Source organism: Oncorhynchus mykiss, chromosome 11, assembly GCF_013265735.2.
Source record: "Oncorhynchus mykiss isolate Arlee chromosome 11, USDA_OmykA_1.1, whole genome shotgun sequence".
Lineage (NCBI taxonomy): Eukaryota > Metazoa > Chordata > Actinopteri > Salmoniformes > Salmonidae > Oncorhynchus > Oncorhynchus mykiss.
The window spans coordinates 47,531,289-47,819,646 of record NC_048575.1 but is presented as its reverse complement, the minus strand read 5'-3'; the positions used below and the strand labels follow the sequence as shown (position 1 = coordinate 47,819,646).

The window sequence follows — 288,358 nt, the reverse complement described above, 5'->3', positions numbered from 1 at the left end:
GTTCGTATGATGGAGGACGTATGATGGAGGACGTTCCTCCATCGATGGAAGGGGGTAGCCGCTGCTCCTGCTGACTCCATTCTTGGAGCGGGCTTCTGTAACGCACTTTAGGCGTAGTGGGTGCGGAGTCAGGCACAGGAAGCAGAAGGTACAGAACAATGTTTTATTCCGGCACAGAGAAAAATGGTCACGCCAATACCGGGCGCACATACAAGACCGGCCCAAAACCAGGACCCAACCAGTCCGGAGGAAAAACAATGGGAAACGCACTACCACAAACATACACAGAGGAAAGATTATTAGCCCGCACAAAGAGCAGGCGGGCCTTACCGACTTAAATAGCCCAACTAAAAACCTAAACAAGAAACAGGTGTAACCAATAAGACAAAACCAACAGAAAAGGGAAAAGGGATCGGTGGCAGTTAGTAGACCGGTGACGATGACCGCGAGCGCTGCCGAACAGGAAGAGGAGCCACCTTCGGTGGGAGTCGTGACAGCATCCCAATCATTTGATGTCAATCAGTTTCAGGGGACTATGCATTTAGATCTTCTTGAATGACTGTTTCGTGAGCAGATTATGTAGATGGTGTTAATAAACTATACACAGGGCCTTCAGAAAGTATTTACACCCTTTGACTTTTTCCGCATTTTGTTGTTACAGCCTGAATTTACAATTTATTAAATTTACAATGCTTGTCACTGGCCTACACACAGAAAAATAGAAATGTGTAATCATTTTACAAAACCCTTAGAGACTTACCCAGAAAGACTCACAGCTGATTACAGTGATTGCAGCTGAAGCTGAAGGTGATTCTAACATGTGGACTAAACTAACTCAGGTAACTCAGGTACTAACTCAGGTGGACTAAATACTTCTCTAATCAAGATATATTATATTTTTCATACTGTTTTTGCAAATGTTAGAATTTTTCTTACACTTTTACATTACAGAGTAATTTGTGTAGATCGTTGACCAAAAATGACAGTTAAATCCATTTTAATCCAACTGTAACACAACAAAACATGGGAAAGGTCAAGCGGTGGGAATACTTTTTGAAGGCACTGAAGGCCTTACTGTATATTCTGTTTCACTCAAAGCACATTCTGCCTAGTGGTGCTGTAGAGTTTTGGTCGAATTAGCATTTTCTTTCACTATTCAGCTAACCTTCCAAAAATCTCAAAAGTGAAAGGTGGTGTTTTTGGTGTAACAGTAATGTTATACTATACTATTATATTTGGTTATGTTATGTAGAATACTAATGAATCATTTGGTGATCTTCCAAGACATTGATTGATTCAGCGTTGATGTAACTTTACTAAATGAACACCATTGTGAGAAGCTCCGGCAGCACTACACCCCTGTGGTCCGTTGCACTGAACGAGCAATTGGAAATATTTGGCCAAGGAAACATTTCTGGTTGCTCTCAGAGAATGTAAAATAGTTAGGAAGAAAGGGGTTTTAAACAGGATTGAGTAGCAGAAAATACTGTATGTTGAATGAGAAACTAATGACCATGGAGAGCCTCACAAGTTTGATGAAATTCATTGGACTTGATTTGGAAAGGCACACACCTGTATATTTAAGGTCCCACATTTGACAATGAATGTCAATGCAAAAATCAAGCCATGAGGTCGAAAGATTTATCCCCAGAGCGCCGAGACAGGATTGCACAGATCTGGGGAAGGGGACCAAAACATTTCTGCAGCATTGAAGGTCCCCAGGAACACAGTAGCCTCCATCATTCTTAAATTGAAGAAGTTTGGAACCACCAAGACTCTTCCTAAAGCTAGCCACCCGGCCAAACTGAGCAATGAGGGCTTTGGGAGGTGACCATGTACCCAATGGTCACTTTTATAGAGCTCCAGGGTTCCTCTGTGGAGAACCTTCCAGAAGGACAACCAACTCTGCAGTACTCCACCAATCAGGCCTTTATGGTAGAGTGGCCAGGTGAAAGCCACTCCTCAGTAAAAGGAACATGACAGCCCACTTGGACTTTGCCAAAAGGCACCTAAAGACTCTCAGACCATGAAAAACAAGATTCTCTGGTCTGATGAAACCAAGATTGAACTCTTTGGCCTGAATGCCAAGAGTCAAATCTGAAGGAAACCTGACACCATCCCTACGGTGAAGCATGGTGGTGGCAGCATCATGTTGTGTAGTGGCGGTCTATGTATATTTGTAAACAACAGCTGGTGCACAAATCCAAGGAAGTCTTGAGGTTTTGCTTGCCTGAGGTAGAGTAGCTCATGATAAACTGTAGACCACACTATTTACAAACATAGTTTTCTTCTGTATTTTTCGTAGCTGTCTACATACCTTCACAAACCGATGCTGGCAATAAGACCGCACTCAATGAGCTTTATAGGGCCATAAGCAAACAGGAAAACGTTCATCCAGAGGCGGCGCGCCTAGTGGCCGGGGACTTTAATACAGGGAAGCTCAAATCCGTTTTACCTAATATCTACCAGCATGTTAAATGTGCAACCAGAGGGAAAGAAACTCTAGACCACCTTGATTCCACACACAGAGATGCATACAAAGCTCTCCCTCGCACTCCATTTGGCAAATCTGTCCATAATTCTATCCTCCTGATCCCTGCTTACAAACAATAACTAAAGCAGGAAGCACCAGTGACTCGGTCAATAAGAAAGTAGTCAGATGAAGCAGATGCTAAGCTTTGCTAGCACAGACTGAAGAAGCCATGGATTACAGGCAACATCCACACTGAGCAAAAGGGTAAAGCTGCTGCTTTCAAGGAGCGGGACTCTAACCCGGAAGCTTATAAGAAATCTCGCTATGCCCTCCGACAAACCATCAAACAGGCAAAGTGTCAATAAAGGACTAAGATTTGAATCATACTACACCGTCTCCAACGCTCGTCGGATGTGGCAGGGATTGCAAACTATTACAGACTACAAAGGGAAGCACAGCCGCGGGCTGCCCAGTGACACGAGCCTACCAGACAAGCTAAATTACTTATATGCTCACTTTGAGGCAAGTAACACTGAAGCAAGTAATGCATGAGAGCATCATTTGTTCTGGACGACTGTGTGATCACGCTCTCCGTAGCCGATGTGAGTAAGACCTTTAGACAGGTCAACATTCACAAGGCCGCAGGGCCAGATGGATTACCAGGACGTGTGCTCCGAGCATGCATTGACCAACTGGCAAGTATATTAACTGACATTTTCAACCTGTTCCTGACTGAGTCAGGTGGGAAGAGTAGGTAACAGCACATCCGCCACACTGATCCTCAACACGGGGGCCCCTCAGGGGTGCGTGCTCAGTCCTCTCCTGTACTCCCTGTTCACTCATGACTGTATGGCCAGGTACGACTCCAACACCATCATTAAGTTTGCCGATGACACAACAGTGGTAGGCCTGATCATCAACAACGATGAGACGACCTATAGGGAGGAGGTCAGAGACCTGGTTGTGTGGTATCAGGACAACAACCTCTCCCTCAACGTGATCAAAACAAAGGAGATGATTGTGGACTACAGGAAAAGGAGGACCGAGCACATCCCCATTCTCATCGACGGTGCTGTTTTGGAGTAGGTTGAGAGCTTCAAGCTCCTTGGTGTCCCCATCACTAACAAACTATCATGGTCCAAACACACCATGACAGTTGTGAAGAAGGCACTACAAAGCCTATTCCCCCTCAGGAGACTGAAAAGATTTGGCATGAGTCCTCAGATCCTCCAAAGGTTCTACAGCTACACCACCGAGAGCATCCTGACTGGTTGCATCACTGCCTGGTATGGCAAATGCTCGGCCTCCGACCGCAAGACACCACAGAGGGTAGGGCGTACGGCCCAGTACATCACTGGGGCCAAGCTTCCCGCCATCCAGGACCTCTATACCAGGCGGTATCAGAGGAAGGCCCTAAAATACCTCAGCCACCCTAGTCATAGACTATTCACTCTGCTATGGCACGGCAAGCGGTACCGGAGCACCAAGTCTAGGTCCAAGAGGTTTCTTAAAAGCTTCTACCCCCAAGCCATAATACTCCTGAACAGCTAATCAAAGGGCTACCCAGACCCCTCCTTTACGCTGCTGCAAGTCCAGGTAGGTCCTGGTCTTGTCCAGGCTGGTCAAGTGGTGGTGGGCAGACAGCTGGTGAGGGGGGATGTCCTCCGGGAAGACCAGGATGAGGTTGTCCCTGTGCTCCACCAGCAGATTGAAGGTGGACAGTCGCAGCACCAGAGAGCACCAGTTACTGTGGAAGGTAGTGACGACTCACCACACACAGGGTGTGGCGGCTGCCATAGAGGCTGTGATATTGTCCACAATGTCCCTTTCCATCTGGAAGCCCCTGCTATGCAGACAGAGATGCAGGAAGGGAGGCCCCCTCAGCTCCAGGCCCGGCTGCAGCTGCTCCACCAGCCAGCGCTCATCTCTACCACTGTATGACACAAAGGCATCATAGTGGTGGTGCCCTCTGGGGTTGGGCTTCTGCACCGTCTCCCCCAGCCAACCATGGACGCTATGGCAGCATGCCGGCAAGTAGTCCCCAGCCAGCTGATGGAACAGGCCCAGGGAGGTGAAGATGAACAGGACAAAGCCCACATCCAGGGAACTGTGGGCTCATAATTGCAGGTGAGATCAACCTTATTGGGGTGCCAGATGATGTGTCTTCCAGGTGTCTTCACATCTGCAGTGCAGACGAGGTCTTTAAAATCAACAGGCAAATCAGGCTGGTCAGGGGCTCTGGGAAGTCCTCCAACACACTGAACTCCTCTTCGACTTTGATAAACAGCTGCCTGAGGGAGTGCAGGTCTCTGCCTAGTTCCTCCTCTAGAGTGAGGATCTGACAGGATATGAGGTTCAGGCTCTCCAGCCCGGTCAGGTTGCGGAACATGATAGCTAGCCTTAGATGCAGGATGAGGTCCACCCATTTCAGCTTAAGATACCTCAGCTGCACAACTGTATTCAGGTTAGTCTGCCAGAGCATAGACTGTAAGTCAAAACACTCCAGGGAGGGGAACTACTGTGCACCGAAGTGAGATCCACACAGGAGGTGCTCCGCTATGGTTGTGAGGCTGACGACGGACTTGAAGAATGGCCTCCAGCAGTACTGGAATGACACATATTGGGCACGGAGCTGAAGGCCAAGCCTGGTTCTGGGGTACTGTTCCTGCTGATGATGATGTTGAGACAATCAAAAAAGGAGGTAATGTTCTTGTGCATCAATCCCAAAGGGAAGACACCAAATATGAGCATCAGATTTAAAGTCATACACCTCCCACTGGCTGGCTGGATGGTGAATGTCCCTTAAATCTATGTTCTTCAGTGAAGTGAGCTGAATAAGCGCAGAAGCTTCGATGTGTAGGAGTGAGTTTAGTTCCCGTGATAAGATCTCTATGTCGTGCAGGCCAAAGAAAGTGTTCTTTGTAAACTGAGAGATCTTGTAACAACTTAAATCTAGGAACCTCAATTTACCAAGTCCCTTAAATATAAAGTCAGAAATATTAGTAATGTCATTGGATCCTAGACCCAGATGTTCCAGATTTTCAAGCAACAGAACTGCTCTGAGGAGATATTTGTCATGTGAAATCTACTCAAGGAAAGTCTCTTTAGCCATATGATTGGACCCTTATGAGTGTCACAAAGCTCACTGAGCTCAGAGATAACTTCTGTACAATGTGACTGACAAATGGGTGAGATTCTTAAAGAAATGGATCATGCTCAAATTGTCTATAACTTTATCACTATTACAGATGCTGAGGCTGAGCACCTCACTCCCCTGACAATTTCTCATAGCAGACTGAGTAGTTCCCAGTTTTATGGCTACTTATATCAACTTGTATGATTGATAGTTTGAAGTCTCGCAAACATATTAAAAATCAATATTTTTGAACACAAAATTACGCAGTCTGCTGATACCAGACTGCAGAAGTTGTGTCTGTAGCTCATCATTGTCAGGCAAAGAAAGAGATGTGTTTTCAAAGAATTTCAATGCTCCTTTTTCTAAACAGTGTACTTTATGGAAGTAAAGAAATCTTGAAGATGATAGAAATAAGGAAGCTCAAGAACAGCTCTGTTTGTGTCAGAACAGTTTTGTTGTCTCAAAATGACTGTCCAATCTGAATTAAAGTCCAGGATCGTCAATGACTATGCTACATAACAAATCAGAGCACGCCTGTGTACAGGTGTTGTCTGTGAGTTGCTTCAGAAGAGGGATCCCTCCCAATGCATTCAGTGGGGTCACAGAAAGCCTGCAGTTCTCAATGGACAATTCCTCAAGATGAATCAGGTCACCGAATGTGGTAGATAGACGTGGGGAATTGTAACACTGTGACACACAGAAAAGATAGTCTCTTTACATGGGACAGCCCTTTGAAGATTCCAGGCAGAATCGTGGGCAGACAGCCTCATATGCGAAAGGTCTCCGGGGTGGAAAATCAAGAGAGCGCTCCAGACTGCATCACAGATCCATTCCTGATCTCGAGACGGAGAGCCTGGTAGTTTGATGAAACAATGGCAAGTCTGAGTTTGAGATCGTGTACATCCCAGCAAACGGCAGTTATTTTGCTGTGAGGGCAGGAACTGCTGTGAATGGACAACCGTTAGTGGATTGTCTTGTCATAGAGTACGCATGTATTACTAAAACCAACTGGAGGAGCCGATGATCCGTAGTCCAATAGTCCAAATTGAACAGAGACCAGCCTCTTTTTTCTTGTGAAGTAGACACAGGTCTGCTAGAATGACGTGTTGGTCGTTATGTAGTCTGTTAATATCTCATCCAGTGTAGGTGATCAACAAATTGATGATTGATAATCAGAATGCTCCTCTATCCAATTGGATGAGGCCTGGGAAGGATTGTATGTCCAATGGAATGAAGACCATGGAGTACTTCCACTGCTCTGTCTGCTAACTGAGTTGTAGATATGTTCATCTCCTCTTGATATTTTTACTATATATGGCTTTTGCGTCTCTGCAATCTCTTCTTGGTCTATTTTTTTTAATTAACTCTTAGATACTTTGAGAAAAGCTGTAGGTTAAAGATGAGATTATTCTTAACATATCTTTCTCACTTTCTCGTAGCTTCTACATAATAGGTAGTGGTTTTCAACCCCATTTTCATTATCTCCAGCACAATACCGGTGTCTACATATGTGAAAACGGTGCATTTCTACTTTTTGTAGAAAATAATATTTTGTTAAAAAGTTCAACACGACTAAGATTTTTTTTAAACAGCATAGACCAGCATAGGCAGGTGACTATCCTTCGTTGTGTTTTAGCTGGTGAACAGCCTCCATTGTGACCAGCCTCCATTGGATTAGTTTAGAAAAATGTATGCCACAGTTGGAAGTTTACATACATTTAGGTTTTTCAACTACTCCACACATTTCTTGTTAACAAACTATAGTTTTGGCAAGTTGGTTAGGACTACATTGTGCATGACACAAGTGATTTTTCCAAAAATAGTTTAGAGACATTATTTCAATTATAATTCACTGTATCACAATTCCAGTGGGTCAGAAGTTAACATACACTAAGTTGACTGTGCCTTTAAACAGCTTAGAAAATTAAAAGAATTATGTCATGGCTTTAGAAGCTTCTGATAGGCTACTTGACAGCATTCGAGTCAATTGGAGGTGTACCTGTGGATGTATTTCAAGGCCTACCTTCAAACTCAGTGCCTCTTTGCTTGACATCATGGGAAATTCAATAAATCATTCCAGACCTCAGAAAAAAAATTGTAGACCTCCACAAGTCTGGTTCATCCTTGGGAGCCATTTCCAAACGCCTGGAGGTACCATGTTCGTCTCTACAAACAATAGTACTCAAGTATAAACACCATGGGACCACGCAGCCGTCATACCGCTCAGGGAGGAGACGGGTTCTGTCTCCTAGAGATGAACGTACTTTGGTGCGAAAAGTGCAAATCAATCCCAGAACAACAGCAAAGGACCTCGTGAAGATGCTGGAGGAAACAGGTACAAAAGTATCTATATCCACAGTAAAACGAGTCCTATATCGACATAACCTGAAAGGCCGCTCAGCAAGGAAGAAGCCATTGCTCCGCATCTGCCATAAAAAAAGCCAGGCTACGGTTTGCAGCTACCACATGGGGACAAAGATCGTACTTTTTGGAGAAATGTCCTCTGGTCTGATGAAACAAAAATAGAACTGTGTGGCCATAATGATCATCATTATGTTTGGAGGAAAAAGGGGGAGGTAAGCCGAAGAACACCATCCCAACCGAGAAGCACGAGGTTGGCAGCATCATGTTGTGGGCGTGCTTTGCTGCAGGAGAGAGTGGTGCACTTCACAAAATAGATGGCATCATGAGGCAGGAAAATTATGTGGATATATTGAAGCAACATCTCAAGACATCAGTCTTGTTAGAGCTTGGTCGCAAATGGATCTTCCAGATGGACAATGACCCCAAGCATACTTCCAAAGTTGTGGAAAAATGACTTAAGGACAACAAAGTCAAGGTATTGGAGTGGATATCACAAAGCCCTGACCTCAATCCTATAGAACATTTGTGGGCAGAACTCTGTCAGGAGGAATGGGCCAAAATTCACCCAACGTATTGTGGGAAGCTTGTTGAAGGCTACCCAAAATGTTTGACCCAAGTTAAACAATTTAAAGGCAATGCTACTGAATACTAGTTGAGTGTATGTAAACTTTTGACCCACTGGGAATGTGATGAAAAAAATGAATAATGTTCAATAATTAGTGCACTTTGAAATGTAGGTGGGGTCAACGTACCGGTGGGACTCGTAAGCACATTTGGGGGCATGATACAATATATGTGCCTCAACCTCTTGGTTGGCAGCAAGCTGACCTTCCTGCCACACAATCAAGTTAGTGAGCCACAGTAAGTTCCTATGAATTCTACGATAACTATTTGCAGCAAGCTTACATTGTTGCTGAAAATTAAACATGAACTTCCCAGTGACCAACTGCCATTAAGTTACTTTAAAATGCAGTCACCAGTGCAGCTCTTGATTGGCACAAGCTCTTACAAAGATTGTAGAACAGGGAGTTTGACAAATTAGGTACTCAATGATAAAAACACTTTAACTGGTACAACACTACCACTAACGGTTAGCACAAATACAACATATTTTAGACCATGCCCCCAAATATGCTAATTATCCCCCCCCCCCCCCCCCCCCAGCACATTGCCCCCATCTACTTTTTAAAGTGCAGTGAAAGTAAGGTAAACAACAACAAGTCATTTTTCAACATTAAGACCTTAATTCAACTGCAAAAATACTGTATTTTTTCTGCAACTCAGTAGCTGGTAACTTACTTACCAAATTACAATTACAAGCAATATTAACAAAATAAGCATATCTGAAGTATCCTGTATAACTCTAAAACCTGTCATTGGTTCTACCTGGAACCAGAGGGTTCTTCATGAGACGGTTCTAAATGGAACAAAATAATGTTCCATTACAGGGACTAATTAAAGGGTTCTACGTGTCACCCAAAAGGGTTCCCCCATAGGGACAAATGACAGGGCGCACAATTGGCCCAGCATCATCTGAGTTAGGGGAGGGTGTGGCCGGCTAGGATGTCCTTGTCGCATTGCACTCTAGTGACTTCTTGTGGCAGCTGGGCGTATGCAAGATGACTTCAGGTCGTCAGCTGTATGGTGCTTCCTTCAACACATTGGTGCGGCTGGCTTCTGTGTTAAGCGAGCAGTGCGGCTCGACGTGTTGTTTTTCAGAGGATACATGCCTCTCCCGAGTCCGTACAGGAGTTGCAGCAGTGGGACAAGACTGTAACTACCAACTGGGGGGTAAGGGGTAAAACTTGGGGGGGGGGGGTGGAAAGGCTGGTCACCAGTGAAGGCTGGTCACCAGCAAAAACACATTGAAGGCGAAAACCCTTCTAAAGCTGGTCAGTCAGCAGAACCAGTTAGACCATGCTGATCAGACCAGCTTGACCAGCATCCAACCACACTGACCAGCATGGACCAGCTTGAAATGTATGCTGGTCTATGCTGTTTTTTCCAGAAGGCTATGACATCATCAATTCTTGGTGACCCTCCCTCTGGCTAAAAACATGCTGTAGGTGTTTACTTTGAATTCTACCCTATGATGTTGCAGAGAATAATTAATTCCGATTTTTTTAACCACAGATCAATAAAACACGCTCTTTTCACATATGAAGACACTGGTATGATGCTGGAGATAATATGAGGCCGAAAAGTGGCGGAACTGCCCTGTAACATGCCTCCGTGTCATTTATTTGATCAAATCAACAACTGGTGCAACATAAACATAACATAAAATCCCTGTGATGTGTATAAATAGAGAAAATATTACTCTGTTCCCTCCATGAGAGTGATGTCTGCTTAGACTCTCTAGCCCCTATGAGCCTGAGGTATCTGTAGAATCCTGGCGATGCCCCCAGTGCCCTGTGGTTGGTTCTTCCCTGTATCCTGTGACCTTCAATCCCCCAGTGGTCCTTGGGATGACCTCACCTTGGCCGGGGTGTTGCCCTGTCTGCCACTGTGTCAGATATGTTCCTCTGGCCCGTCCCTGTGGCTTACTGTCAGAGCACCTTCTACTCTACTCTCTGGTTGGATGAGGAAATATGTGCATGTGACAGGTTTGTGTGTGTGTGTGTGTGTGTGTGTGTGTGTGTGTGTGTGTGTGTGTGTGTGTGTTTGGGTGAGTGCGTACAGTGTGTTTGAGAGTGTGTGTGTGTGTGTAGCATGTTTGGGTTTGTGTGTGTGTGTGTTTGGGTGTGTGTGTACAGTGTGTGTGTACAGTGTGTGCGTACAGTGTGTGTGTTTGGGTGTGTGTGTACAGTGTGTGTGTGTGTACAGTGTGTGTGTTTGTGTTTGGGTGTGTGTGTACAGTGTGTGTGTGTTTGGGTCTGTGTACAGTGTTTTTGGGTGTGTGTGTGTGTACAGTGTGTGTGTTTGGGGGTGTGTGTACAGTGAGTGTGTGTTTGGGTGTGTGTGTACCTTGTGTGTTTGGGTGTGTGTCTGCTTGGTCCTGTGTGTTTGGGTGTGTGTGTACAGTGTGTGTGTGTACAGTGTGTGTTTGGGTGTGTGTGTGTGTGTACAGTGTGTGTGTGTGTGTACAGTGTATTTGGGTGGGTGTGTACAGTGTGTGTGTACAGTGTGTGTGTACAGTGTGTTTGGCTGTGTACAGTGTGTACAGTGTGTGTGTTTGGGTGTGTGTGTACAGTGAGTGTGTGTTTGGGTGTGTGTGTACAGTGAGTGTGTGTTTGGGTGTGTGTGTGTGTACAGTGAGTGTGTTTGGGTATGTATGTACAGTGTGTGTGTTTGTGTGTTTGGATGTGTGTGTACAGTGTGTGTGTTTGGGTGTGTGTGTACAGTGAGTGTGTGTTTGGGTGTGTGTGTACAGTGAGTGTGTGTTTGGGTGTGTGTGTACAGTGAGTGTGTGTTTGGGTGTGTGTGTACAGTGTGTGTGTTTGGGTGTGTGTGTACAGTGAGTGTGTGTTTGGGTGTGTGTGTACTTGGGTATGTGTGTGTGTGTTTGGGTGTGTGTGTGTACAGTGTGTGTGTTTGGGTGTGGGTGTACAGTGTGTGGGTTTGGGTGTGTGTGTACAGTGTGTGTGTTTGGGTGTGTGTGTACAGTGAGTGTGTGTGTTTGGGTGTGTGTGTGTACAGTGAGTGTGTGTTTGGGTGTGTGTGTACAGTGTGTGTGTTTGGGTGTGTGTGTGTACAGTGTGTGAGTGCGCATCCACACACTGATGAAGCAGCACAGCTCACCCCTCCTGGCTCTTTTCTTAGACTCCGCCCTCTCCGTGGCCGCCCCGGGCGCTGCTGTCACTTTCCATCATGCCGTGCTCCAATAGTGGGAGCGCTGCGTTGCTGAGGAAGCCATCTCTGTTTGTACGCTTCAGCCTTTACGCTTCTCTTTTCTCTATCCCTATTGTAAATGTTTGTCTTTGCTATTTTCTACAGAGGAAAACAGGCATACAGTTTTGACAAAAACAAACATTTTCTAAAAAGTGGATGTAACTGCACCATCAGGAGCATAGTTCAGAAAATTCATTACATGGGTGATTGTTAGATGATTGCTAATGAACTTGGCAACTTGAAAACATTTTCATGCCCAGATATGTAATGCTGTCTCTATCTCTTTCCCCCATTCATCTTTCTGCACTGAGGGCTAGTTTGTGTGAAAAAAACAATGTGCTGCCATTTACATGTTAACCCTCGTGTGGTAAATATGATAAGAGCAAAGCAAAAAAGCTAATTGATACATTTAATTCTCACTCCCATGGGAAAACCCCAGCTGTTTCCAATCAATTATGGTAAATTTGCTATCCATCTATCCATGCAGCCATGCATCCGTCTGTCTTCCATTCATCCCTTTATCCATACTTCCATCCATCCATTCAACCATATACACTATGTGATCCTGTGTGTGGCTGGGAACCCGTCCTCCTGTGCTCTCTCCTGTCTCCTGTCTCCTTGCCCTGGCAGTCAGAGTAGTGTAGACCATCTATATTTTATACAGCATTTTGCAAACAACAGATGAATAAAATATGCTGTAAAAATGGGCATAACCCCTGCATCAGAATATCACCATGGCCTATTTTCTATTTTTTTGAATGGTGAGGTTAATGTGTGTGTGTGTGTGTGAGAAAGAGAGAGAGAGAGAGAGAGAGAGAGAAAGAGAGAGAGAGAGAGTATGTGTGTTTTCGGTGTCACTGGGCTGGTGTTGTGCCTCTGTTTGTGTGTGTATGTGTTTTTGTGTGGTTGTGTATGTGCGTGAGAGAGAGACAGACACTGATATGCTCCACTGCCAGCTCTCTCTGCTGTCCTACACCATTATTATTTCCATAAAGAGGTAGTTATATAATTTGTCCATCCATTAAGGGAAAATAATATGCCACCATAACAAAAGAGAGACATGTAATTACCAGCATGAATAGCACTTCCTATTTTCCTACTGAGAGAGAGGGAAGGAAAGAATGGGAAAGACAGAAAGAGAGAGGCTGAATGAGAAAGAGCATGTGGGAGAGAGATAGAGAGATGGATGAGGGAGAGGATAAGTAAAAATGAGGAAGAGAAGAGCAAGGGAAAAAGGAGTAAGAGATGGTGTGTAGAGCGAGAACCCCTCTCTACCTTTGTGTGAACCTTTGTGTGTGTGTGTACATTTTCGTCACTGCATTTCCAGTCAGGTCACCCGAGATACAAGTCAGGATTCGACGTCCATCCATGCCTGAGGAAGTCGGGAGATGACGGGGAAATTGGCCACTAGGGGTAACAGGGAGCGCTATACCTTCAAGTAGGTTTTGGTTTTGACAGGGCGTGGTGGATGGCTGTGAGCATTTGTCTCTGGTGTCAAAGGTTGCATGTTCGAATCCAGCGATAGAAAGTTGTTTTTGATACTTTTTCTTTTAAGTCAATCCCAAACCTTAAACCTTACCTTAACCATTCGGAGTAAATGCCTAACCTTAAAAAAATGAGTCAATGCCTAAACTTAACCTTAAACGCTTCTAAAAAAATAATGATAATTTGACATTCGAAAAACATGGATGAACATTAATTCTGACGTGAGACTGTGAGAGCTAGTTGTAAATATGTGTGTGCATGCGTGTGTTTGCGTGTGTGTGTGTGTGTGTGTGTGTGTGTGTGTGTGTGTGTGTGTGTGTGCACCACCTTCAGGTTTATTTCTGTATGTTTTTCATGTTGGTGTATGACCATGGTATAGGAAGCATGGCTGCCCATCATTGTCAGAGGGAGATAAGAGAGAACGTCAGAAAAAGAAATGTAAGGCCATGTTCATTAGGACACACCGTAGCAAAACAGTGTTCAATGGAAAATCAAAATGAATGTTTCTTATTGGACATGTTCAGATCGTACTACTTTGGATCGCTTCCTTCCATTTCCTGCCTAGTGGACAAAGCTTGTGTGGGGGAGAGAAAGAAACATTAAGCATCACTTTTCAATGATTTGGCATATGTTAAATATCTTGTTGAAAGCGTACATTTGGTTTGTTTTGTATACATATCATCCGCGGGCACACGCCTCGAGGGGAATTCTAGGATAGTGAGGTAGTGCAGTGTTGGCTCTATGCTATTATGTATCTGTGTGTGTGTCTGTGTGTGTGTGTTTGTGTTCACAACTTTTATAGGTTTATTCCACTATGCAGTACAGTATATGGGTTCCACCAAAGGTGTTGTTTATGAGCACATGCATGGAAGGGAACATGGCACATATGTGTCAAATAGGTAAGGTAAGGTAAGCAGGGATGGGTGTGCTTGTAAGGAGATATAGGTGAGGAAAATGGCAAAAAAGTGATAACAGTTCTCCCACCTACCTGTACTTGCATACTGACGAACTCTAAGTACACAGAAAATCGAAACAAAGTATTATCTTAACTTTGTATCTCAATTCAAGCACCTTGGTGGTAGAGCGAGATGGCAGCCGTGTTCCCTTCTCAAAGAGTTTTCCGAAGATACAATTGCGATATGGATCCGTTCTCATTTACACGTGACCTTTTCCTCCCTCTATTTGATGGTTAGCGGGATAGTGTGGTTGTGTGCTGGGTGTTAGAGTGGCTTGTTAGCACTGTAATAAAACCGCTGGCTTATTATCTCTAACTAACATGGGGAAAAACGTGTATTAGCTTTAGCTCGAGCAGACTAACGGCGCCTTGCAAATGTGGAGTCACAGATTTGATGTAAACAATAAGCCTATGTGGAGTCTCAGTGAGGAAGCAGGAGGAGAGAGCTGGTGCCTTTTCACTCGAAAAAAAAAACAGATCATGATTATCATGTTGGCAGGATCCGAAAGATTAGACGCATCAATAGTTGATGACTCGCTACAGAGTTGCACTCAATTCCCACGTCCATAAATTACTAAATAAGGACATTTACATCACAGTGCCACAGCAAACTTTTCTCTCGTCTCCCTCTTTTTCTCTCTGGCCGGTTATGTGGGAAAAAGATCATGTCCATCTGACCCTGATGAGGTAACACAACGTATGGAGAGAAAAAAAGAAACAGAGAAAGAAAGAGGTAGAAAGGAATAGAAAGAAGAGGTTCCATCCCCCCTTTCTGTTGCTTTGAGTCAGGGAGCAAGAGCGAGAAAGACATGCTGAAGACGTGAGCACCTATGAAGAAAGGCATCATTAATAGATGCGGCCCGCCGACACACATGAATAATGCAACTTTTAGATTCAAGAAAATTACAAATACAACCCATTGGGAGAGAAAGGAGGGAATCATTACCCACAAACTAGAACCTTTGTAAAAATGCAGCAAACTTTTAATAATTAATCCGCATAAACAAATAACACATGAATAAAGAACACTTATAAAGCCACCCAAAGCCACAGGAGTTACGCAAACTTCCCGCAAAACTTTTAGCATCTGGAGAGAGAGGGTTAAAGGGCTGTATTCAAATTAACACAGTTTGCTAAGTGTTCTCATTATTTTTCCACTTAAACAGTTTGCTGCTTATCAGTTTCCAAACTATTACATTTTACTCAGCCTTTCTCTCGGCCTTTGTCCTTTGCTTTTAGAGGCAAGGTTTTCTGTGAAAAGGTTTGCTTGTCGCAATATCGGCCTCAAAAGCTTCTAACACGGAGATTTCATTGCAAATTGTGAGTACATCAAAATCCATTGCAAATCCATGAACCTTGAACCAGAAGTGAAAATGTGTGATTTGGTTTGATTCTGCATGGAAATGTGTGATATATAATCCAGTACTGGACAGCTGACAATTCGCCTTTTAAAGGCAATTTCCTAGACGTTCGCGTAGATCGCATTCACGGAAAATTCTGTGTGTGTCGGCTAAAGCCAAAAATACCATTTACAGTCAAATGCAACGTGCTTCTCTATAATGTGCCTTGGATTGAATCCCTGCCTAATATTTCTCCAGCCCCATCCCCCAGCGTCTAACCAAACAGAGTGATGCACCTGCCCATCAGGGGCTGAAACACAAATTCAGGATTGTGACTTTCAACCTGCCAAGTGACAGAAGAAGGACCCAGAATATTTGTAAAATGTGGAGTAGAGAGTATAATGTCTTAGTGTGCATGTGTGAACACCACCTTGTCACAGTGACACACTGGAAATCAAGGTCATTCATCCACTGCAGTTAACACAGACACATTCACACGCATTTGCACAATGTTAAGATTTGGGTTGTGCGCACACACACACACACAAGCACAAACATATGCTCATGCACACACACACACACACACACACACACACACACACACACACACACACACACACACACACACACACACACACACACACACAAAATGAGAAATTGAGATTATGTGTGCTACTGATTGAACTCAGACAAAACTAAAACGTTCTTGTGTATGTGCAGCATGCATAGGGCTGCTAATCGTAGCGTGTGAGGCGAGGCTACATGTAGTCTCTGGGATACAGAGGGTTTTCTGTGCCACGATGCCACTGAAAGTCTTTCTAATTTTCTGAAGAATGCTACGATTTGACAACCGTGAGTTAAGACCTGCAAGACGTGAGAGAAACTGGCGGCCATTAGAGAGGTCTGGGAGAAGTGGGTGGAGATTCTGCCATACCTCCACAACCCTGGGCCTGAAGTAACAGTGGATGAGCAACTGGTTCCATTCAGAGGTGCATTTTTTTTCCGTACGTGTAATGTAAGTGATTTTCACTTAATTTGATTATGTATCACTGTAATATCATTGATTTATGTGATTGTTTTTTGTGACACTGATACTAATTGCTGATAGTAATCTCTTTTGTCAAAAGGTCGCTGTCCTTTTCGGCAGTATATGCCCAGCAAGCCAGCAAAATATGGCATCAAGATATGGGTAGCCTGTGACGCACAATCCAGCTACGCTTGGAAGATGCAAGTCTACACAGGGAAGCCGACCAGTGGAAGCCCGGAGAAGAATCAGTGGATGTGGGTTGTGCTTGATGTGACAGATGGACTGAGGGGGCACAGTTTCACGTGACAATATCTTCTCATCAAAGTTTTCCTTCATCCCCACCACCACTCTAGTTCCTTACCTCCCAAAGAGGAACAAGAATGTGGTCCTCCTGAGCACACTGCACAAACAGCTGAGATCAGTGATTGTGAGGACAGTAAGCCAGCCATCATCCTGGACTACAAACACAACAAAGGAGGCATGGACAACCTGGACAAGGTGATTGAAACTTACAGCTGCAGGAGGATGACTGCCCGCAGGCCCCTGGTCATCTTCCTTAACATCATTGATGTGTCCTCATACAATGCCTTCGTGATATGGAACAAGATCAACCCTACCTGGATGCCTGATAAGCGGAACAATAGGAGGGTGTTCCTGGAGCAGCTGGGAAAGGCACTTGTAACCCCACACATTCAAAGAAGGGAGCGCTTCCCCTGCACAGCAGCCTCTGCAGCGCTTGTGAAAGCTGTTCAGGGGGCTGAATATTGTCCTGATCCACCTGAGGCTGCAGCAGGGGCAGGCAAGAGGAGGAGATTCCAATTCTGCCCCCCAAAGAGGGACTGTAAAACAAATAATATGTGCTGCACATGTGAGAAATACATCTGCAAAGGCCACGTACACACTCTTGTATACTGTCCTACATGTGCTAATTAGAGTTGATTGATTCATGTTCTTCACATTTTTGTTTTGTATCTATTATCTTATTTTATTCTTATTTATTGGTGGGTGGGGGCAATGGTTCAAAAAACTGGGAGAAGACTATTATTTTGTAGTTTCTCATTGTACAGTATATAATAATATATCACTGTTGCCAAAAAAGTTCAAGACTGTTATTGTTTCCCTTCAATAAAATGCATTCCAAACTACTTTCTGCACATGTCTGCTACTTTCTTATGCTATACAAGTGCTATCTCTTGCTAAAAAAATATATATTTACACCTATACAGTACCTTTAAACAATAATAATAATAATAATAAACCTCTACTTTAGTAATGAAAACAATTATGACAGGTGTGTTGTAATAAAAATTAGTGGTGTACACTGATTAAATGCAGTCTTTCTGCATTGTTAAGAGGTAAAACCCAGGTATTCACAAAGTTTGTGATGAATGACAGGTTGTTTCTTCATTCAAAATAGATTTGGGGTTTAGTGAAGGCGGGTCGTTTTTGACCCTTAGGACAAGGGGAGTATACAGAATGTTAAGACTACACAAGAGTTAAGAACACACACACTGACGTACACATAGAGGCAGTGCTGGGGATATGTCGGAATAGGTTAGTGTGGAGGGGGGAGAGTAAAGAGAGAACAGGACACTATCGTTCCCACATAGCACTGCCTTAGGGCTGCTCTGACTGGAAATGAGCAAGAGCAGCCACAGACAGGCAGACAGACAGACAGGCAGACAGACAGGCAGGCAGACAGGCAGGCAGTCAGGCAGGCAGACAGACAGACAGACAGACAGACAGACAGACAGACAGACAGACAGACAGACAGACAGACAGACAGACAGGCAGGCAGATAGGCAGGCAGACAGACAGACAGTACCTGTGTATGTATGTTTACTCCATGAAGCCCTTCCCATCCCTCCCTAAAAAATCTCCCTCGCCATGGAAATTGGTTGTTATCTTCTCATTATTAACAATGGCACTAGAAACAGTGGGAATTGGCCATCATACTGTATTATCCACACAGATGCATAATAGAATAGAGCCAACACTGCACTACCTCACTATCCTAGAATTCTCCTCGAGGCGTGTGCCCTCGGATGATTTGTAAACAAAACAAATCAAATTTCAACAAGATATTTAACATATGCCACTCAGAATGAATAATTGAAGAGTGATGCTAAATGTTTAATGGTTTGTGATTCCCTCTATGATAGTTGAAAGAGTCGGAGGAAGACAATAGGCCCAGAGAGAGTGAACGCAACATTAACAAAACTTAATGGTAACATTAACTAAACGTAGTGGTAGTGGAACACAGTGCACACAGGATATGCAGGATGTGTCTGTCTCTTTCTCTCTCCTAGTTGGGCTGTGTCCACTGGGCAGAAAACAGAAGAAAGCAATCCGAAGCAGTATGATCTGAACTTGTCCAATAAGAAACATTCACTTTGATTTTCAATTGAACATTGTAGCTGCCTCAGTCAATGTCATGCCATGATTTACGACATGGTCTACAACTATTGCTCGGATTTCATTGGACACTCTTTGCTATTGCTGCCGCTGTCTTGGTCCATGGCCTTGTCCTCTACCACGCCCCCCCCCCCCCCCCCCCCCCACGACCACCTCGTTCAATGAACAAATGATCTTACCTTTATGTGTATTGTATCCAAGCAATTGGAAAAATTGTTAAGAGTTTTGAAAAATGTGCATTTTGATCATCGGTTGTGAGTTTTGTGTCGAGAGTTTTGAAAAATGACATCGGGGTTCTGAAATTTGTGCCAAAGTGATTGTAAAAAAAAACTGTAACTGTCTTTATTTGAACACCTCTATCTACTGTACTGTACAGAGGTACTGGTTCACTTGAGGCAATAAAGCAGTGTTCATAGTGAAAAGGCTCAAACCAGTCAAAACATTGGGCACTGGGCACTTTCGTCCAGTAAACTGTACATTTGTGTTTTTATTCATCCTGCAACAATTGTGCACTGATCACCTTGCGCTTAAGAGAGTTAACAACACAATGACACATGCATACCACAGACAGTAGTTTAATGAGGGCTATAATGGGACTCTTCTAACTCACAGCTGGAGGCTATTCTATTAAAATGAAACGATTCATGCTTATCTACGTCTATACTGGGTCCCATTGCTCTTCCCCTCTCTTTCGTTGTTATAACTCTCTCTCCCTCAATCTTTATCTCACTTTGTTTCTCTTTGACTCTAAAGTCGACTCCGGTCGCTGTTTCTTTCACTCGCATGCTGACACTGTTTTCTCTCTCTCTCTCTCTCTCTCTCTCTCTCTCTCTCTCTCTCTCTCTCTCTCTCTCTCTCTCTCTCTCTCTCTCTCTCTCTCTCTCTCTCTCTCTCTTCCTCTCTCTCTATCTCTAGGTCTGATTAGAATGGCTGGTAATTCTTTCATTATGGTAACATTTACCAATTACCCATAATTACCTGATACACACTGTATGCTCCCTGACTGGGAAAAACCATTAACCTCTGCCAGAACTCCGGCAGCCTCTCTCTCCGCTTTCCATACTCTGAATATCGGGATGTTCACCCTGTCTGGGAGCGAGCCGGCACTCTGATAGCATGGCAGAACACGAGCGGGAGTCTCCGGTGGGATTTCTATGGAGATCCGGGGTCGTTGGGCTCCTAATTGCTGTGTGCCACAGAGGCCTCGGGAGCCAATCACATGGGCAATCTCCAAAGACGCCGGCCCGGTAATATGTTAACAATACTCCCACCTCTCTCTCCCTCACTTCAACTCTCTTGCTCTCTCTTTGTCTTTCTCTCTCTCTTTATGTCTCTCTCTTCTTCTCTCTCTCTTTCTCTTGACCTCTCTCACTTTATCTTCACCTCTGTCTCTCTCTCTCTTGCCCTCTGTCTCTCTCTCCCTTCAGCTCTCCCTCTCTCTCTCTCTCTCTATCTCTCTGTCTCTATTTCTCTCTCTCTTCTTATATCCCTCTCTTTGTCTCTCTCTCTCCTCTCTTTCTCTGTATCTCTCCTAGTGTTCTCTTGCTGTCCCAGCAGTGTGTAATGACCTTGCTTGGGGTAGAGGTGCTGATGAGAGAGAGAGAGAGAGAGAGAGAGAGAGAGAGAGAGAGAGACAGAGGCACTGACAGGACAAGACCACTCCTCAGTAGAACAGGGGATATTTGTGTTAGTTGTTGTGTGTATCTATTTGTCCATCTATTTGTCCAACTTCTAACCCTGTACTTATCTGTTGCTGGGTGCTTAAGTGTGTGTGTGTGTGTGTGTGTGTGTGTGTATGTGTGTGTGTGTGTGTGTGTGTGTGTGTGTGTGTGTGTGTGTGTGTGTGTGTGTGTGTGTGTGTGTGTGTGTGTGTGTATTAGAGACACACCTCAGAGAGCGTGAGAGCGGAGCAGTTGTGGTCAGATAGTGAACACACACGTTAGCTTTGGGTTTCATCCTTGGCTTGTTTGGAGGGAATTTGGCAGCTTGTTCTGTGTGTGTGTGTCTGTGTCTGTGTGTGTGTTTGTGTGGGAGTGTGTGTGTGGTTGTGTTGTATCATACCTCATATCCTTCTCAGGATCTCCAGCTTCAAAAGACTACTTTAAAAGTGTCTCTTTCACATACTCCACAAAGGCATCTCTCTGTGTGAAAACACACACCTCTTTGTGAAGTGATACCGTGCCTTCAGAAAGTATTCTTACCTCTTGACTTATTCCACATTTGAATTCAAAATTGATTAAATAGATGTAATTTTCTCACCCCTCTACACACAATACTCTATGATGACAAAGTGAAAACATGTTTTTTGAAATATGGTGTCAACCTGTGGCTAATGCAATTGTTTGGACATGATTTAGATAGAAATACACATGTCTATACAAGCTCCCACAGTTGACAGTACATGTCAGAGCAGAAACCAAGGAACTGTCTGTAGATCTCCGAGATAGAATTGTGATGAGAGATAAATCTGGTGAAAGGTAAAAAATAGTTTTAGAGTGTTGAAAGTTTCAAAGAGCACAGTGGTCTTCATTATTGGGAAATGGAAAAAATATGGAACTACCCAGACTACCTAGAGCTGGCTGTCCGACCTTACTGAGCAACCGGGCAAGAAGGACCTTGGTCAGGGAGGTGGCCAAGAACCCAATGATCCCTCTGACAGAACTACAGAGTTCCTTGGCTGAGATGGGAGAACCTGCCAGAAGCACAACAGTCTCTACAGCACTTCATCAATCTGGGCTTTAAGGGAGAGTGGCCAGGCGGTGGCTATTGCTGAGAAAAAGGCACATGACAGCACGCCTGGAGTTTGCAAAAAGGCAAAAATTGATGAGACAGAAATTGAACTCAGCTCATCACCCGTCTAACACCATCCCTACCATGAAGCATGGTGGTGGCAGCATCATGCTATTGGGATGTTTTTCAGAGGCAGGGACTGGGAGATTGGTAAGGATAGAGGGAACAATGAAGGAAGCCAAATACAGGCAAATCCTTGATGAGAACTTACTTCAGAGTTCAAATGACCTTTCTGTTCCAACAACACAATGAACTCACGCAAACAGTCAAAGCAACACTGGAATAGCTTCAGAACAATCATATGAAAGTCTTTGAGTTGCCCAGCCAAAGCCCAGAATTGAATCCTTTTTGAAAATCTGTGGACTTGGAGATTGCTGTTCACCACCGCTCCCCATCTAACTTTTTTTTTAAAAGATTGGGAAAATATGCAAGGAAAGAACGGGAGAAAATCCCCAAATCCAGATGGGCAACACTGATACAGATACCCGAGACGGCTCAAAGCCGTAATCGCTGCCGAAGGTGCGTCCTCAAAGTATTGACTCAAAGTAGCGAATGCTTATGTAAATTAGATATCTCTGTATTTCATTTGCAATACATTTGCAAACATTTATAGAAACATGTTGCCACTTGGCCATGATGGAGCATTGTGTGCAGATGGGTGAGATTTGTTATTTATTTGATTCATTCGGGATTTAACGCAACAAAAAGTCAAGCGGTATGAATACTTTCTGAAGGCACTGTATGTCAGTGTGTACGTCTGGCGCAGCAGTAATGGACTCCCTGGGAGAGAAGAGAAAACGAAGAAGACTTGATTTCTTTCAATTCCAGTTCATCTGCTGATGTTGTACCTCAAGCAATAGTTTTGAAGCACACACCCCCACACAGACATCGTGAGACAAACACGCAGGCACAGGCATGCACACACGCACGCACCCACCCACACACAGACACGCACACACACAGACACATGCACACAGACACACACACACACTGATCTCTTTGTCCTCTTATACTGTATGTACAAGACAAGTATACCTAATGTCAGTGACGCTAATGTTAGTTGGAAGCAAGTTACACACGGTCCGTCACTTGCCGCGGGCAGCACTGTGGACATGCCCTGAGCTCTCCTAAAGCAAACACTCAAACACGCTACAAACTCATCTCCACCTTCCTCCATTTTGAGCTAAGTTAACATTTCACACAAGTGAAACTAGGAATCTAAGTAAATACATTTCTTGTCTAATGTTATTCACGTACTTCTTCTTACACTGATCTCTCTGTCCTTTGATGTGTGCAAGACGGTATCACTGATGTCAATGACCCTAATGTTCGTGGAAGCTAGTTACACACGGTCCTATAGTACAGCTGTCAAGCAACTGCTTCAATTGATCCTTCACAAGGTCAAAGCCCCAAACAGATACAGATGATCTAATTCATGATATCTATTTTGATTATAGCGCCATGTTGATAGCTACTGAAATTACGACTTTAAATCAGTTGTCACCTTGGGAGAAAATAATGTTGCATTCAATCATAGTCTAATTGGATCTCAGAAAAAAAATAATTATATATTCATTTTATGATGTGACAATGGTGGCTGAATACAGTAAAACACACACACACACACGCAACCCCCCACACAACCCCATATACACGCTCCAACGCACATTCACGCACACACACACACACACACACACACACACATACACACACACACACACACACACACACACATGCATGGCAATGTATCTTGTTGGCAAAATGTCATAGACTTATCATGCTGACCAAATGAAGTCAGAGACTTATCATGTTGACCAAATGAAGCCAGAGACTTATCATGCTGACCAAATGAATTCAGAGACTTATCATGCTGACCAAATGAAGTCATAGACTTATCATGCTGACCAAATGAAGTCAGAGACTTATCATGCTGACCAAATGAATTCAGAGACTTATCATGCTGACCAAATGAAGTCAGAGACTTATCATGCTGACCAAATGAAGTCAGAGACTTATCATGCTGACCAAATGAATTCAGAGACTTATCATGCTGACCAAATGAAGTCAGAGACTTATCATGCTGACCAAATGAAGTCAGAGACTTATCATGTTGACCAAATGAAGCCAGAGACTTATCATGCTGACCAAATGAATTCAGAGACTTATCATGCTGACCAAATGAAGTCAGAGACTTATCATGCTGACCAAATTAATTCAGAGACTTATCATGCTGACCAAATGAAGTCATAGACTTATCATGCTGACCAAATGAAGTCAGAGACTTATCATGCTGACCAAATTAAGTCAGAGACTTATCATGCTGACCAAATGAAGTCAGAGACTTATCATGCTGACCAAATTAATTCAGAGACTTATCATGCTGACCAAATGAAGCCAGAGACTTATCATGCCAACAAAATGAAGTCAGAGACTTATCATGCTGACCAAATGAAGTCAGAGACTTATCATGCTGACCAAATGAAGTCAGAGACTTATCATGCTGACCAAATGAATTCAGAGACTTATCATGCTGACCAAATGAAGTCAGAGACTTATCATGCCAACAAAAATGAAGTCAGAGACTCGTCATCCATTATCTTTAATTACTTTACCATGTAGGTCTGAAACAAGGCTCCCCACAGGTGATTCTAAACAGTTATAGAAAGCTACAGAATATAGCTACAAAACATTTAAATGGGGCTAAACCATATGCTTTCAGGATATTATATATCGATCTTGATAACATAACATAGAATGTGGTCTTGTATTCCTCAGATCAAACAGTCACGATGTCACCATGTCACTATGGACATGCCCTGAGCTCTCCCTTTTGACCTCGGAGGCAGAACATGTCAGCATGCATTGTTAGAACCCAGGCATGGGCTAGAGGTCATCCCACAGGTCCTCAGGGTCAAGGCATCCTAAGTCTCCTGCTGTGTCTATCCTAAAGGAGGATTTCAACATATTGTTGTGGATGGGCCTCTGGACATCATCGAAAAGACATGAAAATGAATGTGTTTTCTTGACAAGAGAAACCTTTTCTATTACAGCTAAATGAATGAAGAATAGTTGTGTATTACCGAATATACTACTGAATACTTTATGAGTATAAAGCTTTGGCCTTTTCCCTTGTGTGCTCCTGCAGAATGACCATGTAAATCCGATTCATCCTGACATGTGAACTTCAGCGGGTAATAAAAAATGCCTCTTTATCTTCTAAGCAAACATTAGAGCAGGGGAAAATGAATAACTACTAAAACATTACCATAAGAATGGCTCAACTGAGTGCGCCTGTAATGCTAAACTAACATTACAGCATGGTCGGGCAGAGCGGGCAGAGCGGGCAGAGCGGGCAGGGCGGGCAGAGCGGGCAGAGCGGGCAGGGCGGCAGAGTGGGCAGGGCGGGCAGGGCGGGCAGAGTGGGCAGGGCGGGCAGGGCGGGCAGAGCGGGCAGGGCGGGCAGAGCGGGCAGAGCGGGAAGAGTGGGCAGAGCGGGCAGGGCGGGCCGAGTGGGCAGGGCGGGCAAGGCTGGCAGCAACAGCAACAACACACACTAATGAATGGTTTCACTGCTTAAGAATGTTGTTCCCGTTAGTGTTGAAGACCACGACCGCTTCGCCGTGACGACGAGCGGGAGGAATGCCCCGAGAAGCAGACGATATTGTTCGGCAGCATCCACCCGAGTGCCCACCCCCTGTTTCTTGCCCCTTTACCCCCCCGACCCCCCTTCCCACCAGGCAAAGCCCATGCAGGCATCCTCTCTCTCTCTCCCAGACCCCCTGGAACCCCCCAGAGCCCCACGGAAGCCCCCAGACACCCAGTCTCAGGCACAGGCCCCGGCTGACCAGGAGGAGCAGGCCGTTGGTTCCCAGGCCCGGCATGCACTTGTCATGTAAATGAAGAAGTCGCAACCAATTAGAGTAATTGCAGCGCATCGCCTTGTCTTCACTACAGTCGTGAGTCGAGGAAAGAGAGTGAGGTGGAAGGGAAAGAGGGAGGAAGGGAGGGAGAGCGGGAGAGAGGGAAGGGGAGGGAGGAAGAAAGGAAGGGGGAGGTTGAGTTGAGAAGGGGTGTTGAGGTTCCCAGTCTCACATTTCTTGTTCCTTCTTGCAGAGCAGCATCCTTGTGTATGTGTCAATTTTACATTATGTGTTTGTGTGTGTGTGTGTACACTTGGGGGAGAGGCATCCCAGCAGGTGGTGGTGCTAATGGAATCCCCCCCTGGCCTGGGGGGGGGGGGTTGGGGTGATAGGGGTGGGGTGATAGGGCGCTGTGATGTATCTTTACTGACAGAGCTGTTGTAGTCTACAAGAACCTCCACACACACAGAGGGAAAGAGAGAGAGCGATAGAGGCATGTACAGTAGACAAATGTAAGCCTATACTGACAGATGGGAGAGGAAAAAAGAGAGATAGAGACAGAGAAGGAGGCAAAAAGAGGAGGTAGGAGAGGTAGACGACAGACAAAATGAGAGAGAGAGAGAGAGAGAGAGTGCAAGAGAGAGAATGAAAGAGAAAGGGAGAGGAGGAAAGGGCCTGGGGGTCAATCTGTAACACACCGTGGTCAGTCAGCATGGACTACAATGCTTCTCATACATCCATTTACTGGCTCTATCCAACTGAGCACTGTGTCTGTATATTACTGCACAGGGCCTGGGGGTGGCTATATACAACTTACAAAAACATAGCATGGGTATTAGGGGTGGGGGGAGGGGGGGTTAGTGAATAAAAGCCACTTTTCATGTTTGCCGGTTTCCCAAGAGGTTTCCCAGCTCCTAGACAGAATATCCCTCACCTACAGTACAGCACAAACACATTTAGACACAAACATACAGTACACACACAAAGTCATAGCACATTGGAGCATCTAGAAAAAAAACAAGACAAGAAAAATAAGAAAGGAGCACAAGAGCACACACACACACACACACACACACACAGACACACACACACACTTCGGGTTTCATGTCCACCCACACATCGTTGTTCAAAATCATCTTTATCAGACATTGATGTAACGTTACGGTAGTAATACTCAACGTCAACCTGACATATCCCGCACATGCACGCACGCACGCATGCGCACACACGCACACGCGCACACGCACACACGCACACACGCACACACACACACACACACACACACACACATACACACACACACACACACACACACACACATTGCATTTAAATCCATTACTCTTTAATACACTGTGAACATTCCCATACAGTGTTTTCCTTTAGCGTTGGTGGGGGGTAGAGGGAGGGAGGAAACAGGGGATCGAGCCTGTCTGCCTCCATTTAGCCCCTGAAACATTCATGTGGAGAGGGACTCTCAGAAAGTCAGAGAGCAGCACCAACACACTCTGCCCTCTCTAAAAGCAGCTCTGCTCAGGATTCCCTCCCATCTGCCTCATAAATATGGTACGATGGTGTCTGTTAATTGATAAAACTTCATTACAGATATTGAAAAGGTTCAGTGATTCAGTTTTAATGGCTGTCACACAAGCATTAAAAAACCAAGCTCTCCTAGCCTCCAGCTTTCACAGTGTGTTATCCAACCTGGTCCAAGCTTTACACTGCAGGAGGATCTTATCAGGAATTTCTCCAAGCTATACGTCGTAGCAGTCATGGCAGTTTGTAAGCAAGTGACCTCATAATAATCTGTAAGCTTGATTTAATGTGCAATGATTAAGCGTGATTTAATGTGCAATATATTCAACTATTTATGTTGAGCAAACTCTAGTTAAGTGATGCCCGAGAAGCTTGGAGGATATATTGGCACGGGTGTTGTTAGCACGGGTGTTTTTAGCACGGGTGCCGGCAAACCATGCCAATATATCCTCCAAACAACGGCTACTCGGGCCGCATCACTTTTATACAACGGGTTACCAACATATTCAAATAATGATTGACATATTTTCATTAAAAACTTTATTTTGATGACTACATTCATACTATTTCATCCTTCCACAACATACAGTCCAGAAACAAATCTAGGGTTGCTGCCCAAGCCGGCTGGTCGTTCGTTCTATTGGTTCGGTTGCCAGAGATGCGACCCAGACGCTCAGGCTCTTTGTTCTGTATCTATGGACGCGGCCCAGTCGTTTGTTCTAAATGTTCCGTTGCCATGCTGGCTGGCAACGTTCTTATCCCTTGGTTGCTAGCTAGCCAACTACGGCTAACTTACAGTCACGTCAGTGCAGACAGAATGACAACAATAGCTGCATTTGATGAAGCTGTTTTCTAGTGACATTTATTTGGATACATCCGTAACAATGAGCTAATGAAGCACAATTTCTTCTGGCATAGAAAATGTGCTCTCTCGTCAGGACACTGTTGTTCAGAGGAGCTAGCTAGCAACACAGCTAACACAATCACTTCAAACTGAAGCTGGAAAGACTGCAAACACGCTGCACTTCATTTCATTTCACCTTTTTTCAATTCACATTTCTTTGTATATATCCATAAAAATGATGCCAACTGATGAATAATTTAGACTGGCTGAGAAACGCTGCCTGCCTCTCTCTCGTGTCCCAACTCCTGACCCCTACACGTTCATTACTATGGGACAGTTGGTGATCGAATTTGAATATTGAAACAATGTTGCAAATGTCAGACAGACAGTAAGGTTTATACAAATCTCCACTGTTGAAAACTAAATGTTGGCCTAAAAGAAATGTGAGATAATGTCTAGATGCTTTCTATAGTGGAGATCAAGTTTTTAACATCCTTGCATGGGCTGATGAGACAGTGGATTGCACAGTTAGATGGAACAGAGTAAATAGGCATTTTAACGTCATAGATTTAGCTGGTGGTAACTTGTGGACTAGACACCGGCTGGAATGCGCTTTTAACCAATCGGCATTCAGGATTAGACCCACCCATTGTATGATTAAATAATAACTTCCTTATAACGCACATTGTTCAATTACATCACACTGTGAGATTGAGGTTTACATAGGTTTAGATGCACGGTCAAAAAGGTCGCTCTGAATGTCATAATTGTGATGAAAGCATTAGCCTGCAGCATGGTCTCATATTTAAACTTTGCAATTTGACGTTTACGACAGTTGGACAAACATCTAGGATCAAACTGACATCAAAGATCAACGTGAGTTTATCCAGAAATAATGTGATGGGTCTGGGTCGGATCTGATCTGATTGTCGCGGGTCTCTGGTATGTGTAATTTTAACCGACTGGTCCGAAAGGGTCCGTACTGATCCGAACACGACTTATGCTGCTGCTCTTGCTTTTCACGAGGGTGGAGCGTGGCGTGCGTATCATGTTGTTCGTCAATAATAAGCAATCAAAGCAGCAATCGGCTACAGTCATAGAGCCCATGGCAGCTATTAGTCTATTATAGTGTGAGTCGACTTGGTTGGTTGGTTGAGGTCTATCATCTCTCCCTCCCGCCTCCTTGCTCACCTTCCCACTCACTCACAATATGGCCCCTCCCCTGCCTGCTGGAGCGGCACCGCTCTCCCTCCTCTCGCGCTTCATCAGCTCTGGAAAATAAAGTATCTTCAAAAATGACTTTTCTGCTGCTTCCTTCACTCGGATCGGACCGGGTCTGGATCCAACCAGGTCGGGTCTCTATATTTAAAAAATGTATTTATGCAGATCGGGTCCAGGTTGGAAAGCCCCAGGTCCATTTCGGAGCAGGTCCAACTTTTTGGACCCTTGAAGACCTCTAATAGGAAGGTTCCACTAAATAAATGGTGCCCCCTGTGAGGCGTATCCTGCTGTACAACCAGTGACCAAGACCTCCAAAGTAGTCAGCTATAATAGCTCTCCATTTATGCTTTCGGGGTATCCATGGTGTGGAGGGTTGCGCAGAGGGAATGACGTAATCACAGTGAAAATCATGGCAGTGAATTCAATTGGTACACACGATGCCATCCACTTTTCACATTTTTAAACAACACGGAAGCCTGCACAGGGCTCTATGTTCAATACATAGACGATGATTGGATGATTGGTTAATAACACAACAACAAGCTTCTCCCTCTTGAATGTACCAGGGAGGTAGATAAACTAATTTGTTTGAATTATACTTTTCTATGTCAATGGGCCATTTGTTCTTTCATCTTGAAATAGGAACGTCTACGATGTCATGGATGTTGACATGACTTGTTTTCATGAAGCAAATAATGCAGTATGCTCAAATGGACGGAAGAGAAAATAAATGAGTGAATAAGGGATAGAACTTCAGAGAGGAAAGCAAAACAAAAACAGAGGTCATGAATATGGAACGGCGATTTCAGTGTGATTTAAATATTCATGACAGGACGATTACTATGTCATAATGCTATTATCGGATTCAACACAGAAAATGTAAAAACTCTGGCTTGATTGATCTCATCAGGACATCATCAATAATGGATGCCTCCAATCATAGTGCTGGGGACACACACACAGCCACACAGATGCACACACACAGACAGACACATACATACTCACACACAGTCACATAAACGCAAGCATGCATGCACGCACACAAATGCACATGTACACACACGGCAGCATGGTCCTGTGCACCCATGAACGCACACACACACACACACACCACTTCCTGACAGCATCAAGTATTAAACAAACAACACTTAGTACACAAAGTATAGATAGAAAATTAATGTTTTTTTGCAGATAAGAGTTTATGCTACAAATTACAACATTCCATCAAAGCCTCTGTGCTTTTTAAAGTTAATGGCTCTATTCAATTAGATCCACTTTAGCCATTGGCATGTCAGAGGTGGAACTGCGACAGAGCTGTCAAATCCACAAGCGGCTCCTGGCGTTACACCTAAAGCGACATTGCCATTGGCTGCATGGAGTTGCATTAATAAAAATCCCATGCAGCCTTGTCTACAAGGTTGAACACTGGAATGTGAGATGTAACCAACACCTCAATTAGGCTGATAGAAATCCTCATTATGTTGTCTAATGATTTTCAATTTGAGTGTTCATTATTTCTATATAGCCTGCACTTTCTCCTTCTGAACTTCTGAACGCGAGTGGGACGGGTGTGGCTTCCTGACAATGATCAAGAGCGGCTGCTCACCGGAGGTAGAACTGTTCCAACGCAGGCCCCGACATCGTCAAAACATCAGCTTCGCGACGTGCTGGCTATTGCCGGGTTAACGTTTGATCTGATTGAATCTAGGCCTTAGCAACATCAAATTGTAAACGGAAAATATAAACCAATCATAATACAGTGACACACAGTGTCATTTGCTCTTTGACCCCCATTGAGTAGGCTCGGCACCCCAACCTCACTGAACAAGTATCACTACACTACCGTGGAAGAAATTAGGCTAAAGAGCTAACATCACAAATTAGCCCTTTGAAGGACACTAAGTCTAATGCTAGCATACTGTACATTCAGTGCTAGATAGGGAATATTTGTTGTAGTAGATTAATGGCAAACAACTGCTTCTTGTTTTGTAAAACGTTGTTGGGTACAGTATTAGTGAGGACATGTCGTATACAAGGTCGGTTATTCTCCTCTTCCTCCCATCCCCCATCGCCTGCGGAGTGAATCTAACAGACATATCATGTGGAAGCCTTGAGCTGTATGTGTGTGTGTGTGTGTGTATGTGTGTGTGTGTGTGTGTGTGTGTGTGTGTGTGTGTGTGTGTGTGTGTGTGTGTGTGTGTGTGTGTGTGTGTGTGTGTGTGTGTGTGTGTGTGTGTGTGTGTGTGTGTGTGTGTGTGTGTGCGTGTGCCTGTGTGTGCGTGTGCACGTCTGTATTCTGAGAGGGTGAGCAGATAAGGCAGGATAGTGCTTCTGGATGGGTCTTCTACTCATAAAGTGTTCCATTCGTGCAGAACGGTGCCCCGAGTGTCTAGACATGCCTACATGTAAAAGCTCATTCTGATGCTCTTAAAAACCTTTCTCTTCCTTCTCTCAGTCTGTCTCACTTGCTCAGTCCATCTCTCCTCCACAGTCTCTCACTGTCAACCTCCCTAAAGAGGCCTTATAAAAACGACTATTCAAGTAAAATTCACAAAAGTCATATTGACATTTTACTATGACTGTTTGATGAAATAATATTAACAGTAATGTAAATGCCTGGTAATAATGTGCACTTAAATGGTAATGAGGTCATGATGAGAGATGCTGAAAGGCATTAAAAGCATAGACATTAGAATAAGGTGCTCTAGATACACTACTTGACCAAAAGTATGTGGACACCTGCTTGTCGAACATCTCATTCCAAAATCACAGGCATTAATGTGGATTTGGTCCCCCCTTTGCTGCTATAACAGCCTCCACTCCTCTGGGAAGGCTTTCCACTAGATGTTGGAACATTTCTGCGGGGACTTGCTTCCAATCAGCCACAAACACATTAGTGAGGTTGGGAACTGATGTTGGGCGATTAGGCCTGGCTCGCAGTCAGCGTTCCAATTTATCCCAAAGGTGTCCGATGGGGTTGATGTCAGGGCTCTGTGCAGGTCAGTCAAGTTCTTCCACGCCGATCTCGACAAAACTTTTCTGTTTGGACCTTGCTTTCTGCACGGGAGCATTGTCATGCTTGAACAAGAAAGGGCCTTCCCCAAACTGTTGCCACAAAGTTGGAAGCACAGAATTGTCTAGAAAGTCATTGTATGCTGTAGCGTTAAGATTTCCCTTCCCTGGAACTAAGGGGCCTAGCCCAAACCATGAAAAAACAGCCCCAGACCATTATTCCTCCTCCACCAAACTTTACAGTTGACACTATGACTTGGGGCAGGTAGCGTTCTCCTGGCATCCGCCGAACCCAGATTCATCCATCGGACTGTCAGATGGTGAAGTGTGATTCATCACTCCAGAGAACGCGTTTCCCTGCTCCGTAGTCCAATAGTGGCGAGCTTCACACCACTCCAGACTGCTCTTGGCATTGCCCATGGTAATTTTAGGGTTGTGTGCGGCTGCTCGGCCATGGAAACCCATTTCATGAAGCTCCCAACGAACAGTTCTTGTGCTGACGTTGCTTCCAGGTGCAGTTTGGAACTCGGTAGTGAGTGTTGCAACCGAGGACAGGAGATTTTTAAGAGCTACGCGCATCACCACTCTGTGGCCCCGTTCTGTGAGCTTTTGTGGCCTACCACTTAGCAGCTGAGTCATTGTCGCTCCTAGACGTTTCCACTTCACAATAACAACACTTACAGTTGACCGGGGCAGCTCTAGCAGGGCAGAAATTTGACGAGCTGATTTGTTGGAAAGGTGGCATCCTATATATAGTGTAGGATAAGCCATACCGGTATTAATTAGGGGGGAAAGCTACAAAAATACATGGTTCATTAAAAAATATTAGTGATCAGGATCAACGATAGTGACAAACAACACCAGAAAAGTTCTCCATCCCAAAAATAATTTCCAGTTGTCCTTTCTATCTGTATGTAGCTGTTACCCCAACCAGGATGGCACTATTTCTCCCTCCCTCCCCCTCTCTCTCTCTCTCTCTCTCTCTCTCTCTCAATTCAAAAGCTTTATTGGCATGGGAAACATGCTGTATGTTTACATTGCTAAAGCAAGTGAAATAGATGATAAACCAAAGTGAAATATACAATAAAAAATGTACAGTTAACATTACACACACCAATGTTCCAAAGGAATAGAGACACTTCAAATGTCATATTATGGCTATATACAGTGTTGTAACGATGTACAAATAGTTAAAAGGAATCCTGACTAGAACCAAAACATTTGATCATATTACTCCAGTGCTAGCCTCCCTACACTGGCTTCCTGTTAAGGCAAGGGCTGATTTCAAGGTTTTACTGCTAACCTACAAAGCATTACATGGGCTTGCTCCTACCTATCTTTACGATTTGGTCCTGCCGTACATACCTACACGTACGCTATGGTCACAAGACGCAGGCCTCCTAATTGTCCCTAGAATTTCTAAGCAAACAGCTGGAGTCAGGGCTTTCCCCTATAGAGCTCCATTTTTATGGAATGGTCTGCCTACCCATGTGAGAGACGCAAACTCGGTCTCAACCTTTAAGTCTTTATTGAAGACTCATCTCTTCAGTAGGTCCTATGATTGAGTGTAGTCTGGCCCAGGAGTGTGAAGGTGAATGGAAAGGCACTGGAGCAACGAACAGCCCTTGCTGTCTCTGCCTGGCCGGTTCCCCTCTCTCCACTGGGATTATCTGCCTCTAACCCTATTACTGGGGCTGAGTCACTGGCCTACTGGTGCTCTTCCATGCCGTCCCCAGGGGGGGTGCATCATTTGAGTGGGCTGAGTCACTGATGTGGTCTTCCTGTCTGGGTTGGCGCCCCCCCTTGGGTTGTGCCGTGGCGGAGATCTTTGTGGGCTATACTCGGTCTCAGGATGGTAAGTTGGTGGTTGGAGATATCCCTCTAGTGGTGTGGGGGCTGTGCTTTGGCAAAGTGGGTGGGTTATATCCTGTCTGTTTGGCCCTGTCCGGGGGTATCATCGGATGGGGCCACAGTGTCTCCTGACCCCTCCTGTCCCAGCCTCCAGTATTTATGCTGAAGTAGTTTATGTGTTGGGGGGCTAGGGTTAGTATGTAATATCTGGAGTCTTATCCGGTGTCCTGTTTGAATTTAAGTATGCTCCATCTAATTCTTTCTTTCTCTCTCTCGGAGCACCTGAGCCCTAGGACCATGCCTCAGGACTACCTGGCATGATGACACCTTGCTGTCCCCAGTCCACCTGGCCGTGCTGCTGCTCCAGTTTCAACTGTTCTGCCTGCGGCTATGGAACCCTGACCTGTTCACCGGACGTGCTACCTGTCACAGACCTGCTTTTTTCAACTCTTTAGAGACAGCAGGAGCGGTAGAGATACTCTCAATGATCGGCTATGAAAAGCCAACTGACATTTCCTCCTGAGGTGCTGACCTGTTGCACCCTCGACAACTACTGTGATTATTATTATTTGACCATGCTGGTCATTTATGAACATTTGAACATCTTGGCCATGTTCTGTTATAATCTCCACCCGGCACAGCCAGAAGAGGACTGGCCACCCCTTATAGCCTGGTTCCTCTCTAGGTTTCTTCCTAGGTTTTGGCCTTTCTAGGGAGTTTTTCCTAGCCACCGTGCTTCTACACCTGCATAGCTTGCTGTTTGGGGTTTTAGGCTGGGTTTCTGTGCAGCACTTTGAGATATCAGCTGATGTACGAAGGGCTATGTAAATCAATATGATTTGATCAAAATTGGACTTGTTTTCAAATTCTTTGTGGGTATGTCTAATCTGAGGGAAATATGTGTCTCTAATATGGTCATACATTTGGCAGGAGGTTAGGAAGTACAGCTCAGTTTCCCCACCTCATTTTGTGGGCAGTGGGAACATAGCCTGTCTTCTATTGAGAGCCAAGTCTGCCTACGGCGGCCTTTCTCAATAGCAAGGGTATGCTCATTGAGTCTACATAGTCAAGCGTTCCTTAATTTTGGGTCATTCACAGTGGTCAGGTATTCTGCCACCGTGAACTCTATGTTTAGGGCCAAATAACATTCTAGTTTGCTCAATTTTTTGTTAATTCTTTCCAATGTGTCAAGTAATTATCTTTCTGTTTTCTCATGATTTGCTTGGGTCTAATTGTGTTGCTGTCCTGGGGCTCTGTGGGGTCTGTTTGTGTTTGTTACCAGAGCCCCAGGACCAGCTTGCTTAGGGGACTCTTAACCAGGTTTATCTTTCTGTAGGTGATGGCTTTGATATTTGTGAATCACATCGTTTTAGGTGGTTGTAGATTTTAATAATTTGGATTTTGATAATTAGTGGGTATCAGCCTAATTCTGCTCTGCATGCATTATTTGGTGTTTCAAGTTGTACAGAGAGGATATTTTTGCATAATTCTGTATGCAGTCTCAATTTGGTGTTTGTCCTATTTTGTGAATTCTTGGTTGGTGAGCGGACCCCAGACCTCACAACCATAAAGGCCAATGACTGATTTAAGTATTTTTAGTCATATCCTAATTGGTAAGTCCAATTTGATGTTCCTTTTGATGGCGTAGAAGGTCCTTCATGACTCTCAGATCGTTCACAGCATTGTGGAAGTTACCTATAGCACTGATGTTTAGGCCGAGGTAAAGTACCAGTCAAAGGATTGGACAAACCTACTCATTCAAAGGTCTTTCTTTATTTGTACTATTTTCTACATTGTAGAATAATAGTGAAGACATCAGAACAATGAAATAACACATATGGAATCATGTAGTAACCAAAACAGTGTTTAAAAAAATGTAATTATATTTTAGATTCTTCAAAGTAGCTACCTTTTCCTTGACGACAGCTTTGCACACTTTTGGCCTTCTCTCAACAGTCTTGAAGGAGTTCGCACATATGCTGAGCACTTGTTGGCTGCTTTTCCATCACTCTATGGTCCAACTCATCCCAAACCATCTCAATTGGGTTGAGGTCGGGTGATTGTGGAGGCCAGGTCATCTGATGCAGCACTCCTTCACTCTCCTTCTTGGTCAAATAGCCCTTACACAGCCTGGAGATGTGTGGAGTCATGGTCCTGTTGATAAACAAATGATAGTCCGAGCACAAACCAGATGGGATGGCTTATCGCTGCAGAATGATGTGGTAGCCATGCTGGTTAAGTGTGCCTTGAATTCTAAATAAATCACAGACAGTGTCGCCAGCAAAACATCCCTACACCATCACACCTCCTTCTCCATACTTCACAGTGGGAAACACACATGCAGAGATCATCCGTTCACTTACTCTGCGTCTCACAAAGACACGGCGGTCGGAACCCAAAATCTCAAATTTGGACTCATCGGATCAAAGGACAGATTTCCACCAGTCTAATGTCCCTTGCTCGTGTTTCTTGGCCCATGTAAGTCTCTTCTTCTTATTGGTGTCCTTTAATTGTGGTTTCTTTGTAGAAATTTGACCATGAAGGCCTGATTCACTCAGTCTCCTCTGAAAAGTTGATGTTGAGATGTGTCTGTTACTTGAACTCTGTGAAGCATTTATTTGGGCAGCAATCCGATGTGCAGTTAACTATAATGAACACATCCTCTGCGGCAGAGGTAACTCTGGGTCTTCATTTCCTGTGGCGGTTGTCATGGATCCCTTCAGGAACTTTCATAACACACACCTGACCCCTATTCCCACTGATTAGTACGTATAAGTGTGCCCTTTGGTTTCCATTGGGCTGTCCATTATTGTTACAATGTCCGTTGGTGCTTGTGAGTACCTGTGCTGTGTGTTTTGGGCTTTCATGCCCTTGTGGATTGAGTAGAAGATTACTGGTCTCGTCCCGTGTGTTAATCATTGTGCGTGTGTTATTTATTCGAGGTACTCCTCACTCTTTTGTTTTGGGTTTCTACCCTGTGTTTTGTTCAGTGTTACACGGCACGCCGTAATTTGGGTACAATACAATTTTAAAAAATGAAGCATTCCTGCGTCTGTCTCCCGATCCATCGTACCAACTTGACAGAATAATGGACCAGGAACCCTTTCACACGTACCATCACACGGGTGTGATCGTTCTACAGTGGTCCATGAAGCATACGATGACACCCATGTGATTAGAACGCTTATTTAGAATGCTTGTTTAGAATGCTTATTTAGAATGCTTATTTAGAACGGACAGTTTCGAATGACGTAACAATCAGCATTTGAGCTGGCCACACTTTTTTCAGAAACCATTTACACAAACACAGTCCTTACAAAGTTGGATGCAATGTTCAGATATTCACAGAAGTATTATTCACATCACGGGTGAGCTCACCATTGATAGAAATAATTGAGTTAAGCACTTTCTAGAACCGACGATGATTTGTTTCTCGGTGCGCCGCCAGGCTGTTTTTCCTGCATGATTTATCACCGGTACTTGACAAACGTGAATAAAACAGTAAATATATCAATAATAATTACCAATAATTACCACACAAAACATTTTCTGATTGTCACGTTCTGACCTTAGTTCCTTTGTTTTGTCTTTGTTTTAGTATGGTCAGGGCGTGAGTTGGTTTGGGCAGTCTATGTTTGTTTTTCTATGTTGGTTTTTGTGTTTTGCCTAGTATGGTTCTCAATCAGAGGCAGGTGTCGTTAGTTGTCTCTGATTGAGAATCATACTTAGGTAACCTTTTTCCACCTGGGTTTCGTGAGTGTTTATTTTCTGTTTAGTGTTGTGTTGCACCTTACAGGACTGTTCGTTGGTTGCTTATTGTTTTGTTTTCAGTGTTCATTAAAATATTTAAATTATGAACACTTACCACGCTGCACCTTGGTCCTCCTTTCCTTCCCCAGACGACAAGCGTTAAAGAAACACCCACCAACCAAGGACCAAGCAGCGTGGTAAAGGGCAGCAGCGGCTAAAATCACAGGACTCCTGGACATGGGAGGAGATAGTTGACGGCAAGGGACCCTGGGCACAGTCGTCCTGCCTCCAGCTCTGCCTTAAAGCGGTGGCGATATAAGGAGACAGCACGGCAGCGCGACAGGCACGAGAGGCAGCCCCAAAAAACATTTGGGGGGGGGCACACGGGGAGTGGGGCAGAGTCAGGTTGGAGACCTGAGCCCACTCCTCGTGCTTATCGGAAGAAGTACAGTACTGGTCATGCACCGTATTATGCGGTCAAACGCACGGTGTCGCAGGTATGCGCTCATAGCCTGGTGGGCTATAGGCCAGCCCCCTGCAAGTGCCATGCGAGAGTAGGCATCTAGCCAGGGCGTGTTGTGCCAGCCCAGCGTGTTTGGTCTCCAGTACGCCGTTTCGGTCCTGCGCCGGCGCTGTGTGCTGTGTCTCCAGGGCACTGGGAGGATTTAATGCGTTCTATGCCTGCGCTCCGCCCGTGCCGGGCGAATGTGGGTATTGAGCCGAAGGGAGAGGTGCAAGTGGTATGCACCAGAGCTCCAGTGCTTACCCACAGCCCGGTTCAACCTGTTCCTGCACTCGGGAGGGTCCGGCCCAAAGTGGGCATCCAGCCTGGAGGAGTGGTGCCAAGGCTGCGCACCAGAGCTCCAGTGCTCCCCCACAGCCCGGTCCATCCGGTGCCTCCTCCGTGCACCAGGCCTCCTGTAGGTCTCCCCAGCCTGGTGGGCCCTGTGGCAGCCCCACGCACCAGCTGTCTCTCTGTCTCCTCACTACAGATGCTCCCGCCTGTCCAGCGCTGCCGGAGTCTCCCCGGCGCTGCCGGAATCTCCCGTCCATTCGGGACCCGTGGCGAGGCTCCCCAGTCTGAGGACGGCGTCGAGGGTTGCTGCTCATAAGAGGCCACGGGGGCGGTTGAGGAAGTGGACAAAAACTATGGTGAAGTGGGGTCCACATAGGCAGGTGTCGTTAGTTGTCTCTGATTGAGAATCATACTTAGGTAGCCTTTTTCCACCTGAGTGTTTATTTTCTGTTTAGTGTTGTGTTGCACCTTACAGGACTGTTCGTTGGTTGTTTATTGTTTTGTTTTCAGTGTTCATTAAAATATTTAAAATATGAACACTTTCCACGCTGCACCTTGTTCCTCCTTTCCTTCCCCAGACGACAAGCGTTACACTGATAGTGATTTATTGATACAAGTGGCGCGTGCCGGCAGTCAATCACGTAACCTCTCACTTCCACTCTGAGCCATTCAGTGTTGTTGTTTATGTATGTAGCTAGTGAGCTAAGCTGTAGCATTAGCAATGTCTTTCAAAAGGAGACAACTCACAAATGCGGAAATTGTGGAGATTTTTTAAAATTCTGACAATGAGTCTGAAAGTCAGGAATCAGATTCGGACAGTGATGGTGAGACACCAGTGAGAACCCTGAATCTGAGGACCCCTTGTCCACTGACAAAGTCCCAGGTCCCTTGGAAGATGCTGGTGGTGATGGAGGCAGACCGACAGTGGATGAAGTACAGGAGTGCTTGACTATAACCTCAAAATGGGGGCAGTGGATAAGGCGGACTTGATAAACAGCTTTGTGGAATGCACTAAGAAAACGACCAAGTGGTAGAAGATCTTTTTCAATTTTCCAGGGTAGCTTCAAAATACAACAATCCAATACTTCTCTGATGCATTTAGCATTGCTTTACAGAGCTAATAGAATAATGTAACTAGCTACATAAGCATGATTGAATATAACACCATAAAGGTTATGAAATGAGTAACATTTACAACCGCGTGTCCCGTCATTATTGAAAAACAACTGTGACTGCGATGCAGGCAACAGACGGAAAATGTGAACACGGGTCTGCAGGATGGGAGATGAGCGAATGTCTGCAGACTTGAACTGCACAAACAATTGGGAAGTGTTTGGGGAATTTTGACCGGGTCAGAAATGTATAAAAAATTAATTGGTCTGCAAAAGTTAAAATTACTACTATTACGGTGGGGCAAAAAAAGTATTTAGTCAGCCACCAATTGTGCAAGTTCTCCCACTTAAAAAGATGAGAGAGGCCTGTAATTTTCATCATAGGTACACTTCAACTATGACAGACAAAATGAGAAAAAAAATCCAGAAAATCACATTGTAGGATATTTTATGAATTTATTTGCAAATTATGGTGGAAAATAAGTATTTGGTCAATAACAAAAGTTTCTCAATACTTTGTTATATACCCTTTGTTGGAAATGACAGAGGTCAAACATTTTCTGTAAGTCTTCACAAGGTTTTCACACACTGTTGCTGGTATTTTGGCCCATTGCTCCATGCAGATCTCCTCTAGAGCAGTGATGTTTTGGGGCTGTTGCTGGGCAACACGGACTTTCAACTCCATCCAAAGATTTTCTATGGGGTTGAGATCTGGAGACTGGCTAGGCCACTCCAGGACCTTGAAATGCTTCTTACAAAGCCACTCCTTCATTGCCCAGGCAGTGTGTTTGGGATCATTGTCATGCTGAAAGACCCAGCCACACTTCATCTTCAATGCCCTTGCTGATGGAAGGAGGTTTTCACTCAAAATCTCACGATACATGGCCCCATTCATTCTTTCCTTTACACGGATCAGTCGTCCTGGTCCCTTTGCAGAAAAATACCCCCAAAGCATGATGTTTCCACCCCCATGCTTCACAGTAGGTATGGTGTTCTTTGGATGCAACTCAGCATTCTTTGTCCTCCAAACACGACGAGTTGAGTTTTTACCAAAAAGTTCTATTTTGGTTTCATCTGACCATATGACATTCTCCCAATCTTCTTCTGGATCATCCAAATGCTCTCTAGCAAACTTCAGAAGGGCCTGGACATGTACTGGCTTAAGCAGGGGGACACGTCTGGCACTGCAGGATTTGAGTCCCTGGCGGCATAGTGTGTTACTGATGGTAGGCTTTGTTACTTTGGTCCCAGCTCTCTGCAGGTCATTCACTAGGTCCCCCCGTGTGGTTCTGGGATTTTTGCTCACCGTTCTTGTGATCATTTTGACCCCACGAGGTGAGATCTTGTGTGGAGCCCCAGACCGAGGCAGATTATCAGTGGTCTTGTATGTCTTCCATTTCCTAATAATTGCTCCCAGTTGATTTCTTCAAACCAAGCTGCTTACCTATTACAGATTCAGTCTTCCCAGCCTGGTGCAGGTCTACAATTTTGTTTCTGGTGTCCTTTGACAGCTCTTTGGTCTTGGCCATAGTGGAGTTTGGAGTGTGACTGTTTGAGGTTGTGGACAGGTGTCTTTTAAACTGATAACAAGTTCAAACAGGTTCCTTTAAAATAGGTAACGAGTGGAGGACAGAGGAGTCTCTTAAAGAAGAAGTTACAGGTCTGTGAGAGCCAGAAATCTTGCTTGTTTGTAGGTGACCAAATACTTATTTTCCTCCATAATTTGCAAATAAATTCATTAAAAATCCTACAATGTGATTTTCTGGATTTTTTTTTTGTCGTTCATAGTTGAAGTGTACCTATGATGCAAATTACAGGCCTCTCTCATCTTTTTAAGTGGGAGAACTTGCACAATAGGTGGCTGACTAAATACTTTTTTGCCCCACTGTATGTGAATGAATGAAGCGGAACACACCTCAATTCAAATTGTTCTTAGAAAATAAAAAACTTGTTAGAAAATAATTTGAAATTGACAATAAATAAATAAATAAAAACAGACTGCGTGCCTTGGTTTGAGGGCAGCGGGGATTAAATGTACTGTTGCGTAACCATCACATTCTGGAATGGAGAGAACTTTGACGTCGCCACAACGTGTCCGTCTGACGATGAAACTTCAGCCACTACAACTGGCCCGTCCGAAACCGCCACTACCGTTCCGTCCGACGCCACAGCTACTGGTCCGTCCGACGCCACTGCTACTGGTCCGTCCGACGCCGCAGCAACTTTAGCAGCGGCAACTGGCCCGTCCGAAACCGCCACTACCGTTCCGCCAGACGCCGCCGCAACTGGCCCGTCCGACGCCGGCAGCTGCATCGGGTCCTGATCGACCCGCACTGAGTTCCTGTGATCCCTCCCGAACTTTCATCACGCACACCTGTCCCCTATTCCCATTGATTGTATTTATGTTCCCTTTGGTTTCCATTGGGCTGTCCAGTATTGTTACAATGTCCATTGTTGCATGTGAGTAACTGTGCTGTGTGTTTTGGGCTTTCGTGCCCTTGTGGATTGCGCAGATGATTACGGGTCTCGTCCCGTGTAATAATCATTGTACGCGTGTGTATTTATTCGAGGTACTCCTCACTCTTTTGTTTGTGTTTCAAACCTGTGTTTTGTGTAAGTGTTTGTTTGGTCTTCATCCCCGTGCTAACACGGCATGCAGTAATTTGGGCTAAATAAAATTAAAAAATTACACATTCCTGCGTCTGTCTCTCGAGCCATTAAACCAGCGTGATAGCGATTATGATTATTACACGGGACGAGACCCATAATCAACTGCACTTGAAGAAACTTTCAAAGTTCTTGAAAATGTCCAAATTGACTGACCTTCATGTCTTAAAGTAATGCTGGACTGTCATTTCTCTTTGGCTGTTTGAGCTGTTCTTGCCATAACTTGGTATTTTACCAAATAGGGCCCCTACAACACAACTGACTGGCTCAAAAGCACTAAGAAGAAAGTAAATTCCACAAATTAACTTTTAACAAGGCACACCTGTGACTACCGGTGACTACCTCATGAAGCCGGTTGAGAGAATTCCAAGAGTGTGCAAAGCTGTCATCAAAGCAAAGGGTGGCTACTTTGAAAAGTATCAAATATATTTAGATTTGTTTAGCACGTTTTTGGTTACTACATTCCATATGTGTTATTTCATAGTTGTCTTCACTATTATTCTACAATGTAGAAAATGGTGTGTCCAAACTTTTGACTGGCACTGTATTTATCATTTTTTTGTGTACTCTAGGGCAACGGTATCTCGATGGAATTTGTATTTGTAGTCCTGGCAACTGGACCTTTTTTTTGTAACAAAATAATGTTTGTCTTACTGAGATTTTCCTGCCCCCCCCCCCCTCCCCCTCCCCAGATTTCCCTTCCTCGTTCTCTGGTTGCTCATCTCCTCGACTGGGTTTTACTGCCTGAGGACTTGAGACATGTCCTTAATGTGTCTAGCTGCTTTACAGCTGTGCTCACTGCCATCCCCAGTCACCACACAGAGAGCTGTGTGCCTAATAAAACAGCTCTGAGGCGAAGGCCAGCCATGCCCAACTCTCCTTCACACTCTCTGCTCTTTCTCTGCTCTCTTTATCCTTCCACCAAGCCCTCTACGCCAGCATTCTCCGTTGGATTTCAATTTTATTTAACCTTCATTTATTCTGGTTATAGTCTCGTTGAGATCATGAAATGTCCTTTTGGAAAGAGACGTGGTGCAAAATAGCTGCAGGGTGCTCTCGTCCGGTCTCTACTCTTTAGAAAATGTTGATTTGACCTGTGGTGTTTAGAACAGGTCTGAGAGACTAGTGGGGTTGAGGACACCAGCCTAATGTAGAGTTGGGATGTTTAGGCTGCACCCTGCCATCAGCTCCAACATCACAATAAGCCAGGTGTCTCGGGTTTGATTACTGGGTGAGATATTCTCAACATTTATGAAGAAAAACAATGGATGGAAGCCGTGCACACAGGATGCCATGTTACAGATTGCATTCTTTGGGGTAAATAAGAAAGCCTTTTTTCTCTTTGCTGATGCTTCTTTTGTTCGCGAGGAGGAAGCAATATCTGCCTACTTCTCAGATTTCCTGTTCATCCTCTCATATTCATTGGAACCACCGGTTGGTTATACAAAAACACACACACACACACACCATTTTTTCAAGACTTTTTGAGGAGTAAAAATGTATTCCCATTCAAAATTACATTTTCCCTAACCCCTAACCTTAACCATAAGCCTAACCTTAACTCCAAACCCACGCCCTAGCTTCTTACATTAACCCTAAACATAACCCTAACCTTAACCCTAACCCCTAACCTTAACCCCAAACACTAATCCTAACCCTTAAACCCAAAATAGCATAAAATCATGACTTTTCAAAAACTGTCTTCTTTTCCTACCTTGTCAGGACATTCTGGTAACTTTTCAGGACATTCTGGTGACTTTTCAGGACATTCTGGTGACTTGTCAGGACATTCTGGTGACTTGTCAGGACATTCTGGTGACTTGTCAGGACATTCTGGTGACTTGTCAGGACATTCTGGTGACTTGTCAGGACATTCTAGTGACTTGTCAGGACATTCTGGTGACTTGTCAGGACATTCTGGTGACTTGTCAGGACATTCTGGTAACTTGTCAGGACATTCTGGTGACTTGTCAGGACATTCTGGTGACTTGTCAGGACATTCTGGTGACTTGTCAGGACATTCTGGTGACTTGTCAGGACATTCTGGTGACTTGTCAGGACATTCTGGTGACTTGTCTGGACATTCTAGTGACTTGTCAGGACATTCTGGTGACTTGTCAGGACATTCTGGTGACTTGTCAGGACATTCTGGTGACTTGTCAGGACATTCTGGTGACTTGTCAGGACATTCTGGTGACTTGTCTGGACATTCTAGTGACTTGTCAGGACATTCTGGTGACTTGTCAGGACATTCTGGTGACTTGTCAGGACATTCTGGTGAATTGTCTGGATATTCTGGCCCTGATAAGACAGGAAAACATGTACACACACACTAATAATGAAGAGATCAGAATGTGAGCTGACAGCTGGTGACTCATGGTTGTAGTGGATGGAGCTGTGATCTGCTCTTATCAAGGGAAACATGGGGGATCACATCTGGACTACAGACGTGGAGGGAGTAGGGGAGAAAAGGGGGATGATGGGGGGGTTACATGGCTAGATTCCCTTTAATGAATCATTGCCCCGCACACATGCTCCCCCCTCTGCCCCTCCTCCCTCACCCCCCTTTACCCTTCCCTACAGCATCCTACACCCTGCAGCACCCATTGCCATACAGCTGCCTCCCCCCCCCCACACAGACACACACGCACACACCTACAATACTACTATCTGACAGTATACTATGCACATGTGTTCTGTAGACATGATGATTTCAATTCATTATTTTAAATAGCTGGGTTTTAATTCTATTGCCATTCAAAGAAAATGGAAAATACTGCATGCTCATATGTACAATTTATATTCATGAATACCTATATTTGCATGGATGCATCCTTTGAATTTCATATAAATTTAAAGACTGCCTGTAGTTATATTGGCTCCCATGTAAATATCAACTAATGGCATTTTCCTGACATTTCGCCGGGTACATTTCTTCATCACAGACGGTGTGAATATTTTTGGTAATGCTCATTGTGCCGTGAGGCCTCCTAACAAGCACTCTTGCCCTCTGTGCGTGCGTGCATGCGTGTGTGCGTCTGTGCATGTATGCATGCATACATACATGCGTTCTTATGTATGTGAGTGTGTATGTGTTTGTTTGTGTTTGTGCAAATGTTTTGGTTGTTTCGTGAGTGCCTAGTGCTCCCTCCTGTTTCTGTTTCGGTAGTGAGGTTTCATGTCTGTCACACACACACACACACACACACACACACACACACACACAGTGGAGTGTGCATTGGAGTGCCTCTGTGCTTTGCTGATTGTGCTGGTCAATGTGCTTCACTGTGGGACTGCATGCCCCCAAGACTGAGGCTGAGTCTAGACACGAGCCAGCCGAGCCGCCCCGCTGACCTATATCCTACAGTAACACTGCACACCCGCACAGAGACAGGGAGTCAGAGAGTGAGAGAAAAAAGGGATGGAGGGAGGGAGGGAGGGAGGGAGGGAGGGAGGGAGGGAGGGAGGGAGGGAGGGAGGGAGGGAGAGAGAGAGAGAGAGCAGAGAGAGGATGAGCGAGTAAAGTGAGATGGGGATGACGGGCTGAAAGGGAGAGAGATGTACTGTAGACATGAGGACAGGAAAGAGGGGGATGAAGGAAAGAAGAGATATTGGTATGGATAATTCAGAACGAGGTCCAAAGGGGGAAGGGATGGCAGGGTATGAGGAGAGATGGAAGTCACTGAAGCAAAATGAGAGAAAAATGGTTAAAGGCGAAGTTAACCCATTTTTACATGGCCTTATTTCCACTCTTTCTTGTGCTTGTAGTTGATCCCCCAAAAACTTTTTTTTTTAATATTTTGTTTCGTTACAGAGAAAATTGGTTGTCACATTTTGCTGAGTCATCACTTGCCTTTGACCACAATTAATTATGAAAATGTGTCTGAAGCATGATAGAAAGCACTTCAAAACACGCCAACCAAAAAATATTACGTCAGAATCCCATTCTGAATGATGTCTCTGCAATACTTTTTTTCTTTATCTTCCCCTATCCCATAAATCCATGGGAACCCCCCCCCCCCCCCCCCCAAAAAAAAGAGAGGAAGTAAGTAAAAGCTTGGAGTATCTACAATCCCTTCGGAAATACTTTTCCCACATTTTGTGGAATGTGCCTTATTCTAAAATGGGTTTAATAAAACTATTTAGTCAGCAATCTACACACAATATCCCATAGTGACAAATTAAAAATAGGTTTTTAGAAATGTTTGCAAATGTATTAAAAAAGCTAAAACAGAAATACCTTATTTACATAAGACATAAGACATAAGACATTAGACTATGAGATTCGAAATTGAGCTCAGGCGTATCCTGTTTCCATTGATCATCCTTGAGATGTTTCTACAACTTTGTTGGAGTCCACTTCAATAAAGTTGAAGGTTGAAAGTGCCTGTCAGAGCACAAGCCAATCCATGACGTCGAAGGAATTGCATTGAAGGTACCCAACAACACAGTGACCTCCATCATCCTTAAATGGAAGACGTTTGGAACCACCAAGACTCTTCCTAGAGCTGGCTGCCCGGCCAAACTGAGCAATTGGGGGAGAAGGGCCTTGGTCAGGGAGGTGACCAAGAACCCGATGGTCACTCTGACATTCTGAATAAATGTCAGAGTGACATTCATTCTCCTCTGTGGAGATGGGAGAAACTTCCAGAAGGACAGCCATCTCTGCAGCACTCCACCAATTAGGCATTTGTGGTAGAGTGGCCAGACGGAAGCCACTGCTCAGAACAAAAGCACATGACAGCCCGCTTGGAGTTTACCAAAATGCACTTAAAGACTCCCAGACCATAAGAAACAAGATTCTCTGGTCTGGTGAAACCAGAATTGAACTCTTTGGTCTTACACCTGGAGGAAACCTGGCACCATCCCTACGGTGAAGCATGGTGGTGGCAGCATCATGCTGTGAGGATGTTTTTCAGCAACAGGGACTGGGAGACTCTTCGGGATCGAGACAAAGATGAACGGAGCAATGTACAGAGAGATCCTTGATGAAAACCTGCTCCAGAGCGCTCAGGACCTCAGACTGGGGCGAAGGTTCACCTTGCAACAGGACAACGACACTAAGCACACAGCCAAGACAACTCAGGAGTGGCTTCAGGACAAGTCACTGAATGTCCTTGAGTGGTAAAGAAGAATGGGAGAAACTTCCCAAATACAGGTGTGCCAAGCTTGTAGCGTCATACCCAAGAAGACTCGAGGCTGTAATCGCTGCCAAAGGTGCTTCAACAAAGTACTGATCAAAGGGTTTGAATACTTATGTAAATGTAATATAAAAATAAAAAATTGTAGTAAATTAGCAAAAACGTCTCAAAACCAGTTGGCTATTGTGTGTTGATTAATAAGGGGGGAAAAACAATTAATTCAATTTTATAATGAGGCTGTAACGTAACAAAATATGGAATAAGTCAAGGGGCACTGTATACCATAATGTCACTGAATGCCATAATAAAATATGCCAAAAACAAAAGTTTGAATAAAATATTTGAACTAGCGCTAGAGCAACGCTAGCAGATACCATCGACCTCCTGTTTCAGAAATGTGTCATATGTAAAGGCAAGAGCTAAATGGTCAATATACAGTATTGTATGTCAAACCCTTGCAATTTGCATCTTTGGAAATACTTTGTTTGATTGTCTGCCCGTAGAATATGCCACTGTTAAATAGCTTGTTAACATTACCAAACTGTTAGTAAATCATTATAAATCATTTCCTCATGCATTCATTGATATTAATAAATAATTGTTACTTTTATCTCTTATTCTTATCCATATTTATTTGAAACTGCATTGTGATTAGGGGCCCGTAAGTTAAGCATTTCACTGTAAGGTGCTGTATTTAGCACATGTGACTAATACAATTTGATTTGATTTAATATATTCATAAATCATTAATCATGTACACATGTGGACTATGTAAATAAAATAGTTGCTTCAATAAATGTTTAGATTCACTCCAGAAATGTATTAAAATCGATTCTTGCCATTTTGTTTGATAAAAATGACCGTAACCCAATAAACATTATTGCCTGGATAGTATAATTGATTCCCATTGCAATTTCCATGAACAAGCATGGCGTTGAGCATTCGTGGCACGGGTTTTGTGGTTTCCAGAAGCACAGTGTCCAAATAAATATCGGCCAACGCAAATCGCCTCTCGAAGGGAGCAACTTATCTGAAACATCCACAGAATCTCAGACTGCCCTCAAAAGCAAAGTAATGTGCCATGACATACTTATAGTTTGTTCAATTCTGATGCAAATGTAAACAAACACTCAATGCACTACTGAAACTGTGCACATCTTGTGACTTTGATATTAACGCTCACTCGAATGTCTTCAAATTAAAAGCCAATCAAACTTGCAGTTGTACTTGCTGCTGTCACGTGGTGCCTGTGCCGAGCTGCATGGAGAGAAACAACCTTTTCAACTAAAGTTTATAAGCAGTTTAGACCCAGTCCTCCAATTACATTACACTTCACTTAAAGTGTCACTGCATTATTCCTAGAGAAAGTTGAAACAATGATTTTGTAATGGTATCTAAAAACCCTAATATCCCACTATTCAAATACTCTGAACAGAGTCTATAATGTAGTTGACATGTCACCTACATGATGAGCAACTGCATTTGATCAAATTGTAATTGTGTTTCACCACGGCAAAACTCGAATGACAACAACAAAAGTTTAGATGTAAAATGTGTACGTCTAGCGTACTTGTGGTGGAGTAGGGGTTCCATTGTACTCCTTTATGAAACGGCACAGCATAGCCGATGTAAAGTAAAGTGTTTGTCACTTCAACCAGAAACTAAAATGAACAAATCTGTCCACTTTCTCTTTCCCATCCCTCCAACTCTGAGCGAGAGAAAGAATGAGCCAGACAGAGGAAGACAAAGACTTTACATGTTTTTCTCTCCTTTCTTCTTCGTATTGAGAGGATCAGCTGGACTGTACTAATGGTCTTTGTGTGTATGAATGGAACAGGGTGCTTTGTGTGTGTGTGTTCCAGACAGCAGCACATAAGGCAGAACTTAAGTAGATGTTCATCAAAGCGTGCGTAATACCAGAGAAATATAATGTAATCCCAGATGTGTCCCCTCCTCATTTTACAACACTGTCACATTAGCAATCAAATCCCCCCAAAAAACATTATTACTGTGTGTTTACTTAGGAACTTATCCTCAGTGTGGTCAGATGAATCAACATACTGTAAATGAACCAACATCAAGAGTTATGTGAGGTCAAAACTCAAAATCAGATCTCATGCTTAGAGTGAGAGCTGATGACTTTGGACTGATTTGGGAATATACTATATTTAGCCTATTTTGAACATTATTCTTACTATACTGTGTATTACGTAAGTCTACTGTATCATGACGAGGTTATTTTCTTTCCACTAAAACCCGGTAACGTTATTAAACAAACAGAAACCCACACATACACACACGCACACACCTCACCCCAAACAAAGATAGATGTCAAATATTCGCCAACAGTTAAAGGTTATGGTCGCATTAGCATGGCGGGGTGTGTGTGTTTCTATAGTCTAGCGGGTGAGTGATAGGGACACATTGATGGACACACCTGGATACAAACACACATATATACAGTACACACACACACACACACACACACACACACACACACACACACACACACACAGATGTAGACATACCAGGCCCTGATCATACATGGTGGATGTATGGAGGGATGCTCTGATTGCATATAAAGTCATTGGCCTCGAGCTGACTGTAATATTCTCACATGCGGGGAGGGTAAACTGCTTATCGGCGTAATCTTATAGATGTGCTATAAGAAACGCTGCTCTCTGTCAAACAGTGGTGAAGGACACTGCCTTCTAATCCTCATGCTAGACTTGGGATTAAAGAGGAGGGGGGCGAGTGAGGGGTTAAAAACATGAGCCCCTGCTCTTCTACCCATGCCCACTCCCCTACATCCATACAGTCACTATCTCCAGATTAAAGTGCTTAGTGCTGCCCCTGTGGAACAGACAGTAAGAGGATCTATTGGTCCCCTGTAAAAGCTTCTGGCCAAGCATCCCTCTGATAGGGCAGAAGTCTAAGGGTAACGGTTAGCGGTGGACAGGATTTGATAAAGTGCTGTGTTATCATTCCGACAATAGGGATCTTGTCATTCCAGGTATAGACGTAACACAGTGACAGGCCATAAACGCCTTAAGAAAATAAGATAAATACCTGGTGGAAATTCCTGCTATTACCAAAAGAAAAACTGTGAAAAAGTGAACCTTTTAATGACATTTACGCAGTCATAGCAAACATTACTATTGGAGAATGAATCATCGGAAACGGTAATAGAGCACCACAGTATGAGTCACAATACCCATAAAACCTAGCGGTCAAACAGGAAAATGGTTCCAATTGTTTTTCCACCATTCATTTTTATAGAAACACTTCCAATAAGGTCTGTGTGTCACGCCCTGACCATAGTTTACTTTGTATTTTCTATGTTTTGATTGGTCAGGGTGTGATCTGAGTGGGTATTCTATGTTTCATGTCTTGTTTGTCTATTTCTATGTTCAGCCTGATATGGTTCTCAGTCAGAGGCAGGTGTTCGTCATTGTCTCTGATTGGGAACCATATTTAGGTAGCCTGGGTTTCACTGTGTGTTTGTGGGTGATTGTTCCTGTCTATGTGTTTTCACCAGATAGGCTGTTTAGGTTTTCGTTACGTTCATCACGTTCTTTATTTTGTAGTGTTTGTATTGATTCGTGTTTTACGTTTGTTCATTAAAACATGGATCGCAATCTACACGCTGCATTTTGGTCCGACTCTCCTTCTCACGAAGAAAACCGTGACAGAATCACCCACCACAAAAGGACCAAGCAGCGTGTCAACAGGCAGGAGCAGCGCGAGGAGATGCGCAATAAGGATTTCTGGACATGGGAGGAAATCCTCGACGGGAGAGGACCCTGGGCTAAACCAGGGGAGTGTAGCCGCCCAAAGGTGCAGCGGGAGAAGAAACAACAGGAGCAGCCCAAAGAGGAGTGCAGTATGGAGTATACGACTTGGGAGGAGATCGACAGGTGGGCGGCCGACCCAGGGAGAGTGCCGGAGCCCGCCTGGGATTCGATGGAGCAGTGCGCGGAAGGATATAGGAGAATGGAGTTTGCGAAGCAAGCAAGGCGGCGCGGACGGAGGCCCCATAGTCAGCCCAAAAAATTTCTTGGGGGGGGGCTCAGGGAGAGTGTGGCAGAGTCAGGAGCCAGACCTGAGCCAACTCTCCTTGTTTATCGTGAGGAGCCAAGGAGAGCAGAACCAGAGCCGGTGTTGGAGGTGAGTGAAACAGAGACTGTGAAGGAGTTAATGGGGAAATTGGAGGAGAGAGAAATGAGGGAGTTGCTGTGTTGGTGCATTTTGCATAGAATTCGCCTGACGGAACGTGTCAGGGATTTGATGGCACCTGGGTTAGCGCTCCATACTCGTCCTGAGGTCCGTTTTAGTCGGCTGGTGAAGTTGGTTCCAGTCTCACGCATCAGGCCTCCTGTGCCCATCCCTAGCCTTGCACGTCCTGTGCCAGCACTATGCATCAGGCCTACAGTGCGCCTCGCCTGTTCAGCGCAGCCAGAGCCTCTCTCATCTCATGCGCTATCGGAGTCTTCCGCCTGTTCAGCGCAGCTAGAGCCTCTCTCCTCTCCTGCGCTGCCGGAGTCTCCCGCCTGTTCAGCGCAGCCAGAGCCTCTCTTCTCTACTGCGCTATCGGAGTCTCCCGACTGTTCAGCGCAGCCAGAGCCTTTCTACTCTCCTGCGCTGCCGGAGTCTCCCGCCTGTTCAGCGCAGCCAGAGCCTTTCTGCTCTCCTGCGCTGCCGGAATCTCCCGCCTGTTCAGCGCAGCCGGAGCCTCTCTCCTCTCCTGCGCTGTCGGAGTCTCCCGCCTGTTCAGCGCAGCCAGAACTGCCAGTCTGCATGAAGCAGCCTGAGCTGCCAGTCTGCAATGAGCTGCCAGTCTGCAAGGAGCTGCCAGTCTGCAAGGAGCTGTCAGTCTGCATGGAGCAGCCTGAGCTGTCAGTCTGCATGGAGCAGCCTGAGCTGTCCGTCTGCATGGAGCAGCCTGAGCTGTCAGTTTGCAAGGAGCAGCCAGAACTGTCAGTCTACATGAAGCAGCCAGAGCTGCCAGTCTGCAAGGAGCTGCCAGTCTGCAAGGAGCTGCCAGTCTGCAAGGAGCTGCCAGTCTGCAAGGAGCTGCCAGTCTGCAAGGAGCTGCCAGCCTGCAAGGAGCTGCCAGTCTGCAAGGAGCCGCCAGAGCTGCCTGTCTGCAGGATGCCGCTAAAGCTGCCAGCCTGCAAGGAGCTGCCAGCCTGCAAGGAGCTGCCAGCCTGCAAGGAGCTGTCAGTCTGCATGGAGCAGCCTGAGCTGTCAGTCTGCATGGAGCAGCCTGAGCTGTCCGTCTGCATGAAGCAGCCCGAGCTGTCCGTCTGCATGAAGCAGCCCGAGCTGTCAGTTTGCAAGGAGCAGCCAGAGCTGTCAGTCTACATGAAGCAGCCAGAGCTGCCAGTCTGCAAGGAGCTGCCAGTCTGCAAGGAGCTGCCAGTCTGCAAGGAGCTGCCAGTCTGCAAGGAGCCGCCAGAGCTGCCAGTCAGCATTGAGCAGCCAGTCAGCATGGAGCAGCCAGATCTGCCGGTCGACCAGACTCTCCCAGATCTGCCGGTCGACCAGACTCTTCCAGAGCTGCCAGTCGACCAGACTCTTCCAGATCTGCCAGTCGATCAGACTCTTCCAGATCTGCCAGTCGACCAGACTCTTCCAGATCTGCCCGTCGTCCAGACTCTTCCAGATCTGTCAATCGTCCAGACTCTTCCAGATCTGCCAGTCGACCAGACTCTTCCAGATCTGCCCGTCGTCCAGACTCTTCCAGATCTGCCCGTCGTCCAGACTCTTCCAGATCTGCCCGTCGTCCAGACTCTTCCAGATCTGCCAGTCGTCCAGACTCTTCCAGATCTGCCAGTCGACCAGACTTTTCCAGATCTGCCAGTCGACCAGACTCTTCCAGATCTGCCAGTCGACCAGACTCTTCCAGATCTGCCAGTCGTCCAGACTCTCTCAGATCCGCCAGTCGTCCAGACTCTCCCAGATCCGCCAGTCGACCAGATTCTCCCAGATCCGCCAGTCGACCAGATTCTCCCAGATCCGCCAGTCGACCAGATTCTCCCAGATCCGCCAGTCGACCAGATTCTCCCAGATCCGCCAGTCGACCAGATTCTCCCAGATCCGCCAGTCGACCAGATTCTCCCAGATCCGCCAGTCGACCAGATTCTCCCAGATCCGCCAGTCGACCAGATTCTCCCAGATCCGCCAGTCGACCAGATTCTCCCAGATCCGCCAGTCGACCAGATTCTCCCAGATCCGCCAGTCGACCAGATTCTCCCAGATCCGTCAGTCGACCAGATTCTCCCAGATCCGTCAGTCGACCAGATTCTCCCAGATCCGCCAGTCGACCAGATTCTCCCAGATCCGCCAGTCGACCAGATTCTCCCAGATCCGCCAGTCGACCAGATTCTCCCAGATCCGCCAGTCGACCAGATTCTCCCAGATCCGCCAGTCGACCAGATTCTCCCAGATCCGCCAGTCGACCAGATTCTCCCAGATCCGCCAGTCGACCAGATTCTCCCAGATCCGCCAGTCGACCAGATTCTCCCAGATCCGCCAGTCGACCAGATTCTCCCAGATCCGCCAGTCGACCAGGATCTGCTGAAACCGCCAGCCAGCCAGGTTCTGGTAGTTTCTACTACCTGCCTGGGCTTCTTCTCAGTGCTGAGCTACCCATCTGTCCCGAGTTACCTCTGTCCCGAGCTGTCCCTCTGTCCCATGTTATCATTGTGGTGGGTAACCTATTTAGGGACGTTTAGGAGGGGGATTAAAACTGTCATGGAGTGGGGTCCACGTCCAGTGCCAGAGCCGCCACCGCGGACAGATGCCCACCCAGACCCTCCCCTATAGGTTCAGGTTTTGCGGCCGGAGTCCGCACCTTGGGGGGGGGGTACTGTCACGCCCTGACCATAGTTTACTTTGTATTTTCTATGTTTTGATTGGTCAGGGTGTGATCTGAGTGGGTATTCTATGTTTCATGTCTTGTTTGTCTATTTCTATGTTCAGCCTGATATGGTTCTCAGTCAGAGGCAGGTGTTCGTCATTGTCTCTGATTGGGAACCATATTTAGGTAGCCTGGGTTTCACTGTGTGTTTGTGGGTGATTGTTCCTGTCTGTGTTTTCACCAGATAGGCTGTTTAGGTTTTCGTTACGTTCATCACGTTCTTTATTTTGTAGTGTTTGTATTGATTCGTGTTTTACGTTTGTTCATTAAAACATGGATCGCAATCTACACGCTGCATTTTGGTCCGACTCTCCTTCTCACGAAGAAAACCGTGACACTGTGGTTCGTGTAGGCTTACCCTGGTGTGACGTTTTGCTAACCGTGGAAATCTCTCTAGGCCAAGATTACTTGTATCAATATATTTGCATATATTTACCCCTGAAAAATGAAACACTAATTACCTGCTAATCTGGCTATTGTAAAGAACTACAAATGCCATGATGATCTGGACAAGACTGCCGAAACGAGGCAAAGGCAAGAATCTCTGAATGAACTGTCTAATGTTATCTAAATGTAGTAATGAATAAGTAATGGCAACATTTCTTTAAATTGGCAATTCTGTGAACTGTCTTGTACAAGTCTTAATTTGACACAATACCTGTTAGCAAAGGTGTCAGCTCGAGATGATGTGCAGGAAAGGGAAAGGAAGGGGAAAGGGGGATACCTAGACCGTTGTACAGGAGCTTGCAGGGATTTGTAGTTTTGCTAAATTAGCATTTTTTAATCTGAGAGTAAATAGAGCCACATATATTGATAAAAGTCACGTTGTCTGAGAGAGATTTACATAGTTATCAAAATGTCACACCAGGGTAAGCCTACACAAAACATTAATGGTGGGGAAATTATTGGAACCATTTCCCTGTTTGACCTCTAGGTTGTATGGGTATTATGACACCTCCACTGTGGGGTTCTATACTGTAGCCAGTGTTCTTGGTCCTTTTTGTTACTCATAGCTGCTATAAAGGATATTTTCCAATAAGGGCTGATGGGACAACCATTATTATTGATTTCTGATGAAGTGTTCAACATTTAGAAACTGATCTGAGAACAGTATGTATTGTCTCCCTTGCCAGAGCCATCCAGAACATATCAGACAACAGTCCCTGAAAATGAAAGCTTCTAGGCTTCTGAGTTCCTCACCATTTCAACGTCAACGTTTATTAAGCTCTCCAAACGAAATCAACGACTAAATTATTTTCAAAGTGCGCCTCAGGCCATACAGTCATATTCCGAAGTGTAGTAAAATAAGGACAGCGGGGAAAAAAACGACTGACTCAAAGTAAAACGAGATTGAATATCTTAATGGTTTTGGGTGGAAAAAAACAGGGATAATACAGAAATCCAATTAAATCAGATGATTGGTACTGTGAGGTATAGTGTTGGAAATAGGCCTGTTTTGTCGGATTGACTGACTCTATATAACGCTTTGATGATATGATGCTGGTTACCACAGCCTTTATACTGTAACTGGAGTGCAACAAGAATAGGATTAGGCCTGTGCCTTGAATCAGATCCTACAGTAATTTTCATTATTCAATCATATTCATATGATGTTCCACATTTAACAAATATAATGAAGAGCATACATGATGAACAGCACACTGCTTGTGCTTATTTTGATTATGTGTGTGTGTGTGTGTGTGTGTGTGTGTGTGTGTGTGTGTGTGTGTGTGTGTGAGCTGACTTTTCCTAAAATGCTTCTCAAGGTGACACGGCCTTCCTCCTTTAGGGCTTTCCTTTCGATTCTTTTTGGGATTTAAATTATGATGAAGTAATTTTTCTCCAGAAATTGCCTATGTCACTTGTGGTATATCTCTGCAAATTTCTCAAGTGTATTTTCTATCTCTCTCTCTCTCCCTTACCCCTCTCTCTCTCTCTTTCTCTCTCTCTCTCTCTCTCTCTCTCTCCCATTCTCTCTCTCTCTACTTTGACACCTTTGTCAATGTCATATCACAGTTGGGTAGATGATTGTGAAGCACGGGGGTAACCCCTTCATTTCAACTCAGAAAGTTCAAGGTGGATAATATCAAACAGACACCCATTTATGCACACAGACACAAATGTTCCCTCACACAGATTTACACACGCCCCCCCCCCCCCCCCCCACACACACACACACACATGTTCATAGAGTGAAAATCACCTGCTTGTTTCGGGAGAAAATAAAAGGCAACGTTTTACATGTCGTTTGAGACGAGAGGGGGAATCCTCAGAGACCCCTGGCCTAATTTATTATTTTCAGGAGGAAACTTATCTAATTATATGTAAGTTAACTTCCTGATGGTCGACTCAAGGGCAGGACAGAGTTGTATGAATGAGTTTTACCCCAATAAAAGTACTATCACATCTTGTTCTTTCTCTCCGGAACACAATCTTATTGCTTATTCTCTCCTGTTCCTGCTCACACACAACAGTCCTCCCAATGTCCTCTTTAATTATGTGGTGCATGTGTGTGTGTTTAGGTAGGCGGTTGCTTGTGTGTTGTAATAAGAACTGTATGTGGCACAAATTTCCTGAAGGATAGGAAAGAAAAGTCCAGGTTCACTGACATACACTTCAGGATGCCAGAATTGGAGGATGTGATGGGTTGGGATAGAAATACACACACACACACACACACACACACACACACACACACACACAGAATAATAATCCCGAGAAGGTAAAGCAAAGCAGGAGTACTGAATCAAGCAGAGATAGACAGACGGACAGACAGACAGACGGACAGAGAGAGAGAGAGGGACCTTGGATTCTCTCTCTGGTCTGAGTGCTTTTCAGTGCTTTCTCTATGCTAAGCCCTTGGGCATGGCCAGGTCTGTTCCTTTCTCACTCTGCTTAGACCAGCCAGGTCACTCGTGACACAAGTCAGTATTCGACGTCCATCTATGTCTGATGCGGTCGGGAGATGACGTGGAAACCAGCCACTAGGAGCAACCGTGAGCGCTGTTACCTTCAAGTAGGTTTGAGTTTTACTAGGGCGATGGGGGCGATAGTTGGGTGTAAACATCTGTCTCTGATGCCAAAGGTCACATGTTCAAATCCAGACATAGAAATTGTTTTTTAGATTTTTGTTTAAAGCCTATCTTAAACCTTAACCCTTAACATTAACCATTCAGAGTTATTGCCTAACCTTAAGATTTCTGAGTTAATGCCTAAACTTAACCTTAAACACTTTGAAATGTGACGTTTGGAACAACTTCGAAATTTGGGTGAATGTCTAAATCATTTTCAGAGAGCTTGTTGGCTTAGACACCATATGGCATCCGACTTCTTCAATTCAGAATTACACATTTAGTATACCGGCAATAGTATTTACAAGGAGGATTTTTGATAAGCCTATTAATAATATTTCTATGGAGGTTTATCTTCCATTACATATCTAGAGGAACCTCCAATGACAGAACAATGAATCCTCTCTTTTTTAACTTAACTTGATTTTTTCCCTTCTCAAGGAACAATCATTTCAGTTCCATGTCATCAATAGGTCTTCTCTCCGTTGATAAGGCATCAGTTTGAGAAGTAATCCTGCTTAATGGATCCTTAGTGCTCAGTGGCTCATGCTTGCGCTACTGTATGCCATTAAGATCACTGCACACAAAGATCATATGAGGACCGGTTTTATTGCCTGAACAAAATGGAAAAGCTTTTGTATTTTGACACAGCTCACTCTTCTCTTTCTTCCCTTGTCTCGCTCTCTCTCTCTCTCTCTCTCTCTCGCTCTGTCTGTCTGTCTGTCTGTCTGTCTGTCTGTCGCTCTTCAGGACCATCTCACTTTGACCAGTCTAGGCTTTTGTCACGCTTGCTTTGGTCATTACATCACAATTATGGAGCTGTTGGTACGAGAGAAATGAGAGATGAAAAAAAGGATGGATGAAAAAAGCAAGGGATGAAATGTAGGTCAGTGGAGATGTGCTCGGGGCATTCTGTCTCTCTCCCTCCCTCCTGCCTTCCATCTCTCTCACTCACTCTCTCTCTCTCTCTCTCTTCTCCTCGCCAGGTCCAACACTCTGACGCCACGAAAACAGAGGCTTAGTGGGACCTCTTAGGCTATAGCCTGCATTTAAAAACCAACATATACTCTTGCATGTAAAGTTGCTCACATCTGTGTTCAAAAAATGTCCATCAAGAGCCTAATATTCTCCATGAAATACAAGATGAACTACCGTAGCTGGGCTACTCAGAATGAAAACAAGGCGTGGTGTTAAAATATCAGTAAGGACAGTAATGGTCCCATAAGTGACAAGGTACAGTCTCTGTAATGCATGCTGAAACTGCTACTGTACGTAGGTACAGTGAGGCCTGAGCCGATAGACGAAATAGGAAGTCATGTGGGGTCAGTCTGGGGTCAGGGGTTAGAGCTGGTCAGGCTGGGGTAAGAGTGGCATAATAAAGTCTATGGGACAACTCCATGATCATCACCTCACCTGACCTTTAATCACTCTTCATTATACAGGGGCACACATAGAAACTGGGCTTAATTTGAATGAAATCAGTCTGTATGTGTGTGTGTGTGTGTGTGTGTGGGGGGGGGGGGGGGGGGGCTCTTGACATAGGGGTAAATGTTGTGCCTTTATTTAGATTGAAACGTATAGTGGTGGCAGGCCTCGTAGAAGCAGCAGTAGTAGTAGTAGTAGTAGTAGTAGTAGTAGTAGTAGTAGTAGTAGTAGTAGTAGACTAGTAGTAGTAGTAGTAGTAGTAGTAGTAGTAGTAGTAGTAGTAGTAGTAGTAGTAGTAGACTAGTAGTAGTAGTAGTAGTAGTAGTAGTAGTAGTAGTAGTAGCAGCAGCAGCAGCAGCAGCAGGCTAGTAGTCATTGTAGGGTAAATATTGTGCCTTTATTTAGATTGAAACGTATAGTGGTGGCAGGCCTCGTAGAAGCAGCAGTAGTAGTAGTAGTAGTAGTAGTAGTAGTAGTAGTAGTAGTAGTAGTAGTAGTAGTAGTAGTAGTAGTAGTAGTAGACTAGTAGTAGTAGTAGTAGTAGTAGTAGTAGTAGTAGTAGTAGTAGTAGTAGTAGTAGCAGCAGCAGCAGTAGCAGCAGGCTAGTAGTCATTGTAGGTAGAAGAAGAATCAGGGAGGGCCATGTGCATCAGTGGCATAGGCGGTTGCCCAGGGCCCCGGCCCCAAGGTTTTTTGTTTTGTTTTTTAACAACTCAGTCGGGTCTCAACTTACTGTTGAGCATTAGATTAGTAAACTACACAAAGTGCAATTTCAAAATGTGGTTGGGCATCAGCAGTTTCCCTCTTGTTATGTCAGTCACAAACCAGGTTTCCATCCAACCTTTTTATGCGGGTAAAGTACTGAGAAAAATGTCAAGACAGGCCTGATGGAAACAGCAAATTGACAGGAAACTTTCCAGATGTCGGCAAAACAAAATAAGTATTGACAAGGTGGGATCTTTTTGTGTCGGTAAAATGTATTATGCGAGAAATGTCAGTGGAAGCGCTTTTGTGTACAAATATTGATATACTGTACGGTATTAACCATCTTATCAAAGTAAAATTCAAGTCACAATATGTTGTGTGGTCCTCCAACTACGACTCGTTGGGAAAGCATGCAGTTTATTAGGCTGCAGATGATACAAATTACGATGAACTTCACAGGGTGGTGAAAGAGCAAGGCGATGAGCTTGATGCTCCTTTCCAATAAATATCGAGGGTCTTATTCTGGTGACATGATCATCATTGCTTGGCTGCCGTTTGAGATGTAAAAATAGTGTTGCTCTTTTGTCCATGCTAATCTCACCATATAGACAATATCCACACTTTTATACACAACTAGTCAATTTGAGGGAAACATCTCTGGTAGGAAAATGCGCATATGATTTTTATTTCACGACACTGATTAAGGATTTGTAAATAATGGCAGGCTATGGTCCAGGTGAAGGCCATGTTGAAAAAGTAAGCTCCTTCATTTCTGTCCTGATCAGACAGGTAAAAGTTGGCATGCAGACAGTTTCAGGAGTACTTGAGGCCTGGTTGTTTGGAGTACTCTACTACGATTTGAGTTACATTCCGTTATCCCCAGTTTATATTTCCTGTTTTTGAATTGTCCTGTTTGTTATTTTGTTTTGTACGTGTTCCGCACATAGCGGATAGTTTTTCAGCGACTGCACTGTAAATAAACGCCCTCGCCCTGGAAATATGCATTGGGAAATGCTTTATGTGCAGTAGAGAAGAAACATTAGACGTGTGTAATATAATTTGAGCCTGTATCCTCTCAAGCATTTAAACAGCTCAATTTGACTGATAAACATTTAGTATTTCAATATATATATATATATATATATATAGTGCGGGTATCAATATTTTTTCAGTGGTTCTCTTTAACTACTCAATCCACAGCCATGACAGTGTTTAACATCCAGTATATTAAATATTTACCAGGGAGAGTGTTGAACCGTGTAACCAATAAACTATTTAGATTCAACCATTTTTCAAATCCCAATTCTAAATGATTTGAAAATGTGCTAGTCTAACTGATGTAGCCTAATCTAAGTGTGAGAGGTTAAGGCCTGCCTATACATTACGAAATCATTTCTTTGACTGTAAATTGTCTGTGAAATGAAAGAAACGTGTGATTCTGACCCCGTTCCATAGTCAACTCTAAAGATTTTTGACGATGTGGGCATGCACAGCCTGAACTCAAACGCTCCTCTTTAGTCTATAAAATGTTGTAGAAATATGGTTGTTAGATGGTTGGATGATGTGTTATTGTAGGCTAACTAACTGTTAGTAAACACCATATTAGGGAGGACGATATAACGAAAGTATCCTCACTGTTATGAAGGTACGTGCTGGATTAGGGCCTACAGTATGCTATGGGCTACTACACTGGCTCATTATTGGGGACGTCGAGAGTAGGAGGAGCAGAAAGTGCTAGTCCAATCCCTGCTCCTCTAAACCTATCTAGCGCTCTCCCCTCCGCCGGGGGAAACAGTGAAAACCTCCCGTAGATGTTCAGGCGCAGATGTCATGTGAAAAGCCGCATGCTCGCTGAGCGGACGACACTCAAACCGTCTGACCACCTCTCCACACTCCACGGCGCGTCTCTCTGCTCCGCTCTGCCCAGCGCGTCAACAAGCACGAGTCTGTTCTGGTCTGGAATGCTTTTGCGAAGAAACAACACTCCCCGAATGAACGTGGACGACGGCAAACATTAACGTTGTTTTGTTTTTGCCCGGGGATTTTGCTTTTTAAAAGTATTTATGTTTGTTTCTTCATGACTGCTGCATTCGGAAGAGAGTCGCACAAACACCACCATGCGAGGTAAGGATCCGACTGCTTTTGACAGCTCATTTAAATAGCAGGCGCATCTACCCACTCACATCACTGGTATTCCCCACATCCATTCTGTACTATAGTTCTGTTGTGTGTGCGCTGTGTGAACTTTACTAGGGAAGTTTTTTATCCCAACTTGCTCATGCCTCAGTCACTATTAGCCCCAGCTTGAGAATACAATTGCCATTTACTGTCACTATTAAGTAACCTATTCGGATCTTTATACTGTGTGTGTGTGCGTGTGCGTGTGCGTGTTGTTCTCCATGAGACGTCCATGTATGGCCCATTAAACACCTTGTATACGTCCCAGTGTTGGAGTTAACTCTGAGTTAACGCAACACTATTTAGTTTGGAGGAGCGTCAAGACTTCAGATGCTCTGGCTGAATGGAGTGCCTGAATAGAGATCATCTTCACGAAGCACATCATTTGCTATTGCCGTAAACTATTTCCGTAAACTATTGCCACTGACGATTTAAAGCGGCAATTCGCAGTTGAAACAATAACAAAGCCTTTCCCACCCCCGTTTCGGCAAAAAGCTGAGGGATGGGACTGGATAAATGTAAATGGTTTAGTAGAGCGCATGACACGTTGGAACACAGAACCTGCAAGCTTGGCCCTATAGCACCATTGACTGCAGGACACACAGTCTTATACATGTTTGCTCTCTGGGAAAAAAATGCAAATACATTTTGTTTCTTTAAAGGGCAATCTGCAGTTGCAGCATCCATTTTTGGATTTAGAAATGATATGTACCCATTAATTCTTGAAGAATACAAGTTAGACATGCCTCATGAGCTTCGTTCAACTGTCGTACCCCATCAGAACCCCAAATATAAGCTTGTTGTCCATGTATAGGCTGTGTCCTACATACCTCCCTGGTGATATATGGCCAAGCAAGGAGGTTCTGTGTTGGGAGTGCGCTCTACTAACCCATATCCATCATTCAAGCTCTGCACCGCTCCATAAGCATCGACATGCAACATTAGTGCCCCCCACGTCCAACACACACACACACACACACACACACACACACACACACACACACACACACACACACACGCGCGCGCGAGAGAGAGAGAGGGTAATGTCCCCATGTCTTCGAGACGGAAGTTCAACCCACAGCTCTCTCTCTTTTTCCCTCTTTCTCCCCTTACAATCATGCGCTTTGGATCCAAGGCCTTCAGTGCTGAATAGTAGACCTATTTTACAATTTACTCCTACAAATTATGTCAGACTAACAAAACATAGTGGCAATGCTGTTCGGTCCAATAATTGAAAATTAACATTTCCGTGATGACCAATTGTTGTCAAATTGCGTAGGTCTAGTGTTATTAATTTGTATGATCACTAGCCTATAGGCTACCTTGTGAATTGTAAAATAACAATCATCACTTAAACGGAAACCCGTGACGAAAATAAGCCTACAGGAACTATTATGATAGTGTAAAAGTATAAATAAAGTAACCAGTTTGTTCAATGAAAGACAGGTGAGGGCCTCACTTAGAGGTAGTCTAGTCTTAGAGGTAGTCTATAGCGTCTGTTGTTCCAGCCTGCATTCTCATTCCTTCGTTGTAGGTGTGTAGACCTATGACAAATGATACAAAAACGCCATTGTGTTGATATTAATAAAGTGTAGTTAAACTTAAACTGTACTGAATTATGGGCAATATTAACGTTAAACATAGATTATCAATGGCGAGCTTAATTTGAGTTTGACTTAAATATACAACATGCCTAGTACAGAAATGACTCTTAAAATAAACAACATTCAAATAATAATTATGATTATTCTGAGCCCATTGTTGAAGTTATAGCTAGCTATAAGACAATATTTAGACTAATTAATTCATATTTTTTCAAAGTGCAACAATATTCTGTGATGTTAATTAACAGTATTTTCATATTTTTACATTACTATTATTGTGTCCAATGCTATTGCTATTTGGCTTTGAAAATCAAGCAACATTAGAAGGATTAAAATACACCTCTGTTTGCCTCTGCGATTAGCAATTTAGCAGGCCTTCTCTTATAACCCTGGGGGAAAAAGAGGACGAAAACTTTGGGGAGGACGTCTATCTCTTTCGCTCTCTCTCTCGCGCTGTCTCTCTCTCTCGCGCGCAAATGACTTAACTCGTCTCTCCCCGCCCGCCTTGCAATAACTGTAGCCTACACTCACACTTTATTGGGCCTTGCGACCACTAGTGCATGGGCTTCTTGGGGGGATGCCGAAATCTCCGGCTTTATAGCTGTGGTGGGTAGAAGAGGGCCCGAAGCGTCTCTCTGTCCTCCTGTCTTTCTCTCTCCGTCTATCCTGCTGAACGCCCCAAAGGGTTTGTCAGATAGAATTAAATCAGTGTGCGCCACGCGGCCCCTCTCCCAACCTTCGCAGCCTGTGGAGTCTGCACTGCTCACAGAGAAATGCAATCACATCCACGAGGTTATGAAAAATAGAGCCCCCCTCATATGCCTTGTTTAATTATCATTTAGCAATTGTCAAACCTCCTGTCCCGGCTGACCGACGGACGATGATGTAGCCTATACTAGAACGATAACCAAAACCAACCAGGGGAGGGAGAAAATGCTGTGGTGAAAAAGAGAAAAGTTTCTCGTCTTATACTGTTCAATTTCCGTTATTCAATGACAAGCAGTTATCCAATGACAAGAAGGAAACATTCTGAAAATAGTTATAACCTGATGCACCTGAAACGCATACAAAAAGAACGGCTCAGGGTCAAATATTTTTTACGTGCTCTTGATTAATTGTTGCTATTTTAATTTGGATTTACTGGTTGGGGTCCAATCATTTTGTTTCCCAAGTTCAACCTCCCCATACCTTTTCATTGCCAATGAAATCATTTAAAGCCATTTTGTTGAGGGCTATAAGCCTATTCTAATCATGAACACCCTACTTTTTTATTTCACAAATTGTCCTTTCGAATTGAAGATATTTGCAGATGGGTTCATTTCTTTCGTTTGATCATGTTTGGCCAGGGGGCTTCTGGAACCAGGTGTACCTTTACACCTACACTTACTGTACACTCTCACCCTCATCCACAGTATGATGCCACCACACATGCACACATCACATGCAAACACACATGCTCACACACACATGCTCACAGATATGCATACATGCATAAGCCTAACACAGGTGACCAAACACACAATGTAATAATATGTATAAGTATGCATGTGTGTACATGCACAAATGCATTCCAACAGACACACACACAGATACACGATGACACACTACTGCAATGCAATGCCATTTTCACACAGGAGAACCCTCCCATAGACGGTATAGGTCACTGAGTTCAGTCCAGAGCAGGAGGGGGATGGGTCATGGGGGTTGGGTGTGGTCTATGTGATCCTCTCTGTGAGTGAAAGGTGTCAATCACAATCTCCAACACTTCCTCTCTATTGGAAAATACAGAATGACAGAGAGAGAGAGAGAGAGAGAGGGGTGACAAAGGGGGTGTGGTGGGTAGATGTGAGATGGCAACACACTCCATAATCTACAGACAGCACCACAGAAGACCCCACACGCCATCATCTCTCTGTCTGTCTCTCTCTACATCTTCTCTCTTTCTCTCTTTCTCTCTTTCTCTCTCTCTCTCTCTTTCTCTCTCTCTCTCTGACTTTCTCTCTATCTCACTCCTTCTCTTTCGTGAGCACACACACACACACACACACACACACACACACACACACAAACACATACACCCACTCTGCTTTCAACTCTGGCCTGTAAAACACAAATAGCCACAATGCCATGCATGAGGTCCCAATGCCAATAGAATTTGAGGCATCCTGCATCTGCATTGATCAGCCAATCCCGGCGTTATCAGGGGATCGATGCTTCCTGAAGGTCTACGGAAGCAATCCACAGCATAATCTATACTGTGGTGCACAGTTTAATTTACATAATCTACTCCAAATCATTTATCACATTACACAATCTATCTCATCTCCTCATCAACATTACCCACAGCTTGAACAGCATTCTCTATATTGTCATAATTAGGAACATAAAACTTTATTTCACTGGGTAGCATTCATTGTGGGTAAGGAGCAGGCAACACCTTAGTTGGTGGGAGGAAACAGTATAGAGGAAAATATACTCATCGTTTGTATGTGCACAGTATGTATGTGTACGTATGTGTATGTATATATGTGTGTGTGTGTTACTGACTAATGGCCCAGTGTTATGTAACTAGGGGAAAGATTACTCAAAGCCTCGGTCAGGAGAGCTAATCCTCCACACTGAGGTGTTGCACCATTACTCACACACACATACACACACAACCACACGCACACGCACTGCACCCAATTCATCCACGTATGACTACAGTATGTATAGCCTACCTCTCTGTAACTGTGTTCCTGTCTTCCTCTATCCCCTTTGTCTCTTGGTCAGTGGTGGAAAAGTATTCAACTGTCATACTTGAGTAAAAGTAAAGAAAATATACCTTAATAGAAAATGACTCAAGTAAAAGTGAAAGTAACCCAGTAAAATACTACTTGAGTAAAGTTCTAGAAGTCTCTGGTTTTAAATATACTTAAGTACAGTGGTGGAAAAAGTACTCAACCGTCATACTTGAGTAAAATTAAAAGTAAGTAAAAGTAAAAGCTATTCATAAAATTCCTGCTATTAAGCAAAGCAGACGGCCCAATTTTTTATTTTATTTTTATGGACAGTCAGGGGCACACTCCAACACTCAGACATATTTTACAAACACAGTATTTGTGTTTAGTGTGTCTGCCAGATCAGAGGCAGTAAGGGATGACAACTTGTTATATTGATGGTGCGTGAATTGGACCATTTTGCTGTCCTGTCTGAGCAATCAAAATGTAACAAGTGCTTTTGGGTGTCAGTGAAAATGTATGGGAGTAAAAAGTACATATTTTCTTTTGGAATGTAGTGGCGCAAAAGCTGTCAAAAATAGAAATAATAAAGTAGATAGTCCAAAAGATCACTTAAGTAGTACTTCAAAGACATTCTACTTAGTTACTTTACACCACTGCGCTTGCTCTAACCCTGTGTCCCTGTCTCTCCTCACTCGACCGGTCTGCTCTTCCATCACTTGTGCTCTCAACTCAAATTAAGAGAGCTTGTGTGTGTGTGCCTGCTGTTGCATGTTTGACTTATCAGTGTGTTTGAGATAATGTTGTTAACAGCAGCCTGTAGACCGTGCTTCTCTATCAGTGTGTGGTCCCAGTAGTTCTGAGCGTGAGGGTGGCATCCAAGCGTGCTTACTTAACGACTGCTCCGTGTTGATTTTATTTGTGTGTGTGTGTGTGTGTGTGTGTGTGTGTGTGTGTAAGAGAGAGAGAGAGCGTGACTAGCAGTACATTGCATCTAGTTTATATTGGCTGTGAGGGATCTCTTGCTATCGCCCCAGTGCTGCCTGACCCTGAGCTAAAGAAGCAGCCTTTCTCTCTTTAGTATGTCCTTGTTAAACACACTGGAAGTATCTCTCAGTTATGCAGTGTATCCATACGCTAGCTGGTGGTGGAAGCAGAGGCACCCTGGTAGTCTGGTGGAGTGTGATGTGGTGCACTATGAGATTCAACTTTGATCTCATCAGCTCACTTTTGTTCAGTAGTAACTAGACGTGTCTATTGTGGGTGGTAGTCATCATGACGTGAGTCACGTGGATACAAGAACGGGCAAGGAAGAAAGAGAGATGGGAGAGGGAAAGAGAGATGGGAAAGGGAGATGGGAGAGGGAAAGGGAGAGGGAAAGGGAGATGGGAGAGGGAAAGAGAGATGGGAGGGGGAAAGAGAGATGGGAGAGATGGGAGAGGGAAAGAGAGATGGGAGAGGGAAAGGGAGATGGGAGAGGGAAAGGGAGATGGGAGAGGGAAAGAGATGGGAGAGGGAAAGGGAGATGGGAGAGGGAAAGAGATGGGAGAGATGGGAGAGGGAAAGAGATGGGAGAGATGGGAGAGGGAAAGAGAGATGGGAGAGGGAAAGAGAGATGGGAAAGGGAGATGGGAGAGGGAAAAAGAGATGGGAGAGGGAAAGAGAGATGGGAGAGGGCAAGAGAGATGGGAGAGGAGGGAAAGAGAGATGGGAGAGGGAAAGGGAGATGGAAAGGGAGATGGGAGAGGGAAAGAGAGATGGGAGAGGGAAAGAGAGATGGGAGAGGGAAAGGGAGATGGGAGAGGGAAAGAGAGATGGGAGAGGGAAAGGGAGATGGGAGAGGGAAAGGGAGATGGGAGAGGGAAAGAGAGATGGGAGAGGGAAAGGGAGATGGGAGAGGGAAAGAGAGATGGGAAAGGGAGATGGGAGAGGGAAAGATAGATGGGAGAGATGGGAGAGGGAAAGAGAGATGGGAGAGGGAAAGAGATGGGAGAGGGAAAGATAGATGGGAGAGATGGGAGAGGGAAAGAGAGATGGGAGAGGGAAAGAGAGATGGGAGAGGGAAAGAGAGATGGGAGAGGGAAAGGGAGATGGGAGAGGGAAAGGGAGATGGGAAAGGGAGATGGGAGAGGGAAAGATAGATGGGAGAGATGGGAGAGGGAAAGAGAGATGGGAGAGGGAAAGAGAGATGGGAGAGGGAAAGAGAGATGGGAGAGGGAAAGAGAGATGGGAAAGTGAGATGGGAGAGGGAAAGTGAGATGGGAGAGGGAAAGTGAGATGGGACAGGGAAAGAGAGATGGGAGAGGGAAAGGGAGATGGGAGAGGGAAAGAGAGATGGGAGAGGGAAAGGGAGAGGGAAAGAGAGATGGGAGAGGGAAAGAAAGATGGGAGAGGGAAAGAGATGGGAAAGAGAGATGGGACAGGGAAAGAGAGATGGGAAAGAGAGATGGGAAAGGGAAAGAGAGATGGGAAAGAGAGATGGGAAAGGGAGATGGGAGAGGGAAAGAGAGAGGGGAGAGGGAAAGAGAGATGGGAGAGGGAAAGAGAGATGGGAGAGATGGGAGAGGGAAAGGGAGATGGGAGAGGGAAAGAGAGATGGGAGAGGGAAAGGGAGATGGGAGAGGGAAAGAGAGATGGGAGAGGGAAAGAGAGAAGGGAGATGGGAAAGAGAGATGGGAGAGGGAAAGAGAGATGGGAGAGGGAAAGAGAGATGGGAAAGGGAGATGGGAGAGGGAAAGAGAGATGGGAGAGGGAAAGAGAGATGGGAGAGGGAGAGGGGAGGGAAAGGGAGAAGGAGGGAGAAAGGAAAAGATAAAGACAGTCAGATCGTGTGAGCGGTTAATTCAGCTTTCTGGATGTGTGCAATTCACCATCTGTGTGTGTGTGTGCGTCTATGCGGTGTCTTACTTAACAATTCAACAAGGACAGCTAATAAACAGCTAATACACAGTTAATACAATTACTTGGACACAGTGTGAAGTCAGACAGAACCCTTAGCTGTACTTTCTAGAGGCATTACAGTAGCCTCCACCATTCTCAATTTTTAAAAAAATGATTATTAATGGAAAATAAAACATTAATATATCTTGATTAGATAAGTATTCAACCCTCTGAGTCAATACATGTTTGAATCACCTTTGTCAGTTATTACAGCTGTGATTATTTCTGGGTAAGTCTCTAAGAGCTTTGCACACCTGGATTGTACAGTATTTGCCCATTATTCCTTAGGTCTATCAAGATGGTTGTTGATCATTGCTAGACAGCCATTTTCATGTCTTGCCATAGATTCTCAAGACGATTTAAGTCAAAACTGTAACTAGGCCGCTCAGTAACATTCAATGTCATCTTGGTAAGCAACCAGTGTATAATTGGCCTGGTGTTTTAGATAATTGTCCTGCTGAAAGGTGAATTTGTCTCCCAGTGTATGTTGGAAAGCAGACTGAACAAGGTTTTCCTCTAGGATTTTGCCTGTGCTTAGCTCTATTACATTTCCTTTTATCCTAAAAAACTCCCTAGTCATTGCCGATGACAAGCATACCCATAACATGTTGCTGCCACCACCATGCTTGAAAATATGAAGAGTGGTACTCAGTGATGTGTTTGCCCCAAACATAAGACTTTCTATTCAGCATTTTACAGATAATTGTATTTGTGGGGTACAGAGACGTAGTAGTCATTTAAAAATCATGTTAAACACTATTATTGCACACAGAGTGCGTCCATGCAATTTACTATGTGACTAGTTAAGCACATTTTTACTCCTGAACTTATTCAGGCTTGACATAACAACAGGGTTGAATACTTATTGACTCAATACATTCCAGCTTTTCTATTTGTAAGTCATTTGTAAACATTTATAAAAACATGATTCCAATTTGACATTGTAGTGTATTGTGACACAAAATTGCAAATTAATCCATTTTAAATTCAGACTGTAACCCAACAAAATGTGGAAAAAGTCAAGGGATGTGAATACTTTCTGAACGCGCTGTAGTGTTGCTAAATGTCCCTGTTACATTCCAGTCTTTACTATGTCCTGGGAGGAAACTAGGTGAAATTTCTGTGCACTTAATAGCGTCCTATAGAAGGTGACCATGGCTACCATGGATGCAACTCATTTTTAGTTACCTAAAGGTCTTTTCTGAAGACTATTTTATATTATGCATTTAGCATGTATTCTACAACTCAATTAGATGCTGTAAAAAGGTATTGCCCACCATCGTATTCCATAGAAGGGAGTTTGTGGTAGCATACCTATAGCACGTACTGTGTCAACTATACTGGTGAGCTTCTAATAGGGGTTAGCGTTTTGTGAGTGGCAAAGATTAGCCTGTGTTAGCGTCAGTAGCTAATCTCATTGAGGAGATTCTCCAGGGCATCATCAGTTCTATTTCTCTCTTGTGAGCTGCGCTTCATCTTGAACCTCAGTACCAGATCTGCTGGAACTGACCTGCTGGTAGCTCCCACAATTATAAACCCTGCCCATCTGGTACTCCAGACAGGCTAAAGCAAACGCTCAACGTATTTGAAAGATTTCAAATAGTATTTTAACCAAAGTCTTCTCTAACCTCAGTGCTCAGAATAGTGTCCTTATTTAAAAAAAAGTCATATTTCATTATAGCCTCTTTGTTTTAAGCAGTGCCTTCATATTAATTTTCATAAAATACTGATATTGTGTGTCTGTGAGAGAGAGAGAGAGAGAGAAAGAGAGAGTGCAGGTGAAGCGAACACTTTGATTGTCTTTGTGATCAATTTGGCTCTTTGCGAAAGATGCCCCTGGGGCCACTTTGGGGAAAACCTTGTTAGACTGAGTTAAATTGTGGCCTGAGGCGAGCTATTAGCGTCCATCCCTGAGAGAGAGAGAGAGAGAGACACACACACACACACACACACACACACACACACACACACACACACACACACATATTCTCTCTCTCACACACTCTCTCCCTCTCCCTCTCTCTCTGTGTCACACACACACAAGGCAAGTGGCAAGTGTTGTAGTTTGGTCCAAATATTTGTGTATGCCTACTAATTTGTCTGTGGATTACGGTAACACTTATTTTAGTATAATTGATATGTTTAGCCTCCATTCCTTTGGGTCCATGTGATTCGCTAGTGTCCTCCAGCCAAGATGTGGTAGAATCTGCAGGTTTTTAATGCTATAGCTCTCTTGTTTTCGCTCTCTTTCTCCCTATTAGTCCTACCCTCTACCCTCCCCCCCTCTCACACACAAACACACAACACGCACACACAATGTCATCTACAATTAGGATTAAGACCATAGGAAGAACAGTGTGAGGTTAAGGGAGGGTTAAGGAGCAGGCAGTGACGACAAAATCATTTTTTTCTCAAACCAGAATAGGTGGGATGCTACGATGACAGTATGTGTGTCCATGCCTCCATGTGGTTGTTGATCATTGCTAGACAGCCATTTTCATGTTTACTTATTTTTGTACACTCCAGCAAATACATGATTTGGATCATTCTTATCATTATCTCTGCACATAGTGTGTAGGCTACCCCTGCTCTCAGAGCAGAGGGGGAGAGACCAGGTGCTGTGGTCACACACATCATCCTTGAACTTGTTCCTTCCAGTCCGATGCACTCCCCCCCTCTCTCAGGCCTGAAAGAAAGGTCAGAGGTCAATCCCGGAGAGGCCTTACAAGTCACAGAGGATGGTGTTGGGAAGGAGATGGCACAGTGTACTTGAGAGGTAGACCTGAGGGGGCAGGGGGTGGGAGGGACAGGTTGGGGGCGATGGGATTGGGTCCACCCTGTGGAGTATTTCCCACGCCTCCTTTGCATGCCTCCCCATCTCAGGGTCACTCACTAGGAACCCCACAATGTGTTGTGTGGGCTTCACTTCTAGTGGGCAGGGGGGTGGAGGCATGCAAGGGAGACGTGGGAAATACTCCACAGGGTGGAGAAAAATACTGTATACTCATGCACACATTTGTAACATAGGATGTATCAACGCTATATAAACACTGTCGTGTGCATACGTATGAGTGCATTTGTACGTGTGTATACATATGTACACTTTTGTGCGCGTGCATGTGTGTCTGTGTGTGTGAATCGATGCGTTGAATGTCAGCCAGTGGCCCCCTTCTGTTCCCTCTCTGGGGTGTACAATCGGAGCACAGAGCTGGATTCCATGAGCCCAGCTGATCCCAGACCTGCCCCATGAGCAATTACCCACAGAGCATTGCGGCAAACTGGACAAGCCTGTGCCCTCTTACACATGGGAGGGGAGTAGGGCAAGGGGGGGAGTAACTAACATCCTTGATGCATCATGGCTACTGTCAACTGGACAAAGACATGTTTGCCCCCACAACACAGGGCAGGCATCAGGGAAGGGGGATGGGGGATAGTACCCTACTTGCCTGCCCTGTGTTACTCTTCACTCCAGCAGACTGTACGGAGCCCATGGAGACAGTGCCAACCATACAGACAGGTCTGAGTAATTACCTACAATACCCGGCTGCTGCCATGATGCCAGAGCTGTTCAAGTGGGTCAATGTAGCCGTTGCTGACCCTAGTGAAAACACAGGTGTGTGTGTGTGTGTGTGTGTGTGTGTGTGTGTGTGTGTGTGTGTGTGTGTGAGCAGCAATACAAGTAGCTACATAACCCCTATTGTTGCTACTCCACACTCCCATCCCATGTAACAGCATGCTGAACATAGTACAGCCCCGGGTGTGTTTTTTTTTGTAGCTAGTCCCCTCTAGTTAATAGATGAAACATGCATGTCCAATCGCCCCTCCTGTTCACCCTTACACAAATAGCCCCTACGGCTGTTGAAATACAGCAACACCTAGTGGTAGAAAGATCACCCCACAGTTTATTGCTGTTCTAAGAAGGGCTTGTATTGTGCTTGGTATTGATGTGTTTTTTTAATGGGGGGTGGATCAGCTATGAAATTAGCAGATAGAATTGGAGTCTATCAAATACCATTACTGCATCATTTCTAATCCCCTTTTTATATAGGTTTGATTATGCCCCTACTCGCCTCTTTCCTAGTTGAAGGACTTGGTGGAAAACATTACAATTCAATATATAATGTTTATTTCCTAATCATACTGGACTCCACATTTATCAGCCAATCAACCAATCACTCTAATCTTAATTCCATCACTCAGATTTCCACAGACTAACCCATCTTTGCCATCTTGCCTACCTGACTAACCCATCTTGCCCAGGTAGGTGAAGGACCTCACATCCTCCAGTGGTTCTTTGAGGGTGATTTGGATTGGTTGTTTTATTGAACCTTTATTTAACTAGACAGGTCAGTTAAGAACAAATTCTTATTTACAATGAAGACCTACCAAAAGGCCTCTCCTGCAGGGACGGGGAACCTGGGATTAAAATAAAGAAATAGAATATAAATATAGGACGAAAAACACATCACAACAAGACAGACAACACTACATAAAGAGACCTAAAACAACAACATAGCAAGGCAGCAACACATGACAGCACAGCATGGTAGCAACACAACACGACAACAACATCGTGGCAACACAACATGGTAGCTGCACAAAACATGGTACAAACATTATTGGGCACAGACAACAGCACAAAGGGCAAGAAGGTAGAGACAGCAATGCATCACACAAAGCAGCCACAACTGTCTGTAAGAGTGTCCATGATTGAGTCTGAATGAAGAGCTTGAGCTAAAACTGTCCAGTTTGAGTGTTTGTTGCAGCTCGTTCCAGTCGCTAGCTGCAGCAAACTGAAAAGAGGAGCGACTTAGGGATGTGTGTGCTTTGGGGACCTTTAACAGAATGTGACTGGCGGAACGGGTGTTGTATGTGGAGGATGAGGGCTGCAGTAGATATCTCAGATAGGGGGGAGTGAGGCCTAAGAGGGTTTTATAAATACGTATCAACCAGTGGGTCTTGTGACAGATATACAGAGACGACCAGTTTACAGAGGAGTATAAAAGGAGTGGCAAATCTGATGGCCGAATGGTAAAGAACATCTTGCCGCTCTAGAGCACCCTTATCTGCCGATCTATGTATTGTGTTTCCCTTGGTGACAGGCAGTGGCTGAGACAGCAGATTTTTTGACTTTATAAACTGTACTCTTTGAGAGAGGTAGTTAGCAAACGAGGCAAAAGACCCCTCAGAGACACCAATACTCCTTAGCCGGCCCAGAAGAATGGAATGGTCTACCGTATCAAAAGCTTTGGCCAAGTCAATAAAAATAGTAGCACAACATTGCTTAGAATCAAGGGCAATGGTGACATTATTGAGGACCATTATTGAGGTTGCAGTAACACATCCATAACCTGAGCGGAAACCAGATTGCATTCCCAAGTGAACACTATAGAAATCAAGAAAGCCAGTCAGTTGATTATTGACAAGTTTTTCCAACACTTTTGATAAACAGGGCAAATAGGCCTATTTCTATTTCTATCTTCCTATCACAGTTAGGATCAGCTTGATCTCCCCCTTTAAATAAAGGACGAACCGTGGCTGCCTTCCAAACAATGGGAACCTCCCCAAAAAGGAGAGACAGGCTTGGCGATGATAGGGGCAACAACCTTAAAGAAGAAAGGGGTCTGACCCAGATGGATTTTTGGGGTCAAGTTTAAGGAGATCCTTTAGCACCTCGGACTCAGTGACTGCCTGCAGCGAGAGACTTTGTAGCGGGGCAGGGGGAAAAGGGAGAAGCATCGGGGATAGTCGCATTAGAAGGGGTGTGTCATGTGTCAGTGTGCAGCGGTGAGGATGGAGTCAGGCGCAGGACACAGAACTGAGTAAAATAACATACTTTACTCAAAAAGAACCAACCATAAAATTCCACGCAGGGAAAACACACCATAACACAGCAGTCTACTAACACTCAACAAGAAACAATCACGCACAAAACATATTGGGAACCAGAGGGTTAAATAGGGGAAATAATTATAATGTAATGGGAACCAGGTGTGTACAATCAAGACAAAACAAATAGAAAAAGAAAAAGAAAGAACGTGGCAGCTAGAAAGCCGGTGACAACGACCGCCGAACGCCGCCCGAACAAGGAGAGGCAACAACTTTGGCGGACGTCGTGACAGGGTGGGAGATGAGGAAATGTCGGATGGGCAAGGAGGCAAATAGGAATCCTGACTTAATCAAGTGGTGATTAAAGAGCTCAGCCATGTGCTTCTTGTCAGTAACAACCACATCATCAACATTAAGGGACATGGGCAGCTGTGAGGAGGAGGGTTTATTCTCCAGGTCTTTTAACCGTTTCCCAGAACGTCTTGGGGTTAGACCCATAGAGAGAGAACTGCTCCTTAAAGTAACTACCTTTGGCCTTCCGGATAGCCTGAGTGCACTTATTTCTCATTTGCCTGAACGAGAGCCAGTCAGCCTGAGTATGCGGGTGCCGAACCTTTCACCAAATGCAATTCTTGGAGGTGGAGTAATTCTGCAAGATCACAGTCGAACCAGGGGCTGAACAGTTGTTGAGCCTTATTATCTTGGTTTTGTTTCTGTGGATATGGAGTCCTAGTTGGGCTGATGTGGTGTCCAGGTCTGGTATTGTATCTTGTATTTGCTCTTGACTGTGTGACAGGAGTGCTAGATCGTCTGCAAAGTTGAGGTCGTCAAACCGTGTCCATAGAAACCACCGAAAAGGAATGGTGACCGGAGACATCCCTCTGCTTGTTGTGCCATCATAAGTGGTGCAGATTTATATAATAGTTTAAATTGAAAAGAACAGATTGATGCTTCAGTTGTTGTTTTGTATATCAGTTCATAAACCCCGATGCCATGATTTTGGCACATACAACAAGTTCCCAACAATCTTGAATTCGAAGCGGCATAGTTATCAAGCCTCTCGACTTTAAGTGAAACTGATACATTTTAGGCCGTGCGTTGTTTTTCCTTGGAGGCAGACAAATCATTTAATTCCTTTCTCTTTTGAGTAATTGCCTCTTCCATTTTTGTGGCAGAGCTTCAATGAGTTGGCTATAATTTGGGATGGAATATACATCTCCATACACCCTTTGTTAATAGCTTGTGTGACAGTTTTACCTTCCAATGTCATTCAGAAACATGATATTTTATGCATTTCTCCCAAGAAAATGTCCTCTATTAGTGCATTTGGAGTTTTAACCACGTTATGTGCTGTAATACTTGTTCTGCCTCATCTGGAGGATGAAATTGGAATTGTAACCAACTCTGTATTGCTTCATTTAAAAAGGATCATACTTTAAGCAGGGATCCATTATCAGTCCACCGGAAATGGTTGGTTTTAATCAGTGTAACGGCAAAAAAGACCACTTTGAACCTCGGATGTGCCTCTCTTAGTAGTCTGCTGCAAAACCAGTTTGGATTTAAATATCATTCTGAGAGAGGTTTAATGCCTTAATATGTCCTAATTTTAACCCTCGTAACTCATGTTCATAATACAAAGGTGGCCGTTTAATGGTTTGCCATGGCTTGAAAAAGGACTCCTGGAGTCAGCAGAGTCATGAATAAATATGGAACCTGCGGTATCAATAGGACATTAATCTGGGTCATTTTCCCGTAGATGGACAGGTATTTCCCTTTCCACAGTTTCAACATCCTATCTATTTTTAAGTTTTCTGGGATATGTACATCAAGCACATCAACTTCAACTTCCGCCCATTTAATCAGGAGACCACATGGCAATTTCAAGTTTTGATGTTGTCTTGCTTTGTGTGTGTGTGTGTGTGTGTGTGTGTGTGTTCTTTATAAATTGAGTTATGGTAAGCCAGTGCTCATGTACGGATGCTCCCATCTCCTCTAATGAAGCTAATTAAGGCTCTATTTAGAGAGTTGGGAACCCAGGAGACTGAGTGGAGTTCCTCACTTCATTAAAAATCAATTAACACACTCCACGTGCCAGTTCACTACACATCACTCACTGCACCAACCAGACTACCCTACAAAATTGTCTCCCTTACTTTTTTGTAACCCACCTGTCTGTCTGTCTGTCTGTCTCTCTGTTTGTTGGTGTCTGTGTCTCTTGTTCTCTCTCTCTCTCTTTGAGGAGATTGTGGGGCTGAGCTCCTCTTAGCCATGGAATCGCCAGCGCTGCACTCTTACATAACCTTTGGATAACAAACAGCCAGCCAGTCAGAGGGTCAGAGGGCAGCCACGCACACACAGCCAGCCAGTCAGAGGGCCTAGGAATCATTCAGACAGCTATTTATCTGCTATCTATATGCTATCTATCTGTTCTAAACTCATGTAGAATAGGATCCTGAAGCACGTGTTCCATATATACAGTAGTAACTGCACTCAATGTACCTGTCTGCAGTACTACTACGTAAATACACCGTTTTAGAGCCACTTGATTTGACTTGGTGAAAAATGCAACCATAGTGTTGGTGCACCAAGTGAGAGGAGGCAGTAAGAAGGGTAGGATGGTGATGGTAAGCAAGAAATACTCCATAGTTTGGTGACATCACTTCCTGTAGGCGTGTGTGTGACCGCTCAGCAAATCATTACTCTGACAGGCAGACGACAGAAGCGAGTGGGTGGTCGTCTTAGCAACAGCCAAGCTGTCACGACTGGCTCCTTATTCCACCTGACAGGCCCGGTGGCTATGCACACACACTCTCTAACACACACACACACATTCTGAAACACACAGTCTCTAACACACAGAGACATACACACAAACACACAGACACTCTCAAACACACACATAAGAATACAGACGCCTACACACATTCACATACACAAAATCACCCAAAAGCTTACACACTCATACACACTCACCCACATGAACACAGAAATACTGACAGCTGGATTATAATCTTTGTCGGTTCACACACCCCTCAAAACATTATTATAAACTGTAGACTGGTCAGTTGATAAATGCGTTTTTAAGATGTCCTTCCTTGAAGTTCAATTAGGAGTTGTTCCTAAAGGAGCTACAAAGAGACTTTCTGGGGAATATAGCAGAACGTGGTTGTAAATGAGAGCGGCTGAACACACACACAAACACAGAGTGTTGTTCTCTCTTTTACTGCCATTTCCTGAGGCACAACTGACCTGTTTTTCACACTATAAATAGACATCTTCACTGCATCACACTGTTTGTATGTTCTTTCCCAGTCCGGCCCAGTCCAGCCCGCTGCGCTGACCCAGTTTGGCACTGGCCAGGAACTGGTGGAAATGGGTCACCTCTAGAACAAACCCAGAGAGTCCTTCCTTCATAACACTCACAGTCCCAGTCCACACACACACACATGCACCCCCCCCCCCCCCCCCCCCCACCAGACACACAGTTAATGACTCATTCACAATGGGTATGTAGGGCTTGTAGATCGATAAGGGAAAGGAATAGGTGGAAGATTATATAAATGGGGGTAAATACAAACTGTCCTGTCTGCTGAGGGTTTTCAGCTCTCAAGAGGGCCTTGTCTTACCCCTCATCAGTTTTAACCCCTACTGACTGTCTGTCTGACTGTCTGTCTGTCTGTCTGTCTGTCTGTCTGTTTGTCGTCAGGATCTAAATAACCTTTTGTCACCACATGGTCTTAGACTCCGGGGTCACAGAGGTCAGGGTCATTAAACCCGCAGTCGGACCCTCTCTTACTCAGGCTTTTTGGGGGGAGTGGGACATCCCTCCCTGGGTAAAGAGGTACAAGACAGCCACAGCTTAGGCAGCAGACAACTCTGAGTAGTCATTATCTCCCTGAGCTAATCCCATTATGACACTATACACACACAGATGACATACAAACCACATACACACACTCCATAAACACTGCTGATGCAGTGACGTAAACCAATCATTACCACACACACATTAAAACACCTGTTATCCTGTTGTAGCTGCAACACAGAGCGGTGTGTGTAGGCTACATGTGTTTATGCATGTGTCTCCGCGGAAAATGAAAACAGATGCCATAGGTAAGACATACTTTTGGACATTGCCTTTGACCACAAATTACTACACTCATAGGCTAAAACGTTAGATGTCATTTCTCTGTGTACTTTGTATAGTGTACAGTTTTTCTGTTATTGCTCTACCACAGATTGTAATGAATCATTGGTTGTGTTCATTAGGGCACACGTAAAAAAAATAATGTTTGCAACGTAAAAGGAAAACTAGTGTTTCTTATTGGACAAATCCAGGTAGTCCCTTCCTTTTTCTGTCCATTTTTCTTCTGTTTGGTTCCAAATGAACACAACCCAGTTGGGGTCCCTTGTCGAATGTTCAGGAATGGCTGAAGGACTGCAACATTTACCTGGAGCTAACTCTGCAAATAGCACTGCTGGGTGATTTGAAAAATCTAAGTCAATCGATCAATAATATAATAATACTTTTGCAAAAATGTTTCTTTCATTTACAATCTGTAAAATTTATGAGAATAAGAAAGGTTCAGAACTTTTGTGAAACATCACAGCACAGTTTAAAAATATATGGCAAATAGAAATCAAAACTGGATGGTCTTGAGAGATAGATGGGAGGGGTTGAGGGAAGCTCAAGGATTGGATTAAAAACAAAAGAGAACTACTGTAAAATGCATTGTGTCCGTAAAATGTATATAGGATGTATACGTTGGAAGTAGAAGCCTAGGTGTTGTTGTCCATTAGTTTACTCCAATTAGGGGAGGGGTAGTAGGGTTAGGGGAAAATAGTAATACAAATAATAATAATAATTTAAAAAATATATATATATATGTGTGTGTACAGTACCAGTCAAGTTGGGAAACACCTACTCATTCAAGGGTTTTTCTTTATTTGACTAATTTCTACATTGTAGAATAATAGTGAAGACATCAACACTATGAAATTACACATATGGAATCATATAGTAACCAAAAAAGTGTTAAACAAATCAAAATATATTTTATATTTGAGATTCTTCAAATAGCCACCCTTTGTCTTGACAGCTTTGCACACTCTTGGCATTCTCTCAACCAGCATAGATATGCCAATAGTGGACAACCTTGTTTTACTCCTCTTGAGAGTTTAAAACTTTCTGATAAGTTATTTACTACTTTACAACTAGGGATACTATACATGACTTTAACCCATTTTATCTTGACTCTTGAAAAATTCTTCAAATTTTCTATATTGACTGACCTTCATGTCTTAAAGTAATGATGGACTGTCATTTCTCTTTGCTTATTTGAGCAGTTCTTGCCATAATATGGACTTGGTATTTCACCAAATAGGCCTATATTCTGTGTACCACCCCTACCTTGTCACAAAACAACTGATTGGCTCAAAAACATTAAAAGGGAAAGAAATTCCACCAATTAACTTTTAACAAGGCACACCTGTTAATTGAAATGCATTCCAGTTGATTACCTCATGAAACTAGTTGAGAGAATGCCAAGAGTGTGCAAAGCTGTCATCAAGGCAAAGGGTGGCTACTTTGAAGAATCTGAAATATAAACTATATTTTGATTTGTTTAACACTTTTTTTGGTTACTACATGATTCCATATGTGTTATTTCAAAGTTTTAATGTCTTCACTATTATTCTACAATGTAGAAAATAGTACAAATTAAGAAAAACCCTGGAATGAGTAGGTGTGTCCAAGCTTTTGACTGGTGCATACAGTGCATTCGGACAGTATTCAGACACCTAGACTTTTTCCACATTTTGTTACGTTACAGCCTTATTCTAAAATGGATGAAATAAAAATATACACACAATAAGCCATAATGACAAAGCAAAAACAGGTTTTTAAAAAACAGAAATATCACAAGTTCTTAAGTATTCAGACACTTTACTCAGTAATTTGTTGAAGAACCTTTGGCAGTGATTACAGCCTCGAGTCCTCTTGAGAATGACACTACAAGCTTGGCACACTTGTATTTGGGGAGTTTCTCCCATTCTTCTCTGCAGATCCTCTCAATCTCATGTCAGGTTGGATGGGGGAGCGTTACTGCACTGCTATTTTAAGGTCTCTGCATTGATGTTTGATTGGTTCAAGTCCGGGCTCGGACTGGGCCACTCAAGGACATTCAGAGACTTGTCCCGAAGCCACTCCTGCGTTGTCTTGGCAGTGTGCTTAGGGTCATTGTCCTTTTGGAAGGTGAACCTTTGTCCCAGTCTGAGGTCCTGAGCGCTCTGGAGCAGGTTTTCATCAAGGATCTCGCTCTACTTTGCTCCTTTCATCTTTCCCTCGATCCTGACTAGTCTCCCAGTCCCTGCCGCTGAAAAACATCCCCACAGCATGATGCTGCCACCACCATGCTTCACCGCAGGGATGGTGCCAGGTTTCCTCCAGATGTGGCGCTTGACATTCATGCCAAAAATATATTTGGAGCTCTGTCTTGGGGATCTTCAATGCTGCAGAAATATTTTGGTACCCTTCCCTAGATCTGTGCCTCGACACAATCCTGTCTTGGAGCTTCGACCTCATGGCTTGGTGTTTGCTATGGCATGCACTGTCAACTGCCTAGAAGGCCAGCATCCCGGAGTCGCCTCTTCACTGTTGACGTTGAGACTGGTGTTTTGTGTTTACCATTTAATGAAGCTGCCAGTTGAGGACTTGTGAGGAGTCTGTTTCTCAAACTAGACACTCTAATGTACTTGTCCTCTTGATCAGTTGTGCACCGGGGCCTCCCACTCCTCTTTCTATTCTATTTATTGCTTCTTTAATCAGGACAACAGTTTTCAGCTGTGCTAACAAAATTGCAAAGGGTTTTCTAATGAGCAATTAGCCTTTTAAAATAATATACTTGAATAGTGAACACAACATGCCATTGGAACACAGGAATAATGGTTGCTGATAATGGGCCTATGTAGATAGTCCATTAAAAAAATTGGCCATTTCCAGCTACAATAGTCATTTACAACATTAACAATGTCTACACTATATTTCTGATCAATTTGATGTTATTTTAATGGACACATTTTTTTGCTTTTCTTTCAAAAACAAGGACATTTCTAAGTGACCCCTAACTTTTGAATGGTCGTGTGTGTGTGTGTATGTATATATATATATATATATATATGACTGTTGCCTCCCATTTAAGTGTATTGTGATGGTAATTGTTAGGTTGAGGTTGCTAGCCACAATTGTATATTCAACCTAGCCTATCTTTTAACTAGCTAACGTTTGCTAGCTAGCTTGATTTGCAGTAAAGTTAGAGAAACATTTCAGGAAAAAAGTAACTAAACAAAACATGTTTTATCAACACCTGAAATGTCTGTTAATAACCATCTTACCCGATTCTACCAGGTTCAGGTACAGAAAGAATATTGGGGAATTGGTGCTTTGGATAAGCCAGTGTGCATCGCAAGGAAACAGCTTGGGAGGAAGGAAGTCATTTAGGATTAGATTGAGTGTCTAATCTCTTTATAGTGAGTGTGCAGTGTCAGCAGATATGTGCCACCTATCGCTCGATCTATCTGTCACTCTCCTTCTCTGTCTTGAACTATGTGGCTACACTGGTTACTGTGGTCACTGGACACTCCTAATGGTTTCTGTGTGTGGCGATTTCAGACCTACAGTACACAGTTCAGTCCCACAGTACACTACGTTTACAATGCGAGTGAGTGAATAAAGGAAGATACTTTGGTGATGTAACCCCACTACAATCCTGGGAGCACATCTAAGGACCCCTGCTCATCGTCCTGACATAAAGTCTGTCACTAGTGTTCCTGTCATTACCACTACAAAAAAAACACTGCTAAAATTAACAGGATGTCCCAATGTCACAGTGACCTGCTGACTGGAGAGGTTCCTTCTGATTGGGAGTGCTGTGCCCCCTCACTGGGTCATATGTGACAGAAACACACACACACACACACACACACACACTAATGAGCCCCCCGACAGTGGGGGAAAAGTTGAGCGGCCATTAACACTGGTACAGTACAGGCAAGTGTACTTCCGGCGCCGACAGAGATGGCCGCCTCGCTTCGCGTTCCTAGGAAACTATGCAGTGTTTTGATTTTTTACGTGTTATTTCTTACATTAGTACACCAGGTCATCTTAGGTTTCATTACATACAGTCGAGAAGAACTACTGAATATAAGATCAGCGTCAACTCACCATCAGTACGACCAAGAATATGTTTTTCGCGATGCGGATCCTGTGTTCTGCCTTTCACCCAGGACAACGGAATGGATCCCATGCAGCGACCCAAAAAAATGACTCCGAAAAAGAGGGAAACGAGGCGGTCTTCTGGTCAGACTCCGGAGACGGGCACATCGTGCACCACTCCCTAGCATTCTTCTCGCCACTGTCCAGTCTCTTGACAACAAGGTTGATGAAATCCGAGCAAGGGTAGCATTCCAGAGGGACATCAGAGACTGTAACGTTCTTTGCTTCACGGAAACATGGCTCACTGGAGAGATGCTATCGGAGGCGGTGCAGCCAGCGGGTTTCTCCACGCATCGCGCCGACAGAAACAAACATCTTTCTGGTAAGAAGAGGGGCGGGGGTGTATGCCTTATGGCTAACGAGACATGGTGTGATGAAAGAAACATACAGGAACTCAAATCCTTCTGTTCACCTGATTTAGAATTCCTCACAATCAAATGTAGACCGCATTATCTACCAAGAGAATTCTCTTCGATTATAATCACAGCCGTATATATCCCCCCCCCAAGCAGACACATCGATGGCTCTGAACGAACTTTATTTGACTCTTTGCAAACTGGAATCCATTTATCCGGAGGCTGCATTCATTGTAGCTGGGGATTTTAACAAAGCTAATCTGAAAACAAGACTCCCTAAAATTTATCAGCATATCGATTGCGCAACCAGGGGTGGAAAAACCTTGGATCATTGTTACTCTAACTTCCGCGACGCATATAAGGCCCTGCCCCGCCCTCCTTTCGGAAAAGCTGACCACGACTCCATTTTGTTGATCCCTGCCTACAGACAGAAACTAAAACAAGAGGCTCCTACGCTGAGGTCTGTTCAGCGCTGGTCCGACCAAGCTGACTCCACACTCCAAGACTGCTTCCATCACGTGGACTGGGACATGTTTCGTATTGCGTCAGATAACAATATTGACGAATATGCTGATTTGGTGTGCGAGTTCGTGCGTTGAAGATGTCGTTCCCATAGCAACGATTAAAACATTCCCTAACCAGAAACCGTGGATTGATGGCAGCATTCGCGTGAAACTGAAAGTGCGAACCACTGCTTTTAATCAGGGCAAGGTGACTCGTAACATGACCGAATACAAACAGTGCAGCTATTCCCTCCGCAAGGCTATCAAACAAGCTAAGCGTCAGTACAGAGACAAAGTAGAATCTCAATTCAACGGCTCAGACACAAGAGGTATGTGGCAGGGTCTACAGTCAATCACGGACTACAAGAAGAAATCCAGCCCAGTCACGGACCAGGATGTCCTGCTCCCAGGCAGACTAAATAACTTTTTTGCTCGCTTTGAGGACAATACAGTGCCACTGACACGGCCTGCAACGAAAACATGCGGACTCTCCTTCACTGCAGCAGAGGTGAGTAAGACATTTAAACGTGTTAACCCTCGCAAGGCTGCAGGCCCAGTCGGCATCCCCAGCCGCGCACTCAGAGCATGCGCAGACCAGCTGGCCGGTGTGTTTACGGACATATTCAATCAATCCCTATACCAGTCTGCTGTTCCCACATGCTTCAAGAGGGCCACCATTGTTCCTGTTCCCAAGAAAGCTAAGGTAACTGAGCTAAACGACTACCGCCCCGTAGCACTCACTTCCGTCATCATGAAGTGCTTTGAGAGACTAGTCAAGGACCATATCACCTCCACCCTACCCGACACCCTAGACCCACTCCAATTTGCTTACCGCCCAAATAGGTCCACAGACGATGCAATCTCAACCACACTGCATACTGCCCTAACCCATCTGGACAAAAGGAATACCTATGTGAGAATGCTGTTCATCGACTACAGCTCGGCATTCAACACCATAGTACCCTCCAAGCTCGTCATCAAGCTCGAGACCCTGGGTCTCGGCCCCGTCCTGTGCAACTGGGTACTGGACTTCCTGACGGGCCGCCCCCAGGTGGTGAGGGTAGGCAACAACATCTCCACCCCGCTGATCCTCAACACTGGGGCCCCACAAGGGTGCGTTCTGAGCCCTCTCCTGTACTCCCTGTTCACCCACGACTGCGTGGCCACGCACGCCTCCAACTCAATCATCAAGTTTGCGGACGACACAACAGTGGTAGGCTTGATTACCAACAACGACGAGACGGCCTACAGGGAGGAGGTGAGGGCCCTCGGAGTGTGGTGTCAGGAAAATAACCTCACACTCAACGTCAACAAAACTAAGGAGATGATTGTGGACTTTAGGAAACAGCAGAGGGAACACCCCCCTATCCACATCGATGGAACAGTAGTGGAGAGGGTAGCAAGTTTTAAGTTCCTCGGCATACACATCACAGACAAACTGAATTGGTCCACTCACACAGACAGCATCGTGAAGAAGGCGCAGCAGCGCCTCTTCAACCTCAGGAGGCTGAAGAAATTAGGTTTGTCACCAAAAGCACTCACAAACTTCTACAGATGCACAATCGAGAGCATCCTGGCGGGCTGTATTACCGCCTGGTACGGCAACTGCTCCGCCCACAACCGTAAGGCTCTCCAGAGGGTAGTGAGGTCTGCACAACGCATCACCGGGGGCAAACTACCTGCCCTCCAGGACACCTACACCACCCGATGTTACAGGAAGGCCATAAAGATCATCAAGGACATCAACCACCTGAGCCACTGCCTGTTCACCCCGCTATCATCCAGAAGGCGAGGTCAGTACAGGTGCATCAAAGCTGGGACCGAGAGACTGAAAAACAGCTTCTATCTCAAGGCCATCAGACTGTTAAACAGCCACCACTAACATTGAGTGGCTGCTGCCAACACACTGACACTGACACTGACTCAACTCCAGCCACTTTAATAATGGGAATTGATGGGAAATGATGTAAATATATCACTAGCCACTTTAAACAATGCTACCTTATATAATGTTACTTACCCTACATTATTCATCTCATATGCATACGTATATACTGTACTCTATATATCATCGACTGCATCCTTATGTAATACATGTATCACTAGCCACTTTAACTATGCCACTTTGTTTACATACTCACCTCATGTATATACTGTACTCGATACCATCTACTGTATCCTGCCTATGCTGCTCTGTACCATCACTCATTCATATATCCTTATGTACATATTCTTTATCCCCTTACACTGTGTATAAGACAGTAGTTTTGGAATTGTTAGTTAGATTACTTGTTGGTTATTACTGCATTGTCGGAACTAGAAGCACAAGCATTTCGCTACACTCGCATTAATATCTGCTAACCATGTGTATGTGACAAATAAAATTTGATTTGAAGTGTGTGTGATCCAATAAAACGGTTATGTAACTCAGGTATGTGTGTTTTCCCCTCCCCTCTCTCTGTTCACAGCCCAAATCGAAGTTATACCATGCAAAATTTGCGGAGACAAGTCATCAGGAATCCACTATGGAGTCATCACATGTGAGGGCTGCAAAGTGAGTTGTCAACACAGCTCTGTTGTTCCCTCTGTCCATCCTTCTCCTCTGTCATTTTGTTTTATATCTTCTTTCCTATATTTTCCTTTATTTACAAAACATTGACTGACCGCTCGTGTTTGTGGTTGTCCTGTAGGGGTTCTTCAGACGTAGTCAGCAGAACAACGCCGCCTACTCCTGCCCTCGCCAGAGGAACTGTCTGATCGACAGGACCAACCGAAACCGCTGCCAACACTGCCGCTTACAGAAGTGTCTCGCACTCGGAATGTCCAGAGATGGTGAGACTGCTTCGACACACACATGAACGTATACACAAATACATACACAAGTGTAGACACTTGCTTACGTAAAGGGATAGTTTGCGATTTTGACAATGAAGCCCTTCATCTATTTCCCTAGAGTCAGATAAACTCGTGGATACCATTTTTGTCTCTGCGTCCAGTATGTAAGTTCGAGGTAGTTTCGCGAGCCAATGTTAACTAGCTTAGCGCAAAAACTGAAAGGATTTGGTTACAGCTAGCATGCTAGCGCTAACGCTAGTTACCATTGGCTTGCGAAACTACCTCAAACTTCCTTCATACTGGGCGCAGAAACAAAAATGGTATCCACAAGTTTATCTGACTCTATGGAAATAGATGAAGGGCTTCATTGTCAAAATCACAAACTATCCCTTTAAGATTGTCAAATACTACTGTAATCTCTGGAATGTAAAAGCACAGGTGAAGCTGAGAGAGAAACCAAACACAATGTGACTAATAAAGAACCCTCCCTCTGTGCGTAGCGGTGAAGTTTGGCCGCATGTCAAAGAAGCAGCGAGACAGCCTGTACGCCGAGGTGCAGAAGCACCAGCAGCGGATCCTGAATGAGCGGCAGCAGCAGACTGGTGAGGCAGAGGCCCTGGCGCGCGTCTACTCCTCCAGCCTGACCAACGGCCTCAACACCCTCAACCACGAGATCGGAGGCACCTACGCCAACGGCCACGTTATCGAGCTTCCCAAGGGCCAGGTGAACGGTGGTGCCCCCGGCGGCTACTACCACGGTATGGACTCCACCCAGCCCTCCCCGGATCAGTCAGGCCTGGACATGGCGGGCATGAAGCACATAAAACAGGAGCCTGTGTACGACCTGACCCCTGTGACCAACCTGTTCAACTACAGCTCCTACCAGGACAGTCAGCTGGCGCCAAGCAATGTCAGCATGGGAGAGCTAGGTAACTTAGGGTTAAGTTTATTCACAGGTGTTCAATTGGACCATCAGTGCCGCCTTCAAAAACATTAGGTGCATGACATGATGAGGCCCGAGTGTGGTAGGGGGCAGGAAGACACTAGGCCTTAGTTGATGATTTGAACAGGAAGGTGTCATGGCGAGGCTAAGTGTGATAAGCTGTCATTGTGATAAGCAGTGTGAGCAACCTGAGATCAGACTTTCCTAGGGGGGGGCATCATATTGAAGCTCAGCCCATTAATGCAAGAAACACCCTGTCAGATTACAGAGTGAAGCTTGAGTGTTGCCTGCCTTACTAAGGTTGCAATGTCAAGTCAGCTGAACACAGTTTTACTAGTGTACTCTCTACTGGAGTTGTCACATACTTGGATGGGGCACACAATACATTAGCTGATTCTTTTAAAGATCCGTTCTGCTGTTTTCTACACCCCGTTTCAATTAGCCCAACAATTATTTTCTACAATTCAGATTCAGATACATCAAAATAAACAGACTACATAGAAAGTTGCATGAGGACTGAAACCTTCGGAAGTTGAATAAAGTTTGTTTTCATTAAGCTTGGGTACGGTTCATTGGTTTCATGCTCCATAGACAATGAATGGTAAGCTACCGTTTTGCTCGAGTGTGTCTGACTCTGTATCTTCACCCCCTCTCCCTCCATAGATCGTATCGCCCAGAACATTATAAAGTCTCACCTGGAGACCTGTCAATACACAGCAGATGAGCTCCAGCAGCTGGCCTGGCAAACACACTCCTACGATGACATCAAGATGTACCAGAGCAAAGTGAGTGTGACGAGTGTGTGTACCTCACAGGAGGTCGGTGGCACCTTAATTGGGGAGGATGGGCTTGTGGCAATTACTGGAGCAGAATCAGGAGAATGGTACCAAATACAGGAAACACATGGTTTCCATGGTTTCCAGGTGTTTGATGCCATTCCATTTGCACCGTTCCCGGCCATTGTTATGAGCCGTCCTCCTATCAGCAGCCTCCTGTGGTGTGTGTATGTATTCCTTGTGACCAGCCGAGTTTACACTGCTCACTAACCTACAGTACAACCTCTGAGCACCTCCCAACTCTATTGTCATCCAATGTCTCTTTTGTTCCCTATACCAACTGCCCTCATTCTCTTCCAAACTCTGGTTGTCTATAGAATCTCACCCCCCTCTCTTTCTGTCTCTTTTTTTCCCTCAAGTTCTCTCTTTCTCTGCTCGTTTCTCCTTCTTCTGTTTCTATCTCTCTCTCGCTCCTTTTCTCCGCCTGCCTGTGTGTGTGTGTGTGAAACAGCACTAGTTCTTTTATATCACCGTGACTTCTCTCATTCCTCTGTGTCTAATGGATTATGGGTCATTACAGAAGAACCCTTTGAAATCTTCTCCATAGAGATTCATCTTACAGACAGACACTATAGAACACACAAAAGCAATTTGCTGATATTGTACTTTGGATATTCTGAGTAGCGAGGGAGCTGACAATTTTCTAAGTATGCATTTTCCCTGTTCCTGTATGGTACTTCATTGAACTGTAAAAAGGGAAATACAACTCTGCGCGTCTTGTTGTGGGCATAGTCCTGTGGCATAAACGTGTGTTAAATACGGTTTCTATTTGTTTGCACTTGCGGAAGTGCTATAGCAGTGTGTATACGAGCTGTCATGACACGCGTCGATAGGTCTGCACAGAAGTTCTGAACGTGTGTATTTCTCTGCAGACGCGAGACATGCTGTGGCAGCAGTGTGCCATCCAGATCACCCATGCCATCCAGTATGTGGTGGAGTTTGCCAAGCGCATTTCAGGCTTCATGGAGCTGTGCCAGAATGACCAGATCCTTCTGCTCAAGTCAGGTGAGCTGACACTGCTGACCTACTGGGGCGGCAGGGTAGCCTAGTGGTTAGAGTGTTGGACTAGTAACCGAAAGGTTGCAAGTTTGAATCCCCGAGCTGACAAGATACAAATCTGCCATTCTGCCCCTGAACAGGCACTGCTCCTAGGCCGTCATTGAAAATAAGAATTTGTTCTTAACTGACTTGCCTAGTAAAATAAAAAATGCTGATTGAAACAACCATGTTTCCACATCCTTTAATTTTTTTTTTTTTTTAAATGGATCAACGATGTAGCACCAACATGAAAAACATATTGGATTAGCAAAAAGTCATCAACGTGTCTCTCTCTCTCTCTCTCTAGGTTGTCTGGAGGTGGTCCTGGTTAGAATGTGTCGGGCGTTTAACCCGCTCAACAACACAGTGCTGTTTGAGGGGAAGTACGGGGGCATGCAGATGTTCAAAGCTCTAGGTAAGGCACTGCTGCTAGCGCTACTGTACCACCTCATCGACTGTCATCTAAGTAGCATGATGTACTACAGTACCCATAATGCTCTGGACAACATATAACTATGACAATGAATTGACCGCCTCTCTATTGTCTCTCTCAGGCTGTGACGATCTGGTCAGCGCGGTGTTTGACTTTGCCAAGAGTCTGTGCTCTTTGCAGCTCACTGAGGAGGAAATTGCTCTGTTCTCCGCAGCAGTGCTCATCTCCACAGGTCAGTACTGACGACACACAGCCACAGTTACCTTCTGCTGCCACCTACAGGCAGACCTTACAGAGGCACTGCCTGGCTGGAGAATGCTGCGGTCACAGTGACTGACATTGCTGAGGCTGTCTTTATTAGTAGTAAGACGGACACAATTTATTCCTAGGTTCCTGCCTTTACAGGGAGTTTTACGGAGCCGCCGTGCTTCTACATCTGCATTGCTTCCTCTTCGGGGTTTCAGGCTGGGTTTCTGTATAAGCACTTTGTGCCATCTGCTGATGTAAAAAAAGGGCTTTATTAATACATTTGATTGATTGATTGGCATGTGATGTGGTTGTGTGTTCCTTTGTCAGACCGGCCGTGGCTGATGGAGCCCAGGAAGGTGCAGAAGCTCCAGGAGAAGATCTACTTTGCGCTGCAGCACATCATGCAGAAGAACCACATGGATGAGGACACGCTGGCTAAGGTAGGGCGCATCACCGCTCAGATCACTGAGCATCATAGAGTACATCTGTTGTGAGGCGTCACATCGAAGAGCGTCACACCTAGGCACTGTTAGATGGCAGCAGCGGTGCAACTTTGGTTTTAAAAGTGGGGGGACAATTATACACTGCTCAAAAAAATAAAGGGAACACTTAAACAACACAATGTAACTCCAAGTCAATCACACTTCTGTGAAATCAAACTGTCCACTGAGGAAGCAACACTGATTGACAATAAATTTCTCATGCTGTTGTGCAAATGGAATAGACAACAGGTGGAAATTATAGGCATTTAGCAAGACACCCCCAATAAAGGAGTGATTCTGCAGGTGGGGACCACAGACCACTTCTCAGTTCCTATGCTTCCTGGCTGATGTTTTGGTCACTTTTGAATGCTGGCGGTGCTTTCACTCTAGTGGTAGCATGAGACGGAGTCTACAACCCACACAAGTGGCTCAGGTAGTGCAGCTCATCCAGGATGGCACATCAATGCGAGATGTGGCAAGAAGGTTTGCTGTGCCTGTCAGCGTAGTGTCCAGAGCATGGAGGCGCTACCAGGAGACAGGCCAGTACATCAGGAGACGTGGAGGAGGCCGTAGGAGGGCAACAACCCAGCAGCAGGACCGCTACCTCCGCCTTTGTGCAAGGAGGAGCACTGCCAGAGCCCTGCAAAATGACCTCCAGCAGGCCACAAATGTGCATGTGTCTGCTCAATCGGTCAGAAACAGACTCCATGGGGGTGGTATGAGGGCCCGACGTCCACAGGTCGGGGTTGTGCTTACAGCCCAACACCGTGCAGGATGTTTGGCATTTGCCAGAGAACACCAAGTTTGGCAAATTCGCCACTGGCGCAAGGTGCTCTTCACAGATGAAAGCAGGTTCACACTGAGCACATGTGACAGACGTGACAGTCTGGAGATGCAGTGGAGAACGTTCTGCCTCCTGCAACATCCTCCAGCATGACCGGTTTGGCAGTGGGTCAGTCATGGTGGGGGGTGGCATTTCATTGGGGGGCCGCACAGCCCTCCATGTGCTCGCCAGAGGTAGCCTGACTGCCATTAGGTACCGAGATGAGATCCTCAGACCCCTTGTGAGACCATATGCTGGTGTGGTTGGCCCTGGGTTCCTCCTAATGCAAGACAATGCTAGACCTCATGTGGCTGGAGTGTGTCAGCAGTTCCTGCAAGAGGAAGGCATGGACTGGCCCGCCCGTTCCCCAGACCTGAATCCAATTGAGCACATCTGGGACATCATGTCTCGCTCCATCCACCAACCCCACGTTGCACCACATACTATCCAGGAGTTGGCGGATGCTTTAGTCCAGGTCTGGGAGGAGATCCCTCAGGAGACCATCCGCCACCTCATCAGGAGCATGCCCAGGTGTTGTAGGGAGGTCATACAGGCACGTGGAGGCCACACACACTACTGAGACTCATTTTGACTTGTTTTAAGGACATTACATCAAAGTTGGATCAGCCTGAAGTGTGGTTTTCCACTTTAATTTGGAGTGTGACTCCAAATCCAGACCTCCATGGGTTGATAAATTTGATTTCCATTGATAATTTTTGTGTGATTTTGTTGTCAGCACATTCAACTATTTAAAGAAAAAAGTATTTAATAAGAATCATTCATTCAGATCTAGGATGTGTTATTTTAGTGTTCCCTTTATTTTTTGGAGCAGTGTATATAAAGTGGGGAGAACAAGTATTTGATACACTGCCGATTTTACAGGTTTTCCTATTTACAAAGTATGTAGAGGTCTGTAATTTTTATCATAGGTACACTTCAACTGTGAGAGACGGATTGTAAAACAAAAATCCAGAAAATCACATTGTATGATTTTTAAGTAATTCATTTGCATTTTATTGCATGACATAAGTATTTGATCACCTACCAACCAGTAAGAATTCCGGCTCTCACAGACCTGTTAGTTTTTCTTTAAGAAGCCTTTGTTCTCCACTCATTACCTGTATTAACTGCACCTGTTTGAACTCGTTACCTGTATAAAAGACACCTGTCCACACACTCAATCAAACAGACTCCAACCTCTCCACAATGGCCAAGACCAGAGAGCTGTGTAAGGACATCAGGGTTAAAATTGTAGATCTGCACAAGGCTGGGATGGGCTACAGGACAATAGGCAAGCAGCTTGGTGAGAAGGCAACAACTGTTGGCGCAATTATTAGAAAATGGAAGAAGTTCAAGATGACGGTCAATCACCCTCGGTCTGGGGCTCCATGCAAGATCTCACCTCGTGGGGCATCAATGATCATGAGGAAGGTGAGGGATCAGCCCAAAACTACACGGCAGGACCTGGTCAATGACCTGAAGAGAGCTGGGACAACAGTCTCAAAGAAGACCATTAGTAACACACTACGCCGTCATGGATTAAAATCCTGCAGCGCACGCAAGGTCCCCCTGCTCAAGCCAGCGCATGTCCAGGCCCGTCCAATGACCATCTGGATGATCCAGTGGAGGAATGGGAGAAGGTCATGTGGTCTGATGAGACAAAAATAGAGCTTTTTGGTCTAAACTCCACTCGCCGTGTTTGGAGGAAAAGGATGAGTACAACCCCAAGGTCACCATCCCAACCGCGAAGGTGGAAACATCATTCTTTGGGGATGCTTTTCTGCAAAGGGGACAGAGCGACTACACCGTATTGAGGGGAGGATGGATGGGGCCATGTATCACGAGATCTTGGCCAACAACCTCCTTCCCTCAGTAAGAGCATTGAAGATGGGTCGTGGCTGGGTCTTCCAGCATGACAACGACCCGAAACACACAGCCAGGGCAACTAAGGAGTGGCTCCGTAAGAAGCATCTCAAGGTCCTGGAGTGGCCTAGCCAGTCTCCAGACCTGAACCCAATAGAAAATCTTTGGAGGGAGCTGAAATTCCATATTGCCCAGCGACAGCCCTGAAACCTGAAGGATCTGGAGAAGGTCTGTATGGAGGAGTGGGCCAAAATCCCTGCTGCAGTGTGTGCAAACCTGGTCAAGAACTACAGGAATGATCTCTGTAATTGCAAACAAAGGTTTCTGTACCAAATATTAAGTTCTGCTTTTCTGCTGTATCAAATACTTATGTCATGCAATAAAATGCAAATGAATTACAACAAAAATCATACAATGTGATTTAATGGATTTTTGTTTTATGTCTCACAGTTGAAGTGTACCTATGATAAAAATTAGACCTCTACATGCTTTGTAAGTAGGAAAACCTGCAAAATCGGAAGTGTATCAAATACTTGTTCTCCCCACTGTATATATAGTTTTATCCAATCGGATAAACACTCCAAACAGCTTACCTGACCGCTCTGAGGCGCCCGCATGGTCCTAAAACACACCATTGCCTTGTTTTGTATCACATTCCAATGATAAAACTGGGGGGGACAAAAATGCAATTTCAGAATTTCAGAACATTTCCCCCTTCCCCAGTTGCACCCCTGGATGGCAGTGTATTTTAGACAGCCTTTTTTGTACAGCCTGAGACTTCTTGACCCATCACCCCTAACCGCTGACTCCTCTCTGTCCTCTGTAGCTGATTGGTCGGATCCCCACGCTGTCGGCCCTGTGTACTCTCCACACCGAGGAGCTACAGGCCTTCCAGCAGCTTCATCCCGAGACGGTCAATGTGCTCTTCCCCCCACTCTACAAGGAGCTCTTCAATCCCGACCCCAATGCAGCCATCACCATACCCAAGTGACTGCCTACGGTCCAATCTCAGAGAGTGGACCACAACTTGACCGCGGACGCATCATTACCGCAACCACAAAGCCCGGACCCCAGGCCCGGACCCTCCAGACACTTACAGCCGCAAACACTAGGAATGTCCAGCACTTATCCAACCCTATTCACCGATACAGTCTAAAGAATGTATATAATGCACCCATGACCAAGGGGCTCTTCAGAACTGATCAGAAATGTACAGACTTTAACTAGCACATTTAAGCTGTCTTTTAACTGGGTAAGTCAATTTGTTTATCTTTGATAAAAACATTTTTTTTTTTTTTTTTACATGACATTGTGATATTGAAGGTGGGGGGGGGGGGGGTGATTCGTGTGGATTCAGAAATACTATTGTAGATATTCTTTAGTACAGAGCGGATTCCAGTATTACTTATTTTTCTGTTAATATTTTAGTCCTAATTTAAAACTGCAGCTGCCCTATGTGGCTGATAACCTGTCTATGTGTTTTTTTATTTGATAGATTCATGTGTACAGAATTTGTCAAGATTTAAATGAGACTTGTTAAAGAATATTGGGTTAAACCTGGGGGGTGCTCTCGGTACGTCGAGAAACCTTGTCTGGACTCTGTTGATATGTGAAGAGGGTATTGCATCTTTCAGTTGAGAACTATTCAACTGTAAAAGAAGGAGTAAAACAATTATGGCTACTCTTCAAGGTGAAGATATGTACATAAATATTCTATTTTGTGTGAAAAAAAAAGTTTCTGGCAGATTGCCATCCTGCCAGCCCCCCTAAACGTACCGCCACCTCTCTCCACCCCACCTAGCCAAAACGACTGTGTTGATCTTGGTGTCTTTTCATGATGGCTTAGTTAGTCAGTGAATGTAAGAACCCTAGTCACTGCATAAACCTCTTCCTCACTTACATCCCCCTCATTTTGCACAATCTACGCCCATGCTAATCACTGGGCATCTTAAATGAAGAATACTTTCTCTCGCTCTTTCTCTCCGAGGAGATAGAACTTTCACACTGCTTTATCCTTACCCTTGCATTCCTCTGCTCAGCCTCGTCCTTCTAGAACAGTCAATCACAGGGTAGTCATGATTAGCTGGAGTGGATACACCAGGATGTCCACTGATCATTTCTTTCAATTTGACTGACAATCGGACGTTCAATCTTTCAGATTAAAATGGAAACTTGAAACACATTCCACATTACAGAGAGTGCACTCTGGGACTGTAGATCTTGCACTGCTTATTCTAGGGGTAATAGATATTCTTCACTGAAACGTTTGCCACTTAAAGTTGCAATACATTGTATAATCTTTATAGTAAGCTATGATAGACAATCACTTCCTGTTTTGTTTAATTTATGAACAGTTTAGAATGTTTTTCAAATGCTTTTTAAATGTTAATGTTGAAGATCTTCGAGGATTTCCTTAGATGTTATAATAGACACGTTTACGTGTTTCGCACAGTTGCCAAATCCCTCTGAGCTTTTAGTGGAGAATAGATGCTAGCCAGTGCCAGTGTACAGAACAGTATGACCTGAGACATTTTCCTCCACTTCCCATATCCATTATCCCCCACCCTTTCCCATATGCAGTGACCACTATGTTGTCCTGTCATCCTCTGTATACACAGGATGAGCTTCTAGTCATAGCTCCCCACCACCAACCCCTCATTCCACCCCCGGCCCAAAAGTAGTTCCCATCCCTCTCCCCTCATAGGTCAGAGGTCAGTGGCTCGTTAAAGACAATCACTTGCATTTCGATGCACTACACAGCATCTCTCTCAGGGAGCAACAATTTTTCTGTCTTTGCATGAAAATAACATTTTTACATTTTTGAAAAATGTAAGCGTTTTTGGGAGAGATAAATATGCTGGTGGCTCCCAGCGAAGGAACCTACCCAGACAAGGTCTGTCCTGTCTGTCTTGTCTGTCTCTGTCTCTCTGTCTGTCTCTGTCTGTCTAAGATTCACTGTCCGGGTCCATATAATGGGGAGAGCCATTATCTACAATAGTCCCAGAAATTCCTTTAATAATGTCCTGAAAATAACATTTTCAGGTGCATTCATAAAACCGCCCCTGTTCTAGATATGCTGCTTGTGTTACAATGAAGGAAGACCATAACTAAGCTGGCGTCCAACCATTCCATGCCTATAGGACAGTGAATTTAAACCCACTTTGTTTTTATTTTCCCTTTCTAGACTGTGAATCAGGGGGTGGGGGTTGGGTTTGGGGGACGGGGTTGGTCATCTGAGTGACAAATCAACACTGTAAGGTACTGTAGCAATAATATCTGGAAAGCATTTACTACTGTATTGTAAGATTATTTGAATTTTATTACGATTATTATTATTATTGTTATTATTATTACTATTACTCTTATTACTATTAGCCTATTGTCGTTCTGTTATCTTTGCATGCCGTTTCATGGCAATGAAACATTGGGGCTTTTGTGTTTTCTCAAGCAATGCTGTGGGTCAGGGGTGGGAGTGATGGGTGGGTTTGGCAGGGGTGGGATTATTTTATTCTGAATGTTATGGAGGAGCGTTTTCAGTGTGAGGGACTGAACGCATTATGCGCCTTTTACTCCATCAACAGACACCATGGAGCGCAGACAAAACGTGGTTGTTAATCCCAACGAGACCACTGGACCACGTGCGCCGCCATTTTATATACTTCATCGGAAACGTTTCACATGCTTAGTCAAATACACTTACACCCCAACTTCTGCCTCCTTAGAGAACCTGTGTGCGTGTGTGTGCGTGTTTGTGCGGGCTTGTGTAAGAGAGAGTGAGGCTGAAAGAGAGTGAATGAAGGAGCGAGAGAGAGGGAGAAATTGAGGTTCTTTGTTCTATTGATGCTTTGTATACTTTCTTAATGCATTAAACGTGTGTGCTATTGGAGTAGTGTTGAAATGGTTAATTTATTGATTAGAATGTCTTTGCTTCCCAGGGTGAGAAAGTAAAGTAAATGTAGCATCTGTGACCAAAACCCTTAAAGGTATGGGGTACAGAAACTAAAAAAAGGAACACGTTTTTTCTCAAGTGCCATAGTTAGAGGACAAGCTCGATTGGCGTAATGGGAAATAGTTGCTTTACTGTGAGTTTACTTGAGGTCCAATCAAAAAGGGGAATTTTTGAGGCAAGTGTGTATTTCATTACATTGAATTGTTTGTTTATATGTTTGCTTTTTTCACTTGTTGAGTCAGCTCAGACCTTAGAACTTTGACCCAGCTGTGACCCAGCTTTGTGTGTGTGTGTGTGTGTGTGTGAGTGAGAGTGAGAGGTAGCAACATAAATTAAGAGCTTTGGTGATCCAGGTGTGTTGAAGTTCTGAGTTTTCCTGAGCCATCTCAGTGTCTCCTCCTTCGAGATGTAAATAATGAAGTCAAGGTCTGAAGTGATTTTTGTTAAATTCTATATTTTATCGCTTTTGTAGACATTTCTTTGTGGGAAGAAAAATAAAAGAAATGTTATGGATGCATTTCTGTCTTGTTCTTTTTCCATTCACATACAAACACACAAACACAAACTAGCATTTTAAGGGCAACAATGCTGACATCTTCAATGGGAACTGTGAAGGGACTAATAGCAGTATCAAAAAATCTATGCTATCCATTATACTTGTAATAGTTTGAGTCTGAGCTGTGTGAATTCCAACCACCAAGAGATCAGGTTGAGTTATTCTTGTATTTTAATTCTGAATGTAAGACATAAACCATGCGTCAACCGAGTTATGTCAATGCTTGATGAGAAGAATCGTTTTTTTTTTCATGTAACCAGTTTGAACATAAGCAGCATAATACATTTTAGCATTCAGCATTGCTAAAAAAAAATGAAAATATGTGTTTGAAAGCAGAAAAAAAAAAATTTGATGAGAGGGACTGTTTTGCTGGGGGAAAAAAATCCTAGATTGAAGCTTTAATGTGCAATGTCTGATAATTTTATTTTATTTTTTTAAATCAAGTTTTGTTTTAATTTCATAAAGAAATGCTTGAGTCCAGCCAGAGCAATTTGGTCACTGTCTCTAAAGACGGTTTCCTGTTTTGTCACAAGCTTGATATAGTCATTGCATGCTAGGATCATGGAACCAAATACTAACTTTTGAATACATTAATACACTAAGTGAATTTGTCCAAATACTTATGACAACGTCAAATGGGGGACTAGATACAGTGCCTTGCGAAAGTATTCGGCCCCCTTGAACTTTGCGGACATAGGACAACAATCAGTCGTATATTGCACAAATCTGGCCTTTATGGAAGAGCGGCAAGAAGAAAGCCATTTCTTAAAGATATCCATAAAAAGTGTTGTTTAAAGTTTGCCACAAGCCACCTGGGAGACACACCAAACATGTGGAAGAAGGTGCTCTGGTCAGATGAAACCAAAATTGAACTTTTTGGCAACAATGCAAAACATTATGTTTGGCGTAAAAGCAACAGCTGAACACACACCATCCCCACTGTCAAACATGGTGGCGGCAGCATCATGGTTTGGGCCTGCTTTTCTTCAGCAGGGACAGGGAAGATGGTTAAAATTGATGGGAAGATGGATGGAGCAAAATACAGGACCATTCTGGAAGAAAACCTGATAGAGTCTGCAAAAGACCTGAGACTGGGACGGAGATTTGTCTTCCAACAAGACAATGATCCAAAACATAAAGCAAAATCTGCAATGGAATGGTTCAAAAATAAACATATCCAGGTGTTAGAATGGCCAAGTCAAAGTCCAGAACTGAAAACTGCTGTTCACAAATGCTCTCCATCCAACCTCACTGAGCTCGAGCTGTTTTGCAAGGAGGAATGGGAAAAAATGTCAGTCTCTCGATGTGCAAAACTGATAGAGACATACCTCAAGCGACTTACAGCTGTAATCGCAGCAAAAGGTGGCGCTACAAAGTATTAACTTAAGGGGGCTGAATAATTTTGCACGCCCAATTTTTCAGTTTTTGATTTGTTAAAAAAGTTTGAAATATCCAATAAATGTCGTTCCACTTCATGATTGTGTCCCACTTGTTGTTGATTCTTCACAAAAAAAATACAGTTTTATATCTTTATGTTTGAAGCCTGAAATGTGGCAAAAGGTCGCAAAGTTCAAGGGGGCCGAATACTTTCGCAAGGCACTGTACATAAAGTGCTTTAATTTCTAAACGGCAAAACAAGTATGTATGAAAATACCCTCAAATAAAAGGTGACATTCTGTACCGTCGCCTCGTATGAAACATTTGATCTCAAATCCAAAATGCTGGAGTATAGAGCCAAATTTCACTTCACTGTCCAAATAAATACGGCGGGGAGTGTATGTACATAAAATGTATTTGCCTTGGCCTCCCTCCACTATGCACGCCATAGCTGGAACGAATGCAAGACTACGGCATCTGGCTTGCTGTTGAGACTAGTGCAATGTTAATCATTTTTAAAACCAAAGCCCTACCAGCCATCTAACACAAGAGGTAGTCCACATGACGTTATGCAATGTACACTATCCATTCAAAGCCCCAAGTGAGTGCTTTTATTCATGGTAGAAGTTTCCCTTAAGCACACCTCTGGATCAAGTAAGCGTTCCCTATTCCTATCCATAACCATTTCGGGAGAAAGAAACTAAACTGATCAGTGTCTTTATGCTTTAATGGCAACTTCATCCCACCTGAACCAGAGGTTAGGATGGCGGACTTCTGCTTTCAAGTCAGAGGTTACACTCTGGTCACGATCACTCCACTTTCCTCTTCAGAAGATCTGTGTTCTGTTTTCCCGCAGCTGTCTGTGCTCCTCTTCAAATCTGACAACACAAACATCAATCAGTTACATGGCAGTCGACGTAGTCATTGCCACTTAAAAGATAATTGGATCAGACCGGAGAGGAAATCCATGGATTTTTCATTAATATGTTTTGATTTCATGGGAATCTTGGAGAGGACACAAGAAGAAGAAAAAAGCACCTTTGAAAATATCAAAACCAGTATGGCTGAATGTTTGCATGTGTGTTTATCTGTTTGCTCACTTGTTTATTTTTGGAGTGAATTTCGAGGCTCCCTCTAGATGCTAGTATCGTGTGTCTCGGGTCTACCCAGAGACTGCAATTAATATCTAATCAAAGCTAATGCCTCCACAGCACTCTGCCAGCACAAAGCCCTGTTTAATATGTAATCAAAGAGAGCCCAGCACACCGCACAAAGCAAGTCCCTCCCCCTGCCTCCAATGCTTTGTTGTCATCAAAATAAATTCTTCCCTTGGCTTAATTAGCTGGTTCTATCTTCATTTGAAGTTCAGGCATTCATCTCCAAGCCAACGCGATGTCCCAGGTGAAGACATGAATGTGACACACACACACACACACACACACACACACACGTGAGCACTACAGGTCCACTGTCTGATTACAAATGCCAAACAGACGACACAGTCTCACACATTACAAGCACGCATACACACACACACTATCTCCTCCATAACCCCCTTATGACAGTGGTGGTCTGAATAGTTCCTTTCTCTTACCCAAGAGTCCAAGGTTCTTGCAGCAGGAGTTGCAGGTGTGTTTGAGGACAAAGCTCTGGATGGCAGTGTCTCCCAGGTTAGCAGGACCAAACACCATGTCACCAGTCAAGCTACAGTCAGACCAGGGGCAGAATAGGGTACTCCAAAAATCTACGTTTGTCAGATACGTCTTTAAACCTCAAAAGAATGTGTGTCAAGAAGATGATAAGTGTCGGTGTCACACACTGAACCTCCACCGCGTGAGGCGAGTACCTTTTGTCGTCCGCTCGGATGACCGATGGGTCTGTAAGCTCCGACCCCACTCCTGTGAAAGATTAAGGAAAGACAGAAGAGACTTCAATTCAATGTAGTAGTTTAGAGGACGACCCTGTTTAGGTGATGTGGGTGCAAGACAGTATAAATGATAAAGAGCAAAGCATGATGTTAACAACATTCTGAACTATCCACAGTCAGACGTACAGACAGCGCAGCAGAATGTGACGGACGGACAGACAGAACAGGACAGAAAGACAGACCCTGTATGTCCAGCACCAGTAGTTCTCTACAGGAGTATTGGTAGGTCCAGTGGGAGAAGGCCAGGAGCGTTTCCTCCATTCCACAGCAGGGGGTGATCTCCTCTCCGGTGTTATTGTTGTACTTCCTGAAGTCACCCAACATGTTCCTCTCTATGGTCAACCACTGTCCGTCTGAGTGACAGTGAAGAAGAGACACATCCAGGAACCTAGGAGGGAGAAACACATTCAAATATGTAACACATGTATCTCACACACACACACACACACATAAGTTGATGCACATATGAACACACGTACACATGTGTGCACACATTCAAACTGTCATGGATTCCCCTGGTACTGCTGCTCATTCCGTTCACCAGCCTTCTAGATGTCACTGAACTGGATCATCACCACCAAACCCGGACTGTCTTGTCTCATTACGCACACCTGGTTCCCATTCCCCCTGATTAGTATGTGTATATATGTGCCCTCTGTTCCCCATTGTCCTTGTCGATCATTGTCCCATGACCGTTGGTCTTGTGAGTACCTGTGCTCTGTTTCATTTGGTTTTTGGTGCGACAGATATTTTTGTTATTACGGGTCTCGTCCTGTGACTTATTGTAGAGGTTTTACACCTCGTTCTTTTGTTTTGGGCTGATAATTAAAAAACACCTATTACGTATTCCTGCGCCTGTCTCCCATCCTTACTCAACGTTACACAGACAGAGTCAATCAGCTCACACAAGCGCACACACACGTGTAATGTAGACAAGTCCTAGATGTTGAGTACAAACCTGGGAGAAAGGGGCACATTTTCTGGTTTGACTTGGTTGAACACGTGCATGAGTTTCTGAGCAGCTCTCTGTTGCTGTATCTCCTGTAAGGACAAGAGATGGCCAGAATGATGCTATTAGTGGATGTAATACATGCCAAGTAAAACATTAGGGTCAAAAATAAGAAGACAACGAATAGACGCAACGAAAATAAGGTGTTGTGAACAGCTGTCTGTGGAAAGTGGATATACATAAGTAGGACCAGGAGTTTTCCCTGACTGTGTGACCTGAACAAGTAAAGAATCTGAGCGCCAATTATAGCCTATAACTATAGGATACTATAGGCTAACAATAACCAGGGCCCAGAGTTTAACAGGTCTCATAGTCAGAAAACACTCCTGGCCCTAGCAACAATATATGATGTTACAGTATACAATGTATATGAAGAAGTTATATATTAATTGTATACCCGCAGACAGAGTTGGAGGGGGGTGTCGCTGTGGAAGACCCTCTGCCAGGTTCGGATCACCTTGGGCTGGAAGGCTTTGACCACGTACACACAGCCCACACTCAGGATGTCCCCCTCGGCCCAGGTACACAACACGCGCATGGCCCTGCGCAGGGCCCCATCTAGACAGCCCTCGCTGGACAGCGGCTGCAGCACTGCAGACAGCCCCCGGGGCGACCAGGAGATTACGGAGGACTCCGCACCTGCAGCTTCTACCTCCTCCAGGGAGTAGACACTCACCTCCTCTCCCGCTGCCAGGGACCATGCAACAATGGGGGAGATGGCATGCTTCTGAATCAATCCCTAACAGAAACAGCCAATTCCAGTCGCATTGCTATATTCTCATACAATGCTAGCCAGATTATTCTAGAAATTGCTACATAAACCAGCTAACAAATTTAAGAACATTTTAGAGGAAACAACCACAACCTAGGAGTAAAAAAAGATCTAAAATTCAAAAACAGTGAACTATCCCTTTAACGTAACTGGCTGATGACTTACTCATTATGGAGCCAGGTGTGAAAGGTATGGTGTGAGCAAGCCTCATCAGGTTGTTCTTTTCCATGGCTGACATGGCAACAACACAACACAATATAACTAATCATAACACAGCACAATGGAACACAATATAACACAACATAGCCAGATAAAAACACACATGGAATGAGGTAATATAGTATTAGAAATGTTTTTGTGGTTCACAAAAAAGCTGTGAAACCTATTGTTTCTGTGTGTTATTTTTTCGTGACATGGTCAAATAACTCAAGCACAGATTGGTAACTTTTTTAAAATGATTTTCTAAATAACACCAAATGCAGTAGGTAAGCACATGGTACATCTCTTAACTTAGTTTGAGAAAAGCTAAGGGGTTGGTTAAGAGATGGCTGAATTATAGATACAATTAGGAAATTTAAATGTGTCCATTTAAATCCTTCATAAATCTGCTCCACAATGGCCTATCTACTTGAAACATTGTAGGTTCATTAAAGCTATTACCACGATGAGCCATTACAGTTTGGTATTGATATATTCGGCCCCCTTGAACTTTGCGACCTTTTGCCACATTTCAGGCTTCAAACATAAAGATATAAAACTGTATTTTTTTGTGAAGAATCAACAACAAGTGGGACACAATCATGAAGTGGAACGACATTTATTGGATATTTCAAACTTTTTTAACAAATCAAAAACTGAAAAATTGGGCGTGCAAAATTATTCAGCCCCCTTAAGTTAATACTTTGTAGCGCCACCTTTTGCTGCGATTACAGCTGTAAGTCGCTTGGGGTATGTCTCTATCAGTTTTGCACATCGAGAGACTGACATTTTTTCCCATTCCTCCTTGCAAAACAGCTCGAGCTCAGTGAGGTTGGATGGAGAGCATTTGTGAACAGCAGTTTTCAGTTCTTTCCACAGATTCTCGATTGGATTCAGGTCTGGACTTTGACTTGGCCATTCTAACACCTGGATATGTTTATTTTTCAACCATTCCATTGTAGATTTTGCTTTATGTTTTGGATCATTGTCTTGTTGGAAGACAAATCTCCGTCCCAGTCTCAGGTCTTTTGCAGACTCCATCAGTTTTTCTTCCAGAATGGTCCTGTATTTGGCTCCATTCATCTTCCCATCAATTTTAACCATCTTCCCTGTCCCTGCTGAAGAAAAGCAGGCCCAAACCTGTGTTCAGCTGTGTTGCTTTTACGCCAAACATAACGTTTTGCTGTGTTGCCAAAAAGTTCAATTTTGCTTTCATCTGACCAGAGCACCTTCTTCCACATGTTTGGTGTGTCTCCCAGGTGGCTTGTGGCAAACTTTAAACAACACTTTTTATGGATATCTTTAAGAAGTGGCTTTCTTCTTGCCACTCTTCCATAAAGGCCAGATTTGTGCAATATACAACTGATTGTTGTCCTATGGACAGAGTCTCCCACCTCAGCTGTAGATCTCTGCAGTTCATCCAGAGTGATCATGGGCCTCTTGGCTGCATCTCTGATCAGTCTTCTCCTTGTATGAGCTGAAAGTTTAGAGGGACGGCCAGGTCTTGGTAGATTTGCAGTGGTCTGATACTCCTTCCATTTCAATATTATCGCTTGCACAGTGCTCCTTGGGATGTTTAAAGATTGGGAAATCTTTTTGTATCCAAATCCGGCTTTAAACTTCTTCACAACAGTATCTCGGACCTGCCTGGTGTGTTCCTTGTTCTTCATGATGCTCTCTGCGCTTTTAACGGACCTCTGAGACTATCACAGTGCAGGTGCATTTATACGGAGACTTGATTACACACAGGTGGATTGTATTTATCATCATTAGTCATTTAGGTCAACATTGGATCATTCAGAGATCCTCACTGAACTTCTGGAGAGAGTTTGCTGCACTGAAAGTAAAGGGGCTGAATAATTTTGCACGCCCAATTTTTCAGTTTTTGATTTGTTAAAAAAGTTTGAAATATCCAATAAATGTCGTTCCACTTCATGATTGTGTCCCACTTGTTGTTGATTCTTCACAAAAAAATACAGTTTTATATCTTTATGTTTGAAGCCTGAAATGTGGCAAAAGGTCGCAAAGTTCAAGGGGGCCGAATACTTTCGCAAGGCACTGTACATACACATACAGTACAGACATTAAAACATCATATTTTCCTTTATTATTTTCTAACCCTACCACCCCTCCCCTAATTAGAGTAAACTAGTGAACAACAACGCTTATACTTATACTTCCAGCTTATACATACTATATACATTTTAAAGGCAAAGTCTATTTTACAATAGTTATATTTTGTTTGTTTTTACTCCTGTCCATCCTATAACCTCAACCATCTATTTCTTTCACAAAGGTTCTGAACCTATATCGACAAGTTTTAGAACACCTACTCATTCAAGGGCTTTTCTTTATTTTTACTATTTTCTACATTGTAGAATAATAGTGAAGACATCAAAACTATGAAAAAACACATATGGAATCATGTAGTAACCAAAAAAGTGTTAAACAAATCAAAATATATTTTATATTTGAGATTCTTCAAATAGCCACCCTTTGCCTTGATGACAGCTTTGCACACTTTTGGCATTCTCTCAACCAGCATAGATATGCCAATAGTGGACAACCTTGTTTCGCTCCTCTTGACAGTTTAAAACATTCTGAGAAGTAGCCATTATTTGCTACTTTACACCTAGGGATACTATACATGACTTTAACCCATTTTATAAGAGACTCTCCAAAGTTTAAAATGTTCCAGGCATTTACATATAAACTCCAGTCATACTTTATCAAAAGCCTTTTCAAAGTCAGCTATGAATAGCAGGTCTGGTTTCCCAGATTTTTCATAGTGTTCTACAGTTTCCAGTACTTGTCTTATATTATCTCCAATGTATCGTCAATATAAAAAACCTCTCTGATTAGAATGAATAATATCCGACAATACCTTTTTAATTATATGTACTATACATTTTGCTATAATTTTTGCATCACAACATTGTAAGGGGACTCCAATTTTTTTAAATGGACCGGATCTTTATATTTACCACTTGTATCCTGTTTCAGTAATAATGAATTCAGACCTTCTTGTTGAGTGTCCAATAATCCACCATTAACATAAGAGTGGTTTACACATGGTAACAACGATCTTCTGGGTATGTCAAAAAAAGTTTGGTATACCTCAACTGGTATGCCATCCAGCCCTGGAGTTTTTCCAGACTTAAAACCTCTTAAAGATGGGCCCCTTTCTTCAATTTTCGCCTAAAATGACATACCCAAATCTAACTGCCTGTAGCTCAGGCCCTGAAGCAAGGATATGCATGTTCTTGGTACCATTTGAAAGGAAACACTGAAGTTTGTGGACATGTTAAAGGAATGTAGGAGAATATAACACATTAGATCTGGTAAAAGATAATACAAAGGAAAAAAAACAGTTTTTTTGTATTTGTTTTGTACCATCATCTTTGAAATGCAAGCCAAAGGCCATAATGTATTATTCCAGCCCAGGTGCAGTTTAGATTTTGGCCAGATATTGTCCCTAACATTCTTACCCCCTTGCAACAGATGTGGGATACACACACACACACACACACACACACACACACACACACACACACACACACACACACACACACAAACACACACACTCTCAAACCCTTTCCCCCACAATCAACCATAAGCTCAAATGCTCAACAGTTGTTACATCCCAGAGCTCAACTCAAGAAAGGACTTGATTTACGAATGCATATACAGTTACAGCTGTTTGAGAAAGCATGCAAGATTGAGAAAATATGCAAAAATGGGGAGATTAGATTAACCAATGTCAAGTCCTAGGTGATGGAGATCAGATACACCCCCTTCCCCTGAAACACACACATTGGTCCCCCGTTGTGACCATTTTCCCAAGCACCTCTGTGCAGTCATACCTTTGATTATTTTGTGCCACCAGGGTCACAATAATATAACCTCTCTCTGATTGTCCAACTGTGACCCCCTCCCCATAGGTTACTGCAGCCAGTGTTGTCAGCACTACCACTACCTGGGTGGGGGTACCCCACCGGAATCCCCACCGGCTAGGTATGAGGTCGTCAAGATTCTCGTTAGTAGCTTTGAGATTTCCTTTGTATATTATGCTCTCCCATCAGGGGTCTCTGGCTTTGTAGGACCAACCCTGCATTTACTACAGGTGGACTGCAATCAAGTTGTAGAAATATCTCCAGGATGATCAATGGAAACAGGATGCACCTGAGCTCAATTTCAAGTCTCATAACAAAGGCTCTGAATACTTATGTAAATAAGGTATTTATGTTTTTTTTGTTTTAATACATTTGCAATGTTTAAAAAAAAAATGTTTTTGCTTTGTCATTATGGGGTATTGCGTGTAGATTGATTAGGAAAACAATTAATCTAATCAATTTTAGAATAAGGCTATACCGTAACAAAATGTGGGAAAAGTCAAGGGGTCTGACTACTTTCTGAATGCACTGTATCTCCTCATCATGGAGCCATAGTGTTGAGCTTGATGTTGATAGCTAGACCTGATACGGTCCGGTAGGCTGTAACTAACATAATCTAATGAAGCTAACGTTAGCTTGCAAAGCTACGTCGCCAGATAGCAGCTGGCTAATTATATTGATATGCTTTGGAATGTCTAGCTAGTATATTATTAAATCTAGCTAGCTAGCTAGATTTTGGTTTAGATAAACAAATGTAGTTCGCTAGCTAGTTAGCTAGGTAATGTTAGCTACCTTACCTCAGCATGACTTATTTTCTGCTGCGCTGATGCTGGCTGATCGGATGCCTTCTTTTTTGAAAGGGAAAATAGATGAAATAGCTTCACTTTTCAACGTTTGACGACCTGGAAAACCCATCAGTTTAGAAATCCTCTGGCCGAAAGTGCTGGTTACAAACACAGACATTTAGCTATTTCTCCACATCAAGGGAAAATAGATGGAATAGCTTCACTTTTCAACGTTTGACGACCTGGAAAACTCAGCAGTTTAGAAATCCTCTGGCCGAAAGTGCTGGTTACAAACACAGACATTTTGCTATTTCTCCACATGAACTGGAGAAATAGCGGGGCGATACATGTCCTGAAATCGCTATGAATTCTAGATATTGTGGTTGGCTTACAACAAGGAAATGAGATGCAGAAACGCTGATATTCTCGTGTAGTGAAGAAATTATCTATTTTTATGACACATGATATGTTAATAACATATTAATGGACATATATAGTGGAATAGAGCAGCAGTGAAATTACCCTTTAACATTTTGCATTTTTAAAGCTAATTTCCTGCTATTCTACACCTTTTGCCATGAGGCTGGGAGGGAATTTTGCAGTTGTAAAACTAATTTCCTGCAATTCAACACATTTTGCTATCATATGCTATTTTGCTATCATCGACGACCTCCAGGGGGCCCACAACCCCCAAAAAATTAATACATTTGGTAGGGCCCCCTGGAGGTCGGGGACCACAGGGCACATGCCCTTCGGCCCGTTCGGTAATCTGGTCCTGCTAGTGTCATCCGTGTGGTATTGAGAGACAAACATGGTGATGCTTTCACTGTTTGCACATAAAATAAGATAGTTCCCACATGATAAAGTGCTTACTTTGTTATCCAACTGATCTTGTGTCCTATCTGTCAACCTGTGAAGACCGTTCATTGCTGCTTGCAGCTATATTTTTTAAATATGATTTATGTGATTGTTGGGGGGTACCTGAGTAGTGTGGGTCCAGGTCTTCCATCGATTGAAATGTAACAGACAAACACAGAGTAAACAAAGAACAGAACAAAATGAACAATTACAGTTAACAATTACGACTTTCATTTGGAAGGTGAATATTCTAGAAGAGGGGAAAGATGAGAAAAAGAATGAGAGTGAAAACGAATATATACATTTTTATATACAAGCAATTTATCTAGACATGAGTCAGGTTGCCTACCTTCAGGTGTGATCCCACCCTGCACTCTAAAACAGAAGAACATACAGAACAGATAAAACTATCCTACTATACACAACTTCAGTACTTCCACAATGACGACTTTCTCCACAATTCCAGCACTACTCCATGCAGACCTGAGATCAAATGTGTTTTCCTTCAATTACTAACTGCTAGTTAACTGCTAGCAAATCACTAGCTGTGGTTGATTGATCTTGTCTGGCGCAATGGAACCAATGGGATAGTACAAAAACTGTAAACCACGCTCATCTGTCACTCCAGGTAGGCTCAATCAAACGCTCAAAAGTATTTGAAAGTTCAATAACATTTTTGAACCCGGGTCGGACTCCATTTTGACTTTTTACACTACTAAGCCGAACCGGGATAGTGTAAAAAAGGGTACATGTACAGTACATGTGATCTCATAAGCTCATCCCGCCCCATGCAGACTTACGAGGACCTGCGGCTGACAGAGAGGGACCTGCGGCTGACAGAGCGGACCCAGCTGGTCCACACGGACTGACTAGAATCCTACAGGAGAAGAGCAGAACATACATAACAGTTGTTGCATTGCATCAACCAATAGTTGATTGCTATGTCATCGACGGCACAGTCGGGCATCAGATTGCTACAGTGCCTAGTGAAAGTCTACACATCCCCTTGCACAGTTTGCACATACTGCTGCCTTAAATTTTTATTTAAAAAGGGATTAAATTAGATTTTTTTCTTTCCGATCTACACAACTTACTCCACATTTTCAAAGTGAAAGAAAATGTATAAAACATTTCAAAAATGACTAACAATAATAACTAACTGATATCTTGATTGCAAAGGTCTTCACACCCCAGAGTTAACACTTGCTGCAATTGCGGCTGTGAATCATTTTGAATAATATTCCACCAATTATGTAAAACTTTTAGGCCAACATATATTCATTGTTTTTGGTCAAAATTGCTCAGTCAGTTTGGTTGGAAATGATTGATGTATGGCAAAATTCTCTATACACTATCCTCTGACGTTATAGAGGCAGTGTCACGCCCTGATTAGTTTCACCTGTCCTTGTGCCTGTCTTTTCCCAGCCTCTCTTTTTCCCGTCCTCCTGGTTTTTGACCCTTGCCTGTCTTGACCCTGTACCCGCCCTCCTGACCACTCTGCCCGTCCCTGAGCCTGCCTGCCGTCCTGCATCTTTGCTCTTACTCTGGATTATCGACCCCTACCTGCCATGACCTGTCATTTGCCTGCCCCTGTTGTAACAATGAACATTGTTACTTCAACTCCATCTGCACTTGGGTCTTACCTTGATACATGATAGGCAGAGGAAGTTGCTCTCAAATTAAGAGAGCCACTACTTTTGCCAACAGATGGACACCAATCAAGAAATTGTGATTCTTTATGAAAATATTTGCTCCTGGGGTGTGAAGACCTTTGCAATCACGACGCCTTTGTTAAAAAATTTGTATTCATTTCTGATTATATAGTTTTTCTTTCACTTAAATGTGGAGTAAACTGTAGATCAGTGGTGGGGAAAATAGAAATTTAAGGCAAAAACATATAAATTGCAAGGGTGAGTAGACGTTCACAAGGCACCGTATGTCATCTGATATGGTTAGCTGATAATTAAACAACTATCCAGACGCTGTGAGATCTGGCAGGCAACTGCAATGTAGTCAGCTTGGAACGCAGCCATAGTTTTAGCTGAACATCTTTAAACAGTCTTCAACCCATATAGAGATATCGCTATACAGTATACATCTCCACGGTTTTATTACTTAAGGGCCCATGGCAGTCAAAAACATGATTTCACTGTTTTTTGTATATATTTTCACACTACGAGGTTGGAATAATACTATGAATTTGTGAAAATTATGATAATGACCTTTTAGTGTAAGAGCTGTTTGAAAAGCCTGTTTAGGTGGGATGGCGTTTTGGCCTTCCAAGACGACATCACTACACAGTAAATTAGTTCATAGACAAATACCAAAGAATTCCAAACTACTCTGCGAATAACAGCAAATTTTCGGTCCTAGAAAAATTCTTCCTTGAGAAATTGCCCTTTGCTAAGAAGCTATTTTTTAATATATATATATTTTTTTACCATTTTAACTGAAAACAATCACAGTTAAGGTACTTAATTGTTACCCAGAAATGAATTGATATTGAGATAAAAAAAAAAAAACTGCATTGGACCTTTAACATGTTTATAATACAGAAAATATAACTGCTTATACACAACATAAAATCTTACCTGACGTGAAAAATGCTCTTTCTGCAAAGTATCCAGGGGTTCCAAATCTGTAACAATATTGACATCAGAGGGTGTTTGGTGAAAAGATAATGGTGAATCGTCAAAAGCTGATATGAAGTCAGAGGGTTCTACATGGAGGGTCCTACATGGAAACAGAAAAGCCTTCTACCTGCAACCAAAAAGGGTTCTCCTATGGGGACAGCCGAAGAATCGTTTTGTAACCCTTTATTCTAAGAGTGTAGGATATATCCATAGCTTTAGGTTCGGGTACATTCAGACATTTTGGGTAGAGCACTGTCATAGAGATGGAGTGCAGCTTTACAATGCTGTCACAGAAGTGATCTATGGCAAAGAAAGGTGTGCCCTGTTTCTGGCTCTATGGGAACTGCACATTGACACATACTGAACTTGTTGAGGCTAGCAGATGCAGACCAGCACACAGGCTCTCCTCCCCTGCGCCTCCTCTTCCTGCACACGTCAGAAAGGTAAGAGTCCACCTGTTTCACCGGAGCAAAGAGGTCAATGAAGGGTCATCTCAAATCAATCAATATACATGGGATATACACAGCTTTACATGTACTGATATAAATAGCTATGGCTCCGTTAGACTGGCACTGTGCAGGACCTAGCAGTAAATGGCTGATGCTGTTTGAGTCTATGATTGAACAGATTCAGTGTTCAGACACCTGTCTGGTCTGGTCTGGTCTGGTCTGGTCTGGTCTGTCTGTCTGTCTGTCTGTCTGCCTGTCTGTCTTACAGCATCTGAAGAACTCCCCTCCAAAATCTTGACTGTCTTCCTGGCCTGACACCTCTCTCTGCTCCCTGAGGTCATCGCCAGGTCAGACGACTTGGACCACTCTGCAAAACACAACCAGGACAGGTAGAATCACTAGAGATGCATTGGGAAGTGGATTAGTGGAATCTTTACTTTATGGGTATTGTACTCGTATATGGGTATGTGGCCAAGTTAACCTGTCTAAATAACTATCGTCCCGTAGCATTCACATCTGCACCATTAAGAACATCTTGACTGGCTATATCACAGCTTCGTATGGCAACCGCTTGGCATCCGACCGCAGGGCGCCACAGAGGGTAGTGCGGACGGCCCAGTACATCACTGAGGCCGAGCTCCCTACCATCCAGGACCTCTATACCAGGCGGTGTCAGAGGAAGGCCCTAAGGCCCTAAAAATTGTCAAAGACTCCAGCCACCCAAGTCATAGACTATTCTCTCTGCTACCACACGTAAGCTGTACCACTGAACAGCTCCTATCCCTAAGCTATAAAACTGCTTTTAATTTTAGAATTGTTTTATTTAACCTTTATTTAACTAGGCAAGTCAGTTAATAACACATTCTTATTTATAATGATGGCCTACAGCTAAATAGTTAGTTAAATAGTTAACCAATAGCTACATTGACCCTTTTTGCACAAACTATTTTGCCTCATCAAATACTGCACGCTGCTGTTACTGTATATTATCTATCCCATTGCGTAGTCACTTTATCCCTACCTATATGTACATATCTACCTCAATTACCTCGCACCCCTGCACATTGACTCAGTACTGGTACCCCGTGTATAAAGCCAAGTTATCGTTCCTCATTATGTATTTATTCCTTGTGTTATTGTTTTTCTACTATTTTTCATTTTTTTCCTTCTGCATTGTTGGGAAGGGCCCATTAATAAGCACTTCATTGTTAGTCTACACCTGTTGTTTACGAAGCATGTGACAAATAACATTTGATTTGATTTGAAATGTGGTACATAATACAAAGAGGGTGGTACAGTACCTCTGCTTTTACTGCAGCCAAGGGGTATGTCAGCTGTGAAGCTCCGCTCCCCTGATAGGCAGTCGAGGGCGGGGAAAGAGGCTTGTAATGGCCTCAGGGAGGGATTAGATAGAGCCATGTTCTCCATGCTAGAGGAAGGAGAGCGCCTGTGTCTATGCGGCTGGTCCCTGGACAGACATGTCCACCGACGAGGACACTTCCTGCCCCACTGGCCCAGTCTGGGGCTAGCTGCCCCAGGGTCGTCATCCTTACAGAAGGAAGGGTTCACCAAACCCATGGCCCCACAGCCTCTCTCGTCCTGGGGGTCCAACAACAGAAAGTCATGGCTAGAGGCCCTCGACACATCCACATTAAAGGGCTGCCCAACCTCCCCCTCTTTGTCCTCCTCCATGGACATCTCAGGGTCATAGTAGGCCCAGGGTTTGCAGTGAGGAGGTTCCAGAGAACCCTCTACAGCCCAGGTCCAGGGGTGCAGGGGAGAGCCACAGTGGGAAGGCCCGCACGACTCACAGGGTGTCTTGTCTCTGTGCCCTGCACCGCCCAGGTGAGGGAGAGAGTCATGGGGGCCAAAGCCATAATCAACCGGCCATACCTCACCACTGTGATGCACCATGATACTCTGTACCTTCTCTTCCTCTTTTGTCTCGCCAGCCCCCCACCCCTCACGACCACCGTCCCCCCATGTTCCCGGGTGCCACTCCAGTGGCGGACGGTGGCTGAGGGAGGTGAGGCCCCACAGCAGGGAGGGTGGGGTGCTGTGGTAGGCCTTGGGTGTGTGGCAGGGCGTGATGTCAATGTGGGGGAGGGTACAGCTGTTGGGTGAGTAGTGATGGGAGTGGGCAATCGGCCGGCAGTATCCCAGGTGGGCTTCCTTCTGCTGCAGGCTGTCAGAGGCCGACAGTAGGGTGAGGGTGTCCACGGCCAGGGCGGACAGGACCTGCAGCTGGCCCAGCTGGCTGTCCAGCACCTGCAGGCTGTCCTGGATGAAATGGACCCTTTCAGATACCTCACCAATAACTACACCCATCTCCTCAGCCCTGTCAGGTCAAGGACACAGAGACATTCAGGGGAGTCACAAAAAGGGTATCTCTATGGCTATTGAAAACTCTATGGCTATCGAAATCTCAGTCTCACCTTTCTGCAGTGGCTTGGATCCTGTGGATCTGGCTGCAGAGAACATCTTGTTTTTTCTCGTGGAAATAAGCTATCACACACCTATCCTCAAACTCATGAAGCCTCTTCAGCTCCTCTCGGCCGAGGTAAAGCTCTGACAGAAGGAGAGAAAGATTACAAACAAGTCCATATTTCAAACACACATACACTCACTTAGAAGTACTGTAGCATTTTCCTACCATGTGGAAATGCTTTGAATCAATACTGTCATAGAACATCAGTATAGTAGACTAAGGCTAAATCAGTTGTACTCATCCAAAAACACGCCCCCCCCCACACACACACACACACACACACACACTCACTAAGCCGACAGGAGTCCCTCTCCTTCTCAGACAAGCCCCTGTGTTTCCGGTAAATGGCGGTCACACACAGGGTCACGTGACTCAGGCTGATGAGGGGCGGGGGCAGCCACGGCTTCTCCTGATAGGTCATAATGTAACGGTAACGGTTGTACATCCACAGCTTTTTGGACGTGGACTTCATTTTAAAGTAGACATTGCTGTCAAAAAAAAAGATCCATAACAAACCGTAAAGCACTGAGAGATGCTGCAAAACCCTATTTGTACATAAAGCATAAACATGAAGACACAATCAGGCAGAGAAAGACAGATTCAAAAGACAATTTCTATTTTTTAATGGAGGGTTTAGAGTCCCTACTTGAGAAGGGCAAGGAGGACGTTGACCATGATGAGGTACTGGAAGAAGAGGTAGACGGCCTGGAGGAAAGGGTGGAGGAAAGCCCCGGGGGCACACGGCTTGCCTTCTGCACAGGCTGCCATAAACACAAAAGGGACAAGGGGTCTCAAATGGCACCATATTCCCATTGACTGTGGCCCATGCAGGAGTCACCCTCACAACTCTGGTGTTGCAAGCAACTCCAACCAAACGGAAGCACAACTGTACCTGGTCACTGGTTTGTAGTTACTCACCGTCTATTTCATCGGGGTACCCTTCTCCAAACATCATCCAGTACGGCTGGTTGACCACATCTCTGAGCAGGCTCCATGACGGAGCTTCATCTGGAGACAAGATGGCCTTCCTGGACACCCCGAAACTCAGCAGCACGATGGCCATCATGACCACAATGTAAAACATGTTACTGGTCTGAGCAGATGGGTCGAGAACATAGAGGAAAATATTTTAAAATGGCCGATTCCACGCAAGCGGGAGTGGTGAATATTTTTGGTATCTGGCAATTCTCACATGGAAACTTAATTGAGAGGAAGGATGTTTGACATACTTTTTACATTTGTATCACAAATTGTTTTTTGTTTTTTTTATCATGATAAAATGTTCAATTATAAGCCCTTTTTAGAACTACAGTGCATTCGGAAAGTATTCAGACCCCTTGACTTTTTTCCACATTTTGTTCCGTTACAGACTTATTCTAAAATTGATCAAATAAAAATACATCCTCATCAATCTACACACAATACCCCATAATGATAAAGTGAAAACAGGTTTTTAGAAATGTTTGCAAATGTATAAAAAATGTAAAACTGAAATACCTTATTTACATAGGTATTCAGACCTTCGCTATGAGACTCGAACTTGAGATCAGGTGCATCCGGTTTCCATTGATCATCCTTGTTTTTACACCTGTGGTAAATTCAATTGATTGGACATGATTTGGAAATGCCCACACCTGTCTATATAAGGTCCCACATTTGACAGCGCGTGTCAGAGCAAAAACCAAGCCATGAGGTCGAAGTAATTGTCCGTACAGTTCCGAGACAGGATTGTGTCGAGGCACAGATCTGGGAAAGGTTACCAAAAAATGTCTGCAGCGTTGAAGGTCCCCAAGAACACAGGGGCCTCCACCAAGTAAAGGGGTCTGAATACTTCCCTATGCTGTGGCATTAGGGCTGGCACAATTACTGTATAACTGTGTAACCAACGGTTATGTATGAAGACCACCATGAAAATAAAATAACCGTCATAACTGTTTTCTTTTTTGTGAACCGAACAGCTGACTGAAGAAGAGATGGCCAGGCATTTGTGCGGTTGAGCCCATTTCTGCGGTAACATGGACTCTTTACAACATAATGAAACTTTGTTGCTCCTTGCTGAAACAAGCCTAGGCAACGCCCCGCTCCCTGCAGCAGCAGCACACCTAGAAATATAATGAATAGAACAGGCTTGGAACATCTAAGCCTGGAAATTTGGCTAATAAACTCCCTCGCAATGGCTGGCTGGTAATTTCCATGGTAATCACATCACAAATCACAAATCATAGGACATATTAATGGGTACACTTCCTGCTTTTACTTCCTGCTTTGATCCTATGGGTACACTCGCAATGGCCACCAGTACACCCATTATGCCATAATTTATTTGAATGGGGACGCCGGTTCTACTAATTCTATAATGGTGACCACGGTCATTTGGCTGACAAATAAATGTTATCCAAAATTCCATGAGCGTCACATCCCTATGTGGCACAAGTTTTTTTGATCCTGGTGCTAGGGGGTCACACAAGGGTGCACATTTTAGTTGTCCAAGCAACAAAATAAAATCCCTGATTCTCATCAACAAGCCCTTGATTCGCTTTATCAGATATTTTATTGCTAGACTATAACTACAATGTGCATCCCTTTGGGTCCTTATAAACCAGGGGTATTCAACTCTTACCCTACGAGGTCTGGAGCACGCTGGTTTTCTGTTCTACCTGATAATTCATTGCACACACCTGGTATTCCAGGTCTAAATCACTCCCTGATTTGAAGGGAACAATGAAAAAATGCAGTGGAACTGGCTTTGAGTGTCACACTCTGACCATTATTTGCGTTGTTTGTTTCAATGTTTTTGTTTGACGATCGTGACATTGAGTTCCAGAGTTGTGTTTGAGGGCTATAGACCAAGATTCTAAAAACACTGTGTCATGTATTGTCATGTTGTGTGTTTCTGTCCTTTCCCTTCACCCTGTCTCCCTCTGCTGGTCGTTGTTAGGTTACCTTTTCTCCCCCTCTTTCCCCCAGCTGTGCCTTGTCTCCTCCTAACTACCAATTCACCCCGTTTCCCACCTGTTCCCTTTTTCCCTCTGATTAGGTCCCTATATCTCTCTCTGTTTTTGTTCCTGTCCTTGTCGGATTCTTGTTTGTTGTGTTTCATGCCTGAACCAGACTATCGTCCTGTTTGCTGTAACCTTGTCCTGTCCTGTCGGAATCTGCCGGTCTATCTGAGCCTACCTACGTTTGGTTATTAAAGAAGCTCTGTTTAAGTTAGTTCGCTTTTGGGTCCTCATTCACTCACCGTAACACACTGGGCTGTGATTAGGTGGAGCTATGTATTTTATTTAACTAGGCGAGTCAGTTAAGAACAAATTCTTATTTACAATGACTGCCTACCCTGGCCAAAACCTCTCCTAACCCGGACGACGCTGGGCCAATTGTGATACAGCCCGGGATTGAACACTGGTCTGTAGTGGCGCCTCTAGCACTGTGATGCAGTGCCTTAGACCGCTGCGTCACTCAGGATCTCTATTACACTAACCCAGTAGGGTGCGCCTGAAATGGCTTACAAAAGTAGTGCACTATATAGGGAATATAGTTTTGTACGTACCCTAGATGTTAGCCCAAGGAAGGAAAGGCTGTACTCACCATCTTGGTGATCATGGTGAGGTAGTGTCCAGCGTGCTGGTTGACCGCTAGCAGGTCCAGCATCCGGACATACCAGAAGATGATGTCCAGGCAGTAGGTGATCCGACCTGCTGTCCGGTAGGACCCGCTGTGCCAGCGCAGTGCCAGCCCCACCAGGAAGAGGAGGATGGCCAGGAAGTCAGACACGTTCCAGTACTCTCCGAACCACACCTTCAGCTTCTGACTGGGCTTCCTCGGCTCCGACATGAACACCTAACAGGCAGACAACCCACACATCTGTCACATTTACTGATTTATTTGACCTTTTTTTTTTATCATAAAAAGCCAGTATACACATTTAGGCTGTGTCCCAAATGACCCCTATTCCCTCCTTAAGGCCAATGGGCTGCATAGTAGTAAAGTACAGCCATTTGTTTAGGGGCTGCTGTTGATTATCTGATTAGCCCTAAACTTCTAAATTAGAATGAAATTTGACTCAACAATAGAACATGTAGAACTGTAGCTTGATCCAGCCATGGAATTGAAATCAGACCTCTTTTGTCTCCCACAGCAATTCCTTGAATTACAATGGTGACGTAATACAAGACATTGTGTATGCATGTATTCTATGACCAGAATCAGAAGACCGCTCACACCGAAAATAAAAGCCAATTTAATGGATGCCAGTGTTAGCCACTTTTCCTAATCCACATTACATGTAGTCCATTCATGTTGAAGCTAGTTGTATGTGATGGTAAAATCTGATAACTTTTGTCTGCATTTTTTTTTGCCAGCTTTGTTTGTCTTGCAGCTACATATTTGAGTTGTACTGGTAAATTGAGACAGTGGAGTAGTAGGATTGGGATACTGTAGCTACCAGTGTGGTCGTCTGAAATTGGGGAACAGCTGTGGTAAAACAGTTTAAACAGAAACGCTTCTGCAGTAAATGAACATTCACAGGCTAGTAGTAGAAGTACACTGAGTGGGTGCAGAGTAGAGGTCTGCACGGGATTGATGAATTCATCCCGCTCCCGTCCGCACCCGCAGCTTTTCATACCGCACCAACTGTCTGTCTCTGTCCGACTCCCACCCGTTACCGCAAGAACTGGTCCCGAACACAAGTCTCGCAATGTGATTTGAGTCATGTAACGCAGATCACTTGTCAGCCATGGTCACTATAGGCAATATCAAAATGTGCAGAAATAACCTAAGAAATAGGTTAAATTAGCAGAGCTTCTCACATGGACCATTATGAGGCTATACCGTCATAGTTTGAACAGAGCAAAGTTAGAGAGACTTTCAATTTCTCTTGAGCTACGTTTCATAGCCTACCTTTTAGAAGTGCGATTATTTTTAACGGAGACAAATATGAGTGTAACTGACATAAAGGCCACAAGATGTCACCCAATTATTTTCCAAACACTTTCACTGGCTGCCACTGCTCTTGCTCAACAAAAAATTCCCTCTGTCTCATCACAACTTTTAGGGATATTTCAACAAAACGATGTTGTGGTAAATTAGACGTTAGATCTAGAATTTGTTTAAAAATATATACAAGTAGAAAAGCCTTAAGGTAAATGTAGATAATTTGAGTAAAGTAGTAATATGTTGGATGAGTGTGTTGGGGTCAAACACTTTTAGGAGGACGATTTGCAGGCAGACAAATAACTGGGGATTCAATGTTAATTGAAAATGAAAACGAGCAATGCTTGCTCACCATGGTAGACTGTGTGCGTGTTGCGCCTTTTCCCTTTCAATGATGATCACATTTTTTGGATTGCACATCGACTCACTTGCCCTCCTTCTTTCCATCACAAATATGTGTTTACGGACACTGTAAACAAATATTTGCGCTACAGTCCCATAGCCCTCTAGTGCAGAGGGAGTTTTAACACTTTCTTTACTGCAATACTGTAGCGGTAGAGGTTGTAGTAGTATGAGTAGCCTACAGTAGTCTGATACTTTTTTAAAAACCTTTATTTTATCAGGGAGTCATACTGAGACCAAGGTCTCTTTTACAGATGAGCCCTGAATTACAGAAATTAGTCAATTACAGAGGGCAACTGAAGTAGGTCTAGGTGGTTTGGTGTCTGATGTATTGTTGCCTATGGAAACTGTCTGCATCAAAATCATGTCACAAAGTATGTTTTTTATGTAATAATGGTGAACAGAATAATTCAATCAGTGTTTGCCACCACTGTTGTTGAACCATAGCCTCTGATTTGCAGTAACATGATAATACAGCTTAATTTGTTGCCAGATAGTGTTTCTCAAGTAGGCTACATGGAGGTAAGTTTAACCAGGGGTTAAATGATAATACAGCAAAGTTGAAATCCATAAAAATATATAATTTTATACCCCTTTCAGACGCAGGCACCTCAGAGCGGTTGGGTAGGCTGTATGGTGGTTTCAGCCAGATGGATTTAGGACTGCGCCGGTCACCACAGAGCGTGCAGAGGTACTCTTTATTTAACTGATGTAGCTGGCAAGGTAACTACTGTTTGACTTAACAGAAGAAGAAGAAAAATGTTCCCAGAGCTGAGCTAGTAGTGTAACTGACATGTAATGTTCGCTAATGTTTCATCCCCTCTTGACTGAAGTTCAGTCTGAAGTGAATGAGCTAAGCTAGCTAGTAGCTGCTGGAGGCTAGAGCTGAACTGGCTATCTGTCAGGTAGTTAGTTGTGTGTGTGGAACAGTTGTGTGTGTTTCAACAGAAGTAAATGAACTTGTCTCGTTTTCGTCAGTGGGTGTACCATTGGAGCTAGCCAAAAGGCATTTCCAATCTATAATGTTTGCCCCAATCAGTCAGTATAGAAATGTAACGTTATTGATCTGTCAGCTTCCTCACAGCTAATTTCCTACTTTTCACATAGACACGGTACTGACAGCTCTACAGGCGTCACTGTCTTGGTGCACAGTCAGTACGCAACACTATGCTCATCATGTCTTAGCTGGATGAGATGGTGACAGGTGTCCCTGCGGGGTCAGACAGCCAGGGAAGACCAGTCTGAATTTTGCAGTATATTGTGACAATCAGTGGATGGATATAACATTCCATCTTGAGTTGATGGGTAGACTACAGTCTGGGATCTGGGGATAATGGTAATTTCAATTATTGAACCATTGATTCTATTCTTGGATAATATAATGTATAAACGTACACCAAGGTAATTCTTTGTTATGCCTCATCTGAGCAGGATCAGATGGTGACCGGGGTCTCATCAGGGTCAGGCAGCCAGAGAAGACCAGTCTGTGGTGGAGCTGAGGGGAACTTTTGTAGATGCAATACTTTACTATCTCTGTGCAGCGAACACTGGACAAGCAAGAAGCTGCATGCTATTTTAAGAGTCTCACAAACCTCAAGTTGATTTCCAAACTGTATCAAGGGTTGATAGAGGCTTTTCCTGATGACACACAACAAGTAAAACAAAAATGTGAGGAAGACCTGGGAGACGCTATTGATGATAATGAATGGATAGAGATATGTTAGAATTCCCAGTCATGGAGATGGTTATAAGAATAAACTATAGCATTTATAGCGGCTAAGAAATGCATTGCTATTAATTTGAAGGATGGTTATCCTCCCAAAATGTTACAATGGATGGCAGAAATGTCCATTTCTGATTTAATTTATTACCAGATTAATGGCACACTGTGCAACTTTCATAAGGTCTGGATGCCTTATATGGAATACTGTACGACAAAGGAGTCTGTACTGAAAACGGGCCCACGTCAAGGGAGATACCTATTTAGGCAATCCCTAGCTGCTGGGCTGCTCAGTCCTGGCACTGGGGGTCTGTTGTACTGTCGGTTGTCACTCTGACCTTGGTCTAACACACCTGAAACCAATAATGAATGTTTCACTAAGATCCTAAAGCTGAGTGGGGTGTGTTGGGTTGGGGCGATGTAGGGCGGTGAACCCCTAGGGGCAGGACGAGGCGACCCAGCTATATTGTGTGCAAGTATAAAGAGCTCTACAGTACTATTAGGCCTACGATATGATTTACAGTGCCCTCAGTAATTATTCTTCTTTTGGCTCAATGCTCAAAGTTTGGATTTGAAATCAAACAATGACTACGAAGTTAAAGTGCAATTGTAAATATACTTAAGTATCAAAAGTAAAAGTATAAATAATTTCAAATTCCTTATATTAAGCAAAGAAGACGGCTCCATTTTCTTGATTACATTTTTTACAGATAGCCAGGGGTACACTCCAACACATAATTTACAAGCGTTGCATTTGCGTTTAGTGAGTCTGCCAGATGGTAGTAGGGATGACCACGTGTTCTCTTCATAAGTGTGTGAAATTGGACCATTTCCCTGTCCTGCTAAGCATTCAACATGTAATGTTTACTTTTGGGAGTCGGGGAAAATATATGGAGTAAAAAGTACATTGTTTTCTTTAGGAATGTAGTGAAGTAAATGTAAAAAAAATAATGTAAATAGTAATGTACAGATACCCAAAAAAAACTACTTACAGTGAGTAGTACTTTAAAGTATTTTTACTTAAGTGCTTTACACAACTGATTTGTTGAATTGTGAGGCGGCAGGTAGCCTAGTGGTTAGAGCAGTATATTGTGACAATCACTAATCGAAAGGTTGCTAGATCGAATCCCCGAGCTGACAAGGTAAAAATCTGTTGTTCCGCCCCTGAACAAGGTAGTTAACCTACAGTTCCTAGGCCGTCATTGTAAATAAGAATTTGTTCTTAACTGACTTGCCTAGTTAAATACAAATTGTTTGTCAATTTCTCAGAGATTGTTACTACATTCAAAATGTGATAGGAACAACTTCCATCTGTCTGCTACAAATTGGTATAACTACACTCAAAAAATTAGGGGTTCTTCTAAGATCCCCAAAGTTCTTTGGAGAACCTTTGGGTTCTTGGCACTGAACATGGCCCCCTTCCAAGGACCCCTTCCAAGAACCCCATTGGAGGTAGTTGGTGGGGAATCTTGCAGGAACCTAACTGCCCAACTGAAACATTTGAATTTGAAAGAACAGCAGGTCTCGGCACTTACCCTAAATTGAGGAGGTCGTTACATTTCAGTTAAGTTTTGTCCCCATATGATCTAAATTGATATTGTTTCATGATGATACCATCTATCTTTTCATATTTCTGCCCGTCTTTCTAAAACAGAAAATGGACACAATTCAATGGATATCAATCAACAGAGGTAATAAGAATATGTTGACGGCTAGCTGTATTGAGTGCAGATGACTGAACTGCTCACTTTGGTGTCTGTGTCTGCAGGTATATAGACGAGGAGGCGTACAAAGGTATGTCTATTGGTATGTTATGCAGATCACATTTACCCTCCTCCTCCCTTACCTCTTCAATTAATATCCCAGAGGCCTCTACATTATGGACAAGGTATGTGTATTAAAACCATTATCAAAACACTTTTTTTTTCATTCACATTCACCACGAAGACCAAGGTGTGAATGCTGTTTTGTTAAATATCTGTATAATAAAAATTGTTGACATACCCTCCCTACAACCTGAAAAAAAATAACCCCTTTCACTGGATCCTCAAAGAACCTTTTGAGGTTAATTTCTTTAACTACCCCCTTATTATTATCATATTATTAATAATATGCATAAAAATAAACAATATTTTAGTTGTCAGTGTTAATGATTTCAGTGGCAAAGCAGAATGAAAAAAGATCCAAATATGAGGTAAACTCCCAGCAGAGCCCCAAGTCAAATTGGTGTTTCCTCTGGCGTGTTGATGATAATGTATTGATGTTCTCTGTATCTATAGCCAGAATGATTTTGTAGTGAATGGTGACTTAACAGGTTTCCTGTTATATTCATCAGAGGTGTAGGGAGGGTGAAGTCTGAATCCAAAATTGTTTTATTATACAGATGATTAACAAAACATGCACACGACAGTATTCATACCTTGGTTTTTGTGGTTATGTGAATGAAAAAAACTGTTTTGATAATGGTTTTAATACACATACCTTGTCCATAACAGTATGGCTTATGGGATATTCATTGAAGAGGGAAGGGAGGAGGAGGGTAAATGTGATCTGCATAATAACAAACCAATACCAATTGACATACCTTTGTTTGCCTCCTTGTCTGTATACCTACAGACACAAAAGTGACCAGTTCAGGCATCTGCACCCAATACAGCTAGCCTTCAACATATTCTTATAGCCTACATATTCTTACCTCTTTGTTGATTGATATCCATTGAGTTGTGTCCTTTTTCTGTTTTCGAAAGATTTGCACAAATATGAAAAGATAAATGGTATTGTCATAAAACAATATCAATTTAGATCATATAAGGGACAAACCTTACCTTAAATTGAAGAGATCTTTACTTTTTTTCAGTTAAGTGTCTGCACCTGCTGTCTGTTTTAAAATTCAAATCCAAATGTTTCAGTTGGGCAATTAGGTTCCTGCAAGAACCCCCACCAACTAAGGAGGTTCCTTGATGAACCCCACCGCCTATGGGGTTCTTGGAAGAACCTTTTGGGGGCAATTTCCAGTGCCAAGAACCCTAGGGTTCTTCAACGAACTTTGGGGATCTTAGAAGAACGCTTGTTGAACCCATATTTTTTTTTTTTTTTGTGTACTTTGAAGTTTGTTAAATACCATGACTTACCAATACAGTTAGTAGAAAGAAAACACATCTAGCTACCAGAAAAAAAAGCACATCAATCAGCAACATTTGTTGTAATCTACTTTTTGAAAAGGTACAGACTCTTCTGATGCAGCACTTTTTAAAAAATTGTCTGAACGGTTAAACACTTTGATGTTTGGAACAACTTCAAATGTGACATTTGAGAAACGTGGATGAACGTCTCATTGTGATGTGAAACTGTGAGAGCTGGTAGAAAGAATCACTATGTAAAGTCTAATGCAGAGGAGGAACAGTCTATTATTGTGGGGTCTAAAGCGATTCTCCAGTAGTTGTGTATACTTTTTAGCCAGCCGTTGCGAAAGTAGTGCTCAAGAGCCAAAAGTGGTCCCAGAAAATTGCATACTACATCACATATGTACACAACGTCATTGCTCTCTCTCTCTCTCTTGCCACTTGCTAGCTGTCACTCAAATGGCAAGGGGCTGAAGCTCATTAGCTAGAACTCTAATTGCTAGGGGGCTTGCCCACGTGTGGGGAAAATTTGATTTGTTGGCTCCCTTGGCAACCTCTTGCCTCACGATGGTGACGTCATAAAGCATACTGTATAACTAATGACAGGCAGTGTGATTGGTTATCATTGTGATTCTCATGTGCTTGATGGTAAAGTTGAAGACTAAAAATAAGAACTTTATTTTCCCCGCAAGGGAACTTAGTTTTGGAGTGGTTCAGAAAATAAATAAATAACATAAACATAGTAGGTTAGGCTACACCTCAGCTACACAGCAGCTACCAGGGCGTGCTCTCAGAGCATGTACAGAAAGACTGGCAGGGATCTTAACAGTAATTTTCAACCTCTCCTTGTCCCAGTCTATAATCCCCACATGTTTTAAGATGACCACCATTATTCCTGTTCCCAAGAACTCTAAGGCTTCATGTCACAATGACTACCGCCCTGTAACAGTCAACGTCTGTAATCATGAAGTGCTTTGAGAGGCTGGTTATGGCACACAGCAACTTCCTCTTCCCAGAAACCCTAGACCCACTCCAATTTGCATACCGCTCCAACAGATCCATAGACGACGCAATCTCAATTGCACTCCACACTGCCCTCATCCACCTAGATACTAAGAATACATATGTGAGAATGCTGTTCATTGACTACAGTTCAGTGTTTGTCCACACACTTATTGTCCACTCCAAGCTCGTCAACAAGCTTAGGACTCTGGGACTGAACACCTCCCTCTGCAACTGGATCCTGGACATCCCGAAGGGCCGACCTCAGGTAGTGAGGGTAGGCAACATCACATCTGCCATGCTGACCCTCAACACGGGGGCCCCACAGGGGTGTGTGCGTTGTCCCCTCCTGTACTTCATGTTCACCCAGGACTGAGTGGCCATGCACGAATCCAACACCATCATCAAGTTTCCTGACGACACAACGGTGGTAGGCCTGATCACCGGCGACAATGAGATGGCCTACAGGGAGGAGGAGGTAAGTGACCTTACAGGGTGGAGCCCGGGACAACGATCTCTCCCTCAACTTTAGTAAGTCCAAGGAGCTGATGGTGGACTACAGCATTGGCCCTCAAATCCCCCACTGCCTGCTATGGCAAAAAACAATTTTTTACTTCACATTTATTTAACCAGGTAGGCTAGTTTAGAACAAGTTCTCCTTTACAACTACAACCTGGCCAAGAATAAAGCAAAGCAGTTCGACACATACAACAACACAGAGTTACACATGGAATAAACAAACATACAGTCAATAATACAGTAGAAAAGGTCTATATACAGTGTGTGCAAAAGAGGTAAGGCAATAAATAGGCCAAGGTGGTGAAGTAATTACAATATACCAATTAAACACTGTAGTGATTGATGTGCAGAAGATGAATGTGCAAGTAGATATACTGGGGTGCAAAGGAGCAAAGTAAATAAATACAGTATGGGGATGAGGTAGTTGGATGGGCTATTTACAGATGGGCTATGTACAGGTGGAGTGATCTGTGAGCTGCTCTGACAGTTGGTGCTTAAAGCTAGTGAGGAAGATATGAGTCTCCAGCTTCAGTGATTTTTGCAGTCCGTTCCAGTCATTGGCAGCAGAGAACTGGAAGGAAAGGCAGCCAAAGGAGGAATTGGCTTTGGGGGTGACTAGTGAGATATACCTGCTGGAGCGAGTGCTACGGGTGGGTGCTGCTATGGTGACCAGTGAGCTGAGATAAGGCGGGGCTTTAACTAGCAGAGACTTGTAGATGACCTGGAGCAAGTGGGTTTGGCGATGAGTATGAAGCGAGGGCCAGCCAACGAGAGTGTACAGGTCGCAATGGTGGGTAGTATATGGGGCTTTGGTGACAAAACAGATGGCACTGTGATAGACTGAATCCAATTTGTTGAGTAGAGTGTTGGAGGCTATTTTGTAAATGACATCACAGAAGTCGAGGATCGGTAGGATGGTCAGTTTTACGAGGGTATATTTAGCAGCATGAGTGAAGGGTGCTTTGTTGCGAAATAGATGGTTAATGTGAGTCTGGAAGGAGAGTTTACAGTCTAACCAGGCACCTAGGTATTTGTAGTTGTCCACGTATTCTAAGATAGAACCGTCCAGAGTAGTGATGCTGAACGGGCGGGCAGGTGCGGGCAGCGATCGGTTGAAGAGCATGCATTTAGTTTTACTTGCATTTAAGAGCAGTTGGAGGCAATGGAATGAGAGTTGTATGGCATTGAAGCTCGTCTAGAGGTTAGTTAACACAGTGTCCAAAGAAGGGCCAGAAGTATACAGAATGGTGTCGTCTGCGTAGAGGTGGATCAGAGAATCACCAGCAGCAAGAGCGACATCATTGATGTATACAGAGAAGAGAGTCGGCTCGAGAATTAAACCCTGTGGCAACCCCATAGAGACTGCCAGAGGTCCGGACAACAGGCCCTCTGATTTGACACACACATCTGTTTGTTAACTTGGCTTTCGCAAACCTTAGAAAGGCAGGGTAGGATAGATATAGGTCTGTAGCAGTTTGGGTCTAGAGTGTCTCCCCTTTGAAGAGGGGGATGATCGCGGTAGCTTTCCAATCGTTGGGAATCTCAGACGATACGAAAGAGAGGTTGAACAGGCTAGTAATAGGGGTTGCAACAATTTCAGCAGATCATTTTAGAAAGAGAGGGTCCAGATTGTCTAGCCCGTCTGATTTGTAGGGGTCCAGATTTTGCAGCTCTTTTAGAACATCAGCTATCTGGATTTTGGTGAAGGAGAAATAGGGGAGGCTTGGGCGAGTTGCTGTGGGGTTGCCGGGCAGTTGACCGGAGTAGCCAGGTGGAAAGCATGGTGGAAAAATGCTTATTGAAATTCTCAATTATAGTGGATTTATTGGTGGTAAGTGTTTCCTAGGGTTCCAGAACTTTTTTGAGTTTGTGCTAGAGGATGCAAATTTCTGTTAGAAAACGCTAGCCTTAACTTTCCTAACTGCCTGTATATATTGGTTCCTAACTTCCCTGAAAAGTTGCATATCACGGGGGCTATTCATTGCTAATGCAGTACACCACAGGATGTTTTTTGTGCTGGTTAAGGACAGTTAGGTCTGGAGTGAACCAAGGGCCATATCTGTTCCTGGTTCTACATTTTTTGAATGGAGCATGCTTATTTAATATGGTGGGGAAAGCACTTTTAAAGAATAACCAGGCATCCTCTACTGACGGGATGAGGTCAATATCATTCCAAGATACCCCGGCCAGGTCGATTAGAAAGGCCTGCTCACTGTAGTGTTTTAGGGAGCGTTTTACATTGATGAGGGGTGGTCGTTTGAGTGCAGACCAATTACGGAGGCAGGCAGTGATGGCTGAGATCTTGGTTGAAAACAACAGAAGTGTATTTGGAGGGCAAGTTGGTTAGGATGATATCTACGAGGGTGTCCGTGCTTACGGATTTGGGGTTGTACCTAGTAGGTTCATTGATCATTTGTGTGAGATTGAGGGCATCAAGCTTAGATTGTAGGATGGCCGGGGTGTTAAGCATGTCCCAGTTTAGGTCCCCTAGCAGCACGAGCTCTGAAGATAGATGGGGGGCAATCAATTCACATATGGTGTCCAGGGCACAGCTGGCGGCAGAGCGTGGTGTATAGCAAGCGGCAACGGTGAGAGACTTGTTTCTGGAAAGGTGGATTTTTAAAAGTAGAAGCTCGAATTGTTTGGGTACAGACCTGGATAGTAAGACAGAACTCTGCAGGCTATCTCTGCAGTAGATTGCAACTCTGCCCCCTTTGGCAGTTCTATCTTGGCGGAAAATGTTATAGTTAGGGATGGAAATTTCAAGGTTTTTGGTGGTCTTTCTAAGCCATGATTCAGACATGGCTAAGACATTCGGGTTGGCAGACTGTGCTAAAGCAGTGAAAAAAACAAACTTAGGGAGGAGGCTTCTAATGTTAACATGTATGAAACCAAGGCTTTTACGATTATAGAAGTCAACAAATGAGTGCGACTAGGGAATAGGAGTGGGGCTAGGCACTGCAGGTCTTGGATTAACCTCTACATCACCAGAGGAACAGAGGAGGAGATGGATAAGGGTACAGCAATAGCACTTCCCTTGATCATCTTACACTACAGAGGGTAGTGCGGACAGTACTGGGGCTGAGCTCCCTGCCATCCAGGACCTCTATATCAGGCGGTTTGAAAGGAAGGCCCGGAAAATCATTAAAGACTCCAACCACCCAAGCCATAGACTGTTCTCTCTGCTTCCACATGGCAAGCGTTACCAGTGCATTGTCTGACACCAATAGGCTGCTGAACAGCTTCTATCCCCATGCCAAAATGATTGCTTAATAGCTAACAATATGCACTGTCTCTATGCACACTCACAGGGCCCTACACACTTACGCACACTGACAATCCAACACACATACAAACACTCACTCCATCATTTGCTCACACACATACTGACTCTACACACATCCACTCACATACAATCATCATATACGCTGCTGGTACTCTTCAATCATCAAGTTTGAAATACAAACAAGTGCATTTTTAAGGTGAGCAATTACAATGTCCTACTAAGTTAAAGATGAGACTGCATGTAAAAAAGAAAGGAAATGTGTGAAGTTGTATTCAGACTGGGTGTGAGGTTGAACAGTGATAAAAGAGGTGGAGAACATGTGAAAAGAGAACGAGACAGTGAGAGCAAGATAAATAGAGAGGAAAAGAAGGAGAGAAAGATGTGAAATTCTCTATCAGGTATAGCAGATAAACTGTCAGACCTTTTGAGTCTAACATGCCAGAGATAAGACAGCTGTTCTCAGAGCAGGTTTTAGTCTTCAATGTATTACACACTTACCTCTCTTATTTTCTCCACCGCGGTGGATACAATATAGACAATGACCAGCCACTCCTGAGTGCTGGGCCGGTCCTCCATCTTCACCAGAACAGTGTAGGAGAACAGCATGAGAAAGGCCAGGTAAGACATCTAGACCACACAGTGAAAAAGCATCAGCTCATGGACCAGAGTGAGAACGTCACCAAGACACAGGGATCTAAGTGAGTCTAATCACTGTCATTCGTGTCAGACTGAGGAATATCTTCAACAAAAGGTCTTTGTATAATACGCATTTCCTGAGGCGTAGAAGAGTATAATGATTCCCCCCCCCACCCCCCCTCAACATATTGCAAACTGTATGGGAGAAATGACCGTGATTAACAGAAGTGGGGTGCTGCTAGCTCACCGTGTGGAACATGAACTTGACGACCGGAGTGTTGTAGAACTCGTACAGCCTCCTGGTCCAGAAGAGACACAGGGTGGTAACGGGTATGACTGTGTCAGCTTCGGGGTCTGAGATCCTCTCCCAGCATGCTGACCCCTTCTCCACATCCTGGCCCTCCTTCAGAGCACCACGAGAGAACATGGCCACGTTCATTAGGGCACACATCAAGAAAACGCTTTGCAACGGAAATCAATAATGAGAAAAGTCCCTCCCTGTTTCAGTCCATTTCCTACCATTTGATGTCTAATAAAAACGACTCCGGTATCAACATTTGCATCAATCTCACATTAGAATAGCAACCTAGAAGGATTTGAAGGACTGAAGTTCAGAGAGACTGGTGTTCGGTGTACATTTTGGCACCTTAGTTACTGTATGCCCCTCCTGGGCTGCCTCTGGTCTCCCCGTGTCCCAAATAAACTGCAAAGCCTCCTGGGACTGGGGCACATGGGACATTTCCGCCTGGCTCTTAAAGTCTAGTAGCAGGATGGCAGGGGGCATGAGGATGCTCAGGATGATCTGACACACACAAGATTGAGACACATAAACAAAAATCTAATCTGAGGGGTAACTGTTAGAACAGTACAACATCGACTGATATTACTACACTAATAATATTTATAGACTAATAGACTTATTAATAGACTAATGGACATAAGAACACACTTGAACTAATGCTTATTTATGCAGTCATTCAATCTTATCATGGAAAGAACATTGAGGTGCACTGGTTTTACATTACTTTCCAGGATCTTAAAAGGAGACAAGGTGCCTAGAACACAGAAACTGTTGGCCTTTGGGCTAGATACAGCACATGAACTGATTTAATGCGATCTGTGGTTGTCTTAGTAAGTACGGCTTGTGGCTTTTGAGGGCAAGGCAATACCGGGTGGCCCTCCAGACCTTGTTGAAGACAAAATTAGTTTGAGACCCTCACTTTGAACCAGGAGTTCTTCCTCATGTTGAGGCGGCCGGTCCACAGGTCAGTGAGCAGCATCTGGGTGCAGGAGTGGGAGACGAAGGGGCGGAGCCGGGAGGACACGGCCATCTGCAGGCAGGTGAAGTGGCTCCAGGCCTCCATCTCCGAGGTCAGCAACTTCATGGCCATGCGCTCGTTCTGCCTGAAGGCATTGTCCAGCACGTCTACAGCCAGTTGACCAAAGTCCCTGCGGCCAACCATGCCACCACACACGAACATTGATAAACACAGACCGGGAAAACACACACTCATAAACATAGTAATATACACACACAACCACAAAAGTCCACTCTGCAGAAACAACATACACAAAACCCCAGAGACACACTACTACTAAACAAACATTTCAAGATGTGTACAAGGAAAGACTGACAGCGAGTAGGTTTTGAGTTGCTCCGCTGTGGTGTCATCCATGTTGCTTTGCTTAGCCTCGTGGGCCATGGCGCGGTACAGCTTACAAGCCACAGTAGCTCGGACCATGGCCTCCTCCCCATGCTGCCACAGGAACAGCGCCATCTGCTGGCGCCTCTGCAGCACGGCCCAAACAAACAGGTCGTTGAAGTTGAACACTACCAGAGAAGAGTCGCCCAGCTTGGAGCTCTGCTGCTGGGCTTCCTTCGGGTCCCTGGGGACCATGGATCTCTCCTGCAGAGAAAGGAGGGAGGGGAGAGGCGGACAGCCAATGAGAACACTAATGCACATGGGGTATTTGTAGTCACAGAATATACTAGCAATCAATAGCCTGTGTGTGTGTTTCAGTGTGTGAGTGGAGACAAGTGTCTTCAAAAGACTGCATTTGCAGGTGAAAAGTTAGCTTGTCCCAGATCTCTCACAGACCTTGCGTTTGTAGGGCTGAGCAGTGTGGAAGACAGGTTTGCATGGCGGACTGTTGTTAGGGCTTTGGGGTGGGTGAAGGGTGCAGGCTTCCCTGTTTGGTCCGGGGTCCTGAACTATCCTGTCCAGTCCAGTGTCCTGGAAATGATACCCACTCAAATCAGTGCAAAGTGAAATGTACACCAGGTTACATTTCAAAATAAAACATAACATACAAAAATGAATACGGCTATATTATTGGTGTCCATTTTTACAACTGCTTGACGGCCAAGGGTGATATCTTGCGCTGCGTGTACTGTATACAGACATTTAACATGGGCTGTGTTATAGACCAACTAGTCACACTGCATGCAACATTCAATGGCTGTGTGCCATGCTATCGACTGAGTAGTGGGGCTACACATTACTATGGTTGTGTTCCTCTGCCAAGACGTTGCTGACGCATGCCAGATCTTACAACACCTGGATAGGTATTATATGTAGGCTGATGAAAAACTTGAAATATCCTTATTCATGTCACTGAGGGAGAGAGGGGAATGTAGAACGTGTACATTCTGTCAGAATATTATATTGCTAGACATTAGGGATCCTATGGAAGGAGAATGGCCACAGTCTGGTACAAGTCACGACAGCCGTGAGTTGAGGAGAAGTGGGGAATTTGGACATAGGTCAGATGAAGTGAGGAAGAACAGATATCACTAAAGTTATGTCCAGCACAGAGGTGTATTGGCTGTTCAGAGATGTAAGGAGGAGACTCAACATAGAAGGAAGGGTTAAATACCAGGGCTTGTATGAATATATCTTGGTCTGTTCAGCTGTCTGACCCTTTGGGGGAATAAACTTGGTTTGAGCTTTAACAATTGTGGGTGAGTTTCTACTCAGTTCATTTAGAACCTGACAAGGCCAATCAGCTAACCACATCCACACTGAGTATACAACACCTGTTCTTTCCATGACATAGACTGACCAGGTGAACCCAGGTGAAAGCTATGATTCCTTATTGATGTCACCTGTTAACTCCACATCAATCAGTGTAGATGAAAGGGAGGAGACCGGATAAATAACAATTTTTAAGCCTTGAGACAATTGAGACATGGATTTTGTATCTGTGCCATTCAGAGGGTGAATGGGCAAGACAAAAGTGCCTTTGAACGGGTTATGGTAATAGGTGCCAGGCCCAGGTGCACCGGTTTGTGTCATGAACTGCAATGCTGCTGGGTTTGTCACACTCAACAGTTTCCTGTGTGTATCAAGAATGGTCCACCACTCAAAAAAACATCCATCCAACTTCACACAACTGTGGGAAGCATTGGAGTCAACATGGGCCAGAATCCCTTGGGGAACACTTTCAATATGCCCAGACAAATTGAGGCTGTTCTGTGGGCAAAAGGGAGGGGTGCAACTCAATATTAGGAAGGTTCCTAATGTTTTGAATACTGGTTGATGCATGCAACGTCTGAGCAGAGGAACACAACCTATATCGTATGATGCGGTCAGTTTATAGGACTTAGGTTAAACACCTATCCAGACGCTGTGACATCTGGCAGGCAAATGAAAATGAAACGCGACCATGGTCACTTACCATGCAGTGGGTATGTAAGTGGTTATAGTAGGCCCGGAAGTGTTTCCGTGTGTATGTGCTCCGATAGGCTCCTCCTATCAGATACTCAATCACCTGCCCCACGTCTATGAGGGAGACTCTGTATCCTTTGGGTATATGGTTCTACACACAAATGCGCACACACACGCACAAAAACACACGCGCACACACACATAAATATTTCCACACACAAATACTATAGAAACACACATAGGAAAACCTTACATTTTCCCCAATGTTGCATGTTCAACCGTATTCACCTGTTTCACATCTTCCACAAGGTGATGGAGGAAATTGTCTGTTGGTCCCTGTTGCTATAAAAAATGATGACATGTCATGTCTTCATTATCCACAATCAACTCAGAAACAACCAAATGCCAACCAGAATAATACTTAAATGGCTAGTTATCTGGATTATAATACATTTGTTCCTACGGAAAGAAGTGGTAGACCAGACCATTTTAACTTTCAGAAAACAAACTTCCACAATTTTATATGATCATATATGGTGTGACTTGTCTCCTTATGGAGCTACATCATTTAAAAAGTTCTGAATTATTGAATATGGTTTATAACTGGAAAGATCATCCACAGCTGGACTCATGACAAAGAGCTATGTGATCAACAAAACATTTTCAAACAGTGGGAAAACCAAACAACCAAAGAGACACTTACACTGTATTACTGTGATTGCAAAAGAAACCACTGCTATGGCAAATATGGTATATGAGTAAGCTAACAGCCAATGTACTGTCAATATGAAAACACAGAATTGCTTCTTTATGTACAGCATACACTATATTGTAACTCGTAAATACAGAGCTGAAAAGGCGATAAGAGAGAAAGTGATTAAGTCATTACCGTGTTATAGAGCTCTTCCAGACGTGAAACGGTCAGGAAGCGGTTCATGGTCATACCGTTGTCGATCAACAGTTTGACAAAGCCAACCCGGTCCATGATGAGAGCATCCAGCATGGCCTGCTCCAACGAGCCAACCTGACAGACAACAGCCACCACCATCAAGCATGACTGTCATACCATCAAACACAGCAGTTCCATTTAACTTTCTGAATACAAAAAAAAACAAAAAAGAATCAACATAAAATCAACGACACTGGGCAGCTTTGCCCTGGCTGCCTCCTTGTCTGTGTTACCTGCCAGTACTGGCCGTACACTTGGATGTGTTTGTTAGCCACGTCTGCTCTGTCCCAAGCCAGAGCCGTACCGAGCTGCTCCGCTGGAGATGACTTGGTACCTGTCAATTGTCACAAAATCTGTTAACGACTGTGGGCCGATCCTAACGCAACATCCGCCCTGCCTAACTCACAATTTTAAAGATCACGTGTAGATTTATTGGACATTGGTGTGAACTCATATTTCAAGTTAGGATATTCAGCCCTGAGAACACATAGAACAGGCACGACTAGGGCTGTTATGGTGACCGTATTACCGCTCACCGGCAGTGATTCCATGCGACTGTTAAGTCACAGTCTCCTCCAAGCTCTGATGCTGCTGATGATCATTAGTAACTTGCTAACTGCTTGGTATTCAGCACTCTATTGTCCCTCTAATCACTCTGACCCATCCAATAGTCAATGCAATTCCGTGAGAAAACAATGTTTTGATGGCCTCTATTAAAATGAGGAGGATCCCCTCAGCTTTCTATAGGCTAGGCCAACTATATTTATTTCTAAACTCTCCTAATATTAAGCACATTGTTTCTCTTTACAACAGGTGTACAGCCTACCTGGCTGGCATGAAAACGAACCATGGGAAAAATGTCATCCATTCCCTATTTAAGAGCATAAATTATATGTATTTTTTCCCCTGCCCCTGTTTCGAAACAGGTGCATGATAATGGTAAATTCGAAATCAAAACAAATTTCACAGATGTATTATTTAGTATAAACTCAGCAAAAAAAGAAACGTCCTCTCACTGTCAACTACGTTTATTGTCAGCAAACTTAACATGTGTAAATATTTGTATGAACATAACAAGATTCAACAACTGAGACATAAACTGAACAAGTTCCACAGACATGTGACTAACAGAAATGGAATAATGTGTCCCTGAACAAATTGGGGGTTAAAATCAAAAGTAACAGTCAGTATCTGGTGTGGCCACTAGCTGCATTAAGTACTGCAGTGCATCTCCTCCTCATGGACTGCACTAGATTTGCCAGTTTTTGCTGTGAGATGCTACCCCACTCTTCCACAAAGGCACCTGCAAGTTCCTGGGGGGAATGGCCCTAGCCCTCACCCTCCGATCCAACAGGTCCCAGACGTGCTCAATGGGATTGAGATCCGGGCTCTTCGCTGGCCATGGCAGAACACTGACATTCCTGTCTTGCAGGAAATCACGCACAGAACGAGAAGTATGGCTGGTGGCATTGTCATGCTGCAGGCTCATGTCAGGATGAGCCTGCAGGAAGGGTACCACATGAGGAATGTCTTCCCTGTAACACACAGTGTTGAGATTGCCTACAATGACAACAAGCTCAGTCCGATGATGCTATGACACATCACCCCAGACCATGACGAACCCTCCACCTCCAAATCGATCCTGCTCCAGAGTACAGGCATCGGTGTAACGCTCATTCCTTCGACAATAAACGCAAATCCGACCATCACGCCTGGTGTGACGACCCTCCCACTCTGTCTGCCGTATTCTTTCTCTGCTCGTTTTCCTTATTAGGATGTCGGTGGGCGGTGCCGGGAGGGTCGTCAGCGACATGGGACACACCTGTGCCCTAGGTGTGTCCCGGGATAAATACACCTCTTCCTCATTCATTGAGGAGACTCTCTCCATGCAGACACACTGATAGAGTTTGGTTGTGGCATTTTTGTGGCCATTTTGTTTGTTTGCTTTGGCACCATTCAACAGCCCTCCTTATCACATTTATGCACACAAACACTCACTCACACTACTGATTACTGACTACACACATCATTGTTAATTGTATTTAGTTTACTTCCGTTAATAAATATATTTTGTTATTCCTTATCTCCACTTTGTCTCCCTTTTTGTTACAGGCTTTGAGCCGGTTCGTGACAAGTGGGGGCTCGTCCAGGATCATAAGGTTGGTTCCTAGACATTTTGGCGCATAGCATTATGAAGGACTAATACTAGTGTCGTTGGGCTTACTAGTATGTTTATTGTGTTTGGGAGAAAACGTGGAGTTAATGTTTGAGAACTCTGTAGGTGCTTTGTTTGCATCTTTTGTTACCCCTTGTTTGAGTTGTAATGTTTGGTAACCAGTATTGGTTGCCTTTGTTTGGTAAACATGCCACTGTAGTGGATAGTTGGTTGTGTGCTGCGTTGGAGAGAGTACACTGGTTAGTTTCCAGGCCCCTGCCCAGGCTGGAAACTCTTGCTCTACTTGCTGTTGGGACATCGGTATGAGGAGGTGAATACAATCAGCTGTGTTCCTCAGTGGGAGATTTGGGTAGTGCAGTGACACTTACTACCCGGAGCTATAGCCTTTCTTCTTTCCCTGTTAGGCTTAGCGACGTGTTTCACTTTGGAATATGTTGGGCATGGTTATTTTGTTTGTTATTTTTGTGTGGTGTCTGTGGACTGAGCAGTTGTCTCGGGGGCACATCCTTGGCTTGTGGGAATCTGCCAGTGCGCTGGGTCAGTTCTCTTGTGGTCCAGTCTGGTGTGCTCAGCAGAGGAGAAGAGCAAGATTTTTTTTTTTTGTATTTACTTGTGACTATAGCGTCTTACGTAGACAAATATAAACATCAAAAAAATTATGTTAGGTTGATATTGAAGGCCAATCTGATGGAGAGTGGTATTCTTGAAGTCACCACTGGGGCAGCCTCTACCGAGGACTCCCCGTCTCCCCGTAACGTTACAATGGCCGCTCCATCAGTTAGTCCTAGTAGTCTTCATTTTGAACAGCAGAAGGAACTGCTTCTGTTAGAGCTAGAGCATGATCGTGTAAAGTATGAAAAGGAATTGGCATTTAAACAAGATATGGAGCATGCTAAAATCAAGAGCAGCTAGAGTTGGTTAGGGAAAGAAAGCTCTCAGGGGAGAGTTTGCTCTGGGAAGGTGACCCAGATTTACCTAGGTGTCGCTCCTCTTTCGGTCATGCCCCGGACACATTTGATATTGTTGGGAACTTACGCACTTTAATGTTGCAGTGCGTGTTGACTGGTAAAGTGCAGGAAGCATATTCAGCTCTTAGTGTCAGTTATGATGAGGTTAAAATGGCTGTGTTACAGATTTACGAATTGGTTCCTGAGGCTTACCGCCAACGATTTAGAACTTTAAAAAGGTATAATAAACAGACTCATATTGAGTTTGCGCAAAAGTTATCTTCACAGTTTAATCGATGGTGTTCCGCCTCGGCAGGGCTGTGTGATCTGATTATGCTAGAGCAATTTAAGGACAAAATCCCTGATCGTATAGCCGCGTACATTAACGAACGAAAAGTAAAGCCTGTCGCTGAAGCTGCGGTTTTGGTGGACGAGAATGTTTTGACTCACAAAAGTGTCTTTGCAGAGCCCCGTATTCGGAGTGAGAGGGGTCTTTCGGAGAGATTTTGGCCTAGCTCACGGAGATACTCTTGTTCACAGGCAGAGTTTCATTCAACTAGGGTTAAGCCTGACTCCTGTGGTAAAGCTGACTTTGGTCAAGAGTGTCACTACTATCAAGGTTCAGGTCATTGTAAAAACGAATGTCCGGGTTCTCAGGGCTAGGGGTAAATTCAGTACTTGAACACTGTCAGTTCCATTGCATAAACTGATGTTGGATTGTGAACTGGTGAAAGGAGAGGTTGTTGAGGGGGTGCGTCCTTCATTGCCTATTGAGGGTATCGACGTTATCCTTGGGAATAACTTGGCTGGTGAGCGTGTATGGCCCGTCGTGTTTCATCTCTTGTGGTTTCCGTCTAGCCGTCATTTGTAGGGATACCTGATGAGAGTGCGCAGAGTTTCACAGAGGCGTTCTCTGCGTGTGCAGTGACACGTTCTATGAGCCGTGGCAACCTGGTCACTGCTCCGGCTAACGAGAATACCACAAAGAAGTCTGTTACTGCTTAACCTGTTTGCCACCAAATTGTGCCTGTGGAACAGTTGGGAGATGTTGCCCATGTCTATTTTATCCAAGAGGATGTCCCAATGAGAAAGTGTCTCATGGTAGTTGTTTTTTGGGGAAGGTGATTAGTCAGGTTGTTGTACCTGTTAAGCTTTGTGAGTTAGTGTTGACAACATCCCACAATGACGTTGCTGGACATATGGTTGTGAGGAAAACCTATAGTCGCATACTAAGACATTTATTTTGGCCTAGGTTAATGTTATGGGATTTTGATGAATAATGACTAAATTATAACTAAACAGAATACTACTATGTTACTGTATGGATGTATGAATCTTATTATAATCATAATACTGAATGTAACGTGTAGTTTTCGTCCAGAATTAGAAGGACTGTCAGCTCCATTAGTTTCTAACAAGGAACAATCGTCAGACTGGCTGGAATGCTGAGTTCCTTACAGGACATCCTGTCTCTACCCAGGGAAGGGAGAGACCTTGGGCTTGTAGTAGATTGTTTAACAGGTGGCAGACAATGTGGGAAGGCTTGTGAACTATATTACCATTGTATCGGAGAGAAGGAGGAGCAGCATTCAAAATGCTATGACGAAATATGATATAAACCAATGTACATTGTATTATGATCAGTACTCTCGAGAATAAAAGCTATTGATTGATTTTGAGACTGGTCTCTGTCCATTTTATGCAAATAAGTATCTTACAAATTCTTAGAAATGGGCAGAGTGTTTTAATTGAATTGGTTGATGAACATATAGGAATAAAATTCCTTTAACAGTTAAAGAGATGTTTCTGAGTTCATCAAAACTTGTCACACCTGTCAATTAACTGGTAAACCGAATCAAGCTATTAAGCCGGTACCACTGTTTCCTATTCCTGTACTCAGCCAACCTTTTGAGTATCTGATTGTTGACTGTGTTGGTCCACTGCCTCGTTCTAAAAGGGGTAGTAGCTACCTTTTCACTGTGATGTGTCTAACCACTAGGTTTCCTGCTGCCTATCCTCTCCGTTCTATCACGACTAAGTCTGTGCTAAAAGCTTTGACTCAGTTTATTTCACTGTTTGGAATCCCTAAGGTCATTCAGAGTGATCAAGGATCTAATTTCACCTCTAATCTGTTTGGTCAGGTTCTCCAACAGCTCCATATTAAACACAATTTGTCTAGTGCCTATCACCCGCAGTCAAGGAGCGCTGGAACGTTTCCATCAGCTTATGGTACTGAGATGGATTTGGAGGAGGGGTTGCCTTGGTTACTGTTAGCCGCTAGGGAGGTTTCACAGGAAAGTATGGGTTTCAGTCCAAATGACCTTTAGACATCGGGTGTGTGGACTTCTATCTGTTCTCCAGGATGACTGGAAGTCTCCCGAGACCCCTCGGTCCCTGGTATCTTATGTGTGTGATTTTGCCTGTACGCCTGTACGCCGCTGGTGAAATGGCTAAAGAGAAGCTATCATATTCACAGGAGAGGATGAAGGGGATATTTTATCGGCGAACTAAGCCTCGTCACTTTAGTCCAGGTGACCAGGTTCTTGCTCTGCTGCCAATTGTTGGTTCTCCTTTTCAAGCCAAGTTTCAAAGTCCATATACGGTTGTGCGCCAGGGCACTGACCAAAACTACCTAGTTGCCACTCCACCTTGGCACCTTTCAACACCCCTCATTATCACATTTATGTATGCAAACACTCACTTACACTACTGATTACTGACTACATACATCATTGTTAATTGTATTTAGTCAACTTCTATTAATAAATATATTTTGTTATTCCTTATCTCCGCCTTGTCTCCCTTCTAGTTACGAACTTCGAGCCGGTTCGTGACACCTGGTAAGACAAAACCGTGACTTGTCAGTGACGAGCACTTTTTGCCAGTCCTGTCTGGTTCAGCAATGGTGGGTTTGTGCCCATAGGAGACGTTGTTGCCAGTAATGTCTGGTGAGGACCTGCCTTACAACAGGCCTACAAGCCCTCAATCCAGCCTCTGTCAGCCAATTGCGGACAGAATGAGCACTGATGGAGGGATTGTGCTTTCCTGGTATAACTAAGGCAGCTGTTGTTGCCATCCTGTACCTGTCCCGCAGGTGTGATGTTCGGATGTACAGATCCTGTGCAGGTGTTGTTACACGTGGTCTGCCACTGCGAGGACGATCAGCTGTCCGTCTCCCTTTAGCGCTGTCTTAGGCGTCTCACAGTACGGACATTACAATTTATTGCCCTGGCCACATCTGCAGTCATCATGCCTCCTTGCAGCATGCCTAAGGCACGTTCACGCAGATGAGCAGGGAACCTGGGCATCTTTCTTTGGTGTTTTTCAGAGTCAGTAAAATGGCCTTAGTATCCTAAATTTGCATAACTGTGACCTTAATTGCCTACCGTCTGTAAACTGTTAGTGTCTTAACAACTGTTCCACAGGTGCATGTTCATTAATTGTTTATTGGACAAGCATGGGAAACAGTGTTTAAACCCTTTACAATCTGTAAAGTTATTTGGATTTTTACTAATTATCTTTGAAAGACAGGGTCCTGAAAAGGGGGTGTTTTTTTTGTTGTTGCTACGTTTATGTAAAGACCAGATTAAATCAATAATAGTCTGATGGGTGACAATATTAGCCTATCACTTGTGAATACACTATATGACCAAAAGTATGTGGACACCTGCTTATTGAACATCTCATTCCAACATCATGGGCATTAATATGGAGTTGGTCCCCCCTTTGCTGCTATAACAGCCTCCACTCTTCTGCAAAGTCTTTTCACTAGATGTTGGAACATTGCTACAGGGACTTGCTTCCATTCAGCCACAAGAGCATTAGTGAGGTCGGGCACTGATGTTGGGCGATTAGGCCTGGCTCGCAGTCGGCGTTCCAATTCATTCCAATGGTGTTCGATGGGGTTGAGGTCAGGGCTCTTAGCAGGCCAGAGTTGTTCCACACCAATCTTGACAAACCATTTCTGTATGAACCTCATTTTGTGCACGGGAAAGGGCCTTCCCCAAACTGTTGCCACAAAGTTGGAAGCACAGAATCATCTAGAATGTCATTGTATGCTGTAGTGTTAAGATTTCCTTTCAATGGAACTAAGCGGCCTAGCCCGAACCATGAAAAACAGCCCCAGACCATTATTCCTCCTCCACCAAAATGTACAGTTGGGACTATGCATTGGGGCAGGTAGCATTCTCGTGGTCTACGCCAAACCCAGATTAGTATGTTGGACTACCAAATGGTGAAGCGTGATTCGTCACTTCAGAAAAAGTGTTTCCGCTGTTCGAGAGTCAAATGGCGGCAAGCTTTACTCCACTCCAGCTGACGCTTGGCATTGCGCATGGTGATCTTAGACTTGTGGAAACCCATTTCATGAAGCTCCTGACGAACAGTTATTGTGCTGACTTTGCTTCCAGAGGCAGTTTGGAACTCGGTAGTGAGTGTTGCAACCGAGAACAGACGATTTCGGCTCGGCAGTCCTGTGTATATGCCCCCTCAAGCCGATACCATGACGGCCCTCAAGGAACTTCACTGGACTTTTTGCAAACTGGAAACCATATATCCTGAGGCTGCATATATTGTAGCTGGGGATTTTAACAAGGCACATTTGAGAAAAGGCTACCTAAATTCTTTCAGCATATCGACTGTAGCTCTCGCACTGGAAAAACACTGGACCATTGTTACTCTAACTTACGGGATGCATATAAGGCCCTCCCTCATCTTCCTTTCGGCAAATGTGACCACGACTCCATTTTGCTCCTCCCTTTCTATAGGCAGAAACTCAAACAGGAAGAACCCGTGCTAAAGACTATTCAACACTGGTCTGACCAATCGGAATCCACGCTTCAAGATTGCTTTGATCACGCGGACTGGGATATGTTCTGGGTAGCCTCAGAGAATCATATCGATGTATACGTTGATTCGGTGAGTGAATTTATAAGGAAGTGTATAGGAGATGTTGTACCCACTGACTATTACAACCTACCCTAACCAGAAACCGTGGATAGATGGCAGCATTTGCTCAAAACTGAAACCGCCTACCACCGCATTTAGCCATGGCAAGGTGACTGGGAATGTGGCAGAATACAAACACAGTAGTCATTCCCTCTGCAAGGCAATCAAACAAGTAAAATGTCAGTATAGAGACAAAGTGGAGTCACAAATCAACGGCTCAACACAAGACGTATGTGGGAGGGTCTAAATATAATCACGGACTCCGAAAAGAAAACCAGCCACATCGCGCACACCGACGTCTTGCTTCCAGACAAACTAAACACCTTCTTTGCCCGCTTTGAGGATAATACAGTGCCACCGAGCGGCCCACTACCACGGACTGCGGGCTCTCCTTCTCCTTGGCCGACATAAGACATTTAAACGTGTTAACCCTCGCAAGGTTACCGGCCCAGGCGGCATCCCTAGCCGCATCCTCAGAGCATGCGCAGACCAGCTGGCTGGTGTGTTTACGGACATATTCAATCTCTCCCTATCCCAGTCTGCTGTCCCCACATGCTTCAAGATGGCCACCATTGTTCCTGTACCCAAGAAGGCAAAGGTAATTGAACTAAATGACTATCGCCCCGTAGCACTCACTTCAAGTGCTTTGAGAGACTAATCAGAGATCATGTCACCTCCACCTTACCTGTCTCCCTAGATCTACTTCAATTTGCTTACCGCCCCAATAGATCCACAGATGATGCAATCACCATCACACTGCACACTGCCCTATGCCATCTGGACAAGAGGAATACCTATGTAAGAATGCTGTTCATTGACTATAGCGCAGCATTCAACACCATAGTACTCTCCAAGCTCATCATTAAGCTTGAGGCCCTGGGTCTCAACCCAGCCCCCAGGTGGTGAAGGTTGGAAACAACATCTCCACTTCGCTGATCCTCAACACTGGGGCCCCACAAGGATGCATGCTCATCCCCCTCCTCTACTCCCTATTCACCCATGACTACGTGGCCATGCACGTCTCCAACTCAATCATCAAGTTTGCAGATGACACAACAGTAGTAGGCTTGATTACCAACAATGACGAGACTGCCTACAGGGAGGAGGTGAGGGCTCTCGGAGTGTGGTGTCAGGAAAATAACCTCTCACTCAAAGTCAACAAAACAAAGGAGATGATCGTGTACTTCAGGAAACAGCAGAGGGAGCACCCCCCTATCCACATCGACGGGACAGCAGTGGAGAAGGTGGAAAGTTTTAAGTTCCTCTGTGTACATATCACTTACATACTGAAATAGTCCCCCCACACAGTCAGTGTGGTGAAGAAGGCACAACAACACCTCTTTAACCTTGGGAGGCTGAAGAAATTTGTATTGTCACATAAAACCCTCACAAACATTACAGATGCACAATTGAGAGCATCCTGTCGGGCTGTATCACCGCCTGGTACGGAAACTGCACCACTCACAGGCCTCTCCAGGGGGTGGTGCGTTCTGCACAATGCATCACCAGGGGAAAACTACCTGCCCTCCAGGACACCTACAGCACCTGATGTCACAGGAAGGCCAAAAAGGTCACCAAGGACAACAACCACCCGAGCCACTGCCTGTTAACCCCGCTATCATCCAGAAGGCGAGGTCAGTACTGGTGCATCAAAGCTGGGACCGAGAGACTTAGAAACTATTTTTATCTCAAGCCATCACTAGCACAGAGGCTGCTGCCTGAATACAGACTTGAAATCATTAGCTACTTTAATAAATGGAACACTTGTCACTTTAATAATGGCACTTTAATCCTTTTTACTTATCTTGCATTACTCATCTCATATATACAGTGGGGAGAACAAGTATTTGATACACTGCCGATTTTGCAGTTTTTCCAACTTACAAAGCATGTAGAGGTCTGTAATTTTTATCATACTTCAACTGTGAGAGACGGAATCTAAAACATTGTATGATTTTTATGTATTTCATTTGCATTTTATTGCATGACTTAAGTATTTGATCACCTACCAACCAGTAAGAATTCCGGCTCTCACAGACCTGTTAGTTTTTCTTTAAGAAGCCCTCCTGTTCTCCACTCATTACCTGTATTAACTGCACCTGTTTGAACTCGTTACCTGTATAAAAGACACCTGTCCACACACTCAATCAAACAGACTCCAACTTCTCCACAATGGCCAAGACCAGAGAGCTGCGTAAGGACATCAGGGCTAAAAGTGTAGACCTGCACAAGGCTGGGATGGGCTACAGGACAATAGGCAAGCAGCTTGTTGAGAAGGCAACAACTGTTGGCGCAATTATTAGAAAATGGAAGAAGTTCAAGATGACGGTCAATCACCCTCGGTCTGGGGCTCCGTGCAAGATCTGACCTTGTGGGGCATCAATGATCATGAGGAAGGTGAGGGATCTGCCCAGAACTACACGGCAGGACCTGGTCAATAACCTGAAGAGAACTGGGACCACAGTCTCAAAGAAGACCATTAGTAACACACTATACCGTCATGGATTAAAATCCTGCAGCGCACGCAAGGTCCCCCTGCTCAAACCAGCGCATGTCCAGGCCCGTCTGAAGTTTGCCAATGACCATCTGGATGATCCAGAGGAGGAATGGGAGAAGGTCATGTGGTCTGATGAGACAAAAATAGAGCTTTTTGGTCTGAATTCCACTCGCCGTGTTTGGAGGAAGAATTAAGATGAGTACAACCCCAAGAACACCATCCCAACCGTGAAGCATGGAGGTGGAAACATAATTCTTTGGGGATGCTTTTCTGCAAAGGGGACAGGATGACTGCACCGTATTAAGGAGGATGGATGGTGCCATGTATCGCGAGATCTTGGCCAACAACCTCCTTCCCTCAGTAAGAGCATTGAAGATGGGTCGTGGCTGGGTCTTCCAGCATGACAACGACCCGAAACACACAGCCAGGCCAACTAAGGCTCCGTAAGAAGCATCTCAAGGTCCTGGAGTGGCCTAGCCAGTCTCCAGACCTGAACCCAATAGAAAATCTTTGGAGGGAGCTGAAAGTCCGTATTGCCCAGTGACAGCCCCGAAACCTGAAGGATCTGGAGAAGGTCTGTATGGAGGAGTGGGCCAAAATCCCTGCTGCAGTGTGTGCAAACCTCGTCAAGAACTACAGGAAACGTATGATCTCTGTAATTGCAAACAAAGGTTTCTGTACCAAATATTAAGTTCTGCTTTTCTGATGTATCAAATACTTATGTCATGCAATAAAATGCAAATAAATTACTTAAAAATCATACAATGCGATTTTCTGGATTTTTGTTTTAGATTCCGTCTCTCACAGTTGAAGTGTACCTATGATCAGAATTACAGACCTCTACATGCTTTGTAAGTAGGACATTGCTCATCCATATATTTACAAATTCTTATACCATTCCTTTACTTAGATTTGTGTGTATTAGGTATTTGTTGTGGAATTGTTAAATATTGCTGCACTGTCGGAACTAGAAGCACAAGCATTTCACTACACTCGCAATATCATCTGCTAACCATTTGTATGTGACCAATAAAATTGGATTTGATTTGAAAATGTTTGTTGATGCTAGTGGTTGTATTAATTTGAGATCTATCGGATCCCACAACTGTCCCAGACTATGTTTGGAATATTTATTTCTCGCACAGAAGGACATGTTGACCAGTAGAATAGGTCAACTTTTGTACAATTAAGGATAGTAGATTGACATAGGCCAGTGCTTTTGCTGTTAGTTAAGCCTACTCATTGTTGGCTGACAAAAAGTAAATATGGACAGTTCCTCCAACACCTTCAATATGCACCTCGAAATTCGATAAGAACGCTCGCAGTTGCATCCCCAATTTGTCTGTCTTCACTTGTAGCCTGTGAGAAGGACCTGGGATGCCTGCGAGAAGGACCCTATCACGTGAAGGGTATTGGCTAATAAGAATTGAGATATCTGAGAGAGCCATGTGAGTGAGAGGTGCTTTGGGGCACGCAGCCGGGAGAAAGGAATTAAAATTATTATATTCACCACAAGGGCACAACGGCTACTGGCCGCAAAAGGCATGTTTTTATTTTTTTTTTTTGTGGGTATTACAGCCACACAAAATAGATGCTGCTGGGAAATTTGAGGCATTGTCAAGTGCTTGTCAAATTGTGAATGAGAGACTGATGAAGTGTGTGCAGCCTGCGCAAGCAACAAAGCAGATCTCATGCCTTTCATGCAACTTTTTTCAAATCATTATTAGAGTTGCATCGTACAGCCTTAGAATGTATTACATATCATAACATATAGCCCAACATTTGTATTACAACTAAAGTTGCATAAATAACTCTAAATTAAGCAAATCGGAGAACCTGTTTCTTTGTTAGCCGCTCAACATAGACTAGCGGCATGTGCGCACTCCCTCAAATCGTTTGGAGAAAATATCCTTTCTGTCATGTATTGTCATGTTGTGTCTTTCTGTCCTTTCCTTTCACCCTGTCTCCCTCTGCTGGTCGTATTAGGTTACCTTTTCTCCCCCGCTTTCCCCCAGCTGTTCCTTGTCTCCTCCTGACTACCTCGTCACCCCGTTTCCCACCTGTTCCCTTTTTCCCTCTGATTAGTCCCCTATATCTCTCTCTGTTTTTGTTCCTGTCCTTGTCGGATTCTTGTTTGTTGTGTTTCATGCCTGAGCCAGACTATCGTCATGTTTGCTGTAACCTTGTCCTGTCCTGTCGGAATCTGCCGGTCTATCTGAGCCTACCTATGTTTGGTTATTAAAGAAGCTCTGTTTAAGTTAGTTCGCTTTTGGGTCCTCATTCACTCACCGTAACAGAAGAATCCGACCAAGAATGGACCCAGCGACTTCGGATCCTCTCCACTCAGCCGTCGAGATCCAGGGAGCGATGCTAGGCAGACACGAGCAGGAATTGTCTGCTGCTCGACATGCCGTTGAGACCCTGGCCACCCAAGTCTCCAACCTCACAGAACAGGTTCACCATCTCCGCCTCGATCCACCGGCCACTTCCAGGGCTTTCGAATCTCCGGAGCCCAGAATCAATAACCCGCCGTGTTACTCTGGGGAGCCCACTGAATGCCGCTCGTTCCTCACCCAGTGTGATATTGTGTTTTCTCTCCAGCCCAACACTTACGCCAGGAGCACTGCTCGTGTCGCCTACGTCATATCTCTCCTTACTGGACGGGCTCGTGAGTGGGGCACGGCAATCTGGGAGGCAAGGGCTGAGTGTACTAACCAGTATCAGGACTTTAAGGAGGAGATGATACGGGTTTTTGATCGATCTGTTTTTGGGGAGGAGGCTTCCAGGGCCCTGGCTTCCCTATGTCAAGGCAATCGATCCATAACAGACTACTCTATTGAGTTTCGCACTCTTGCTGCCTCCAGTGGCTGGAACGAGCCGGCTTTGCACGCTCGTCTTCTAGAGAATCTCCGCGCAGAGGTAAAGGATGAGATTCTCTCCCGGGAGGTTCCTTCCAGCGTGGATTCCTTGATTGAACTCGCTATTCGCATTGAGCGACGGGTTGATCTTCGTCACCGAGCTCGTGGAAAGGAGCTCGCGTTCTCCGTTGCCCCCCTCTCCGCATCACTACCATCTTCCTCTGCCGGCTCGGGAGCTGAGCCTATGCAGCTGGGAGGTATCCGCATCTCGACTAAGGAGAGGGAACGGAGAATCACCAACCGCCTCTGTCTCTATTGCGGTTCTGCTGGTCATTTTGTCACTTCATGTCCAGTAAAAGCCAGAGCTCATCAGTAAGCGGAGGGCTACTGGTGAGCGCTACTACTCCTGTCTCTCCTTCAAGATCCTGCACTACCTTGTCGGTCCATCTACGCTGGACCGGTTCGTCAGCTTCCTGCAGTGCCTTAATAGACTCTGGGGCGGAGGGCTGTTTTATGGACGAGACCTGGGCTCGGGAACATGACATTCCTCTCAGACAGTTAAGGGAGTCCACGGCCTTGTTCGCCCTGGATGGTAGTCCTCTCCCCAGGATTCAGCGTGAGACGCTACCTTTAACCCTCACTGTTTCTGGTAATCATAGCGAAACCATTTCTTTTTTGATTTTTCGTTCACCTTTTACACCTGTTGTTTTGGGCCATCCCTGGCTAGTTTGTCATAATCCTTCCATTAATTGGTCTAGTAATTCTATCCTCTCCTGGAACGTCTCTTGTCATGTGAAATGTTTAATGTCTGCTATCCCTCCTGTTTCCTCTGTCTCTTCTTCACAGGAGGAGCCTGGTGATTTGACAGGGGTGCCGGAGGAATATCACGATCTGCGCACGGTGTTCAGTCGGTCCAGGGCCACCTCTCTTCCTCCACACCGGTCGTATGATTGTAGTATTGATCTCCTTCCGGGAACCACTCCCCCCCGGGGTAGACTATACTCTCTGTCGGCTCCCGAACGTAAGGCTCTCGAGGATTATTTGTCTGTAGCTCTTGACGCCGGTACCATAGTCCCCTCCTCCTCTCCCGCCGGAGCGGGGGTTTTTTTTGTCAAGAAGAAGGACGGGTCGCTGCGCCCCTGCATAGATTATCGAGGGCTGAATGACATAACAGTTAAGAATCGTTATCCGCTTCCTCTTATGTCTTCAGCCTTCGAGATCCTGCAGGGAGCCAGGTTTTTCACTAAGTTGGACCTTCGTAACGCTTACCATCTCGTGCGCATCAGGGAGGGGGACGAGTGGAAGACGGCGTTTAACACTCCGTTAGGGCACTTTGAATACCGGGTTCTTCCTTTCGGCCTCGCTAACGCTCCAGCTGTCTTTCAGGCATTAGTCAATGATGTCCTGAGAGACATGCTGAACATCTTTGTTTTCGTTTACCTTGACGATATCCTGATTTTTTCACCGTCACTCCAGATTCATCTTCAGCACGTTCGACGTGTCCTCCAGCGCCTTTTAGAGAATTGTCTTTTTGTGAAGGCTGAGAAGTGCACTTTTCATGCCTCCTCCGTCACATTTCTCGGTTCTGTTATTTCCGCTGAAGGCATTAAGATGGATCCCGCTAAGGTCCAAGCTGTCATTGATTGGCCCGCCCCTAAGTCACGCGTCGAGCTGCAGCGCTTTCTCGGCTTCGCAAACTTCTATCGTCGTTTCATCCGTAATTTCGGTCAGGTGGCAGCTCCTCTCACAGCCCTTACTTCTGTCAAGACGTGCTTTAAGTGGTCCGTTTCCGCCCAGGGAGCTTTTGATCTCCTCAAGAATCGTTTTACATCCGCTCCTATCCTTGTTACACCTGACGTCTCTAGACAGTTCGTTGTCGAGGTTGACGCGTCAGAGGTGGGCGTGGGAGCCATTCTTTCTCAGCGCTCCCTCTCTGACGACAAGGTCCACCCATGCGCGTATTTTTCTCATCGCCTGTCCCCGTCGGAACGTAACTATGATGTGGGAAACCGCGAACTGCTCGCCATCCGGTTAGCCCTAGGCGAATGGCGACAGTGGTTGGAGGGGGCGACCGTTCCTTTTGTCGTTTGGACTGACCATAGGAACCTTGAGTACATCCGTTCTGCCAAACGACTTAATGCGCGTCAGGCGCGTTGGGCGCTGTTTTTCGCTCGTTTCGAGTTCGTGATTTCTTATCGTCCGGGCTCTAAGAACACCAAGCCTGATGCTTTATCTCGTCTCTTCAGTTCTTCAGTAGCCTCCACTGACCCCGAGGGGATTCTCCCTGAGGGGCGTGTTGTCGGGTTGACTGTCTGGGGAATTGAGAGGCAGGTAAAGCAAGCGCTCACTCACACTCCGTCGCCGCGCGCTTGTCCTAGGAACCTTCTTTTCGTTCCCGTTCCTACTCGTCTGGCCGTTCTTCAGTGGGCTCACTCTGCCAAGTTAGCCGGCCACCCTGGCGTTCGGGGTACGCTTGCTTCCATTCGCCAGCGTTTTTGGTGGCCCACCCGGGAGCATGACACGCGTCGTTTCGTGGCTGCTTGTTCGGTCTGCGCGCAGACTAAGTCCGGTAACTCCCCTCCTGCCGGCCGTCTCAGGCCGCTTCCCATTCCCTCTCGACCGTGGTCTCACATCGCCTTAGATTTTGTCACCGGACTGCCTTCGTCAGCGGGGAAGACTGTTATTCTTACGGTTGTCGATAGGTTCTCTAAGGCGGCTCATTTCATTCCCCTTGCTAAGCTTCCTTCTGCTAAAGAGACGGCACAAATCATCATCGAGAATGTTTTCAGAATTCATGGCCTTCCGTCAGACGTCGTTTCGGACAGAGGTCCGCAATTCACGTCTCAATTTTGGAGGGAGTTTTGCCGTTTGATTGGGGCTTCCGTCAGTCTCTCTTCCGGCTTTCACCCCCAGTCTAACGGTCAAGCAGAACGGGCCAATCAGACTATTGGTCGCATCTTACGCAGTCTTTCTTTTCGCAACCCTGCGTCTTGGTCAGAGCAGCTCCCCTGGGCAGAATACGCCCACAACTCGCTTCCTTCGTCTGCGACCGGGCTATCTCCTTTTCAGAGTAGCCTCGGGTACCAGCCTCCGCTGTTCTCATCTCAGTTCGCCGAGTCCAGCGTCCCCTCCGCTCAGGCTTTTGTCCAACGTTGCGAGCGCACCTGGAAGAGGGTCAGGTCTGCACTTTGCCGTTATAGGACGCAGACTGTGAGGGCTGCTAATAAGCGTAGAACTAAGAGTCCTAGATATTGTCGCGGTCAGAGAGTTTGGCTCTCCACTCAGAACCTTCCCCTTAAGACGGCTTCTCGCAAGTTGACCCCGCGGTTCATTGGTCCGTTCCGTATTTCTCGGGTCATTAATCCTGTCGCAGTTCGACTTCTTCTTCCGCGATACCTTCGTCGCGTCCACCCGGTCTTCCATGTCTCCTGTATTAAGCCCGTTCTTCGCGCCCCCGCTCGTCTTCCCCCCCCCCCCATCCTTGTCGAGGGCGCACCCATCTACAGGGTCCGCAGGATTTTGGACATGCGTCCTCGGGGCCGTGGTCACCAGTACCTCGTTGATTGGGAGGGGTACGGTCCTGAGGAGAGGAGTTGGGTTCCCTCTCGGGACGTGCTGGACCGTGCGCTGATCGAGGATTTCCTCCGTTGCCGCCAGGTTTCCTCCTCGAGTGCGCCAGGAGGCGCTCGGTGAGTGGGGGGGTACTGTCATGTATTGTCATGTTGTGTCTTTCTGTCCTTTCCTTTCACCCTGTCTCCCTCTGCTGGTCGTATTAGGTTACCTTTTCTCCCCCGCTTTCCCCCAGCTGTTCCTTGTCTCCTCCTGACTACCTCGTCACCCCGTTTCCCACCTGTTCCCTTTTTCCCTCTGATTAGTCCCCTATATCTCTCTCTGTTTTTGTTCCTGTCCTTGTCGGATTCTTGTTTGTTGTGTTTCATGCCTGAGCCAGACTATCGTCATGTTTGCTGTAACCTTGTCCTGTCCTGTCGGAATCTGCCGGTCTATCTGAGCCTACCTATGTTTGGTTATTAAAGAAGCTCTGTTTAAGTTAGTTCGCTTTTGGGTCCTTATTCACTCACCGTAACACTTTCAATTTTATTCAGCTATGTTCAATTGTATTCTTCATACTATATAATAATATAAAATAATGCCACAGAATTCTAAGCATATCTTGTCTGCTAAATTAACTAGTGTAGCCCACAGCCATATGGCATAGCCAGATCAGGGCCTAACATAAGGACAACTCAGAGTATGCTATTCTGTTCTTCTGAAATAGACTAAATTATCTTCATATCATGTTTCTTTAGACCTGTCTAAAAATACATCATGGATTTATTGTGATGGTGTAGGCTATATTAAATTGATTTGTTTGACTTTTTGAAATGTAGATGTTCTGAAGGTCTGCTTCGGTGGCTTGTAGGCTAAGCATGGAAGCCAGGAGACGCTAAATGTGTTTATGTTCATTAACGGTCAATTAGCGAACCGGCAGTTAGTTGTTTGACAATCACCAGCTGACAAAATGTCATGACCACCACAGACCCAGGCACGACATGACTAGGTCAAGTCTCATCTGAGTATCTACTGAATGACATCACACATTCCAGTGAAAGACACAAGCATAAAGGGCAGGAGGAGGGGTACCTTTCAGTGTGGCCATCAAAATGGCGCAGTCTGCCTCCTGTTGATCTTCGGATTCCGAGTCGAAGATTGTGATCTGTGTTTTATAAATATATAAATAGTTCTATGCAGTGAACGACAGTCATTGGATTTCCACCCTTTATGTAAACATTATACTAAGCCTGGGAGCCTGTTGAAAAGTAGAAAATAATCATGAACTGAACATGGATGGGATGGTTTCCTAGACCAAGGTTAAGCCTAAATCATTCTTTAAAGGAGAATCTCAATTGAAAGTGCATTTTAGTCCATGAGTAGGCAACCGGCCCACAGTCACATTACTCACAGACTGTCTGTAGTCCATACACTCCATCAGAAGGTTGTAGAGCTGGTTGACGTCTGCTCTCTCCAGACCAAACATGCCCCCTATCCTCAGAAGGAAGTCCTCCTTGATGTCTGTGTCCAGCTGCCTGTACACAGTACCAACACAGTAAGTATAGACTGATACACCAGTAAGGTACAGTAAGACACAGGCTAACAACATGGGTCCATTTGGCCTGACCATATGCTAAGATATGAGGTCTGGTTGGCTAGCTTCCTCTTCCACTCAGTTCAAATTTTTGTCATGTTTTGGCCCAAAAAACGGCATGTTATGCATCTGTATGCTGTACCTACATACAGTATTCCGCATACACACTGACTACAGAGCTACGCATACACATGAGTAGAGCCCTGAGATTTTCCTGAGCCCGTAATCAGACCAGGAAAAACTCTGGGTCTTCCACTGTGTTAGGGACAGATCGAAATTTACTGTTGGGGAGGGGTGATCCAAATAGGGGAGGGTTGTCCATTTTTTTTTTTTTTTGCTTTGGGCAGGGTTGTGTGTTTTTTGGGGGAGGCACAGGGGAGATTTTGTCTTCTGCTTGTATTAACAATGGCTTGACTTACTTTTGATATTACCCTAATAAAGTTTAGAAATGTTTGTGAAGGTTTGTTATGGTATGGCTATTATTAAGCTTTAGCTAATGTATGCCTATGATATGAAGGCAGTACACCCTGACGCTCCAACTGAGTCCGACAGTTGAACTTTAGGTGAGGAAGACTGTTTCAGGCCTACCAGATTTACTCCTATAATCCAACAATATCTGAATGTATATGGATGTCCGTAAAATTTCTAAAAAATCCAGTAAAACAGGAAAGGAAACTCTGAAATGGCATATTGTTTTTATGAAGATTTTAGAATATTCAGATGAAAATCTGTCGCCAATTGGATGGAAACCTAGCTATAGACACCCTAAAGACTCTGGCAAGTGCACTGGTCCAGTGTCACTGTGATTATACCTGCACATCATGGTTCACCAGCAGCCCCAAACATCTAATGAATAAGCTACCAGCCAAACAAGCTTGTAAGAATTGCTCAACCCCCCCCATACTCATCTTGAGGTTGAGCATTTGTTGTCTCTATCTCTGTAATGTGTCTGTATCTGTGTAATTGTATATGTATTTATGTAAAAGAAATAAGGACCACAATGGAAATAAGTTCCCGACTTCATTGTGCAATCTCGGGCACTTAAAATATTTGTGTACATAGTGCATTCGGAAAGTATTCAGACCCCTTCACTTTTTCCACATTTTGTTAAGTTACAGCCTTATTCTAAAATGGATTAAATTGTTTCCCCCCCCTCATCAATCTACAACCAATACCCCATAATGACAAAGCAAAAATAAAAAATGAAATATCAAATTTACATAAGTTTTCATACCCTTTTCTTAGTACTTTGTAGAAGCACCTTTGGCAGCGATTACAGCCTAGAGTCTTCTTAGGTATGACGCTACAAGCGTGGAACACCTGTATTTGGGGAGTTTCTCCCATTCTTCTCTGCAGATCCTCTCAAACTCTGTCAGGTTGGATGGGAGCGTCGCTGCACAGATATTTTCAGGTCTCTCCAGAGATGTTCAAGTCCGGGCTCTGGCTGGGCCACTCAAGGACATTCAGAGACTTGTCGCAAAGCCACTCCTGCGTTGTCTTGGCTGTGTGCTTATGGTCATTGTCCTGTTGGAAGGTGAACCTTTGCCTCAGTCTGAGGTCCTGAGCGCTCTGAAGCAGGTTTTCATCAAGGATCTGTCTGTACTTTGCTCCGTTCATCTTTCCCTCGATCCTGACTAGTCTCCCAGTCCCTGCCGCTGAAAAACATCCTCACAGCATGATGCTGCCACCACCATGCTTCACCGTAGGGATGACATGGCCAGGTGATGAGGGGTGCCTGGCTTCCTCTAGATGTGACACTTAACATTCAGGCAGAAGAGTTCAATCATGGTTTTGTCAGACCAGAGCATGTTGTTTCTCATGGTCTGAGAGTCCTTTAGGTGCCTTTTGACAAACTCCAAGTGGGCTGTCATGTGCCATTAACTGAGGAGTGGCTTCCGTCTGGCCACTCTTCCATAAAGGCCTGATTCCTTTAACCTCATGGCTTGTTTTTTTCTCTGACATGTGCGGTCAACTGTGGAACCTTATATAGACAGGCGTGTGCCTTTCCAATTCATGTCCAATCAATTGTATTTGCCACAGGTGAACTCCAATCAAGTTGTAGAAACATCTCAAGGATGATCAATGGAAACAGGATGCATCTGAGCTCAATTTCGAGACTCATGGCAAAGGGTCTGTAAATAAAGTATTTCTGTTTTTATTGTGCAAACATGTCTAAAAACCTGTTTTCGCTTTGTCATTATGGGATATTGTGTGTAGATTGATGAGTAAAAAAAATATTGAATCAATTTTAGAATAAGGCTGTAACGTAACAAAATGTGAAAAAAGTGAAGGGGTCTGAATACTTTCAGAATGCACTGTATATGTATTTTTTTAACCGACAATTAAAATCAATCAATTAATTCAAACTGTGCAGCGGCCAATTGATGAAAAGAAAGAGACATCTGTTACGAAACACCAAAAAGTTTAATGACATTCAGACATTGTCAAGCCAAGCCTTCGATACTGGGTAAGCCCACAAGTTAGGGAGGGAAGTATTTTCTGTTTGTCAGAATTGACATAGCCTATCTATTGCAGTGTTGAAAACGCAAACCATGATATTGAAGTGCCTGAAGTAGGTATGCATTGTTTATTGGTTGTGGGATGCATTGTCACAGAAATCTGTTGGTGGAAAATGAGTTGCATATATTTTACATAATCATAAATAATGCATCAAAATGTTGAAAATCAGATTCCCCCCCAAGCTGATCATTATCTGCAGCCAGCTCTGATCGTAGTGTAAATGAAACAGGCAGGGAGAGTGAGCTCGTCTATGGTGGTCGGTTAACTCTCAACCTTCTGGCCCGTAGCCATGCGCGGCATCGACAGTGCCACAAAAGTGGCAAAGTCCATATCCCCGTTTATTAACACAGGGTCGCTACAGTTATTTGTGGTCGTAAACATTATTTGGAGTTAATTCTATGAGAGGGTGTTCAATTTATTTTACAGTATAAGGGGAGGGTCATGTCAAAATATGTTTTACTTTTTTGGGGGGGGGGGGGACCAGCCCCTCCCCCCTAGTAAATTTCAATCTGTCCTTTAGGGCTCAGCATTTTCCTTGGACAGGTCACGCGGTAGTCAGGGAAACCTCAGGGCTCTATTCAACCGTGTGTCTCTGTAGTTCTGTAGTTCCTCTACATGGACAAGCACCAAAGTCTTCAACATGTAAGCAGTGTTTCCCCTGTAATAATTTAGCAGTGACGTACTGCCGCTGCTAAATTGTTGCCACCACCCCCAAAAAATACTGAACAGGAAAAAAAATTGCGATGTTAATGAAAGCCTTCTGGTAGATGGAAAGGATTTCTCCAAAAACTTTCCAATTAAATGTGAACTATGGAATGAAGCCTATGCCTACCTGGCAGAATGATATCATGATTATTTGCATCAATCCAGTGGGCATTTGTTTTGCAAACTCCATCACGTGTGCCCCACAGAAACGCAGCTTACCAAACAACAGTGCTAGATGCATTCACACTTGAGTTAACGGGTAACTACCCCCAAAAAACGGAACTTTTCTTTTTTAACTTTTGGTTTTATCATTGTTGTGTACTTAGAACATCCAATTTTGTTGTTTCTCAATTTTTTTTAAAGTGTGATTTTGAGAGCGAAAACCTGAAAAAACATATAGATGACGACAGTGGCACCGCACACCTATCCATAGCGGTCTGTTTGTGCAAGAATGCCAGCAAGTCAGCCGACCGGCCTGATCCCTCGAAGACGAACACAGGCACGGGGGGCACACTGCTCACATAGTCCAACACCATGGACACAATGTCAGGGCCGCCCTCCACCACCACACACACCACTGGCACACCCTGGTTAACCCCTGCCAGGGAGAGATACACACACACACGCACACACACACATAGACTGTTAAACACATGTGTATTACAATACTCACACACACACAGACACACACACATTGCAGTCTCTCTTTTTCTTACACACACACACACACACACACACACACACACACACGTCAACACATTCACATACACACTCTCATTCACACACACAGACAAACACATGCACAAAGCCACACACATACTCACTAGGATGGATCTTCTGCAGTTGAATGTGTCTCTCCAGCTTCCTCCTGAGTCCCAGCTGGCAGCCATGTTTCCCCAGAGTTCCATCGTCCACTAACAGGAAGTGGGAGTGCAGGCTGTTCAAACACACAGTTTTGCTCAAGGGGCTTCTCAGGGGCTGGTAAGGCCTGAGCACCTGGGTTAAGAATCAGAAAACAGGACAGAAAAATAGGTCAGAAAGCAGGTTGAGAGAAAATAGAGGATTTGAGATAGTCCAAGCGGAAAAGTGAGAGCACATGGTAGCTCAAAGGAGATAAAAGGTGACATTTATGTGGTTAAAATTAGTACAGATCTGTGCAAAAAATACAGCAAATCTTCTTATAAGGTGGCAGAATGGTGTAGCTCTTTCCTGCAGTCAAATGACCTAGTGGCCTCATGGGTGGAGTGTTATTCATATTGATTTCAAAAAAGACGCTTAAAATCCAGTGTTTCTATGTCAAATGGTTTTATTTCAGTCTTCTGTGATGTATAAAAGTGCAATATTGGGGTGCATTCTCAAAATGCACTACATTTCAGCTCTATAGATGTCTTCTTTTTTTTAAGCCCATAACCATGTGTGTGAGGTGTATGCTTTTGTTTGAAGGTAAATTTGTTTAAGACTACCAAGAAACATTCTGTGTGACCCTGATTTAGCCTGCTGCAGTAAAAGGTTCATTTGAAACGTTCCTTAAAAAAGCACTGATATCTTTACAGAGAACAACACTCACATCTCTCCCTATAAGGTCACCGTGGTTGTCAATTACGCCCCAGGGCGTGACCCCTACAGCGTTCCTCTTCCTGCGGCCATTGGTGCCGTATGCTTTCACAGCCTCCCCTACATACAGGGACACACCTAGGAAGGGTCGGATACTCAGTCCACTTACACACATATAAACGTAATCCCACACACACAGTATAACACATGTAGTCAGCCAAAATCACACACACAGATGCTCACATCCACCCATGCTTACTGTCTTAATTAAAGCCCCAGTGCAAAATCAATCTGCATTATTTCACACACCTGTGTTGATGCCGTCTGTGAATATCCAAGCTCCAGTGCTCTGGGCTGCAGTTATCAGGCCTTTGCTGAAGGCCTGTCTAACCTTGAGGGGGAGAGGGAAGTTCTCTGCTCCCCCGTGGACCGTCAGCAGTAGTTTAGGCCGTTCCATCTGCCACTCCCTCAGCATCAGCTGCAGCAGAGCCTCAGCCTTTGTGTCGACCGCAACACGAACGTACTGCACAGTCATCACATAAAGCATGGTCAACCACATGAATATGAGATAACAGTTCCTAACAAGCTTCCAAGTGGTAAATACAAGTGGGAAACTCGGGTAGCATCGTTGCACGCTCAGTTGGATATTTCGGAGTTTCCTAGTTTCGACTAGCACATGAATGCAGCAATAGCTACAGACCTTGGCATGGCAGTTACGGTCAGCGCTGTCCTGGAAGTCAATGGTTCCGTAGGCATCGGTGGCACTGGCTTGTGTGTGACACTCCACTGACCACCTCTCTTCTTGCACTGCCTGGGGCCCAGGCCAGTGGGACATGAAGGGGCCAGTCTCCAGCCAGGTGTGCTCCCCTACCAGACGTCCGCAGCAGCATCTGGGGGGAGAGAGGAAAAAATCAAACCTTTATAGTTGTTAAACATTGGCACAAAAATGCAATGCTGTCCCTATAAATGTCATGATATTATACATGGAATTACTGTGTTAGTTTACCTTCACACTAACATGGGAAATCTCACTCTCAAAACATACAAGCACACACAGTAAAGTCATATCTTATTAGGTTTTGGCATACTTGACACACAGTCCCTTCAGGATTCCGCAGAGATTTTTTATGATATCTGCGGGCTAAAATTTTGCTGCTGCAATTATGACATTATGTGAAGATTTTGTCAAATTTGTCCAAAAAATGCAATGACGAGGGAAAACATTTGTTGGCATGTGGCTTGATTGAACCATGCTGTATGCTGTAAATGTGAGGTGATTGGTTGAAATTACAAGCCCTCTTCTTGTACTGCGGCAATGGGTCCATTTTATACAATAATATTGGAATGATTTTGGAATGACTGTTTTATGTGGTCAAATATGCAAGTCCTCGTATAACATGCGATTGTTGATTTTGCAAAAAAATCTGCTATCACAAAATCCTGGAGGGACTGAACATCTGCAATAAACAGGAAATTATACATGAGCAACATAATCACATAGCTAGAGTTTCCCTGGAACAGTTAGCATGGTTACCAAAAGTTAGCTTTTTCAAAAACCAGACATGGTAAAAGTTATTACAATTATTATTCCAGCACTACTATCATATGACATTTTGACATTGTTCAGCAAATACCAATTCCAGTGCACCTGTGTATGTCTCCACATGCTGGGATGAATTTAATACACTCTCTCTTGCAGAAGGTGTCGTCAATCCAAGACCTCTGTGACTGGAACACAACACACAACATTAAGGTCTAAGGGCCTGGGGCTGACTTTCTACTTAGCTAACATATGGAATTGTTTGAAGATGGTCATACCAAGGACTATTTAGATATTTGATTTTGAATTTCAGGACCCCTGTAGCCTCACAAAACCTGATCCAGGCCTGATCCAGCAAGCTTACATTAAACGCTGCACTGATATCAGTCTGGCAGGGCTGTGATTCAAACAATGAGGTATAACTAGAGGGTAACTTTACAAGTAAAATTGTGAGGCTTGCTAAAGCTCTTTAAAAGTTATTTTTGTGGTAGTGGAAGAAAATGAGAAAGACCGACGTTTTGTCTACAATCTGATTAAAGTGATACACGAGAAAAACATGAAAACTGCCTATCTTGTTACACCGTTTGACTTGTTCTGAAAAATCTACTTTCCCTGAAAACATCTTGCCTTTTTTTCAATATGTTTTCTCATTCATATTAACCTAATTCATGATTGTTTTAATCTTGTGTAGAATAATAACATACTGTACAGTCAACTGCTAAGGAAGAATTGATTCATCCTACACATAACCACTGTTTGTTTCCAGTACATATACATATAGTTTTAATGAATTTTTCCGCAATAGGTGGGTAACCTGTGTTTGCATTTACCATCTACTACACCGCTGCTCTTGATTTCTTCACATCATAAGAAACAGAAATTCCGGAACGTTGCTTTTGAAACGTCTCTCGGGTTGATGAGAGAATGGCCATCCTGTTGCTATTGATACACTAACAGGTACATTTTCCAGAAAGTATATATTTCCATCTGTCTTGTAGGAGCATTTCTCATCCATCTTTACCTATTGCTGCTCACATATTTTTGGTCAGTAGTTGTGTGGTTGTGGTCAGCAGTTGTGTGGTCAGTAGTTGTGGACAGAAGTTGAGGTAAGTAGTTATGGTCTGTAGTTGTGTTGGTGTGGCCAGTAGTTGTGTGGTCAGTTGTTGTGTGGTTGTGGTCAGTAGTCGTGGTCATTAGTTGTGGTCAGTAGTTGTATGGTTGTGGTCTGTAGTTGTGTGGTTGTGGTCAGTAATTGTGGCCAGTGGTTGTGGTCAGTAGTTGTGGTCAGTAGTTGTATGGTTGTGGTCTGTAGTTGTGTGGTTGTGGTCACTATTTGTGGTTATTAGTTGTGGTCAGTGGTTGTGGTCTGTAGTTGTGTGGTTGTGGCCTGTAGTTGTGTTCTGTGGTTGTGTTCAGTATTTGTGGTTATTAGTTGTGGTCAGTAAGTATGCTTTTCTTTAGGAATCTAATGAAGTAAAAGTAGTCAAAAATATAAAGTTGTGTGGTCAGTAGTTGTGGACAGGAGTTGAGGTAAGTAGTTATGGTCTGTAGTTGTGTTGGTGTGGCCAGTAGTTGTGTGGTCAGTTGTTGTGTGGTTGTGGTCAGTAGTTGTGGTCATTAGTTGTGGTCAGTAGTTGTATGGTTGTGGTCTGTAGTTGTGTGGTTGTGGTCAGTAATTGTGGCCAGTGGTTGTGGTCAGTAGTTGTGGTCAGTAGTTGTATGGTTGTGGTCTGTAGTTGTGTGGTTGTGGTCAGTATTTGTGGTTATTAGTTGTGGTCAGTGGTTGTGGTCTGTAGTTGTGTGGTTGTGGCCTGTAGTTGTGTTCTGTGGTTGTGTTCAGTATTTGTGGTTATTAGTTGTGGTCAGTAAGTACGCTTTTCTTTAGGAATCTAATGAAGTAAAAGTAGTCAAAAATATAAATAGTAAAGTACAGATACCCCCCAAAAAAACGACTTAAGTAGTACTTTCAAGTATTTTTACTTAACTACTATACCCTACTGGATTAGACTATTGCAATGTTCTACTCTCCGGCTACCCGGATAAAGCACTAAATAAACTTCAGTTAGTGCTAAATATGTCTGCTAGAATCTTGACTAGAACCCAAAAATTGTAATATATTACTACAGTGCTAGCCTCTCGACACTGGCTTTCTGTTAGGGCTGATTTCAAGGTTTTACTGATAACCTACAAAGCATTACATGGACTACAATTTGGTCCTGCCGTACATACCTACACGTACGCTACAGTCACAAGACGCAGGCCCCCTTATTGTCCCTAGAATTTCTAAGCTAAACAGCTGGAGGCAGGGCTTTCTCCTACAGCTCTCCATTTTTATGGAATGATCTGCCTATCCACGTGAAAGACGCAGACTCAGTCTCGACCTTTTAAGTCTTTACTGAAGACTTGTCTCTTCAGTAGGTCCTATGATTGAGTGTAGCCTGGCCCAGGGGTGCGAATGTGAACGGCAAGGCACGGGAGTGACGAACTGTCCATGCTGTCTCTGCCTGGCCGGCTCCCCTCTCTCCACTGGGATTCTCTGTCCCTGACCCTATTACGGGGGCTGAGTTACTGGTTTACTAGTGCTTTTTCATGCCATACCTAGGAGGGATGTGTCACAGGGGATAGGGTCAGTTTAAATTGAAGTATGCTCCCTCTAATTAATCTCTCTCTCTCGGACTATGCCTCAGGATTACCTGGCCTGATGACTCCTGGCAGTTTTGCCTGAGGCTATGGAACCCTGACCTGTTCACCAGACGTGCTGCTGCTCCAGTTTCAACTGTTCTGCCTGCGGCTATGTAACCATGACCCGTTCACCAGAGGTGCTACCTTGTCCCGAACCTGCTGTTTTTGACCCACTCTCTCTCTCTTCCGCACCTGCTGTCTCGACCTCTGAATGCTCGGCTATGAAAAGCCAACTGACATTTACTCCTGAGGTGCTGAACTGATGCACCTTTTACAACCACTGTGATTATTATTTGACATTGCTGGTCATCTATGAACGTTCTGGCCTTAATGGCCATGTACTCTTATAATCTCCACCTGGCACAGCCAGAAGAGGACTGGCCACGAGACGGGAGTACAGTTTAGTGTTGTTTAGTAAGAACATCTTGTGCCGGGCCAATAGTGCGCATGTCAAATCCAAATCAAATGTTATTGGTCACATACACATGGTTAGCAGATTTTATTGCGAAGTGCACTTCCTAGTAGGTGTCATAACATAACACTGCCTTAATATATTAATGATTAGTAACAGCATAGTAACTAATATTAGACAGCTATTGGTCAATGTGTGCATTTCTAGCCATCTTTGAAAAGCAAGTCAGGTAAAGAGCTTTTTTCTTTCTTAAAGGGGCAGTGTTGTATTTTGAGACAGGCTTGAATAAGCTAAGTGGCCAATAGGCAGAGGGTTTCATAATTTGTCTGATTCTCTGTAATAACAGTATGGGAATAATAATGCATTTTATTTTGTAAAGTGGTTTCTTGCATCAAACAACACATTTTCAGTCACCTCCTTGTCTGAAGGACAAGTGGATAAACAGGTTCATGTCAATCCCTACATGTTTTGTTTTTTCAAAGTTTCATTGATTGTAGGCCTACAATGAACAACACACATTCTACTGCTACTGTAGGCTGAATGACAGAACAGCTATTTCCATGTTAAAATGTTATGGGATGCATTTTCTCCATAGTTTTTATGGTAGGCCACACTGATCAAAAAGCCAAAGCAGGCTACTTGGGCACCAGAAAACATATGCCAGAAGTTGCAAAGGATTTTCACAGCATTCAAGTGTGAGCTCAGCAGACCTAAAATTTGCTCAGTGCCGGAAAATAATTGAGGGAACATTGCTTACGAGCCATTCCCAACAACGCAGAGTTTTAAAATAATAATACAAATAAAATAGTAACATGAGGAATAAAATAAAATACAATAATTGATCTATATAGAGGGAGTATAGTTTACAAGGTCCAGAAAGGTACATTAGCAGGCTACTCATGTGGTGTATTTGATCACAACATCGCACGTGCTCTCTCTTTCTTCTTGCTCCCAGCCATGGGTGTATTCATTATGGAAACCGTTTAGAACCAAACAGAAGCAAACGGAGAAAAACAAGAGTTTCTATTGGAATAATTCAGGTAGGTCCCTCCAATTTTAGGTCTGTTTGCGAAACATTTTGCAACAGAATCGGCGTAATGAATATGCCCCAGTTCTTTTGGTTTCTTCATTTTAAAATCAGCAAGGCAGAGCAAACTGTAGTAGTAAATACATTTTTCAAAATAAGTGTACAACAAGCTATTGTAGGCCAAGTCTAGCTTTTGGCCCAATGTTTCCCAACCAGGGGTACTAGGACCCCTCCGGTTACTTTGCCTATCCACTAGGGGTACTTGAGAAGACTCAAGACGCCATAGGTCTACTAGTAAAATGCACATGAGGGGTTACTTCAGGGGTACTCCGGGCAGAGCCAAATTCTGTTGGTGGTACAGTAACCGAAAAAGGTAGGGAACTATTGTTTTATCCTGTAGGCCTACCCAATGAATTTACAGTGAATTTCAACAAAACAAAATTACAAATTTGATTTATATGAAATGACAGGCAGCCTAGGATAAACATATTGCTCGAAAAAGGAGAACAACTCATAGGCATACTGATATTCCTGCCTTCCACATGGACTGTTGTCCTCCCCATTTGGTAACAACTCCTCAAACACCTGATTTAATCCAATCACTTTTTTCCTCATTGAGGAACCATCTCCTTTTGACTTCCATTGAATTTATCTTCAATGGATAAAGACTGCAAGAAACCCTTAAATTAGATAACTTTTCACAAGCTGTGGTCTCGCATAATTGCGCAAGAGATTTTGGTGCTTTCAAGACAACTGGAAACTCGAGAGAAAACTTTGAATACGAGTTGGATTACCGTTCAGAACTATTTTCCCAGTCGGAGTTCGTTTGTTTCCCGAGTTCTCAGTTGTTTTGAATGCAGCATTTCTGGGTTGTACACAGAAGTTACACATAGTAGAATCCAATACGTAAATGCTAAAATGCTGACATTTAATCGTTTACAAATGACATGACCATCCCCTGGATTAAAGAAAAATATACTAAACTCTCCCTGACTGAAATTGAAAAAGCATGACCTTTCCCCATTTTCCTCCGGGTAACAAATGCATACATTTTGACCGGCCCTGTCCCTTAACCAAAATTGTTTGCATTACACATATGGTGTTGGCGACCCACTTGAATCCAAATGCAATACTTCAAAATGTAGCTAGCTGTCTTCTCTCCCTGCACAGTTTATAAGGGGCTATAACTGCAATGCTTGCAGTTAGCCACTGTCACTATTCCTTCCAAACCACTCATTGTTGAATTTGCGATTTCCAACTTGTTGTGTAATGTTTATGTCCAATGGCCGATGAGCACCGATACAGTTTTATATATAATTTCTCTTCATTATTTATAGTCGTATGACAAGGACTAAAAAGGATTTGCCGGTAGATTGCTGACTTGATTCACGATGATGACTGCTAGCTAAGATTTTGAAAATAAGATGTTGACATGATCAGTACAATCAAAGCTACTGTACATATAACGTGATTTGACGTCATTTTATCTGTGGCCAATGACCTTGAGCCTTCTTGGAAGGACACTACTAATGTAACTCTAAGGCAGGACCCAAAGGGCTTGAATTTTCGATGTCTACCCTTACTAAGGACTTAAACTTGGCGGTGACTAGTGTCCCCATGAGTGACAGAACACGGAGCCAATCACAGCGCAACGGTCCTATTTTCTGCCGGCTTGCCTCACCAACACAGAAAGCACTGAGCTAGGCTGAAACACCTGCATATTGAAGCTGCCTTAGTCAAGAAAACAAAAAAGAGACTATGTTTGTATGCGGCTTTAATAACTCAATGATATATGTTTTTTTTACATTGTTTGCAAACTGATATGTGACTCGTATTAATTCCCCCCCCCCCCCCCCCCTTTTTTGTTGCTAAAAATGTCGGGCTCAAAACAGGTGGGACTCTTATTTTGATGATATAGGCTACCAGAAATCAACAAAACGATTTAGCACAAAATGTTAAGTAAAAAGTATCCCGAAACGTATTACTTTTGGTGCGTTCAAGACAACTGGGAATTCGGAAAGAAAACCAGCACCAGACGAGTCGTTTTGTAAACTGTGAATTATAACAACTGTTATAGCTATGTTACAATGCCGTTTGGGCTAAAGCTGTCTAGTAGTGTGTGTCTTCTACCATTAACTTAGTGTGGTTATGTAAGTGTTTACGAAATGAATATTGAGATACTTTGCTACATGACATTTGTGCTAGTTGGCAAAAGATATGCTGCATAGCTGGCTCTAGCTGAATTTGTAAAGATAGCTCCATTGATTCACTATTGCTGACAATCATGTAATGTTAGCTATCTATAGAGGCACTTGTTGCTTGCCTTTCGTTTAGCGCGTTTCAAACGAGGCCGCGAAACTGCACACCTCCCACGGTTCGTGGCATGGCAGGCATTCTGCCTCACTTCGTCACAGGGAATGTCCAAACTCTGACCAATCAGCGCAGCTTTGAATGTTGCTAGGTTACTTATGGGCGTGGTTTTGCACCAAGTTTGAAAAATCGTGATGTTGATGAATTTAAGATCGGAGAAGTCAGAGCTCTAGGATGGGTCCATGTGGATAAATCATTTTCTGCGTTAAAACAGAGCCATCGCGAACGAGAATCTCGTTTTTGCAAATAAACCAAAAAACAACTTGATATTCCGATTTTCACTTGTGCTTGGGGTTAAATGTGGAATGCATGTCATTGTGCATGTCAAATGCCATTGTGCATGTCAAATGCACAACCAACACTTCCTGTCCCTTCAAAATAGAGGTTCACCTTTCTAACTCCATTATATTATATTAATGTTACGATAAGGTGACATTTCTCAGTTTCTTCTTTAGATTCAAGATTATAAACTAGCCACAAAAAATAAGTGTTTATTGACTTACTTGATGAACTGCTTCGACTGTACGTGGTTAGCTAACTGGTTAACCATTGATCATCTTTTTCAATGATTGGCATACAGCCAAAACAACAGTATCTATTGCTAGACTAAAGATATGCCCCTAGCTATAGATTAGTCAGTGGTTGCACATCTAACTAGCTGGAACGAAACAAGTGTGTGAATAGTAGACATGTAAATGTCTCACTCAGGCACTGTCTAAAAATGTTACTGGCTGTCAAATGCTTGCTTCTTCTGTCGTTGTTTTTATCATTACTCAACTCCTCTGAAACCACATTAGGGGAGAGGATTGGAGGTTCCTCCCGTTGGGCCTCCTCCTCTGATGCACTTTGAAAGAGAGGTGAGGAATGGAGGAAACAAGGAAAAAGCCGCAAGGATTTGACGGCTAGTGGGTGGGTGGGTAAAATGCAACATAACCATAAAGAAAGCATAGTGATACAAACGTTTGTTTGTTTGTTTGTGTGTGCGTGTGTGTGTGTGTGTTTATCACTCCTACATTCACTCACACACATACTTGTATCAGAAAGGGCTTTATAAAATGCATTTGATTGATACAATATACCAACAGGGCTCAAATAGGATCCAGGGTTAACTGTTGCTCATTACATCCATCTAGTGGAATTCAAGAGATTACTACATACAATTCAACTTCATTAAATAGGCCTTTTTCTGAAATGTTGATAAGAACCCAGAACACAATTGTTTCTATCAATACTGATGAGTTTAACATCTGCATAAGTGAGAGCATGAAAAAGATTGGACATTTCCAGAATAATTTTCTGCACTGTGGCACAAGAGACAGATGTGAGGAATATGTATTAGGAGGACAGGGTCTGTGTCCCTTGATAGGATAGAGCGGAGAGACCTGTACAACTTGTCTCATGAAAACCCTGCGGTTGCACATCTTGCACAACATGATAAATAGGTTACGTTCCATGATATTCCCTATAATGAAAGATAACATGTCAGAAATGGACACAACAATTCAATATAAAGAGGAAATAATCTCCACAATAATGTATTAAATGGTCTTTTCCTATAATAATAACTCAATCAGGGGTCTGGTCCTTACTGCTGAAACAGCAGCTGTATCTGTTGACCACATGGACAAGGGGGACCTGATCAGTAATCCTAGATCAGCGATGCTACTTTGAGACACTTTGTGAGTACAGGCCTCAATCTTCTCTAAATGTTAGGTGTGTGAGTGAGGAAGTGACAGGAAGGGTTGGTGGCAGGGAGAGGAGTGTACTGCAGGTGTGTGTGTTGGCCTGGCTGGTCATTTGTGGGTGGTCTTTATAGCCTCAGGCCTTTGGGTCTTAATCTAAATCTCTCACCCAGCTCTCTTCACTGTCAATCTGTTGAGTGATGTCATTATCTGACCCCTCCACTCTCCTCTTTCCCTAAACCCATGCTCTTGAGAGACAGAATAGAAACACCAGCAGAGCTACAGTACCCCTCATTCTGAAACGACACCTCTTCAGGATTGATATAGTCTACGATGGTCAGTCCCCTTCTTTATAGTCACACAACCAATGAGCCAATGCATGACTATTTCTGTTGGATTCAGGAGCTCAACATTACTGACTTTGTATGGCACTTGAACTTTGCATATTACATAAGAATAGTGAAACGCTCACATGATGAACAAGTTCTCTGTGTGTGTGTGTGTGTGTGTGTGTGTGTGTGTGTGTGTGTGTGTGTGTGTGTGTGTGTGTGTGTGTGTGTGTGTGTGTGTGTGTGTGTGAGAGAGAGAGAAAGAGAGAGAGAGAGATACCAGGCACTGCCCAGATACAACCCCTACCATAGACCCTACGCTCTAGACACTTGTGGAGATCTGAGAGGGATTGATGTGGTGACATGGAGATAGCTCCTCCACCTTGCCCTCCAACAGACTTGGTGACAGTTTTTGCCACTTTGCTTACACCTGTCCAATCCTCTCAGATCTTTACAGGTGCCTAGGTTGTATGTGCTAATGGTTGTTTCTGGACAGGACCCCACAACCCTGTGGGTTTGTGGGGGACCTTCAGCATGTCAGTTGAGGCATTGGTTGGACGTTTCATTCCATTGCTGGACACACCCATCTTGCTGGACACATCCTCAGAGTATGTTTGTGAATAGTTGGAGACAGGCTATAAACAGTAAAAGGATATTTACATGTCTACTATTCACACATTTGCTTCGTTCCAGCTAGTTTGATGTGCAACCATTGACTAACTATAGCTAGGGGCATATCTCTAGTCTATAAGATTACCAATGGTTAACTAGGTAGCTAGAATAAATCCAGTGGCGATTTTAGCATGTAAATCTTGGTGGGGCAAAAAAAAGAGAGTGAAAAAAAACCAGCCAACAAGTGCTCAGCATATGTGGGAACACCTTCAAGACTGTTGGAAAAGCATTCCAGGTGAAGCTGGTTGAGAGAATGCCAAGTGTGTGCAAAGCTGTCATCAAGGCAAAGGGTGGCTATTTGAAGAATCTGAAATATAAAATATTTTTAGATTTGTTTAACACTTATTTGGTTACTACATGATTCCATATGTGTTATTTCATAGTGTTGATGTCTTCACTATTATTCAACAATGTAGAAAATAGTAAAAAGAAAGAAAAACCCTTGAATGAGTAGGTGTTCTAAAACCTTTGACCGGTAGTGTACTTGTGCTCCCTCATGTACTTTTTGTAGTGATTTGTTGTTAATAATAATTCATTTCAACATTTCTTTTTCAAAGTATTTTCCCAGTCAGAGCTTGTTTTTTTCAGAGTTTCCAGTTGTCTTGAACTCGGCAGAAGTCATGCTGCATTGACATCATGGCCAATGTTGAATGTTTATCCTTTAAAGCTTGGAAAACAGTCCTTTAAATCCAGGCTGCGGACCACCCACCCACTCCACTGAATAGCAGGCTAGTGTTTGCTTTGCAATGCTTGCAGTTAGCTACTGATTCCTTCCAAACCACTCATTGTTGGATTTGCAATTTCCAATTTGTTGTATGATGTTGACAGTCCAATCAAAGCTGCTGTAGATATAATGTGATTTTAATGTAAATTCAATGTAAATTGTCCAGGTGGCCATTCGATTAATTGTTCAGCAGTCTTATAGCTTGGGGGTGGAAGCTGTTAAGGAGCCTTTTGGACCGGGACGCTTGGCCCATTGATGTATTTGGCCGTACGCACTACCCTCTGTAGCGCCTTATGGTCAGATACCGAGCAGTTGCCATACCAGGCAGTGATGCAACCGGTCAGGATGCTCTCAGCTGTAGAACGTTTTGAGGATCTGGGGACCCATGCCAAATCGTTTAAGTCTCCTGAGGGGGAAAAGGTGTTGTCGTGCCCTCACCATGACTGTCTTGGTGTGTTTGGACCATGATAGTTTGTTGGTGATGTGGATACCAAGGAACTTTAAAGGTTGTTGGCCTGGCACCACACTGACAGGTCTTTGACCCCCTCGCCTACCACTGTTGTGTCATCAACAAACTTAATGATGTTGTTGGAGTCATGTTTGGCCATGCAGTCGTGGGTGAACAGGGAGTATAGGAGGGGACTAAGCACGTACCCCAGAGGGGAACCGGTGTTGAGGATCAGCATGACAGATGTGTCAGGAAGTCCAGGATCCAGTTGCAGAGGGAGGTGTTTAGTCCCAGGGCCCTTAGCTTAATGATGAGCTTTGTGGGCATTATGATGTTGAACGCTGAGCTGTAGTTAATGAACAGCATTCTCACATAGGTGTTCCTTTTGCACAGGTGGGAAATGGCAGTGTGGAGTGTGATTGAGATTGTGTCATCTGTGGATCTGTTGGGGCGTATGCGAATTGGAGTGGGCCTAGGGTTTCCGGGATGATGGTGTTGATGTCAGCCATGACCAGCCTTTCAAAGCACTTCATGGTTACCGACAGTTGGTCCGCGCATGCTCTGAGTACACATGTTGGTCCGCGCATGCTCTGAGTACACATCCTGTTAATTCGTCTGGCCCTGTTACCTTGTGAATGTTGACCTGTTTAAAGGTCTTGCTCACATCGGCTACGGAGAGCATGATCACACAGTGGTCTGGAACAGCTGGTGCTCTCATGCATGCTTCAGTGTTGCTTGCTTCGAAGCAAGCATAAAAAGCATTTAGCTCATCTAGTAGGCTTGCATCACTGGGATGCTCGTGGTTGGGTTTCCCTTTGTACTTGTAGTCCATAATAGTTTGCATGCCCTGCCACATCTGATGAATGTCAGAGCAGGTGTAGTAGGATTCAATCTTAGTCCTGTATTGACACTTTGCCTGTTTGATGGTTCGTCTGAGGGCATAGCGGGATTTCTTATAAGCGTCCGGATTAGTGTCCCGCTCCTTGAAAGCGGCAGCTCTAGCCTTTAGTTCGGTGCGTATGTTGCCTGTAATCCATGGCTTCTGTTTGGGATATGTACGTACAGTCACTGTGGGGACGACGTCCTCAATGCACTTATTGATGAAGCCGGTGAGGAGCGCCGCTTCTGGATTTTCTTGTTTGCTTATGGCCTTATACAACTCATTGAGTGCGGTCTTAGTGCCAGCATCGGTTTGTGGTGGTATATAGACGGCTACGTATATAGATGAAACATTTCTTGGTAGATAGTGTGGTCTACAGGTTATCATGAGGTACTCTACCTCATGCGACCAATACCTCAAGACTTCTTTAACATTAGACATCGTGCACCAGCAGTTATTGACAAATAGGCAGACACCCCCACCCCTCGTCTTACCAGACGTAGCTACTCTGTCCTGGCGATACACAGAAAAACCAGCCAGCTCTATGTTATCCATGTCGTTGTTCAGCCACGACTCGGTGAAACTTAAGATATTACAGTTTTTAATGTCAGTTTTTAATGACTATCCCGCTGGTAGGATAGTCTCGACCGTAGATCCTCGAGTTTGTTTTCCAGTGATTGCATGCTGGTCAACAGAACCGATGATTATGGCAATTTACTCACTTGCCTACGAATCCTAACAAAGCATCCCAACCTTCTCCCTCATTTTCAGAAAAGCATAAAAGCATTGCACTTCTTCTCTCAATTTCCTCGACCTCACTATTTTTAACTTGAAACTACACTTGAAACAAGTATTTTTCGCAAACCTCTCAGTTGGAACAGGCTCCTAAGGTATTATAGTAATCATCCTAAATCTCTAAAATGCAACATTCCTACTGGTCAATTCCTTAGACTAAGGTGAAACTGCAGCAAATCAAATTATTTTGAGACTAAAGCTGAAGTAATGAAATAGAGGTTCCTTGAACACGGCTACAGTGAAAGTCTCCTCAACATGGCTCATAAGCAAGCTTGAGGGACTGATAGAGACGCCCTCCTCACCAAAAAAGACAAATGTGAGAAATCTGCCAGGGTTTGTTTTTCCACTGAATACGACCCGTCTAAAGTACAGATAAAAACCATGATCCTCAAACACTGGCACATTCTCCAGTGATCCCTCCCTCAAAGACTTTGCGTCCAACCCTCCCCTGCATTGCTTTATCAGAGACCGTGTGGTGCACAGTGCTCTCGAATCCTGCACCTGCACCCTCTACCTGGCTCCCAGGTGCCCCTAATGATTTCTACCGCTGCAGTCATTGTACACGTTGTTCCAATTCAAGTGAGACAAAAGTATTCTATCACCCATGCTCGGGTAAAGAATACAAGATAAATTACTTCATAAATTGTAGTACAACACATTTAGTTTACATGCTCAAATGCCCAGGTGGGCTAGTTTACATTGGTCAAATGAAATACATGCTCAAATTAAGAATAGCTGAACACAAAACAGCTATCCGCACCAAAAATATTGACTATGCGATCACGCGACACTATGTGAATGCCAAACATAGCTCATCCTCAACCGTGAAATTCTGGGGAATTGAGAAAGTTCCACTTTGTTCCAGAGGGGGCAATACTTTATCAAAGGGGTCCTTATTACAATGTAATTACATGTGTAATTACACTGTAACAGGTATTGTAGTTAATTGAAATAACTCATAGTTAAACTGTAATAACAGGTAGCTGGTGGTAATTGCAGTCTGTAATTACAGAGGTGTAACAACAAATGCTTGTTACAACTGGGCAAGTTTCACTAAATTCACCAATTTTGTGTTTTGTTTATTCTCCGCTGCATCCGATTCAGTAACAACTGTCACAAAGTTGTAATCTCTCTTGAACAGATGCGCTTGGTGTCCAACATTAAAAGGGTTGGGGGCTCAATACAGTCTTACTGCCAAGCCTTGAATACACACTCTTCAAAATAACCATTCAATGCTATTGCTAGCAGTTGACCCCCAAAAGTGTATCATCTGGGTTAATTTGGTTAAGTTTACAAAAATAGATCAGGTATAGGTCAACCTCACTGACTGGGGTCTACCATACGGGTGTCATCCCAGATTTTTTTGGGTTTAAAGACATAATTAATGTGTATGTTGCCCACAACCTGAACCTCCTTGCCATCCAAATGGGAGGATAAACCCACTTGTACACCACAGAGTGCATGTACCATCTGCATAAGATTTAGCTAGTTAAAATGAAGTGTATCTTGAGGGGTACTTATTTGTAATTAATGTGTACTTATATAGTACATTACCCATCCTGACAACCTGCCATCCAAGTGGGAAGATAAACACTATAGTACATGTAATATCTGCCTATGTACAATGTAATTACTAGGTGTTATACATGATTTAGCTAGTTAAAATTAAGTGCATCTTGAGGGGTACATACTTGGAATGATTGTGTACCTGCATAGTATGTTATCTACATACATATAGTTAGTTACCTATGAGCAAATACCATATCCTTACTTAATACTCATTACCAAGTGAAAACAAACTAAATATGAGCTTGTACTTTAGACAACTTTATTGCAACATGTAAAAAATACCTTATATTTCGTCATCCATGATTCATAATATTATATTTTGAAAGAGGAAGCTAAATATTTTAAGCATATGTTTTCTTTTCAGTCTCCTCCATTTCCACTGAATGATGTTAACTGTATGGAATTCTTTCCTAATAATAATAATAATGTTAATGTATTATTAACAAATTTACAGAAAGAACTGTGTCACGGTCAGCTTACAGAAGAGGAACTTTTTGAGGCAGTAAAATATTTTCAGCCTGGAAAAACACCAGGGCTTGACGGTATACCAGTAGAGGTATATCAGACCTTTTTTTGATGTACTCAAAGATTGAACATTGAAGATACCAGGCCTGGTCTTCATAGCAGATTTTGAAAAGGTGTTTGATAAAGTACGACTAGAATGTATATATAAATGCCTTGATTACTTTAATTTAGTTGAATCTCTAACACAATTGGTTAAAGTTATGTACAGCAACCCCAGATGTAAAATAGTAAATAATGGTTACTTCTCAAAAAGTATTGAGCTTTTAAGAGGAGTAAAACAAGGCTGTCCATTGTCTCCATATCTTATTATTATGGCCATTGAAATGCTAGTTATTAAAATTAGATCCAACAAGAACATCAAGGGGTTAGAAATCCAGGGGATAAAAACAAAAGTGTCAATGTATGTTGATGACTCTAGTTGTCAATCAAAGTGCGCAATCTGGATCCCTGTACAGTCTCATTGAAGATCTTGATCACTTTTCTAGCCTCTCGGGATTAAAACCTAATTATGACAAGTGTGCCATATTACGTATTGGATCGTAAAAAAATTGTGTTTACACTACCTTGTAGTTTACCAATAAAATGGGTGGAGGGTGAATTAGACATACTTGGTATTCACATCTCAAAAAAATATGAATTAAGTTACCACAATCAATTTCAATAGAAAGTTAGCAAAAATAGATAAGATTTTGCCACCATGGAGAGGTAAATACTTGTCTATTTATGGAAAAATCACATCGATTAACTTTTTGGTCCTATCTTACTTACTTATTAATGGCACTGCCTACTTCAGACGACTCGTTTTCTAAATTGTATGAGCAAAAAATATTTCATTTTATTTGGAATGTTATGCCAGACAAAATTAAACATGCCTATTTATATAATGAATATGAGTTTGAGGGGGCTAAAATGATTAAATATAAAACCTCTCACTAAAGCTTCACTCATACATAAGTTATACTTAAACCCAAAATGGTTCTCCAGTAGATTATTCAGAAAGGCTCATCCTTTGTTCAAAAATTGCCTTTTTGCCTTTATACAGATTACAACTTCTCAATTCCGACTAATTGAAAATGAAATTTTGTTTAAAGTATTGCCCTACAAAGCTGGTTACAATTTCCGTTTTATCCTCCAGAAAAGATATAACAAATATTACAACAAATGTTATGATTGAACTCAAATATATTGATTAATTTAAAAAAACATTCTTAATGGATTGAAAAAATACATTGTATTATATTTATGAATGATATTATGAATAGAAATGGAAGAGTGATGTCACATATGCAGCTATCAAAACTAAATGGGAATATTTCAAATTTTACAACCAAAAGCATTACCACAAAAATGGAGGAGACGTGGAAAAGGGAGAATGTAGGGAACTTGGTTGCCTGCCATGTGCTAAAGATACAAATTGGCTGAAAGGAACTGGCATAAATAGAAAAATATTCCAGTTGAATTTGAGGACAAAAATGTTGACAGCTGCGCAATACAGGTTGCAAAATAAATAGGAAGAGATTTCCGATGTACCAATTCCATGGCACATGGTTTATGAACTGGTACAAAAACTACACTTGATTCAACACTTAGAGTTTTTCACTTAGAATTCTTGCAACTAACAGAATGCTATATATATGGGGCAAAAAACAATCTCAGCTCTATAGATTTTCCTGCGAAGAGACAGAATCAATATATAATTTATTCTGGTATTGCCCCTATGTAGCTTGTTTTTGGTCACAGGTTCAAGAATGGTTAAAAAAGCACAACATTCAGTTAAAATTAACCTTCCAAATAGCAGTGTTGGGCGATTTGGAAAGCCATAGTCAGTCAATAAAGGTTTTCATCTTTAGCTCACATCATCTTTAGCTCACAATCTGTGGACTATATGATTATAAAAGTTACAAAAATGGTGTAAAACATCACAGCACAATTGAAAAATATATGGCACATGGAAACGATGTAATTCGAAATAATTCAACGAAATAATTCAACAATTAAAACACACAGAAATGATGTAAACCCCCCATTTTTGCCCTATCACTCATAAGCTTCCATGCATTCATTTAAAACAAAAGCTGGACCTGGGCCTAGGCATCAGACTCCAGAGTCCTTTATTAGGTGGTTGGTTTTCAATTGGCTAACACTTATAACATGGTTTGAAGAATGTTGAGTCCGGATGCTATCAGAAACGTGAACATTTGTAATAAGCATGATAACAAGCATTCGATGTCACACCTCTGTAATTACAGACTGCAATTGCCACCTATTACATGTTGTTAATAGAGTAGCTACGAATTATTACAATTAATTACAATACTTGTTAGTGTAATTACATATGCAATTACACTGTAATAAGGACCCCTTAAAATAAAGTGTTACCCAATATTGTGAGGAAACTGTTACAGAGAGGCACTTAAATTCAACTGCTTAGACTGCATCAAGCCAAAGGGTCTCAATGAACAACTCTCTTTTTCATATTTTTTGTAAATATGTTTTTCTTTGTTTATTTCTCTGTCTTTTGCTGTTCAAGTGGAATGTACAGTACAAGTCACAAGTTTGGACACACCTACTCATTCAAGGGTTTTTCCTTATTTGACCATTTTCTACATTGTAGAATAATAGTGAAGACATCACAACTATGAAGTAACACCTATGGAATCATTCAATAACCAAAAAAGTGTTAAACAAATCAAAATATATTTTATATTTGAGATTCTTCGAAGTAGTCATCCTTTGCCTTGATGACAGCTTTGCACACTCTTGGCATTCTCTCAACCAGCTTCATGAGGTAGTCACCTGGAATTTTCAGTCTGAGAAAGTTATTTCGGAGTTCCCCGTCGTCGTAAATGTACCATCGCATACAACTTTAGATATGAACCCGGAAGTATCGTCTGTAGCACCACCCATTGACCTTTCGTTATTTTGTGCAAACATTAGCTATGTAGCTAGCATTTGGAACAACTAATTTGGAGTAAACTTGAGTGTACCGTAGGCCTATCAATTGAAAAGTCACCTGAAGCTTGAGAGGAATGGGAGATGCAATAGAAGACGACTGGTAAAGACTGAACTGAACTGTGTGTGTGGTAAGCTTCCTGGCGCCCAGAGCTGCTGAGGTATCACCCATGAGTGTCATACATTGTGAAGAAGTCCAGTGGCCACACGACTCAGGCTGATTCCCAGGGTAACTAGCCCCCCACTGGGCACACACTGGTTGAATCAACATTGTTTCCACATCATTTCAATGAAATTACATTGAACCAAGATGGAATAGACGTCTTTGCCCAGTGGGTCTCTACTAGATCGTCCCCAGACTCCATCTTCATCAACCATCCCCCTGACCACCTTCCTCTGATCAAGCCATGATCAACTGCCCCTCTCCATCTTTGGAGGATGCTGCATGCACTCAGACTTGGCATTTATTGGTTGACCTAGCCAACTATAGCTAGGCTACTCATGATGATGTGTTACTAGTTCGTTTTTTGCTTTGAGATAGTTATGAAAAGCACTACAGAAATGTAATCTTGTTATTATTATTGGTTTACTTAGTTTAGTAGAGCGTAATCTTCACACAAAAAAAGTGATACATGCAAGAGCAGTGTGCGGGTTACTTTTTTCTTTCAACTTAATTGTTACCATGCACCTTACACAAGATAGCTCTGATGTGCGAGTGCATTTTTTTTATGTTGGAAGTAAAACACACCAACAGTAGATGTACTGGTATCAATTTTTTTATTTTATTACAAACAAACACTTTTCAATGAGAAAACAGAAATCCACTTTGAGTTTAAAGGACTTCACCAAAAACAGAAGAACAGAAGAGATGATGACCGGTGGGGTGATAGAGTGAGAGCCCCTGCAGCGCCTCACCCATCCCCGCATACCATTTCCAGGATGTGGCTGTGGCCTCCCCTCCCTCCGTGCTGACTCCGGTGGGGGGAGCTTTCAACACCTGAAAAATATGGTAAGGATAGCTTTCAGCATCAAACATACTACATGTAAATCCCTGTAAAAGGTATTATGCCAATTGCAGTACATTTCTCTGGAATACGTGCATATTTCTAGCATGCATATTTTCACACTTACATGAATGTGCCATTTAAGCAGAGGAAATAGATGGGAAAGTGTTGTTACTTCAGAGAAAAGGGGAACTTTATTAGCCAAGCACAGCAATAAGTGTAAGTATTTTGCTTAAGGTCCTCCCACTTCTTTTTCACCCATGCAGGTGATAGCTGCCCCTCCACCTCCTTCACATAGATCGTGAAAAGACATAAGATCAAGTACAACATTAACCAAAACATGAGCAAAGTAGAGTTGTGTGAACTTTCTGTAGCTAGACTGCCACATACTTTATCAAATTGCAGTGCCAAGGTGAAACAGTACACTCTTAGGGAAAAAAGGTGCCATCTAGAACATGAAAAGGTTATTCGGCTGTCCCCATAGGAGAAACCTTTGAAGAACCCTTTTTGGCTCCAGGCAGAACCCTTTTGGTTCCCAACCTGGTCTCAGAGTATTTCGCATTATTCTGTACGTAAATCCGAGTAAGTAGTTGAAAAGTTGCTAATTAGCTAAAATGCTAAAGTTCTCCATGATGGTATTCGAACTCGCAAACCTTTGAGTTGCTAGACATTTGCGTTATATGTTCACCCATCCACCCTGACCAACCATCCAACTTTCGTTTTTCATTAAGTAAGCATCTGTCTTATGTAACCATATGGTATGTAATTTATCATACTAATTTGATCCCGGATTTACATTTACTTTGAGACCAGGCTGTGGTTCCAGGTAGAACCTTTTTGGAATCTATATACCTGGAACAAAAAATGGTTCTACCTGGAACTAAATAGGGCTCTCCTATGGTGACAGCCGAATAACCGTTTTGGAACTCTTTTTTTTCTAAGAGTGCCACGAGAGCAGCTTACCATTACTTTCACCATAACAGGTTATGTGCAATGAAACTAGCTAGCTAGGCTAATGTTAAATATGAAGTTGTTGCTCAACAGCAAGTAAACCTGTAACTAACATTACTGTTCTAAAGCTAACTTCTAATCCTACTAGCGAAAGGCACGGCAGGCTACAAATCTGCTTTCAAAGATGTAGGTACAATGAAATAGTCATGATCATTTTTAATAACAAAAACTACTTACATTTGAGAACCACCGCAGAGGCTTCGGTATTCGCAATCTTCCAAGTTGTTTTGTTGTTTACTTGAAGAGATCTAGCTATTAAAACTTGCAGCCCCATTCTTCCAATGCATTGTGGCTGTGAAATTCCCTAAAAGTATGCAACGAATCCTACTAAATGAAAAGCCAAAATGAGTATAACATCCTGGCATTTAAAACATATTCGATATTGGAAAATTCACATATTATAAAACTTAATTTTATCGCAAACTCAAACAGGCTACTATTTAGGATGTATTATGGGCATTCGGACACAGCCAAAGAGATTTACCTGCATTATGGGCATCTCAACAACTCCCATGTCGCTCATCATTTATGCAGGACACAAACTTCAAGCTATTGTTTTGCACACCCCACGTTTGGGTTACAATTTTTTTTCTTTTAAATCGCATATATAAACTTTGACTTCAGGTTTAGAGTTGCTTAACGATTATACTTTTCACACCTTTTTGATTTCCGTGCACTTATATAATAAGCACTTGTATTATTATCTGATAGTAAAGACTAATTCAGAATCATTTGAGGACTCATAACTTTATCCAAATTAATTTGAAAAGGAAAATAGTGCTAATTTCAGTTAGGCTACAATTTTGCCATTTCATACCACTGATACTCTAATTAGATACTAATTCAACATTTCTGGCTATCATCACCTTTTTTCCAATTATCTCTTCGCATTGTAGCCTCCATAATTTGACAACTGGGCTATCATAGAAACTTGCTAATGAACTGCCTTGCTTATAGGAAGATAAAAATACAACGTATTTTTTAACTTACCATTGTAGGAGCTGCATTCATATTGGCACACAAATGGACCTGACGTAGGTCTACACCTTTACCTGACACAAGTAACCTACAAAGTGGGCGGATTCGATTATAATTTGCCGCGGGGCACCGGTCTATGGCCCATGACAAGAATGGGCTAAAGTCAGTGTTTCCTCTGGAAAGTTTTGTAGCAATGGGGGGAAAAGGTAGTGGAGTGACTTTTTAAAAGAACATTCTACTCCAAAATGAATGAAAATAAAATTATCCTGACACTATCTAAAATATAATTTCCACCTCCAGAAATGAGCCCAATTAACATATTGGTAAAATTCTTTGTTAAAATTATTTTTAATATTGGACCATGCATAACCTATGCATGGTTCATATGGTCAGGTATGCTATTAGCATTCAGGTGTGTGTGTGTGTGTGTGGGGGGGAGGTCATTTATCTAGGTTGGTAGAGACAAAAGGGACGTCAAGAGTTAACCAACCCTGTGAGAGGGTTTTGTGCCTCATACTTTAACTGGTGCAGCATAGTGGCTATAAATAAATGATTTTATTTTATTTAACCAGGCAAGTCAGATAAGAACAAACTTTTGTTTACAATGACGCCCTACTCCGGTCAAACCCTAACCCGGACGATGCTGGGCCAATTGTGCGCCGCCCTATGGGACTCCCAATCACGGACGGTTGTGATACAGCCTGGAATCGAACCAGGGTCTGTAGTGCCTTAGACCACTTTGCCACTCAGAAGTCCCAGTGTATGGTGGGCATTGTGAAAGTTTGAGTTTAGCAGGCCTAGCTGTTTTATAGTGTCACCAAGGCTTACATGTGCATTGGTGGGGAGCAGAACCACCCATATGTCTACATTATATAGATTTATATCGATTGCTCTGATGGGCAGTGTCTGTGGCCACCTCTTGCATAAGAGTTCCATGGTGGGTAGATACTCCATGGCATCAGAGGAGAAGTCTTTGGCAGGGGGTCGGTTCTCCATTTGGTCCAAAGAGGTTCCCACTCTGCAGAAGTAAAAGGTCCAGCTCTGGCAAAGGGACCCTCCAGTACTGTAATGAGTTGAAAGTGCATAGGTCTTTGCCATCATCAACTCCATCTTTGTGTGTGACCTTCCGAGCGAGATGACTTCACTCTCACACAGTCACAGAGTATCTGCACATGTGCATAGGTTTGCTTCACGCTGTTAGAGCGTAGTAGGTACTGGACCAAAACACCAGAGAAGTTTAGCCTCTCGCTTCAACCACTGAGGTATAATAAGAAATGGAGACTGCGTCCAAGATGTCCGATTGTTGTTTTACAGATGATCTACTTACGTTCGCATCCGAGTTGCATGACATGCGCACTAACACTCATTGTGCACAGGGAGCAGCGGCGACATCATCACTTCATCCAAAAACACGACAGACATTGGATGAATATAAAATGTTAATGATGGGGGGGGGGGGGAAATGGCCTCAGCGACAATTATTAGAACAATTAAATGGATGATTTGTGCATAAAGGGGATGATTAAAGTGTCTTATTAGGAATGTTCACATTTGACTGCTCTATGTGGCCGTCGATGGTAATTGTCTTTGTGGGCCGTGTGTCAGTTAAACTGCAGTACCGAAGCAAAACTGTAGGAGCAGTAGAAACTGTGCTTCTCGACAGGAACCCTGGCCCAGTAAATCACTGGAGCCGAGCTCCCTGCCATGCAGGATCTCTATTCCAGGCAGTGTCAGAGGAAGACCCTAAAAATTGTCAGACTCCAGCCACCCAAGTCATTGACTGTTCTCTCTGCTACTGCACGGCAAGCAGTACCGATACACCAGTGGTGGAAAAAGCACCCAATTGTCATACTTGAGTAAAAGTAAAGATACTTGAGTCATTTTCTAAGGTAAAAGTGACAATTTTTCTGTCCTGCTAAGCATTCAAAATGTAATGAGTACTTTTGGGTGTCAGGGAAAATGTATGGAGTAAAAAGTACATCATTTTCTTTAGGAATGTACTGAAGGTAAGTAAAAGTTGTCAAAAATATAAATAGTAAAGTACCGATAACCCCCAAAATACGTAAGTAGTACTTTGAAGTATTTTTACTTCAGTACTTTATACCACTGCGATGCACCATGTCAGGAACCAATAGGACCCAGAAAGAGCTTCTATCCCCCAAGCAATAAGACTGATAAATAGTTAACCAATAGCAACCCGGAATATTGGCATTGACCCTTTTTGCACTAACTCTTGACTCATCACATACGCTAATGTTATTGTTTATTATCTATCCTGTTGCCTAGTCACTTTATCCCGACCTACAGTATATGTACTTATCTACCTCAATTACCTCGTACCCCTGCACATCAACTTGGTACTAGTACCCCGTGCATATAGCCAAGTTATCGTCGTTACTCATTGTGTATCAGAGAATGGCGCCGGAGAGGATGGCTGACTTTTTACGGGCTCCGAACCAACTATGATATTTTGTTACTTATTTTGAACATAATGTTGCTGCTACCATCTCTTATGACCGAAAATAACTTCTGGACATCAGAACAGCGATTACTCACCTCGAACTGGAAGAAGCTTTTTCCTTTAACGAGTTTGACGCAAATGATATACTGCTTTTTCGGGAACAGGCCCAAATCCCCATAATTTGCATGAAGAAAAGACGGAGAAAAAGGGAACGTAGGCCTTCTGAGAATTTGTAGACGAGCGAGTAAACTCCCACTGCCATCCGTTCTAATGGCCAAAACGCAATCATTGGAAAATAAAATCAATGACATATGATCAAGATTATCCTACCAAAGGGACATTAAAAACTATAATATCTTATGTTTCACTGAGTCGTGGCTGAACAGCGACACTGATAATTTAGAGCTGGCGGGATGTCCCATACACCGGCAAAACAGAGAAGCTATGTCTGGTAAGACGAGGGGTGGGGGTGTGTGTCTATTTGTCAATAACAGTGACTTGCTCAATACAGAAGTGGTCAGATGACCTGATGCTACGCTACAGGACTGTTTTGCTAGCACAGACTGGAATATGTTCTGGGATTCATCCAATGGCATTCATCCAATGGCACCTGTGGCATACCACAGGTGGACTCCAATCAAACATCTCAAGGATGATAAATGAAAACAGAATACACCCGAGCTCAATTTCAAGTCTCATAGAAAAGGGTCTGAATACAAACCTGTTTTCGCTTGTCATTATGGGGTAATGTGTTTAGATTGATGAGGAACAAAAATATATTTAATCCACTTTAGAATAAGGCTGTAATGTAACAAAATGTGGAAAAAGTCCATCTCTGAATACTTTCCGATTGCACTGTATGTTGTCCTTGTCTGTTTGTATACTTCTTGTATGTATACTGGTGTTCTCATCCTCAGACTGCCAGGTAAAGACCGTGTAATAATTAACAGGTATCAATGTTTTGACTGAAAGTCACTGTAAATTGTACACACACCCGGTCTGTCCAATGAGAGGATGTATCTGTCCTCTTTTCCCGCCCACCACTATCAAGAATCTTCTCCACCAACAGCGCCACATGTCGGTTGCTTGAGGAAGAGTAATTGAGGTAGCCAGATAGGGCGTTCATTCCAATAGGTAGGGCAATCATAGTCAGTGAATAATTTCATGTATGTACTGGATCTCCCTTACATATGCTGTGTGTTAACTGGTATATGATAAGGGTTCACCACTGATGCCTGTATCCTCTGTAACCAACTGTGACTCTCAGATGTACCTGGCTGTATGAAGACAGTAATTGACAAAGGGAGTTGTTGCATACTTTATAACATTGATCATCATTAGGCATAATGCTCCAACTGATTGCAGTGTATAACTGCAAACAGAGGGAATATGAGATTCATATTTAAGTGTTGTTAGGTTTTGTTAGGCCAGAGGCGCCTTCGAGGGCACTATCACTTTTATACAACAGGTAACCAACATATTCAAATAATGATGGACATATTTTCATAAAAAACGTCATTTTGATTCATTTATTCATACTAGATATAGTCCCGACACAAATCTAGGGTTGCTAGAGACGCGACCCAGTCGTTCAGTCTTTTTGTTCTGTATCTATGGGCGTGACCCCATAGATACAGAATGTTCCATTGTCATACTTGCTGGCAACATTCTTATAACTTGCTTGCTAGCTAGCCAACTACAACTAACTTACAGTCATGTCAAAAAGTGCAGCCAGAATAACAGCAAAGTAAGCTGTTTTCTAGTGACATTTATTTGGATACATCCATAACAATGAGCCAATGAGGCGCAATTTTGCCTGGCATAGAAAATGCGCTCACTCGTCAGGACACTGTTGTTCAGAGGATCTAGTTACACAGCTACAGTAACACAATCACTTCAAACTGAAGCTGGAAAGATTGCTAATTAGCTGCGTTTCGTTTGACCTTTTTTCAACTGACATTTTTTAAAAATAAATCCATAAACATGATGCCAGCTGATTCGTGATTTCAACTGGCTGAAAAACACTGCCTGCCTGCCTGTCTGTCTCGTCACGTTCATTACTATGCGACAGCAGGAGATCAAATTGAAATATTGAAACAATGTTGCAAATGTCGGAGAGACAGACAGCATGGTTTATACAAATCCCCGAAGTTGAAAACGAAATATTAGTCTAAAAGAAATGCGAGAGAATGTCTAGATGCTTTTAATAGAGTTTATAAATTGCCTGGCTGGGCTGATGAGGTGTATATAGAGGTGCATATAATACATTTAAAAAAAACATTGCTTTCACCTAATTTATCATTCTGCCATAAAGGGCACATATTCTACTTAATAAACTAGTTTTCCCGTCTCAAGGTCAAATAAAAAAAAATGACTAGTAAGTGTCAAATAAAGTAAACAATGGCTTCATCTTAAATCACCCTTTTGACAGAATGGAAGCTTGTGTGCAACTGGGAGTGGCAATTGAATGCAAATGACTGTCAAAGCAACACAATAACTAGATCTTTACAATGATTGTGAAAGCTTGGAGAAATGTTGGGGTTAAGTGGGTTAAAATCATTCTAGAAGTCACAGAGGGTGTACAGAGGGATTTTTGGCACATGAGTAAGTCTTTATTCATATAAGAAAAATCTGATTTATTGAATTCTCAATGTGGTCTATATTAAAGGGCACTTCATTTAAATATCAGGCTTTTAAAAATGCAATATTGGTGCACAATTAATACTTAATATCAAAGGCACTTTTCATGGAATGACCCTAAAGACACTATTGAGTTAGGAAAATTAGACAATCCCTCTCAGTCAATGAAACGTTTTCTTTTTTTTAAAGAATTGTTTTTCTTTATTAAGTGAGACAGTACTAGATCCAGGGTGTAATGCTGAAACTCAATCTGTGTCCAATCATACAATATAGGTTAAAATAACCAACTCCAGCCACTTCAGCAAATGATTTTAAGTGATACTTTTTTTGTTTTACTATAAATAGCCAGAGTTGGTAACTGTATTTTACAAAATAAATACAATGGGAAGACGTAGAGGCGGGTCTCTGACACGCATGCAACTACATCAGGTCACCATGGAGATAGAGGCGTCACTTTGCCTCTTTAACTGAAGACAAACAGTCCTGTGCTGACAGATTTAGTCACTTGAGTTCATAATAGGCATCTGTCTCAATCTCAAAGGCTCAGGGGAGGAAGGAAGGTGATTTGGCAGCTCTGGCGATGAGACAATATAAAGAAGAAGAAACATGAAAGCAAACCTGTCCATTGACTTGTGTTTCTGTCATCTTACAATTTTTTTTATGCTCTTGGTGGTGGCCAATTGCTTTTTTTTTCCGGTTGTTGCTCTGCAATGTCATGACAGACGATGTCACGTCAGACCGTCGCAGCTCTCTCGCCGTTGCGACACTTCCGGTCTGTTCTTATGGACCACCTGGTAACCGTTGGCATACAGATGGTCAGGTTTCCTTGCCACAAAGAAAACACAGTCGTACAGGTACTTCAGCATGGACTGATCGTTCTCCGTGTAGGTGGTGGGGACAGACTCTCTCTCCACCTGCAGTGAAAGACGGGGTGTTTTAGGCCCAAGGAGGATAGTCAAAACAACTGAAACTGAAAACAATGTTTATACTTTTCTTTACTGTAAACTGTAGTAGTTGTTCATCTTATTCCTCCAATCTGTACACCTGTTTCATATAAAGAAAAAAAAATTAACACAAAAAAACAGCTTTACCTCCAAATGGAATCCATATTTTAAAATTGCTGCCCTGACGTCCTCGTAGCTGAGCTCGATGGAGAGCTCGTTGGCCATGTTCTCAAAGTGGTACAGCAGTGGGCCTATAGACAAGGGAGGAATCGCAGCTTTGGTAAAAGTATTCATACAGTAGTGGAGGCTCCTCAGAGGAGGAAGGGGTGGACCATCCTCAGTGAATTTCATAAAAATAAAAATAGTGAAACAATAAAAAAAAGTTATACTATTTAGATAAAGCTATTCTAAATATATTCACATTTTGCCAAATAATTGATTAAAACACACTGTTTTGCAATGAAGGTCTACAGTAGCATCAACAGCACTCTCTGGGGTAGCACCAAGGTGTAGCCAGAGGACAACTAGTTTCTGTCCTCCTCTGGGTACATTGACTTCAATACAAAACCTAGGAGGCTCATGGTTCTCACCCCCTTCCATAGACTTACACAGTAATTATGACAACTTCCGGAGGACGTCCTCCAACCTATCAGAGCTCTTGCAGTATGAACTGACGTTGTCGACCTAATCAAAGGATCAGAGTATTAATCTAGTTCCGAAAAAATAAGCTACAGCTAGCTAGCACTGCAGTGCATAAACTGTGGTGTGTAGTTGACTCAAAGAGAGAGAAAGACAATAGTTGAACAGTTTTGAACAAATTAATTTATTAAAAAATGAAGGAGACGCAAGAGAGAGCTAGCTGTTTTGTTGTATTTTCACTTCAACTTACCTAGCTAACGAATGCAGCCAGTTAGTTTAGCCTACTCAAACACCTGGTGTAACTACTAAACTGCTTGCTGTACACTGTACTACATGATTATAGCGGGTGTGGCAAACCGTGGGGTGTTGGGTTGAGCGTGCAGAGATTAACACAGAGACAGGGAGGTTCTAGTTAGAAAACACAACTCTACTAAGAAACAAAATAAACATAACTAAATAACACGCTCTGTCCTTCACAGGTTTTTCTCCGTGTCCGTCTCTCTCGCTCCCCTCGCGGCGTGCCACGGTGCTCCCTTTTTGTGGCCTGCACTGCTGGTTGGCACTCTCCCCTAATTACCTCTACTTGGAGCCATCAGCGGCGGGGTGCTTAGCCCGTGTACTCTCAGCAGAGGGAGCCAACGTTGCGGCACGTACCTCCCTTCTATTACCAACCGGGGTAGACCTCCCGGGATACCACAAGTGTTTATTAACAAGTTAGTTCTAGTAGCTAGCTATGTTGACTATGACATTAGTTAAAATGGTGACAAATACGTAGGCTTTGTGTAGCGGTTATGGTATGAAGGTTTGGGTTGGAGAGGTTTTTCTCGTCTGGTCACATACAGCTGTTGTATTGTGCACCGAGGTCCACAAACAAAGGGAAAAGGTGAGAGGAGGACAGCACATAGATGCAAGAAGGAATTATACATGCTGTTTGTATACTGAACAAAAATATAAACGCAACATGCAACAATTTCAAAGATTTTACTGAGTTACAGTTCATATAAGGAAATAAGTCAATTAAATTAATTAATTAGGCCCTAATCTATGGATTTCACATGACTGGGCAGGGGCACAGCCATGGGTGGGCATAGGCCCACCCACTGGGGAGCCAGGCCCAGCCAATCAGAATTAGATTTTCCCCAAGAAAGAGCTTTTTACAGACAGAAATACTCCCGCAGGTGAAGAAGCCAGATGTGGAGGAATAGCGTGGTTACACGTGGTCTGCGGTTGTGAAGCCTGTTGGACATACTGCCAAATTCTCTAAAACAACATTGAAGGTTGCGTTTATATTTTTGTTTGAGTATATGTGGCTGCTATGAAAGTGAACTGTTTGCGTGTGATCAGGGGTGTATTCGTTCAGCCAATTCTGTTGAAAAACATTTCTTAAACGGAATCAAATGGAACGAAACAGGGATAACATACCTGAATTTGTCCAATAGAAAGTAGAAAGTATAGAAAGTCCAGTTTGCAACTGTTGGACTAACGATTACACCCTAGATCAGCTAGATGCAGTCAAGAGTATGCAAGGCGGTATTAAATGTGTCACTGTCTGTCACCTTGATTACTCAAGTTTTTCTGTCGACGTGTGCACCTATGCTGTAAACTTTCATTCGTAGGCTATGTTGTAGCAACCTCATGATGGGTATAGGGACAATTTATGGATATAGGAAGTATCATGTAGTAGTCTAAACCGATGTTACATTGAGCTGGGTGAATGTAATATTAATGACAGTCATCCAATAGAAATAAGGCCATGCTCCAAACCCCCCAAAAATACACCCTCCCTTAAACGGTGCCGACCGCCACTGACATACAGCGTATCATACACTACCAGTAAGTTTAAACAGGAACTACACCAAAAAAATGCGCAGAGAACCTCTATCACTGGTCAGTAAGGAGCTCCGTTGAACATTGAACAGCTCTGTCGCTCACCAAGATTGATCCACACGCCTCCAGGCTTCAGAATGTTCCAGATGGTCTCCACGTAGTCGATGACATTGTGCGCCGTGTCGATGAAGAAGCAGGTAGCCACGCAGTCCCAGGTGTCTGACAGGGAAGACCACAACGATACTCGTCTAACCAGTCTCACATTATTGCTAAAATACCAACCAACACAGGTAATAAAACAATGATCTGTGTGTAGGACAGAGTGCTCAATACGTGGCCAATTCACATAACAACCTGTCACTCAACAGAGACGAGGCCCGTGTCTAAGAGCAGGAGTGCTGATCTAGGATCAGTTTAGTCTTTTAGAACATAATGAATAAGACAAGGTTGGACCTGATTCTAGATAAGCACTCCTACTCTGAGACGCTTTGTGAACACAGGCCCTGATCACTCATTGCTCTTGTTGATCTTCATACAGCCTGTGTGAAGCTCACCACTCACTAGGCTCTGTGTAGACCTCCTGGAAGTCCCCAGCCACCATGGAGAAGTCCGAGTTTGGAGGCAGGCTCTGGGGGTTGACGTCTGGGAAGCTGATTGGCCGCGTCTGGTCAGATGACCTCTTGTTGTTGCTGAACTGGTGGATCCAGGGGTACAGGGTCATGGAGTTGACCTTTTCACATCTCAGGAAGGACAGAACAGAGCCAAGGTAAGTTAAGCTGAACAACAGTGGTCCGAAGAGGATTGCATTGGGATAATTTGATATGCTAGGCAATTGATTTGGCCCGTGTTTTCAGGCAGCTAAACACACCAGACATTTCAACATTAAATTACACACATATGCAAGGGCTGAATTATTGCATCATACGCAAGGCTTGAGTTAGGGCCAGGGGTGAAAGTAAGGCGGTACGGTCCGGTACGGTGTCACGGCAAAAAAAATAGTGCGGGTACGCCGTATCGGTAGAACATGAGCCTATCACAATAATGAAAACAAAATGTCAAGAAAAATAAAAGGTGTAGTAGCCTACAGTTATCATTGCTGTATGTTAGAGGCATGCAAAATGAGCGAATGGACTTGAAAACAGGTGCTAGGCCTATAGCCTACGCTCCAAAATACGATCTGGTTCGAGGAGAACACAAACATTTTGCTACGGCAGAGAGACGCGCACGGACAGCAGTGGAGGAATTCATTTTGGCCTAATCACAAGCACCAAACGTCATCACACTGTTTTGGTGTTTTGTGTAACGGATGTCTCTTTCCATCCACCACTGTTCGGAGGCTGGAAGAATGTTGTGAGTGGATGAACGTGCACGGGAACCCTTTGAAGTGATGATGAAAACATCATGACTGGTTGTGTTGACGCCACAAGAAAAGTTAAATTACAAATCATTCTGGCTAGTCCCACAGAAAAATATAATTCAATTAATAGGAATTTATTTGCAAATATAATTCTATGATTAGGCCCTACGGGTGGCCCACCCATTAGGCAGGATTTGGCAGCCGCCTAAGAGCGGCAGTTTGATGAGGGCAGCATTTTCAGACTTAAACTGACCAAGATGCACCTCCAACAACACCTCACATTATTCTGCCCCAAAAAAATAACTTCTCTCTCCCAGTGGCATGCGGGCTCTTTAGGTGAGCGCTGATGCTGCCCCATGATAATCAGAGCCCACTTTGTCACAGGCAGGGGTGCAAAATATTTTGCTTATCCATGCATTGTGCGCCTCTCCAGGGTGCTGTTGGAGAGACTCTACGCTCCACCACGCTCCATCAAATTAATTTAACATAAATGATGTAGCCTACGGGGTAGAAAGAGTAGCAGCCTATGTGGTGTTTCTGTAACCCGTGGACTGGAGACTAAATGTATTACAATGTCATGAGACAGACACCTTTTCAATCATTAACTTATTAATGAGGATCGAGAGTGCAGGAGAAAGTCAACTCAAAAGGCTAGCGGGCAAACATCACCTTCGGTGTTGCTACGGCATACTCAAAACAGAGGTGGACAGCAAATGGTGCTGAAAGTAATTCATTTCAACAATTGTCTTCATTTTAATTTGACTTCACTAACAACAAGAGGGCTTTGTTGGAGGCTATTTCTTCCAATTCCACCCCAAAAAGAGATAGGCCTACATGTTTGACAGACACAATTATGCTATCCATAGATTTGCAAGTATAGCCAAAGCCTCCAATACTGTCACCGTGCACTCCTTAAATACCTTGGTGTCTGAGAAGGGCTTGCTGTGTTCGGTTTAAACCAGGGCTCAAAATGAGTGAGGGTATGCCAGACCATTTGGTAAAGAAAAGAGCAAAATGTGTACCTATTGTTAAGTTTATATTTAGAAATAAATCATTGAAAAGTATCCAGATAATAAAAAGTGTTCTATAACAGTGCTTAACTCTGTGATGCCTTATTAAATAATCTTAGGGAAAACCCACCCTTTCTCAATTTTCGCCTAAATGACATACTAACATGCCTGTATGTAGCTCAGGCCCAGAAGCAAGGATATGCATATTCTTGGTACCATTTGAAAGGAAACACTTTGATGTTTGTGGAAATGTGAATTGAATGTAGGAGAATATAACACAATAGATCTGGTAGAAGAAAATAGAAAAGAAAAAAAAACAACCATTTATTTTACTACCACCATTTTTGAAATGCAAAAGAAAGGTCCCCTTTCCAGCCATCACTCGTTGTTATTCCGATGGTGTCCACAAGATGGCAGCAGTGTATGTGCAAAGTTTCAGACAGGTAACTTGAAGTATGAGCAACCTACATGACATTTAGTGTGAAGTCACCCAGGTACATTTGAAGGAGGCATTTGCATTCATATAACATTTTTCTGCAAGAATATCATCAAATCATATATATATATATATATATATATATATATATATATGTAATATATATTTTTATCATATATGCATAGTCACTTTAACTATACATTCATGTACATACTACCTCAATTGGGCCGACCAACCAGTGCTCCCGCACATTGGCTAACCAGGCTATCTGCATTGTGTCCCACCCACCACCCGCCAACCCCTCTTTTACGCTACTGCTACTCTCTGTTCATCATATATGCATAGTCACTTTAACCATATCTACAGTGGGGCAAAAAAGTATTTAGTCATCCACCAATTGTGCAAGTTCTCCCACTTAAAAAGATGAGAGAGGCCTGAAAATCACATTGTAGGATTTTTTATGAATGTATTTGCAAATTATGGTGGAAAATAAGTATTTGGTCAATAACATTAGTTTATCTCAATACTTTGTTATATACCCTTTGTTGGCAATGACAGAGGTCAAACTATTCTGTAAGTCTTCACAAGGTTTTCACACACTGTTGCTGGTATTTTGGCCTATTCCTCCATGCAGATCTCCTCTAGAGCAGCAAAGTTTTGGGGCTGTTGCTGGGCAACACGGACTTTCAACTCCCTCCAAAGATTTTCTATGGGGTTGAGATCTGGAGACTGGCTAGGCCACTCCAGGACCTTGAAATGCTTCTTACGAAGCCACTCCTTCGTTGCCCGGGCAGTGTGTTTGGGATCATTGTCATGCTGAAATACCCAGCCACGTTTCATCTTCAATGCCCTTGCTGACAGAAGGAGGTTTTCACTCAAAATCTCACGATACATGGCCCTATTCATTCTTTCCTTTACACGGATCAGTCGTCCTCGTCCCTTTGCAGAAAAACAGCCTCAAAGCATGATGTTTCCACCCCCATGCTTCACAGTAGGTATGGTGTTCTTTGGATGCAACTCAGCATTCTTTGTCCACCAAACATGACGAGTTGAGTTTTTACCAAAAAGTTATATTTTGGTTTCATCTGACCATATGACATTCTCCCAATCTTCTTCTGGATCATCCAAATGCTTTCTAGCAAACTTCAGACGGGCCTGGACATGTAATGGCTTAAGCAGGGGGACACGTCTGGCACTGCAGGATTTGAGTCCCTGGCGGTGTAGTGTGTTACTGATGGTAGGCTTTGTTACTTTGGTCCCAGCTCTCTGCAGGTCATTCACTAGGTCTAGGTTTTTTTCTTGTGATCATTTTGACCCCACGGGGTGAGATCTTGCGTGGAGTCCCAGATCGAGGGCGATTATCAGTGGTCTTGTATGTCTTCCATTTCCTAATAATTGCTCCCACAGCTGATTTCTTCAAAGCAAGCTGCTTACCTATTGCAGATTCATTCTTCCCAGCCAGGTGCAGGTCTACAATTTTGTTTCTGGTGTCCTTTGACAGCGCTTTGGTCTTGGCCATAGTGGAGTTTGGAGTGTGACTGTTTGAGGTTGTGGACAGGTGTCTTTTATACTGATAACAAGTTCAAACAGGTGCCATTAATATAGGTAATGAGTGGAGGACAGAGGAGCCTCTTAAAGAAGAAGTTACAGGTCTGTGAGAGCCAGAAATCTTGCTTGTTTGTAGGTGATCAAATAATTATTTTCCACCATAATTTGCAAATAAATTCATTAAAAATCCTACAATGTGATTTTCTGGATTTTTTTTCTCATTTTGTCTGTCATAGTTGAAGTGTACCTATGATGAAAATTACAGGCCTCTCTCATATTTTTAAGTGGGAGAACTTGCACAATTGGTGGCTGACTAAATACTAAATACACCTGTGGTATTCAGCGCACGTGACAAATAAACTTTGATTTGATTTGATTTTGATTTGAAAGCTGTATACAGTGCCTTGCGAAAGTATTCGGCCCCCTTGAACTTTGCGACCTTTTGCCACATTTCAGACTTCAAACATAAAGATATAAAACTGTATTTTTTTGTGAAGAATCAACAACAAGTGGGACACAATCATGAAGTGGAACGACATTTATTGGATATTTCAAACTTTTTTAACAAATCAAAAACTGAAAAATTGGGCGTGCAAAATTTTTCAGCCCCCTTAAGTTAATACTTTGTAGCGCCACCTTTTGCTGCGATTACAGCTGTAAGTCGCTTGGGGTATGTCTCTATCAGTTTTGCACATCGAGAGACTGAATTTTTTTCCCATTCCTCCTTGCAAAACAGCTCGAGCTCAGTGAGGTTGGATGGAGAGCATTTGTGAACAGCAGTTTTCAGTTCTTTCCACAGATTCTCGATTGGATTCAGATCTGGACTTTGACTTGGCCATTCTAACACCTGGATATGTTTATTTTTGAACCATTCCATTGTAGATTTTGCTTTATGTTTTGGATCATTGTCTTGTTGGAAGACAAATCTCCGACCCAGTCTCAGGTCTTTTGCAGACTCCATCAGGGTTTCTTCCAGAATGGTCCTGTATTTGGCTCCATCCATCTTCCCATCAATTTTAACCATCTTCCCTGTCCCTGCTGAAGAAAAGCAGGCCCAAACCATGATGCTGCCACCACCATGTTTGACAGTGGGGATGGTGTGTTCAGCTGTGTTGCTTTTACGCCAAACATAACGTTTTGCATTGTTGCCAAAAAGTTCAATTTTGGTTTCATCTGACCAGAGCACCTTCTTCCACATGTTTGGTGTGTCTCCCAGGTGGCTTGTGGCAAACTTTAAACGACACTTTTTATGGATATCTTTAAGAAATGGCTTTCTTCTTGCCACTCTTCCATAAAGGCCAGATTTGTGCAATATACGACTTGTTGTCCTATGGACAGAGTCTCCCACCTCAGCTGTAGATCTCTGCAGTTCATCCAGAGTGATCATGGGCCTCTTGGCTGCATCTCTGATCAGTCTTCTCCTTGTATGAGCTGAAAGTTTAGAGGGACGGCCAGGTCTTGGTAGATTTGCAGTGGTCTGATACTCCTTCCATTTCAATATTATCGCTTGCACAGTGCTCCTTGGGATGTTTAAAGCTTGGGAAATCTTTTTGTATCCAAATCCGGCTTTAAACTTCTTCACAACAGTATCTCGGACCTGCCTGGTGTGTTCCTTGTTCTTAATGATGCTCTCTGCGCTTTTAACGGACCTCTGAGACTATCACAGTGCAGGTGCATTTATACGGAGACTTGATTACACACAGGTGGATTGTATTTATCATCATTAGTCATTTAGGTCAACATTGGATCATTCAGAGATCCTCACTGAACTTCTGGAAAGAGTTTGCTGCACTGAAAGTAAAGGGGCTGAATAATTTTGCACGCCCAATTTTTCAGTTTTTGATTTGTTAAAAAAGTTAGAAATATCCAATAAATGTCATTCCACTTCATGATTGTGTCCCACTTGTTGTTGATTCTTCACAAAAAAATTCAGTTTTATATCTTTATGTTTGAAGCCTGAAATGTGGCAAAGGGTCGCAAAGTTCAAGGGGGCCGAATACTTTCGCAAGGCACTGTACTTGGACTTTGATTTAGCTTTTCCAGTATTAGTAGCCATATTATAGTTCAACATTTGCAAAACAACCAGTTTTTATAACTGAATATTCTTATATTTTTTGTCCAAAATGAAATGGCATGCTGTCGTACAAGGTTAGTAGCTACATTTTACAACAGATACACGGATACTCCCTTAAAGCCCAGCTTATGGGCTATTTAGATAGCTTTGTTTGACCCCGATTGGTGCTTATTTGACAAAGTTAGAGTTGTTCAAGTGAAGACCGCCCGCGTCATCAGTGTGCCATGAAGGCGTCGCTCTCTGACCAAATATGGTGTCCTATAGGATATACGACACCCCTAATGATATAGTGTCTCGTTACGTTCTAGGATCTGACTGCGATTTGACTGGTTGAAACAACGTTTAGGGTGAGATTTTCACAGATTCCTTTCTTTGCAAATTGAACGAGTGGAAATACAAAATCGATTGTGCGTGCTATATGGACCTTTTTAGGATATGAAAAAGGTATGAAAAAGGGACCCTTTGGATGATAAATCAGAACAAGATTTCAGAATGTAAGTACACATTTCACCTTCAGAGGTGAATTTATCAAACCTATAGTAGTGAAAAGTGTTTTGTTGTTAGGCGCTCCGCTTAAACAATAGCATGGCATTGTTTCGCAGTAATAGCTACTGTAAATTGGACAGGGCAGTTATATTAACAAGAATTTAAGCTTTCAGCCGATATAAGTCACTTATATGTACCGACACTTGTTGTTTCTCTAAAATCTGCGATGGTGACACAAGGCACTGCATGATGTACAACTGTCCCGTTGACGGGACACAGATAGCTAAGAAGTTGGGTTTAACATATTCTCTTTTCAGAAAATTAAAAGTTAAATTACTAGGGACAGAATAGGCCGCAGCTGAGCTTCAGAATGTCAACAGTTGAAGCTTACATTACTCTGTGTTGGTTGAGCGTCTGTCTGGGTGGAAAGGTAACTTTTGAAAGTGCCATATTTAGATTAATAAGGATGTCTAATGTTTAATTATTTGCAAACAGCAACCGTTTCGTTGCAAACATTCTCTGGTTTGACATTGGAGAAATACGCCTATTTCACTGTCCATTCTTCCCTGAAACTTCTATTTTCATTATCCACCTATCTTTTGAGACTTTTTCAGAGCAACATTTTCTCTTGATTGCAAATCGTTTTTCCCCAATCAACGCACAAAGAAATATAAAAACTAATTTAATAGAGACATTGGTGATTTATCAGTTTGAAAAGATGATATGTTATTGACATTGAACAGACTATATAGCCTAATAACCCAGTGCTTCTCAATTATTTTCTGTTACGCCCCCGCTAGGAAGAAGTAAACATTTCGCGCCCCCCAACTCTCCGCCGCGACTGTAAATAGTATAATTTGTCTATACAATTGTTAGAAGTACACCTCTGCATAACATTGTATCCATTGTATTTGATACTGAAAAATTAAATGAAATATAATCAATAAATAATAGATTCAAATTGATCAGCAACATTAACTCAGGAGCACAATATATGAAACACTTTGACCTATAAAACCAAAATGAATAAAACAATTTGTGCTGATTTGAGGAAGAAGTCAGGATTAATGGCTACAATGAGCACGTTTTGCAGAACACAGCTTTTCGAAGAGGGGTTTGAAGCATGATACTGCAACTCTCAGCTCCTGCTCAATGTTTAGCTGGGACCTGTACTTGGTCTTCAGTGCAGCAACAGCAGAGAAGCCAGTCTCACAAAGATAAGATGTTGCAAAAGGAAGAAGAATGCCCATGGCCCTCTGCCCTAAGAGTGGATACTGCCTCTCTACACTCAGCCAGAATTCACTCAGTGTCTGTGATGTGAACCTCAGTCTCAATGTGGAGTCAGACGTCATATCAATGAACTGGTCCTCCTCTGCAGAGCTGAAACTAGTTGGAGTTGGTGCATTGAAAGGATCTCTCACCCAGTCATATTGGGAACTGTTTTCAGGGAAGTACTTTTATTTTTGCAGCACTTGCGTCATTCAGTATGACAGAGACCATGTCTTGCTGCAGGCAGTATCAGCTCCTCTGCTATGGAGTGGGGTTTGTTGCACTGAGCAATTTGGTACGCCACCTTATATGATGCTAACAGTGCTCGCTGGTTTACTGAAGTAGCATTCACAAAGCGGGACGATTGTTGGCAATATTCTGCACGGTTTTCGCTGAAAAAACTCAAGTGGCTTATCAGCGTGATTGAGGTGTAATGTCTTTAAGTGACGCCTTCATTTATTTTGGCTTCATGCTGTCCGCTGCCAACATTTTTAGACACAGTAAACATACCGGTCTTTCCTCGTCCCCCACCGTAGTCACAGTGAAGCCAAGCGCTACATACGCTTCGTCATATTTCCTCGTCTTGGCTTTCGGGAGACTTACGTTTTGTCTCATTATCTCCGTCTCTCTCCACCTTTCTTTTCATCCCTGTTAAATATTTTTCCATGGTGTCTCTTAAGGGTTTGTTATCTGCACTTCATATCTCCTGCTCTGTGCTCTGTGTTCTGTGCTCTGTGTTCTGTGTTCTGTGCTCTGTGTTCTGTGTTCTGTGTTCTGTGCTCTGTGTTCTGTGCTCTGTGTTCTGTATTCTGTGCTCTGTGTTCTGTGCTCTGTGCTCTGTGCTCTGTGCTCTGTGCTCTGTGTTCTGTGCTCTGTGCTCTGTGCTCTGTGTTCTGTGCTCTGTGTTCTGTGTTCTGTGCTCTGTGTTCTGTGCTCTGTGCTCTGTGTTCTGTGCTCTGTGCTCTGTGCTCTGTGCTCTTGTTCGGTGCAACAAAAAAAAAACTACTCCCTGCGGCAAAAAAAAGCGCGGCCCACTATTTGAGAAGAACTGTATAACCAGATGTAACCAGACTCATGCTGCCAAACATACCCTTGTAAAACTGACCATCCTACCGATCCTCGACTTTGGCGATGTCATTTACAAAATAGCCTCCAATACCCTACTCAACAAATTGGATGCAGTCTATCACAGTGCAATCCGTTTTGTCACCAAAGCCCCATGTACCACCCACCATTGCGACCTGTACGCTCTCGTTGGCTGGCCCTCGCTTCATACTCGTCGCCAAACCCACTGGCTCCATGCCATCTACAAGACCCTGCTAGGTAAAGTCACCCCCTTATCTCAGCTCGCTGGTCACCATAGCATCTCCCACCTGTAGCACACGCTCCAGCAGGTATATCTCTCTAGTCACCCCAAAACCAATTCTTTCTTTGGCCGACTCTCCTTCCAGTTCTCTGCTGCCAATGACTGGAACGAACTACAAAAATGTCTGAAACTGGAAACACTTATCTCCCTCACTAGCTTTAAGCACCAACTGTCAGAGCAGCTCACAGATTACTGCACCTGTACATAGCCCACCTATAATTTAGCTCAAACAACTACCTCTTTCCCTACTGTATTTAATTTATTTATTTTGCTCCTTTGCACCCCATTATTTTTATTTCTACTTTGCACATTCTTCCATTGCAAATCTACCATTCCAGTGTTTTACTTGCTATATTGTATTTACTTTGCCACCATGGCCTTTTTTTGCCTTTACCTCCCTTCTCACCTCATTTGCTCACATCGTATATAGACTTGTTTATACTGTATTATTGACTGTATGTTTGTTTTACTCCATGTGTAACTCTGTGTCGTTGTATGTGTCGAACTGCTTTGCTTTATCTTGGCCAGGTCGCAATTGTAAATGAGAACTTGTTCTCAACTTGCCTACCTGGTTAAATAAAGGTGAAATAAAATTTAATTAAAAAAAAAAAAATGTGTTATGAACAGGCCTATGAATTGGGCTGCATTTATGTTCTGTTCTTATGGTTCTGTTCTGCCAACTATTAGCTGATAAAAAAAATTGGCCCAATACCGACCCCTACTGTACACCATTCTAGTTTAGCGGGATATGGGGGAGGCAATTTTTTGTCTTCCCTAGGGCGGCAGAACGTCCAGGGCCGGGCCTGTTACACCCATACATTTTTGAGGTGCACACATAGGAGGTCCCGTAATGGGAAGAAATGAAATCTACTTGCAGGGCTACTTGGTTAGGGCTGAGGGTGAGTGTTACCTGTTGAGGACGAAGTTTGAGGAGAAGAGCATGAAGAAGCTCCATTCGTTGCCTTGGCAGGCATAACCCAGACGAGCGATTTCCCATGCCAGGCGACCAAGCCCTGCCCCCGGAACCAGCACGCTCACCTTGGACACATCACTACAGAAACAACCACGCCATCACTGACAGAATACATGCGTAATTCAAAATACTAAATCACACAACTGAGTTAGAATTCAAGACTGTGTGTGTGTGTGTGTGTGTGTGTGTGTGTGTTCACCACTTGTTGCTGGGAAAGAGTCTCTGGATCTCTTGGATGAGGGGCAGGTAGCAGGAGTCTCTCTCAGCCTGGCCGGCCTCGCTCCAGTCACGCACAAACTGCTTAATGGTGGACTTGAGCTTGTCCATGTCGAACGTGGAAGACGTACCCACCTTCCTCAGGTCATCCTGGACAGAAAACAGATTCACTTCAACTCCTCAAACGTCATCCAATGGTGAAAGGATCATGGAAGCAAATTAATCTAAGATCTATCTTCTAATATGATTTACACTACTACAAGAACTACTGAAATGTGTGCCGGTGTGGTATAGTAGAATAGAAGAACATATGCAGCTCCTCCTACTACTACTGTATTTTTCTTGCACAAAACCACCTAGATGCAGCCTATCCAGCACAGTGTCAAAGCTAGCAAGTAAGACTCTCCCTACTCTGATTGGTTATCTTGCATTCGCATCACTGACCATTTTGCATAAAGCTGGAATTCTCAACTTTGGTAGCGAGTTCCCTAGTTGCCAGTGGTTAAATTGCTAAATGACTTGTGTCTCCTCTTTCCATTAAAAATAACTGATTTCCAGTAGTTTGAGGGCTACAAGTAGTGCCTGGTGTGACTGCGAGAAAGCATGAGTGTGACCTTTTCTGACCGTTTAGCTCACCTCTTCACCATACTCCATGTTCTCAAACATGTGGATACAGTTGAGCACGATAGCCTGCAGCACCTCCTGGTTGTGGTCCACACTGCGGCGGATACGGGCCAGGTTGGGCAAGACCCCGGGCAGCAGCAGCTGGTGATGCTCCGGAAGACTCTGGAACTGACGCTCTGCTCGATTCACCCGCTCTTGAACATGCATCCTGAGATTAAGGGGAGGTGAATTAGACAAGGATAAAGGGAAGGGTGGTGCCATGGTGAAAAGGAGGAAGAGAAGATGGAGGTCCAGAAACACAGATGGGGGGGGGGGAATAGAAACTCATATTTTATAGCCTTTTTGAATTATGATAAAGCCTAATCCAATATGCAGACTCCTTGAAATGACTTGACACAAAGATTCACAAAACCTTAGACTAGGCATAATCATGTATGACCTTCTTGTTTGTAAGTAACAAGATTAACTGGATTGAAATGTAAATGTTTGTCAGCCTGGATTTTATAGCTCTTGCTGTTTTTGCATCTTCTTTAAGTTATATTTGTTATTTTCTAGAGCTAGCTCCACTTCCTGTGCTGCTGATATCTAGCTACTAGCTAAATAGCGATGGTATGGGACAATGTAGTTATCCAAAATGGTATAAATCCTGATATAAATACACAATATATCTTAGCTAGCTAGCTATGCAACATAATTAGGGTTGTCACTAGTTACCACAAAGTACAACTTGACTATTGTAAAAAAGGGGGCCTTAACTTAAGGGTTACGCATAAGGTCAGCAGGGAGGTTAAGGTTAGGTTTAAAATCAGATTTGGTCCAATGCAGCTGTCCAATGCACCAATGCAGCTGTTGCGAGTTCAACTCGCATTACGGACAATTTTAGCTAATTTGCCACTTTTCAATTACTTACTACATTTTTAGCTACTTTTCAACTACTTAGCATGTTATCTGACCCTTACCCTAATGCTAACCTTAACCCTTTTAGCTAACCCTTACCCTAACCTTAGCCCTTTAAACTAACTCCTAAACTTAACCTTAATCTTAGCGAGCTAGCTAACTCACCTAGCTAGAATTAGTAACATATCATACCTTTTTTCCAAATCATAACATATCGTATGTTTTGCAAATTCATTACATATTGTACGTTTTGCAAATTCATAACAGGAATTGTAAATCGTAACATATCATACGAAATGGTTGACAGACATCCAGCAATTATCACATACCATACGAAAACAAATCGTAACATATCATACTAAATTGAGTGTCTTGGGTTTACGTGGAGAATAATACAAAATGTGCCTAAAAAGGCTGAATTTTCAGGACTTTTCAAACAGCTCTTACACTAAAGGTCATTAATCATAATTTTCACAATATTATTCTAACCAGTAATATTGACTGCACTGGGCCTTTAAGAAGAGAAATTGTAGAAATAGGCGGGGTTTAGGCATGACTTTGGAGCTGTGAGAACTAGTCAAGACCCCAAAATCAGTCATCCCTCTTCTAAAATCTTCGGACAAAACGTTACTACATCAACATAACACACACATCACAACTGCACAATTTAAACACCCCCGATCCCCCTTCCATGAGTCATTTAACGTTACTTCATGTTTCTATTCTTGTTTTATTATTTCTTATTATTGTTGCATTGTCGAGAAGGAACCTGCACCGTTAGACGGTGTATCCCGTACATACGACTAATAAACCGTACATACGACTAATAAAAACTTGAACTAACGATAGCCAGACCGTCTGGGTCAAATTACTTTATGGGTAAGCTAGCTACCAAATACTACTGCTGTTTTGAAACAGTCCGTACCTGTAGTATCTAAACGCATCGATCACTTTCCAAAAGTGTTGCCTTTCGAGCTTTGTCTCCTCTTCTGGTGTACATTTAATCCTTTCTCGGTAAAAATATGCTTCTTCTTGCTCTCCATCAGTAACCTGGTCCACCGTTCCTTCCGCCATGTCTGAATGTTGTACTCAGACCCATCCAATCGAACAATGGAGTGAGCCAGGAAAAGTAATAGACCTTTCATCTGGTTGGCAAGTTAACTATGGCAGTGAGCTAACAAGTAGCTACTGATGTATTTTTTGTTCAGAAAATGATTTTACCTGTGTATGTGTGTCTGGTTTATTACAAGTTGCAACAGGAAGACAGCTCCAGCACCAGAGAAAATGTATAACTGGCCTCTTGGAGGCCCTTTATATCCTAATCAGACATCAGACAGCACCATATGTGTAAACACCAACCTGAAAGGCTTGTAGGAAGTCAAAGCAGAATCAGTAAGGCCCATACCTGCGAACATAAGCAAATATTGACATTTAATTCTTAAAAGTCTAAGCCGTTGAGGTGGGGGGCTCTAAGCTTACATATGGAATTGTTTTAAGAAGGTCATGTCATGGATCATTAAGCTATTTGATTTTGAATTTTAGGACCACTTTATTTATCAAAAATTATTTAAAAAAATATATTTGATAAAATATTGAGTTTGGCCTTTACAACTATAGCCCATAGAGACACATTGAATAACACATTCATAAATGGCAATAAAGACTGTCAAAAAAATAAATCATAAGGAATAAGATTTTGAAGTGTCTATCCTATATCTAGGAGATATAAGAAAGCTCAGGAAGTGTTTTTTTTTTTTTTTTACACATTTAACCCCTTATTTTGTTGCCACAAAACTACCTCCATAGTTCCATTAATTTGTATGTGTTACCTTTTGACGAGTCCCTTGACACTTGTGGGGGTCGTAGAGAAAAACTTGTTTGTTTATAGTATTTTATGCCAAACCAGGGGAGGCGGCTGAGAGGAGGACGGCTCATAAGGGCTGGAATAGATTTTATCAAACACATTGAAACCACATCTTGGATGTGTTTGATACCATTCCATTGACTCCATTCCAGTCCTTATTATGAACCGTCCTCCCCTCAGCAGCCTCTACTGGATGCTACAGACTTCTTCGTGCATGTGAATACCGATTATCAGGATAGCACTCACTTCTGTCATCATGAAGTGCTTTGAGATTCTAGTTAAGGATCATATCATATCATCTCTACCCTACCTGACACCCTAAACGCACTTAAATTTACATACCGCCCCAATAGATCTGCAGACGATGCAATCGCCATCGCACTGCCCTATCCCATCTGGACAAGAGGAATAGCTATGTAAGAATGCTGTTTATTGATTATAGCTCAGCCTTCAACACCTCGCACGGTGCAACTGGGTCCTGGACTTCCTGACGGGCTGCTCCCAGGTTGTGAAGGTAGGAAACAACACCTCTGCCGGGCATTGGGATGACAACCCAACTCGGGATGAGGAGGGCTTTTAGTGGGTGGAATAGTGGCAATGCAAATATCATGGTACAGCTATAAAGACACTCAATCATCATGTTATTGTTTAATGTTACATTTACAAACATATATTTTGATAAATAAAACTGAAACGTGTGTCTCATTATGGTAAGTGGTGAAATAAGTGTAGCCAGTTATAATTGTAATGGCTTAGCAGAAAATAAGAAAAGACAATCAGTATTTACCAGGCTAAAAGAGTAGGAATGTAATATCTATTGTTTACAGGAAACTCATTCAACAATTTTAGAGGAAGTTTTGTGGAAAAAGGACTGGGGGGGACAAAACATATTTCTCCCATGGGCAAAGAAATTCAAAAGGGGTGATGATATTAATTAACAGTAATTTTGATCCAAATATGCAAATTGTCCAAACAGATCATCAAGGTAGATAGATTATTTTAAATATGTTATTGGACAATAAACAGATATGGCTTATTAACCTATACGGTCCAAATAATGATGATCCAAGCTTCTTTGAAAATATATATAAGAATTCTACAAGCAACACTATTATTTGACTCTATTATTTGGTAGGGATTTTAATACGGTTTTAAATACCTCTATGGACCGGAAAGGAAATCACACTACAAACTATCACCCGGGGCACTTAAGGATCTCATGATTGTCATGGATATATTGGAATTAGTGGATATATGGAGGCTTAAATACCCTGACCTAGTGAGATATACATGGCGGAGGCTTAAACAAGCTAGTCGTCTTGATTACTTTCTTATGTTGGTCTTGTAACAAAATGTTGTGTGCTAATATTGCGTTGATGCATCCTTGACTATAGGGTACTAGCTACTACTAAGGTTACACAACATGTCCCGCATATGACAAAATCCTACGTTTTTGTTTCTGTTTCACACACACCCATGGGCTTTTATGTAAAAAAATATGGATGAGGTCCTTACAACATGTACGTTTATTGTACGTCACACACAAGTCATGTAGGCTATTATCGTCATTTTTATCATCACTTCTAGGTGGCACACAGCTAATGTGGTTGACTTCAACCGTATAGTGTACTTTAACAATGGGTTCGATCGCATCAGTATCTTTTGTTGAGGAAAAAACGATTCAATGCCGGTCCTTGATGCTCGATTCAAAAGACATGTGACGAAGTAAAGTATTCTAATAATGCATAGTGTATAAAGTGTGGTAAGCCCAGTTGTGGAAAAATAACCTAATCGTCATTCTTGAGTAAAAGTAAAGATACCTTAATAAGTAAAAGTCACCCAGTAAAATACTACTTGAGTAAAAGTCTAAAAGTATTTGGTTTTTAAAAAAATACTTAAGAATATTAAGGATCTCACCTCATTTATTCACATTGTATATAGACTTATTTTTCTACTGTATTATTGACTGTATGTTTAGTTTATTCCATGTGTAACTCGGTGTTGTTGTATGTGTCGAATTGCTATGCTTTATCTTGGCCAGGTTGCAGTTGCAAATGAGAACTTGTTCTCAACTAGCCTACCTGGTTAAATAAAAAATATTTTTGTGTTTAGTGAGTCCGCCAGATCAGATGCAGTAGGGATGACCAGGGATGTTCTCTTGATAAGTGCATGAATTGGCCAACTTTCCTGTCCTGCTAAGCATCCAAAAGGTAACGAGTACTTTTGGGTGTCGTGGAAAATGTATGAAGTAAAACGTTAATTATTTTCTTTGTGAAGTAAAAGTTCTCAAATAAAGAGTACAGTATAGATACCCCCAAAAACGAATTTGCTAGTACTTTAAAGTATTTTTACTTAAGTACTTAACACCACTGGTTAAGCCTACATGTAAGTGTAGTCTACATAATAATATAGCCTACATGAATGTCTCCTCGCCAGGAAAGGGCGTAAATGAATCACTCTGTGGGTAGGCTCCACCAGGCTTTCACCTCACCGTCCTGAAAGCCGAGGCTACATATGGAATATGACCAAGGTGGTTAATGGGGTTCATCATGAGGTGTACCATACAAAAGTCCCATATGCATTAGTAGGTTATGACATAAGCAGGACACTATCTGATATGAATGAATGTAGGTTACAGCTGCAGTACGTTGATTGGAGTTCCTATAGTAATCAGAGCGTTAGATTACTTTGTCAAATAGAAGTACTTCCTCATCTGTTACTTCCACAGCCAAGTGTCTTCCTCCATTAAGACTGTCGTTTCAAGTCTTCTGGACTCACTCTAAAACTTCTTAAGAAGAAAACTGCAATACTGCCATCTGTAGGATGATAACCAGAGCGCAACCTATAATCACTGTACACTGTGTAATTCTCATTCTCATCCTGAATCAAATAACTCAGCAGATGATTATAATCATCCATATAAAATGTTGTAGGTGTACACGTACATGTAATATAGCCTATGCAATATGATTATTAGGCAATAGCAGTGTGTTTGTGTACAAAAGGCTGTGAAGTATTTGTAGTTAATCATATCAGTAATGTTAGTTCATATCAGAGCCCTAGCTCTGCCCACCGGGGAAGTGGAGCAGAGCATGCTGGGTGATCTCCAGCTCAGAGAAGATGATCAGCTCAGAGTAGTCAAGTGAGAGAAAATTCCACCCATCCTTGTGTTTTCACCAGTTAGCTTTCGTTGTGTTAGCCAAGGCCAGTATGGGTCCTTGTTGATATAACACACACACACACACACACACTTTGGTTGAAACAAGTTGCCAGACCACTAAGTGCCTTTGCCCATGCATACTACATACGCTGTGCGGTGCTGATCCGTGCCTGTGTATATTCAGCGTTATTAAACCACCTCAACTGGAATCCTACCTATCTGTCATCTGTGCCCTTACCAGCACAATGGAGCAAACACATGAAGTAAAACCTAACCTAAAGAATATACAGTCCACCAAGTCCTCAATTACATTGTGGTACTTCGAGCCGGATAAAGGTGTTTACTCCCGGGCTCAAGATGCATTGAGTTACCGGTGAAGCCTGGACCTGGTCTGATCATCCAAGGCGCCAAGCCTCACCTTATCCAAGTTAAAGTAGCACAGTATGTACATGGGTAAGAAGACGACCTTCAGCCTCGCATGGAAGAAGCTGCCAAGATGACACCCCTCACTCCACCCAGTCCCTCCCTATCCAGCCAGGCCAGATGGGACACAACTCCAGATGAGTGGGAGACCCTCAGAGAGCACAGGTCCGTCCTAAACCCTCATCTGACCAACGAGAGCAGAAGGATGAGCCACAGTAAGCAGAGGAAGGAGAAACAGAGGTCTGTCCATGGTCTGAAACAGTCACTGGGAACACAGGAAGCCACCTACAGAGCACAAGCTAGAGAGAGAGTACATTGAGCAAGAGAGAGCCCAGCAGCGGCAGTCCCAGCAAGCTATGCAGGTCAGGCTCACTCAGCTACGTGAGCAACAAGAAAAGATGGTACAGGTAGCCGAGACCCTCCACTCCGTGCTTCCACAGCTCTCATTCCAGTCTATAGCTAATCTCTCTCTCACTAAGCCAGCCCGTACAGAGCCCTCACCCCAAGGTATCGTTCCAGCAGATACAGTTCTGCTGGCACCACCACGGCCCTCATCAGAGCTGGTTGAGCATACGAAGCCATCACCCAACGTAGAAGATACGGCTTGCGATGGAGAGTATGAGAAAAGTGAGTGGCCTGACCCCCCCAACGTGGCCACCAGCATTTGATGAGTCACTACTGCCGTGTCATCAGAGAGACACTCCAAGCCACAGTGTGGCAACCAAGCGCCTCCTCCGGCAGCTATGAGTTCCCTCAGTCCTGGTGCTCACTCCACCTGTCAGGAGGCTCCTCCTGCACCAGTGGTCCAGCTAAGAGACATACCTACCGGTCAGCTCCTAGACAATCCCAGTGTGGAGTACCAGCCCACTGACGGTGCCAGGGTGTGTCTACTCGTCCCTGCCATTGGTTCTCAGTTTGCCTTCAGTATGGGTATCCATCCTGTTCCTGACAAGGTGTTTCAGCCTGCCGCCTCGAAGGACCTATCAGTCAACATTAGCCTGCAGCCACCCGCTGTTCCAGAGTTGCCACCTGGTCCTGCTAGAGAGCCGAAGTTAATCAACAAGGTGGACTCTTCAGCTGCTCCGGCTACAGAGCATCAGCCAGTAATAGCCACGTGGTGCTACAGCCCTCTCTGGCTCTGCCTACCCCGTCCTGGAACCCATACCAGTTACCACAGATGGTGCCCAGTCTGCCCCGTCCCCAGGGTTACCGCTGATCCCTACAAAGCTAACCCATTCTTCCCACAAGTTCCTGTATGCAACTGATTACAGGGCTGAGCCTACCCCGTGCGCTAGTCTCCTGTCTGTTTCTGCTATAGGGGTTCAGCCTACCCCTGTCAAGTCAGACTCACTGTCTGTCAGTCATGAGGAGCAGCCTTCTCCATCCACGAGGGCCCAGCCTGCTTCTGTTATCGTAGACCCTTGTGTTTTCCCACCAGTTAGCTTTCATTGTGTTAACCAAGGCCAGTGTGGGTCCTTGTTGATATAACACACACACACTTTGGTTGAAGCAAGTTGCCGGACCACTAAGTGCCTTAGCCCATCCATACTACATACGCTGTGCGGTGCTGATCCGTGCCTGTGTATATTCAGAGTTATTAAACCACCTCAACTGGAATCCTACCTGTCTGTCATCTGTGCCCTTACCAGCAAACAGGAGCAAACACATGAAGTAAAACCTAAAGAATATACAGTCCACCAACTCTTCACTTACAGTTTGTGATGCAAGGCTGAAAGAGGTAGCTCCTGATTTAATTCATTCTTAATTTCCAAGCTATTGGCTGTAGGCTACGTCCCTTTTCATCACACTGACACAGTTCTTGTGAGATTCGAACCCTTGCCACAATCTGTGACAATTACATGGACTAGGCACTTTAGAGAGCAATTTGAACAGTCAGTCAAATACACGTGAAAGTTGCCTGGATGATCAGAATGTGATGTTGGACTCAGGTATGTTCAGGAGGCTTCCATGAACAAGTGTTGGAACACGCCCAACTATGTCCACGATTTAAATTTGCTGATGCAGAACTTGTTCCAGGATATAATCACTGCCACCTGTTGAGGTTAGCATAGGGCTAACATTTGCCATTTTAATCTGATGGGACCAGCTTCAATTTAGCGTTCTGTCACGTGGAAGTAAATTAACGATTTGAATTGGCTGATACACATTTTGAGCCGGAGAAACGGTTTCAATTTAAATGGTTGCTTATGTCCGCAAGTATGGCCCTCCAGTACTCACAGAACGTCTTCAAAACAATACAACAGTACCTCCAGTCTGGTGTCAATCACTATCAACAGATATGAGAATAATCCAGAACATTCAGCATCAAGTCTAGTGACCATCAACTGCACCTCGAGTGTCACAAATAGAGTTATTATGTGTATTACAGAAACTCCAAATATGCTAAACATTGTGTTGACTTAGCTAAATATGAACTTTGGTCATCTTAAATGTCCCCATTACAGTATAGATAAAAAGGAAAGACTGACAGCAAATGGTGATATGCATTTAGTAGTTGTAAAAATATCCAAAGTGAATACAGAGGATTTACACACTTGTTAGTTTTAGCTTCCCAGGCTAGATTGAGCCAGAGAAGTTTGGATGGGTTATGTAACAGCAGCACAGGCAAAGCATGCGCTTACGCTTCAATTTGCGATTATAGACCACAGCTTTTATAGAGCACATGTTTTCTACACCACTGGTTTTATTTGTTGGCTGGGTTGATGATCTTGCCCATGAAGAGAATACTCTTGGTCTCCTGGTCCATCACAATGACCATGAACGGACGGTTGAACTTCAACACAGGGGTGCTTCGGAAGGAGAGGGGCATGAGGACCACACCTGTAGCAGCTGCTGCAGTCGCTCCAGCCTCATCCACATCCAAGGAGGCATGGTGCGCCACCTGAAAGCAACCACACAATGCAGTCAGATGTACAGTAGATAGGCCTAGTTCACATGGTTCACATACAATATGTTCCAGGGCAGTGATTCTCTTGGGACCCACAGAGAGCTTTCAGAGGCTCCCTGAAAAAGCGAATGAATTGAAAATAACGGCAATATTGAGGCCAAAATGTATCATATTTCATGGAAGAATTGATTGACAGGCATTAAAACATTGAGAGTGAAAATGTTCCATACCTCTGAAACAGCCACCTTCAGATCCTCTGATATTCCACTGAAGTCAGCTCCATTACTGAATATGTCCGGCATTCCCATTCCACTCAGGACGTCCTTGAGGGAGTATGTTGTGGTGACAGACATCTTGGGAACATACACCTGGTATTCCCTAAAGACAAAATTGGACAGGAAGAAGATTTTACTTGCAATGCTTGTGATATGTGGTTGCTTCACCCACCCAACGTTCATTAGTTCTATGAGAGTGATGCGTCCTGATTGAGACAGGTCATACCTGGCCTTCATCCACCTGTGCCACTTGGTGATGTGGTTCTGACCTATGGCCTCCTCCAGACTGGCGAGTCCCTTCTCTGGTAGCGCCAGCATCATTGACACTGACTCGTTGTAGTGGAGCTGCAGGATACTGGTGGAGATCTCCTGGTCGTAGTAGACGGAGAACCTCTTCTTCACGCTCATCATCTGGACCGGAACAGTGGTGTTGTCATCCACATGGAATGTGTCCTCCTTTGTGTCTTTAGAGTCAAATGGAATCTCCCATTTTCCTTGAGAATTAGAAAATCGTCAAATATTATGATGATGATTAAAGGTTACCAGACTAAAAGCGGTCAATCTGAGGCAAAAAAAATCTAATCTGAGTGAGACCTGGCAAGATTCAGCAGGAAACACAGCCAAAAAGTACAGTGGCATCATTAATACCAACACCCAGAGACAAAAATACATATTGGCAGAGTTAGAAGGAATTACATATGTCCACAAGGTCTGCATCAATCAAATATGTGAACTCCATTACATTTTTTGCTTATTGTTTTTTTGATCTTATAGTTTGCAAAATCCTCTTACCTTTGAAGTATATGTAGCTGAGGAGATACATGACAGTGGATGGGTCCAGATCTTTGACTAACTTGTCTATCTTGCCTCGAGTCTTTCCCCCCACGTATTTATTGATCGTGTCGATGGCCTCGGCCGTGTTGGTGAAGTCGACAGTGAAACCCTCGGAGAGGTAAAAGCGCTTCATGTCCTTGAGGAACTCAGGGTGTGGTTTGAAGGTGTTGTGCAGGAAAAGTGCACTTCCTATGGACAGGTCCACTCCGTTCTTCTGGTTGAGCTGTGTGAGTATGGTCTGGAAGGCCTGGTCCACCTGTTCTTGTGTCAGTAGGCTGCTGTTGAAGCCCAGACCAGCGAAGAGCTGCTGGTGGGTCTGACCCCTGGCCCCCACGGACAGAGCAGCCAGGGCCAGGGACACACTCAGTGGGGAGAAGAACAAATTTTTGCCCTGGTTGTCAGGCTGAACCACCAGCTGCTTGTACAGGCTGAAGGCAAACCCCCCATTACCTTGTATCACTGGTTTGGTACCATTGTCACCAGGCTCAGGGTGATGATGCCCGTGGTTGTGGTCTCGCCTGTGTTCATGGTCTCGCCTGTGGTCGTGGTCGTGGTTGTTATCGCGCCCGTGATCATGATCCTGGTCAAGCCCCTGACCCTGGTGGTGGTCACCTCCGTGACCTTTATGACCTTTGACCTCTCCTGGGCAGAGCACTGCCATGACGATCCACAAACACAAGGCTGTCCTCATCTTGGTAACTATCACAGAGTTCAAAAACGTGGCCTTACTCAAACAATTTTGTTTCGATTACACAATAGTCACCACATTTAAAGGTAGATTCAGCGATATGACAGAGGCACTAAAAAAAGTGTAAGAAAGGTGTAATAACCAGTGAGTGGTAAATTACTGTTGAGAAATACATGATAGTTCAATTACCAGAGAAAAATTATACTTCCAAACAGATCACATCAAAATATTTCTTGAAGAATAAGCTTCACAGACACCACACATTATTAACAGTCACACTATTACATCACTCTGTACCCATGAGGTGGACAAGTAAACATGGCAGGGTCTAGAACATTCCAGTGGAGACAAAGTCTTCAATGAATCAAAGAACACTGTATATCTCAAACCTGCCATTGAACTAAACTGTGTTTTTATCTTCCCATATCAGTAATCAAATTATGTTATGTTTTTATTCTGAGGTCTCCAGCACTGGTCCAACAGAGACTAGCTTTTCAAAGTCTTATCATTTAATGTTTCCTGGAAAATATTTGTCTTGTTTTTATTCATTTTGGAAATCAGACATTTTTACTCCTAGTCAAGGTAAATTATACCTTTAGTTTATCAATTAGTGGGCCTCACACCAGACACATCCAGTGAACCATGTTTGGAGATAACCATTACAGTGCTATATAGAGCCAGTGACCAGTAAAAGTCTTGCAGTGTAGAGATAGATAGCAGGACAGTACTCACCCCTATAGACAGCAGCTATGGGCTCTTTGTACCAAAATCTGTCTATATACTGAGGATCGGGTGGTGTCCTTCATTTGGGATTGTCAGTGGTTGAACTTTGACATGTTTGTTTGGTACTGGCATGCCCCCATATTTGAACAGTGTAATGATTGCCTGCATAGAAGGAGTGCTGACCACAACATTGTTCATTTAGAATTGGCACAGGACACAAAAACTTGAAAAACATTTATATTGTAAACTACGGATATTTAGACATCATCAATAATTAGTTGGATGATAACACAGAAATGATAGCTATTGTGCAATATTGCTCTGTTGTAGGCTCTATGTTGTTCTGTTACATTTAGTTATTTTATAGGACTGTGCAATTCATGTCTGTTGTGGATTTTCTGTTGTGCATGGTAATATACAGTATATGTACCACCTTTCAAAAGTTTGGGGGTCACTTAGAAATGTCCTTGTTTTTGAAAGAAAAGCTACATTTTTGACCATTAAAATAACATCAAATTGTTCAGAAATACAGTGTAGACATTGTTAATGTTGTAAATGACTTTTGTAGCTGGAAACGGCTGATTTTTAATGGAATATCTACATAGGCGAACAGAGGCCCATTAACAGTAACCTTCACTCCTGTGTTCCAATGGCACGTTCTGTTAGCTAATCCAAGTTTATAATTTTAAAAGGCTAATTGACCATTAGAAACCCCTTTTGCAATTATGTTAACACAGCTGGAAACTGTTGTCCTGATTAAAGAAGAAATAAAACGGGCCTTCTTTAGACTAGTTGAGTATCTGGAGCATCAGCATTTGTGGGTTCGATTACAGGCTCAAAATGGCCAAAAGTCCTTTCTTCTATTCTTGTTCTGAGAAATTAAGGCTATTCCATGCGAGAAATTACCAAGAAACTGAAGATCTCGTACAACGCTGTGTACTACTCCAGTCACAGAACAGTGCAAACTGGCTCTAACCAGAATAGAAAGAGGATTGGTGCACAACTGAGCAAGAGGACAAGCACATTAGAGTGTCTAGTCTGAGAAACAGATACCTCACAAGTCCTCAACTGGCAGCTTCATTAAATAGTACCCGCAAAACACCCGTCTCAATGTCAACAATGAAGAGGCAACTCCGGGATGCTGGCCTTCTAGGCAAAGATGCAAAGAAAGAGCCGTCTCTCAGACTGGCCAATAAAAAGAAAAGCTTAAGATGGGCAAAAGAACACAGACAATGGACGGTGGAACTCTGAAACTCATCAGTCTGTTCTTGTTCGGAGAAATGAAGGCTATTCCATGCGAGATACTGCCAAGAAACTGAAAATCTGTACAACTCTGTGTACTACTCCCTTCACAGAACAGAGCAAACTGGCCCTAACCAGCCATTGAAACACAGGAGTGATGGTTGCTGATAATGGGCTTCTGTTCGCCTATGTAGATATTCTAATAAAAAAAATCTGCCGTTTCCAGCTACAATAGTCATTTACAACATTAACAATGTCATGGACATTTCTAAGTGACCCCAAACTTTTGAACGGCCGTGTATATACACAGTACCTGTCAAAAGTTTGGACACACCTACTCATTCCATGGTTTTCTTTATTTTGACTATTTTCTACATTGTAGAATAATAGTGAAGACATCAAAACTATGAAATAACACATATGGAATAATGTAGTAACCAAAAAAGTGTTAAACAAATAAAAATATAGTTTATACTTTAGATTCTTCGAAGTAGCCACCCTTTGCCTTAATGACTGTATATAAAGTTGAAGTCAGAAGTTTACATACACTTAGGTTGGATTCATTAAATCTCGTTTTTCAACCACTCAACAAATTTCTTGTTAACAAACTATAGTTTTGGCAAGTCGGTTAGGACATCTACTTTGTGCATGACAAAAGTAGTTTCTCCAACAATTGTTTACAGACAGATTATTTCACTTATAATTCACTGTATCACAATTCCAGTGGGTCAGAAGTTTACATACACTAAGTTGACTTTGCCTTTAAACAGCTTGGAAAATTACAGAAAATTATGTCATGGCTTTAGAAGCTTCTGATAGGCTAATTGATGTCATTTGAGTCAATTGGAAGTGTACTTGTGGATGTATTTCAAGGCCTACCTTCAAACTCAGTGCCTCTTTGCTTGAAATCATGGGAAAATCAAAAGAAATCAGCCAAGACCTCAGAAAACAAATTGTAGACCTCCACAAGTCTGGTTCATCTTGGGAGCAATTTCCAAATGCCTGAAGGTACCACGTTCATTTGTAGAAACAATAGTACGCAAGTATAAACACCATGGGACCACGCAGCCATCATACCGCTCAGGAAGGAGAGGCGTTCTGTCTCCTAGAGATGAACGTACTTTGGTGAGAAAAGTGCAAATCAATCCCAGAACAACAGCAAAGGGAAAAGGGGGAGGCTTGCAAGCCAAAGAACACCATCCCAACCGTGAAGCACGGGGGTGGCAGCATCATGTTGTGGGGGTGCTTTGCTGCAGGAGGGACTGGTGCACTTCACAAAATAGATGGCATCATGAGGCAGGAAAAGTATGTGGATATATTGAAGCAACAACTCAAGACATCAGTCAGGAAGTTAAAGCTTGGTCGCAAATGGGTCTTCCAAATGGACAATGACCCCAAGCATACTTCCAAACAAAGTCAAAGTTTTGGAGTGGCCATCACAAAGCCCTGACCTCAATCCTATAGAAAATGTGAGGGTATAACTGAAAAAGCGTGTGCGAGTAAGGAGGCCTACAAACCTGACTCAGTTACACCTGCTCTGTCAGGAGGAATGGGCCAAAATTCACCACACTTATTTGGGGAAACTTGTGGAAGGCTACCCAAAACATTTGACCCAAGTTAAACAATTTAAAGGCAATGCTACCAAATACTAATTGAGTGTATGTAAACTTCTGACCCACTGGGAATGTGATGAAAGAAAGAAAAGCTGAAATAAATCACTCTCCTATTATTCTGACATTTTACATTCTTAAAACAAAGTGGCGATCCTAACTGACCTAAGACAGGGAATTTTTACAAGGATTAAATGTCAGGAATTGTGAAAAACTGAGTTTAAATGTATTTGGCTTAGGTGTATGTAAACTTCCGACTTCAACTGTATGTATGGTGGTCCTCTGTGGCTCAATTGGTAGAGCATGGCGCTTGCAACGCCAGGATAATGGGTTTGATTCCTGGGACCACCCATACAAAAAACATCTATGCATGACAAAGTTGCGTTTGTGAAATGGCATATTATTTATACCCATGTCTGGTACATTATACTGTTTAACAATGTAATAGTGAGCTACTATTTCATTGGCATGCTAAGAGCCAAACCACACTTCAGCAGCCTTTTAATCAATTAATTATCTGCCATGGCACTACTCAGGAACTCAGGAATTTCATAGTGCCCATAATATTTTTGTAACACTGCAGTATAACAGAGTATACTGTATACAGTATATATATATTTTTTAACCTGTATTTGACTAGGCAAGTCATTTAAGAACGAATTATTATTTTCAATGAAGGCCTAGGAACAGTGGGTTAACTGCCTTGATCAGTGGCAGAACTAAATAATTTTTTACCTTGTCAGCTCGGGAATTCGATCTTGCAACCTCTCGGTTACTAGTCCAACGCTCTAACCACTAAGCTACCTGCCGCCCATATTAACTTTAGCCAAGAGTCTGCACTGCTTATAGACTTTGCACTCCTTAACTATGTACATAACCATTATAGATTTAACAAAACAAATTGCAAAAATACTTTCTTAGTTAAAAAACTATGTAAACAAGATTTACCTCACTGGAGTAAAAGTAACATGGATTTAACATGAAAGTTTGTTCTGCACTGTGTGTGTGTGTGTGTGTGTGTGTGTGTATGTGTGTGTGTGTGTGTGTGTGTGTCCTGTCTTTCTCCTGTGGCTGTAAACATTAGTCTAAGTTTCAACACATCTGTTTCTGAACATATTGTCTCTTTTACTCTTCCAGATTCCAGCAACCGTTTGAGAAATCAAACTGCTTAGTCTTTCCCTGGGAAAACAAGACAACAAAATAAAGTAAGATTTTGGAACATTAGAATACTGAGTGCCCTTTCGTTCAGTTCCCATTGGCCCAATCATTCTGGTGTCTAATCACAAATCACTCTTTAAAAAAAAAAAAAACAGTTTAATTTTGAGTAGATAAGTAACTTCATTTTTTGTAGGAGCAAACTTACCCATGAGACTCTGTATTTCCATGGTTACATCCCCATACACATAATCCAGCAAGTCCTCCTTTGACTTCAATCCATCCAAAAAGACTGGAAACAAAGCATGAGTGACAAAGAAACAAACCTTATGGTAGCATCAGAAAGAATGATCTAAGGCAATAGCATGTTAACAGCAATGGAGTGAGGAGGAACAACGACTATCAGAAACAAACCTGGCAAAGGAAGATCTTTATATCTTCTAAATGAAAAACTCACCAATATCCGATACCATGTCTTCCATCTCTTGCCGGTTTTTCAGGTACCTTGGCCACACATATCCGTCAAAGTACCCTGGCAGGTCAGGTGGTGTATACACCCTCGAGCTGTCAATCACATGAAAGGTGGGCCAAAGGCTTGTTCTTTTCATCAGCCACAGGTTATACAGTGGCCTATCTGAACATACCAAAATTATATCCAAGCATTGCAATTATATCGGAGTTTAAAAAAAATATTAGCCCCACCCTCTCCTCTCTTTGCAGACGTCATAAGGAATTTCAAGGAAATATCTCTTGTCCATTAATTCGTTCAAGGGCCTGCCAATCAAAACATGAAACAAAAAGCCAGACAAATAATTATTCTCATCATGCAGACAACAGACAAAGGGCATACCAAGAGAGGGAGAAGGAGAGCGACACATAGGAGGAAAGATCAATTTTCTCTTAGTTACCCGTAGTTGAAGATCAAGAAGCCCTCGACGATGAGCACAAACACCTCCTCTCCTACAGAGCATTGTGTTCTCAGACTTTGAGATGCTAGGAATGAACCGGGGTCCTTCCGCCATGATTCAATCTTGCTCATCATTCTGTCCATGTGGAGCGCATCAAGCACTACAAAAGTATCAGACAGTCAAGTTAAAAAGTGTTGAGTTCCAAATGAACACTAAGTTTCACTGACTCATGACTTATTTGTAAATGTAAACTTTGGTAATAGGTCACATTATTGTTTACATTTACAAATAAGTAATAACTCGATAAACTTACACTCAATGAGGTTAAACTTTTTTGATCTTCTGATATGTATCTTCTTGCTGATAAAATAGAAAGAAACTCTTCCCCTACCATCATACTGCTTGAACCCATTGCTGTCCACAGCTATCACAGAGTCATCCTAAAGGGAGAGAGAGAAAGACATGACCACTGACACTGAGCCTCTTCTTCCCTATCCTCCTTAAAAACTGACAGTCAAGAGAAGACCATGAAGAAGTTGAATTGAGGAGACATGGGGGAGAGGACCATGAAGAAGTTGAATTGAGGAGACCGGAGGAGGAGGAAGAGGACCTTGAAGAAGTTGAATTGAGGAGACAGGAGGAGGAGGAAGAGGACCTTGAAGAAGTTGAATTGAGGAGACATGAGGGAGAGGACCTTGAAGAAGTTGAATTGAGGAGACATGAGGGAGAGGACCATGAAGAAGTTGAATTGAGGAGACAGGAGGAGGAGGGAGAGGACCTTGAAGAAAGCATCCTGTGCTATGATGCAGCTGTTGGGGATCCTCAGGTGCAGACTACTGGACATGGTCGACTTCCCCCCATTGGTCATCCTGGAGACATGACAAGGTAAGATTCACAAATGACTGGAATCTTAAAATCAGGTGAAGATTTGAGATTCCAGCCTAACATACCAAGCGCAGATTTGTATACTAGGACTGGGTTTAATCTGTGTCAGACATACTCCAATTACTTTGAGCGGAGTGATGAGGTGTCGCGCCACAGGACAACCCTTTGGTGTGCAATGTGCATTGCTGAAATGTCCACCTGATTAGGCCATCATTATGCTAATAGTGTTTCCTTGGAACAGATCATTGCATATAAGCCAGGGTAATTGTTTAGTTAAATTGTTGTCGAAAGGCTATCTTCTGTACATTTGTAGCATTGCCTTCAATGACTGATTCTCTATCTATGGGTGTTGCCATATGGCCAAATCAAAAGTGAAAAAAGTATTTATTCTAAAAAAACTATTGCAATAAACTGTCTAAACAATTCTAAATGTAATGTGGTAACCTTCGATAATTTGAAGAAATTCAATTTAATGAACCATTCATTTCATGCAGGGGGGCCTTGAATTTGTCCTCAGGTGTGTGACATCACAATTAATGCTAATATAAAAGGTTTAATGATTCTCAAATAGACAAAAATATTTTACTCATTACCAGTTACTTCTAATCATATTCTGGAATTTTAATTTAAAAAACAACTTCTTTGTAGAATGAGGATAAACAAATTGTCTCCCCCATTACATTTTGAGTAAGGTTCACAGTAATTTGACAAAAACCTAGATAATTAGTTTACTTGTGTATTATGATAATGTTACCTGCCTCATGCTTTATAATTATTTTTACATTATGTTCAAGACAACATCTTTTTTCCCCCTTTTATTTATTGGTCTCACCCCATAGGACATGATGTCACACCGATGGACAATATACAACAGGCAGTCAAAGGTGATGGTTTAAACATAATTAATAACACTTTCAGAAGTTTCTGACCACTGTAAAATTCAAACTTCTAAACATCAGTAATGGATCCTCATTAAAAAGATTTTAAAGTGTACTCATTCCAATTGAAGGGCCTCGAAAGTGTCCTACGTTGTTATTTTTCATCACTACCTCCCCGAATCGGGAGTGGGTCATTTTCTGTTGCCTTCCTTGGATGTGGTAGCTGTTTCTTAGGCTCCCTCCCTGGAATCAAACCCTGATTCCCCGTTACACGTGGTCACCATGGTATGCACAGAAAGTACCATCGAAAGTTGATAGGGCAGACATTCAAATGAGATGTCAGCGCATCACCAGTCGAGGTTATACACTAGAGTCACCAGAAGCGTCTGTGGTGTCCGAGAGAACCCTGCATGGGTTTTGGGTCTGAATAAATGCACGCATCTGTGGTCAGCACTTGTTGGCATGTATTAGATCTATAATTGCTGCAGTCATCCAAGTAACGTTGGAGCAATCAAGAGGAACCATAACTCATTTAATGAGCCCTTCGCAATTTCACTGTACCGGCCGTATGTAAGACTTGCATGGCTTAATCTTTCAGGCAAGACTGGCAGAATCACTCAGGTAGAACCCAACACTGAGGTCTACCTGGCCAAGCAGCCAGGTGCACATCTAGTGATGGAGGAGAGCGAAGCGCACCCGTGCACATGCAGTGGGAGGCCCCGACCTACCAACAGCCGAAGCCGTGGGAGCCGAGATGCTGTTTAATAAGAGGTGTTCTGTTGGAGGGTTGTTGGAGTATAACCCACAATGGAGCCAATGACAATGGGTCTCTGATGCTGGTGGGTAATAGGTTGTGGGAGAATGAAAATGTAAATATTGCACTCAGAACCACATAAAATGATGAAAGTTGCAACAAAAAAGGTCTTCCCCCTAAAAAACAACTAATCCCTTTGAAAACAGCCTATGTGGCATCAATATGAGACAAACATTTATTCTAGTGTCAAAATTGACAAAAGTGTAAATAGGATCATTTTGGTCATAGTCTTAACTAAAATGAGTGTGGAACCTCAGTGCATCACAATGAGTAAATTAAGGTTGGGTTTGGATTACAATTATGTCAACAAATCATGCCCCCCCTTTTCCAAGCTCCACTTGCAAATCGCCCCTCCGCTGCATCGCTTCCCTTCACTTAGTGATCCATTGTTTCATCGCCCCCAACTAACGCGTTCAAAGGATCATGGCCATTTGAGACTGAAAAGCCCTAGACGGATTGATCTTGCAGTGCATGCTTTCAGCAGGATGCTCAGCCAACAACTATGGTTTGCATGCTCTGCCGAAGGACCCCATCATGCAGAGATAGGTGGTTGGAGTTCGTTGGTCCCCAGTGGTGGGGAGTATACCGGTAGCTAGACCATAGACTGCTGGTTATGTAGCTGGTTATGTACAGAGCCTTCAGAAAGTATTCACACCCCTTGACTATTTCCATATTTGATATGTTACAGCCTGAATTTATAATTGATTAAATTGAGCTTTGTTGTCACTGGCCAACACACACAATACCTACCCCATAATGTCAAAGTCAAATTATGTTTTTCGAAAAGTTTACAAAACCTGAAATGTCTTGAGTCAATAAGTGTTCAACCGCTGTTATTGGCAAGCCTAAATAAGTTCAGGAGTAAAAATGTGCTTAACAAGTCACATGATAAGTTGCATGGACTCACTCTAGGTGCAATAATAGGGTAACATGGTTTTTGAATGACTACCTCACCTCTGTACTCTACACAGATTACACCACAATATATATACACACACACACACACACACACACACACACACACACATATACACACACACACACACAGTTGAAGTCGGAAGTTTACATACACTTAGGTTGGAGTCATCCAAACTTGTTTTTCAACCACTCCACAAACTTCTTGTTAAACTGCAGCTTTTGCAAGTGCATGACACATGTAATTTTTCCAACAATTGTTTACAGACAGATTATTACTGATGGCATCAAATAGATGGCGTCATGAGGCAGGAAGATTTTGTGGATATATTGATGCAACATCTCAATACATCAGTCAGGAAGTTAAAGCTTGGTGGCAAATGGGTCTTCCAAATGGACAATGACCCCAAGCAAACGTCCAAAGTTGTGGCAAAATGGCTTAAGGACAACAAAGTCAAGGTATTGGAGAGGCCATCACAACGCCCTGACCTCAATCCTATAAAACGTTTATGGGCAGAACTGAAAAAGCATGTGCAAGCATGGAGGCCTTCAAAACCTTTTTTATGTCGGTTTTGGAGCAGTGGCTTCTTCCTTGCTGTGCGGCCTTTCGGGTTATGTCGATATAGGACTCGTTTTACTGTGGATATAGATACTTGTGTACCCGTTTCCTCCACTATCTTCACAAGGTCCTTTGCTGTTGTTCTGGGATTGATTTGCACTTTTTGCACCAAAGTACGTTCATCTCTAGGAGACAGAACGCATCTCCTTCCTGAGCGGTATGATGGCTGCGCGGCCCCATGGTGTTTATACTTGCGTACTATTGTTTGTACAGATGAACGTGGTACCTTCGGGCATTTGGAAATTGCTCCCAAGGATGAACCAGACTTGAGGAGGTCTACAAATATTTTTTTTAGGTCTTGGCTGATTTCTTTTGATTTTCCCATGATGTCAAGCAAAGAGGCACTGAGTTTGAAGGTAGGCCTTGAAATACTTCCACAGGTACACCTCCAATTGACTCAAACGATATCAATTAGCCAGTTTGGCCAGCTCTAGGAAGGTAGTTCTTGGTAGTTCTAAACTTATTCCATTTAAGAATGATGGCGGCCACGGTGTCCTTGGGATCTTCAATGCTGCAGACATTTTTTTGGTACCGTCTCGGAGCTCTACTGACAATTCCTTAAACCTCATGGATTGTTTTTTTCTCTGATATGCACTGTCAAATGTGGGACCTTATATAGACAGGTGCACGCCTTTCCAAATAATGTCCAATCAATTGAATTAACCACAGGTGAACTCCAATCAAGTTGTAGAAACATCTCAAGGATGATCAATGGAAACAAAATTCACCGGAGCTCAATTTCAAAACTCATAGCAAAGGGTCTGATTACTTATGTTATTTACATATGTTTTTATTTTTTTTATTTTAATCTTTAATACATTTGCTAATATTTCATTATGGGATATTATGTGTAGATTGGCATATGGTTCTGCTGTTTTGTGGGATTGGTATAGTTTACCGCACTCACTGCTTGTAGATCATGTTATGTATTGACACTTTCTTTGGCAGTGAGCTAACATGAAGGAGCAGAGCCTATATATAGATATATATATATATATAATAATTAAAAATATATATTTGCCAAGACTTACATTATTCATTCCTTAATAAATGGCAAAACATATATTTCTATGTGGCGTTTCCTTTCTGAAATAAAATGATTCCTGTTCGGAATGGGAATCGATTTCCCACCTCAGCCAATTAGACGATAGTAGCAATCACGCCTGCCTTATTTGGCGGCCTATTTAAAATGACCGGTTCTGGTCACACATCCTGCTTCTAGATCCCACCATCACCCCAGCCTCCACCTGTTAAGTTGTTTTCCTGTTGGGGGATTGTTCAAGCTTACTGCTCTTGCTGTTTTTATGTAATTTTATACATTTACGCTTTGATTGGGCAGTGAGGTACCCTGAAGGAGCAGAACCTATATTGCCAATACTTGCATTGTTCATTCTTTAATAAATGTTTACATATTTTTACAAGCTGTTTCCTTTCTGAAGAATGGTTAATGGCAGAAAGAGGAAGTCTGTTCTCTATGTTTTATGTGAAGTCTCTCCCTACTCAAGTGCAGCTGGGACATGTATGCTATCTTGTCAGAGCTTTTGTAAGCGGTCTTTACAATGTTCTTGTTGTAAAATGTTTTGACATGTAAGAAGTGTCTACAGACGGGAAAAGCTGAGATGTGGGGGAAAAAAATCACTATGAAAGAGATTTCACATGTTTAGTGTTAGAGAATGACCAGGAAGCAAAATGTTGTAATTATAGTGGTGAACAAAATCAGGGCAATTGAGAGTCTCCTATGCGGAGGCTGTCAAAAAGGTAGAACGATCGAGTATCTCTGAAGGTCTGACGGCAGTGAAGACCGGTAGGCCTACACTGCAGCCTGAGTATCACCGGCAGGACCCAGAAATTGTTCATGTGAAGAAAGTAGATTGGTTTTTCACCATTTCTATAAATCACACAAACTGCACTAGTACAAAATAAGTCAAGAAAGCTCAATGATCAACATTGTTTCTGCAGCTGAACTCTGGGATTAAAACTATTTACATCTGAGGAGCTACATGGGAGTCTTGTCTCGTGCGGTCACACCCTCTCAGACCCCAGAGCCTGAGCAGGGTATTTGAGTTTCCTAATTACTTAAGGAGTGGGAATGTATATTTTTTGGTTAATACTTTTTTTGTAGTTGTGTGGATTAAAAGGGAACTGCGCACCCGCTGATTTGGCCTGGTCTTTTGGCTTGCTCCTCAAGAAATGCTGACGCCATGACAGAAGCTAAATGTGAGTTGGCTTGGGGGTGTGGTTAGATGTGGGTGTTTCTTGGGTGCGTCCTTGCCTTCACCAAAGACACATCCATCTGTCAGCACCTTGCCCGCAAAAAGCGGTTTTCCCCCACTCAATAGATGGATTAGCTGACATCACGAAAACGATGCACTCACTTCAATGGGGCAGAAGTCTTGAGTTTTTGTGATTATGGATGGCAAGATAGCTACCAACCATAACAAGAAACTCCCATGTGGGGAATCGTAAATTACTCGTTTCAGCGAGTTTTATCTTGTTCTTGATAACATGTCTTGTCGTGTTTTGACAGATTTCATGTCAATGCTAATATGGCAAAAATTTGCTAGCTAACCAACAACTAACGATGTATTCATGTTTTCAATAAACATTGGAGACTAAATAGTTTACATGTGGTCAACAATCTAAAACAAAGCCGTCTGTTTTGCCCCACAGTTGTGCACTCCTCAGTTTTGTTGTTAAACACCCATCCCGTCTATCAAAACAAAAAATGTCTCTAGGTTGAGTTCAATAACTACAGGCAGATGTATGGTGAGATGCCGGATGAAATTTTGAATAGGTCAGTAGCCTACAGAGTAATGTGAGAATGCAATTGCTGAATTTATGTAGATATTCAAAAGTAAGTGTTTTGATATCTTCCAAATGTAGTAACAGGTCCATGTATAATAAATAACCCTTCACATAATACCATAGAAGCCGTGTTCTGCTAATATAATGTGTACCAGTCATCTTTCATTGTCTTTCCCAGCCGATACAGATACTGTGCCTATCGACATTTTGTCCGGTGGTAATGGGTCCATCTTGGCAAAGATATCAGAGTGGTCATACCTTCCTGTGTAGTGTCCTGTATACAACAGGAGTTCCCTGATCCTGGTGAAGAATACAAAGGGTTTCTTCCTACCATTCAATTCAATAATCAAAAAAGACAATACAAGTAAACGATGGTATTATAATTTTACAAGACATGAGTGCCAGTTCTCTCTCTCCATTCAGAGACATCAGTATCAAGCTAATTTGTCTGTCTGGACCTCATCACATCACCTTACAAGTCTCCATGTACTGGTTCCATAAATGTTTCTGTGAACACATACACACAGTTACTTTTCTATTACCAGTGGCAGTTAGTACATGTTTGTGTGTCAGATATTACCTATCCTATGTTGAAGTCTGAACAAGTCAGATAAAATCTACCTAATTCTGACCTCCCCATCGATGACCATTGGTGAGCAGGCAAGAGGTGAGGCTGGAGTTGAGGTCTTTTCCAGAGCCGCATTGATGGGCATAGCAACGTAGATCAGCTCCTGGCCTCTCATCAAAGATACTGGTCGCACGCATGCACGCACACACACACACAGAAATGAAATTAAATGGTGAACACAGCAATCAGGCTGGTTCCACCAGGCTAGGTTATGCCCTGGACATTATATGCATCTATGTAAATAAGCCACAAATAATGTCAGTTTACATAAAGAGTCTATCAAATGCCAAGTGGTAAATTGAATTTTGTTCTTTAGAAATGGACAAAGCTTTTTTTCTAATGCACTTCACAACAGAAATGACTACTAGTTATATCTGCTTGGCTGGGGTTATTAGCCTACTGTTTATCAAGATGGGTATATTTGAATACAACTTTTCACATAATTCACATTATTTGTTGTTGTTGATGAAGCCGTCAGTATCATCAGGGCAGTAACTCAAGTCACTATCAGAGGCCTCCTGTTCTTTTCATAGGAGTCGAGATAGACTGACAACCGAGGAAAGATCACAGGAATACCTTAAGTTTTTTTTTTTTTTACATTTTTTTAACTAGGCAAGTCAGTTAAGAACAAATTATTATTTACAATGGACAGCCTATCCCTGTCAAACCCAGATGACACTGGGCCAATTGTGCACCGCCCTATGTGATTCAGCCTACTTGTGTCGCATGACACACTTTTATTCCAAGATCTTGCTGACAAGCTGTGAAAATAGCAAGTGAACAGTGAATGAAATGATTGAGGTTGCTAAACCATTGCAATCACATTGCTGGACATGTTACGATACCCACCTTTGCTCCTCTGGTAGGTCCCAGCATCCGTTAATAACCAGGGGATCAGTCTGGCACCCAACTGTGCACTTTGTCTAACAGAAAAACAGTGTCAACGATTGTCATCATCCCTCAATTATAAACATAGCTCGAGAAACAACTTAAATCTTGTTTGGAAGCTAATGTTGTGCTTTACAGATGTAGACTGACTGACTCCAGATTAGATTACATTTAGGCCAGTGACACCATTAGACTATGCAACCAACTGTGACCTGTTTTGCTATGGCCTTGGGTTGGTTTGAGTTTGTTGTTGCTAGTTAGTACACTGTTGTAGTCAGACATGAGTATCACCATAACTGCAGCCAATATGTATTTGTGCCCTAGAGTCTAGGCATGGGTTGCACCTCACTTGTGACCATTTCCTCTAAATTACGATGGTTGAAATACGATGAAATTGCTAAAGTAGGCATATAATTTGTAGGAATCAACTTTGCCATATTATGTAGTCGTCAATTTTACCTTAAAGACAAAAATAACTAGCAATGCTAATGTTAGCTAGCTAAAATACAGTGGTCCCCTCAATCTTTGCTAGCTGGCTAAAGTCAATCGGGCGACAACACAATCATTACTTATTTGAAATGTCATCGTTTTTCCATGCCAAATCAAAGTTGCATTGAGGTAGGCTAACGTTAGCCAGCTAGCTAGTTGGTAGCCTGCTGCTAGCTAACTTCAGCTACATAACCAGCAGTCTATGGTCTAGCCACCGGTATACTCACCAACACTTGGGACCAACGAACTCCAACCACATATCCCGCATGATGATAGGGTCCTTCGGCAGGGCATGCAAACAATGGTTGTTGGCTGTGCATCCTGCTGGAATTATGCATTACATGGTCAATCCGTATAGGGCTTTTACATCTCAAACCAAAGGCCGTGATCCTTTGAACGCGTTGTTTGGGTGCGATGAAACAACAACAGTGCCCCATTAAATGAAGGGAAGCGAAGTGGGCGGAGGGGCGATTTGCACGTGGAGCTTCGCAAAAGGGGGAATGATTTGTTGACATAATTGTAATCCAAACCCAACCTTCATTTACTCATTGTGGTCCACTGAGGATCCAAACTCCGTTTGATACGAGACTGACTATGACCAAAACTATGTACACTTTGGTTTTTAGGGGCAGACGCTCTTTAAATGATAATTTCCCCTTCCTTGTATGGAATTTACTTTTCATTTGTACATTTTTTCACCCCTGTCCAGTTAGTGGTGACAATATACATTTTGCGTGTAGTTCTTCATACAACTGAAAGAAGAATCACAGAGACCAAAAGTAATGGCTTCTTCATGTAGTCACTAATGGTGACTAACTCCACTATGGCTAGTTGGCCAAAGCCTATGGGGAAATGAACGGGGGTTTTGTAGTTTTTTCTTTATATAACCCCCGAAAATATGGTCTGCATTTAACACACGTTTAGAATATCTTATACATGTTGTTCTATTAGATAACCTTCATGAGTTAACACCTGCCTCTGTGTGCATTTTGAAGCGTTCATGTCATCAAAATAAGCACATAAAGCAAAAAGGCTTCATCATTCAAAACGTAAAACATATCCCCCCAAACCTGTGTTATGCTGCGTTCAAGTTGTCAGAAACTCCGTGTTAAAACGAACATGAAGTTATTTGCGTAGATAGAACATCCTATTGATTGATTCTGATAACGCCCAAGTGGGAAACTCGGGATCCGACTCTTCCGCCTAAGTTATTAAATCAGAAGTTTCCGAGTTTCCGACATGAACTGAACGCGGCATTTTCAACGTTTATCCCAAAACCCACATAATTTTGACCATAGGAATGGCTGAACGAAGCAGAGGTTTCATGTCTGGTTTTTAGGACTACATTGTGACACACCATGTGGACATTGATTACATGTTATCGTCAAAATCAATCAGAACTATTTGGAAATATCATGAATGGACTAGGCCTACTGTTAGGGACTAGGATTACTGTTTCTTGAAATAGATGTCATAAATACAAGAGTAGGTGAAGGAAATGTTATTAATGTTTTCCTTAAGTTCCATAACCTTACATGGGACAGTCAAACCATTGCATAATTACCGCGTTGGTTCAAAATAGTAAGAAAATAAATACACTGCATGAAGTGTAATAAACACACAAAGATTTTAGTAATATGTCACAATTAAAATAAACACACAAAGCTTTTAGTAATATGTCACAATTTTAACCAATTTAAATTGTTTGCCATTATGGACCAAAAAAAGGGGGCGTCACGTCAACTACCCCAATGGCCAAAAGAAAAGCCCAAAAGAATGCAGCCACATTTCAGATGTAATGGTCAGATTGAATGGTCGTGATTCTTAAATAACAAGGTTTCGTCTCACACAATTTCAGATCAGATTCAAATAATAGCACGTACACACTTACCCTCCAATTCCAACGACAAGGGTCCTCATGGCTGAAGCTAGTTGGGAGGTTGTGAAATGGTCCCGTTGAATGCTGACAAATGCGGGTAACATAAACCTCCTCTTGCAGAATTGAGAGAAATTATAAAAACAGGGCTAATGTTAGAGTACTTTTATGAAAGTAGGTCCATTGCCTGATAGTGGTTCCGCTATTCCACAGCAGGACGATGGATTCGCGATCCTGCATTAATACGTCATCATTTAAAGGGCTCCACGATGCACGACCCCTGGCTGCCCTGTCCTGGGACAAAATCTGTAGTGGGTGCAGGGAAATATTAAATGAATTAACATTTCAAAATAAAACATTTGCTAGCTATATGCGATACATTCATTATGATCGTTAAATACGCTAAATATAATACATTAACCATGTTTTAAAGTGTGCTGTTTTAGGTCTGTTGTCATCAGTCCATTTCTACTTGTTGATAAAGATACGAGCTAACACATTAGAAGCCATTTTTCAGGGCTGATAACATTTTTGCATTTAGCTGTGAAAAGCTCAAGTTTATTGGTGTCTAGGCTGTAATACAACTCTATCCAATTATATTACCTGGCTACTAGAACATATTTTACCTCAGACTAACCAAAATATTAGTAATTTCTCAGTGGGCATGCGCACTTCTAGTTTTCCGCCTAGCTGGTTCTGTCAGACAGTAGCCTACTTCCTTATTGGAAGTGAGACAGTACCTCTTATTTTAGGACGGTAAGCAACTTTTTCAGAAAAGATACGGCGTAGCTACTCTTTAAAGTCTGAAAATGTCCAAACCGCCTCCCAAGCCAGCCAAACCAGGTAAGTATTCGATTAACTGCGTGATAAATGAGCTAGAAAACGTTAAGCTAACTAACGTTAGCTACTTGAAACTTCCTCTTCCATCCCGGCATCAAGCAAGTGTAACACACCTAGCTAGCCAAATGTTTGACCAGTAATCTCCTTGAATAATTGAACATTTCAGTCAGATTTCAGTTGTCTCTGTCCTTTTCCCACTGTCGTCCTTATTGTCTATCTTTACGAACTAGCTAGATACAAAATTATCTAGCTAGCTAGATGTAGATCCCATGGCTATGTCATCATGGCTAACGTGACTTCCCCATTTCACAGTAATGCAAGTTAACTAGCTGACGTTATCAGGCTGGCCACACACAAAATGCACAGTTGCTTGCAATGTGTGCAGTCCCATCCCAAAAACTTCCAGAAAGTTGTGTGGAGTTGCTTAAGCCAATGTTAGACATTTTATATGGTTAGCTACATAATGCACTTGTGGTTCAGTACTGGAAACCTGCCCCAGTGTCTGTGCGAAATGCCGCAACTGGTTGAACGCGGCACGTGTATAACTACAAACAGTTAGCAAGTCGGAAATGTCAGATTCCTAGTTCCGATTAGTACGTGAACGCGGCATTAGAGACGTCGACGATGAGCATGACGTGACTCTTATCTAACGTCTAAAGTCCGATATCCCCCAAAATATATTTAGGCTAAGTTAATTGTTTGAACTATGCTCATGCACAGGTTCTATCGCGAAGATGTTTCCAAAAACCATCGTTAGTAAAGTTGCACTTAAACGCTCGTAATCTAATGTCTGCCTCAGACCAGTCGTAGAACATCAAAGCTCGTCTTTGGAGACTTTTTTTGCCCTCCCGCGTCACTTTATACACTGAAGATCTACGCTAAACATATAATCACGTGCTTTAACTCTCTCTCTCTCTCTCTCTCTCTCTCTCTCTCTCTCTCTCTCTCTCTCTCTCTCTCTCTCTCTCTCTCTCTCTCTCTCTCTCTCTCTCTCTCTCTCTCTCTCTCTCTCTCTCTCTCTCTCTCTCTCTCTCTCTCTCTCTCTCTCTCTCTCTCTCTCTCTCTCTCTCTCTCTCTCTCTCTCTCTCTCTCTCTCTCTCTCTCTCTCTCTCTCTCTCTCTCTCTCTCTCTCTCTCTCTCTCTCTCTCTCTCTCTCTCTCTCTCTCTCTCTCTCTCTCTCTCTCTCTCTCTCTCTCTCTCTCTCTCTCTCTCTCTCTCTCTCTCTCTCTCTCTCTCTCTCTCTCTCTCTCTCTCTCTCTCTCTCTCTCTCTCTCTCTCTCTCTCTCTCTCTCTCTCTCTCTCTCTCTCTCTCTCTCTCTCTCTCTCTCTCTCTCTCTCTCTCTCTCTCTCTCTCTCTCTCTCTCTCTCTCTCTCTCTCTCTCTCTCTCTCTCTCTCTCTCTCTCTCTCTCTCTCTCTCTCTCTCTCTCTCTCTCTCTCTCTCTCTCTCTCTCTCTCTCTCTCTCTCTCTCTCTCTCTCTCTCTCTCTCTCTCTCTCGCCAATGGGCGTGTTCGATTATGCTGAGCCGCGGGGCACCGTGACGTGAACGGGCAAAAGCGGTGACTGAGGAGCGCCTGTCTCAAATCAAATAATTGTATTTGTCACATGCGCTGAATACAACAGGTGTAGGTAGACCTTACCGTGAAATACTTACAAGCCCTTAATTAAGCAAAAATGCAGCTAAGAAAATATTTTATTTTTTTACTTTGGTTTATTTAGTGACACAAAATAACAATAACGAAGCTATCTATATACAGTGGGTTCCAGTACCAAGTCAATGTGCAGGGGTACAGGTTAATCGAGGTAAATAAGGTAACGTAAGGGTAACGTGACTATGCATAGATAAAACAGTATGTCCATTTTTTTTAATGAAAAGAAGCAAATAGTCCAGTTAGCCATTTGATTAATTGTTCAGCACTCTTATGGCTTGGGTGTAGAATATTTTAAGTAGCCTTTTCGACCTCGACTTGTCGCTCCGGCACCGCTTGCCATGCGGTGCAGAGAGAACAGTCTGACTTGGGTGACTGGAGTCTTTGAATTTTTCTGGGGCCTTCCTCTGACACCGCCTAGTATATAGGTCCTGGATGGTAGGAAGCTTGGACCCAGTGATGTACTGGGCCGTACGCACCACCCACTGTAGCGCCTTAGTCGGATGCCAATGCGGTTGCCATACCAGGCAGTAATGCAACCGGTCAGGATGCTCTTGATGGTGCAGCTGTATAACTTTTTGGTCGATCTGAGGACCCATGCCAAATCTTTTCAGACTCCTGAGGACGTTGTCATGCCCTCTTTACAACTGTCTTGGTGTGTTTGGACCATGATAATTTGTTGGTGATGTGTACACCAAGGAACTTGAAGCTCTCAACCCGCTCCACTACCGCCCCGTCGATGTGAATGGGGGCGTGTTCAGCCCTCCTTTTCCTGTAGTTGAGGGAGAGAGTGTTGTCCTGGCAGTCTCTGACCTCCTCCCTATAGGCTGTCTCTTTGTTGTCGGTGATCAGGCCTACCACCGTTGTGTCGTAAGCAAACGTAATGATGGTGTTGGAGTCGTGGGTGAACTAGGACTACAGAATGTGACTTATGGGAGAGAAATGAATATTCAATTCTCTGGCAACAGCTCTGGTGGACATACCTGCAGTAGGCAGGGCAATTACATGCTCCCTGAACTTGAGACATCTCTGGCATTCTGTTGTGACAACTGCACATTTTAGTTTTTTTAGGGCCTTTTGTCCCCTGTGTAAGGTGCACCTGTCTAATGATCATGATGTTAATCAGCTTCTTGATATGCCACACCTGTCAGGTGGATGGATTATCTTGGCAAATGAGAAATGCTTACTAATAGGGTTGTAAACAAATTTGTGCACAAAAATTGAGAAATAAGCTTTCTGTGCATATGGAACGTTTCTGGGATCCTTTATTTCAGCTCATGAAACATGGAACCAACATGTTGCATTTTATATTTTTGTACAGTATAGTTTTCACTGGGAAGGCAGATGAAGCGTTTTTATCAAAAACAATCACTTTTGCATGTGAAAACACACTAAGATATATCCCCATGGGGAAATTTTGGTTGTGGCTATATGCACACATAACACAAATGACATAATATACAGGTAGAATAAGTGCAATTCGTCATCAATGGTTAACCTGTACACAACACTCTGTCATCCACAATGTTAGCTGTAGGCCAGCCTGCTGGTCCTACTTGTAGTTTTAAACATTCAGGAGCCTTATTGCCGCTGAGACGAAGGATCGTTTGGCCCTATTTATTTTGTGCCCTGGTACCATGTACACTATGCTAAGGATCCTGGGATTAAACACTTCCCTCTGCAACTGAATCCTGTACTTCCTGACGGGCCGCCCCCAGGTGGTGGGGGTAGGTAACATCACATCCGCCGCGCTGACCTTCATCACAGGGGCACCTTAGGGATGCGTGCTTAGTTCCCTCCTGTACTCCTTGTTCACCCAAGACTGTAGCCGAGCACGACTACAACACCATTAATAAGTTTGCAGATGACGGGCGGTGGTAGGCCTGATCACCGACGATGATGAGACAGCCTACAGGGAGGGAAGTCAGAGACCTGGCAGTGTAGTGTCAGGACAACAACCTCTCCCTCAACGTCAGTAAGACAAAGACCCTGATTGTGGACTACAGGAAACTGAGGGCTGAGCACGCCCCAGCCACATCGACAGGGCTGTAGTGGAGCAGGTCGAGAGCTTCAAGTTCCTCTCTGTCCACATCACTAAGGAATTATCATCGTCCATACTAGAGGTCGACTAGTTTTCATAACAATCAGTAATCAGCCATTTTGGACGATGATTACATTGCAATCCACGAGGAGACTGCGTTGCAAGCTGACCACCTGTTACACAAGTGCAGCATCAAAAGGACCTTGTGGCTGCAAGGAGTCAAGGTAAGTTGCAAGCTAGCATTAAACTTATCTTGTAAAAAACAATCAATCTTCACAATCACTAGTTAACTACACATGGTTGATGGTTAACTAGCTTGTCCTGCGTTGCATATAATCAATGCGGTGCCTGTTAATTTAACATTGAATCACAGCCTACTTCAACTACGCCAAACGGGTGATGATTTAACAAGCGCATTTCCGAAAAAAGCACAATCGGTGCACAAATGTATTTAACATCAATGCCTTTCTTAAAATCAATACACAGAAGTACATTTTTCTAAACCTGCATATTTAGTTAAGAAATTAATGTTAGCAGGCAATATTATCTAGGGAAATTGTGTCACTTCTCTTGCATTCAGTGCAAGCTGAGTCAGTATATGCAACAGTTTGGGCCGCCTGGCTCGTTGCGAACTGTGTGAAGACCATTTCTTCCTAACGTACTGTAATTAATTTGCCAGAATTTTACATAATTATGACATAACATTGAAGGTTGTGCAATGTAACAGCAATATTTAGACTTATGGATGCCACCCATTAGATAAAATACAGAACAGTTCCATATTTCACTGAAAGAATTAACGTTTTGTTTTCTAAATGATAGTTTCCGGATTTTAAGGCTCGTATTTCTGTGTTTTTATTATATAATTAATCCCTACCTACAGTATATGTCCATATCTACCTCGTACCTCAACACATTGACTTGGTACTGGTACCCCGTGTGTATATAGCAAAGTTATCGTTACTCATTGTGTATTTATTCCTTGTTATTTTTATTTCTTTTTTCCCCTCTTTCTGCATTGTTGGGAAGGGCCTGTAAGTAATCGTTTCACTGTTAGTGTACACATGTTGTTTATGGAGCATATGACACATACAATTTAATTTGAATCCTACTCATTGCTCCTTGTACTTTATTACATCACTTTTGTTTTGAGCCGAATCCCCTCAAGGCGGAGAAGAAACTAAACATCCGTGGTTTGGGTAACCAGGCAAATTAAACCTTTATTCAAGGGGTTTGGGTAACCAGGCAAATTAAAAACTTTATTCAAATATAAACAGTAGGCTATAGGCCTATTTCAATCATATTTAAATACATTTGTTCAATCAATTGTTCTATTTTGCAACTGTCTGTAATTTGGCTCAATATATTTCATGATGTGTAGCCTAAGATGCGCAATGATTTGTCAAATCTACGATTTAGTGCATTTCTATCTAAGCATTAGAATAAGCCGCCTCAATATTTGCAGCTATAGGTGCTAATCTCTCTATCCGTCGTCAGTATTGTGAAATAATTCTAAGGTAAAATTTTAATGGAGAAGCTGATCCGAGAGCAGCGCTCCCTTTCATTCGATCCTATCGGTATTGACACATTCTCCAACAACACACTCTTAGCGACTGTTCTCTCTGCGTTGTGTTTTGGGAAACTCATGCTACAGCTTCGGTCATTGTAGGAAAGTTGCATAATTAAAACACACGTAAGGCTAAATTCCATCTCTAACTTGAAACCGGGCCCCGGAAGCTCAGATTCAAACTGCAATTACACAGCTCTGCAAGCGTTATGTCATAATATACAATGGGTTCTGACCAGAAGCGGCGCCTCCTCTTGACTGTGCTTCGCTCCAACACTTCGCTTAACATTTGCATAAAGTAGAGCCGAGGTCAACTTTTTCTACCGCTCGGATAGCAGGGTTCTCGCCGCTCAACTCTCTCCGCACATTTCTCTGCGTGCCCTCGTTAAAAATGAATGGGGGCGGACCTTCTCATGAATTCGTTGTTAGTGAAAACCCTGCCTTACTCACCAAGTATGGCGTTTCGCTGAGCAATTATCTTCATATACTCCCGTTACGTCCGGTATGTCAAAATAAAAATGTACAAGCAACAAAAAATGCCTTTTCGGAACATCTGTTTTATTTTATTTATTATTATTTACTTATGTTTTATTATGAACGCAACAAATACAAAAAAACAGACAAATACAAACAAGAGTACATAAACCTAACCTTAAATACTTTTATGGTGCGTATTGCTTTTTTGTTTTTACATTTACTGATCATTTCAAAATAATATTTCAATTCTATCTTAAATAATGTGAAAGGGGGGTTTGTTCTCTGCCCACTTCATTTTATAGACAAAGAATCTTCCATGAAAGATAAACAAATCAACAATGAAAGTTAAATCAGGGCGGAACATCCAATGTATTGAGCTGTTGGAGACTTCCGACCTGTGCGTGGCACGGATGAGCGATAGAATGGATGTGCCGAATAAGCATTTTTATCGGTTGCCTCTATATTTTTATATTTACCTTTTTTTTGGAAGTACATACCGGCCGTAACGGGAATAGTTGAACAGCAACACTCCATATTCGGCGAGCAACGAAAGTATTTTAACATTATAACGTTTGCAGAGCTGTCTAATGGGAGTTTGTATCAGAGCATCCTGGGTGTTAGAGAGGAGACACGTGATACTCATCATCGACATGTCTAATTTACTCGGGCACTGGAAATGCCATGGTGGTAACATGCACAAAGCAGTTGACACTTTGACATTGTATAAACTCACTCACCAAAGTTTTGCTTTTTGTTTTTATGTTTTTTTCTTTTAACCTTTTTTAATTCGAGATTGTTACTAACATGAAGACTGTCATTCTGATTTAGGCCTACTTTTGGGGTTTTTCCTGAACCAGGAATGAATCATTCCTGAAATACAGAGCCCCACAAGCCTGTGCCTGCCCAAAGCTGCTTAGCCCCCCCCCCCCCCCCCCCCCCCCACACACACACACACAGGCATTTAATTATCCAGGTGCTTGCCCTACACAGTACTAAAGTTACTTAGAAACATATATTTAAAAAAAAAACATGTAAATAGAGTTGTAGCCTCTTAGCTAGCCAGCTATGTCCTGGGTTCTGTCTGTTGTGAATTACCGCTGCATAGCAAGCTCAGACTGTGAGGCTGAGAGTATTGTGGGCGGGCTAGTCGGCACAGGCCCCAGAGTTTTCACAGGGGCAGGATGGGGCCTGCAGAACCACTCCGGGAACAGAGCTGAATAAAGCAGGGTTTGTCTATGAACTTAACTGCAGCTTCTCTCTGGAACAATGTGTGGCATACAGAGAGAAAATCTCTGGCACATTTCCATATAAGATTTACCCCAGTGTTTCACCCCAAAAGAATCAGACTTTTCTGTTTTCACCTACGTGGGTTGGCACCCATGGTTCTGGCGGACCTGCTCTCATTTGGGGCCAAAGCCAGGCCACTGGTATTTTTCAGCTTTCATTTACGTAATGGCTAACTGTAAACTATAACGCCTTCTCACAAAGTAACTGTTTTAATTATGCAGAGGTTGTTGATTCTACTCTTCACAAGTCCTCACTGTCAGCCCTAGCTATGGAAACACAATTTCCCTAGTATAACATGAGGGTGTATACACTAGTGTAAAACAGGTGTTACACTCAGAAAGCAGTATAAAGGCTTGCATACTCCAGTGTTTTCAGTTCGCTAATTGATTCCCATTTTGATCAGTTTCTGCATAAACAGTGTTTCTTTATGCCTGAGTCATGTTCATTTGATGTTTATTTTTGGACAAGAAGGCCTGCAGGTATCCCCTTCACTCAGTTTTGTGCCTAATGAACGCCACCCTGGTTTCTCTGTGCCTATGAACTAGTTTAGCTTTCTCTTAACACCAATCTGGTAACATTCTACCCCTGGGATTGAGACAAACTAGTACAGTGTGTCTTCAGAGGCCCTAAGGCCTGTAGCCTTGGAGTGTGTGGATGAGGACCCAATGTCTGTTCACTGTGTAAATGGATCTAATAGAACAAAATCTGAAAAGTCGGAAAATGCATGTCTGGATCTTTTTGTGCTGTGTACTGTCAACTGTGTGTGTGTGTGAGAGAGACCCGCTGCACAGTTTTATACATTCAAACTCATGTTCCTTTCCCTCTCTGTTCTCTTATAGGCCAGGTCAAGGTGTTCCGAGCCATGTTCACCTTTGACCCCCGAACGGTTAGTGTTTATTTTCCTAATGGTTGGTCTAATCCCTTTACTCCGCCTCACACCAATCCAAATTAAAGATGGTATTATTTATTTTTTGCTTTTCAGCCAGATGAGCTCTACTTTGAAGAGGGAGACATCTTGTATATCTCTGATACAGTAAGTTACCATCTCCGCCTGTCCACTTTTCTCCCTTTCACTCATTTATTCTGTCTGTGTGTCACTTAAAAAATAAAATGTCCTCAATCTTCCACTCCTTTTTCCCTACATCTCTTGTCTTTCCTGTATCCCATACTCTTTTTCTCTTTCTCTCTTTCTGTCTGTCTTTTCTCTCACCTCTGAGATACTGGATGCAAGCATTCTGTATTGTTATTGGCTCTCACTGCCTGTCTGTCATCCTTAGAGTGACAGCAATTGGTGGAAGGGAACCTGCAGGGGAAGAACTGGCCTCATCCCAAGCAATTATGGTGAGTAAACAAACCATTCACTGTATGTGATATGTCGTATGGCAAGTTTCATGGTAAGGTTGAAGTTTTATTGCAAAAGAGGTGCCCATCCATGTCAGTAAATGCATTATTCCATTAACTTGTCTTTAGATTGAGAAAACATGTTCTATGTGTTTGATTATTCTAGTCGCCCCTTAATAGATTTGTGCCCTAACTGTGGTTTTCAAAGGAGCATGTTGCTCTGTTGAAATCACACTTTTCTCTTTGACTTCCCCAACCCACAGTGGCCGAGCAGGCAGAGTCCATTGACAACCCAATGCACGAGGCAGCTAAACGAGGTGAGGCACCAAAAAGAGGCCCGCTGCGTCACTCACTCTTCCCAATTAGCAAATATTGTGCATCGCACCACCAATAATCTAAACCTACTATGTAGTTCGATAACAAACTACGTTTTGATTGTTTGTTTGCTATACACCTTCTATAACCTGTATGAATTTGAATGGTGTGATGCTTGCTTCATTTGCATACCCATGTTTTTTTGTGTGTATTTACATTTTTGCGTCTGTGGGATGCAGGCAATCTGAGTTGGCTACGTGAGTGTCTGGAGAACAAAGTGGGAATTAATGGACTGGACAAAGCTGGGAATACTGCCCTCTACTGGGGATGCCACGGAGGACACAAAGGTAACAGATCTGTCTACTACACACACGCCACAACACATGCGTCGTTGCACAGACGCATGCACTCACACAAATGCGCCAACGCACACACACACTCAGCTTTTTTTTTTTTCTTGAATGACAGAGCAAATGCATGTCAGCCTACACACACACACACGCTGTTGTGAGATGTATGACAGTTTTATGTTGTGTTGTAATTTTTGTGACAGATGTGGTGGAGATCTTGCTGGGGCAGTCTAGCGTTGAGTTGAACCAGCAGGTGAGAAGAACAGTTTACACATTTGGAAAATGCGGTTTCAGGCAAATTCTTATGATTGATCCCAAAAAAATGTACAGCCTGATGGGGCTGTATGCGATTGATGCATACAGTATTAATCTCGAAAGACTCTATTTAGACTCAAGTCCAGGACTAGATTCACTTCTTTTTTTATATATATAAGTATTTCAAAGGGGATTCTTTATTGAGCATGCATTTTAGTCCAGTGCTTGGCTTAATCTGTGTCTGGGAAACTGTCCCTACATGGTGAGAATTATGCAAAAAATGGGTAAGGTCTTTGACATGTCGGCTGTTCTGTTCCACTGCAGAATAAACTGGGAGACACTGCTCTGCATGCTGCCGCCTGGAAGGGATACTCCGACATAGTGGAGATGTTACTGAATAAGAGTAAGCCCATCTACCTCTCGTTTCAAGTTCCATCTTTTTTTGTTTGTTGTTGCCCTCTTTTCCTGTTTAGGTTCCCATCTCTGTGTGTGTATGAGCCAGGGTTTGGGGCTCAGTTCACATCGAAGTCAGTCAATTCAGAAAGTGATAGGAATTTGAAATATAAAATTAGACACATACCTTCTCCTGTTTTTAACTGATTAAAAATGTATTCAAAATAAGCCTTTTTATTTATTTTTTACTTCCTGAATTGACTGAGTTCCATTTAGAATTGACAATAACCCTAGTATGAGCATGTCTGGTTGTTTGTATGTTAATCATTTTCTATATTTGTGTTTATTTCTGTATTTGTGTTTCAGATGCCAGGATGGATATTAAAAACAATGAGAAGAAGCTGGCTCTGGAGATGGCCACAAATGCCCAGTGTGCCTCTCTCATCAAGAGGAAACAAGGAGGCAGTGAGTCATTTAGGCCAGAACGTGGAAGCCTTACGCTATTTCGTTTTCCCGGAACCTGATGAAAGCCCTAGTCACGGGACTCAAAAGCACTTTCAGTGTGGAATCTCTATTGCACATGTTTCTTGGTCCATGACCATGCTTAATCTGTATCTGTGAAACGGGCCCTTATTGTCACACAGTCAATCAGCTTGATTGACTGTTCATGATCATTTCCCATTTAGACACGTTGATTTCTATGCTTTAGTGCTTATTTTTCACCATGTTTATTTATAGATTTAACTTGCTTAGTAAGACATTTCATGCATTTCAATAACACTACTAAGAATGCAAGATGACAAAACGAGGAACCCCCAACAAAGAACTGTCCAGTCCATACTGGAACGTAGTTGTACTTTTGCAATCATGGGTCCCTTAATAGAGGAAATGTTTTTTTAATTCCATGAAATGTAATTGAATCTCCTACTACTGTTACTGGCCTAAGCTCTTCCTTCCGATTTGTTCTATTACAGATATCACACGTGCACACAGCAACGCCGATGAATACCTTGACGACGAAGACTCTGACTGAGCCCACTCCGAAAGGGGGGGAATATCTCAGGCCTGTCTCTCATGGGATGGGGGGAGTTTGCAGTGTGTGGGACATTTTATTAGCTGGGTGGGGAGTGAGGAGGAGTTTGGATACCATTCCAATTTTTCCAAATATTTTCTGAACATTTGTTCAACATTCTGAAAAACAATTGTAATTAAAGTAATACAAGACATATAATTAACAATGTGAATGGAACATGGAATTTATAAAACCTTAGGGCCGTGGAGAGGTGACGTCTTTATTATTAAATTCTGGTAGATGATTGGCTGTTCTAAGGGAACTAATAGCATGGGTTCCACTGTCGAGCTATCTGCGGGTGAGTCGGTGATTGCTGACACCAGAGAGATTGACATGCGATTAATTCCTACAAATATCTCCTGGACCAATCATATCTCCCATTGAAGGTGGTCTGAACCTGCATCGCAGGTGTTGCAGGAAGTGACCATGTTGAGTCAGATTTATTTCTCTCTGGCACTAGTAAGCACAGAGATGATTTCCAGTATCATGCCATACTTCATCCTGCCTTAACTTAACCTCATTCTAAAACCAACTTCATAGTCATTAGAATGCATGCATTTGCCTGTCAAATAATTGTCTGCATTGTCAAATGTGAACTTTCAAATAACCACGGGCTGGGTTTTACTGTCGCCAATCAAAACATTTTCTTCCCCAATGTCTTCACTTCACTGGGGATTAGTAAATTGCCACTGCATTTTCTTTCTATCTATACTGTAGAAAGAAAATGACAGTGCATTTTCTTCATGTACTGTATGTTGTTCACACTGACCTACTGCTCCACTGTTAAAAGATATGTCACTAAAAGTGCCTTATGTGAAGCTGTAAAGATATAATTTGTCTACAGGTGTGTATGTGAATAAGTCACCTGATCTGATGTCTTTCATAAAGATGTGTTCACTGTTGATCTGTTCTGTCTATCTGCTTTGTCTTTCCTGTCAGCTATGCAATAAAATAATTTTATCTAATGATTTGACCTGCCTATGAAAGACGGATGATGGGATTGTTTTAGAGAGATAGAAAGGTGACGTTTGTGATTTTTGTAACAGAATGCACATTTCAATTGCCATGTCCCAGATCTATGGTCATTGTCATACCAAACATGGTTACAGGCTAAAAGTCGATCACACTAGTGAAACTCCTACATGAAGCTGAAGCGCTTTACGTGCCCACAGAGGGACAGACATCATTAGAAGTAGCACAAAGTTAAACACGCGAGACCTGATATCGATTTATTACACGTCATTTACTAATTGCAGACTATTTAAAGCTAGAATCTGCAGTTGAAACCATGAAGCATTTACAGTGCCTTGCGAAAGTATTCGGCCCCCTTGAACTTTGCGACCTTTTGCCACATTTCAGGCTTCAAACATAAAGATATAAAACTATTTTTTTGTGAAGAATCAACAAGTGGGACACAATCATGAAGTGGAACGACATTTATTGGATATTTCAAACTTTTTTAACAAACAAACAAATCAAAAACTGAAAAATTGGGCGTGCAAAATTATTCAGCCCCCTTAAGTTAATACTTTGTAGCGGCACCTTTTTCTGCGATTACAGCTGTAAGTCACTTGGGGTATGTCTCTATCAGTTTTGCACATCGAGAGACTGACATTTTTTCCCATTCCTCCTTGCAAAACAGCTCGAGCTCAGTGAGGTTGGATGGAGAGCATTTGTGAACAGCAGTTTTCAGTTCTTTCCACAGATTCTCGATTGGATTCAGGTCTGGACTTTGACTTGGCCATTCTAACACCTGGATATGTTTATTTTTGAACCATTCCATTGTAGATTTTGCTTTATGTTTTGGATCATTGTCTTGTTGGAAGACAAATCTCCGTCCCAGTCTCAGGTCTTTTGCAGACTCCATCAGGTTTTCTTCCAGAATAGTCCTGTATTTGGCTCCATCCATCTTCCCATCAATTTTAACCATCTTCCCTGTCCCTGCTGATGAAAAGCAGGCCCAAACCATGATGCTGCCACCACCATGTTTGACAGTGGGGATGGTGTTCAGTGTGATGAGCTGTGTTGCTTTTACGCCAAACATAACGTTTTGCATTGTTGCCAAAAAGTTCAATTTTGCTTTCATCTGACCAGAGCACCTTCTTCCACATGTTTGGTGTGTCTCCCAGGTGGCTTGTGGCAAACTTTAAACAACACTTGTTATGGATATCTTTAAAAAATGGCTTTCTTCTTGCCACTCTTCCATAAAGGCCAGATTTGTGCAATATACGACTGATTGTTGAGTCTCCCACCTCAGCTGTAGATCTCTGCAGTTCATCCAGAGTGATCATGGGCCTCTTGGCTGCATCTCTGATCAGTCTTCTCCTTGTATGAGCTGAAAGTTTAGAAGGACGGCCAGGTCTTGGTAGATTTGCAGTGGTCTGATACTCCTTCCATTTCAATATTATCGCTTGCACAGTGCTCCTTGGGATGTTTAAAGCTTGGGAAATCTATTTGTATCCAAATCCGGCTTTAAACTTCTTCACAACAGTATCTCGGACCTGCCTGGTGTGTTCCTTGTTCTTCATGATGCTCTCTGCGCGTTTAACGGACCTCTGAGACTATCACAGTGCAGGTGCATTTATACGGAGACTTGATTACACACAGGTGGATTGTATTTATCATCATTAGTCATTTAGGTCAACATTGGATCATTCAGAGATCCTCACTGAACTTCTGGAGAGAGTTTGCTGCACTGAAAGTAAAGGGGCTGAATAATTTTGCACGCCCAATTTTTCAGTTTTTGATTTGTTAAAAAAGTTTGAAATATCCAATAAATGTCGTTCCACTTCATGATTGTGTCCCACTTGTTGTTGATTCTTCACAAAAAAATACAGTTTTATATCTTTATGTTTGAAGCCTGAAATGTGGCAAAAGGTCGCAAAGTTCAAGGGGGCCGAATACTTTCGCAAGGCACTGTACCCCCACCCCGTTTGGTAAAAAGCTGAGGGATGGGCCTGGAGAAATGTAACCACTCTCAAATTCATAGAGCTATGGATGTAAAGACTGAACATACATGATATCAAAATTATAGCTGAAATTACAGTTTGAGGCCAAACAGATGTGTGGAACTGTTAATGTTTTTTTTGTTTGCAAATGAAACTGGGGCCATGTAAATAGTCTAATTGTTAGGCTACTCATTTTGAATCAATCGGTTGCACCTTGTGTGACCATAAAAGTCTGTGCAACTGGGCACAGTAAAACAATTTGTTTGCAAATGTCAAATCCAATTTTATTGATCACATACACATGGTTAGCAGATGTTAATGTGAGTGTAGAGAAGTGCTTGTGCTTCTAGTTCCGACCGTGCAGTGATATCTAACAAGTAATCTTAAAAATTTCACAACAACTACCTTATACACACATATACCCTTTGTTGGAAATGACAGAGGTCAAACATTTTCTGTAAGTCTTCACAAGGTTTTCACACACTGTTGCTGATATTTTGACCCATTCCTCCATGCAGATCTCCTCTAGAGCAGTGATGTTTTGGGGCTGTTGCTGGGCAACACGGACTTTCAACTCCCTCCAAAGATGTTCTATGGGGTTGAGATCTGGAGACTGGCTAGGCCACTCCAGGACCTTGAAATGCCTCTTACGAAGCCACTCCTTCGTTGCCCGGGCGGTGTGTTTGGGATCATTGTCATGCTGAAAGACCCAGCCACGTTTCATCTTCAATGCCCTTGCTAATGGAAGGAGGTTTTCACTCAAAATCTCACGATACATGGCCCTATTCATTCTTTCCTTTACACGGATCAGTCGTCCTGGTCCCTTTGCAGAAAAACAGCCCCAAAGCATGATGTTTCCAACCCCATGCTTCACAGTAGGTATGGTGTTCTTTGAATGCAACTCAGCATTCTTTGTCCTCCAAACACGACGAGTTGAGTTTTTACCAAAAAGTTATATTTTGGTTTCATCTGACCATATGACATGACTCCCAATCTTCTTCTGGATCATCCAAATGCTCTCTAGCAAACTTCAGACGGGCCTGGACATGTACTGGCTTAAGCAGGGGGACACGTCTGGCACTGCAGGATTTTAGTTCCTGGCGGCGTAGTGTGTTACTGATGGTAGGCTTTGATACTTTGGTCCCAGCTCTCTGCAGGTCATTCACTAGGTCCCCCCGTGTGGTTCTGGGATTTATGCTCACCGTTCTTGTGATCATTTTGACCCCATGGGGTGAGATCTTGCGTGGAGCCCCAGATCGAGGGAGATTATCAGTGGTCTTGTATGTCTTCCATTTCCTAATAATTGCTCCCACAGTTGATTTCTTCAAACCAAGCTGCTTACCTATTGCAGATTCAGTCTTCCCAGCCTGGTGCAGGTCTACAATTTTGTTTCTGGTGTCCTTTGACAGCTCTTTGGTCTTGGCCATAGTGGAGTTTGGAGTGTGACTGTTTGAGGTTGTGGACAGGTGTCTTTTATACTGATAACAAGTTCAAACAGGTGCCATTAATACAGGTAACGAGTGGAGGACAGAGGAGCCTCTTAAAGAAGAAGTTACAGGTCTGTGAGAGCCAGAAATCTTGCTTGTTTGTAGGTGACCAAATACTTATTTTCCACCATAATTTGCAAATAAATTCATTAAAAATCTTATTTTTTTCTGATTTTGTCTGTCATAGTTGAAGTGTACCTATGATGAAAATTACAGGCCTCTCTCATCTTTTTAAGTGGGAGAACTTGAACAATTTGTGGCTGACTAAATAGAGATAAGTAATGTAGGGTATGTAAACATATAAAGTGGCATTGTTTAAAGTGACTAGTGATACATTTATTACATCAATTTTTTTATTATTAAAGTGGCTAGAGATTTGAGTCAGTATGTTGGCAGCAGCCACTCAATGTTAGTGATGGCTGTTTAACAGTCTGGTGGCCTTGAGATAGAAGTTGTTTTTCATTCTCTCGGTCCTCGCTTTGATGCACCTGCACTGACCTCGCCTTCTGGATGGTAGCGGGGTTAACAGGCAGTGGCTCAGGTGGTTGTTGTCCTTGATGATCTTTTTGGCCTTCCTGTGACATCGGGTGCTGTAAGTGTCCTGAAGGGCAGGTAGTTTGCACCCGGTGATGCATTGTGCAGAACTCACTACCCTCTGGAGAGCCTTACGGTTGTGGGAGGAGCAGTTGCTGTACCATGCGGTGATACAGCCCGACAGGATGCTCTAGATTGTGCATCTGTAAAAGTTTGTGAGCGTTTTCTGTAACAAGCCAAATTTCTTCAGGTTGAAGAGGTGCTGCTGTGCCTTCTTCGCCACGCTGTCTGTGTGGGTGGACCATTTCAGTTTGTACGTGATGTGTAAGCCGAGGAACTTAAAACTTTCCACCTTCTCCACTACTGTCCAGTCGATGTGGATAGGGGGGTGCTCCCTCTGCTGTTTCCTGAAGTCCACAATCATCTCCTTTGTTTTGTTGACGTTGAGTGTGAGGTTATTTTCCTGACACCACACTCCGAGGGCCCTCACCTCCTCCCTGTAGGCCGTCTTGTCGATGTTGGTAATCAAGCCTACCACTGTAGAGTCATCTGTAAACTTGATAATTGAGTTGGAGGCATGCATGTGTAACCGATGTGAAATGGCTAGTTAGTTAGTGGGGTGCGCGCTAATAGCATTTCAATCGGTGACGTCACTCGCTCTGAGACCTGAAGTAGTTGTTCCCCTTACTCTGCAAGGGCCGTGGCTTTTGTGGAGCGATGGGTAACGATGCTTCGTGGGTGTCAGTTGTTGATGTGTGCAGAGGGTCCCTGGTTCAAGCCCGGGTAGGGTCGAGAGGACAGACTAAAGGTATACTGTTACACATGGCCACGCAGTCATGGGTGAACAGGATGTACAGGTGAGGGCTGAGAACACACCCTTGTGGGACCCAATTTGTTTGCAAATGTTACTGGCCTGCCCTACATAGAAGGCAAAATTGCCATGGTAATTTGGAATGTCCAATCAATGAGCATTATGGGTAACGTAGTAATTCTACAGATTAGAAAAAAGCTTACATAATTTACATTGTGGCAGCATGGTATCCCAAAGATATAAGACATTTCAAAAAACAAAATCGGACACAAATTAAATGCAAAACACAGCGGAATATAAAGTTTACTGTGGCATGTAAGAGGACGACGCACTTCTTTTGAGAATAAAATTAAGAAAATTGGCTCAAAATTGTAAGAGATCCTCCCGCAGTTAGCCCTTGATCATGACTCAGTTCTATTACATTACACGAGTCATTGGACAAAGGTGTCTTCTGTAAAGGGGAGTTTTGTGAAGATCCGGTCTGAACATTTAACATGCATCACTTGTGGTACAATTTTCGAAGAATAAGGACCTTATCTTTCATATGAGAGAGAGATCATTTTCTAAAAACAAAAGGCTAAATTGATACACACCTTGATAGGGTTAGGATTAGTGTTCCCACACGGCCATATCTCCATGATAAAAGCACTTGTTTACGGAAGACAAGAAGCGACCACCTGTGCTAATTAGCTAGCTAGCATGCTCCGAACACCTGTGTGAAAGTGTAGCTCAGGAAGTGTAGTTTCGTCGGATGGAGGCACCCATAGTCGTATGGATGTGTAAAACTGCTACAGTAGGTGTATTTTTTTTATTTGAAGGATTTCTGGCAGATGAAAGATAAAAACCATATGTTTCGAAAGCCGTATCGCAAGCAATGATTATTGATGCTTCTAAACATTCAAAGACCACGTCGGTATTGTAGTTCAAATGAGGCAGTTGTGGGCAAAACCAACGGCTGAGAACTGTAGTGAGAAGGCAGAATGCCATGTAGAGTTTGAGAGCTACCCCACAGTTAGAGGCTTATAGTATTGTAATATAGATATTCAAGAATCAAATGGGTATATATATATATTTTGTTAATTTATAAGTAAAAAAATAGATGTAGCAAGTGCGGATTCTAGCTTTATTTATATTTATTCTACGTTTTATTTTACTCATATGATACACTTGCTAAAGTAGCAGACATCTTTGGATCTGTGGAGACCTTTCAAATACATTTAGAAATGACTCAACTTGTCAAATGCTACCAGTCTCCTAAATTAACATCCTAGATGCATAGAACTAGAGCATGGTGTTTTTCCTAGGTAGGTTACACCGACAGAACTAGTTGTAATAATGTCCCTTTGCTGCTACCCTTATGTTGTGCCTTGGCATGTAACGTTAACTCTTTTCAACTATTAAATAAATACTTGTGTGGTATTATTAAATTAAAATATTGAAAAGGGATTATGAGCTAATGGAAACTCTGTATTACATGCCACAAAATGTAGTTTAAAATAATTTATTGGTTCGACTGTCTGAAAGCTTGTATGGTACTGCAAGAAGTTTCAAATGTTATGCCAATGTTGAAATCAAGCTGAACATTTACACTGAACAAAAATATAAAACGCAACATGTAAAGTGTTGGTCCCATGTTTCATGAGCTCAAATTAAAGATCCCAGATATTTTCCATACACACAAAAAGCTTATTTCTCTCAAATTGTGTGTAAAAATGTGCTTACATTCCTGTTTGTGAGAGTTTCTCCTTTGCCAAGATAATCCGTCCACCTGACATGTGTGGCATATCAAGAAGCTGATTAACCCGCATGATCATTACACAGGTGCACCTGGTGCTGGGGATAATATAAGGCCACTCTAAAATGTGCCGTTTTGTCACACAACAATGTCCGCCAGAGCTGTTGCCAGAAAATGTAAATGTTAATTTCTCTACCATAAGCCACCTCCAATGTCATCCAACCGGCCTCACAACCGCAGACCACGTTTAACCATGCAAGCCCAGGACCTCCACATCCGGCTGAGACCAGCCACCCGGACAGCTGATGAAACTGAGGAGTATTTCTGTCTGTATCAAAGCACTTTTGTGGGGAAAATGTCATGTATTGTCATGTTGTCTTGTTTCTGTCCTTTCCTTTCACCCTGTCTCCCTCTGCTGGTCGTACTAGGTTACCGTTTCTGTCCCTCTTTCCCCCAGCTGTTCCTTGTCTTCTCTGACTACCTCATTCACCCCTTTTCCCACCTGTTCCCTTTTTCCCTCTGATTAGGTCCCTATATCTCTCTCTGTTTTTGTTCCTGTCCTTGTCGGATTCTTGTTTGTGTGTCTCATGCCTGAACCAGACTATCATCGTGTTTGCTGCAACCTTGTCCTGTCCTGTCGGAATCTGCCTGTCCATCTGAGCTCAAGTGTGTTCATCATTAAAGAAACTCTGTTTTGTTAAATCGCTTTTGGGTCCTCATTCACGCACCTGACAGAAGAATCCGACCAAGAATGGACCCAGCGACTTCGGATCCTCTCCACTCAGCCGTCGAGATCCAGGGAGCGATGCTAGGCAGACACGAGCAGGAATTGTCTGCTGCTCGACATGCCGTTGAGACCCTGGCCACCCAAGTCTCCAACCTCACAGAACAGGTTCACCATCTCCGCCTCGATCCACCGGCCACTTCCAGGGCTTTCGAATCTCCGGAGCCCAGAATCAATAACCCGCCGTGTTACTCTGGGGAGCCCACTGAATGCCGCTCGTTCCTCACCCAGTGTGATATTGTGTTTTCTCTCCAGCCCAACACTTACGCCAGGAGCACTGCTCGTGTCGCCTACGTCATATCTCTCCTTACTGGACGGGCTCGTGAGTGGGGCACGGCAATCTGGGAGGCAAGGGCTGAGTGTACTAACCAGTATCAGGACTTTAAGGAGGAGATGATACGGGTTTTTGATCGATCTGTTTTTGGGGAGGAGGCTTCCAGGGCCCTGTCTTCCCTATGTCAAGGTAATCGATCCATAACAGACTACTCTATTGAGTTTCGCACTCTTGCTGCCTCCAGTGGCTGGAACGAGCCGGCTTTGCTCGCTCGTTTTCTGGAGGGTCTCCGCGCAGAGGTAAAGGATGAGATTCTCTCCCGGGAGGTTCCTTCCAGCGTGGATTCCTTGATTGAACTCGCTATTCGCATTGAGCGACGGGTTGATCTTCGTCACCGAGCTCGTGGAAAGGAGCTCGCGTTCTCCGTTGCCCCCCTCTCCGCATCACTACCATCTTCCTCTGCCGGCTCGGGAGCTGAGCCTATGCAGCTGGGAGGTATCCGCATCTCGACTAAGGAGAGGGAACGAAGAATCACCAACCGCCTCTGTCTCTATTGCGGTTCTGCTGGTCATTTTGTCACTTCATGTCCAGTAAAAGCCAGAGCTCATCAGTAAGCGGAGGGCTACTGGTGAGCGCTACTACTCCTGTCTCTCCTTCAAGATCCTGCACTACCTTGTCGGTCCATCTACGCTGGACCGGTTCGTCAGCTTCCTGCAGTGCCTTAATAGACTCTGGGGCGGAGGGCTGTTTTATGGACGAGACCTGGGCTCGGGAACATGACATTCCTCTCAGACAGTTAAGGGAGCCCACGGCCTTGTTCGCCCTGGATGGTAGTCCTCTCCCCAGGATTCAGCGTGAGACGCTACCTTTAACCCTCACTGTTTCTGGTAATCATAGCGAAACCATTTCTTTTTTAATTTTTCGTTCACCTTTTACACCTGTTGTTTTGGGCCATCCCTGGCTAGTTTGTCATAATCCTTCCATTAATTGGTCTAGTAATTCTATCCTCTCCTGGAACGTCTCTTGTCATGTGAAATGTTTAATGTCTGCTATCCCTCCTGTTTCCTCTGTCTCTTCTTCACAGGAGGAGCCTGGTGATTTGACAGGGGTGCCGGAGGAATATCACGATCTGCGCACGGTGTTCAGTCGGTCCAGGGCCACCTCTCTTCCTCCACACCGGTCGTATGATTGTAGTATTGATCTCCTTCCGGGAACCACTCCCCCCCGGGGTAGACTATACTCTCTGTCGGCTCCCGAACGTAAGGCTCTCGAAGATTATTTGTCTGTAGCTCTTGACGCCGGTACCATAGTCCCCTCCTCCTCTCCCGCCGGAGCGGGGTTTTTTTTTGTCAAGAAGAAGGACGGGTCTCTGCGCCCCTGCATAGATTATCGAGGGCTGAATGACATAACAGTGAAGAATCGTTATCCGCTTCCTCTTATGTCTTCAGCCTTCGAGATCCTGCAGGGAGCCAGGTTTTTCACTAAGTTGGACCTTCGTAACGCTTACCATCTCGTGCGCATCAGGGAGGGGGACGAGTGGAAGACGGCGTTTAACACTCCGTTAGGGCACTTTGAATACCGGGTTCTTCCTTTCGGCCTCGCTAACGCTCCAGCTGTCTTTCAGGCATTAGTCAATGATGTCCTGAGAGACATGCTGAACATCTTTGTTTTCGTTTACCTTGACGATATCCTGATTTTTTCACCGTCACTCCAGATTCATGTTCAGCACGTTCGACGTGTCCTCCAGCGCCTTTTAGAGAATTGTCTTTTTGTGAAGGCTGAGAAGTGCACTTTTCATGCCTCCTCCGTCACATTTCTCGGTTCTGTTATTTCCGCTGAAGGCATTAAGATGGATCCCGCTAAGGTCCAAGCTGTCATTGATTGGCCCGTCCCTAAGTCACGCGTCGAGCTGCAGCGCCTTCTCGGCTTCGCATACTTCTATCGTCGTTTCATCCGTAATTTCGGTCAGGTGGCAGCTCCTCTCACAGCCCTTACTTCTGTCAAGACGTGCTTTAAGTGGTCCGTTTCCGCCCAGGGAGCTTTTGATCTCCTCAAGAATCGTTTTACATCCGCTCCTATCCTTGTTACACCTGACGTCTCTAGACAGTTCGTTGTCGAGGTTGACGCGTCAGAGGTGGGCGTGGGAGCCATTCTTTCTCAGCGCTCCCTCTCTGACGACAAGGTCCACCCATGCGCGTATTTTTCTCATCGCCTGTCGCCGTCGGAACGTAACTATGATGTGGGAAACCGCGAACTGCTCGCCATCCGGTTAGCCCTAGGCGAATGGCGACAGTGGTTGGAGGGGGCGACCGTTCCTTTTGTCGTTTGGACTGACCATAGGAACCTTGAGTACATCCGTTCTGCCAAACGACTTAATGCGCGTCAGGCGCGTTGGGCGCTGTTTTTCGCTCGTTTCGAGTTCGTGATTTCTTATCGTCCGGGCTCTAAGAACACCAAGCCTGATGCTTTATCTCGTCTCTTCAGTTCTTCAGTAGCCTCCACTGACCCCGAGGGGATTCTCCCTGAGGGGCGTGTTGTCGGGTTGACTGTCTGGGGAATTGAGAGGCAGGTAAAGCAAGCGCTCACTCACACTCCGTCGCCGCGCGCTTGTCCTAGGAACCTTCTTTTCGTTCCCGTTCCTACTCGTCTGGCCGTTCTTCAGTGGGCTCACTCTGCCAAGTTAGCCGGCCACCCTGGCGTTCGGGGTACGCTTGCTTCCATTCGCCAGCGTTTTTGGTGGCCCACCCGGGAGCATGACACGCGTCGTTTCGTGGCTGCTTGTTCGGTCTGCGCGCAGACTAAGTCCGGTAACTCCCCTCCTGCCGGCCGTCTCAGGCCGCTTCCCATTCCCTCTCGACCGTGGTCTCACATCGCCTTAGATTTTGTCACCGGACTGCCTTCGTCAGCGGGGAAGACTGTTCTTACGGTTGTCGATAGGTTCTCTAAGGCGGCTCATTTCATTCCCCTTGCTAAGCTTCCTTCTGCTAAAGAGACGGCACAAATCATCATCGAGAATGTTTTCAGAATTCATGGCCTTCCGTCAGACGTCGTTTCGGACAGAGGTCCGCAATTCACGTCTCAATTTTGGAGGGAGTTTTGCCGTTTGATTGGGGCTTCCGTCAGTCTCTCTTCCGGCTTTCACCCCCAGTCTAACGGTCAAGCAGAACGGGCCAATCAGACTATTGGTCGCATCTTACGCAGTCTTTCTTTTCGCAACCCTGCGTCTTGGTCAGAACAGCTCCCCTGGGCAGAATACGCCCACAACTCGCTTCCTTCGTCTGCGACCGGGCTATCTCCTTTTCAGAGTAGCCTCGGGTACCAGCCTCCGCTGTTCTCATCTCAGTTCGCCGAGTCCAGCGTCCCCTCCGCTCAGGCTTTTGTCCAACGTTGCGAGCGCACCTGGAAGAGGGTCAGGTCTGCACTTTGCCGTTATAGGGCGCAGACTGTGAGGGCTGCTAATAAGCGTAGAACTAAGAGTCCTAGATATTGTCGCGGTCAGAGAGTTTGGCTCTCCACTCAGAACCTTCCCCTTAAGACGGCTTCTCGCAAGTTGACCCCGCGGTTCATTGGTCCGTTCCGTATTTCTCGGGTCATTAATCCTGTCGCAGTTCGACTTCTTCTTCCGCGATACCTTCGTCGCGTCCACCCGGTCTTCCATGTCTCCTGTATCAAGCCCGTTCTTCGCGCCCCCGCTCGTCTCCCCCCCCCCCCCCCCCCCCCCATCCTTGTCGAGGGCGCACCCATCTACAGGGTCCGTAGGATTTTGGACATGCGTCCTCGGGGCCGTGGTCACCAGTACCTCGTAGATTGGGAGGGGTACGGTCCTGAGGAGAGGAGTTGGGTTCCCTCTCGGGACGTGCTGGACCGTGCGCTGATCGAGGATTTCCTCCGTTGCCGCCAGGTTTCCTCCTCGAGTGCGCCAGGAGGCGCTCGGTGAGTGGGGGGGTACTGTCATGTATTGTCATGTTGTCTTGTTTCTGTCCTTTCCTTTCACCCTGTCTCCCTCTGCTGGTCGTACTAGGTTACCGTTTCTGTCCCTCTTTCCCCCAGCTGTTCCTTGTCTTCTCTGACTACCTCATTCACCCCTTTTCCCACCTGTTCCCTTTTTCCCTCTGATTAGGTCCCTATATCTCTCTCTGTTTTTGTTCCTGTCCTTGTCGGATTCTTGTTTGTGTGTCTCATGCCTGAACCAGACTATCATCGTGTTTGCTGCAACCTTGTCCTGTCCTGTCGGAATCTGCCTGTCCATCTGAGCTCACGTGTGTTCATCATTAAAGAAACTCTGTTTTGTTAAATCGCTTTTGGGTCCTCATTCACGCACCTGACAGAAAAACTCTTTCTTATTGGCTGGGCCTATGTCATGGGAAATCAATAGATTAGGGCCTAATTAATTTATTTCAATTGACTAACTCAGTAAAATTGTTGAAATTGTTGCATGGCATGTTGTGATAATATTTTTGTTCAGTATACATCTGATTACTACATTTAATGTAGAATAAACAGGCCAACAACTGGATCACGGTGAGTAACATCTTTATTCAAAAAGGTGAATGAAATCCAACCCAGCATATTCATTACATAACTCCTCATGGTATCTTCCAGAGCACAGAACCGTGTACGCAAACTGCGGTTGTACCACATCTAATGGTCTATACAAAACAAAATGAGAAAATATCATTTTAAAAAACAAACATGATCTACAAGCCCCCATTTTCAATGGCCAGATTTGAGTGTAGTTAATTGAACGTTAAAGCTGAACTCCAGTCTCCTTTTCACCTCATTTAACACCTGATTTATTTAAAAGGCTTAAAAGGCACATCTCAATAGGTGGTCCAGGTAAGTCATAACGTAGCATAAGTAGGGGGGGTGGGCTTTCCTCTTTTGTTCCTCTATTATTTTTACCCTTTATTGTGTGTACTTTACTGTAAGTATACTTGGGATATCGCTTTTCAACAGTAAAAGTTAGAAAATCGCCAGAGGACGTCTTTAAGATAATCTGGCCAGAGGGCCTGAAAAACTTCACACCCTTTCTCATTGCCCAGGGCAGACTTTCTCCAACAGGACTGTAGACACATTGTCAGTGCACAGTGAAGAGGATGGGTATGCTATTCAATCATCCAAACTGCTCGCAAGCGTCTGCGTAGCAAGGCGCTAAAATATAACTTGGTTTTATTTTTGGCACGTGACACGCTGTAAGTCCTGCATCTCCCAACTCCTCATTGGTTTTTAGGAGTATAGACCCAAGCGGGTGATTGAAAGCAGAACTGAGATCGACACTCTAGTCCAGTTGATAGTGGTAATGCACCTTAAAGTTGGTTACCAACCGCCATATAAAGTCCACAGAAGAAGACTGAAGAATGAGAGATTACTAGAAACTAACTAGGTTTCCACTTTTACCTGTGGATTAATTGTCGGAGTAGAGGACACACGATTTTGTGTTACTCAAAATGGGTCAAAATTCTACAAAGATCCAGGGGAAAAAAGGACCTTGTGCATTTCAGGTAAAGTAACAACCCAATATTTATATCCCAGAACAAATTAGTTTGCAACAGCGAGCTAGCTAGCTAAATGTCCATGAATGTTTCATGTGTTTCAACCTGTCCCCAAATTAATATAGTTGGTTCAGAGTTTGTTTTGATATTTCAACGCGCATGTCCTGATCGCGTCTGGTGTGGATGGACAAAATCAGCATGCATGTGATGGAGCACGCAGACACACGCTCGTGCCCGGTGTAGTCAGCATGTAGAAAACACGTACAAGGAAATACCCCTCCCATCCATACAAACATGGTCCAAATGCGAAGACAAGTAATTTCCACATTCATTAACTTTACAGTATCCATACACAATGTATGCCATTTACAATCGATGCAAATCCACAATACATGCATTACGATACAGAAAATCTATGAAAGAAGCCATAATTTGTTCATTCCAAATATTCACATTCTGATCCAAAGACTCTTATTCCCCCGCCTTGATGCCGCATTAAAATGTGTTTGTTTGATTTTCTTTTGGTGAGAACCTAAGCAGGAAAGGCACTGAGTGTTGGATGTTAATAAATTCCCGGCGGTCCCTTGAAGCCCTAAATATTGAAAAGTCAAATTTGCTGGTCGGCTCCCGTGAGGCTCTCTTCAGTCCTCCATACTGACTGAGGAAATCTATGGGGAGACAGAAACAATAACAGAATGTTAATGCCAATTTAGACCCAACGCAAGTGCGTGTGTTCAAACGAAGCGTTTCGGGAGATTGAACAACAAGTCCTCACCTGCAGAGATCTATCCCTCAATGGCCACCTCAGTTGCAGTATGTCCATTCAATGCTGCCTCTGCTGGGATATCCTAAAGAACACGGGAGGGGTTTAGATGGGAATGTAAGAAAGGAGGTGGTTGATTTACAATACGTGTAAAGACAGATCATAATTGATTGGGAAAGTTGGATACAGTCGTGTCACTATATGCTCTTACCACGGAGGCGAGCTCTACGGGCGCAGAGGCGAGCTGCGTGTGACACTGCAGTTCTGAGATGACAGGCTGGGGGGCTGAGAAATGTCCAGAGAGGACATCCAGGGCAGTATTCTCATCCGTGGCGTCCTTTTTGGATTTGATTTCCATCTGGGCTTCAATTCCCTCTTTAGCCTGCAAAGGCAACACACCCAGTCAATGTTGAGCGCACAACTAAAATCAGTAGTCACACCCACTAGATGACATGCCTGATGCAATAAAAGGAGCTGGAGGAGCCCACAGCCCAGGAAATTAACAGAATGTAAAAAGGAAGACCACAAGGAGGGAGGATTGATCCAAAGATGGGCAAGAGAAACTCACGAGGAAGCAAGAACTCCTGGATGGGCACATTTCAAAATGTGCGAGAGCATTCAGATGAGAGGATAGCCTGCACCAAAGTATTTGATCATATGTTAGTGCTTAATATACCAAGGTGATTGCGTAAAGAGTTGGTTTGAGTCATTATTATAAATTAGTCTGAGTAGATGAAAAGCTTGTAGGTTATTATGGTTTAACTCTGACCAGCAGGTCCTCCGGAGAGTGCCGGTAATCGGGTGGAAGTGTGTCGTCTCTCTCTCCCCCATCTTTGTCACCTGCCTCCAGAGACCAACCAGACAACGGGGTTACAGGAGTAAGCGTGTGTCTCATGTCTGCTCTACCAAAACTACATCTGGCATTGGGCACCTCAGTCTCTGGATAGAAAACAGTAGGATGACTCACGGCGACGACTTTATCAGCTGTGACAGGGGCGGGCTCAGATACTGGGAGGACGTTGTTCAGCGACTCCGATAGGGCCTCAAGTGAATCTGTTGGGACTGTGGGCACCTGAACAGAGATGACACGCAGTCAGACTTGACGGGATGTCAGCAGGTGATTAAAGGTGTGCCAAAACAACATCCTTGTGTGTATGTGTTAAGAGTAGGTATGATTTGGATTTGGAGCATAGGACTGTTACACTATGTTCCAATTCTAACTTAACTTCCATTTCTCCTTTCTTACTGAGAAAAGTAAAGGGACTGAGTAGGGATATGACAAATGGGAAAACAAATCTTGGTGTTTAGACGGCCATTTATCGGTTTTCCGTACAAATTTCATAAAATTCCATGTGAATTCACAATGCAGAATATGGTCCTATTGCGTATAACCGCTAGGGGGCAATGAAGTTTTATCTACCGCAGTCATAAACTGAATCTCAAACCGAACACTTGGCCCCTAAGCCTTTTGTCGAGTGGCCATTTGTTGTGTTTGATAGTAAACCACTCGAGTCTGCAAGCGTTTTGGCAAAAATTAGCATGCATACATGTTTCATTGGCTGAAATAAAAGTTCATAGAAATGTTCCATACGCACAAAAAGTGTATGTTGTGCACCAATTTGTTTACATTCCTGTTAGTGAGCATTTTTTCCTTTTCCAAGATTATCCATCCATCTGACAGGTGTGGCATCTCAAGATTCTGATTAAACAGCATTATCATTGCACAGGTGCACCTTGTGCTGGGGACAATAAAAGGCCACTCTAAAATGCGCAGTTTTGTCACACAACACAATGCCACAGCTGTCTCAAGTTGAGGGAGCGTGAAATTGGTATGCTGACTGCAGGAATATCCACCAGAGCTTTTGTCAGAGAACTGTACTACCATAACCCTCCTCCAACTTCGTTTTAGACAATTTAGCAGTACGCCCAACCGGCCTCAACCACAGATAACATGTAACCACACCAGCCCAGGACCTTCACATCCGGCTTCTTCACCTGCGGGATCGTCTGAGACCAGCCTCCCAGACAGCTGATAAAACTGTGGGTTTGCACAACTGAAGACTTTCTGCACAAATGATCAAAAACGATTTCAGGGAAGCTCATCTACGTGCTCTCCGTGCAGTTTGGCATTGTAACCGAATTCTGTGGGCAAATGCTCACTTTCGATGGCCACTGGCATGCTGGAGAAGTGTGCTCTTCACAGATTAATCTACAGGGCAGATGGTGTGTATGGCGTTGTGTGGGAGAGCGGTTTGCTGATGTCAACATTGGTTGCGGTGAGGTTGTGGTATGGGCAGACATAAGAAATAGACAACGAATACAATTGTAGTTTATCTATGGCAATTTGAATGCACAGAGATACTGTGACAAGATCCTGAGGCCCATTGTTGTGCCATTAATCCGCTGCCATCACCTCATGTTTCAGCATAATAATGCACAGCCCCGTGTCGCAAGGATCTCTACACAATTCCTGGAAGCTCTAAATGTCCCAGAACATCCATGGCCTGCATGTCCAGACCAGTGACTGTCAGTGCCCTTTAAGATGAGGGAGGATGATTTTATTTGTTTTTAATTTCATGAGCATGCCCTTAATTCTATTACAGCATATAGGATGACGGTCATTCATATGTCATTCATCCAGTTAAATGTAACATCGATAGGTTTAGGCTACTATATGATACTCAAATGTTTACCTTCACCCATCATGAGGTTGCTACAACCTAGCCTATGAATGAAAGTTTACAACGTAGGTGCACACAGGTCAAGAGAACATTTTGGAGGTAACACATGGACAGACAGTGACACATTCAATACCGCCTTGCATATTCTTGCCTGCATCAAGCTGATATAGGGTGTAATCATTAGTCCAACAGTTGCAAACGAGAGTTTCTATTAAACATTCAGGTATGTTTATCCCAATTTTTTCAGTTTAAGAAACTTTTTTCAACAGAATTGGCGGAATGAATACACTGCTGATCACGCGTCAACACCATTCACTTTAATAACAGCCACGTTGTATTCCTTCTCGCATCTATGCACTCTCCTCCTCTCACCTTTTCCCTTCGTCGCTTGTGGATGTCAATGCACAACACATCAGCTGTATGTGACCAGGCGAAAAAAAACTTTCCAAGCCAAACCATATCATAACTGCTACTACACAGCCTACATCGTTGTCACCATATTAGCTAATGTAATGTCATAGTCAACACAGCCAATAGAACTAACGTGATAGTAAACCTGCGACAATCAAGAAGTAACGTTACAGTGTACAGTCAGTAACCAGTTCAGGTCAATAAATTATTAAAACCAAAAGGTACCTTGACTTGGAAGAGTTCCAGTGTTGTGCTAGATAGTCATAGCCAGCTAGCATAGCACCCCTCTTTTTGAGCGGGGTGTTTGAGAAGTCTAAACTAGCTAGCTGCATTTGCTAGCTAAGTAAGTGAAACTGAAAAAGAATGACCCTCTCTCTCTCTCTCCATTTTGGAAGGAATGTATCAAAACTGTTCAACTATTGCCTCTCTTTGAGTAAACTACTCGCCATATTTGATGCACTGCAGTGCTAGCTAGCGGTATCTTATACTTTCAGTACTAGATTAATTCTCTGATCCTTTGAGTGGGTGGAGAACATGTCAACTCATGCTGCAAGAGCTCTGATAGGTTGGAGGACGTCCTCCAGAAGTTGTCCTAATTACTGTGTAAGTCTATGGAAGGGGGTGAGAACCATGAGGCTCATAGGTTTTGTATTTGTATTTATTATGGATGCCAAAGCAGCAGATACTCTTCTTGGGGTCCAGGCAGTTTATAAAATTTTAAAAACATTACAATACATTCACAGATTTCACAACACACTGTGTGCCCTCAGGCCCCTACTCCACCACATATCTACAGTACTAAATCCATGTGTATGTATAGTGCGTGTGTGTGTGTGTGTCTGATAATGTTTGTGTTGCTTCACAGTCCCCACTGTTCCATAAGGTGTTTTTTTAATCTGTTTTTTAAATATAATTTTACTGCTTGTGTCAGTTACCTGATGTGGAATAGAGTTCCATGTAGTCATGGCTCTATGTAGTACTGTGTGCCTCCCATAGTCTGTTCTGGACTTGGGGACTGAAGAGACCTCTTGTGGCATGTCTTGTGGGGTATGCATGTGTGTCCGAGCTGTGTGGCAGTAGTTTAGACAGACAGCTTGGTGCATTCAACATGTCAATGCCTCTCATAAATAAAACATAGTGAGAAAGTCAATCTCTCCTCCACTTTCAGCCAGGAGAGATTGACATGCATATTATTAATATTAGCTCTCTGTGTACATCCAAGGGCCAGCCATGCTGCCATGTTCTGAGCCAATTGCAATTTTCCTAAGTCCTTTTTTGTGGCCCCTGACCACACAATCATTTTATCCTCAATTTCTCTCAGCCAATCATCAGTCATTTGTGAAAGTGCTGTGATGGTTGAGTGTCCTTTCCTACAAGCATGCTGAAATTCTGTTGTCAATTTGTTTACTGTGAAATAGCATTGTATCTGGTCAAACACCATTTTTTCCAGAAGTTTACTAAGGGTTGGTAACAGGCTGATTGGTCGGCTATTTGAGCCAGTAAAGGGGGCTTTACTATTCTTGGGTAGCGGAAGGACTTTAGCTTCCCTCCAGGCCTGATGGCATACGCTCTCAAGTAGGCTTAAATTGAAGATGTGGCAAATAGGACTATATCGTCTGCTATTATCCTCAGTAATTTTCCATCCAGATTATCAGACCCCGGTGGCTTGTCATTGTTGATAGACAACAATACTTGTTTCACCTCTTCCACACTGACTTTACGGAATTCAAAAGTACAATTTTTGTCTTTCATAATTTGGTCCGATATACTTGGATGTGTAATGTCAGCGTTTGTTGCTGGCATGTCATCCCTAAGTTTGCTTATCTTGCCAATGAAAAAGTCATTAAAAGTAGTTTGCAATATCAGTGGGCTTTGTGGTGAATAGTTTTAAATGCCTCATATGATTAAATGAATGAAGGAGCCGAGTTGGCTTTTTTTACCCAAAATTTCATAGTGTAGTTTATTTTATTTAGTTTAGTCACATGATTTTAAAATTTGCATTACTTTTGCCAATCAGTTGGGCTGCCAGACTTAATTGCCATACCTTTTGCCTCATCTCTCCATACAATTTGTCAATTCCTCATCAATCCAAGGGGATTTAACAGTTTTTAGTCATTTTCTTAGGGTGTGTGCTTATTAGTAACTGGAATAAGTAGTTTCATAAATGTGTCAAGTGTAGCGTCTGGTTGCTCCTCATTACACACCACAGACCAGCAAATATTCTTTACATCATCAACATATGAATCACTACAAAACTTATTGTATGACCTCTTAAACACTATATTAGGCCCAGACTTTGGAACTTTGGTTTTCCTAGATATGGCTATTATATTGTGATCACTACATCCTTTGGATTTGGATACTGCATTAAAGCAAAAATCTGCAGCATTAGTAAAGATGTGATCAATACATGTTGATGATTTACTTCCTGCAATGTGATTTTCTGGATTTTTGTTTTAGATTCCGTCTCTCACAGTTGAAGTGTACCTATGATAAAAATTACAGACCTCTACATGCTTTGTAAGTAGGAAAACCTGCAAAATCTGCAGTGTATCAAATACTTGTTCTCCCCACTGTACCTTATCAAGCATTTCATACATATTATCCAGATACTGACTGTTAGCACTTGGTGGTCTACAGCAGCTTCCCACAAGAATGGGCTTTAGGTGAGGCAGATGAACCTGTAGCCATATTACTTCAACAGTATTTAACATTAGACTGTCTCTAAGCTTTAGAGGAATGAGGTTCTGAATATAGGTCGCAACACCGTCTCCGTTTGCATATCTGTCTTTTCGGTAGATGGCATAACCATGTATTGCTACCACTGTATCTAAGTGAGTTTCAGAGATAGTCAGAATATGAATGTCATCTGTTACAAGCAAGTTATTAACTTCATGGACCTTGTTTCTTAGGCAACATATGTTAATATGGGCTATTTTTAGCACTTTTTTTGGTTGCTTGATTGTTTTTAATGCTTTATTGGGAAGCTTTTCAGAGGTAGACTTACTCATGTTATTTACATTGGAGCTGATAGTGCATGGTGAGCTGCATAAAGTGGTCTTCCTACTATTGCACACCGCCTCAGTGCTAACAGTGTTACTCTGGTTTATAGGCTCATGATTACTGCTTACAATAGCTGTAGAATAAACAGATGCATTTGGTGCAATTAGGGCTACATAAATTAAATGACTTACATTGTGTTTGCCAATGCCCCTAAGATCGTGTACATTTGATGCATCATTATGATGACTCATTGTCACAATGGTAGGGATTAACTGAGCTGGTCTTGGATCATTTACCAGTCATTGTTTCAACGCAGCCTTGAAATGTGTGGACAGAGTCCAGGAGTTCAGCCAATGTACGCAGAGGAGGACAAAAGCTAGCTGTCCTTCGGCTACACCACAGTGCTACACTAGAGAACGGTGTTGAGGCTACTGTAGATCTTCATTGCAAAATAGTATGTATTAATCAATTATTTGGTGATGTGATTATGTTTAGTATAGTTATCTAAAAAGTATAACTTTTAAAATGTTTTAGCATTTTTAATTTTCTGAAAATCACTGAGAATGGTCCTCCCCTTTCTCCTCTAAGGAGCCTCCACTGATCAGACATGTCACACATTGAGCATGTTTGGAATGCTCTGGATCGATGTGTACGACAGCGTGCAGAGCAGGCTGTTCGTTGCTGTTGCTTGCCTTTCTCTGACATTTTTCAAACTTAACGATGACGAGCAAAGTGCTAATAATAGCTAATAATTTAAAGATGCATCTCTTCGACTAACGTTACATCATTGTTGCATTAGTTTATTATGCAATTTTCCCTTTATGATGATAATTTAGTGATAACTGCACTGTGATTACAATTTTTTGGAAGCTAACTTTTTCGGTTATGTATTTTTTCTTAACGTTAACGTCCCAATTTTGTTTAACATTCACACCCCTAGGACTGAGAAGGCTTAATGTCATGCCTTACCTCTACAAGGGGCTCTGAGGGAGCGACGTTGGCTACGGGGGCTTCATGAACTGGGGCTACCACGGGCTCTGACAGCGTTTCTGGGATAATTTCTGTTTCCTGGAAGAGAGAGGTTGGGGACAGGTCAGTTTGATTCCAAAGCAAAAATTAGGCGACACATAAAAATCAACCATTGGTCAATTCAGGCACGACAAGTTGAGCAAACACTGAAGTGTAACATTTGTGAAGTGTTCCAGCTTTCCACTAGGTAGAGCCATAGCCTTACTAATAGGAGCAATCACTAACTCAAAAGCCCAGGCTGCAATGAGCTGATACGAACGCTTAGGAAATGGATCTAGTGGCATCTAAATATTTCCCATGTAAAAGAAGTTGCACAATATTAAAGTAGTGAGAAAGGTCTGCTTACAACTGGAACCTCTTCAGGTGCCTCTGTCGTGACAGGCTCATCCTGGAACGAGGAGAAATTACTCATTAAAGACTCATCCAATCAAACAGAAAATAAATATCAGATGCTTTTTCTGAACGCTGTTTAAGAGAAAGAGGAAGGGTAAGGAACAGAGCAAACCACACATGATCACGCAGTACATGCACCACCACACAAGACAACATCAAGCAAAAGAACAAAGGACTTGAGTTTAGCTTTTTCAGGAAAGGCAGAGGTGTGAAAGCAGAGAAGGGTCGTTAGCGACGTAGCACGTTAGCATGATGTAGCACCTCTGTGACGACTGGGGCCTCCTCTACTTCAACTTCTTCAGGAATGGCATCTGCGTTGACCATAGGAATGACCTCAGCTTCAACCTCAGGACTGTCCTCTGTGTCGATCACCACCTCTTCAGTTTCCACTACTGGGGCAGCTACGGCCTCGACCACGGGCCCGGATTCTGGCTCGACTACTGCCTCGACCTCCGCTTGGACCTTGGCAACTATTTCAGCCTCCACTTCGGCCTTCAACAACGGCTCGTCATGTGTCTAAACATGCAGAAGAACACGGTCAAAGACGCCACACACACACACAAAAAACCACCATGCAACAGAACTATGGAACTATGGGTGATATACACTCAGTACTAGGTTTACCTCAAATTGGTCAGGAGCTGACACGGGAGCCTCAGGGATGGATGCGGCCTGCAAGTGGTAGAGAGAAAGAATTAGTTATTAATATACATATTGACTGACTACTATAAGTAAATAGATGGTAGGTTTGGGACATAAAGTTCATTTCGAGTCTAGGATAAAGCAATTCAGACTTGAGTTCTGACAACCACATGATGGTAGTTTATTTTAGAAACAGTGGTGGGTGGGTGGTGCCCAATTGTTGTGTTTTTCAACCCATGTCTAAAAATGGGCAAGGTTTTGAAAAACACATACATGTCAGAGATCATAAACCTTCCCTTGGAAAACACACTAGAGGTGCAAACACGCAAGACAAGCTGCCACGCCCCCCCTCTTCTCTCCATGTCAGGCAGAGAGAAGAGAACAAAGTTCAAGAACAAAGTTTCAGTAAGCAATTCAAGGTCATTTATGTGAGCAATCCGGAGTTGTGGGGTCCACACTGTTATTGCATTCCCCTCGTGAACTGCGCCCCAGTCCATTCGTGAGGAGTTGGTCGTCACCACTTTCCTCATTGCCACTACCCTTAGGGGAGTGCCAAGAATGAAGAATCGAGGAGCTCTTTCAGTGGCAGAGAGCCGAGAGACATGCAGAGGTCGCCTTTATCTGACGATTGAAGTGATGCCGTGTACACAGACTTGCGCAAACCCCCAGTGCTGGAAGTTTCATTTTCAGTAGGCCAAGATGTACTACTGAAATGGAGGCCATCAACCCCAGCACTCAGAGGCATGTCTTGATCATAACCGAGCACTCCCTGTGGAACAGGGAAAGGCACTGTCGGAATGACTCTTTGCCTGATAAGAGAGAGAATCCAGCATTATGCCTATGTATTTTATTCTCTGTGTTGGCACCAAACAACAATTTTTCTGATTGATCTTGAACCCTAGCTCTGAGAGGTGGGTTACAAGGGAAGTCGTGTCTTGAACCCCTGCACCCGGGATGGGGTGCATAGCAGGTTTCCCAGAGGTGTGAGGGCTGTCTCTTACACACTTGCTGAATAATCTACTCTGAATGGGACAGCAAGGCTGTGCCTTGAAAATAAAACCTTCGAAACCTTGTGTGCTGGCAGCATGCTTATGTAAAAATAAGCATTCTGCAGGTCGACTGAGGTGAACCAGTCACCTCTACGAATAGAGCGAGACAGCACGTTGAACATACACTGAGTGTACAAAACATTAAGGACACCTTCCTAATATTGAGCTGCAACCCCCTCCCCCTTTTGCCCTCAGAACAGCCTCAATTTGTCAGGGAATGGACTCTACAAGGTGGCGAAAACGTTCCAAAGGGATGCTGGCCCTCGTTGACTTCAGTGCTTCCCACAGCTGTGTCAAGTTGGCTGGATGTTGTTTCGGTGGTTGACCATTCTTAATACACATGGGAAACTGTTGAATGTGAAGAACGCAGCAGTGTTGCAGGGAACCAGGAAGTACCGGAAGAAAAGCAGAGGTGTCTCTCTGCCGCTAGTATGGCCCTGATAGCCACTTTGCGTAATAGAGATTTCCTCAAGTATGCATGCCGAGTTGCCAGTCGCTGCTGATTCCAAAGTTCTGCACGAACTGCAGTCGTAACGCTTCGTAACCATGGACTAGACCCAGGGCTGGACTGAATATTCACGGCAGTTCCCTGCTCTGGTGACGAGTAGCCAGCAGGTCAGTAGACTCTCGCTCACCAGTGGTGCCGGAGCACCCTCTGGTCGTGATGGAGCAAGTCTCCTTTTTATTGTATTTTTGCTCGGTCCTTGGCATGATGCCTGGATACAGCAGACTTTTTTTTATTGAAAAGGGGAGTGTTAACACACTGAAACTAGGGGACAGTGTTGGTGGCGACGGACAATTAGTCGATACCCGGGTCTACGGGGCAGGCAAAAGTTGAAGGCCACAGCCCTCCTCCTTTCAAAATTTACACTTCTGCCGCATGGCGGAGACAGCCAGCCCAAACAGTTCCCTCTGGTTGACGGGAGCGTCAAGATAATCTGCTTTCTCCTTTTCCGACAGGCTGGACAATTTGAGCCACAAGGCTCTCTCTTCTACCACTGTCTCATGGTGTGGCCACAGCCTTGAATGGCGCTCCTGGAGGCTCGGCGGTTGAGGTCTGTGACGACACAGATGATCTCCTATAGGCTTACCGATAGCTTGGAGATTATGCATTTCTATTTTTTTTTTTTTCTTCTTTTTTTTGTTGAATTTTTACCCCTTTTTCTCCCCAATTTCGTGGTATCCGATTGTTGTAGTAGCTACTATCTTGTCTCATCGCTACAACTCCCGTACGGGCTCGGGAGAGACAAAGGTTGAAAGTCCTCCGATACACAACCCAACCAAGCCGCACTGCTTCTTAACACAGCACGCATCCAACCCGGAAGCCAGCCGCACCAATGCGCCGGAGGAAACACTGTGCACCTGGCCACCTTGGTTAGCGCACACTGCGCCCAGCCCGCCACAGGAGTCGCTGGTGCGCGATGAGACAAGGACACCCCTACCGACCAAGCCCTCCCTAACCCGGGCGACGCTAGGCCAATTGTGCGTCGCCCCACGGACCTCCCGGTCGCGGCCGGTCACGACAGAGCCTCGGCGCGAACCCAGGAACTCTGATGACACAGCTGGCGCTGCAGTACAGCGCCCTTAACCACTGCGCCACCCGGGAGGCGAGATTATACATTTCTAACATCAAATCAGCCTGCTAAGCCAGCAGTAGGGACATAATGTTCAATGCCAGTACAGAACGTGTGGCAGACAAGTAGAACTTTTGGTAGATGGACACGGAAAAGCGGTCCATCTTACCAAGGAGAGAAGTGTCTGTTAGTGATGAGGCATTGGGGTTGACGGAACATTCATGCTGGCAAAAAGTCTGGTTTGGATCTTGCCGATCAAGAGGCTGTTCCAATTGCGTTTGGCTTCTGCCACGCAAGCTGGGATGGCTGAGAGGAGTTTCTCTCATGGGATGGTGCGAAAGGGGAGGTCCCTGCCATCGTACCAGTCCCTCTCTGCGCTGCCACCCACCACGAGTTTGGGCCACTGAATACGTCTGGTCGCTGCCCGTTTGAAGATATCAATGAGTGAATATCTGTCATCCGCCATCGATGCCCCACTAAGGGCAGAAGAGGACCTAGAAGTAACGGTGTGTGCCTCTTTGTCCTCTTCCTCTATCTGTAGGAGATCATCATGCCATTGTATTCTTCGATGATGAGGAAAACTAGGTGAAGGTCCTCAGGATAGCCATCCATGGTGTCAACCCATGAGGTCTGGGTCTGGATGGTTCTCTCCCCGCTCGAAGGCAGTGTGGGAGAGGAATCACATTGGGCTGCTCTGCACACTCTCTGACAGAGGGTGATCGCAGCAAAATCCCCACAATGGATACATGACCGGGCGTCCTCGAATGCTGCATCCTCGTGTTCAAGACCCAGACAGATGACATGCCCTGCATGGGCACGGATGTACCGGTGCTGGAGCCAGGGCCTGGGCCTTGCTAGGTACCCCTTGGGCTGAGCTAACAGGTGCAATGGCTCTAAAATAAACAGCTAATCCGAGAACAAAGTGAAATGTAGCTAGCATTCACCACTTGGGCTAGTAGCCTAGCTAGTTAGCATATAGTTATCCAAAGGAAGCTAGCGCTATGTTGGTCATGCGATGACTAAAAGCGTGGCTCTCGACTGATAAGCTGTGAAGCTAGGACTGTCGGTTTAGTCAATGCAGCACGGTAGTGGGTTGAGCTAAACGAGAGAGCGAGCTAGTAATTCCATCTTTCCAGGTAGAAAAAGTTGGTAGGATAGCTAGCCAGACTAGCTAAGCCATGTAGCTAAGCTAGCCATGTCCCGAAGCTAACTAGCCAAGTCTCAGCAGCTAGCTACACCAGGAGACAAAAGCAAAAGCTCATTCTTACCCCAAACAAAAACTTTCCTTTCGGTGAAGTCACCAAACACAAAAGCTGAAAAACCTGCGCTCAGCAGTGTAACCTCAAAGGCACACCTGTGAACAGTTAGGTCCAATGCAGCCATTTTTATTTCAATAACAAATCATTTCTGGGTAACAAGTACCTTACTGTGATCGTTTTCTATTAAAACGGTCAAAAAGAAACAAAAATGTATTCTTAGCAAAGCCATTTCTCAATACATTTTTTTCACTAGGACTGTCTGGGAGTGGTCTGAGTGGGGAGAGGAAAACTGAAAATTAGCTGTTATTGGCAGACGTTTGGAACTCTTTATTGGTCTATTAACAAACGAAAAGCATGGTGATGTCACCATGGAAGGCCAAAACACCATCCCACCAATACAGGTTGAAATTTCAGGCGGTCATTTCAAACAGCCTTTTCAATAAAAACAGCATTGTCATAATTTTCACAATATTATTCCAACCTCATTGTGGAAATTATATATATATATACATTCATACACTACATTCAGGAAGTTTTTGTCCCCTTCATCAATCTACATGCATTACCACATAAGGACAAAGCATTTTTAGACATTTATTAAAAATAAATCACATTTACATAAGAATTCAGATCCTTTACTCAGTACTTTGTTGAAGTGCATTTGGCAGCGATTACAGCCTCGAATCTTCTTGGGTATGATGCTACAAGCTTGGCACACCTGTATTTGGGGAGTTTCTCCCATTCCTCTCTGCAGATCCTCTCATGCTCCTTGAGGTTGGATGGGGAGCATCGCTGCACAGCTATTTTCAGGTCTCTCCAGAGATGTTCAATCAGGTTCATGCGCAGGCTCTGGCTGGGCCACTCAAGGACATTCAGAGACTTGTCAGAGCTCTGTCAGGGTGACCATCCGGTTCTTGGTCACCTCCCTGACCAAAGCCCTTCTCCCCCGATTGCTGGCCGAGCGGCCAGCTCTAAGAAGAGTCTTGGTGGCTCAAAACTTCTTCCATTGAAGAATGTTGGAGGCCACTGTGTTCTTGGGGATCTTCAATGCTACATAATTTTTTTTGGGGGGGGGGTACCCTTCCCCAGATCTCTGCCTCGACACAATCCTGTCTCGGAGCTCTACGGACATTTCCTTCGACCTCATGGCTTGGTTTCTGCACTGACATGCACGGTCAACTGTGGGACCTTACATGGACAGGTGAATGCCTTCCCAAATCAAGTCCAATCAATTGAATTTACCACAGGTGACCTCAAAATCAAGTTGTAAAAACATCTCAAGGGTGATCAATGGAAACATGATGCACCTAAGCTCTGAATACTCATGTAAAAAAAATGTAAACCTGTTTTTGCTTTGTCATGATGGGGTATTGTGTGTAAATGTTGAAGAAGTCAAGGGGTCTGAATACTTTCAGAATGCACTGTAGCTCGGCTACAGCTGTGTAGGGTGAGGGAGGGGCTATGGGCTACAGGTCTTCCATTTACTCCGAAACAGCAGCCTATATTCACACAGCTACAGCCACAGTAGCCCCCTCATATCCCTAGCTGTGTACCAAAATGGTCGGATCGCAGCTCGTCTCGCAGGCCCCATAAATACTCAAGGAACAAAATGTACTAAACTGATCCAAGTGCAGCCCTTTCTATCTGACAGATTAGTGTAACCTATTCAGAGAATATTATGTACATAAAGTTCCTAGGACACATCCCCTTCCCACTCCTTCTTCCTAGAAGCCAAGTTCCTGTTTTTACTGTAAAACTTTAATAGGGAACAATATAACGTCAAGGTAAAAAACTAGAAATCACCACAGAAATGCTAACAGAGCTAAATGACACACCAATGCCAATGGAGGGGAACTTCTGGAGAGCTAAACAGAGAAATGATTCAACACACGTGGGAGAGATAGCCTGTTCTATTCTGAAGAGGCTTTCCCCATATGTTAAATGCGTCCACATGTAGGAGATGGGAAGAGAGAGACGGCGGGTCTGAAATCATTTTCTAAGATAATCCATCCACCTGACAGGTGTGGCATATCAAGAAACTGATTATCATGATCATTACACAGGTGCACCTGGTGCTGGAGACAATATAGGGCCAGTTTTAAATGTGCAGTTTAGTCACACAAAATGCCACGGATGTCTCTAGTTTTGAGGGAGCGTGTAATTGGCATGCTGACTGAAGGAATGTCCACCATAGCTGTTGACAGAGAATTTAATGTTAATTTCTTTACCATAAGCTGCCTCCAACGTTGTTTTTGAGAAATTGGCCGTACGTCCAACCGGCCTCACAACTGCAGACCATGTGTAACTACGCCAGGCCAGGACTTCACATCCAGGTAATTCCCCTGCGGGATCGTCTGAGGGGGGTATAGGGGGTGTATTTCTGTCTGTAATAAAGCCCTTTGTGGAGAAAAACCCATTCTGATTGGCTGGACCTGGCTCCCCAGTGGGTAGACCTGGCTGCCATGTGGGAGGACCTATGCTCTACAAGGCCCACCCATGGCTGCACCCCTGCCAAGTCATGTGAATTAAGGTTTATCATGTGAATTTAAGATTAGGGCCTAATGAATTTATTGACCGATTTCCTTATATGAACTGTATTTGTATTTAAGGCAGCAGGTACTCTTCCTGGGGTCCGGCAGAATTAAGGCAGTTATACAACATTATAATACATCCATTACAGAATTCACAACACACTAAGTGTGTGCCCTCAGGCCCATACTCCACTACCACATATCTACAACACAAAATCCATGTGTACGTGTGTGTATAGTGCGTATGTTATCATGTGTGTGTATGCATGTGTCTGTGCCTATGTTTGCGTTACTTCACAGTCCCCGCTGTTCCATAAGGTGTATTTTTACCTGCTTTTTAAATCTGATTCTACTGCTTGCATAAGTTACCTGATGTGGAATAGAGTTCCATGTAGTCATGTCTCTATGTAGTACTGTCTGCCTGTTCTGTTCTAGACTGGGGGACTGTGAAGAGACATCTGGTGGCATGTCTTGTGGGGTATGCATGGGTGTCCGAGCTCTTTGCTAGTATTTTAAAGACAGCTTGGTACCTTCAGATTTTCAACACCTCTTACGAAAACAAGTAATGATGTCAATCTCTCTTCCACTTTGAGCCATGAGAGATTGACATGCATGTCATTAATGTTAGCTCTCTGTGTACTTTTAAGGGCTAGCCGTGCTGCCCTGATCTGAGCCAACTGCAATTTTCTCAAGTCCCTCTTTGTGGTACCTGACCACACTACCTGACAGTAGTCCAGGTGTGACAAAACCAGGGACTGTAGGACCTGCCTTGTTGATAGTGTTGTTAAGAATGAAGAGCAGCGCTTTATTATGGACAGACTTCTCCCCATCTTAGCTACTGTTGTATCAATATGTTTTGACCATGACAGTTTACAAAAAAACTTTGTCAAATCTTTGAAATTGTTGCATGTTGCGTTAATATTTTTGTTCAGGATAATTAAAATACTGAGCTATATTGTATGCACATTTTTTATGGAAATGTATATTATGTCATACTAATACAATTGCTCAGAGAAAGAGATTTTGTTGAAACAAGTAATATCATTTTTTTCTCAAAACGGTAGAGGTCCAAAATGACACGTTTTCAATACCTCACCTTGCGAGAATAACAGCACTGAGCCTTTTCCTAAAATGTTTTATGAGTTGGAGAACACGTTGAGAGGGATCTTAGACCATTCCTCCATACAGAATCCTCCAGAGTTTCTTGATATCCTTTGTCTGCACCTCTGGACTGCCTTCTTCAATTCAAACCACAGATTTTCCAATGGGATTCAAGTCTGCAGACATGTTGATTTTGTGGCCAATTAACTATTTCTTTGTGGATTTTGATGTGTGATTGGGGTTATTGCCTTTCTGGAAGATCCACTTGTGTTCAAGTGTCAGCCTCCTGGCAGAGGCAACCAGGTTTTGGGATAAAATATCCTTGTACTGAGTAAAGTTCACGATGTCATTGACCTTAACAAGGGCTCCAGGACCAGTGGAAACAAAATAGCCCCATAACATCAAAGATCCACCACCATATTATACGGTAGGTACGGGGTTCTTTTCTGCTTATGTATTCTCATTTCGACACCAAACCCACCACTGGCTTGGGATGTCAAAGAGCTCAATTTTCATATCATCTAACCAAAGCACCAGTTCCAATCCAAGTGTCAATGCCGTTTAGCAAACTCCAGGCGTCTGCCTCACGTGCAGAGGCACTAGGTGATCAATCCATCTGCCAGGCAGCAAGAAGGCACCGAGACTTCCATACCCCCACACTCCTTTTGTTTAAATGCTCAAGCGCTCTCCATCAGCAGTACCCCTCCCAAAAACTCTGTCTGAATATGAGGCCCATGGTGAAGACACAATGACCGACTGACCAGAGCCACCAACTGTCCACTCTTTATATACCAACGTGTGTGTGTGTGTGTGTGTGTGTGTGTGCACGGTCTCAGCGCTCCTTTGTTAAGAGTGTAAGGATTTGCAATCTCATCAACTCAATAAAACTATCCTGATACGGGTTGTGTATAACACATCCGCTATGCGTGCGGATGCGCCTAAAGTAAAGCTTGTGCCTGTAGGTCTAAGGAGCATCTGACATGTCCATGGTATGTCCAGCAGCATGGGGCTGGGGAAAAGAGGCATTTTGACCAAGATCCAACCATCGTGTATAACCACCCCCTCATCCCGTGCTCCACACACATGTCAGCACACACACGTCATATGTGGTCATAGCTTAGCTACAGCGAGGGAGGCACTTTAGAGACACTATAGCAGCTGAACAAATTTCCAACACAGGACACTGAACAAGACAAACAGCTGCATAAACTAAACTATTACGATGACACACTACCAACATTTAACTTTCATGAGATTGAAACTTTCACACACTGAAGGATAAAGCTACTTGCGACCCGCAAGTACAGATGATTGTGTTTATTGCGGGTCGCAAGTAGCTTTATCCTTCATTGGCTAAGATGATTCATCACTAAACCTTAATACAGATGTAGGATCTTAATTTGATCACCTTGTTACAGGAAATGTTAAACACGTTTGTAATTTCCACTTCATTTTCCCATATGAAAAATGGATCAACCCCTACAAAAATGTCCATTAATTATGATCTACATAATAATTCAAATGTCCTCTTGTTGCAGGATTATTTTCCTGCTGTAGCAAACTGGCTCAAATTAAGATCCTAGATCTGTACAGCTCCAGAGAAATGTAATCAATCTCATTTTATCCAATTACTCTCACCACAATCTTCTGAAAAACACAAGTGAAATCAGTTTTAAAACAGACACAAATCATTTACACTGTAGACCATGTTAATGTACCCGGCAATATATAGTGACTGCAACAGAGGCCCTGCCCACTCTCTGTGTACATGTACAGCCTCTTAAATAGAACACACTGTTCTCTTACTGCCCCCTCTCAGTCCCTTCCCAACACGCCAGAAACTGCACCTGACCCCATATACTCTCCATCCGCAAACAAATTCAAAATGGGAGAGGGCCTTTACCTCCATTACTAGCTCCGTCTTTGGAATGAAGCTTTCTTCAACCTCCTGCACTGCTGCAGTTTCTTCTGTAGGTGGCCCCACTGCAGTTTCTTCTGTAGGTGGCCCCACTGCAGTTTCTTCTGTAGGTGGCCTCACTGCAGTTTCGTCTGTAGGTGGCCCCACTGCAGTTTCTTCTGTAGGTGGCCCCACTGCAGTTTTTTCTGTAGGTGGCCCCACTGCAGTTTCTGCTGGGACTTCTACAACTGGGACTTCTTCTGGGGCTTCAACTGGGCCGTCGACCACATCTGGGGTTTCAATTGGGGCTTCGACCTCCAATGTGGCTTCATCAGCCTCTACTGGAGCTTCGACTGGCGCCTCAACTTCAACCTCTGCTGCCACCACTTCAGCCTCTAATGCCGCCACCATAGGTTTCGGCTCCGGTACCTCGACTGGAGCCAGCAGCGCTACAACGGGGACGTTTACTACTCGAGTCTGTATGGGGACAAGCTTTGGACACTTTGCCACTTCTTTGACTTTAACAGGGGGGGCCGCCACAGCAGCCACTCCTGGGGTCCCTTTGCCAGTGCCAGCAACATGCTGCTCCTCAAGGACTTTCCTCTGGGCCTGCTGCTCAACACACAGAGCGAGCGAGCGAAAGACAGAGAGAGAGAAGGGTGTCAGATTAACTTTACCTTGAATCACTCCAATTTGATTAAACATTGAAATATGTAGAGAGAGAAAATTATGGGGAGAGGACTGCTGAAGGTAATCCAGCCAGAGGGCTGTTAGTTATTGAATTCCTCATCTAGTTTGGGTTTGATGGGGGGGTATTCTATTCGATGAAATACCAGGGATGCCAAATTAGGATCAACATGTTTTCCCAAAGGGGACAGAGGACTAAACCTTTGAGCCATGGCACCGATCAATGGGGCGGGGGGTGAGGGGGGGCAAACTAGTTAGATAATGGCAGTAAATTAGCTGAATCGGAGTGATTCTGACAGGTCAAGTCAGGCGGGACCGAAACCTGCGAGTCAGCAGGGCTCAGAGCTCCGGATGGGGCCCCGCATAGCAGACAGTAAACTAATCGCATTATAATCCGGTTACAATCATACCCTACGCCTCGTTAGCTGCAAGAGACGACCGGCCAGCCAGCAGAGTTTACACAGCCCACCAAGTGCATAAGCCCAGTGAGTGTGCATACAAAAACAGCTCTGCCTTTAGTCTGTCCGTCAGACCAACCTCTCCCTGCCCCTTTTGTAATGGTACGATTTCGAGGTTTTTTGAACCCGTCATCAACAGGACTAGTCTGAAGGACATTTACTAGGCATCATCATCCTTTGGAAATAAACTAGAAAAACTGTTTTGAAAAGGCGGGGGAGCACAAAAAAAGCACATGTTATGAAAGTCAGTAAGCAGAACATGAGCCCTAGTTAGTGCTCGGAGTGTCAATCAGCAAGAGACCTCCCTTCCACGCACCTCCGTAGATATCTAGAGCACGCAGAGGTGATAAGGCTAACTGATTTGGGATACGTTTTTATTTGGGCTTCTGTGAAAGGTTTCACGGCACAGGCCCTCCTAAAAAAAGCAGTCTGGTGGAGGGCATGCCTACGATTCATTACCAAATACAGGCTTGGTTTGAGTGGAGTCTTGCCAGAAAACTAGGGGGAAGAGAGTGTTTAGGAGAACTTCTTTCTCACCATATTGAGAAGTATTTGCAAGGGATCGCTAGTGTAGTGCATGTACAATGTTAGGCCTACTGGCTTATTGCTGAGCTATGACAGAGCTCTGGATAACATTACAACGGAAAGTCACAAAGGGAATTGAAATGTTGTGATTTGTAGAATACACATTCAAGTTAGTTTATGTGAAAGGAAGAATACATTGTGAGAAGGGTTACAGAGAACTGTCCTGTTGCTGCGTTACATTATCATGCTGTAAATGGAGGAGGAGCACGTTCTAAAATGGAGGATACATGAAACTCCTGGACTCTCATCACCCCCCCCCCACACACACACACACAAATGAAAGGATCTTCAGCCCCCCCACCCAAGCACAGAGTGTGCAAAGCATTGTGACAGTTATGTGCACGTTTGTAATGCCATCCCACCTCTGATTAGACAATTGCGAAAGATGGTTGAATAATACAACCAGTAGTCCTAAATTAAAATGCTCTAATCCCGTGCACGACAATTAAATGAATAGGTGACAGTTTAGGCCTAAATGACTGGCCAAGCAATTGCCGCAAACATAGAGTGCAACCCACTGTGTTGTTCTGCACAATTTGCGCCAATAATGTGTGCTAGTGATAAACCTTAAAATCAGATTTACAACAAAATCTCAGAACCAGCATGGCCATGTCACAGATTCTTTATAACAATTTATAGATATGGCATCCCGAGTGGTGCAGCGGTCTAAGGCACTGATCAGTGCTAGAGGCGTCACTACAGATCCGGGTTCGATCCCGGGCTGTGTCGCAGCCGGCCGCAACCGGGAGATCCATGAGGCGGCGCACAATTGGCCCAGCGTCGTCCGGGTTAGGGGAGGGTTTGGCCAGCTGGGATGTCCTTGTCCCATCACGCTCTAGCGACTCATTGTGGTGGCCGGGTGCATGCACGCTGGCTTCGGTTGCCAGTTGTACAGTATTTCTTCCAACACATTGGTGCGGCTGGCTTCCGGGTTAAGCGAACAGTGTGTCAAGAAGCAGTGCGGCTTGGCGGGGTTGTGTTTTGGAGGACGCATGGCTCTCGAGATTCGCCTCTCCCGAGTCCGCACGGGAGTTGCAGCGATGGGACAAGACTAACTACCAATTGAATATTACGAAATTGGGGAGAAAAATGGGTAAAAAGTACAAAAAAGTTAATAACCTACTTGGCCAAGTACACAGCGAGATCAAACTTTATGCATGGCCCTTAATCATACATTGCCAACTAGGCGCACCGTGCCTCATACCTTACAGAGCCAGGAGTAGACTAAATAAAACAGTTCGACAAAAGCAGGGTGCTGGTCATGTAGCCAGACGAGCTACATCCAAAGCCCATCATGTAGCTGGGTGGATTGGGATATATGGATTGTGCAACCTGAACTCAGGGTTAGACGTAACAAAGTAAACAAAAATCAGGGAGTTTAAATTTGGATGTTACATTTGGTATGGTATTAATTTGTGGATGTCCATCATTACAGTATGATGTTACAAATTACAATTTGTATGATATGTTACGAATTGCAATTTGTTGTGGTTTAGGTAGGTGACTACTAGATGGCTAACGTTTAGGGTTAGGAGTTAGAGTTAGCCAACATGCTAAGAAACCTTTGGATTGCTAGATGTTCGCGTTATACACCCACCCATACACTCCAACATCCAACCAACTCAGACAGCCATAAGTAACCTTCAGTCTTATGTAACCATACCAAACACAACATATCATACTAATTTGATTGTCCCGAATTATCGTTTACCATGTTACGTCTCGCCTATGAGACCAGGCTGGTGGATTGGAAATTATATTGGCAGTGGTGTCTTCGCATGCTTCAACCAGTCTTTTAAAAAACTATCAGTAATTTAGAATGTGAAAAACTATTTAGTTTGCCTAAAAAGAGGTTTGCTCGATCATGGTCAGGATCATTCATCCAATTATATATTGTTTAATGTTTGGTGAATTTCAATGGATGAACTGTTCAATGCACTTCGACTACCAGAGTGGAGGGGAACACGTGTAGCATGGATTACAAAAAAAATAAAATAATCATCAAATCATAATTAGCTATAATATGGAGGAACTGAAGGAACCCTGGTGTGCGCACTTACCACCCTCCTCATGCGGCGCTTGTTCTTCTTCCTTTTGCTGGGCATGTTCGTGATTTTGGCTGAAGCTACAATAAAGAATTAAGAACTTTGATTTCTGTCCTCCCCGGAGATGGAGAAAGTGTGCGTCGGCAAAGCGGAGACTGTCACAGTAGCACCGGTCTGATGACCAGATGTTACTGATGGACGGAACATTGTGCATCTTTTTAAAGCACTCGTTGTTGTTGTTTTTTCCATCTCTGCCTGGACCTATCGGGAGGAGGATGGTGGAGGGGGCGTTAACGATAGAGGGGTGTGTGCGCCCCTTGGTTGATGGGGTCCAGTAGGCTTGCCTTGTCCGCAAACTGGCGTTGTTTTCTGATGTTATGTAACGGTTTTGTCAAGAAGTGATACAGCTTTTGTCAAAATGTACTTTTCGTAGTAAGCTTAGGAGAATTTACGCAGCAGGTATGGATAATGAATGTAGCAAGTTAGGATAATAAGGTTACAGTTAGGAAAAGAGTTAGGGTTAGCTATAAACCCACCAAAATCTAAAACTGTATCCATCTAGGCATACCTCCATCGTTTTGGACGGCTTCCGAAAACGTAGCCTATCCAGACCCCTTTTTCGAGCTCGAATGTGTCGATTCTGTTTGAAAATGTGCGGTCACACTCACGCTTGGTTTGACTGCCTTGATCTCCTCACTGTGCGTGTCCCATTTATGCATCTCCCCATTTAGAACATGCATAAACTAGCCTACTCCCCATGACAGTGTTTTAGCTCGGGACAAACAGAGTTGTCCTAACTTGTCAAGTGTGTTTGTCTCTGTTGCGTTTATGATCTTCACATGCGCTGAAAATAGATTTAAATAATCTGAGTAAATATAGCCTAGGTGGGTCTTCCTAAAAACACGCCACTTCGATACAAGTGACCTTTCGTAGCAGTTTAGGAGAGCATTTTCGCTAGCTAACCCTAACCATTTTCATAACCTTAACCTAATTCTCCTAACCTGCTACGAAAAAGTTTTTAGGGAATCTCGTCCAGGCCTTGCAATAATGTACTGTATTCAGCAGACAGCACATTACACAAGTTGGATACATGGAGGCGTGTCGTATGTCAGTCTGTCAGGCTCTTTTTTGGGTTAGTGAGCACTGAGCAGACCCACTTTAATACGATAGAGTAGCCTAGTGGTGTGCCCTAACCCAGGGGTTGTCAAAGTGTGGTCTGTGGAAGAGGTACTGCAGGGGGTCCGCGGCCAGATAAAAAAAATAAAAAAAGGGATATGTGCAATAATTTTATTGGGTGTAACACAGTACAATGTAATAATATGAATCTACAATTTATGTTTTTAAAGATCCAATATCTCAATATCAAATCATTTCGGATTAAAAATTAAGTACTTTACTGTGATTTTTTTCAATGAAAATGGTCAGAAACAAACAAAAAAGTAATCTTAGCAGTGAGCAATTTCTCAAGCAAAAATTTTGCAAGGACTGAAGGGAAAACTGAAAATTAGCTGTTAATAGCAGAGAGGTTTGGAATTTAAATGGAACTCCCATAGGGCAGCGCACAATTGGACCAGTATTGTCCGGGTTTGGCCAAGGTAGGCCGTCATTGTAAATAAGAATTTGTTCTTAACTGACTAGCCTAGTTAAATAAAGGTTACAATGGTCTATTAACTAATTTCACCAGGTAGGCCAAAACTCCATCCCACCAAAACAGGCTGACATTTCGGGTGGTCTTTTCTACCAGCTCTTACACCAAAAGGGAATTATCCAACCTGGACTCGTGTTGTGGTATGGTATGTATTCATTTGTGGATGTCCATTAGGGGTGTGCTAACTAGTCAGACAAAACTAGTATCTTTCTCATGTCAATCAGTCATGTGCAAGGTTTTGCATGGTCTAAATTACTCAACTGGCTAGTTTGCGTCACTGTAAAGAGAAAAACGGGCTGTGCGTTGATCCTGCTGCTCTGATTGGAGAGAGTGAAGCTGTATTTCTCCGTCCACAAAATGTCACTTGATCACTTTTCCGTGCATGTTTTCGGTCCAATCGTTTAGATTGCTGCTACCTGCTACTATGGTAAAGCACATGGCAAGGACGTTTGCTAACAATGTGTATTATATCTAACAGGTGGGACAAGGGTAGGGGAAAAGGACGAAACGCGAATGCGCAATCTGACTGAGTGACAGCAAATTTGTCTGCCTGCTACAAATTGAGGAAATACAGACACATACAAACACACCCCTCAACGCGCTGCTCCTAATCTGCAGTTTTTTTGCAGAGAGAATGTGCAGGGAGGTATTTTGCGAACATTTATTTCGGCATATTAAAACAATTCAGGTTTTTCCGATCACGAGTATCATCCGATCCGATTATCAACTGTCAATGGCCATGTCAGCACACCCCTAATGTCCATCATCCATTTCGTATGATATGTTACAAATGTACAATAGGTATGATGTATTACAAATTCCAATTTGTTGTGGCTAACGCTAATGTTACCTAGCTGGCTAAGGTTAGCTATGTTAGGGGTTGCGGTTGGGGAAGGGTTAGCTTACATGCTAAGTAGTTGCAAAGTTGCTAATTAGCTAAACTGATTAAGTTATCAATGATGAGGTTTGAACACACAACCTTTTGGGTTTATAGTCGTTCACTTCATACGCCCACACACCCATCGACCCACCCATCCGCACCGACCAACCACCCTCTTTTCGTTTTTGCCTTATTAAGTAACCGTATTTTTGTAAACATACCAAACGTAACATGTCATACTAATTTGAGTGTCATGGACTTTCATTTACTATGTTACATCTAGTCTATGACCCAATTTAGGTCCCTACTTGACAAGAAAGAGAAGAAGTTTTACAATCATTCTTTATCTCTTTGTTGACATAACACTGGTTCAATTCTAAGTGACTTGCCCATGGTTGTTTCTCACGGAGAGAACGAAGTGAAATCAGATGACACAAGGTACAATGCCGCTCTTAAAACTATGATAAAATGTAACAACATTGCGCACCAGTGGCACAAATATAGCCTCATTTTGTATTTCGATGTAACTACATGGTCAGACTGGGACCTCTGAAATGTGGGTTTCCCTTTGGCATGGCACAGAATGGGGAGATTGAAGCTTGAAAACTTTTTTTACTCTAAAAACAAATTATGTTACTAATAAATTAAATTATATGTACCCATTGATTCTTGAAGATTACAACTTATAAATGCCTCACGATTTAGTTGAACTGTCGCACCCCGTCCGAACCCAAAATATTAGTTTTTTTTAGGCTATTCCAATGTTTGTGAACAATATAGCCTACATGTAAACAAACACTGTACTCAAAACATGATAAAAACTATCATTTTGATATCATGGATGATCAGTCCTTGTCAATGAATTAGAAAGTGGTTACATTCCTCCAGGCCATCCCTCAGCTTTTCACTGAAACAGAGGCTGGGTGACCACTTTGTTTTTGATGACATTTTTTGCCTTCTAGAGTAAGGCAGCTCCAAAATACAGGTGTTTCAGCCTAGCTCAGTGCTTTCTGAGGGGATGGGGCAGCCAGCGGAAAATACTGAGCGTAGAGGTTGGTAATGTCCTCTAGTTGCGCTGTGATTGGCTCAGTGTTCTGTTACTCATGGGGACACTACATCACCGCAAAATCTATGTGGAGAGCTTGAAAATTCAAGCCCCTTGGGTGCTGCCATAGAGTTACAGCAGAAGTGCCCATCCAAGAAGGCTCAAGGTCATTAGCCCCAGATAAAATGATGTCAAAACACATTATATCTACTGTAGCTTTGATTGGACTGATCATGTCAACATCTTACTTTCAAAGTCTTAGCTAGCAGTCATCATCATGAATCAAGACAACAATCTACTGGCATATCCTTTTCAATCCTTGTCATATGAAGAGAAATGATAGATAAAACGTGTCGGTGCTCATCGGCCATTGAACATAATAAACATTACACAACAAGTTGGAAATCGCAAATTCAACAATGAGTGTTTTGGAAGGAATCAGTGGCTAACTGCAGGTGTTGCAAAGCAATCACTAGCCTACTATTCAGTGGAGTGGGTGTGTGGTCCAAGTCTGGATTTATGGGTATCTTTCCCAAGCTTAAAAGGATAAGCAGTCACATGGAACAAACTTCAGTGAGTTCAAGACAACTGGGAACTCTGGAAAAAACTAGCCCCGACTGGGAAAATGTGTTTTGAACGGTCATCCAATTCGGAATTCCAAGTCGGGAACTCGGGCCTCTTTCTGAAGATCACTGACATCATAAGTTGACCTTGTTTTTTTCTAAGTTCCAAGTTGTCTTGAAAGTATCATAAATCCAGAGAATGACAGAATTTGATGACAAAATGTGATGACAAGGACCACCGCGCCACCTTCCTGTTCAAGTGAGCACAGCACAAAAAGGTGAGTCCAAAAATGTATTTTATGCTGCTGCATAAATTATGCAAATGCCAAAGAGATGTGTATACTGTAGCTAAGAAAGTAATAGTAAGTGTATGTTGTGTAGTAAGCTGTTTGTTAGTAGCCCATGTGTCTCACCCTAATAATTTGGTCCCTTTCCCCCTCATAACTTAACCTACTGTTCTGACTTGGTGATTCACATGTAGCCTATAGCCTGTTTTAGATAAATGTAATCATCAAATATTGTAAGAACTTTCATTGTCTGCTTATATGCCCCCTTTATTTATCCTACGGATCTGACTTGGTGTACAGGGAGAATACTGTAAGAATGGCCCATGTTTCTAATTCTGTCGCTGTACATTTCAAAAGTGCTGAACAAATAGTTATGACTACATCCGTCCTAGCTCACTCATTAATGTCTTTATCAAAATTACGGCTTGCCTCTTATCCGCTCATCGTCTCCTTATGCCAAAGTTAAAAAAACATCTCAATTGTCAGTAGTAACCACATTTGTTTAAGCAAGTTAACCATCTCAGCTATATATATTTTTAAAGGCAGTAAATGAGGCTGAATGAACTGTTTCGCAGACAAGGCTCCGCTGATAGCCAGGTGTGGCAGTGGCAAGGTTTTACTCCATGGTGCTGAAAAGAAAGTTATGCTGTTGGGGCAGCTTTATGTAGGCCCTAACAGTTTGTGGGCACAGTTTGTCATCATTATAGTGCAATTCATGTATTATTTAGTGTTGTGTAGTGGCTTTGCCCCACCAAGATGTACATGCTACTATTTCCACTGGACAGTTCTAAGATCTATGACGTATTTTTCATATTCATATTCTCAGTTGGTGTTGTTGTACAGTAGGTTGCAGGTTCATTCCCTAGTTGGGGCAAGTACAGAACCTACTTTGTTACAGTAGCGCTACGTGACTCAGAACCAGATTTGGAAAGGGTTGAATTCATAATTGTGACTACCCTCTAAGTCAGAGGCGGTCGGTGCCATTTAAGATATTTCTCTTACAGCATATTGGATGAATGTCATTCATATTTCATTCACCCAGCTCAATGTAACATCGATAGGTTTAGGCTACTACATGATACTCACATTTTCCCTAAACCCATCATGAGGTTGCTACATCCTAGCCTATGAATGAAAGTATACAATGTAGGTGCACAGGTCAAGAGAAATTTGAGTAATCAAGAAAGATAGACATTGACATATTCAAAAACGCTTTGCACACTCTTGTCACATCTAGCTGATCTAGGGTGTTATCATTAGTCCAACAGTTCCAAAGAGAGTTTCTATTGTACAAATTCAGGTATGTTTATCCATGTTTCTTTCTGTTTGCTTTTGTTTAAGAAACGTTTTTCAACGGAATTGGCGGAAGGAATACACCCCTGATCACGCGCAAACACATTTCACTTTCATAGTAGCCACATATAAACAGCATGATCCCTTTAGTCGTTACTCTTTCCCTCTCAACTTCTTCAGTGCACAACACCTCAGCTGTCTGTGACCAGGCGAAAAACAACTTTCCAAGCGAAACCTTCATATCGAAACAGCTACACACAGCACACACCATTGTCGCCATATTAGATAACGTCATAGTCAACATATCTAGAACTAACGTGTTAGTAAACCCGCTACAATCACAGAGTACAGTGTACAGTCAGCAAGCAGTTTAGTAGTTACTCTGGCGGGCCCAGTGGCAATAAAGGAATAAAACCAAAAGATAAACCTTGACTTAAAAGAGTTCCAGTGTTGGATAGCCATAGCCAGCTAGCTAACATAGTATCCCTCTCTGTTGGGTGTTTGAGTAGGCTAAACTAGCAATCTGAATTCGCTAGCTAAGTGAAATTGGAAAAACAATACAATGAAATATAGCTAGCTCTCTTGCTTCTCCTTCACTTTTGGAGAAATTAAGTTGTTTTTCAACTATTGTCTTTCTCTGAGTCAACTACTCACCACATTTTATGCAGTGCTAGCTAGCTGTAGCTTATGCTTTCAGTGCTAGATTAATTCTCTGATCCTTTGATTCGGTGGACAACATGTCAGTGCTGCAAGAGCTCTGATAGGTTGAAAACCCTTTTGCAATTATGTTAGAACAGCTGAAAACTGTTCTGCTGTTTAAAGAAGCAATTAAACTGGCCTTCTTTAGACTAGTTGAGTATCTGGAGCATCCGCATTTGTGGGTGCCCACAAACGGAACTTGTGCCCACAAACGGAACTTGTCATAATTACTATGCAAGTCTATGGAAGGGAGTTGAGAACCACAAGCCTCCTAGGTTTTGTATTGAAGTAAATATACCCAGAGGAGGACAGAATCTAGCTGTCCTCCGGCTACACCATGGTGCTATCATACAGAGTGGTGTTGAGGCTACTGTTGACCTTCACTGCAAAACAGTGTGTTTTAATACATTATTTGGTGACATGAATATATTTTGTGTAGTTTTATCAAAAAAGTATTTTTCTGAAATTCACTGAGGAAGATGGTCGTCCCCTTCCTCCTCCGAGAAGCCCCCAATGCTCTAAGTGTTCTACAATATAAAGAATGAGGTGTTTCGCAACCAGACGCGACCGGGAGGTCCTTGTCCCCTTTTGCGCTCTAGCGACTCCTGTGGAAGGGCCGAGCACATGCACGCTGACACGTCTGCCAGTTGTACGGTGTTTCCTCCGACACATTGGTGCTGTTGGCTTCCGGGTTAAGCGAGCAGTGTGTCAAGAAGCAGTGTGGCTTGGCAGGGTCGTGATTTGAAGGACGCATGGCTCCTGACCTTCTTCTCTCCTGAGTCCGTACGGGAGTTATAACATGTAATATGAATATACGATTATTAAACATATCAATAGCAATATGCAAAATCCCTATTCACTGCATTCGGAAAGTATTCAGACTCCTTGACTTTTTCCACAATTTGTTATGTTACAGCCTTATTCTAAAATTGATTAAATTGTCTCTCCAGAGATGTTAGATCAGGTTCAAGTTCAGGCTCTGGCTGGGCCACTCAAGGACATTCAGAGATTTGTCCCGAAGCCACTCCTGCGGTGTCTTGGCTGTGTGCTTAGGGACGTTGTCCTGTTGGAAGGTGAACCTTCGCCCCAGTCTGAGGTCCTGAGTGCTCAGTAGGAGATTTTCATCAAGGATCTCTCTGTACTTTGCTCCGTTCATCTTTCCTCGATCCTGACTAGTCTCCCAGTCCCTGCTGCTGAAAAACATCCTCACAGCATGATGCTGCCACCACCATGCTTCACCGTAGGAATGGTGCCAGATTTCCTCCAGAAGTTGATGCTTGGCATTCAGGCCAAAGAGTTCAATCTTGGTTTCTTCAGACCAGAGAATCATGTTTCTCATGGTCTGAGAGTCCTTTAGGTGCCTTTTGGAAAACTCCAAGCGGGCTGTCATGTGCCTTTTACTGAGGAGTGACATCTGTCTGGCCACTCTACCATAAAGGCCTGATTGGTGGAGTGCTGTAAAGATGGTTGTCCTTCTGGAAGATTTCCCATCTCCATAGAGAAACTCTGGAGCTCTGTCAGAGTTACCATCAGATTCTTGTTCACCTCCCTGACCAAAGCCCTTCTTCCCTGATTGCTAAGTTTGGCCAGGTGGCCATCTTTAGGAAGAGTCTTGATAGTTCCAAACTTCTTCTATTTAAGAATGATGGAGGCCACTGTGTTCTTGGGGACCTTCAATGCTGCAGAAATGTTTTGGTACCCTTCCCCAGATTTGTGTCTCAACCAAATCCTGTCTCGGAGCTCAATAGACAATTCCTTCGACCTCATGGCTTGGTTTTTGTTCTGACATGCACTGTCAACTGTGGGACTTTAAATAGACAGTTGTGTGCCTTTCCAAATCATGTCCAATCAATTGAATTTACCACAGGTGGACTCCAAGTTGTAGAAACAGCTCAAGGATGATGGAAACAGGATGCACCTGATCTCAAATTCAAGTCTCATAGCAAAGGGTCTGAATACTTATGTAAATAAGGTATTTCAGTTGTTTTTTTAAATACATTTGCAAACATTTCTAAAAACCTGTTTTCGCTATGTCATGGGGTATTGTGTGTAGATTAGGATATATATACATTTGATCCATTTTAGAATATGGCTGTAAAGTAACAAAATGTGGAAAAAGTCAACGGGTCTGAATATTTTCAGAAGGCACTACCTTTCAAAAGTGTGGGTCACTTAGAAATGTCCTTGTTTTTGAAAGAATAGCAAATTTTTTGTCCATTAAAATAACATTGAATTGATCAGAAATACAATGTAGACATTGTTAATGTTGTAAATTATTATTGTAGATTACTATTTTTTAATATCTACATAGGTATACAGAGGCCTATTATCAGCAACCATCACTCCTGTGTTCCAATGACACGTCGTGTTAGCTCATCCAAGTTTATGGGGGCCTCCCACTCCTCTTTCTATTCTGGATAGAGCCCGTTTGCTCTGTTCTGTGAAGGGAGTAGTACACAGTGTTGTACGAGATCTTCAGTTTCTTGGCAATTTCTTGCATGGAATAGCATTCATTTCTCAGAACAAGAATAGACTGACAAGTTTCAGAAGAAAGTTCTTTATTTCTGGACATTTTGAGCCTGTAATCGAACCCACAAATGCGGATGCTCCAGATACTCAACTAGTCTAAAGAAGGCCAGTTTAATTGCTTCTTTAAACAGCAGAACAGTTTTCAGCTGTTCTAACATAATTGCAAAAGGGTTTTCTAATGATCAATTAGCCTTTTAAAATGATAAACTTGGATTAGCTAACACAACAGGCCTTTGGAAAACAGGTGTGATGGTTGCTGCTAATGGACCTCTGTACGCCTATGTAGATATTCCATAAAAAATCAGCCGCTTCCAGCTACAATAGTAATTTACAACATTAACAATGTCTACACTATATTTCTGATCAATTTGATGTTATTTTAACAGACAACATTTTTCATTTTCTTTCAAAAACAAGGACATTTCTAAGTGACCCCCCACTTTTGAACTGTAGTGTATACATATTGTAACGAACCGTAAGGTCGCCGAAACTTGCACGTTGTTTGTTGACCAGCATAAACAGTCTAGGACACAGATTTTCCATGGAATAATCAGGTTGTATTTTATTTGGATGAACAGACAGTGCACCCCAGCACTGACCAGCCACTCACAAAGCCTTCCCAAAAACTCTCTCTCAGCATGCCTCTCGCATCCTCACATACAGCAACTCATTTGCATAACATTGTGTGATAGGCTGAGAGACTTTCGAATGTGCAAAACATTACAATATACATTTACAAAAAAAGATGGGGGATTGGAAAGGATGCAGACAGTTACATTGATGGAAGCTGCAATCTATCTGCAGTATTAAAGCTGATCTACCCCCCCAAAGAAATCTTGAAAAAAATGAATGTATGTCCTGAACACAAAGTGTTATGTTGTGTTGGATTTTACCCAAACCTATCACTGAGTACCACTGTTCATATTTTCAAGCATGGTGGTGGCTGCATCATGTTATGGGAATGCTTGTCATCGTCAAGGACTAGGGAGCTTTTTAAGATAGAAAGAAATGGAATAGAGTTAAGCACAGGCAAAATCCTAGAGGAAAACCTGGTTCAGTCTGCTTTCCAACAGACACTGGAAGATGGGTAGCCTAGCGGTTAAGAGTGTTGGGTCAGTAACCGAAAGGTCGCTTGAATGAACCCAGAGCCGACTCTGTGAAAAATCTGTCGATGTGCCCTTGAGCAAGGCCCTTAACCCAAATTGCTCCTGTAACTTGCTCTGGATTAGAGCATCTGCTAAATTACTAAAATGTAAATTTACCTTTCAGCAGGACAAAACCTAAAACACAAGGCCAAATATACACTGGAGTTGCTTACCAAGACAATTAATGTTCCTGAGTGGCCTAGTTACAGTTTGGACTTAAATCGTCTTGAAAATCTATGGCAAGACTTTAAAATGGCTGTCTAGCAATGATCAACAACTTGACAAAACTTGAAGATTTTTTTTATAATAATGAGCAAATATTGTACAATCCAGGTGTACAAATATCTTAGAAACATACCCAGAAAAGCTCACAGCTGTAATCGCTGCCAAATATGATTCTAACATATATTGACTTGTACTTATGTACAGTGCCTTGTGAAAGTATTCGGCCCCCTTGAACTTTGCGACCTTTTGCCACATTTCAGGCTTCAAACATAAAGATATAAACTGTATTTTTTTGTGAAGAATCAACAACAAGTGGGACACAATCATGAAGTGGAACGACATTTATTGGATATTTCAAACTTTTTTAACAAATCAAAAACTGAAAAATTGGGCGTGCAAAATTATTCAGCCCCTTTACTTTCAGTGCAGCAAACTCTCTCCAGAAGTTCAGTGAGGATCTCTGAATGATCCAATGTTGACCTAAATGACTAATGATGATAAATACAATCCACCTGTGTGTAATCAAGTCTCCGTATAAATGCAACTGCACTGTGATAGTCTCAGAGGTCCGTTAAAAGCGCAGAGAGCATCATGAAGAACAAGGAACACACCAGGCAGGTCCGAGATACTGTTGTGAAGAAGTTTAAAGCCGGATTTGGATACAAAAAGATTTCCCAAGCTTTAAACATCCCAAGGAGCACTGTGCAAGCGATAATTTTGAAACGGAAGGAGTATCAGACCACTGCAAATCTACCAAGACCTGGCCGTCCCTCTAAACTTTCAGCTCATACAAGGAGAAGACTGATCAGAGATGCAGCCAAGAGGCCCATGATCACTCTGGATGAACTGCAGAGATCTACAGCTGAGGTGGGAGACTCTGTCCATAGGACAACAATCAGTCGTATATTGCACAAATCTGCCCTTTATGGAAGAGTGGCAAGAAGAAAGCCATTTCTTAAAGATATCCATAAAAAGTGTCGTTTAAAGTTTGCCACAAGCCACCTGGGAGACACACCAAACATGTGGAAGAAGGTGCTCTGGTCAGATGAAACCAAAATTGAACTTTTTGGCAACAATGCAAAACGTTATGTTTGGCGTAAAAGCAACACAGCTGAACACACCATCCCCACTGTCAAACATGGTGGTGGCAGCATCATGGTTTGGGCCTACTTTTCTTCAGCAGGGACAGGGAAGATGGTTAAAATTGATGGGAAGATGGATGGAGCCAAATACAGGACCATTCTGGAAGAAAACCTGATGGAGTCTGCAAAAGACCTGAGACTGGGATGGAGATTTGTCTTCCAACAAGACAATGATCCAAAACATAAAGCAAAATCTACAATGGAATGGTTCAAAAATAAACATATCCAGGTGTTAGAATGGCCAAGTCAAAGTCCAGACCTGAATCCAATCGAGAATCTGTGGAAAGAACTGAAAACTGCTGTTCACAAATGCTCTCCATCCAACCTCCCTGAGCTCGAGCTGTTTTGCAAGGAGGAATGGGAAAAGATTTCAGTTCCTCGATGTGCAAAACTGATAGAGACATACCCCAAGCGACTTACAGCTGTAATCGCAGCAAAAGGTGGCGCTACAAAGTATTAACTTAAGGGGGCTGAATAATTTTGCACGCCCAATTTTTCAGTTTTTGATTTGTTAAAAAAGTTTGAAATATCCAATAAATGTCGTTCCACTTCATGATTGTGTCCCACTTGTTGTTGATTCTTCACAAAAAAAATACAGTTTTATATCTTTATGTTTGAAGCCTGAAATGTGGCAAAAGGTCGCAAAGTTCAAGGGGGCCGAATACTTTCGCAAGGCACTGTAAATGAGATATTTCTGTATTTCATTTTCAATAAATTTGCAAAAAGTCTAAAAACATGTTTTGACTGGGATATTGTGTGAAGATGGGTGAGAGAGAAAAAATCAATTGAATCAATTTTTAAATTCAGGTTGTAACACAACAAAATGTAGAATAAATCAAGGGGTATGAATACTTTCTGAGGGCACTGTATGTGTGTATGTTTGGGGGGGGGCCTGGTTCCAGTTTTAATGGTGAGAACTACCTGTAGGTCCACATATGCAATGGACGGGAGGAAGTCTAGAATGTGAAATGCAACATAGATCAACAGGAGTAACCATATCAAGGAACACGGTGGAGAGCTGACTGCTCAGTAGGACACATGATGGACAATGGAGGGGGGGCAGGTATAGAGTGTGAGAATGGCTTTTTGGTAAATACAAGGAGTGAGAAAAGCCTTTGCACGTGTGTGTGTGTGTGTGTGGTGATAGTGTAGATAGTTAGCATGTCTTCTCTGTATTCCTGCCCTGATTTCTTCTAACATGAGCCACTTCCACTCACCACACCCTGCTTAGCAGCACAAGGGACCTGAAGAATGTGATCTGTCAAACAAACCTAACCACCGAAACCATGGCTCCCAGCTCACCATCCCTACCACCTGTAAATACCCCACACCTCAATCTCTGTCAAACTCCCTCCTTAGTTTCTCACCACAGTGATGGTGACCCTTGACCTGAACCCCTGTTCACTGACCCCTGACCACCCTCCATAAACCTACCGCATCAGTGATAATAATGCCCCTCTGTTCCCCTTGGGCTGCATGGACAAAGATAGTGCCACCCTGACTCACATGGCTGAGCATGTTCGACATTAATCTGAGTGGCTCCTCTAGGAATTCATATTATGGAGCGGAGCGAGTGATGAGCATACAGCATTACTTCAGTTGGCCCATCGCTCAATCCCCCCCTATAGGGAGCAGCAACTGCTGTGTCCAGTCATCAGTCAACAGCAAGCATGAAGACACACGTGTATATTTGCTCTCTCTTCCCTTCTTTCCCCCAACTTGTTCTGTCTCTGTTTGTCTTTCATTATCTGGGTTTCCTTCTTTTTAGTCGGCCCTCCAGGCATGTGGCTTGAGCTTATTTCCGCCATGCCAAAGTCCCAGATGTGGTGGTCAATGAGAGAGAGGGGGTAGATGGTGACATGTAACAGGAGTTTTTCATTGGAGTGCTATTGGCCTCAATAGCCAGACTCCTTGATCCAAATGTGCCAAATGCATAAGAAGGGAGACCTTTGAAAAAGCCTAACTTGGCAAACTTGTCTTGTTGAGAATTACTATAGAAAATAGCATCATTAGTGTGAGTTTATGAACCTTGGAATCACAAGAGGCTGCTGAGGGGAGGACGGCTCATAATAATGTCTGGAA

At 43.4% G+C, this 288,358-nt stretch overlaps 6 protein-coding genes and 2 pseudogenes across 21 annotated transcripts; 2 read left to right on the top strand and 6 right to left on the bottom strand.

Annotated features, from left to right (window-relative positions):
* Positions 1–4,024: 4,024 nt before the first annotated feature.
* Positions 4,025–5,917, bottom strand: LOC110535037 (annotated as a pseudogene).
* A 175-nt stretch (positions 5,918–6,092) lies between these two features.
* On the bottom strand, positions 6,093–42,108 carry LOC110535036 (annotated as a pseudogene).
* A 19,396-nt stretch (positions 42,109–61,504) lies between these two features.
* On the top strand, positions 61,505–98,096 carry rorb (RAR-related orphan receptor B). Its single transcript, XM_021621078.2, has 10 exons — positions 61,505–61,850; positions 86,597–86,682; positions 86,819–86,960; positions 87,464–87,892; positions 88,570–88,691; positions 89,615–89,747; positions 90,088–90,195; positions 90,335–90,445; positions 90,790–90,902; positions 94,457–98,096. Exons 1-10 carry the CDS (start codon positions 61,844–61,846, stop codon positions 94,619–94,621), a joined length of 1,416 nt encoding a protein of 471 aa, XP_021476753.1. The 5' UTR covers positions 61,505–61,843; the 3' UTR covers positions 94,622–98,096.
* A 1,579-nt stretch (positions 98,097–99,675) lies between these two features.
* LOC110535035 (transient receptor potential cation channel subfamily M member 7) lies at positions 99,676–179,754 on the bottom strand. The gene is made up of 38 exons (XM_036936311.1): positions 179,720–179,754; positions 159,756–159,835; positions 158,808–158,997; positions 158,417–158,630; positions 158,121–158,245; positions 157,378–157,549; positions 156,977–157,151; positions 153,146–153,269; positions 152,827–152,899; positions 134,994–135,094; positions 134,701–134,835; positions 134,100–134,153; positions 133,822–133,962; positions 132,243–132,377; positions 131,779–132,050; positions 131,364–131,592; positions 130,790–130,945; positions 130,391–130,546; positions 130,006–130,134; positions 118,113–118,364; positions 115,443–115,617; positions 115,171–115,285; positions 114,816–115,012; positions 114,472–114,604; positions 113,338–114,374; positions 112,303–112,403; positions 111,949–112,042; positions 111,546–111,592; positions 109,755–109,831; positions 109,197–109,329; positions 109,078–109,135; positions 103,386–103,451; positions 102,846–103,135; positions 102,398–102,480; positions 101,622–101,827; positions 101,359–101,410; positions 101,107–101,216; positions 99,676–100,390 (listed from the first exon to the last, which is right to left on the bottom strand). The coding sequence occupies exons 1-38, from the start codon at positions 179,738–179,740 to the stop codon at positions 100,305–100,307; spliced, it is 5,994 nt and encodes a 1,997-aa protein (XP_036792206.1). The 5' UTR covers positions 179,741–179,754; the 3' UTR covers positions 99,676–100,304.
* A 5,231-nt stretch (positions 179,755–184,985) lies between these two features.
* Positions 184,986–201,718, bottom strand: carnmt1 (carnosine N-methyltransferase 1). 2 transcript variants are annotated; one of them, XM_036935625.1, is made up of 8 exons: positions 201,696–201,718; positions 199,590–199,785; positions 198,937–199,103; positions 198,675–198,815; positions 188,780–188,958; positions 188,324–188,437; positions 185,900–186,003; positions 184,986–185,722 (listed from the first exon to the last, which is right to left on the bottom strand). In XM_036935625.1, exons 2-8 carry the CDS (start codon positions 199,782–199,784, stop codon positions 185,537–185,539), a joined length of 1,086 nt encoding a protein of 361 aa, XP_036791520.1. In that variant the 5' UTR covers position 199,785; positions 201,696–201,718; the 3' UTR covers positions 184,986–185,536. The 2 variants fall into 2 exon arrangements, with proteins under 2 accessions (XP_036791520.1, XP_021476750.2); XM_021621075.2 differs by lacking the exon at positions 201,696–201,718 and adding an exon at positions 201,400–201,627.
* A 6,695-nt stretch (positions 201,719–208,413) lies between these two features.
* LOC110535792 (alpha-1-antitrypsin) lies at positions 208,414–227,270 on the bottom strand. Of its 14 annotated transcripts, none has more exons than XM_021621062.2 (13): positions 227,077–227,270; positions 225,413–225,509; positions 224,658–224,731; positions 216,920–217,133; positions 216,578–216,704; positions 216,265–216,424; positions 216,059–216,130; positions 215,814–215,920; positions 215,565–215,648; positions 209,897–210,637; positions 209,331–209,598; positions 209,060–209,207; positions 208,414–208,823 (listed from the first exon to the last, which is right to left on the bottom strand). In XM_021621062.2, exons 1-13 carry the CDS (start codon positions 227,166–227,168, stop codon positions 208,626–208,628), a joined length of 2,382 nt encoding a protein of 793 aa, XP_021476737.2. In that variant the 5' UTR covers positions 227,169–227,270; the 3' UTR covers positions 208,414–208,625. The 14 variants fall into 14 exon arrangements, with proteins under 14 accessions (XP_021476737.2, XP_021476738.2, XP_021476749.2 ...); XM_021621063.2 differs by having other exon boundaries at positions 225,413–225,506; XM_021621074.2 differs by lacking the exon at positions 227,077–227,270 and adding an exon at positions 223,802–223,931 and having other exon boundaries at positions 225,413–225,616.
* Positions 227,271–227,726: 456 nt separating this feature from the next.
* Positions 227,727–239,615, top strand: LOC110535795 (osteoclast-stimulating factor 1). Its single transcript, XM_021621076.2, has 10 exons — positions 227,727–227,904; positions 235,761–235,807; positions 235,904–235,954; positions 236,199–236,262; positions 236,526–236,579; positions 236,817–236,924; positions 237,131–237,180; positions 237,507–237,585; positions 237,942–238,040; positions 238,550–239,615. The coding sequence occupies exons 1-10, from the start codon at positions 227,871–227,873 to the stop codon at positions 238,606–238,608; spliced, it is 645 nt and encodes a 214-aa protein (XP_021476751.1). The 5' UTR covers positions 227,727–227,870; the 3' UTR covers positions 238,609–239,615.
* Positions 239,616–251,736: 12,121 nt separating this feature from the next.
* On the bottom strand, positions 251,737–275,052 carry LOC110535791 (calphotin). 2 transcript variants are annotated; one of them, XM_036935617.1, is made up of 9 exons: positions 274,836–275,052; positions 271,052–271,657; positions 261,617–261,664; positions 261,254–261,508; positions 260,946–260,987; positions 260,540–260,638; positions 253,687–253,857; positions 253,488–253,560; positions 251,737–253,380 (listed from the first exon to the last, which is right to left on the bottom strand). In XM_036935617.1, the coding sequence occupies exons 1-8, from the start codon at positions 274,878–274,880 to the stop codon at positions 253,498–253,500; spliced, it is 1,329 nt and encodes a 442-aa protein (XP_036791512.1). In that variant the 5' UTR covers positions 274,881–275,052; the 3' UTR covers positions 251,737–253,380; positions 253,488–253,497. The 2 variants fall into 2 exon arrangements, with proteins under 2 accessions (XP_036791512.1, XP_036791513.1); XM_036935618.1 differs by lacking the exon at positions 271,052–271,657 and having other exon boundaries at positions 274,836–275,048.
* Between the last annotated feature and the right edge of the window lie 13,306 nt (positions 275,053–288,358).

Bases quoted from the DNA above. Each gene is read 5' to 3' on its own strand.
- rorb (XM_021621078.2), top strand. The intron at 87,893-88,569 runs GTAACTTAGGGT...CTCCCTCCATAG, and splicing joins TGTCAGCATGGGAGAGCTAG to ATCGTATCGCCCAGAACATT. The intron at 90,196-90,334 runs GTAAGGCACTGC...TGTCTCTCTCAG, and splicing joins GCAGATGTTCAAAGCTCTAG to GCTGTGACGATCTGGTCAGC.
- LOC110535035 (XM_036936311.1), bottom strand. From the start codon at position 179,740: ATGAATGCAGCTCCTACAATG. The intron at 158,246-158,416 runs GTGTGTGAAATA...GACCCTTCCTAG, and splicing joins CACAGACGGCATCAACACAG to GTGTGTCCCTGTATGTAGGG. The intron at 112,043-112,302 runs GTAAGACAGACA...CCGGTGAAACAG, and splicing joins AGGGGAGTTCTTCAGATGCT to GTGGACTCTTACCTTTCTGA.
- carnmt1 (XM_021621075.2), bottom strand. From the start codon at position 201,548: ATGGCGGAAGGAACGGTGGACCAGGTTACTGATGGAGAGCAAGAAGAA. The intron at 188,438-188,779 runs GTGAGTGGTGAG...CTTCCCTGTCAG, and splicing joins GGAGGTCTACACAGAGCCTA to ACACCTGGGACTGCGTGGCT. The intron at 186,004-188,323 runs GTGAGCGACAGA...CCTTGTCTATAG, and splicing joins AGGCGTGTGGATCAATCTTG to GCCCACTGCTGTACCACTTT.
- LOC110535792 (XM_021621062.2), bottom strand. From the start codon at position 227,168: ATGTTACCCGCATTTGTCAGCATTCAACGGGACCATTTCACAACCTCC. The intron at 224,732-225,412 runs GTGAGTATACCG...TTTTTCTGTTAG, and splicing joins TTCGTTGGTCCCAAGTGTTG to ACAAAGTGCACAGTTGGGTG. The intron at 209,208-209,330 runs GTATGACCTGTC...TTTTGTCTTTAG, and splicing joins CACAGGTGGATGAAGGCCAG to GGAATACCAGGTGTATGTTC.
- LOC110535795 (XM_021621076.2), top strand. From the start codon at position 227,871: ATGTCCAAACCGCCTCCCAAGCCAGCCAAACCAG. The intron at 235,808-235,903 runs GTTAGTGTTTAT...TTTGCTTTTCAG, and splicing joins TCACCTTTGACCCCCGAACG to CCAGATGAGCTCTACTTTGA. The intron at 236,263-236,525 runs GTGAGTAAACAA...CCCAACCCACAG, and splicing joins CCTCATCCCAAGCAATTATG to TGGCCGAGCAGGCAGAGTCC.
- LOC110535791 (XM_036935617.1), bottom strand. From the start codon at position 274,880: ATGCCCAGCAAAAGGAAGAAGAACAAGCGCCGCATGAGGAGGGTG. The intron at 260,988-261,253 runs GTGCTACATCAT...TCCTCGTTCCAG, and splicing joins AGGCCCCAGTCGTCACAGAG to GATGAGCCTGTCACGACAGA. The intron at 253,858-260,539 runs GTAAGGCATGAC...TTGCCTTTGCAG, and splicing joins CCTCAGAGCCCCTTGTAGAG to GCTAAAGAGGGAATTGAAGC.